The 288358-nt window shown below is 36.7% G+C and overlaps 2 protein-coding genes across 10 annotated transcripts; one reads left to right on the top strand and one right to left on the bottom strand.

Annotated features, from left to right (window-relative positions):
- The first annotated feature begins 64590 nt into the window (after positions 1-64590).
- Positions 64591-104698, top strand: LOC128867382 (proton-coupled zinc antiporter SLC30A2). Of its 9 annotated transcripts, none has more exons than XM_054108546.1 (10): positions 64591-64716; positions 70083-70746; positions 83078-83260; positions 83722-83884; positions 91067-91220; positions 95338-95508; positions 101506-101611; positions 101721-101890; positions 101995-102065; positions 103716-104698. In XM_054108546.1, the coding sequence occupies exons 2-10, from the start codon at positions 70234-70236 to the stop codon at positions 103823-103825; spliced, it is 1641 nt and encodes a 546-aa protein (XP_053964521.1). In that variant the 5' UTR covers positions 64591-64716; positions 70083-70233; the 3' UTR covers positions 103826-104698. The 9 variants fall into 9 exon arrangements, with proteins under 9 accessions (XP_053964521.1, XP_053964520.1, XP_053964519.1 ...); XM_054108545.1 differs by having other exon boundaries at positions 70009-70746; XM_054108544.1 differs by having other exon boundaries at positions 69894-70746.
- A 35371-nt stretch (positions 104699-140069) lies between these two features.
- LOC128868613 (nuclear pore membrane glycoprotein 210) lies at positions 140070-285905 on the bottom strand. Its single transcript, XM_054110904.1, has 25 exons — positions 285565-285905; positions 284945-285434; positions 284430-284890; positions 284208-284364; positions 282778-284148; positions 282476-282718; positions 279462-279739; positions 279299-279395; positions 279058-279190; positions 278761-278967; positions 278558-278668; positions 278093-278221; positions 277825-278024; positions 277487-277753; positions 272416-272541; positions 266992-267097; positions 240362-240480; positions 239903-240001; positions 237190-237426; positions 236938-237084; positions 194744-194896; positions 168724-168865; positions 161083-161133; positions 144409-144522; positions 140070-142964 (listed from the first exon to the last, which is right to left on the bottom strand). Exons 1-25 carry the CDS (start codon positions 285720-285722, stop codon positions 142849-142851), a joined length of 5712 nt encoding a protein of 1903 aa, XP_053966879.1. The 5' UTR covers positions 285723-285905; the 3' UTR covers positions 140070-142848.
- Positions 285906-288358: the final 2453 nt, after the last annotated feature.

The following is a 288358-nucleotide window of genomic DNA, read 5'->3' as shown; positions in this document are numbered from 1 at the left end:
AGTCTCATTTAAAATTTTTGGACGGCCTGCACCTGGGCGATATGCTACTTTGCTGAACTTTTTGTATTTGACAACTATTTTTTTCACAGTACTATGGCTTCTGTTGACAATAGAGCCAATTTCACGAAAGGTTTTACCTTCATTGCGAAGCTTTAGTACCAGTTCTCTAACATCAGACGAAGTTTGTTTACCCATTATTAAAAAATAAATAAATAATAGAATTTAATTTACTGTAGACAAAAACTTTTCACTCTGCCGATCGCAACCAATTAAAATACAATATGAAAAAAGTTTCAATACTTCGAAAGAGGAAGTGAACAACCAAATGTAACGGTATTTTTTACGGTACAACATCGCTTAAATGCTACTGATGTACGCTGTACACTTTATTTTGACGCGTAAAATATGCACCAAATTTTGTTTTTGTCTTACAACTTTTGTTGTTGTAATTTATTTTTTGTTGTTTTCTAGTAATTAGTAGAGAATCAAATACTAATTTAAAAAACATGAAATTAAAATATATTGATTTGTTATAAAAGACTGAAATAAAATCCATATTATAACAAAATGCTTTGTACACTTTATTTTGACGCTCACAGTATGTATGTCGGATATCATATTCAAAAAGTAAATACCATGAAATTATCCACCAGGCTATAATAAAAAACATTATTCGAACAACATTTATGTTTTGTATTAACACTTCAAGTTTGAAGTTAAAAATCGTTTTAAGAAATTGTACTGGCTGCTTGGACTTTAGTACAAATTATCATTGCGAAATAAAGTACCCGAATGATATAAAGGGCTTTTCAATAAGGGCGGGTATGCATGCAGACTGTCAATCGTGGCGTTTTCTGTGTGGCACGTAGCGCCGTCCTGCTGGAACCACATGTCGTCTAGGTCCATATGGTTCAATATGGGCCATAAGAAATTGGTTATCATCGTTGTGTAGCGCTCGCTGTTGACGGTGACCGCCTCACCAACCTCGTTTTCAAAAAAGTACGGTCCAATGACGCCGCCGGCCCAAAATGCAAACCAAACGGTAACTTTTTGAGGATGCTTTATCACCTGGTGAACCTCGTGTGGATTGGTGTCGTCCCATATACGACAATTTTGTTTGTTAACACAGCCATTCATCCAAAAATGCGCCTCGTCACTAAAGATAATTTTTCGCCCAAAACTGGGGTTCTCTTCCAAACGATTCGAAGCCCAGTCAGCGAACAAACGGCGTTGTCTACGGTCATCAACTTTGAGCTCCTGGGTCAGTTGGATCTTGTACGGGTGTAGGCCCAAGTCCCGACGCAAAATTCGCCAAGTTGAAGTCTGCGAAAGGCCAAGTTCTTGTGCACGGCGAGGAATAGACTGCCTCGGGTTCTGCTGTACACTTTCACGGACCGCGGCAATGTTCTCGGCTGATCTTGCGTTCCTTGAACGTACGGGTGTTGGCTGATTGTTTACTGACCCGGTCGTCTCAAATTTGGCGTTTGCGTTAATGAACACTCATTTTGATAATAAAGTTTTATCATTTGACTGTGCTGTTCAATCGTGTAACTTGCCATGATGATTTGGCACAAACAACAAAATAATAAACAAAAGATTTGATAGATGTTACCAAAACAAAATGGCTGCCACAGGGCGGCAAAATCGACCCGCCCCAATTGAAAACCCCCTTTAGTAAATATAATAAATAAGTAATTGAACGACAATTGCACTAATCTAGAAATATGGAATTGATGTTTGGGGCACTGCTGAAAAATGTAATCTAAGTACGTCGATATTATTGGCAAGACAATACAAAGCGGTAGTAGAAGACACTTAAGCAGACTATTGACGCACACAAATCCTGTGATGAGAAGGCTCCCAAATAAAAAGAAATCTACCCAAAGTCGACTTAACCATCAAACATCAACAGATCTTGAAAAACCTATTTAGATAATTGTCAGCTAATCGTATTTGTATTCTAAATGAGCTTGAGGTTATTGGACCTTCAACATCACTCTCATTTCATCTCGTTGTAAACTAAATTACTTATTCTCCAACAACAATTGTAATATTTTATGGCACATAAAAAAATAAAACAAGTTCTCAAGCCCTTAAAAATACCCCATATTATCCATAGAACACATGTCATTTGCAGTTTTACTGTTTCAGAATTTTCATGTCATTGCCGTATTTTCCTTTCTAATCAACACACAAACCAAAATGAATACTCCTAGACTAACTTGAACGCAGCTCTGTGACTAGCTTTTATTTTTTCTGTCACTCTTTGCAATCTTCTCTCCATCTTTTGACTACTTTTATATTCCTCATTTCTCTATTCTTATTTTTAAACTTCCAGTTCCATGCTTATGGTAATGCTCAACTTACATGCAATATTCAAAGTCAAAAGGCAAATATCCTTTAACTTGCTTCCCTAGTCTGACTCTAATAGGCATTACATTACACACACATGTTTACATACTTCAAAAATCTCAAAAGTTGCTTTTGTCATGTCAACTGCCTACTGTTGCCTACTTCCGTTTCAGCTGTCACCTCGGCCTTTGACTATCTTTGTTTCAAAGTTTTTGTTTTCTTACAATTGCCATCTGATATAAGGCATACCACTTCGATTGCATTGTTTCTATGTTCGTTTTTTTTCATAATTAGCTTACTCGATGTATGATATATTCATGAATCAAACTCCGTTGCCGCACACGAACTTATTTTTTCTATTCTGTAGCACTCACTTCATTTCGCCGACCTTACATGTTTTAATATTTACTAAGTAAGATGTTTGCTTCCATGTAATACCCATACACACATACGTACATACAGCTGCGCTCACAATAATAGCACCGCAACATATTTCAAAATTTCAACTAGTTAGTTTTATTTTTTTTATAAAAATAAAATACAACAGCAAAGCCCACAAAACGTAAGTTTCGAACTTTGTTCCAAATTTAAAAAAATTCAATAAACTTTCAATAATATTTCAAAGTTTTTAATGAGAATTGTTAGAAAAATTTCAAGTACGCAGTCTTAGCGCCCACTAAATTTGGAGGCAATAAGCTGCAAGTTTGATGTGTCTCTAAAATCGCATTGGTTAGTGATATTTTTTTTACGGTCTTTTTCCCCTTAAAACATGTTGGGCGTTCGCGATATAGAAAAAAACCTATAACACTGGCAGCAAAAGAATTAACAAAAATCAACGCAAATCCACTTGAACTGGCGCTATGTATCCAGAATTTTTCTAAACATTCGGATAAAAGGTTTGAAATATTGATGAACATTTTTTGATTTTTTTTAATTTTGTACACAGTTTGAAACTTTGTATTATACGGCTTATTTTTCATACTACACTTTATTTTGTCGCACTGCTATTTTTGTGAACACAGCTGTGCATACATATGTACAAGTACTGCATATTGCATATGCAAGTGAATGTGTGAACATTTGGCTATCAAATTTATTTCTGGACATCTGCTCCTGTCCATGCTTGAGTGCTTAGTGGTTATTACCCACACTCTGTTATCTTAAATCAATTATCTTTATTAACTTAGTCGTATCCTTGGAGTGAATATGTCCATAATTAATGATGTTACAGAAAGTTTTCGCCTGAAACAGATTTTTTTCCATATCTCGAAAACACTTCTTAGTAAACAAAAAATTACCTTTTTTCCGACCGATCTGGTATATTTCGTATCACCTCCTTTCGACTTCAATTCTTTTTTTTTTTAATAATATATATAACATTTATTCTATATTATTGCATAAAAACTTGTTAAATTTTGTTGCGCGTTTTTACAATAATATTTAAAGGTAACTACCAGGATTTGTATTATTATTATTATTTTTATATACTGAAGATTAAACCATTATTACAAGAAAGATAAATACTAAACTACTACAGTTTGCGACAGAACAGAACCGAGGGGCGTACCAATGCTGGAGTTGGACAGGAAAGAACTTCGCATTACCAGTTTGTATTTAACGTTTTGCACTTGCAAGGAAGTTTATGTGCTCCAAGCAGGGATGTGAGTCGAAATTTTGTGTTGACTTTATGGAACACATTGGTCTTTGCGAACATCGAAAATCGTTTGAATAATCCAACAGTTATTTCTCAATTCACTACTCGTTTGGCTATGGAATCATTTTTCAACAAACCAATTACTGTCCCAGGGAATATTGTAGTCAATCAGCCAACCAGAGCCGATACATTGACAGCGAAGAGAGATTGTCGTCCTTGTCTACAAGCAAACAAAAAATCTCATTTTTCATAAACTAAAATATTTTCAGAAGATTATTTTTGCTTCTGTAGGCAGTTCAATGCATGCCAAAACTAATGGGAAAGGTATGAAATTAAAATATACCTGCGATACTTCGAAATTGTAAATATAGCGCATTCTCCACATATTCCCATAAAAATACATGTAAATACACAAACGTCCAGCCAGACCCGAGGTACCCATTCGAAGGTGTAACTTTTCATAAAAAACCAACTGCGGTTCAGAATCGACTTAAAGCTTTAAACTTTAAACTGTAAACTGTAAAACTGTGACGTTCCATACAATCATTTCAAAAAATGTATACTCGAAAACTGCACCTCAACAAATGGGTGGTTAGGTTAGGTTAACCTGGCTGACTGAAAGCCATCACATAGAACTTGACCTTTACGTTTATTTGTAGTAGAGTTCTTGTAATAAGCCTGCGTCCTTTGCGAATCTATGTAAGCCCTGAAGCTCAAATCCCTAGAGGTAATCTAACTTATCGTATTGTAGAGCTCCTGGACATTTCATTCCGGTTCCAGCTAATGTAAGGCAAGAACATAGACGGTGATCTAGAGTTTGCAAGCAAATTATGGAATATCACTTACGATAGTTCTGTTTTTCTCTCTAGACAGGGCGAATCTGGCGTATTTATCTGCATTCTATACACACATGGTTTTCGCGGTTTTGCATGTGGCTGGATTATTCCACCTCCTGTCTATCCGTATTTTTGTGTCCAAAACGATGTCATTGTACGTCATATTTAAAGGTATGTGAACAGCGATTTTGGTAATCTCATCCACAGTTTCGTTTCCTGCAATACCTGTATCTGCATGTATACCTTTATGTCCGGGTACCCAATAGATGTGCAGCCAGTCTGTCTATGGCCTCTCTACTCTTAAGAATGTTTCGAGATGGAATTTTACATGCGTTTATTGCCTTTATCGCAGCTTGACTATCAATGCATACTTATATATTGTATTTATTTTGGAGTTGCTCGGTATATTTGCGAATGCTATTTCAGCAACTGCAGTGGTCAGTGAGCTTAAATAACCACCGGCTGATGCCCAGCTCTCACAATAAATCCGTGCATCCACTCCATATAACATTTCCGGGCCATCAGTAAATGTATGTATGAGGCGTATTGGAGTTATGTTTCATGCCTTTCTTTCCACCCCTCTTCTTCTACTTTTGTTCGGTATCTCTTCATGCAGTTGCATTTCGGAGTCATATAATCCGTATTGGTCATAAAACGTATGCCCCAAAGGGCTATGTCCGCATGTCTTACAGGTAAATTAATCCATTGCGTTAAGTTTTACAGCAGGTTGAGCTGCTAGGCATTCTACTAAATAAATATATATTAAAAAAACACAAATATGTAGAAAATCGTGTTGCGAATGTCGTTCACCGTAGTATGAAAGCATTGGAAATGTCATGCATCTGTCTGTATGTAGAAATGATAAATAGCTCGAATTATGGAGTTTTTGAATTTCTCATGCGGCTAAAAGTAACAAACTAAAGGACGCGTTTTCTGACTTCCTTCAAAAGAAAGTTATGATATCATAAAAATCGAAATATGTCATTTGTGGTACAAAGCTCGATTAACGACTCAAGTTGTTGTCGATGGTACGAGAGTCTAATATCCAACCACTCCCCTATTGATAAAAACTCTACTTTGTTTTATGATATTAACTACAATTCGAAGTCTGCTCTCACATGTACAGTATGTATTCTATGTTCCACCCAGGAAACAAGGGAATATATACATATATATATGTGCATACATAGAAGCATATATGTACATTTTTCATGTGGTTTACCAATCTGGCAATACATAGTAAATACAGACGAGACCGCAAATATCTACATATGTGGGTAAATATACTTATATATGTACGCATAAAGATTCATTATAAAATGTATGTAGTTTGTTGTTAATTACGGAAGAATTTCCATCGAATTGGTAAACCCAATTCACGCTCAATGCCCATTTTCTACTTTTCACTCTAATTACACGAAATTTTTCTGCATTTAATTGAGTCAACGGATATTTTCACATTTCAAATTGCATGTGCATACGTATAGTATATGCATACATCCATACATTGTATCTGCTTGTATTTTTGCCCGTTTTGCCTGTGAGTCTGCAATATTATATGTGGCCAAAATTCCGGTGTTAATACATCCTGAGCCTTTGTAATGAGTTACGTTTCCAACTGTGAATTATTTTAGGCAAATTAAATAAATATTTCACACCGTTGCTTGTATCAGTTCATTAGCAGCAAAGCAGTGCATTATTAAGTAGACTCACGCTTGAATATTTGATTATTTGGTTTATCTTTTACATATTTAGCAAAATTAATTTTAAATACGGAATAATGCATAGATATGTACGTAGGTGTATGTATGTATGTACGAGTATGCAGATATTACTTTTAAATGAAATTCAATTTTTTATAACTAAAAAGTAGCATTTTGTTAAAATATAAAAATTACAATACGAAAGATAAATAGGTATGTATATTGGAAAATTAAAAATTGAAAATTCAAATTAAAAAAATTGGAAAATAAAATTACTAGTTTTATTTGAAAATTCGGATACTAAAAAATCCAGCTTTTGCTATATTATTTTTTTAAATCTGAATATTTTGATGAAATTTTGCAGTCCCTAGCTACAAGGGGTGCCTTTTCTATTTCGCGATTAGAGAACAAAAACAAATTTTATTATTCGAAAATCACTTTATTGTTTTTCAAAATATTCTCCATGAAGATCTATACACTTTTGCATGCGTTTGAACCAATTGTCGAAGCACTTTTGCCACTCTGAATGAGGTACCTCCAAAACATGCATTCTGAATGCCACAACCGCTTCTTCAGGTGTCGAAAAACGTTGACCTCTCAGTTTGTTTTTTACGTACGGGAATAGAAAAAAGTCATTCGGTGCCAAGTCAGGACTATACGGTGGAAGACCCATTAATTCGATGTTTTGGGTGCTCAAAAATGCAGTTGTTTGAGCCGATGTGTGAGAGCTCGCATTGTCCTGGTGAAGAGTGATCCGTCTTTGGCGATTGGTTTTCCTAATTTCTTGGAAGACAACTAGCAAACAAATGGTTGTGTACCACTCAGAATGTACTGTTCTGCGTTGTTCTAGTGGTACGGTTGCGATATGTCCAGTTTTTCCGGAAAAACAGGAGACCATTTGCTTGGAAGTGCTTCGTGCGGGAACAACTTTTGTTGGATTTGGCTCATCTTGAAACACCCATACAGTCGACAGCTGTTTACTTTCGGGCTCATATGCGTAAATCCATGATTCATCACCTGTCACGATGTCATAGACGGGTTTCGAAGCCCCGCGATTGTATTTTTTGAGCATTTCCTTCGACCAATCGACTCGAGCCTTTTTTTGAGCGATTGACAAATTGTGTGTGATCCAATGCGAACAAATTTTTTTGACAGTCAAATGTTTATGCAATATTGAATGTATGCTGGTCCCACTAATGCCTAAGATTGTCTCAATTTCACGATAGGTCACATGATGATCTTGTTATATCAGTTCGCGCCCAGCATCAATGGTTTTCGGAACAACAACTGATTTTGGACGACCTTCACGAAATTCGTCTTGGAGTGAACTACGACCACGATTGAATTCACCATACCATCGAGAAACACTGGTCCTTGATGGAGCTTCATCGCCAAAAAATGAATTAAGTTCATCCATGCAATGTTGCTGAGTTAATCCACGTCGAAAGTTGTAAAAAATAATCGCACGAAAATGTTCACGATTTAATTCCATTTTTGGACCGAGATGAATCTTTTAAGTTACTGTAAACAACACAAATAGCGCTGGTATTTCAAAACGTTCTGAGTACGTAAAAGCCAAAAAATGTCAAACTTTGCGATACAGCTGTCAGTTGCCAGATTGCAACACCAGGGTTGCAAAATCCCGACATATGAAAGGCACCCCTCGTAAAGAGAGAAGTAGTAAAGCCAACACCTTCCATTTTGGCACGATTGAGCCAACAAATCGTTTCGAAAAATAAAATCATTTGTCCAACATTCTTCAAAAAGCTGACGGCATATAACAATCGATGGAGCGCATCCCGGTGCCTGCTTTCTACTATTCCCTTTATATACCAATACTTGTTCGCCACAGAGCTCACCAAAAATACAAAATTGTAGCTATCATAAATGGTTTAGTTATATAAAATGTTGAATTTTTTTCTAATTTTTTAGCAGTGAAGTCGTTTTATTCACTCTCTTATAAACTACCCTTTCAATCAGCTGCAGTCTAATCTGTATAATTTCTGTTCCATTTCTCATTACAAACTCCAATTGTAAACACTCTATTCTAATCCATTTTGCTTCACTTTGCTTTGCTTTGACACGCAAACACGGAACCTCAGCGACCGACCGTAATTTCGGTTATAACAATCAAGCTTGCGTTGTTCTAGTGGTACGGTTGCGATATGTCCAGTTTTTCCGGAAAAACAGGAGACCATTTGCTTGGAAGTGCTTCGTGCGGGAACAACTTTTGTTGGATTTGGCTCATCTTGAAACACCCATACAGTCGACAGCTGTTTACTTTCGGGCTCATATGCGTAAATCCATGATTCATCACCTGTCACGATGTCATAGACGGGTTTCGAAGCCCCGCGATTGTATTTTTTGAGCATTTCCTTCGACCAATCGACTCGAGCCTTTTTTTGAGCGATTGACAAATTGTGTGTGATCCAATGCGAACAAATTTTTTTGACAGTCAAATGTTTATGCAATATTGAATGTATGCTGGTCCCACTAATGCCTAAGATTGTCTCAATTTCACGATAGGTCACATGATGATCTTGTTATATCAGTTCGCGCCCAGCATCAATGGTTTTCGGAACAACAACTGATTTTGGACGACCTTCACGAAATTCGTCTTGGAGTGAACTACGACCACGATTGAATTCACCATACCATCGAGAAACACTGGTCCTTGATGGAGCTTCATCGCCAAAAAATGAATTAAGTTCATCCATGCAATGTTGCTGAGTTAATCCACGTCGAAAGTTGTAAAAAATAATCGCACGAAAATGTTCACGATTTAATTCCATTTTTGGACCGAGATGAATCTTTTAAGTTACTGTAAACAACACAAATAGCGCTGGTATTTCAAAACGTTCTGAGTACGTAAAAGCCAAAAAATGTCAAACTTTGCGATACAGCTGTCAGTTGCCAGATTGCAACACCAGGGTTGCAAAATCCCGACATATGAAAGGCACCCCTCGTAAAGAGAGAAGTAGTAAAGCCAACACCTTCCATTTTGGCACGATTGAGCCAACAAATCGTTTCGAAAAATAAAATCATTTGTCCAACATTCTTCAAAAAGCTGACGGCATATAACAATCGATGGAGCGCATCCCGGTGCCTGCTTTCTACTATTCCCTTTATATACCAATACTTGTTCGCCACAGAGCTCACCAAAAATACAAAATTGTAGCTATCATAAATGGTTTAGTTATATAAAATGTTGAATTTTTTTCTAATTTTTTAGCAGTGAAGTCGTTTTATTCACTCTCTTATAAACTACCCTTTCAATCAGCTGCAGTCTAATCTGTATAATTTCTGTTCCATTTCTCATTACAAACTCCAATTGTAAACACTCTATTCTAATCCATTTTGCTTCACTTTGCTTTGCTTTGACACGCAAACACGGAACCTCAGCGACCGACCGTAATTTCGGTTATAACAATCAAGCTTAATAAATGATATTCACAGTCAAAGTGCATTAATCAAGCACAGGCGCTATACGGTTTAGTCTTGCTGCTGGCGCATGCACACACACACACACATATATATAAGTATACATACATATAAGTAGACACATGGCATGGTACAGGGCTGTAGCACAACCATAAGCTGTGAATGCGGCTCAAACTGAATATACAGCACGTGATTCTACAACGCAGCTGCTTTTGAATTCAAAGTGGATAGATGTTAAGCGAATTACTGTACTTGCATTATGCGTTTAAGCTTTGAGGTGCATCTGTGTTGAAAAATGCAATTTGGTATATCCTTTGAGTTTAGTAAGGCTTGTGGCAACTGCTGTAAAAATAAAGATATATTGGAGCAGCAAATGAGTTTAGTACGATTTTAAGTAAATTGTGGTTGCAGAGGACTTTTTTAATTAATACTTCTTTTTCATAGTTTAGATTTTTGGTATTTCGAAAAATTGTTTGAGGATCCATATACTTTTATGAAGTGTGAGTATTTAACGTATGTAGAATTTTATTCATTCATGTTTTTTGGCTTTTTGCTGCTAGCAACAGATTTTATTGAATATAAACTTCATAATTATTCATCAAGTACTTAAAATAAATCTAAAGCTTTAATATTTTTTATTCCAATGTTCGGTGGGATCAATTAAATCTAGGGCTAGAGCAATGATCTTTCATAAATACAAGCTGATATCACTTTCGTCGCTAAGTAACTTAAAATTTTCAATTATCTTGATGAAGTCTTACAATCGAGGAAAAGTTCATATAGGCGAGGTGGGCCTTTTGTGGCATACAACTATTTGGTCCATATAATTTATCACATAAGTCTCAAAAGGTGATTAGACGAACAACAAACAGGCCGAAATATAACTTCTGATAATTGCTCTACATCTGAGAGTTTTACTGGGTGTCTGTCGGCGACAAATTCTATATTGATTGCAACTAATTTTCAAATATAAAAAATCCCACTATATTTTCTTCCATGACAAAACGTCTACATAATGAAATCCTTAAATGAGATGAATGATTTTTTCGATGAAACGAAAGGGTAACTAAGTGATCAACTAGGTGATAAATACAAAGTGGCGCAAAAGTAACCTTGCGATGTTTTTTGGCTGTAGTTTAAAAAAAATGAAAAACTTTGATTCTTCTTGTGGATTATTTTTATTTGGTCTTTTAATATTTTTCACATCAAGTCGAGAATATGATGTCATGTAAATGGCCGCCGCCACAGTTGATTGCCATTTGAGACCTTTTTATGGCATTTTCCATCACTTTGGCCAAAACTTCCGGCGATAGGTCCTCACATTCTTGACGGATATTGTCCTTAAGAGCTGCAAGAGTCTGAGGCTTGTTGACATAAACCCGCGACTTCAAAAAGCCCCACAAAAAGAAGTCTGGAGCGGTCAAATCAGGCGATCTTGCTGGTCAGTGCAAATCGCCAAAACGGGAGATTAGGCGCCCGGGAAATGCATCCTTCAGCATATCGGTTGTGGCACGTGCAGTGTGAACCGTTACACCGTCCTGTTGGATCCTGTTGGAACCACATGTTTTCCAATCCCAATTCATCAAGTTGCGGTAAAAAGAGCTCGTTGATCATTGCTCTGTAGCGCTCACCTTTCACAGTAACCGTTTGGCCCGCGACGTCTTCGAAGAAAAAAGGTCCGATGACTCCTCCAGCGAAAACAGCACACCATACAGTGACTTTGAGCGGGTGTGATGGCTCTTCGTGGGTTACACGCGGATTTTCAGTGCCCCAGAAGCGTAAATTTGGCTTATTTACGTACCCGCTAAGATGGAAATGGGCCCGTTCACTCATGATTATTTTTGATGAAAAATCATCTTCCTCTTGGTGGTGATTAAGGATGGCTTGAGCGAATGTTAGACGCGATTGGCGGTCAGCAGCTAACAGCTGATGCACCGTCTGGACTTTGTACGGAAACATCTTCAAATCTCGTACCAAAATTGGTTGTAAAGACCGTAAACTCGGCTACAGCAGCAATATTCTCTACAGAACGGCTACTCCGAGGTCTGCCACGCCTGGCAGCATCTCGTGTTCTGCCAGTCTCTTCGAGGCGAGCGGCTTAACGTCGCAGTGTTTCACCAGTAGGCGTTGGACGGCCAGGAAATCTGCGACGAAATTCACGTTGTGCCAAAGTCACCGACCGATTATTGGTCAAATCAATAGTCAGCAGAATATTCCGCGTTCTGGAGCAGTGTAGCGTAACATTGTTTGTTAACGTGTATTTCGCATGTGTTTACTACACAAATGTCAAAACAGAACTGACATTAGGGGCCAATCGCAAAATTTATAGCATTTTCTGATAAGAAATGTTACAAGGTGGTGAGAAGACGTATCATAAGGTTTTATTTGCTGAAATTTCAAAACCAATTAAAAATTTTTGTCATAAATCATAAAAAGTGTTGTTGGTTCTCAAGGCTCAAGTATTGCTTATGTATGGAGGACATGAATTCTCTGTGACATAACATATGTATGACAACTATCAGAAAAAAAATATACACTAGTAACGTCGCTTGACTGACACACAAAATAGCGCTAAACTCGAAATAAACGACCTAAATGCGACACCAAATTATTGGATACTTAGCAATCTCTCAACAGCAACACTTGTTTGGTTTTCCTAGAAAGGTCATGGGAATCTTCATTAATATGGGTGCAACAGTGTCATTCATGGTTGCCTTTCTATCTACATTCTCTGTTTCTAAATGACTGCTGTTATAATGAAACTCGCTCAAAGCAGATGCAAGCACAAAAAATAACAATGAAAATCTGTGTGTAATCTAGCGAATTATATGAGTCATTCCTAAAATATTTTAGAAAATTTTTAAGTATTGTAATATAGATTAGCACGAAACTCTTTCAACTTACTATTTCATAAGTCCTTTGGCCGATGCAACGTTCGGCTTGACATACTTACAGGCGAGAAGAAAATTTAGCACAACATGAAAAAGCGTATTAGTCTTATTCTACAATTTTTTTGAAGAACGACAATACCATTTTGACGTGATAACGTCTTATAATTCGATTTAACAGGCTGCACGCACGAAAAAATGTGTCGCTACCTTGCTCATTAGTGTTACCTTGCTCATATTAGTGTTACCTTGCTCATTTGTAGTTACCTTGCTCTTTAGTGTTACCTTGCTCATATGTAGTTACCTTGCTCATTAGTGTTACCTTGCTCTTTAGTGTTACCTTGCTCTTTAGTGTTACCTTGCTCATTAGTGTTACCTTGCTCATTAGTGTTACCTTGCTCATATGTAGTTACCTTGCTCATTGCATTGAATGAACTGCAAATTCTTTCACCATTCGAAAGCTACATCCTCCACGAGTAACATGGATTATATTTTATTTTGGAAATAGGGCTCGAGATATAGGTCAAAACGTGGACCCGGGTAACCTTCGGATGTGTATGTACAATATGGGTATCAAATGGAAGCTGTTGGTGAATGCTTTAGTCCAGAGTATTTTTCATGCCGCTCCGTGACTAGGGTCTCGAGATAGAGACCAAAACGTGGACCCTAGAATGTGTTTGTACAATATGGATATCAAATTGAAGCTGCTGGTGAATGCTTTAGTACAGAGTATTTTTCATGCCGCTCCGTGACTGGGGTCTCGAGATATAGAACAAAACGTGGACTCGGGTAACCTTTGGTTGTGTATGTACAATATGGGTATCAAATGAAAGCTGTTGGTGAATGCTTTATGTTATGTTATGTTATGTTATGTTATGTTATGTTATGTTATGTTATGTTATGTTATGTTATGTTATGTTATGTTATGTTATGTTATGTTATGTTATGTTATGTTATGTTATGTTATGTTATGTTATGTTATGTTATGTTATGTTATGTTATGTTATGTTATGTTATGTTATGTTATGTTATGTTATGTTATGTTATGTTATGTTATGTTATGTTATGTTATGTTATGTTATGTTATGTTATGTTATGTTATGTTATGTTATGTTATGTTATGTTATGTTATGTTATGTTATGTTATGTTATGTTATGTTATGTTATGTTATGTTATGTTATGTTATGTTATGTTATGTTATGTTATGTTATGTTATGTTATGTTATGTTATATTATGTTATGTTATGTTATGTTATGTTATGTTATGTTGTGTTGTGTTGTGTTGTGTTGTGTTGTGTTGTGTTGTGTTGTGTTATGTTATGTTATGTTAATGTTAACTCATTCTCTATATCCATACAAAATATCTATCAAACAAATAAAATTAAAATTTTCTTTTGAAAAATGCAACCATTCAATCAGTATTTTCTTATGACGTTATCACGTTAAACTATCGTCAGTAAACCGACTTTACAGACAACCTCTTTTTGGCTATATATTTGAATATCTTTTTTAACCTTTTCTGCCTCAACACTTAAGTTGCTCAATTAAGAATTGAATAGAACTTTTATTATTTAACAAATTTGTTAATTAATGTATAGCTTTTCAAACTTCATACAAAAATTTTAACTCAAGTTAGAAGATAATTAAATACTAATTAGGTTTTGAATAAGAAAATCTCGGCCAGAATGGGTAGAATCAGTAAATAAAGCGGTATCGATCGGTCATCGATGAAAGACAAATATAATATTTTAGTATAAAATAATATTACGGGGAATAAAAAATGGCACACAAGTTCTGTCCATATTTGCATTACAGCCAACTTTATTCTCAGTTATATTGAAAAAAAGTGCAATACTTAATCCCAATTCTTCGCACTCTACAACCAAAAGTCATCCATTAACAGCCATTGGAGCATTCCATGAAAAAGTGGAGCTCTGAACTGTTTTACAAATATGCATTTTTTATATATTATTGCACATACATAGTGAGATTATGTTCTCATCTAAAATAATTTACAAAAGTTGTAGATTAGATATGAGTTAATAAATAAATATAAATAATTGGCGCGTACACTTCTGTTAGGTATTTGGCCGAGCTCCTCCTCCTATTTGTGGTGTGCGTCTTGATGTTGTTCCACAAATGGATAGATATGAGTTATTGAGAGTAACAACAAGTCGGATTTTTTCATTAGCTTTTACACAACTTTTTGCGAGGTCGCTGCCGGTATTGTTTATCAGATAGAAACTAGATTTCTGTTCTTAGTTATAGTGTATGGACCGCTATATTTAACTGCATACTCATTTTTTTGGTTAAGTGTTTGTTTGATAAGAAATTAATCATAACGGAAAGGTGAGTTTCGAAGTCCCATACGTGACGCTTAATTCCTTTTTCTATTAATAATTGTAAAACAAGTCGACTATACAAATTGAATTTTTCCGTTAACAGCTAACTTTTAGCGGTCTAAAAACTGGTGAAACAATTTTGTTTGAAATCACTTTGCTTACAATATATTCTTGGTGATAATAGAGTGTCTGTACGTGACGCCGAAGAATAAGTTATCTGACATCTTCAACTTTTACTGGCGTAATAAACAAAGCCCTTTTTTGTACTCCAAATCTCAATAACGCAAAAATGAGCGACCAGCAACCATCAACCAGTGCTAGCCGCATGCGAAAATTTCGAGAAAAGCAAAACGAGAAATATCCAAACTTTACCGCTAATGAGACTAAAAGATTGCGTGAGCTTCGTAAACGAAAAGCAGAAAATATTTCTGAAGGTGAGTTAAGAGCAATTTCACTTAACGAAAGTGATGAGAAGAAATTGCAAAGGGCAAAAAAGCGGTTGAACTTAAAAGTCTTACTGATTCTCCTGTAAGTACTGAATCTCCGTACAAGTCGAAACAGACTTTATCTAAAGCTGTTCAAAAGTCTCTAGAAGCACTGCCTCAATCACCAAGAAAGAAAAAAGCGGTTGTTATAGAACTAGCGCGTAAAATGAACATTGCTCTAGCAGAAAGCCCAAATATTAGCACATCAGGTGACGATACACGTTATGACGATGTGAAAGCATTTTACTATCGTCCGGATATTGTGTATACCTGCCCAGGCGCAAATGATTTCATCGTTGTTTGGGAAAACGGCATTAAGAAGAAGTGTCAAAAGCATTATTTGACCTTGTACCTACGAGAAGCCTTTTTCATTTTTAAAGAATTTTTTCCTAATATCGAAATTGGATTTTCAAAATTTTGTAGTCTAAGACCGAAAAATGTTTTGCTAATGAAAGACACACCTTCAGACCAGTGCAAATGCTTAACTCATGAAAATTTTATATTCAAATTGAAAGGTTTGTAATAAAATTATTGTAACGACTGGTGGACCATGATTTTATGTGATCCTTCTTTGGATTCGAAATGCTGGAAAAATGAATGTGATACTTGTTCTGATGGCAAAAAAATATTAATTTCAATGGATTTAAGTACAATCTGAGTATGGAAGGAATGGGAAAAAAACTCCGAAAATAAACTATGTTTGGTAAACTACGAAACAAGTTCAGGTGAACTTAAAGAAAAATTGATTGATTCTATCCATATTATGTCGAAGCATGTTAATTTAAAATGAGTTCAAGCCGGTGAATTGCAAAAAGACCAACGCAATGAAAATGTGCGAATCCTTCAAGTTGATTTTGCGATGTCTTTTGGCTGTGAATACCAGAATGAAGTTCAAAGCGCACTCTGGTCACGAACAAGTGTTCTTTTATTTACTGCAGCAAGTTTTTACAAAGACAATTGGCAAATAAATCTTATATGCTTAGATGGAAATTCGAAAGACAAGGATACAGTTTTTGTTTTCATCAATAAGTTGTTTGACATGATGCATAAAGAAAATGAAGACTTACTTTCAGCGGAAATTATTTGGAGTGACGGCCCTTCATCGGAATTTAAGAACCGTTATATGGTTAAACTAACATCAATGTTGAGGGAAAAGTACAAAAGGCCCTTTTATTGGAAATATTTTGCTACATCGCATGGAAAAGGTGTGATAGACGGAGTTGGCGGAAATATCAAAAGACTGGTAAGAAAGAAAATGATGAGCCAAAATGAACATCTTGCTGTTCAATCAGCCAAGGACTTTTCTGATTTAGCTTCTCAATTAGTCACAAAAACCCGTGTGATTTATGTGCCATCCTCTGAAATTTATTTTTTATTTTTTTATTTTTTTCTGCATAGCCGTGGGACAATGCCAAAGCGATAACTGGAGTTTGCAACTTCCATTTTATTAAAACTGAGGAGAAAGTTGTGGAGTGCAGAAAACATTGCCTTTCCCAAGACAAAACTGTATTTACCCCTTGATTTTTACATATATTATAGATTTAAGTTGAACTATGTCCCGTACGTGACGCGACTTGTCTGTACGTGACAAATATACAAAAATGTTTTTGAATTATAAATATGTGTTTTAATTAATATTTTTTTCGCTAGTAGCAAGCTTGATTCTTAGTTATAATTTCCTTCGAAGACACTTTTTATGCACCTGTAATATATTCCCTGAAATCTGAATAAAACTATAACGATTTCGAATATTGGTTGACTTGATGTGTCCCGTACGTGACGTGGGTTGTTTGCATTTTTCTTCAGTATTTCATGACTTTTTTTAAATTGTTCTTCGCATTATTAAAGACTAGTATATTATCTATTAAATTAGAGAAAAAAAAGTATATACATATCTGGTAAAACAATTAAGTGCTATATGTAATATTATATAAACCGTAAAATTAGTTGAACTTGTCTGTACGTAACAGTGGAATGCACCCATTAGTGATGCATGCATACAGACGTATGTATGTGTCAATATCAAGATATAAGAGTGAAAGGATACGCAGGTGCACCATAAAGATCTCCAACTTCATAACTTCACAATTTCATACGGATTTGATCTTATTATGCAAAAATGCTACAAAGCACAGAGCCACTTCTTGCTTCAAATGTTGATTAGCTAAGAGCTCACTGATTGCAGATTGCTACATACAGGCATATTGTACTATCTATTACAGTTTCCACATAAGTCGTGCTTGTGCTCGTAATTCTGCAAAAGAACTGTGTGCGTGTGTGTAGTAGTAGTAGTGATTTAACTTTGTGTGCATAATTGAAGTTTCAGCTCTCAACTTTGATTCGATTTTATATACCTGTATTCACCTTTACGCACATTTGTATGGATTAACTGGTACGTACAGGCTTTTGACAATTGTCGGATGAGAAAATGAGATGTGCGCTCCCAGTAAGAAAAACTTTAACTAGTTTCAATCATTCTGTTTATTCAAATTTGCATTCTATAAAGAGAAAATGAAGCGACATGTTTTAAGGTTACGAATAGAAATTAAGTAGAAAAGAATACAAGATAAGTCAGACGACTGGAAACAATCGAACAACATCCCAGTTGTTGCCCGGATTGTACTTTTGCAACCATGTTAACTCTCACGATTGCTTAAACGTCTCGGACTCGCCCATTACTAAACCATAAGGGCATTGGAACAGGCACAGGAAATTTCATGGAGAGAGTTTTATATAATGCCAGGCAACTTAAATGTATTCTAACCCAAGATTTATACAATTAACATCATGACAAACCAAGTCAAGCAACTGAGCCCTTTTTTGTAGGAAATCAGTGACTGAAACATTTTTTTGCATCTGATATGAATAGTTTTTTGTAAATTTAATGAATTTAAAAACTCTTTCCTGCGAAATCTCGAGCAGTGCCGTTTAAAAGCTGTGGGCAAACTTGTTTTCTCGCCCAAGTAGACGGTATCAAGGGCAACCACCTAACCTAACTTAAACTCCTAACTCGTTGTCATGTACGGTCGAGAAAGGGGTCAAAAACCATCGCTAAACACAAATTGAGACGGCTTACTGATATTCCAAATGGTCAGTGCAGAGTAAACAACCATCTGAATAGGCTCGGGATATTGTCCAACTTGCTTCGCCAATGTAATTCCTTGCCTAGAAGAAGGAGTAGGCATCTCTTCCTGGTACGGCCAGAAACAAAGGCAAATGCGCGCAACCCAGCTTCATCCTAAGTTTGTTTAGGGAACTGGGTTTGGATGAGTTATTGAGCTCACAAAAGAGTTTAAGCTCTTCAATTTTATTATATTGTATTTTATATAGAAAGAGGAATATTGGTTAGAGAAAGTTCTTTCGATTATTAGAAGAAATGTCTATAGCAATAAATGGGTTGCAGATCTCAGGTCACGAGCTGGAGGTATGTTCAAGAATGTCGAAGATCGCTACAATACTTCAGCAGCACAGCGTAAATCTGCACAGCCTCCCAAGCCATCAGACGAGCTCGGGATAAAATCGTCTGAGACAGGACTTGGGGAATCGATTTGAGGCATGCAAGCTCCTCTTATTTGTACAAGTTAAGAAGAATATTATAGCAATTACTAACAACAGCTGGACTAACAATCGATGAACGAAGAGCACGAAGCTCACAAAAATGGACGTACAGTTAGTTATTCATGGTAATTCTAAGGAGGCCCAGGAAGCTAGGTTAGAAAGCTTACATAACAACTTATACAGCGAATATCATGCACTTTGATGAATACTCTTCAGACTTCTGGGAGAAAATGTCTTTGACCACGTTGGGTAAACTCTGAAGAAAGGGTCAGATTATCATAGTTTAAGAACATTAAGCGAAGATTAGAGAAATCGTTCCTGAGCATCACAATAAGCCTTTCTGCCAGAGTTAACAGTTTTTGCCAATTTTCAGGCAGAGATTCATATTGAATAGCAAAAATTAATTTGTCTAAAAGATTGGCCCTTTTCTGTCTTCCCGAAGATTTTGAAATCAATAGCAGTTTGCTTTGTGATCCAACTTTTAGTGAAATTCAGAGCGACGGTAGAAATTTAATGAGGGGGTGACTACCGAATATTTTATTTATTTCATATCCCAAGACCCATCAGCAAATCCAGCAGTGAGAAAAACAAGTGAAAAGCGGCCAACGAAAAGAAGGGTATTCAAAATGCGATATCCATAGCATCATTAATCATCTATATGGTCCGGCCAGCCAGGCAGTGACTAAACAATTTTATAGATATTGACGTCCTAGAGGCTGGTACGAATTTTCCCTAGTACAATAAATTTAATTTCACTCGATTATAATAATAAACATCCACCATGAAGATGGTGGTTTTGTAGAAGCTACATTTCATAGTACTCAACATAATTATCCTTTTGTGAACGCTATTACGAATTTGGTCGATAAATTTAAGTCCACTGAAACGGTACACCAATACCAGCGCATGTTCGGTCGGATGGTTCGGTGTTTGGTGTGCTATGTTGCCTTGAGCCATTTTTTGACAATTTGCCTGCAAATGGGGTTATTGTCAATGGATTACACTATCGGGAGATGTCAACAACAATGTCGAATTATTGACAATATGGTTATCACTGAAAAAGTGAAATATTTAGGTCTAATTCTTGAGAGTAAGCTAACGTGACCGTGAAAAGTTTTCAAATAGCAGGAGGAGCTCGTCCAAGTACCCAAAAACAGGGTGTTCGCGCCAATATATATATAGGCTTACGTGGAAGCCCAACATTTAGGAGAGAAGAAGGAAGGCAATAACCGCATGGTATGCAAGGGCGCTAAACAAAAGATGGGGCCTTTCGCTCAGAGTTGTATTTGTCCCTATAATACCTTTATAAAGCCAAATTTGTAATATGGAGTCATAGTGTGGTGGAACTCACTAGAGAGGTTGACATTATTGAACAAGCTGGAGAGAGTATAAAGGACCCCACACATTGGAATCAGAAGGGAGTTTCGAATTACTCCTATCCTAGCACTTAACGCAATGTTAAATGTGATACCTGTAGACATTACGGGCAAAACTACCACTGCACGTGCCGCAATCAGACTGAGAGGTGCAAGCTATCAGTTCGACCTCACTTATAAATACTCAAGTATCCTTAGAAACGTTGGCTTCATTCTCCACTCGCATTCCATCAAGCGAGAAGTGGCCGGGGGCTACATTTGGAGACTGGGTCTGGTGAACCTGTTCACGGATGGATCGAAGTTGGAAGAAGAGGTTGCCGGAAGAATATTCTGCAAGAAGCTCCCCATCCGACTCAAATTCAGCTTACCTAACCACTGCAATGTGTTCCAAGCAGAGGTAGCCGCAATCAAATAAGCCGCTAATGGGCACTCACATGCGTATTAATTGTCAAGAAAGTAAATATTTACTCCGATAGCCAAGCGGCAATTAGGACCCTCGGCTCAATGGTGGTGCATTCGAAACTGGTCAGGGAATGTCTGGATTCACTTTCAATTGCATTTGAATTCTTTGACATAAGGCTCGTCTCGGTTCGGTGGTTCAATTAATTAAAATTCTTTATGAAAGAATAGCTATCTATGGTTATGTTTCATTTATAACTGCCAAACTCTTTGTACTACAAAAAACAATTCATTTCTATCTAAATTCTCATTGAAACCCCTGCATTGTGTTTCACAAAATCAGGCATTCCGAAATTGCCCTGAGCCCAGATGGTGTCCTTGCGTCTTCTTCCTATTATGCAAGATGAAGTTGCATATCGATTACTGACTCATTCTGGCCGATCGTAGAAACAAGGCTGGAGATTATTTTGTTAAGTTAGAGGTAGGCAATTGTGAAAGTCAAGAACTATATTTTACTTATTAGTTAATTTGATTGCATTATATGGTACGTATTGGCAAATTCTCGAGAATTGATTACAACACCTCGTAATTTTACGTAGTGAATTTTAATTACTTATATATGATTCTCCAGCGAAATCGAAATCATTCTACCAAATTTTATATTTTCTGCTCTTCATCTGTAAAAATAATCGCCATCGAACTGTGAAAGCTCTCACAACAAAAAGCCGCTGAAAAAGCATAAACTGCAGAGGGCTTGTATGACTTTCTGCGACCAGATGAGCCGCAATTACTCAATAAGCCGTGTAGTTTCCATCGCTGTGGAGTATAGCCTGGCATCTTCTCGGCAAGCTTTGAACCAGCTTTTCTGCGTAGCTCATCGACAAAGAGGACCAGATTTTGGGAATTTGACGCACGAGTTGCTTTAAATCGTGGACTGGCTTTTCGACAAGATGCGTTTTCATAATTCCCCACATATTTGCAATGGGGTTGGCGTCTGGGAACTGGGAGGGCGAGTCCATTACTGTGACGTCATTTTCTTGTTTTGTTATTTCTCAATGAGTTTTTCTGTGAGCTGTGGTTTTGATGATGCGGGACGGTAGGATATGTTCGACTCCTTCAGTCGTCGATCAATGGTGTTGATACTCACATCTATTCACTTTTTAGCAAAAAACGTTCGCGGCTACAGTCGTGACGAGGCTCAATCGCATTGACTGGGAAAGGAAAGCCCAGAAACGACAGCAGCAGTTGCTACTGCAGCAACAACAGCGGCAGCAGCAGTAGACGCAGAAAGATAGACTAAGTATTCAATACTATTGAGATACTAAATTAATTAGGTAGCAAGACCAGCTAGATTATTTTTTATGCCATGTGCTTAATCCAGCCAAGCCATAACTCGACAGTTCCTAGGAGAAAAGGAAGGGGGAAAAAAACTTTATAAATATAAAGCCTATTCGTTGATTACAAAGTTTTTGATACCTTTGCTAGCAGGTGGACAGTGGAGATGAACTGTTTTAGACAAATCGACGACAGACACAGACGTTTGAGCCAAACACTCACAACTGTACCGAAGGCGCCTGCTTTCGAAGGCGGCGGGAGAAGTGAATACTATCGATGGCGTAAAATCTCCGTACGCCCACAGGAGCGGAACCTGGACGCAGGAACCTGTTGTGTCAATAGACATAAACGCGGCTCCACCTTGAAGAAATGCTAACGCGGTTCCAGGGTGGAATTCAGCCGAGGAGGAGGAATGTTATAATGTTACTGGGAGCATGCCCCACATACCATTGGTCTGACGGCACCTTTGATGATGTTTCAGACATTTTGATTTACACCTCCTGACTAAAAAAAAAATCCCTTTTTAGCAAGAACTGATCGTGCTTGCCGTAGTCACAAAGAAGGGGCCGCTTAAAAAGTTGGACGATCACTTTATCCTGCTTTTTTGTCGTCACTCGCTTCCAGCCGCGCTCGAAAAAGTCATCAACCCCGCTGATTCTACATCACAATAAACTTTTTTGATTTTTGAATTACTTTTGCAGTCGCGGCGTAACATAATTTCGGCCCTTTCGAATCTCAAAAACGCTTCGCTTAATTCTCACTTATTTTTCTTTGATTGCGGTTTCGAACGACACTAACCTGAGTTAGCACTGGCGTCGTAGCCCTTAAGTGGGACTATTACGCAGCAAAAAGCAGAACGAAATATATCTTGAACTTACAGGAAAACCCCGGCCCTTTTCTTCTGACACAGACTGTATGTTTTTGTGTATGCACTTCTACACACACTTACCCGTGCTTCCTCGCAAGGATGAGCAGGAACACTTGTTTATTTTTTTTGTTTCTTTTTGTTTATCAATTTTCTCTGATGTTTTATGTCCCTCTTGTGTTAGTTCTTTACAAATTCTTGCATATGGCTTATTTGCTTAACCAAGTGGAAGTGGGTACTTCCGTATAAATTAATGTTTACACAGATTCCTTTGAGAATTTAATTTTTATGTTTGGAATGAATATTACGTGACTTCAACTGTTAAAGGTATTTGTAAAAATAAAATCAAACGAATAAACCTAACCATTACTTTCAACTTTACGGTTGTTTGAATTAAGAAGAGGAGGAGCACTTACTATTGGTTATTGAAGAATAGGCGAGAGAAATTCATTATTTCTTATTTCTTACCAGGGACGATCGAAAATTCGCGGAATAGAATGGTTTGAGGAAAGAGTTGCATTTTTTACTTAATACTAATACTAGCGACTCAATACCATTAAAAATTCTAAGTTTCAGTAAAAAGGAAGAAAAACATCATATATGAAGAAAATTCAGGTACGTGTTGTTATGGAGTTATTTACTAAGCAACGAAAAACACAGCAGATCAGTATGGAAGCTGTACTCACGATTCACCAAATAGTGAGATCCATCACCCAGTTTCTACCATGACCTCTCGTACGAGTACTACTCAAATCCGATCCACTGCTATTAACAACGCCATTTTTCCACTGGAACTTTTGCCTATAGTCATTCAGTCTTTCGTCTTCCAATCTTAATTTCTCCATTTCGACTCTTTCCCTTTCCCCAGTTTAGATGCTCTTATTTCAACCTTTTTATTTTGAATGGCAAATAATAAAGCAAATGAGTTTGAGCTTTGAAGTCTTTTTTAATTTCTTTTTGGTGTGGTGGTAATGTTTTGTGCAAAAGAATTTGAAGCAAAAGTACAAGGCTAGATTCTCTGAAATTATAGGAGGAAATACAAACGAAATAAGTAATGGGCTTTCAGATAAACTCACAGATGCTTCGCAATCAATTTATAATACCACCTGGCATTGGGCTTGGAAACGGATAGATGGCGGCCGGTTGGATATTTACGCGCCACAGATCATCATAATATAGACATATCTTTTAGATGTATTTTTCAATACTTTTTATATTTCCATTCTCAAGTAGTCTCGCTCCCATCTAATTTTTCGCTTGAGTGCTTACGTAAAACGTGCTTTGAGATGTCTCATTTTTGTAAATCTTGTGCGTTTTTCGTAAGACGTTCATAAAAATTTAGGCAGTTGGTTTCTAGAAATAGTTTGCTACATTGGAAACAAGCTTGTAGTGAAAAATGTAAAAACATTACTTCAAATATGTTCGGATAAGCGTTTACATTGTCCCAAACAATCGAAAGTAAATCTCAAGTTTGCTGATCTGTCCCCAGAAAAGTAACATTAATCAATCACGGATTTGTTTCTGTAAATAAAATATATGCTTACCATATTCAGGAATGCCTACAGTGGAGACTCGAACCGACGTCCTCTCAAATGGTAGTCACGCACAACCCATTCGCATGCGGCCACCGTATCATAGTATAATAATATTGAAATTAAACGTACTTGCGTAATATTATATTAAAAAAAAAAACAAAAAACCGCGGATTTGGTTAACAGCTAATAGATTTGGATGGACTTGGCTGATCCTGTAGATCGCACATGGACCATAGTGATACCAAGTGTTTGTATGGAGAGTTTAAGAACTTTATATTTTTTATATGTAATTTAAGTAGGCCGCTAATTTTTTTTATCTTCCACGCTTTCTAAGGTTGAAAATAATGCAGAACCTAAGCAGTTTATTCGAGTTTTGGACAGTGATAGAGTAGGTGTTCCACAGTTCCACTCGCGTTCACTTCGCTACATATTGTGCATGCATCGTTCTGCACTAGCTTCAGTTTGGGCGCGTACGTTGGAGTGAGACAGTGTCCCGCCAGTATCTCCACTAAAAGTTTCCACTCCTCACTGGGGAGTGATAAAATATAATTTGTAGAACTGACGTTGTGCCTGCGTAGCATAATTTTTGCGAACCTGCATGGGCTGGTTCTTTCCCATCTATAGTTCGCTTCTTGAATCATTGCTGCATCTATATTCCGTCGTTTTTTGCAGAGAGGTGGTTGTATACCAGCCGTGCTAGCTACAGAAAGATATAGATAGTATATCCACTTTCTCGTTCCCTTCAACGTCATATGGCTTCATATGGTGGCTTGTTTCTCAGTTCCTGGTTCATCCATCCTATTCCGGCATTGTCGCTCGCAGCGTGAGTTTGTCATTACAGCAGCTATTGCTTGTCAGTAACTGCTTGGCTGTCAATGTAGAAGTTTATTTGAGAGTTCGTAGTAATTTTCCCTATGGCTGAGTCTGCTGCTTTCGTTGCTGAGTAGATCTCAGCTTGGAACACTGGAACTGCCGTCAGCCCTCCTTTTCTAATACTACCTTTTGAAATTAGCTAGAGGAATAACATGGTCCAAGTTCTTTGTAAAGGTTGTTGCCACTAAGTCTATTGGGTTAAAGTCAAGTATCTTGTCCAGTGCCGTTGTAAAAGTGGTGTACATTGCACTCTATATACACAGCCCTGCAACTCTTTGTACTTTCTTAAATTTGTTAGCCTACGTCTTCTTATTCAAACTCGTCCTTCATACTGTATGTAGTATACCACAGAGCATTATTGGTCCTACTATCGCGTGAAAATCCAACGTAAAAGTCGTGGAGATAAGATAATGTCTTACCAACCATTTTTCTGCAGACGTATAAGGCATTGGCTTTTTTCTGCATTCGTTCTTCCACATTGAGCTTCCACGTTAGCTTGCTATCCTCCTATCACGTTAGCTTGCTATCCTCCATTACTCCTAGATACTTAACATCGCGTAGTTGCCAAATTTCACATAAAAACTAACAGATGATTTGCGGCATTGCAATTTTGCGAAGTTTGCAACAAATGTCATAATTAAGGTCCCTTATGGTATGAGTGTCACGTTAAATGAGTACTAATTTGCATTGAGTAGGACTAGCATGAATGTGTCTTTGTCGCAAATAAGTAGTTTAAGTGTTTAACTTATTACCGCCTGCTAAAGGAATCCACTGTACTATTTTTTGGAATATTTATGAAGAATTGTATATAGGCTTTAGAAGTTGCAGTTTCGAAAGCTTTTCCATAGCTAAGATCTGCAATGGGTATTAAATACAAAATACATTTATCCGGGTCTTAGTGAGTACGACATTTGTTAAAAAGCAAAAGTACTACTGTAGGCAAAAAGCAAGGTGAATTTATTTGTCAAACTTCGCGAGATTAAAATTTCTCTCCAGTTATTTTTTTCATGAGTTGGCAGCTCTGTTAATAGCATCTGAGCCAACTTTCTTGTGAATGTCATTATCAGTAATATATTTACGCTTGTGTTTACCAAACGACCAAGAGTGCATTTTTCGATTTTTACAATGTCTGATTTGATTGAGCAGAGAAGTGCCATCAAATTTTGTTTGCGCAATGAAATTTCGCCTGCGGAAACCTTTAGCATATGGCAGAAGGCATTTGGTGATTCGACCATGTCGCAGAAAAATGTTTATAAGTGGTACAAAGACTTCAAAGAGGGTCGAGAACGTGTTGATGACTTGGAGCGCTCCGGACGACCATCGACGTCAACAGATGACCAACACGTCAATAAAGTGAAGGAGTTAGTGCTCAAAAATCGTCGGTTGACTGTTAAAGACCTTACTGATATGATCGGAATATCAGAAGGATCTGTGCAAACCATTTCGAAAGACCATTTGGGCCTGCGAAAAGACAAATCTCGTTTGGTACCGAAAACTCTCAATTTCTTGGAAAAAAGTCGTCGCGTTGATGTGTGTGAAACAATGCTTTCAGACTATCAAGACAAGCTCAAATGCATCATTACGGGAGATGAGACTTGGATTTACGCTTACGACCCTGAAACAACCGACCAATCAAGCGAATATCGTGCTAAAGGCGAGGCCAGACCGAAAAGAGCACGTCAAAGTCGTTCAAAAATAAAGGTCATGATGACAATTTTTTTCGATTTTTGTGGTGTGGTGCACTATGGATTCCTTCCACCTGGTCAAACTGTTAACAAGGAATATTACTTGAGCGTTATGCGTCGTTAACGTGAAGCAATTCGTCTAAAAAGACCAGAATTATGGGCTAACAACTCTTGGTTTTTGCATCACGATAATGCACCGTCTCACACTGCACTCGTTCTTCGTGACCATTTCGCCAAAAATTCCACGCATATCGTGCCGTATTGCCTGATTTCGCTCCGTGTGACTTCTGGCTATTCCCAAAACTCAAGAGACCACTCCGGGGAACGCGTTTCGAGTCGATTGAGGAGATAAAAGCTGAATCGAAGAAGGAAAAATCGTTGGCATAAGTGTATTTCATCGAGGGGGGGTTATTTTGAAGGGGATGAAATTGATTTACAAGAATAAATAAAGATTTTTCATTTTAACCCTATTTTTCATAAAACCCCATTTGCCGTTCGGATGCGGTGGGAAATCAGGACGCATACCACAAAAGAAGAAAAAACTAAATCAATATCCCCTACCATTTCCGCGATATGATCCTTTGCGCATACAGTCTTCCGAGAAATTAAAATACGCACTAGTAGTAAATTTGCTAACACCAAAACTTGTTTATTGAAAAAATTTTAATAACTATAAATGAAGCGTTAACCATTTATGCTGAGGACTGGCAGCTCTATTTTACGAGCTCAAAAATCTAAGCAGAAAAAATTCAAAAACAGGTTTGCTATTAAAGCGAACAGGATGCGATGGGAAAGGAACGAGAATCCAGTAAATGGTAAGCCTAGGAATTATCAACCGCACATACATATGTATGGCTACAAAGAGCACTCACATTTCACACACACACACTTAAAGCGCATCAGGTGTGCTGTGAAAACTTAATCCTGCAGAGACGACAGTATTGATTGTTTATTGCAACGCATTTTCCCCCCGGCGATTGTATTTTTCTAGGTTTCTTTTTAGTGTGAGATTTTACTTATCACGAGTAAAAATGCTTTTATGTGTGGGTGTTTATTTTGCACCTGCATATGCATGTGTGAGTATTTGTGCAAGAATTAGTTGCTGTTTATTTATTTTTCTTATTTATTTAGCTTTTTCGTTTAAGCGAAGGTAATTGGTTTCGTTGAGTGTTAGTACCTGGCAGGGAAATTCACGGATTCTAACCTTTTTTTTAAATTGTGTGTTTGAGTTACCTAGGGAACATTGTTCTATAAAAAACTGTCAAAATTAGTATAACGGTGTTTTGGGAAGTGTTCATTACACTTGCACTGAGTTCATACTTCGACACTGCTTAGAGCTCAAACACGACTCGCCAAATTAAATCTGGTTACTCTGCACACTAATGCACAATGGTCTGAAATTCAAATATTTTGGCATAAATCCAAAATATTTTTTTTCTTATTTCAAAAAAATAGGTACGCAGTATTAATTGAGACATTTCAGTGGTCTAAAATATACAAAAAATTATTTGGATATGGCAACTCTGTTCTAAATATGAGCTGTAAAACATGATGCTTCTGAAGCAACAACAAACTTGTAAACAGTTCAGTAAAATATTGTAAGAAAGCAGCTGTTCGATAATAGTTAAAAAGGAAAAAAAAGAAATAAATTTATAAAGGAAGAATATAAGGAAGATATCTATTTTTTAACTTAATAAAAAAAATGCGGTTTATTGTGTCATATCTGTATAGTGTGGAGTTTTGTTTAATAGCTTTTTTAACCGAAAATTTCGTATTAACCTGTGTTCTGTGGAGTGAAAGTTGTGTGTATTGTCCCGTATTGTTCCAGATTTTTATGGTCGGTGGAAGTTTGGGGTATGTTCTTTAAAATCATGTATGCAACATTTGCCCGTTTTTGCCCCATTTAAGTTCATTTGTAATTTTCAGCAACCTTTAAATTCCAACACGAAGAAATGCTTGGAGTTTGGATAGAGGGCGATCGCAAAACTAATGTTGTTTTGGATTGGGTTTTTAAAAAATTAATACTAATGAGTTAAGTTTAAAGAAAAAAGATGAAATAATTTAGCATTTATTTTAAAGAAAACTGCGCATCAAGCAGAACAAAGCGAAATAAGAAAAGCTGTTACCTCCAAAAAACCCGAAGCAGTTCCACTAACTCCGGAAGAAGCTCTCGCATTTTTACTTGAAAATGATTTAAGCAAAAGACAATATATCAACATGAGGTTGTTAAATAAAGAAAGGAATTGCAATATATGTATATCCAAGCTATGAGGAAGTAATTAAATGCAAGCTACTTTGCCGGCCTAAGGAGATATCTGTGTCGGAGTCTTCAGAAAAAATACAAGAAAAAATAATATAAGTGATGTTTTCAATAGAGCAATGGATTCTTCAAACCCCCTTCTTTCCAGCTTGTCTTTATCCGCTAGAGAAAAAGATCGGAAAAGAGAGAAGCTACCAGAAGAAGTAATACATTTGCTTGCACCTTCAAGTGAGCTTCAAATTTTCAACCAGGGGGATCTGAATACGATTCGGATAACTCTGATTCCGATATATCGAAAGCAGACGTTGTGGAGAACGCTTTAGTTTTAGATATGGAAGACTGTGATTCCGAATGATTTGCTTGGTACATATAACTTTTTATATTATATTCAAGTGAATTTAATAATTCTCTCATTTCAGATGTACAGTTAATGTTATTATAAAAATAATTGTTTCAGTAAAAACATATGTATAATTATTTCGATAATACAATTATTTGACCACTTTTGCCTATCATATGCAAATTTTTCATTTTATGAAACCAAATTTTTACTATAGGTCCAAGGGAGGTACTCCTAGGGACTGGTCGATTTTAACTATTTTTGGTATCATCGATGCGTATTACGAGAATAACATATTTACCAATTTTCGTTAAGATATCGCGATTTTTGGAGCTGAAATTCAAAAATTTTTACTATAGGTCCAAGGGAGGTACCCCTGGGGAATGACCGATTTCATCCATTCTTGGAATTTTTCTTAACTAAGCCATATGTAACCTGTATGCGAAATTTCAATGGCCTAGTACCACTCCTTCTAATTTATGCCAAAAAATTTGAATTTCAGACCATAGTGTAATGGGAGAAACAAAGCCAGTCGAAAAGGTTGAAAATGCCAATACGAAGGCTGCTATTTATATTTACGGTTTAACAATGGAAACATTAACATAAGTTGACATTTGTGGAAGACGGTTTTATTGTTTTTGAAAATATTCTCCCTAATGATAAAACTCACCGTGTGCGCCATGACGATCTTACTCAATCATTTTGCACGCAGCATCGATATTTTCGGGCATAAGAACTGATATTGGACGACCTTCTCCGAATTCCTCGGTTCGTTCATTGTACGAGCGGTCGCCGTATTATAATTTTAGTTCATTGATACATTCCTGTTTTCTTAATCTACGTCGACAATAGTGCAAAATAATCACAGGAAAATGTTGACGGTTTAATTCCATTTTTGCCGGGATAAGTTGTTTCAAGCCACTGTAACCAACAACATCAAAACGATGTGAGTCCGTTTATGGTAAAATATGCCAATCTTTTTAATGGAGCCGGAAAAAAACGCGAAGCGCTCAAGACCAGAAATATAAATAGAAACCCCTGTCTATGGTGAAACTTCACCTCCAATTTTTTTGCATATCGCAGAAACGATGCCCATGGTTTTATGCCGCTTCCAAAAGGCTGGGGGGACTTGTGTCACTTTTAGATTCAGCAAGACAGCGAGCCTTTCCACACAGTCAACCAGAATATCGGCCTTTTATTTACTAAATTTGCTGATCGTGATATTCCTCAACCACCATCACGATGTCAATTGATGGCCTCAGAACTGCGATTTAATAACATTGGGTCTTCTAAACTTCGATTGTAGAGGGGTTTCCGTAATGGTATCGTTACGAGCTGCCAGAAGAAGCAAATATTTACACATATTCCCATTAAAAAACATTAGCTGCACAAAACGGAAGTTTTTTTTAATATTTATTACGGCTAAAATTCAAATAAAACTGCTAATAAAAGTTATGAACCTAAAAATATATCGCTCATTTACTTCAATAGTGTCATAACTCAAAAAACAAAATTATTCAGGAGAGCAATTTATAGATTTCAGCTTTCTTTTGTGGGTTAAATAAAAGCTAAAATCGCAGATTTTCTATGCAAACTGGTGATATGTCATATGTAGTATGCATTATAGAAGAAAATTCGACCGAAATGAGCGATTTGCTACTTTTTCTTGAACAAAAACTTTTCTGCTTTGAATTATGTCATTCTTTCTGAAAAAATATAGAAATTTCTCCGCCATAAAGTAAATGTGTCATCATTGTTGAGAAATAAAATACAATATTTTTACATTTAGACATTTTATTTTCGAAGTTTTTTAACTAAAACATAAATTAAATAGAAAAATTCACAACATTAAAACATATTTTTATATAAACTTAATTTTCAGTTTTTAAAAATGGTACTAATAATAAGTACAGGAAAATACAGGGAAAATTTAATCACAAATTGCTATAAAATTCTTGATAAAAACGTGGAATCAAGTTCTTTTTAATTAGTTCGTTGATATCTTCTCTTTTATTATTAGGAATTCCGATTTTGGAGTGGTAGGTTTTTGTAAATCAATCGATGTGCTATATTTCTTCTTCGATTTGATTATAGTGGCTTCTCTGAACTTCTCCTCAGCGTATGATGTTTTGAAAAGCACAGAGTTGGGTTGAACCTTCAAGATTTTCACTTCAGAGAGTTTAATTTCTCCCATATTCAATGGACCCATGTCATTAGAGAGTAATTTGATGTCAAAGAAGTCTCCATAAGACATTTCTTGCACTAAGAATGGGTGGCCTGTTTTCTTTGCTGATCGAATTATAGTAATGAATGAGTCAGTGGTGTATACTGGACCACTTTTATGGATTCGTTTAGTTGCTCTCTCAATAAGGGAATGTTCTAAGTCACCTTCGTTTTGGGTATGGCCTTGATGAGGTACTTGTTGATGGACTTTATACCCAAGTAGCGAACGGCGTATAAATACAATGCAACCATGAACTTGTTTTTCTGTTGTCCAGCACAATTATCAGAATAAAATATTATTTCATCTTCATCAGTCTTTGCCAAACTTTTAATGTATTCAAAAACGCATGTTCCTAATTCGTTATTTGAACATTTATACCGGCAGCTCTCACCGCAAGGAGGTTTAATTTCTCTTTTGTTTCGAATGATTTTTTTTAAGCTTACATAGTATTCACCACTATTTCTCTTTTTGTTTTTTTGACAATGTTTTTCTTCCAATTTTCCGGCTGCTGCCTCTTTTTTTCCCCCTTTCATCGCCAGACTAGTCAAAATGATGGGATAATTGTTTATGTTTGAAGTTGATGTGCTTGGCTGTAGATCAAAAGTGTTTTGTTTAGCTACTGGCGTGCATAATTCTAGATCTGGAGAATCTTCCTCGAAACAGTTATCATAAATTTGGCTATTTACCGAGGTCGGATATGGCGGGTTATCTTCATCATTGCTGTAGACAGTATCTCTGGAATCGTTAGCGGAACCTGGAAAGTATGTCACGTCAGCTAAAGAATTGTCACTATGTTCTGACAACGATGATGAAGAAAATGCGCAATTATTTTTGGATATTATTTATATATATATTTTTGGACATTTCCAAGTAAGCTAAAAGAAGTCGAAATTCGTCATTTATTATCAGCAAGAGCGTATCATTTTGCGTTATTAGAAGGTGTTTTACATTATAGCAGATACAATTTTCGTAAATAATGACATATTTTTTTATTAAAACAAAATCGCTATTTCTACAGATCCCATTTTTTCACGAAAAAAACGTCACAAAACAAAATATCTATTGTAATTACGCAATTAATTTGTTTTCAACAACAACATCACATATTGTAATTATTTGTGAGGAACTAACATTTTTCAGCAGCACAGTCACAACGCGAAATAATATAGTTTACATGAAAATTAGCAACACGAAAAATATAACTACCTTTTCACATAAATCGCAGTAATTCAAAATATATCGTTTTTTCGGAAAAACTAATCATCTTTACACGACGACGACTGAAGTTAAACTGAAATGTGTCGATGACGTTGTAAAAAAATAACGCGTCACAACAAGTGGAATAACGGCACATTTTCATCTCACGCGCTTAATTTTCTACTAATCACAAAGACTTTTTTATACAATATTAACCATGATATTGAGCACATTTTTTCGTATGTAGCTAAAAAATCTTGTTTTTTGAGTTATGACACTGTTGAAGTAAATGAGCGATATGTGTGAATATTATTTGCGAGTATAAGGCATAAAAACATGGAAATTTTCGATGAGTACTGAGCATGCCCGAAAAATTTTAACAAAATGGAAATGAAGAACAGACCTGATTGTTTTGTCATTTCATTTAATATCGAATTTTTCAAAAGATGGTGATTATTGTTTGAAAAATTATTTCTGGTTTCTGTTCGAACATTAGCCAGGGAATGGATAACACTGGTTAGTGCTCTATTGATCATATTTCCGTCGATGGCATTTTACTGTGGAGGTATGATTAAATATGTAATGAGGAGACAGAGAAACATTTCGGTGACGAATTTTTAGAATTGCGACAGAGTGTGAGAGATAGGCATATGAGAAACAATCAATAGAAAATCAAGAATGATAGAAAGAAGATGGCGCCCATCAGAGAGTACGTGACGTCACGTATTTCCAAGTTGTGCAGTATTGCCAAGCATTTGCTCTTCGCAATAAATTGTGTGCTTCTTTATGCGAATTTTTGAAGTTTCGTGTTTGTTTCTTTTTTTTTTAATTTAAAGCTACCGAAGCTTTAAGCTAAAAAAAACTGTATTATTATACAAAAGAAGGTTAAAAAAGGTCACTCTGAGAAGATTTTAGTGGTAATGAAAATTTGTTTACACTTATAAAATTTGATATTTTGAAAGTGTGAATATAATTTTTTGCTCCTTTTAAGGTTATGCAAGAATATTAAATGTCCCTCTCTCCACTCTTCTTAAGATTGAAAACCTTTTTACACATTTTAAAAAGCGTTTGAACTTACTGAATGCGGATTAAAATCATAGAGGTGTAAACGTTTCTTCCGGCCATCAATCCTTAGTGGGGCATAGGGCATGGAGCGGCGTATTCATTGTAAAAATAAGCCACAAACTACGAGAAAATACTAAAGAAAACTGGCATTTTTACAAAAATAGTACCTTATCTAGTTACATAACCTCAAATATAGCAAATAAGTCGTTCCCTTAGCAAACAAACTCATAAATTAAATTATACATAAGCATAACACATTTATTAAATAAAAAAAAACACACATTCTAAAGACAATTTGTCACGCATACAAAGTTCTTTAAGTGGTTTAATAAAAATTTGTTGGGTTATTTTCTTTGAATGGGCATTTTAGTGCGTTTTTATATCCAAAGGTAGGCAATACTGCAGTAGTGAGAGATTTGACTGCCGAAAGCAGAAGAACACCAACAATACCTGCAATCGCGGGCAATGCGACCAGATGTTAAAAAAAGTAAAGCTAAATAAAACTGAGGGAATTATTGAACTAATTTATTACTAAAATTTATGTTTTACAAAATTATAGACATTACTTTTAATTAGAACAGGCTAGAAAAATGTCATGAAGAAAGATCTAAAACTCCGACACTAAATAACAAAAAAAATGCTAAATCAAGTTACGAAAATGGTAATCTGGCCATACTGGTGCTAAAATCACGTAACTCGTTGTCAAATTCGCTGAGAGCCAAGTAACGGGACCACGATAGGCGCCATCTCATTATTCTTTGCATCATGATAGAAAATACTATTGATATACATTTTTTATTGCATATTTTATTCTTATTATATTCAGATGCAATAAAAAAAAAATTAATTTCTTAAATAATTTGTTAATTTAATGTAGAGTAATTTGCGAGCGATATTTTTAGTTAATCCAGCTTTTGATTTTGTGCACTCTTGTGATTTAGTGATAGAAATTGCGAAAGCGTACGCATTCGAAATTTAAATCATTTGGACAGGATATGCTCAACGATAGTATTTTGGAGAATGTGATAACAGAGCGATTTCTCTTTAGAACCTTGCCTTCAAAATGGCTGCTTCACTAACATTTCCGATCATCAAATGCGCCCCGTTGCATAACCTATGTGGACTTAGATTACGGAGCAGAATTATAAGCGATAAGCAATAAAAGATTGTGTAATGTAATGTTCCAGGTATATTTATTAAATTCAAAAATTCAGCTGGGTTATATACTGCGGCCGCCGTAGCCGAATGGGTTGGTGCGTGATTCACAGAGAGATCGTTGGTTCGAATCGCGGTGAAAGCAAAATTAATAAAAACATTTTTCTGATAGCGGTCGCCCCTCTGCAGGCAATGGCAAACCTCCGAGTGTATTTCTGCCATGAAAAAGCTTCTCATAAAAATATCTGCCATTCGGAGTCGGCTTGAAACTGTAGATCCCTCCATTTGTGGAACAACATCAACACGCACACCACAAAAAAGAGGAGGAGCTCGGCCAAGCACCTAACAGAAGTGTACGCGCCAATTATTTATTTATTTTTTTATATATAATATATAATGCTTGGCTTTAGTTTTCGCCTGGTGACAACTGCTTTAGCAGAAAGTTAAAAATATATTTAAAAATTCGAATTTTGTATGCTCTGACTGCTTTTAACCACCTCTAACCTTTTAAAGCATGAGAGCCTCTAAGCAGGCAAAAAATGGATTTTGAATTTCTAAGTCCACTAAATTCAGACCTCTTTCAACTGCTAAGTAACGCCAACTGTTAAATTAGAAATCTATTTAAAAAGAATCAACCTTTCCCTGCAGGGCAGCGCATCGCAAATACATTTTATTCTGACAATTGTTTGTATTTTATATAAAAATGTGTTTGTAAAAGTTGATAGGCCTGCCTATTTTCATATGTCAGTATGTATTATTTTCAGTAGATAACTATCAACAGACGCGTAGTCTTTGTTAAGCTTTCGAAAATCATTTGTTACTCAACCAATATCCTTTTCCACTTCTATTTCTTTATTTACCGCGACTTCTTTTGCCCAACCCGCCGCCAAATATGCCCACCTCCTATTTTGAACAAATAAATTTGCTAAATTTTGTGAAAATCAATTTACCTTTTTTCACACATACAAACATAAAATATATATTTTGCGGTTTCTCCCGCACTTCCTTTCATTTCTCGCACTACGTTTGCAATTCATCCTCTTGGGATTTCCTAATTTCACTGCTAAATACAGCTACTCAGTGTCTTTCATACTACACACATACATATGTAAGTATGCATGTGTATCGATATGTACAAAACTAGAAGCAGGCGGCAGAAAAATAAAGTGTGTAAAGTAAAGGTGTGAAAACCCACCGCATTGGCAGGAAGCCTGTGAGCCGTGAAATGAAGGAAAAGGTTATCAGCCAGGTTTCCTCACATGTTTGGGTGGGTTTAATTTTGTATGTATTGTTGTTTTCGTTGATATTTCTTCTTTACATTTTCGGCTTCTATGCATTTTGGTTTGAGTGCCACTTGAGTTTTTCAATGTGTACCGGCGGCGGTAGGCACTCGCTTACAGTTCCATGTTGGCTACCAAGCATTCATTTTCTTTTTCATTTGCTTTTTTTTTTGAATTCGGCAGTTTATTTTCAAGCATTCATTTCGCTTCTTTTTTCTTTTATTTTCTTTTGCAGCTGCGGTAAATTTTCTATCACTTGCCTCATCTCACTCGCTTACCCTCATACGAAAAAGCAACGGGGAGCTGAATGCGCTGCAAAATTAATTGAAATCTTATCGCTGATGATTTCGAACGCAATTTCGTTTGTGACATTAAGTGAAATTATAAATGAAAAGCATAATTTAGATGATCTGCGTGGAACTCAAGTGGAAAATTTGGCGGTACTATGTCGGTTAAGTGTTCCAGCTTTTCGCTTCACTTATTATTATTTTATTTCTGTTTATTTTTTTTTTTTTTTGCACAGAAGTTCGCTTGTATTTATGCTGATTTAATGATGCTCCCTTTGGAATCGAAGCGTAGCATAAATTGATAAGAATTTATTTATTTGCCTGGCATATTTGCATTTTGTGGGCTTTTTTCTAACAAAAACTTAAATTTTTCCAAATGGCTTAACTTTTTCCCTTTTAAGTCATGTCAGATTCCAAATTTTTGTCACACATCAACAGTATTTTAATTTACGTCTCAATTTACATCAGTATCTGCCGAAAATTCTTAAATTCTACCTCAATGGTTATTTTAAAAGTATTTCAATTTCCGGTCCAACTTCCTTTCATATACTCAAATAGATGAACGAGTAGCCACCTACATATATGCCAATTTAAAATACTGGGTGTCCCTTCCAGGCCAACAGTTTTGAATTTACCGTCAATAGTTTGTATCAGTGGCACGCCGTTGCTTTTTTTGGCAGTTATCATGCATCAGGTCATGGAAAATTATGCTATCAGTCTTACTATAGAAATGATGCGAATTTTTTTGGAGACGACAGTAAAATATTGTCATTTTAAGCTTGAATTAAAAGTTGTCCTAGATTATACGCCTTAAATCCGCTAAATGCCTTTCTGCAAATAAAACCTTCTGTCAGCCAGAGATTGGAGCCCTAGAAACTTTCTTCTCGAAGCGTATTCAGGGATATTTCGGCCGTTGGGCACTTCGTTCATAGCAAATCGAGTGAATTTTCTTTGGATTCTATATGTGCTGTCAGCGTGCTTTATAACATACAATATGGGCTCCAAATAATCGCTCTATATTTTACAATATTCCATACCAAGGCAACAAAAGTTCTTTGAGAGCCTGAGAGCGTTCCTAAAATGTTTAGTATTCCTCATTAGAGTTAAGTGCCACCATTGCGTAGGCTTTAGACCAAGCTAAATATGTAGTTCAATATGCTTTGAATGGCAAGTTTGGTGCCAAAATAATTACCAGATTCCCAATTTACGACGGTTATAAGAGACGATGCAACACTTACTGATATTCAGGCTTAGATTATTTATGATACACCAATTCATTTAAATTAAAATTTTTTGGGAATCCAGCGGGCAGGAGATATTAAGAAATAATTTAACGTCGTCTGTATTAAGCCATTGGACGATACCACATGCGGTGGTGGGTCGTTGATGAAAAGTATAAGTAATAGAGGAACTTTGTGTGAACATTGAGGAATACCCGATATCCGCACTCACCGAGCCTATTCTCACTTAACTTTCCACCGATCAAGAAAAGCTGCAAACAAAAAGTAAGCGTTTACATGCACACCGATTTTCGAAGACTTCTTTAAAACAGAATGTGCAAGAATCGCAGGCTGAAAAGTCATCCTGTAACCGGCTCTAGTATTTTCTCAACCCGTGTTGCACATCTCTTAGAGCGCAGCACTTTCACTAGCCGGTCTCCAATTTTTGGCCGCGCATAACAACCAAGTCAATTTTGGTTAAGTAAATTCTCTTAAATAGCGCCAACCAGCTCTCGCGAAACCTAAATTGGTTTCTAGCTATTAAAAGATCCACAGAAATGAGGTCGTCGTTGAAGAGTATTCCCAAACTCGTGTGTCATAAAAACAAGAATAAGCAAACATTCAATATATTAACAAAGTGCAGAGCTCGACACTCGAACAAGACTTTGTTCTATTGGCGCTCGCGTCGGAGTATACTTGAGTATAGCTTCGAGAAATTAGTGCAGATGCTGCAGATAAAAATATGAACGTATTTAGTCAGAAAATGTAAAATCGCTGTGGGTGCATTTAAATACAATTCAATAACCCTTACTATTTCTCTGAATGTAAAGAGCAGACACCTTTAAATTTCCGTTGCACAGGTCTAGCTTCTGTAGTTATAATCAGAGTGAACTTAGCCCTGGCCTTCTTAAACATGTCATGCTTTTCTATTATCTCAATAAATCTTTAGGTACAGAAGTTTTTTTTTTGTTTTTTTGAGGACAGGCAACTAACAGCAATTTCACCTATCATCAAAAATGGCAAAAATAGTGATTTTACTAATTATTGGCCTATCTACCAACTCTCTGCCATCTTCAAACTTTTTGAAGGGATAGTTAAAGAGAAAATGTGCTCCGCTATTTAAAGCTTAATTTCAAGGTTCTGGTGCTGGATGTTCCAACGTCTTCGAATCAAAATCTACGCAAATTAGCTTTTCCCCAATTTCACTTTATACTTCTCAAAGGGTTGAATTGCTCCTCAATTAATAGGTACTGTGTGGTATCCTCTACTCGCTGCGTAGCTTTATCAGGCATGTCGCTGGTACCTATCTAAGGACCTTTACTATTTTTTTCTTTTTATCAATAATTAAGGCAGTTATTTTTCATCTTCAAGATTTTCGCTTTACGCAGACAGCCGGGAAGTATTTTCCATGGTAAAAAACGGCTTCAGTTAACTTTATCCTTTTTTATATCAAGAGCATCACAATGAGTTATCCGTAAATATCCCATTAGCATGTTCACTTTGAGAACTTAACTTTCGAATTATAATGCATTCGATTAGTTTATTTTCTATATTACTAAACTCTATCGTATTTTGATATTTTCCTAAAAGTAATTTAATGTTGGTTGGCGTTTTAGTTGCAACCAAGTGCAGTTTACCACGACTATATAGTATACAGTCTGTGCGATTGAGAAACCTAATAAAATTGTTTGCGTCTATGCCGGCCAGCTCTTCGCGGTTATCAAAAAATACATCCTCGCCTTCCATAAAGCAGGCATCCAAAGAGAAAGTGGATGATAGTTTCTTTTTTCTCCGGTTGATTGCAACTATGGCAGCATATATTGTAAGAGATATCCATTTCGATTGCCAGCTTTCCTATGAACTAGAAACCAGTTATCAGTGCCGTGAGTCTGCAGGCATCCCTTCATTTCATATTTCTCAATGTTGGCATTTGTTTGGTGTTGTAGATGGGCCATAACGATCTGCTAACTTTGCATGTTGGCTGATCTCTCCATCTACAATATTTTGAGTAGACTGCATTCTTGATTGCACCCAGTGGTGTGTATATCGATTCTGCAAGAATGCTATTCATGGCAAGTCCCCTTTTTGCCAGTTCACCCGCTTTTTTGTTTCCTTAAATGTTTCGCTGGCCTGAGACACAGATTTAGGTTTAGTGACGTTGCTGAATAAATAACTCACTGCAAGTTTTGTCCAAGTACAGCTTCTGCAAGAAATTCAACTATAACAACTGCCCACCTGGTCACTCAAGATCTATGACATCATAAGAGTAAATAGTTGCTACCTGAACATTGAAAGATATGCACACCTTTCCAAGAACAATTCCTGAATTGAAGGACGAAGCATTGATGCAATGGAGCCGAAAAAGTATCTCGAAGATACGTAGAAAACGCCTAACCATGAAATTTAATGACAATAATTTTATTATGCAATACTACTGATGTTAAAAAAAAAAAAAAAAATAAATAATTGGCGCGTACACTTCTGTTAGGTGTTTGGCCGAGCTCCTCCTCCTATTTGTGGTGTGCGTCTTGATGTTGTTCCACAAAAGGAGGGACCTACAGTTTCAAGCCGACTCCGAACGGCAGATATTTTTATGAGGAGCTTTTTCATGGCAGAAATACACTCGGAGGTTTGCCATTGCCTGCCGAGGGGCGACCGCTATTAGAAAAATGTTTTTATTAATTTTGCCTTCACCGAGATTCGAACTAACGACCTCTCGGTGAATTCCGAATGGTAATCACGCACCAACCCATTCGGCTACGGCGGCCGAAAATATCTCATATTTGGATATAGGCGTCTGAAAATATCTCATATTTGGACTATCCAAGTAGATTTGACGAAGTCATTTTTAAAAAATAAAGTGGTTCTACAATAACTCCGGTCAATGACGCTAAATCAATCCTGACATAATTCTCCAGTCAGTCGTTCTTCGGACAGCAAAGAAGCAATTTCAGTAATAGTTACGTTAATTTTTTCTTACATTACCAACACAATCTCAATTTTTTCGTAAACAAACCGCTACTGCGTGCCCTGATGCTTCTGTGAATGAGCTGGTTCCTTTAAAATCGCTAAGGGGCGATTAAGAACCTGATGTTGAATATTTTCTCCACCGTGAGAACTGCTCAAATTGGCACTGGCTTTTTTTTCAAATTTCGAGATAGGCAACCATAATTTGGCACCCTAAATACAAAAATTCATACACATAGGTATATACTTATACAAGCTAAAATACACGTATCAATATTTTACATTTTTTTATAGGTATTTCCTGTCTGCCACATAACTATAAATGAGTCTTGTCAGTTCGAAATTGGGTGCTTATTATACGTGTATGCATACCTTTGCAGGTCCATTTTTTATTCAAACCTATATTTTGTTTAATGTTCATTTCCGCAATTTTTCAGAAGTCGTAATTATACCGACTATTTTCATAAAACTAACTTATTTATAACGAGGGTAAAATGTCTATAAATATTGCCATTATTTGAGGGTAAATGAAGTTTTTATTCGTTTGCTAGAAAGCAGTAGATGAAATACGTGTCATACTTTCGAGCCGAAAACACATTGCACACCTTTATTTAAATTTTTCACAACTGATCTTTCATATGTGCATATAAGCGAAAGCAAGCACATATAATCACGTTGGGGTACCAGGGTACGGGAAGAACTTTAAAGTTAAGTAAACCTTTTCAAAGGATATATTCTACTTATAAATTTGATACAGTTTTACATAGTTGACCTTACATGAAAAAAAATACATTTATATAATACTAAGTTTAATAAAGGAGCGGTGGAAGAAGAGCTCTTTAAAACTACCTGGAAACAATCTCACTTGTCGAAGCTTGAGTGTGCTTAAGGCAAGTGGGGAAGGAAATATCCATTTCTGGAACAACATCAAAGCGTGCCCCGTAAATTGGATAACAATCTCATCCAAGTGCCTAACAGACTAAACAATTGCTTTTCCAGTTCAATAGTAGGCATTTGTTGTATTTTTATCGCTACTTAACTCCAAGTTAACAGCTCCCTTAATAAACGGCTTCTATGTAAAGTGTTGAGGTTCTATTAATCTAAACCTATAAAAATATAATCATGCTTCAAGTATAAGCCGTCATAAATTCGTATGTATGTATTCTGTGAATAATGTTTCCCATAAAGTGGTCAATTTCGGACCTTTACTTTAGCTAAGTAGAGTTAAGTTAGGCTAAGTTAAGTTCAATTAAGTTAGGTTAGAAGTTGAGCTAAGTTAAACTAAGCTAAGTTAAGCTAGATTAAGTTGAACTAAGTTGGTTTTAGTGAAAGTTAAATTAGGGAAGATTTTTTTTTGTGGTAAGGTTAAAATAAAATCGCGTTAGGGGGCGTCCATAAATTACGTGAGGTGTTTTTTTCAATTTTCTGTACCTCCGTCCCCCCCTGATGAGATGTCGTGAGATTTTATTCAACCCCCTCCCTATCCCCCAATCTCACGTGCGATTTTTCAAAATGTGGGTTTCTTATGTAAACGCGTTAGATTGTTATTGTAAAAAGAAAAAAAAATTGCTTCGTGCTTTTATTTACGACTAGTTAAGACTAGTAATCAATATTGCTGAGAGTGTAATAAAAATTTAACAATACTCGTAGAAGACTTAAATCGTAACTACTGCGATTAAAAAAATAATATCTACTCTAATTCAGTCCATGGAGAATCATGCGCGGTTTCAAGAAAGACTATTGGAACCAACATGTCCATATGATTTTCAGTAAAATCATCTGCTCCTTCAACTTCGTTCTGATCTATCCACTCTAAGCCGTTGACGCTTGCGCACAGTAACTCATTAGCTCGTCTTTCGACAATCCGTGAGGGTCGCACTTTGCGGAACATACGCGCTTGCTTAGCTGGTGCAATGTGAGCTGCTCGCCTGTGCTCTGCAGCTGTTGTGATAGATGCGAAGTAAATACCGCATGTACTGCAGCATCTTTTCTCTAAATTATCACGTATACTTGGGCAATAGACATCATAAGGCGTGCTGATGAAGACATTCAGCGGTTGAATCGGTAGGCGTATTCGAAATGGAGCGAATGACTTTCCGTCATGTTCTTTAAAGTCCGAAATTGTCAAACGTCAATCAACCTAAGTGATGGGGTATGGAAGTGGCAGAAAACGGTCGTGAAGAATCATATGCAGATCACTCCGGCGTGGGCTGCAGCAGTTCTGATCATCGCATTTCACAACCTAAAAAAAATTAAAAACAATTTCCCTTTGTAACTCTTAATAAAAATTTGTCGACATTCGCGCTCGTTAAAAAACTAAAAAAAAAAACAAATAGGCACTCGTAAAAATTTGATATGAATCAACTGCAATGTACCTGGAGTAAATATTGGCTCTCTCTAAACAAAGACGGTTGGAACCTGTCCGTGTGTCGCTGCCACTCAGCTCGTACGCTCATGTTCATCGAGTCGCACGTTCGGCTGATAGTGGCGCGAAAACAAACGGCGGGCTACACTGTACCGTAAATTCAGATTAAATTGAGCTATTTGGTATAAAACAAATATGGTGGTTTGACAGTAGTAATGTACATATAACGCCGAAGTATGAATGAAATTATTTTCTTTCGAACGAATTAGGGAATGATCTTAATCATTCGACGATTACGCTTAAGATTAAATTTTAAGCATGTACAATTTTTTTGTTTCAATCAGAAAAAAATTGCGTGATATTTGCCGAGTCCGCCCCCAACGTAAGATTAGATGAGATTTGACTCGACACCCTCCCCCCTTAAATATCTCACGTAATTTTTGGACGCCCCCTTAGTTGTTTCCGTCCTGCGCTCAATGATACCAGTTGGAAATCTCGAGTGCCGACGGGTCCTGCCTCCCTTGGGGTACCGTGTCGTAGATTCAGCTTGCTAGAGCGTCTTCTTTCATACGAGTGGCATAGTGAAGCCAGCATAGCCGCTTTACTTTTAAACAGCCCCTATAAAGCTCATATAACTCGCTGTTCCACTCGTCTCTCATGCGGAAGGGGTCAAAGATCTTACGTAGAATTTTCTCTCGAAGACTCCCAAAACTTTTTCTTCTGCTGTTGGCATCATCCATGCTTTTGCGCCATATAGTAGAACGGGAATGATGAGGTTTTTGTAGAGTGTCAGTTTGGTCCTTCGAGAGTGAGCCCTACTTCTCAATCGCCTACTTAAGTAACACCAATTGGCAAAAGCTATTCACCGTTATATAGATATTCTCCGTTCTTCAAGTTAGTCCTCAATTTGACTCTTTTATTTTGACACAAACAAATCGGCGCACATATTCCGAAACAAATGGTATCGTCAGCTTCTGGAATCTTTATCGATGATTTTTCAGCAAGGCAGTAGGTCGACTCTATATATAGAGTAGAATGGGGTAAGATAGGTATGGGGGCACAATAGGTAGGTGGGGTTTTCGTCGCACTGTTTTTGCAGAGGTCACTCGTCTTATGTGAATTGAATACGTGGTGGGGAACAACGTTCGCGACTGTCATTTCGGCCGTCACCATTGATTAGTTATCCTAGTTCTGGCGTCGTTTAGTTTTTTGTGAGCTTTTCTCCGACAAAGCATTTTTTTTATTCTACGGAGCAGTGCATTTCGTCCCCTTAGTATAACAATAGCCTATGTGCTCATAGGCTATTATTTTTTTATTGAATTTTTGGATTCTCCATCGTCGATTTTATATGTGGTCAAAATTTTGTCAAATTCTAGTTCCACAAAGTGGGTCAAAACGTCAGTCAAAAAATAATAAATATTTACAGACATAACGAGATTTGAGTGAGAGCTACTTTCGACAAAAAGTTTGAAATTCATTTTCTTAAAACATCAAAAAATTTATAGGCTATTTTAATACTAAGGGGACGATTTAATGTATGTAAATATTTGTCAGGTGAGTTTTATTTTACGTAGAAAATAATGCTGAACACGAATAATGTGTTAGTTTTTTGATATTTTTGTTTTTAAAAAAAATATCGACACTAACATAAAACATGTGCTTGGGGGCACTATAGGTCAGCCGTCTGGGGGCATTATAGGTCACTACTTTTAATTGAATAAAATAAATTTTAAATGTTTTTGCAGCAAAATGGTGCGTAATTATGTGCGAAAAACGCCGAAACGAAGTGAAGAGGACGTAAAAAACGCAATCGCGGAAGTCCGAGATGGCGCTAGTGTTCGATCAGCCTCTAAACAATTTAAAATTCCGTTCGAAACATTACGTGCTCGCGTTATGAATTAAAGAAGAATTCCTAACTTTTATAACATGTGCAGTGTTCATACTCTATAAATAAAAGTTAAAACGTTACTTTCCAAGCCATGTACATTGTTATTTTCCCCTCACATATAGTGACCTATCGTGCCCCCCGATCTTAAAAATATCGAAAAAAAAGTACCTTTGTCTTATTGAATGCAGCTTCCATAATATTTAGCCAAACATAGGTCAGTATAACCAAAATGTTAGCAGATAAATAACCTTTCAAAATCTTGCTTATTTTTCAAAATCAATGCAAAAACACCGTAGCAAGAGCTCTCCAAAAAAAATGACCTATCTTACCCCATTCTACTCTACTAACTGATAATATCCATCGAGAACTTAAAGTAAAAACAGTCCATGAAGAAATACGCAACAACAGCTTAAGACACACAAACCGACTATTACAACATTCTAACAGGGAAATTCGGCAACTTCCATTAAAAGAGGAAAACGAGACGAGGAGGCTTAAGCGCAAATTACCAACTGACCTGCAGATTTAAATGGTGTCACAATTTTCTGAATAAGAATGAATAAATATATAATTAAATAACGAGTTAATTAAACAAAAAAAAACCGTGGTACGTGACAAATGCCCAAATTCATTGGGACTTAGACATCCCTTCAATAAAAGAGGAAATACAAAATGTAACCAGTAAATACCGAAATTGACTTCAATTGCACCCAAATTAACTGGCCTGTACCCTCATGTCACCATCATGTGTATTTTTAAAGTTGAAAAGAAAAACACCAATTCAGCTCGTCCAAGAGCCAACTATTAAATATTGAATTTATTTATTAGAAAGGATATTTCACTGGAAATATTCCTTTAATACTAAAATCAAAGCCACTCTTAAATCTAAAATGTCTTCTAAGAATTGTAAGTATAGACAGAATACAAAATAAAGTTTAAAACAACAACAACAAAAAAATATTTATTGAAAAAAGTTGTCCAAAATTGGACTAATCGAATAGATCACGTAACTTGTAGTCGCGACGAACATTTGCCGGATTCCACATTAAAAATATTGATGCCATGAAACTATCTACCAGATTATAATAAACAAAAGTTATTCCAACAATATTTCTCTTTCGAGATCCATGAAACACCATTGCATGACCGAAAAGTAACTATTTGAGCCGGCATTTGCGCCAATACCATAATTAGGCCATTTTTTATCGAGAAAACGAAACGGTCGATGGAAACCGATATCGATTGATGTTGGTTCATTATATCTGCCAGTAAATGGATGAGAAATATTTACACGGTTACTGATTTCAACAAGACGGTGCGCCATGCCACACTGCGAATGCAATAATTGCATTTCTGCAACGAAAATTCCCGGGACGTCTAGTGTCAAAAAGAGGCGACTTAGAGTGGCCCCCCAGATCACCTGACTAAAGGTCATGGCTTGTCCAACCGGTCATTGCCTATTTAACATGCAAAATGCCTATGAGACTAGCAGTTTACTCCCATGAATATTGTAGAATTTGTAGAGATGACGAAGAGGAAGAAACAGTTGAGCACTTCTATGAAAATCAGAGCAGGTTTTCTAGGTAGATACTTTTTCAATTCTCAAACCGAACTATCTGCCTTGGGGATTGGACCATTCCTGCGCTTCATAAGAGCCACAAAATGGTTTCACGAAGGTAAATATATGAGGTTCCCATGCCCCGCAGTGATATCACAATGGAGCTGTAAGGTCTAAGTGAGTTGGTCGTATAGACCAACTCCCACCACAACCTAACCTAATTGGTTTTCTTGACAGCCGGTTTTTAACAAAATACTATCATCTCATGGAAACCCACTGATTATCAAATTCACTAACCCGGCTTATGCCAATAAGTATACGATTAAAGCGAGGGAAATTTCGCGTTCCCTCAGCCATCTTTGGCAGCCATGTGTACTAGTATGCGTATCTTGAATCAAGTTCTCAATTGAGAATAGAAGAAATAGATTTCTCTACTCATTCAGTCAGAAGCTCAACACTTTTCCAAATCCAGAATCTTTTGCAGAATACGTGATTGAGATTTTTCAATGAAAATTAAAATTTTTTCCTCTTTCAGCCACACTTGCCAATGTAAGCAGCTAAATTTTAAAAGCAAATGCGTGTCATTATGTAGAGAAAAGTACATAGAAATTGTTAAGAGTATTGCTGTATCCAAAATTAAACTTCCACATACACAGTCGTTTCTGTTCTAAATATCCACGTTTGCCTCTTGCGTTAGAGCTCAATGTACGAAAAGAATGCATTCATGTGCTATTTTTGTGATACAAATAAAATAGTGAAAATAGTTTCATCAAGTAACAAAAGAGGCGCCGGCACTCTAAGTTGTTTGTTCAGCAAAAGAACAGCATTCATGTCGCACTCGTATTCACACACATATGCCCGATACATATATATCTATTAAAATGCATTTAATTCAAAGAGCTGCGGAGACATGATCTTGAATAAATTTTGAAGATCAGTGTCACAGTTGTCTTCGCCATATATATGTATGTACATAGGTGGGTATGTGGATGTATATGTAAGTACCCCGCAATGATTGCAACAATTTATATTGTGTGTAGTGCAAGGGTAGCCCGTTTTGATACCAATTGATTGCTTCTTGTTAAACTTAATAATAAGAAAGGTTGAGCTTATTCATATTGTATCACAATTCAGGCCTAAGTGTGCTGGCGACAACGTCAGCAATCACTTTAACCTATCCTAACCTAAGCCAGTTTGAAGTGGATTTTCATAGTCATAACCATTTCTTCACTAAGTTCCAATACAAATCTTATCTTTATTAAAAGTAACAAACTGTTGCAGCCAGGTACTGTTTTCATCCTCAAAACGAAGTGAAAAAATTAAGCACAAATTTCGAAACGTTACTATCTGATTTTCTATGCGTTTGACGCTAGTTTACGCTAGTTTAAATACAGTCTCAAAAAAAGGAGTATGCTACTAGTCCATTTATGAGACCGTTGAAGTTTTCACCACGCGGTATATTTTTATGTCTATCACAATCTAAATTTTCAACCACAATGCATAAACAGACTCACACACACGAGCGTACTTTTTCTACTGCCACCCATTCACAGCTCCAAGCGAAGCAGAAAATTATTGCTATTATTATTACTATTTGTTGTCATTTTTCTGCTGTTTGTGCTTATGAAAATAGTGCTATTAAAATTAGAATCTCATGCAGAGCTCTGTTTTCGAATTGCGATCATGCAAAACACTCTTTATGGTCATTGTTCAAAGGACACAAGAACAAACGCAGTCACGCTGTTCATAGCTTGTCAATGTTGAATTTTTATTTATTTTTGTTTTTCTGTATTCTTGTTACTTTCATAGGTGTTGCTAATAATAAATTGATTGCGTTGCCTAGTCGCGTGCTCTCAAAGCTGGCGCTGGCACTTTTCTTTTTTTTTTTTTTGGCTCTTCTTTAAGGGGTTATACGCAGTTATGAAGCAAATAAAAGACGGGTTGTCAAGGATTTATCCTGAAGAAACTTCAGAATATTTTAATTTGAAAATTTTTGGCGGTTATAAAAGCATCCTCCAAGAACGTAACAAAATTTTTTATTTATGAAAATGTTGATTATAGAGCGCGCTGCAGGCGGTTTCTGGAACCTCCTTTAAAAAAAGACGATTTACGGTGTACATCGTAACTCAGGATTGGATTATCTGAAATCAGAAAACCAAACAAATTTTGTTAATATATTAGATTATCTAGTAATTAATCGTTCGTCTAATCAAAATAGTGCATTTTCACAAAATGACAGCTTTTAAAAGAAATGATTTCGATTTTTACGTTAAAATTTGGCCGTAAATTGATTATAAAATGGAAAATAAGTATCAGATTTACAAAAGGAACGATTAGTTACTAGAAAGTGTATCTTTAAAGATTGAGTTAAAACGGTTGACCGATCAAACAAGCCGTTTTCGAGATATTGTGTACACCGACTTGAAAAATGCCGTTTTGAAAAAAACACGTTTAAAGTTTCAATACCTACCTTAAAACGTGCCGAGGCATCTCTACATATTTAGGTATAACTCCGAAAGTATTGCTTAGATCTACTTCAAATACTTTTGAATATATGTACATTACAAAAATGCAATAAAAAAAAATCGATTTTTTTGAAAGTCATAAGTGCGCATAACCCCTTAACCCTTTCGATCCGAAAAGCCGCTGAGGTAAAGGGAACTTGTTTTACGTGTTCAATCGTTACAATAGGAAAAATAAAAGCATTCCATCACTTCAGGATTTGCATCGGCTAAAAAGGGGTGGTGGGAGGGGCTGGGACATATATGTCCCGTCAGTGTTTTTGAATGGGACTTATATGTCCCGATTAGTAGTTTATGATCCGATACCTCCTATATAATTGCACTTTGGTTTTATATGAAACAAATTTTATTTGGAGTTCAATTAATTGCTTCGGTAAAGAATATAATAGATAATAATACAAAAGCAATATATTTAACATAAAAAAGTTTGGCCTTTATTTATGGTACGGAACGAAGCAATTTTTGCAGAGAAGAATCTAACATTCTTCGCAAATCGTTTTTGTTCTCTTCTCTTTTTTTTGATCTGCACAGCCTGTGCAACGTCTTGAATTGGAATTGGGAATGGGTAGGTGCGGCTAGCTTCCTTTTTCTTCCTAACGTGCCACTGTGTTGAACAGCTGCTCTTTCCTTCCCTTCAGCAATCATGTGTTCCCCCAGCTCTATCATAAAGTCTATAAGTGGTTTTTGTTTCTGTGAAAGTTGCGAACTGATTACCCAACAATTTCCTACTGCCATCATTAATAATCGGTAAAAACTTTTTTCCACCATTTATTAGACTTTCGGTCCAACTCATATGGCCCTGCAATTTGATCAGCTCGGTCCACTCCACCCACGAAACCACTAACACAATAAATTACCATACTTTTGGTTGGTTTTAAAACTCAAAAACCTCGAATAATTGCAAAAAACAGTGTCACTTACGGAATTCGCGTCCAAACTTCCGATATTTTTTCAACTTATGAGCACGTGTTTACCATTAAATATCAAATAACGGAAGGAAATACCGCTAAGAATACCATAAACTATGAAATGGGATAAGCTAAACCCATTTTAGTCTCTTAATTGCTAGGCTAGTCATCCTCGAACATATACCGGGACACATAGGTCCCGTTCGGATCGAAAGGGTTAAATTGAAAGCAATTATATTACGGAATTCTGCTGTCACTTTTGTGCTTTCTTGTTTTTTTTTTTTTTTTTTGGTACATTATTCTATCTTGGTAGCTGATTAAATCATGAACGCCATTAATCTGATAGATATGTACGTTTAGTATAAACTGCATAGTTGAATGCTCATTTTCTCACTGAGCGCTCTTCTCGTTATACTCGTACGAGTAGTAAGTATCGGATCAGAGACAGGGGCTCACATATACTTACATATACAACACCTATCTAGTAGCAAGTTATGTATTAATTTAAGAGAGGCGTACACAATTATTCCCATAAAGTACAATTTTTGATTAAATTAGCCTTATCTTGAAAGAAATGAATGCTATCAAAAATGTTTTTTTTTTGTAAAATTTATTTACAGTTCAATTTAAATACCGAATTTAGCAAAAGGCTAAAAGAAAGAGACGACTTCATTTTTAGTATTTATTAGTAGATAGAATAAAATAGTAGAATTTATTATATGGTGCCAACTATCAAATACTTTATTAATTAGTAAATGAGGAGGTCCATAACAAAACGCAATATATCCGCCCGAACAATTGGTGCAGCTTAATAGTTCTCTATGAATAGTACAAATCATAAATAAGTTTATCTGTCACTTAATTTTGAGGTTATTTACATAGCAAACTTGGAAGTGTTGCTTTTCGGTCCGTAAAATAGTATTTGTACAACCTTATGGAGATGTTGCGTTTAAATTTCAACTAGGTTTCGAATTAAGATTTCTTACATTGACTAAAATTCGGATTAAATACATATTTAGTGCTTTAGTAACTTTATTTTATAACAAAAACCAATGGTCGCGATAAATAGCTGCATACACAAGGAGAAACTAAACGTAAAAGGCGTTACAAAATTCAAGTGGATTAATACTGGGCTTACAATTTCGTAAAATATAGTAACGGGAAGTAGGAACACCGTTGGCGTATGTATAGGGTGGGCCATATAGCGTTTGCTTTTTGAACCACCTATTTTTTTGAGAATGGTAACACAAATGGCATGTCAAATGTGTTCATAATTTACTTAAAGGTTTGACATTTACGAAATGGGACGCTTTACGCTTGAACAAAATTGGGAAATATTGAAAACCTATTTCCAAAGTGGTGAGTATTCTCATTCTTTTCTGATTTTCACATCGCTGGCTAAGTCAATAAGCAAAATTGTCGGATTTGGGGTTCAGAAAATCCACATGTTACTGTAGAGAAGCAAATACATCCACAACGAGTCAATGTTTGGTGCGGTTTTTGGTCTGGCGGCATCATAAACTAATTTCATGGATAAAATAAAACTAGATATTCGGGGGTCCTGCACAAAAATACATTGAAAACGCCAAATGAAAAAACTCTGTAAGCTGGTGTTACTAACCCACCTACTTTTAATACCTGCTCTGTGAAAACAGGAAACTCAACGGGGCTGTTATACCAATACCAACGATGTCAGCAAGTATGGACACCGCAGTAATCTAAAATTCTGTAAGCTTCGCTTAATGAAGAAGAGCTACATTACCTCCATTCAGACGACGGATTAGTTACTGATGGAAATGCCAAAACATTTTTTCGGTTAAGTAGACAATTCACTTCTCGCATGTTCCCTTTGATTTGATAATCGAATGAAGTAGATTGTAGAGGTTTGTCAGAGCACTCCTGCGGTTGGCTGATATAATTAAATGTCAACAACAAGTTAATTGACAGATCACGCTCAAACGCTGCGGCACTATAGAGGACAGTTGTACCAACATTCCAGCAAACAAAATTTAGACATAGATATGTGCAACGCGCGCTTTTTAAATGGACAATTCCCGATATTTTTTTGACAGAAAGTACATTTTATAGTCTGCTACCCTGGTAGGGGTATAAAAGGAAAGAGAACACAAGTATTTTCACTTCATTTGAATTTATATTATATACTAAATTTTCCTGCAACACTGCTTGGCTGACTCACACTTAGTTTTATTGCTTAAACGCAGACTCATTAAAGTTTAACGAGTCACAATAATGCTCCCTTTCCTGAGTTACAGCCACTTTTAATTCAATTATAAATTTTATTTCATGTAATATATGTAAATACAAACACACTTGCGCTCTCAATACATCTACACCAATAACAATATATCCCGCGGCCGCCGTAGCCGAATGGGTTGGTGCGTGATTACCATTCGGAATTCACAAAGAGGTCGTTGGTTCGAATCTCGGTGAAAGCAAAATTAATAAAAAAAAACATTTTTCTAATAGCGGTCGCCCTCGGCAGGCAATGGCAAACCTCCGAGTGTATTTCTGCCATGAAAAAGCTCCTCATAAAAAATATCTGCCGTTCGGAGTCGGCTTGAAACTATAGGTCCTCCATTTCTGGAACAACATCAAAACGCACACCACAAATAGGAGGAGGAGCTGGGCCAAACACCTAACAGAAGTGTACGCGCCAATTATTAATTTTTTTTTTATTCTTTTTTTTAAGTGTTTTGCTTTTTATTGAAATTTGTCTCTGTAAAAGGTGCTGCTTTTAGTTGGCACTCCAATACTTAGAAAATGAAAGTCTGAAGTCCAAATACAAATTAACTATATTTTGTCACCGAAAGTTCTTTCGAAATCATTATTTGCTATGTTGCCTGGAAAAACGTTTAAGCTTAGCTTACTAATAAACAATACTCACGCTGCCTGTCGTGTCATGCGCTCAATCCAAAACATTTTCTTGTCGCCAATCGCAGCATTTTTACATTTCAGGAACAAGTCTTATGGTATTTTTCCCGAAACGCACTCCCTAATCGATGAACGAATGAGGGGACAGGGAACCGCGTTAGCTACGTTATTTGTGCGGATTATTTAGTTACGATGTTGCAGTGGAAGGGTGCACAACGCCCGTTCGCATTCGAAGCGTATTTCAAGATCAAAGATTTGTGTGCAACTGCACGTTGCAGATTTTGTTCACTTTGCTCGACGTTTCGACGTTTACGTGATGTTCCAAGATGAAGATTTGATTCGTTCATGGGTGCGCAGGTTCCGGGCAACAAGTTCGATGACAAAGAGCTCACTGCTCAAAGTAATGTCTGTGAAGCAAACCCATCGACCATCTCAGCACTAAAAGCAAATATCGTTCGCGAGTTTAATGGTATCCTGACATCACTTTTCCGGCGTGTGGAGGCCAGATTCCAAGAGTGTTAACGACATTTTTATTACATCCCAGTTTTTTATTAAATCTGTCCATGGACACTTAGTAATTTGTTGTATACTGACAGTTTTGAGTCCTTGTTGAGTAGCCAACACAGTGGTCTGAATCTGTTTTTCACTTCGTTCCTTTTTTGGATTATGTGGTCCTTCCATGTCAGTTTTACGTCAATGATCATGCCCAGGTATTTAGCTTTTGTGTTTTGAGTGATGACTGCGTTATTAATTGTTATCGTACGATGGTCATGTTTGCGGTTGGTATATACAATATTACTTTGACCGTTTTGTCTGTGTTTACTTGAATTCCACATTTTGCAAACCAAGTCAACATTGTGTCATTTAGATTTTGTAGCTTCAATGAAGCGACATTTATATTCCTATCAGACGTAATTAATACTGTGTCGTCGGCGAAAGTAGCAATCGTGCAGTCGCCATTTGGATAGGGAATATCATATGTGTAAATTATATACAACAATGATCCCAGTATGCTGTCTTGTGGTACTCCGGCATCCATTTTTAATACCTCCGAGCATTCGTCCTGAGTAACATAGGAGTACCGGTCGCTTAGGTATATGGCTTCGCAGTAATAGATAGTGGTCAAGGTGGAAATGATACTCATCATGCCACATATTGATCTTATGGCGGAAAACCTGGCAGCGAAATCCGCGAGGAGGCTAATGGGGGGTATTCACCTGCAGAACCTGCGGTCACAGCTCAATAGGAAAGTGGAGCTCAGGTGGCACGGACTACATGACTCCGTACTTTACTACTGGGAGAGAAGGTTTCGCACCACAATTGAAGAGGGGAGATGGCACAAAGGCATAAAGCCAGGCCATAGAACTTTTCACATCTATACAGACGGCTCTTAAACTCTAGACGGAGTGGGAGCGGGTATTTACTGCTCAAAACTAGGAATAAGGCAGCCTATCAAGCTGCCAGACCACAGCAGTATTTTCCAAGCGGAAGTTTTTACGTCATATCGCATTAAGTCCAAAAATGTTCGACGGAGCAGGGAGGCCATAGAAAGGCTAGCCGCAAACAGTAGGCTGCATATCTACTGGGTACCTGGTCACAAAGGCATTATGGGGAACGAAATAGTAGATGAGATAGCAAAAAGTGCTGTTAGACTACCTTTTGAGCAAGAGAATGACATACCAAAACCGCTAAACACAATATACAACGAAATGGACGACCACATGAAAGGGCAAGTGGAAGCTAGGTGGACTAACCTGACCACATACAAAACAGCAAAATTCATGTTTAGAACTAACGACAAAAAACGGACTCAATTCGTACTCACGGTCTCGCGAAAGGACTGCAGAACTATCATACATAGGTATGCTAACAGGTCATAATCTATTGGCTGCACATGCGTACAAGATAGGGATTGCTAACACGGACAAATGCAGGAAATGCAGAGAGGATGTTGGGGAAACTTTAGAACACCTTCTGTGCGTTTGTCCGGCATTTATAAAAACGCGACTAAGATGCCTGGGAGCCCCACTGTTTGAGGGTCTGGAAGACGTCTCAAAAGCGGAGCTCCCAGCCCTACTTAGATTCGCCAAAAGCGCTGACATCCTACAAGATGTCTACTTTAGGTATTCATAGAGGTCGGTCTTCATCTGGTATCGCTAGGGACCAAAAGGTCTATGCGTGGCTTATTGCCAACCAGGCTTACCTAACTTAACCTATATAGTAGTACTGGGTGCCATACGCTGTCAAAAGCCTTTGCTACGTCGAAATAAGTTGTGACACAGTAGTTTTTCTTGTCAATTTCATTAATGAATTTGTTAGTTACTCGGTGGGAGTAGTGGGGCCCAGAATCCACAAATCATACACTCTCACCAGGGACACCACTATCTTCCAAGCGGAACTATACGCAATAATGGAAGCAGTAAACATCAAGCAACGTAGAAACCACAAGAGAGTAAAGATCAAAATACTCTCGGATAGCCAATCAGTTCTAAAAGCTTTCGATAGCTATACCTACAACTCAAAAACCCTCTTAGAATGCCACAAGGCACTCAATAGTCTGGCATACAAAAACAATGTTTCATTAATTTGGGTACCGGGACATGAGGGATACGACGGCAACGAAAAGGCAGACTTTCAAGCCAAAAAAAGGGGCAGATGAAAACTTCATCGGACCTAGTCCTATGTTCGGATTCAACAAAAACAACCTGAAACAAAAAGTAAAATACTGGACCAAAACTCTATTAAATCAGCATTGAAACAATGTATAGGGTCTTAGACACTCCAAAAAGTTCCTAAGTTTCAACGCTAAAAGAGCTAACTTGGCCTTCACGTTAAACAAAAAGAGCATTCGCACTCTCACAGGCGCCCTCACGGGTCACTTCACCTGCAACAAACACTTACATAAATTAGGCATAACTAACACCAGCACCTGCAGATTCTGCTGCGAATATGAGGAGTCTATAGAACATCTCATTATCGAATGTCCGGGGTTGACGCATAGAAGGAAAAGGTTTTTAAACAAGTTCATGCTTACAGATGAAGACCTTCAATCACTCCCTCAGAAGGAGCTGGTACAATTCCTAAGCATACTTAACAGTCAATAGGTGCATAATAGATCAATATGGTCGCAGTGCTAAAGGGCCACACCTTAACCCTTTACAACCATTAAGCATTAGTTACTCGGTGCAATTGTTGAATGCTTATGTCGGAATCCAAACTGGTGGGAGGGAATTATGTTCTTCGCTTGTATGATTTGGTCAAGACGATCATGGATTAACGACATAACGCAACATTTAGTTGAAATAATTAAAAAAATCCGCTAATGTCTTCTTTGTAATAGTTATTGAAATAAAATTGTATCATAAGTAATTATTTCTTTTATTTAGCATTTAATTGGTAATTCTGCCACCGGACACCCCGGATGATATTCACTAAAAATATTCACCTATTTAAAAATAAACCAGTATTTGGAGAGTGGTTTATTTGTATATTCTTTTTTGAGTAATGAAAAGTCTTAGTTTATCAACTCAATTGCGCGATTCAAAACCAGTTCACAAGACTGGTAATATTATTAATTTTCCTCTATTCTTACGCCGATTCGCCTTCTTATTAATCAGGACTGGCATCAGTTAGTAAGAGTTTATATCTTAAAGAAAATAATGGACGATCATTCGGTAGCCTACTACATTTTTTGCCGTAAGATTTACAATATTTCAAGCGTTTGTTTAATTTTTTAGTACTTCATTCAGATCTAAAATTCCTGCTGAGTTTAATATAATACTTTAATAAATTTTTTAAATCTGGATCGTTAAGAAAAAGTGGAACGCGGCAACATTCCCTCTCCACTCCCCAACACTTTCACATTTTATGAGTGATTCTCTGAAACTCATATCACGCTGCTCATACTGCTGTTATGTTTGTGTGTCGTTTTTCTGGCGCTCCTGACAATTTCAATATGTAAATGTTTTATGGCCATAAACCCGTTCTAATGCCGTGTGTAATAAAAACCTGTCGCTCACACTTAATCACCTCGTAAATACAATAAAAGCGTTTTAATATTTGAAAAATTTCAAGTACAGCAAAATTGCCAGTCGGAACAACAACAAACGCCTTGAACTCAGCAGACACAATCACAACGACAACAACAATAAGGCATTAATAATAGCTGTCGTTGAACGAGTTAAGCTCTGAGCGTTTCGCGTTTTCCTTATCAGTCACCATTAACCGAGTAATTTATTATTTAATCAATGTATAAAAAGACATTAAGATTTCACTCTTCTACTAGGATTTTTCTTTTCGTATGTCTCAAAAGGTTTACACTAGAGATTTATTTTAGAAAATTAATATTTATTGAAAGTATTTAAGAGATGACACATGAAATAAATTACACGATACTTCAAGGCTATAAACTCATTACGAACAGAAGTTAGTACGTGCACAATTGTTAGGCATTCATATGTACGTGCTCACCTTAGCTTGGAGACCTTTTACTTGGCCGCGGCCTAGATCTTTACGAAGGTAGCATATTAATTATAGGTAATACAGACGGATTTCTATAATAGCAGCGCTTTGGGTTACCATGGGCCAGTACGTCTTTCGAAGCTCACTGGGGACTTAAACTGCCAAATAATAGTCAATGTTTCTTTCATAACTATCGTCTCTCAACAAATGACGAATTGTATTTCTGCCATGAAAGAACTTTTCATAAAATCCACCTTTGGCCCTTCCTCAGTTTTAGGAAAACGTCAAGAGGGGCATCGCGACAGTCGGCCAAGGACTTTCACTTCAGCAGCATTCTCCATAAATGTATGAGCTGCTACAAAAACTACAACAGAGGCAACACAAATTAGAGAGGAAAGTCGTCGGCATTGAATGGTATTGATCTGGAGAGCGTTTATTTTCAACAAGACGGCGCTACGTGCCACATAAGCAACGAAACCATTGATCTTTTACGGAAAAAGTTTCCGAACCGTGATCTCTCGAAGAGGTGATCACAATTGGCCACCGAGACCTTGTGATTCAACACCTTATGACATTTTTCTTTGGGGCCACGGGAAAGAGATGGTCTACGCCAGTAGCCCAGGGTCGATTCAAGACCGCAAAGATGGAACTCGAGAGGTTATCGAGAATATAAGGCAGCCACTTTCCAATTGGGTTATGGAAAATTTCATGAAAAGGAAATTGTCCTGTAAGCGTGGTCGTGTGGAACATTTGCCTGATGTTGTTTTCCACCATTAACGGCATACCTTCCTCTTTATAATGAAATAAACATCCCATCATTTATTTATATTAAAAAATTGCATTTTTCTTTGAATATCAAAATAATATTGTATTTCAATAAGAGGAAACCCCTTTACAAGGTGAAGGCCAAAATAAAGAAGACTGGCGTCATAAAAATGTTTTTGATGGGACCATCTTTTTAATAAGTTAGGCCGTTGAGCATTTGAATTGATGAAAAAAGTGCATGGCGATCATTGTCAGAGTTGCCTGAGTTCAGGAGTGGTTTACACGTTTCAGAGAAGGTCGTGAGGACATAAATGACAATGAAAGTACGGCCCGCCCAAAATCAGTTATCACCGAACACTCCATCGAAATTGTTCGAAATAGTCATTGAAATTCATGGAATCGGAGTTGATTTATCGCATTTTAACTAATCATTTGGACTTACGAAAGGTCTGCGCACGTTTCATTCCGCACAACTTAACTGAGGACCAAAAATTGATCAAAATTCAACATTCGAAAAGACGAGACGCTCGTCCACCGGAGTGAACGCAGTACTTGGCAACGAAGTCTCTCTCCCACAACAAATCCGACACCGAATTTGCGCTCCTTTACATGGCAGCTGTAGTAGATGTCGCAAAGTCCTAAGTTTTTCTTGTCTATCGCATCGCATGAAGAGCAGTGAAGTCAGCCTTTGGAGGGGATTTTTAAGTGGCGGATCTAAAACACAGCGCACAGCCAGCTCTCCTGGAATGTTTCGCCTTCTCACGTTGGCTCACTCCCGAACTTGTGCTCGAAAGCTACGCAGAAGCTACTTGGGCTAATCCCGAAAGCTGTGTCCTGCTTGAACCATATGTAGAAGAATCGTTCTGGAAACTCCCAAGTGAATGGCGATCAGTAATTATCCCCACTTGCGTAGACTTCGACATATGAATCCATCCTCCAACGGGCCAAACCATCATTGCAATTTTCTATCATTGCTTCTATTTGAAGCGTTTGTTGCATCGCATTCGTCGAAATCGCCCTGAATACCACGAAGGAGGAAACTAGCTCTTATTGCATGATGATGCACCATCTCATCGATCCACTCTTGTGACTGATATTTTGACTAGAAATCTGATTTTAACCATCAATCACTCACCGTATACATTTGATGTGGCTCCGTGTGACTTCTACCTATTCGGAAAATTACATTTGACCATGAAAGGAAAACGTTTCTCGTCCGTAGAGACCATCCAAAAGGTTTGTACCGACATCCTGAAGGGCCAAATACCTGAAACACTCTTTCGAAAAGCTTTTAGATCGCGCTAAGCAGTGTATCGAGGCCAGAGCGGACTATTTTGAATAAATAAACTCGAAGTTATCAAAACAAAGCTCCTGTATTTTCTATTTTAGCTCAGTATTGTTTATTTTGGCGGCCGCCGTAGCCGAATGGGTTGGTGCGTGACTACCATTCGGAATTCACAGAGAGAACGTTGATTCGAATCTCGCTAAAAGGTCAAAATGAAGAAAAAGTGTTTCTAATAGCGGTTGCCCCTCGGTATGCAATGGCAAACCTCCGAGTGTATTTCCGCCATGAAAAAGCTCCTCATAAAAAACATCTACTGTTCCGATTCGGTTTGAAACTGAAGGTCTCTCTATTTGTGGAATAACATCAAGACGCACACCACAAATAGGAGGAGGAGCTCGGCGAAATACCCAAAAAGGGTGTACGCGCCAATTATACATATATATATATATTGTTAATTTTGGACTGCAACTTGTACATATATATGTATACAGTCACCTGAGGGGGCAAGGAATTCATGAATTTCTGTCATAAAAAACACTTCATGAAAGAACCATTATGAATACGGGAGGAGATTTTTTTCGTAAGATCATACGTTTCTAGGAAAAAAGTAAACTACAAGCCAATATTAATTGTTCTTTCATCCTCTGTCTATCACGCTTATATGATCAACAACTGTGAAAGGACTAGAACACGTGTCTTTCACAAGCAAATACCAAATTGAATTGGAGAAGTTATAAACCTCAATTCTTATGTCTTTTTTAGCTCACTATTCCTTCGCAGATTAACTAGTAATTTCTATATACTTATGTATACCTAGAGCACTTGTAAGATACTTTCGTTCGAAAGCAAGATTTCAAGGAAAAAACGGTTAAGTAACAAATTCATAAAGATATTTTTACGAGTTGCCATGGGTTGAAGCTTGGGAACGAGTTTTGAAAAAAAACTTTCGGATTCGCGAGAAACTCTGTAATTTCATGATTCATTGGAAGATTAGATCAGAGAATGGAGGATTAGAAAAAGGGCTTCTGAAAGGCAAGCGACATCTTAAATCTATCTAAGCGAACCAAAACTAACATAAGTTTCCAAAAATCTAATAAATTCACAGTTTTTGTAGAGAGTATTGATGAGTGAATCTGAACCTTGTATCAGATTTTCAAGATTGTCCAATGTTCAGCTGTATTTAAGGTTATGTAACATAAGAGATATATTTTTATTATTTTTTTTTAAAGTTCGTAACTACATAAAAATTGTATTTCTCTCAATTCCAATTTTTTTTTTTTATATTCTTCGCCTTATCTGGCGGGCAGCGAGCAGCCGCATATCTTCTTGCTTAAAATTTCGGCCTTAGTTACAAACTTATTCCTCTCGTTTTAAATTGTCGCAATAACTACCTACGTGATTTTGATCGGGCTAAGCGCACTGGATCAATTATTTTCTCTTTGGAATACTCCAAGGAGCGCCCCAATGTCATTGTCTCAGCTTCTGCGCCATTCAATAGGACGGGCATGATGAGAGACTTATGGGGTGTAATTTTTTATGGTTGATCAAGGGCTCTTCGCCAAACCACCGAGACTTTCAGAATTCCACAAAGACCTGATCCTAGAATGGGCTTCCCCATGTATAAAACATTGGAACAAAAAATGCAAAGCACTGCAAAAGGCTCTATACTTAATACAAGTATTGATGGCATTAAGGAGCTCCAGTATAGACACGAGCGGCCTTTTCTCTTCCTGCAATAGTTTTTATTTCTCAGCAAGCGTGAGAAAGGTAGGCCATTAATAAACCTTTGTGGGAAAATCCCGCTGATATGGGACTGTGAAATAATAAGTGGTTGCGCAAAATTTATCTAGCATTTTAAAAACCAATATTGGGTAGAGTTGCCAAATAATAATATTATAATAAAGTAAATAAGAGTAGAAAAGTGACTAATTTCGAAACGAAATGGACTTTACATTTATACACCAAGTGAGTATCTGATAAGCATCACATTTATATTTTCTTATTAAACTTTTTCCACAAATATAGAAATACTTTATACTGGTTCAGTGCAAATACAAATTACAGCCATTTCTCAAACTATTTCGTTAATTTTCCATAACACCTTAATATTTAGAATTTGCTATCTAAAGGGTTTTCCAATAAGAGGTGTTATTTTGATATTTTTCCCGTAAAAGATCGATGGTTTCGTTGCTTGTGTGGCACGTAGCGCCGTCTTGTTGAAAATAACCATTGTCCAAATCAATACCATCCAATTCCGGTCATAAAAAATCTTTAATCCTCTCTCGATAGCGCAATCCATTCAACGAAACTGTTGCTCCAGCTTCATTTTCGAAAAAGTAAAGTCCAATGACTCCGCCGGACCATGAACCGCACCAAACAGTCACACGTTGAGGATAGAGAGACTTCTCAACAATAACTCTTGGATTTTCTGAGCCCCAGATCTGACAATTTTGCTTGTTGAGGAAGCCACCGAGGTGGAAATGGGCCTCATCACTCAAGATGATTTTTCGATGGAATCCCGGACCATTTTCATGCATTTCAACGAGCCAATCAGCAAAGACACGAAGTTGTTGATGATCGGCCGGCTTGAGATCTTGTGTTAACCGGACTTTATACGCCTTAAGGCCAAAATCTTTATGCAAAATACGGTGTAATGACGTTTGTGGAATGCCTAATTCTAAAGAACGACGACGAACCTGGGTTTTCTTCAACACTCTCGGCTACAACAGCAATATTTTCGGCTGTTCTTGAGCGACGTGCACGGGTTTTATTCTTCATATCACTAACTTGCCTCGAATCTTTTCGCCATTTTCTGTATTGCGGTCCGACAAGGTGCTTCGCGATGACCCAAAAATGTTCGAGTTTTACGAACCATCTCTGCCAAATTTTCACCATTGTTATAGGAAATTTTAATAATTTCAATACCTTGTTTAAGCGTGTATCGTTCCATTTTTATTAATGGCGTAGTTTCTCTTGTCAAATATCAAAAAATGACAGTTTCAAAAGTGGCCTCTACCGAAATAGCGGGCTATTCAAAATAACACCTGTTATTGGAAAACCCTTTATTATTGGGTGCAGAATTTTTGCAAATAAAACTTTTAGTTCTGAGAATGCACTAAACAAAAGTTTCTAAAATATTGATACCATTTCGAGCGCAGTTTTCGGGTTCGTCCTCCCCGAAAAAATGATCTTACATCTTTTTGGTAGTTTATTAAGTGGCGCAATACTCAGTTCATTTGCAAGAACAGAAGCGGTGACAAACCAAATTCTTCTGCGTTCTTCGGAACAATCAATCATCAGAAGTTGTAATCTCTGATTAATATGCTGCTTGAAATAGGAACTCCCACTAAGAAAAGAAAAGAACCAATATTTAGCATTACAAAAGTCGATTGTGTTAAACTTTCCCCATAGGTTGCATTAAATCAACATCTGAAATCCAGATCTAATCCGCGCTTCTACGAAAGATAGGAGCATTAGCATCATAATTGATTCTGGATAAAGCTATATTAAGAAATTCTGAATGCGAAGGATTCTAGAGGCGACATTAAGTGCAATTTTATCTTATAAGGCCAATTAGTGAACCCATTCATGATTTCGACAAAAAGTAAGCACCTTAGATGAAATATTCTGTTTTCGTGTATCCGACTAATTAGCAGGTACCAAAAATGATATGTAAGCAATGACATAGAAAAGCCTAACCGTCGGAGAGCAAAACGAAAAACCAACCTTTTTGCGTTCGCTCTAAGTAGTAAGAAAGGCCTTGTTGTAAAACCTATAATTGTTTGAAAATTTGTGCTGTGAGACTAAATACTCGTATAAATTTAGGTTCATACTGTGGCGAATGTGCAATCTCAACAGTAACCCCCCTTGCGAGCTTGCGCGAGTACTGCTTTCTAGCAGGAAACACAAACTCTACGCTTTTTAAAACCCGATTAAAATTATTTTCACTGGGCAACCATGGCCAAGTCCAGCTTATCAAACACGCTACGGCCAAACACTCGTAATATAAAATTAATTTACTAGGCCGCATGAATTTGACACAACAACGACAACGAAGTACACAACAAGCGATAGCACCAATATGTGGTTCTACTCATCGAACATCAAAACCACTTCATACAAAGTAAACAGAGCAGCAATGAAACCATGAAAGCCATCTCATACACGCTTGCGGCTTATCAGTGGTACCCGTAGCCCATAAACTCATTAGCAATATCAAGCAAGTATTTGCCACTATACCTATGTACATACATGCACACATTCATACGTACAATTTTCATATCTACTTAGTTTGTGTACTAGCGAGGGGGCTTCATACAGCCAAATGTACATTCACATATACATTTATATATTTATTTGTACTCAACAAGTGGAATTTTCAATCAACTAGAGAGGAGAATTGAGAGAGAGAGAAGAGAGATTAAGAGGGAATGAAGAGTGTGAATGAGCACAAGCAGCATGTTGGCGAAAATAGAGGTGAACGCCTGGGTGAGCCGATGAGTGTGATATTATCGCAAATAAAAAAAAAAACAACAACACAATACGAGATATGTATTTACACATGTAAGGCTTTTGGTGATGATAGAACGCCCAACCCGCCCAATTGCTCATTCAGTAAGAGCAGAGCAGCACAACAGTGCGATCACCCGGTAACGCCATGTTGAATACGTATCTCATGTGGTGAATGAACGGGATTGGAAATGTGTTGAACGATTCGGGAAAATTGTGCAAAGTGAACATCGATAGCGGGTGAAGTGAAGATCTTTTGTTTACTTATTTATTTTTTAAGTACAAAGCGCGAATTCAGTGAGTGGAAAGAACAATTCAGCGTGCGATTTATTGAAAGAAATGGAATATATAAATGTTATTAAACAATAATAAAAATAATAAAATGTGAAAAAACTAAAGTGAAAGCTAAAGGAAAATTTTTAAAATAATTAATGGACTATGAATAAGTTCGTGCGGTTTTTTTTCGAAATTTGAAACTTTATTGACGTAAAATGGTTACAAATTTAATATTCAAAATATTGTCCATCGCTTACTACTACTTTTTCCCATCTTTCTGGCAATTCACGGATTCCCTTTGTGAAAAATTCGCTCGGTTTTGCCGCAATCCACGAATCGATCCATTTTTTGACTTCATCGTAATTACGGAAGTGCTGGTCAGCCAGGCCATGTTGCATCGATCGGAAGAGATAGTAATCGGATGGCGCAAGGTCTGGACTATACGGCGGGTGGGGTAGGACATCCCATTTGAGCGTTTCTAAGTATGTTTTGACCACTTGTGCAACATGTGGCCGAGCATTGTCATGTTGCAAAATAACTTTGTCGTGTCTATCGGCGTATTGCGGCCGTTTTTCTCGCAGTGCTCGGCTCAAACGCATCAATTGTCGTCGGTAGACATCCCCCGTAATCGTTTCATTCGGTTTCAGTAGCTCATAATACACAACACCCAGCTGGTCCCACCAGATACACAGCATAACCTTCAGGCCATGAATATTCTGCGCCGACGTCGATGTTGAAGCATGGCCAGGGTATCCATACGTTGCCCGACGTTTTGGATTGTCGTAATGGACCCACTTTTCATCGCCAGTCACAATTCGATGCAAAAAACCCTTTCTTTTGTGCCGTTGAAGCAGTTGTTCGCATGCCATAAAACGGCGTTCAACGTCTCTTGGCTTCAATTCATACGGCACCCAATGGCCTACCTTTCGGATCATTCCCATGGCTTTTAAACGTTTGGAAATGGTTGATTGATCAACTCCCAAAGTTTTTGCAACCTCTTCTTGCGTTTGAGCCGGATCTTGATCGAGCAATTCCTCCAATTCGGTATCCATGAACTTTGGCGGCGCACCCTCGCGTTCTTCGTCTTCCAAGCCAAAATCACCACTTTTAAAGCGTGCAAACCACTTCTGGCACGTTCGCTCAGATAGAGCATGCTCACCATAAACTTCCACCAAGATACGATGACTTTCGGCTGCTTTTTTCTTCATATTAAAATAATGAAGAAGAATTCCCCGCAAAAACACATTATTTGGCACGAAATTCGACATTTTCAAGTGTGGTAAAAATATTGTTGTTTACGCTTCAAATAAAAAACTTATACTGACGTTTGTGCCTTACGACAGTAGCTCTCCAATGAATGTTTGGAAATGTGGATCGATGGAATAATAATCAAGTTACGCCATCTGTTGTAAAACCGAAACGAACTTATTCATAGTCCTATTATAATACAAGGAGAAGAAATTGAAATCGAAATTAATAATATAAAACAAAATAAAAGTTTTAATTGCTCATGACATTTACATTGCAAAATTCCACTTCCTTATCCTACTTACTTTCTCTTCGTGAATCCAAATGCCTACATATGTACGTAGATGCGAAAAATAATCATTCAAGAACGAGAATTAGAAAAAATAAATACATATGTACACAAGTGTAAAGTTGTAGCCAATAATAGGTTTAATAGAATATAATACAGTAGGTTCTGTTTTTATGCGGTAGATAGAAACAGCATAAAAAAAACATCATAAAAAAAGCGACTAGTTCTATAGTAAAACTATAGATACGTTTCAAAAGTGCTAAAACCGCATAAATCTGAAATATGGTAATGTAATAAAATCGCATAAAAAAGGGCACTAGTTCCATATTATAACTATAGATACGTTCCATACACCGCATGAATCTGAAATAATTAAATAAAATCGCATAAACAAAATATTGTATTTTTGAAAATTATACAATATCTTTATTTAAGAAACGTCAGAATCGAAAAATAAATTTAAGTCAGAAATAGAATCAGACAATACCCACATGTTGCGCGTTCGTTTAGGATTTAGCGTAAAATACTTTCGTCACTTGAGGAAATGTACACGTCTGATCTAGATAGTTATGCAGGCGGTTCCATACTTGTAGGGTTAGTATTTCTGATGTAATCTGTGATGAGTTTTTGCTTAGCTGGTTTAGAATCTTGTTTATATGTACAATTCCCGATAGGTCGATTGCATTTTGTAATTTAAAAAAAAAAAACCGCACTATTTCAAAACCGCATAAAAAAAACCGCATAAAAACAGAACCTACTGTATAGAAACACATAAATGCATACGTATTGACGTATGTAGCGTAAAGAACGTTAATGTTCAGTTAAGAAAACATTTTGAATCATTTTTTTAATTCATTGTAATTCGGTATTTAAAGGGAGTTTTATAAAATCCAATATATGTATATATAAATATATAGTTTGTCTACTAGAAACGTGGCCCGCAAAATTTAATCCTAGAGATCTGTTATAAAAACATGTAAATGGTGCGAAGTAGACGTATCTTTTCGCAATACGCGTTGTGCAATTTGTTAATTTAGGGAGACATTTAGAAAGCGTACGTTGTTTTTACAAAATGAGTTCTGCGTATGAACAACGATTTGAGGCAGTGTTCCTATATGCACACCCTAAAAGTCACGTGCATTTGCAGCAAAACACTTGCAGAAGTCGCAGAAGCCAAATGAAGCCAAGTCCTTCGCCACCTGATCTTTCCAACATAGAAGAGGCCTTCGTCTTCCTATGCTACCACTAGCGGGTATCGCATCGAATGCTTTCAGAGCCGGAGCGTTGTATCCAGCCAACGAAGCCACTGGATCTTTACTCGCTGCGCTATGTCTATGTATATACAAAACGAAAAATCCCACTTTGACCCATTTAGAGTGCTCCAATCGACTCCAAATGTATGACCGCCCCCACTAACTTTGGACGGCCGATCCACCCATGCCAGTGGCATACCCCCTGGAACTCCCCTGGGGGGTTCCCCATACAATCATTTCAAAATATCACCATTTTTGGCCTTTACATAAGAAAAGAAACTAAAAAGTTCGACCCAAATTGGGGGACATCAGAATTCGTTTTAGAGATATGGTTCCTGCAGCAAAGTTTCTTATTTTGATCCCTAGAATATGATTTTCACAGAGCAAGGGGCGATTTTTTTGCCTCCCCACAAATCGACCCGGCCTAATATATATGTATATATATATATATATAAATATATACATACTAGTTAACCATTTTTCGGTATTTGGCCGATCACCTCCTCCGATTTGTCGTGTGCGTCTTGATGTTGCTCAACAAATGGAGGGACATACAGTTTAAAGCCGACTTCAAATGGCAGATGGTTTTTTATAAGGAGATTTTTAATGACAAAAATACACTTGCAGGTCTGCCATTGCCTACCACTGGGGCGACCGCTGTCAGAAAAAACCATATTTCATGCCCGCAGCGGGTTTCGAACCCGAGCACTACCGAATTGCAGTCATGCACCAACCAATTCAATCTGGCAACTGACAGCTGTATCGCAAAGTTTGACATTTTTTGGCTTTTACGTACTCAGAACGTTTTGAAATACCAGCGCTATTTGTGTTGTTTACAGTGACTTGAAAGATTCATCTCGGTCCAAAAATGGAATTAAATCGTTAAAACTCAGAAACATTTTAAAATAATTCCAAACTTCCGAGGTTCATTGAAAATGAGTCCTAAAATGTTCCAAATTTATCGGATTTTCCGTCACTTTAACTGATTTCTTTAACCCTTTATAGTGCTCGCGTAGAAGAAAACTATCTAGAGTTCATTTATAAAAAAAAATCTCTGACATACATAACATATGCAAGTTTATAGCTCATAGTTTTTCATAGCCCGGATGAGAATTGCTTCTTTTACTTTCTTTCTTACTTTTATTCTACTGCCAATCATTATGAAGAAAGAAAAGAAAGATTATAGGTACAGTAAGGTCCTAAGACAATTTAAAAACATAAAGCAAGAAGTTTTATCAACTCAATAGTCCTAAGCCTTTTACCTGATTTCTAATACTTTCTCACGAATTACTCAGAAGGCTTCATTGATCTCTATCGTTTCTCTATAAATCGGATAGCATCGCTTTATAAAGGCACTCAACAAAACTGTCTAATATGATCATATCACAACTATGACTTAGTGTTCGATGGCAGATGACTCCGAATTGACTCATGGAAGGGTATTAGTGGAAGGGTTGCGAGATCTTAATGAGGTGTATACCGCGCGTTGCGGTTTTTCTGTTTGGAGTTTTACTAGAAGTGTACGCGCCAATTATATATTTATTTTTTTATAACTAGAAAGTCGTTATTTTTTGTATATAAAAAATGTGTATATCAATTTAAAGAAGTAAGCAAAAAACATGGAACTCTTTACATGAAAATGTACGTACATCGACTATTAAAAAAAAAATTAGTCGCCACAGTCATTATAAACAAAGAGTAGTTGTGAGAGTTAACTCCATTGCGGTAGAACCATCTGACACTTAACAGAGCTGCTCACCGTAAAGAAGTTTTTAGCGGAAATCTTATATACAAAAAATAATGTTTGTCTGTATGTCATCGATGAACTCAAAAACCACTGGACCGATTATTATAAAAATTGGTATATATATGCATTTTTCCACGGAGAAGGTTTGTAGAATATGCGCATTTATGGCACTCCACACCAGATGGCGCTGCACAGTAGCAACTTCTGCCCCGTTCAACCGATTGTCATAAAAATTAGTATGACCATGTATTTTTACACAGAGGTATAGCAACGCGTGCCGGGTACTGCTAGTAGGTTATAAAAACAAATTTATATTTCGCGTCATAATAGACTCACGGGAGAACTTTCTTTTCATTTCCCTGTTGATTGATGCATATAGTGATATCTCTTAGTTATCACTTAATATGTCCCGACGCGCTATAAAAATAATTGATAAATAAAAAACAACTTTTACAAAAGAAAATTCCAAAATATGTGTAATAAAAGTAGTGAAGTTATAAAAAACAATAATAAACAAATTAACTCTAATATTCTGTGAAATTTATCAGCATCGCCAATTTTTTTCAGTGTAACAAATTAACCGAGTATTATTTTCCGCACAAAGAGCACACAAATTATTGCTAAAATTGGCGAAGAAATGCAAATTGAATACAATTTTTTTACACTCTATCACCTCAAATGCGAAAAGCAATTGAAAATTAACCAGTGTCATAACGTAGCAACTACAAACACAATCAGCAATAAAGGCAATTGTGTATTTTTTTTTTTTACTTAACTCACACGCGACAATCAGTGTTGCATGCATAACAACACAAATAGCAACAGCAAAAACTCACACGCTCAGTCCAGTGGCCTTAGTGAAAAAATATATACATACACATAAATATAGCAGAATATAGTCCCATCCAATAAACTTTTGTCTACGTAAATATATTTCAACAACTATGTCAAAATATCAGCTACTTCTTGAACAGGCTGCCGCCGGTGGCGAAAATGCAGACGAAACAACAAAAGACAGTAATGCGTCACAAACAACAAACATAAACGCCCATGCAGCCGCTGAGAATCTACAAAAAACACTGCTCTTCACTGATAGCAGCAATGATTCCAGCAGCAGCAGCAGCGGCAGTGGTGTCAATGGCAACAATCGTGTGACAACGATGCGTAACAGCCGCAATGCTCTTGTAAGCACCAACACCAACACCAACAACAGCAGCAGTAGCAACAATAGTCTGAATATTAGCAGCAGTGCGAGTGGCAGTTGGGAATACAGTCCCTTCGACAGCCTCTCTACAAATAACATAAATGAGGCACGAGCAGCACCCATGCGAGCAACAGCAACAGAAACGAATCTGGTAGCTACGGCATCGAAATCGTCGTCAACGTCACTATTGTTGGATGCCTTTGATGCTGATGATACAACGATGGAAGTGCCACTGCTGGGCGAGAATAACAATGCAAGTGTAGTTCATACATTCATACATTCACAAATACTATATTATATTTTATTTACTGTACATGCACACAATGCAGCATTACACAATTGAAATAATTGTAGTTACAATGCCCTGGCATTAACACTAATACCGGAAAGTAGCCGGCATGGCTGCGCTAAGGCAAATTTCATATGTACGAAAATGTAGTGACCAACACAATTAGGTGGTTCACAAGTTGTTGCAAGTCTCGTATTGTCTTATGTCGTAAAGTTGCTAAGATGACTCAAAACCACAAACAATCATTCTTAACTATGTGAAAATTCATAATATGACTTATGCGGTTCCAAAATATATTTTTAACCATTTGAAGTTTACGACAACAATAAAATATTTACGACCCAGCGTACATACACACAAACAGCATTTTATAACGTTACCATTATTTGTAAGACTTTGATGATTGTCATAAATAATTGTTAAATTTAATTAACGTAAAAACAGTAATCCATCGATATGTTGTAATTTAAAAATTAATTCAATGATTTTTAACACATTTGGATGTATAAACACGCCTCTTAAAAATGCTCGTGAGAGGTTAGCTTCCAAATACAAAAAATCCAGTGCGTTTCGGAGTATTTTTTGCATAACTAATAGCGTGAAATAAAATAGTGTTCGCAATAAGAGCAGCGCAACAAATTCCAAAGTTATGACTTTTTATAAGAATACTACAGCTAAACTATAGCAAAAACCGTACAATTTAAAGTTACAAACTTTGTACAAAGTATTAAAAAATTGAAAATTAATTGCATAAAAAATTTCGAGAATGCAATTTCATAGCCCAATGAGTTTTGCTGCAAGTTCGAATTGGCTCAAAAATGGTGTTGAATTTTGCGATTTTTTTTTTTTTTGCCTGGCGGTCTTGTTCACTTTCTCCACAAAAAAGTTCGTTCTACTCGCACTCATATTGAAGAAAATGTATAACACCAGAAATCTAATAGAAACAGCAAATCAGAGATCAGCACGAATTTTGAATCACTTTAAATTGGTACTTCATTATAACTGCATATAAACTGCATCCTCTAAATTTTTATAAAAATTCTGACTAAAAATACTTAAACTATGATGAAAAATGTTTGTTAAATTTGAAATGCGAAAAAAATGAAATCGTGCAAATATCTGGCTTTTCTGGCCACCACTCTTCTTAATTGGCGCTATAACCGCTTACGCGATTTTGGCCGAGTCTAACTAAGCGCGCCAGTCGTTTCTTTCTCGTGCTAACCGGCGCCAGTTGGACACACCAAGTGAAGCCAAGTCCTTCTCCACCTGATCTTTCCAACGCAGAGGAGGCCGCCCTCTTCCTCTACTACCATCATCTGGTACCGCATCGAATACTTTCAGAGCCGAAGCGTTTGTGTCCATTCGGACGACATGACCCAGCCAAGGTTGCCGCTGGATCTTTATTCGCTGCGCTATGTCTATGTCGTCGTAAAGCTCATACAGCTCATCGTTCCATCGTCTGCGATATTCCCCGTTGCCAACGTGCAAAGGTCCAAAAATCTTACGCAGAATCTTTCTCTCAAACACTCCAAACGTCGCTTCATCGGATGTTGTCATCGTCCACGCTTCTGCGCCATACGTTAGGACGGGCATGATGAGAGTATTGTAGAATGTTAGTTTTGTTCGTCGAGAGAGGACTTTACTGCTCAGTTGCCTACTTAGTCCAAAGTAGCACTTGTTGGCAAGAGAGATTCTACGTTGGATTTCAAGGCTGACATTGTTATCGGTGTTAATGCTGGTTCCTAAATAAACGAAGTCCTTTACAAACTTCGAAATTATAACTGTCAACAGTGACGTGGGTGCCGATACGCGAGTGCGCCGACTGTTTGTTTGAAGACAGGAGGTACTTCGTTTTGTCCTCGTTCACCTCCAAACCCATTCGCTTTGCCTCTTTATCCAGTTTGGAGAAGGCAGAACTAACAGCGCGGTTGTTAAGGCCGATGATGTCAATATCATCAGCATACGCCAGCAATTGTACGCTCTTATAAAAAATTGTGCCTGAGCGATTAAGTTCTGCGGCTTGTACGATGCTCTCCAACATCAGGTTAAAGAAGTCACACGACAGCGAGTCACCCTGTCTGAAACCTCGTTTGATATCAAACGGCTCGGAGAAGTCCTTCCCAATTCTGACGGCGCTGCTGGTGTTGAGCAACGTCATCTTACATAGCCGTATTAGTTTTGCAGGGATACCAAATTCAGACATCGCGGCATACAAGTAACTCCTTTTCGTACTGTCGAATGCAGCTTTGAAGTCGACGGAAAGATGGTGTGTGTCGATTCTCCTTTCATGGGTATTTTCCAAGATTTGGCGTATTGAGAATATTTGGTCGATGGTAGACTTTCCAGGTCTGAAGCCACACTGATAAGGTCCAATCAGTTGGTTGACGGTGGGCTTCAGCCTTTCACACAATACGCTCGCTAGAACCTTATAGGCGATATTTAGAAGACTAATCCCGCGGTAATTGGCACAAATTGCAGGATCGCCCTTCTTATGGATTAAGCAGAGCACACTTAAATTCCAATCAGCAGGCATGCTTTCATCCGACCATATTTTGCATAGAAGCTGATGCGTGCACCTTACCAGCTTCTCGCCGCCATGTTTGAATAGCTTAGCCGGCAGTCCGTCGGCGCCCGCGGCTTTGTCGTTCTTTAGCCGCGTTATCGCTATTCTCACCTCGTCATGATCGGGTAGCGGAACGACAATTCCGTCGTCAACGATTGGTGTATCGGGATCTTCACATTCTCCGTAACATACGCAGCTGTTTGTCACTGTTTAATAGGTTCGAGAAGTGTTCACTCCATAATTTAAGATTGTTCTGTACGTCAGTCACCAGATCGCCGTCTTTGTTCTTACAGGAGAACGCCCCGGTCTTAAAACCTTTTGTAAGCCGCGGAACTTTCTGGTAGAATTTTCGGGCGTTGTTCCTATTGGCCATCATCTCAAGCTCCTCGCACTCACGTATTTCGGCCTCTCGTTTCTTCTGTCGGATAATACGTCTTTCTTCATTTATCAGCTCTCTGTAACGAGGCCACCACTAACGAGGCAAATATTTGGCTTTTCTGGCCACCACTTAGGCTTTGTTCGAGTCAGAAATTTCATGATAAACAACGGACGGTTCGAGGGTAGAACATTGCGGAACCAGGCAATCTTGAGTGGCGTACAGCGCGCGCTAAGCAGCTTCGAAGACCGCAACTAACCAAAGGAACCGCCTCTTCCTATTTGCACGGATATAACACCGCAACTGTGCCTTCTCATCCATTCAATTTTCTAAAATGTTCTATCTGCCTCTTGCCCATCTCTACGTGATAGCGAAATATGTTGATGTATCTAAAAAGGAAGTTAGCTTTCCCTGAATAATTTTGAGCATTACCTTGATTTGACTTGTTAAAAATACCAAAGAAACCAAAATAATTTAATCTCGCTCAAAGGGCGTTAAACTAGTTACGATAGATCAATAGATAACCAATTGTTTAATAGGAAACGCTGCTGTATTGTGCAGATTTTAATTTGCAGATTTAATTTTTTCTATCAGCCCTGTCATTTATTTTTTTCTTATCCTTAGACAGATTCAGTAAGTTACCAAATGTCTTCTTACGATCAATCGTCCCTTGAGAGAATGTGGTTGAAGAAGAATCCGTCCACTCTAAGTAAGTGTGCATGAGTCAGCCTTAGCGAGATGAACACGAAGCTTCAAAAAATTCTGGAGTGTTTATAGCATAAAAATTTACTGTCCATTCCTTTTCATCTCAGCGAATACAATATTTGGCATTGAAGCTTTAGAGTAGGGTCCTCGGTTGAGCCCAACTGATGTGAATGAGGGCATCTCTTTGCATTCTCTACAGCTGTTTAGCCAACATTCTCTTCTCCAGTTTTTATAATAGATTCATAAAGTCCATAAATTACTTTACGCTACAGGCGCCATTTGTTACAATGACCTTGCAGCAGGAATATAAAGCGACCTTTGCCTTCGCAGTATTTTTCACAATCGTGCGTATCCATGATAACTTTGTACTCAAAATCAAAGCCAGATGCTTCAAGTTGTCAGTAAGCACTAATAATTGAACTACAAGAATATCGAATATACTATTTTCCAGAGGATAAAATTAGAACGAGCTTTGTCTTGCGAGCATAAAAAGTAAGTTTGCAAATAATGACGATTACCAAGTTTAGGTGAATCTGCATAAGCTGCTACAGAAAGTTCAAAAACTTTCCCTTCGCAATAATTTCCACATCACAGACGGCACTTTGCTCAAGTTCTTCCAAGAGGTATTTAACTCAATGACCCAGAATAATGAGAGAACAACCACTTTATGGAGTGCTCCAAACCATCTGTCAAGGGTGAATTGCGCTGCTCTTCTCCACGACCATTTTGTGCTCGTGAGTTTTGCATTCAAGCTTGATTGGACTTCTTTCGACGCCCATTTTGAGCAGGCCTCCTCGACAAAGAAAGAAAGCAAAGCCTTTTTATACTTTACATCCTTGATCGAATGAGTAGACGGACTTCACCGAACTGCTTTCATAGTGCAGGTTGGGTTAGAAGACTTCAAAAGAATACTGCTTTTTATGTGCAGCTCAATTAACTCTTCAAGAGCATTCAGCAGAAATAAAGGGTCTATTTTGACTAAAAATCTATTGGAACTGCACGAGAACTCTTCCAAACCTTGCGGGAAGCTCTCATCGCTCTGACCAGGTTCTAAAAATGTTGACATTCTGCCTAAGCTTTTCACGTTGCTAAAGGCAGCCAATGAGAAAGCGACTTTTTTCTTTTCTGTAGTTGAGCGAGTAACCTCGGATCAAACTACAAAATATTATTCATATTCGTTATTTCCCCGCTCGCTATCGCTATGATCGATTAACTTCACGAAAAAATTGCATGCGAAAGCAACAACAAAGTTATCGAGTAAGATTCGCCGCTAGCGAGTATTGCTATAGCTCATAAGGCCGCACTGCCTTACCAGCATATGTATTTTAAGGCAATTCTCTCCCCACGTTGCCGACATATGTATGCATGATAGAGGTATGAATCGTTTTATGCCGACTCCGAATGGCAAATAATTTTTTATGAGGAGCTTTTTCATAGTAGAAATAGACTCGGAGGTTTTTTTCATTCGATAAAATGGTAAACACACACTTAGCCATTCGGCTACGGCGACCATCTCGAACAAAATACTCTTGTATGTTATTATTTTTGTTTCAAAACCACAAAGATTGGTTGTTTTCGCCGTAATTTCAATCTAAGCGCTATAACGACTGGTATGACAGTCGGTGCTACGTTACCGGAATGATCCGGATTTATATCCGACCGATCACCGTCACTCCAACTGCATTCCCCAACTTGCTTAAGCTTAATTTGCTCAAGCGGGAATGTGACATGGCAAGCGAGTACCCACTTCTTTGTTTTTAAAAATGCGTCGCTCGATTCTTAGCACTTTTGAATACAAAATACGTATGCGTGGCATTTTTGTTCCTTTTTTTGTTTTTGTATGAATTCAAAATATGCTCTACCGTATCCGACAATTTTATAATATAAAAAATCGAACTAAGAAATGGGTTAACAACGAAAAATTTCGAAATTAGTTTACATTTACAAATAATTATGGATATTAGAAAACTCAATGTGAATGCAACAGTGTGTGTTAGGTACTGACGCCAGACTATTAACACAAGTTCGGCCGCCGTAGCCGAATGGGTTGGTGCGTGATTACCATTCGGAATTCACCGAGAGGTCGTTAGTTCGAATCTCGGTGAAGGCAAAATTAATAAAAACATTTTTCTAATAGCGGTCGCCCCTCGGCAGGCAATGGCAAACCTCCGAGTGTATTTCTGCCATGAAAAAGCTCCTCATAAAAATATCTGCCGTTCGGAGTCGGCTTGAAACTGTAGGTCCCTCCATTTGTGGAACAACATCAAGACGCACACCACAAATAGGAGGAGGAGCTCGGCCAAACACCTAACAGAAGTGTACGCGCCAATTATTTATTTTTTATTTTTTTATTTAAATTTGTTAAAAGCTTTTTTACATTACCTTAACCCATAAATGGTCATAGCAAAAATGAGACCCAATAAAAATATACACATGATTTTAAGTCCCAAAAACTTAATAATAAAATGAATTCTGCATATAATTTTTTTATTTTTTATTTCCCCCATTAAAGGTATATTCTGACTTCTAAATAAAAAACTATTGATACAAATTTTGATTTTAGTTCTTTTAAACCAGTTTCGATCAATTTATCGACCAAAGTTCATGCATTCCCATGACAGTCGGTTCCGCGTTACCGGAATGACCTAGAACGACTTATATTCGGACAAATACTGCCACTTCAACAGTGTTCCCAAACCAAGTATTTTTTCATGAGCAGATTTTTCATCGTAAAAATACACAAGGTTTTTGGGCAAAATTTATGCTGGTACAACAACCTCAAAAAGTCCATGCAGCTTTATTTGAAATTTCGCCTTTCAAATGTGCATAATTTGTTTGTGTTGAGGTCTGCAAAATATTTCAAAACGTGGTAGTGAAGTGAAGCCACTTCACGAAAATCACCACTAGGAACAATATAGACCCCAATTCTATGTTTAAAGTTTTCTGCAAAGTTGGCAAAGTTTTTAATTTCATATTTGCAGAGCTGCAAAGAATTGCATGGTTCTTTTCACAAAACCGAATGGCAAGTTTTAAAATTAAAATTAAATGGTTATAATACCTGTACATACAAGCAGGGCCGTAGAGAGCATATCCGGGCCCGGGGGAAAATCCGGGCCCCGGGGGAAAATTGCAAATGCGGGCCCTTTCAAATGATGTCTAATTCATATAAATACGTATAATCTCGAGTCCGGGCCCCTCTGAAAACTCCGGGCCCGGGGGAAAAAGTACCCGATCCCCCCCCCCCTCTCGACGGGCCTGCATACAAACATATCTAAGGGTTAACGAATTTACATAAATTGACATAAGAAGCCTGCCGAATGATAACACTGTCTGCCTTTAACACACTTCATTTCATACAATTTGTAAAATCATCTACGATTTGTCATTACTTGGCACGCTGTCTACGCTGTGCTCGAAATGTGCATACGTAATTCAAAATGTGGTGACTGTTCGTGTAATTTTTTCACAATATGCAAATTTTTAATCTGAAAGCGAATATTGTAACGTCAAAACTCCAACTAATCCTATAAAATAAGTGTCCACACAACTTAAAACTAAGCTTTCATTAAATTTTGATTATCACCAATCAACATTTCTCTAAAGCCTCGCTTTTGCGACAATACATCAAAAATTCATAAGCAATTACGGGAGCTCAAAAGTCGAACAAAATCAACTAAAAGAGCACTCCACTAACGCTTTGAAGCAAAAACTAAATTTTATATCAACAATAGCTTTGAAATTACATTTCAATAAATCAGAAGACTGCAAACAGTTATGCTCAACACCAGCACACACATCAAGCTGCAGTAGCTCATAATTAAATATTTACATATTTTATGAATAATAAACATTCTATGGAAAATTCCATTTCGAATTGATATTTGCCAACGGTAATGGCGCGTTTTTACTTTTTGAATATTTTCAAAGCATTTTAAGCGGAATTTTACGATCGCGTTTGTTTATTCCTTTTTTGTCGAACTACATTGCCGAAATTTCGGTTGCATGCCACAAGCGGCATTTTTATTTCATTTTTTTTTTTTTCAAACATGAATTGCCCTTTGCTTTCCAAAGCAATGCACTCAATTGCAAGTGCATGTACGTATGTGTATGTGTGTGTGATATACATGAATTATGCGCAACGAAATTCCAAGTTAGAAAATAAAAACAAAAACACAGTCGCACGTATAAAAAAACCAACAATTTGCAAATAAATGATAAATTCGCTTAAATTCCATTAAAACCAAAAACAAATATTTCGGTACCAAATCAAAATTTTCGGGCATAAATAATTGAGTGGTACACAGAGGCATTTCAGATTATAAAAAATCCCTGCTGCGAAAAGTCCCAACTACTCAGCAGACATTCTAGTTCAAGAACTGATGGTATACTAGCTCGAGATTGCCTATAACTGCACAACTGACCAATTAGAGCTGTATGCAAAACAAATATCTTGCGATTATGTTTTGTTGTTTTTATTGTTGTTACCTTTTTAATTACCAATATTTAGCAAACTTTTTGTGAATTTGTTTTTATTTAGCTTGAGAATGCCTACAAATTTTAAAAAATAATTTTTGTTTAAATAAAGTCATAGAGAGTGGATCAACCAATTTATAATTTAATCCCAAATATTTTATTTATTAATTTTTTTTACTTTTTCAATTAGTCCACAATTGGTGATTTTCATGTGTCTATTATGACTCAGTAACTATTTAGTTTAGCCGTAGCCGAATGGGTTGGTGCGTGACTACCATTCGGAATTCACAGAGAGAACATCGGTTCGAATCTCGGTGAAATACCAAAATTAAGAAAAACATTTTTCTAAAAGCGGTCGCCTCTCGGCAGGCAAACCTCCGAGTGTATTTCTGCCATGAAAAGCTCCTCATAAAAATATCTGCCGTTCGGAGTCGGCTTAAAACTGTAGGTCCCTCCATTTGTGGAACAACATCAAGACGCACACCACAAATAGGAGGAGGAGCTCGGCCAAACACCCAAAACGGGTGTACGCGCCAATTGCTGTGGGCAAAAATAAAAGGTGAATTTATTAGTCAAACTTCGCGGGATTAAAATTTCGCTCTAGTTATTTTTTTCGTGAGTTGGCAGCACTGTTAATAACATCTGAGCCAACTTTCATGTGAATGTCATTATCAGTAATATATTTACTCTTGTGTTTACCAAACGACCTAGAGTGCATTTTTCGATTTTTACAATGCCTGATTTGATTGAGCAGAGAAGTGCCATCAAATTTTGTTTGCGGAATGAAATTTCGGCTGCAGAAACGTTTAGCACGTTGCAGAAGGCATTTGGTGATTCGACCATGTCGCAGAAAAATGTTTATAAGTGGTACAAAGACTTCAAAGAGGGTCGAGAACGTGTTGATGACTTGAAGCGCTCCGGACGACCATCAACGTCAACAGATGGCCAACACGTCAATAAAGTGAAGGAGTTAGTGCTCAAAAATAGTGGGTTGACTGTTAAAGACCATACTGACATGATCGGAATATCAGAAAGATCTGTGAAAACCATTTTGAAAGACCATTTGGGCCTACGAAAAGTCAAATCTCGTTTGGTACCGAAAATTCTCAATTTCGTGTGAAACAATGCTTTCAGACTATCAGGACAAGCTCAAATGCATCATTACGGCAGATGAGACTTGGATTTATGATTACGACCCTGAAACAACCGACCAATCAAGCGAATATCGTGCTAAAGGCGAGGTCAGACCGAAAAGAGCACGTCAAAGTCGTTCAAAAATAAAGGTCATGATGACAGGTTTTTCGATTTTCGTGGTGTGGTGCACTATGAATTCCTTCCACCTGGCCAAACTGTTAATAAGGAATATTATTTGAGCGTTATGCGTCGGTAACGTGAAGCAATTCGTCTAAAAAGGCCAGAATTATGGGCCAACAAATCTTGGTTTTTGCATCATGATAATGCACCGTCTCACACTGCACTCGTTCTTCGTGACCATTTCGCCAAAAATTCCACGCATATCGTTCCGCAACCATTGGGCTATTCCCAAAACTCAAGAGGCCACTCCGGGGAACGCGTTTCGAGTCGATTGAAGAGATAAAAGCTATAATGAAGAAGGTGCTGATGGCTATACCGGAAATGGACTATTTGGCATGTTTCGGGGTTTGGAAAAATCCTTGGCATAAGTGTATTTCATCGAGAGGGGATTATTTTGAAGCGGATGAAATTGATTTACAAGAATAAATAAATATTTTTCATTTTACAACCAAATTCACCTTACTTTTTGCCCACAGTAAAATATTTTATTAATTAATTTTTTTTTTACTTTTTCAATTAGTCCACAATTGGTGATTTTCTTGTGTCTATTATGACTTAGTAACTAGTTTAACTGATGCTGACGTATAGACCGATAACACTGGTTTACAAGTACATAATAATATCTTTCTCAAGAACCAGACTGTCCGATTTTCATGTAAAATCGATCGCTGAGTCCAAAAATTCACTTTTTGCTGCTTTGCAGTTTTCGAGATATCGCTAAATACAGGTTTTGGATTAATGAAACAGAGATAAAAAAAATAAATAAATAATTGGCGCGTACACTTCTGTTAGGTCCTTGGCCGAGCTCCTCCTCCTATTTGTGGTGTGCGTGTTGAAGTTGTTCCACAAATCGAGGGACCTACAGTTTCAAGCCAACTCCGAACGGCAGATATTTTTATGGGGAGCTTTTTCATGGCAGAAATACACTCGGAGGTTTGCCATTGAGATAGGTCTTGAAAATTTCTATTACCCGTATCTGTGGAATCCAATAACCACTCAAAACAAGTGAGATACCAAATTACGCGTTATTATAATAGGACTATGAATAAGTTCGTGCGGTTTTTTTTCGAAATTTGAAACTTTATTGACGTAAAATGGTTACAAATTTAATATTCAAAATATTGTCCATCGCTTACTACTACTTTTTCCCATCTTTCTGGCAATTCACGGATTCCCTTTGTGAAAAATTCGGTCGGTTTTGCCGCAATCCACGAATCGATCCATTTTTTGACTTCATCGTAATTACGGAAGTGCTGGTCAGCCAGGCCATGTTGCATCGATCGGAAGAGATAGTAATCGGATGGCGCAAGGTCTGGACTATACGGCGGGTGGGGTAGGACATCCCATTTGAGCGTTTCTAAGTATGTTTTGACCACTTGTGCAACATGTGGCCGAGCATTGTCATGTTGCAAAATAACTTTGTCGTGTCTATCGGCGTATTGCGGCCGTTTTTCTCGCAGTGCTCGGCTCAAACGCATCAATTGTCGTCGGTAGACATCCCCCGTAATCGTTTCATTCGGTTTCAGTAGCTCATAATACACAACACCCAGCTGGTCCCACCAGATACACAGCATAACCTTCAGGCCATGAATATTCTGCGCCGACGTCGATGTTGAAGCATGGCCAGGGTATCCATACGTTGCCCGACGTTTTGGATTGTCGTAATGGACCCACTTTTCATCGCCAGTCACAATTCGATGCAAAAAACCCTTTCTTTTGTGCCGTTGAAGCAGTTGTTCGCATGCCATAAAACGGCGTTCAACGTCTCTTGGCTTCAATTCATACGGCACCCAATGGCCTACCTTTCGGATCATTCCCATGGCTTTTAAACGTTTGGAAATGGTTGATTGATCAACTCCCAAAGTTTTTGCAACCTCTTCTTGCGTTTGAGCCGGATCTTGATCGAGCAATTCCTCCAATTCGGTATCCATGAACTTTGGCGGCGCACCCTCGCGTTCTTCGTCTTCCAAACCAAAATCACCACTTTTAAAGCGTGCAAACCACTTCTGGCACGTTCGCTCAGATAGAGCATGCTCACCATAAACTTCCACCAAGATACGATGACTTTCGGCTGCTTTTTTCTTCATATTAAAATAATGAAGAAGAATTCCCCGCAAAAACACATTATTTGGCACGAAATTCGACATTTTCAAGTGTGGTAAAAATATTGTTGTTTACGCTTCAAATAAAAAACTTATACTGACGTTTGTGCCTTACGACAGTAGCTCTCCAATGAATGTTTGGAAATGTGGATCGATGGAATAATAATCAAGTTACGCCATCTGTTGTAAAACCGCACGAACTTATTCATAGTCCTATTATAATATTTGATATCCTTGTTTTAAGTCTCAATTTTCATTAAAATTAAATTTTCAAGTTTTTGCAAAAAAATTCTCGACTTATATTTTAGAAAATATACAAGAAAACGATTTCCGATATGCGTTTTACTCATTTTGTATTTTTGGACTTAGTGACCGATTTTACATAGGATTTATGTATATGGCCTGTAACCTTTAATCGACTTCTCGTATAAAATCACTTTATTAAAAGTACCAGTATCTACTACAAAGAAGCCTGATGGTAAGTCAGTTCAGAAGTAGTAAGTTTGACTGCAGGGTATTGCATATTTTCATATAATCGCACATGCACTCACACACACATATATATATGCAAATATGCATTCACTGCAAAAGCTGGACGAAAATATGCAAATTGTATTTATTTATCTATGGCATAGCCGCTTATTCGCGCGAATATTTGCAACAATTTCAAACTGTGTGTGTTTATTTATAAGCGTAAACATAGATTATTTTTGTTTTTGTTAACATTTCTCACCCATTTAACATTTGTTCTTCCACCCACAGAGTGATTACCATGACCATGGCAGCCATCAATTTACCTCCGCTTCCGGCAACACCAACACCGCCGCCGCCACCACCACCTGCCATTGCCAATTACCCGGATTTAGTGCAAATCTGCGTACGAAATCCACACAAGATGCAAAATTCAAAATTTTATTAGCAATTACGCTATGCTGCATTTTCATGGTGAGTAAATCTCTCGCAATGCAGACATATACAAGTATGTGTGAGCATACAATGTTTTATAAAGGAAAAAAACTGTAGAGAAGCGTGAACGTAACAGGCGAGCGGCACGTGTCTAAATTCACCTACTTAAATATGTATACCGTTATTTGTAATTGCATGCTGCCAGTGTGCATAGCCTATGCGTAACTTGTGTTGAGCTAGCTATGTAACGTGTGTGAGCTTGTGCGTGTCACTCATCCGCATTCCCACAACCGGTCGGTCTATGGCTCGCACTTAATTAATCAAACACAGCAAACGTGTGAGAGTAGCTGCGCGCGCGCGTGAGAATCGTCGGTTCTCCCCAGTGTGGCGACATTCATCACGTGCCGCCGCTCATACCCAACACGCAGCACTTGCAGCAAGCACACTTAGCTGCATTTGGCGATAAATTTCGATTTCAATTATCTATTGTATTTGTGCAGATTGTTGAATTCCTTGGCGGTTATATGGCCGGAAGTTTGGCTATCATGACGGATGCAGCCCACTTGGCGTCCGATTGCATTAGTTTCGTGATTAGTTTGGTGGCAATTTGGTTGGGCAGCCGACCGCCGGATAGTCGTATGTCCTTTGGCTATAAACGGATGGGTAAGTATTGACTTAAATGTTCTTTTTTCTTTAATTTTTTTCCAACTAATTGGAATGGAGTTCTACTAATCCGGAGTTTTTTTTTTTTTTTTTTTTGTTTTTGCTATTTGTAATGGTGAAAGGAAAGTAAATAGACATTGCTGAATTTTTATATGTATTGTATATGAACACGAATATGTCTTTTAGGATATAAAGTATGAGTATCGAATGGTTTTTAAGAGCTTGAGAACTTAAAGTGATAATCCGAAACAGAATTATTATTGGAATGATTTTTTTTATTATAATCTGGTAGATAATTTCATGAAATTTATTTTTTGAATATGAAATCAAGGATATGTCCATCATGGTTAAGAGTTACATGGTCCACTCAATCACTCAATCACAATGACTACTTTTTCAATAAATCTGGCCGCATGGCGTCTCTGGTGGCTTGAATATTGCAATAAATCAATTTTCAAGCTTGCAGTATAGCAAGTTACGTTATCTTTTTGAGACCAAATGTCGTCGATTTTTAGCTCATTAATTTTTGGAAATAAAAATTCAGTCATCAGGTCTCTATAGTATTCGCCATTCAACCTAACGGCAGCTTCTCCCTCATTTCAAAAGGAATAAGAACCGATGATGCCGTCAGTGTTCTATGAACTGCGCGAACAGATTTTTTTTTTTTTTTTCAAGTAAATTTTCGCAATTTGTTTTGGCGTTAAACGATTCGTAATGACTTCTCAAACCTTACTGAACAGAAATGTCCACACAGTTTGCCATCCTCAGTATCCGTAGTCATCGATATGGATAATTCTCATGCAACTAAAAAACATCCGATATAGCTTTACTATGGCTAGTTTTTATGACTAGGCATTGACGTTAAAGATCTATTCATACTTTTTAATAGCTATTGGTTTAAAAAAGTTCACTATGAAGACATTTCTAACTTTAAGTGTTATTTGTAAGCGGTGCAGCCATTTAAAAAGTTTCAAACATTTTTTTTTAATATGCTATAAATAGGATTTATAAAATATAAACAATCAATGTGAATAATTTGAATTTTATCGCAACTCCTCTTTGTTCAACACATGCCGCACCATAAACTTGCAGCGCATTTTTGTAAAATTTAATTTTCAAATTAGTCCGATTGAACAAATGTTGGCAAGCTAAATTGAAATAAATAACCCGCACGAATATCCAAGCTATCGCAGTCCTCTCCCCGCTCACACGCACAACGGTCATAGAGAAATTTTAATTTAAAATCTAATTCTGCCACCGGACACCCTGTACTTAATTGCTTTATTTTAAACACAGTTTTCAGAATATTTTTTTCTTGATAGTTTCAAAATCAACTTTTTTTATTATTTAGGAAAAATTGCATATACACGAGAAACTATAGACTTTACCTATTTCGTAACTCTAATTTATTTATTTATTTATTTAAGAGTCTAAAACATAATCAGGTTTTTACAGACTTCTTTGAACTAGTGTAAACTTAAATTAATACAAATAATAAAATTAATAAATTAAAAAAAAGAGTTTAGAAACTCATACAATTCGTTCTTTGACATCGAAAAGTCAAGTGGAATAGAGCTCGAGATCTCATTGAATTCTCCTGAAGTGCGGGCAAGAGGGGCATTACGTGCATAATTCGTGTTAAGTAATTTAAGGTGAAAGGGATAAGTGATTCGGAGAGATCTAGTAGGAATATGAACAGGAATATTGTTTAATAAGGATGAACAATCAATATCACCTTTAATTAAACTAAAACCAAAAGACAGCGCGAGTATAGATCTTCTATTTTCTAGTGATTTTAAGTTAATTAATATCAAACGGGAGTTATATGAAGGGATCGGATGTGAGTATTTTAACGACCTGAGAGCAAACTTAAGGAACACCTTCTGTACACGTTCAAGTCTCTCAATTGCAAATTGGTGACAAGGCCTCCAGATAAATGTTGCATACTCTAATCTAGAGTAAACAAAGGATGTAAAAAGTAATTTGAGAGTGTAAGGGTCCGAGAATTTCAAGCTATTACGCCGTATAGAGCCTAAAATTGAGTAAGAGGAGGATACAACAAAATTAATGTGACTATTAAATGAAAATTGGGAGTCAAAGATCACACCTAGATCTTTGAATTCATGAACCGGTTGAAGAAGAGTATCAGCAATGTTATAGGATGATTTTAGAATATTTTGAGTTTTGGCAAAAGTGACATGAAAACATTTCTTGATGTTTAGGGAGATCCCAGAGTTACTGCCCCAGCGAACTAGTGCATTAATATCCGCTTGCAACATAGGAATATCCTCAGTTTTCCTAAGAGCAGACAATATTTTCAGGTCATCAGCGTATAAAAGAAAATTGGAAAAGAAAAACAGTTACTAATGTCGTTAATAAACAGAACGAAGAGAAGAGGGCCTAAAATACTGCTTTGTGGCACGCCTGAAGAAGCAATGAAAGGTACCGAGCATTCACCCTCAATCATTACCCTACATCGTCTATTGGATAAATAAGATTTCAGCCATTGATAGAATATAGAATGAAAACCAAATGAGGCTAATTTGTGCAATAAAATTGCATGAGAAACTCTATCGAAAGCCTTAGAAAAGTCCGTGTAAACACAGTCCACTTGAAAACCATCCGCAAAAGTTGAAAAACAAAATTCCCCAAACGCAGCTAGGTTGGAAACTGTAGACCTACCCATTACAAAACCATGCTGGTTGGGCGAGATTAAACTCTTAGTCGCGAAGTACATCTTATCTTTTACAATTCCTGCGAAAAGTTTTGATATAATAGAAAGCTTCGAGATTGGTCTGTAATTGCACACATCATTCTTTTTGTCACTTTTGAAAATTGGGGTAATAGTTGTGATTTTCCAATCATAAATAAAAACTCCAGAGGATAAGGATTTATTGGAAATAAATTTGAGAGGAATAATGATAGCCGGACAATTTTTAAGAAAGATTGCGGAAAGCCCATCCTTATCAGTCTTAGTAGAAGTTTTTAAACCTGAGATCCCATTCTCAATGTCACGAGAAACAAGTTTTAAGTCTCTGAAATTCAAGGATGAAGGAAGATTAATATGACACGAAGAAAACAAGTCTGGATCATCCTGACTGAAATTAGATTTGAAAAAATCGGCAAACAAGTTAGCTGCACCCGGCGGTGTAGTAGCAGATTTACCATTGAAATGAACGGCAGAGGGGACTCCGGTACTTGACTTTTTAGATTTAACACATCTCCAAAAGGCTTTGTGATTGGATTTAACATTCTCCTCAATCCTAAGAGTGCTTCTTCTCAGTGCTTAATGCAGCTGCATTCTCAGTGCAGGTTTCTTATCAATGTAATTTAAAACGATTAAATATAAATAAATTTAGAACCATCACAGAAATTCCAGCAAGGATTTTTGGATTGAATTATTATCATCTTATTTTGAATTAGCAAATCCTAAGCCTGCTCCCAACAACTATTCTAACCAATTTAAACAAAATTACGAATGTTATATTCAAATTCAAGCACACACCTTGTATCATCATATCGGCCTATAACCTTCCCATTTTATCAGAACTATTAGAAAAATTACTTGCCAAACACCTTAATAACGCCTTTGGACTTTCGCCCCAAACATTCAACAATTGGTCAAGTCCACAGGCTAACTAAAGTTAGATAAAATGTATTTCGAATTAAATACAACGACACGTATTCTGGCCTGAAAAATATTAAAGCTGGTGTTACATGGAGTGGTGTGGACATTTACTCGGCGCATAAAATTAAGTGAAACAAAATGCGTTCATATTGGCTTCACATACAATAAACTGAGATATCTTCCACTATATATACATGGAGAGCAAGTCCCGTATCATAACACAGCCAAATACCAGGGTATGACTCTTTACATCAAATTCAGATGAAGTGCTCACGTAAAGAAGAAAAGAAAAGAACTTGTATCCGCTTTATCCACTTACAATAAAATACTTCTCTACAAGCAAATTCTAAATCCAATTTGGACGTATGGAATCCAACTATGGGGTTCCTCCAGCTTCAGCAGTAAACTTCAAATCCAAAGGTTCCAGTATAAAGTCTTGCGACACGCTACTAACGCGCCCTGGTATCTACGCATCAGCGACCTTGAACGCGATCTCGGCATAGAACCAGTTGACGTCGTGATTAGAAGAAATGTCCTGTATCATATGAATAGCCTATCTCATCGAAGCGTCAGCTCTCACCGACCAACACAAATAGTAAATAAAACCGAACCACCTCATTCAGTAATCAACTCCTTGCGCAAAGTATTAAAAACCAAAGAATATTATTTGTGTATTTATTGCTAATTCGTTGCAATGTAAAAAATATAAATCTTACTAGTCTCGGAATATCCTCCAATGAAACTTACAGGTATTGTGAGGAGAGGAGGTGAAACCGCCAAATATGTTATGTGCTGCAGCAGTGATAGATAAGTGGAGCAAACACCTGGGTAAATATGTTTTACCAGAGGAGGAAATAAATTACTAAATACTAAAATTTATTGGGAAAGTTGCGCTCAGAGAAATACTGTGAAATCATGAAGTCGGCACAATAGATTTTTTAGGTCGCAGTGCCAAATTTCCTCATAGTAGATAATAATATAAATAATAATAGTGAGCGATGAATCGTGAAGCCCTTTTTAATGCATTCAAACTATTTAAGCACCCGCTTGTAATTTTATGTTGTTATTTATTTAACGTCTGACAATAGAGCGATCACCCTTTTTGGGTGTTTGGCCGAGCTGCTCCTCCCATTTGTGGTGTGCGTCTTGATGTTGTTCCACAAATGGAGGAGCTATAGTTTCAAGCCGACTCCGAACGGCAGATATTTTTTATGAGGAGCTTTTTCATGGCAAAAATACACTCGAAGGTTTGCCACTGCCTGCCGAGGAGCGACCGCTATTAGAAAAATGTTTTTCTTACTTTTGGTGTTTCACCGAGATTCGAGCCTACGCTCTCTATTTGAATTCCGAATGGTAGTCACACAACAACAACCCAAATAGCAGGTAAAAATGCAATGAGCGAAAATAGTCCGATAAAATTATGCTTACATATGTTGTTAGTTATTGCCACATGGCAATATCAAAGATATTTAAGGATAACTTTTCCAAAGAACATTATTGTATTAAATTTTTCTTGGCAAAAGTTAAAAAAAAATTATTGTAATTAGCTGGGTATATCCTCTTTAATTTTGTGTCCTTACTAATATCATTGAGTTAGTATAAGTATTTAAAATCTTTTTTATTTTTATTTATTCCTTTGAATCTTTAATGTGTTTTAAACATTGAAAACGAGGCGAGAATGGAAAACTGAGTATGCAGCATTATTATTGGGTTGGCAACTAAGTAATTGCGGATTTTTTGTAGAAAATCAAAGACGATTTTTTCATGAAGCTAAATAACTTTTTGATTAATGACCTTTTGCCATCTTTCAGGCAGCATCATAATCCCACGTTCATAAAACTTCTGGCTTTTATTAGCAAAAAACTGAACCAGGAATGATTTGACATCATCATCATTATTGAAATGTTTACCATTCAAGGAGTTTTGTAAAGATCGAAACAAAATGCAATCAGATGGCACAAGGTCAGGACTATATGGAAGATGTGGCAAAACATCCCAACCAAGCTCCAATAATTTTTGCCGAGTGGCCAAAGATGTGTGTGGCCTTGCATTGTCATGATAGAATGCAATACTTTTTCAATTTGTCAATTCGGGCCGCTTTTCTTCAACTGCATTGTATAATTTCATTAGTTGTTCAATGTAAACATCAGAATTGTTTATTCGGTTGGATAGTAAGAGTGCAAAGTAGAAAATTCCTTCGTAATCCCACCAAACTGATAACAAAACCTTCTTTTGATGAATATCAGCTTTTGATGTTGTTCGAGTTGGTTCACCTGGCCTGCTCCTCGATCTTTTCCGCTTGATATTGTCGTAAACAACCCATTTTTCATCGTCACTTATCAGTCGTTTTAAAAATGGATCATTTTCATTACTTTTCTTTAGTAAATCGCAGCTGTCAATGGGTTGCGTTAAATGCGTTTCTTTCCGGTTCTCCGTGAGGAACCCATGTATTGAGTTTTTGAACATAATCAGGTTGTTTTAAATGATTTTCAATGCATGTATGTGATACATGAAGCTTCTCTACAATCTCACGTGTTGTACTGTGATGATCCGAATCGATTATTGCTTTGATTAGGGCGTCACCAACTTCAACTGGATGACCAGAGGGTTTTTCATCTTTGAGTGAAAAATCACCTGAACGAAATTTGGCTCACAAATTTTGACACTGCCGTTCTTTTAAGGCTTCATCACCATAAACAGCACATAACTTTTTATGAGCTTGCGACGCGGTTTTCCCTTTGCGGAAATAAAAAAGCAAAATAGGGCGAAAATGTTCCTTCTGATTTTCCATTTTTCAATGAACGCCAAACGAAAACTACGCAACCGATCAAAAAACTTTTTTTACTGACTGACAGTTGAATTGCCAGCTATCAAATAACAAAATGTGCTTTATATTTATACTGCGCCTGCCAACCTACAAATTCAACTGAAGCCATCTATGAGTGGAATCCGCAATTACTTAGTTGCCAAGCCAATACACATATGTAATACATAACATCTATAGCTTCGAGTGCATATCCCGCTGGATAATTTTTACTGTCACATGGTATTTTTACTCAAAGTTTATTATGGTGTTTTAGTTTGTACCAAATTGAAAAGTAATGTATATTTCGGTAAGCGATTCAATCTTTTTAAGTTGATCTTGTCTTTAACAGAATCATTACTTTTACATTAGAGTGGATGTGTTTGTTTTGAAAGAAATATATTTGCAAAGGATAGGCCCATGCGATGTCACAGGGTTAAAAATACTCACTTTTCGAAAAACTGTGTAGCTATCATACTTTAGAAGCAGCTAGATTCGCAAAGCCTCAAACCGTGACGTCTTGCACACTTGAACTCCAAATTTCAACACATTTACGTCACGAATATAAGTTGGTATAAAATGGAATACTTTTTTATTGGCTCACTGCAAAGTAATCACGTACGAGCTATTTAATTTATGTACTAATTTACATCTATATGTATGTATTAATATTTTTCTATAATTGCTTATTATTTTAAAGGCTTTGCTTCTTCTTATTTTATGTATGTATTTTTTGCTTCCTATTTGCTAGAGGTGATGGGTGCGATTATATCGATATTAGGCATTTGGATACTAACCGCAACATTAATTATGGTGGCCGTGCAGCGACTATACTCTAATGACTTTGATTTGAATGCCAACACAATGATGGCCATATCGGGCATTGGAATTTTAATTAATATTGTGTAAGTATAACTATATTTACGTATACACACATAGAAGAGATATATATACTTGCATAAAACGGATATTTCAAGCTAAAATTAATGTTTAAATTAAATTAAAACCACATTTGAAAAAGGAACTCGCGCTAGCGGTGTTGTTTTTTTTCTGAAATTTTCGATGACATTTTGGCATAATTGTGGCACTGTCCTAGCAGTTTCACTGAATGTTGTCTTTTCAAGTAATCGAATTTACTTGGAAATCAATACGATGGATTAGCTAATTTTTATAAATGTATGTATATGAATATTACGATGGCTCGAAAAAACTAGATAATATACTCTCTGCCCAAAAAATGATAACCAAAAAGTAACGAGATAATTTTTATTTTATTTTCGAGGGTTTTAGGTGCTGTATCAAAAACATTTTTTGAAGTGAAAACTTCTTTAGAATCGTTGGGAGTGATTTGAGACTCGATGAAACGAAAAAGCGACACTAAAAAGAGACATACATATAGATCTTATAGTATATAGCCTGCGTGAGAATGAGATAGAACACAGTTATACAGCGTTCCCTATTCTCCGTATCCTCTTTGTGTGGTGCTTCGTAGCCTCCCCACTCTTGGCTACGAAGCGTTATATGTTGATATACGTATATGTGTGTGTGCGTACCGCTGAGCCATGCTAGTATAGTGAGTATTGTAGTATGTATACTACACTGCCTATTACTTACTTTGGTGTTTAGTTCAAGCGTCATACGTATGTATGTTTTTATGTATGCTAGTACATATGTGTGCGCGCCTGCGTATTACGGAGCCACAGTGAGCGAGAAGGCATTATGTATACCTATACTACACTACCTAATACTTGCTTAGACCAAGCGCCCTACGAATGTTTCTGTGTATGTTAGTACGTCTGTGTAATATACGTGTTACGACGCTCATAATAGCAACCGCGTGTGCTATATTGCGTACGTATTTTTATATTCATAAATATTTTAATTTTTAAATATTTACCGCAATTATGCCTAAAAATAGTGCAGAAAAGTGTCGTGAATATCGACAAAAAAAAAAAACAAAAAGAAAATAAAACTAAAATAAAGTATACACCAGAAGTACACTTAGAAAAGATTACGATAAAGTTCCAATGATTTTAAGTGGCGATTTTAACGTAAATTTTGCATTGGACACAGCGGTTCCTTTAATTGACTTTCTCAATACAACATTCAATTAAAAAATGTGTAACAGTCGCACTGAATTGATAACACGATCAAAACCAACAATTGACGCGGTATTTCAAAGATATGTTGACTACATCGAAACCAAAGCATTTGTATCTTATTTTAGCTATCATAAGCCAATCGTTTCATTTGTTGAAATTGAAAACAATGAGGATGAATAATAATAAAGTGGAGAAAATAAAATATGAACTTTATAGCAATATTATAATGAACCTATAATTATCCCGCTCCTAATGCTGCTTTCGTCTCATTCTCTCTCAGTTTGTTTTACGGAAGGTTTCACTTCTATCGCGTCTAACCGTTAGACTGGTATTTTTTTTAATAGTGCATATGGTATCATTTTCCGATATTGGTGAATGGAAACTCAAAAAATAATTGTGCCTCCGTCTCAGAAATTTCACGCTGAATGTTATCTTTGCTTGTAAGCGAATTCGCTTGCAGACCAAGAAAACACATCAGACAAGTTTCGCTAATATGTACATATGTCTATTAGGATGGCTTAAAAAAATACTTTTTGTGACTCTGTCTGTCTAAAAATCGACTCCCACTAATAAAAAAAAACAAGTTAAATACAAATCTATTATTTCCATTTTATAATTTTTTGTGGAAATTTTGGGGCGTTGGAGATCTGTAAAAACTTGTTTACATAGTTTTCTAATAAAGCGTAGAGTATATACCTTTATCTTTGGGCATTTGTGAAGGGAACTTAAAAAGGGAAATAAATAATATCGAACTGTAAATATTTAATACCAAATTTAGGGAAAAGTGTAGTGGGGTTGGAGTTGAGAAATTTGCGACGATTGTCAATAAATATTTCGATGAAACTGTTTTTATCGCACCTTTATTTTGGTCACATGTAATCACATACACGCTGAAACTATGGAAAGTGGAAAAGTAAATGAGTTAAATGCATTTTACTTAAATTATAAGTCCGTGGTGTGGACTATTATTAGCATAATCATTGAGTTATTTGGCATTAAAAATAACATCTCCACTCAAAATGGCTAAGAAGGAAGCGTTCCATCCTACGATGTGAAGAAGAATTAGATAGTGGAAATAATCTTTTTAAAAAACTAGGAGACTTACCACATTAGCAAAACCGCTGGACCAAAAACAGCTGACTTCGAGAATTGGAAGAAAAAATGTCCGTGCTTCGATCAATTTATTGCAGCATTCTTCCAAATTTTCCAAAATTATCGTCTTGAGAGTGCGACGTCGATCTAAAGGGTGGTTAAATTTCGAGGGCCGATGTTGAATGTGAACCACACCTAAACGTCAACGACACCGTTGCACTTCTTTCTTTGAGGTTATTTGAACGAAAAGGTGTACGTCGATAAGCTAGCAACAATTCAAGAGCTAAAGGATGAGATGATTCGGCACATTAACGGCATAGAACCTCAATTATGCCTCAGCGTCATCTAAAATTTGGACCATCGGATGGAGGTGTGCCGCCGAGGCCGCGGCGGCTATTTCGCCGATATTTTATTGCATACGTAATTGAGCCACACCAGTATTATCACAGTAAAGATAAATGACAATAATTTGTTAAAAAAATTGTATTTTATTCAAAATCAATACCGGGCCTTGAAACTTAGCCACCCTTTAGATAAGGAACTATTTGCATTTGGTGCTCTTTGGAGGTGTGCCGCCGATATTGTCCGATATTTTGTTCCATGTGTAATTGAATCATACCAATATTATCATAATAACATGACAATAATTTTCTAAAAAAATTGTGTTTTATTCAAAATCAACACCGGCCCTTGAAACTTAACCACCCTTTATATGGGGGATCTTAAAGTATGAAACAAATATGGGTTATGCCAAAATATGTCCAGAGTCACACCTGCTACGTCACCAATGCCTCGCTAATTCCGCCTCGGTAGCCCATAAATCATCAAAAGAAAACAAATGCTAGATAAAAAATGGGTCTGAAATATTTTTTTTGGACCAGAAAAAAATGCGTATGGCACAGTCAGTTACTGAAAATGAAATTTAGGCGGGAGTCTCTTGGTATGAAGAGCGTTTCATAATATGCATCCCCAAGACAATCTAATTTCTTCTCTGGCCGAGAAATTTGTCAATTTGAAACCTAAATTTGTAATTATACTTAGTCTTAAGTATGCAAAGTGGATTTCTGAATTAATCAAAGGCAAAGGAAGGTAAATAAATTATAAAACCAAAAATAACAAATGTCGCTTAACGAGTAAAAAGTCTAACTGTATTAAAATTTTGTATGGCGAGCTTAACTCACTTTCTCTTCCGCTTTTCAAAACTTTCGCTGTTATCTCATTAAAATTATTTGAACAGTACCAGAGTTTTCCAATCTTAGTTCTTATTCGATAGCCAAAAATTGTCAACGAGGGCTTCCCATTATTTATCCGAGGCTGTGAATTTGACAATTTGTTAGCACTTCGATTCGAATCAGTAGGTTGCTAGCCCGCCTATCCTAGCTTGGTGATAGTTAAACAAACTACCTACATCTCCAAGCAGATGCTGCTTGTTTTCCATACATAAATTTCCTTAAGAAAGTTTCATCGAAATGCCCACAGGCTGGTAATAGCTGGTGACTGGCCTCATCATTTTGCAGCAAGGTGTATGCTACAAAGCAATAAATGAATTGAAAACTAAAATAAAATAAAATATTGAATAACAAAACAACGATCAAGCATTGGCTAGCCTCCTAGAGAAAAGAGCCCACAAAAACAACATCACCCAAGTACATATATATTTATTCGTCTGTATATATGCGTGCATTTTATTAAATTTTTATTACCAGCTCAGCTACAGTTTGTTTATTTAATTCTCGAACTTTTAACTTATGGCCCCACTATTTTTCAAGCAAATTCTTATTGTCGGCTACACACTTTTTATTGAAATTTCTTTGTACGTATATTTTAGCATGGTTTTTGTTCTCCACGGCTCCACGCTGGCACATGGCGCTACTCATGGTCATAGTCATGCACATGCACATGCCCACTCACATAGCCATGCATCGGCGACCCACAACGATTTGTTGCAATTGAATGGTTCCAATACTGGCGGCAATGAAATGAAGCACGCAAAAAAATGGTGAGTAATCCATAAATTAACCATTAAATTAAATACGCACATATATTTGTTTGTAGATAAGAATTTAAGAAAATTGTTTCACTTTTTTGGAATTTGTATCAAATACTTTTAAAGCTGATTTCACTGATAAGAAAAAGTGTTCACCTAATTGTAAACAATATCGTCGTTTAAAGTCCAAAACCGCGTATCGTGATTGACATTTGTTAAATAAACGAGGTTTACTTAACGCTAGCTAATTTAATAAAACTCACATGAAATGGGTTTGCTTTATAAGAGAAAGAACTAATTTGAAATAACACAGTTTTTACGGTCTCCTGTAAAATTTGGGTAACCTCGATATGATAGCGGCCGCCGAAGCAGAATGGGTTGGTGCGTAACTACCGTTCGGAGGTGCCCTGATAAAAAACGTTGTTTCTAATAGCCATTTTCACTATATCTTTACAAATGAACCTATAGTTAGTGGACATAATTTAAACATTATACGGAATTCATTTAGTGATAATTATGAAAGTGGTCTAAGTCAAAAATTTGAAGAAACTACATATAATTTGTATTTACGGAATGGAAAAATTCAAGCATGGAATAACGAGGAAGAGAAATTACACCTCAGAGAAAGTCATGATGTGCATTTACAAAATGCGGAAAGAGCTAGGAACTGTTTTGCAGAGGACCACAAAAATCCCAAAGAAAAGTCCAGAGAATACTATGGATCCTCGTTTGATTTACAAAAAGCACTTCTGTACCCTATCTTTCTGATTCGTTTCATAATTTCCATAATGACAATGTCAAGATGTATGTATGGGATGAAACTACAGCAACGAGACGTACACGGGAAGCAGCATCATACATTTTAGGGCATATGGAGGGTATTATAACTACTCAAAAACAAGTAATAGCTTACAGTCATGCGTGTTCAGGCCAAAATCGTAACATTAAAGTAGCATTGACATGTATGAAAATTACTCAGTCAAATAATAATAATATTGAAATGGAAGACCACAAATTTTTGGTATCGTGTCATTCCTTTCTACCAAATGACCGTGATTTCGGTTTCATAGAAGTGAAAATAAAAAAAGAAACTTACTTATACTCGTATAACCCTGGGCATTATTATGAATTGATAGAAAAGTGTAGAAGGAAAAAGCCTTTTTCGGTAAAACGAATTTCGACGAAGTGACTAGAAGAATCAATAACAAAAACAGTAAAAGATACTGCGGGCGAATCTCTCTGTTGGCTGAAAGTTCAATGGTTGCGTTTCTTACAAAATGAGCCTTATAAAATGTTTTACAAAACTTCTTTAGATGATTCTAAATTCCACGTTTTGGATCTTTCACCTAAAACAGGAATACCAAAAATATACGAAAATATTAAATTACTTCCATTATAGGTACACCACCCCTAAACCAGTAACGAAAGAAAATCATAAAGGTATTATGTGTTTATTCCATACATCCTTGAACATTTTAAGAATCTTAAAAACTAGAAAAAAGGGAAGAAATGGATAACTTTTCAAAAATAATCAATAAATGTTTATAAATTATTTCGTTAAAGTTATTGTTTCAAATAAAACTCATAGTTATTTATTGCACTAAGTCATTAATAGGGCATTCAATTAATTTTGAAAATAGTCTAAGCCAATTAGAGCTTTAAAAATAACATTTTTGTAAGAAATTCATACAAAATTTCATAGTCCATTAATCAAGACTAAAAAATTATAGTAAATTAAAATGTCGCGTAATATAAAAATTTTTTTAACTCGTTCAAACGCAATTCCTTTAATATCTTGGAACAAGAAATTTATGACTTAGACACTTTCATAATTATGGGCACATATGTATATTATATTATATATACATTAGGCCGGGTCGATTTGTGGGGAGGCAAAAAAATCGCCCATTTCTCTGTGAAAATCATATTCTAGGGATCAAAATAAGAAACTTTGCCGAAAGAACCATACCTCTAAAACGAATTCTGATGTCCCCCAATTTAGGTCGAACTTTTAGTGTATTTTGTGGGGAGGCAAAAAAATCGTCCATTGCTCTGTGAAAATCATATTCTAGGGATCAAAATAAGAAACTTTGCCGAAGGAACCATATCTCTAAAACGAATTCTGATGTTCCCCAATTTGGGTCGAACTTTTTAGTTTCTTTTCTCATGTAAAGGCCAAAAATGGTGATATTTTGAAATGATTGTATGGGGAACCCCCCAGGGGAGTTCCAGGGGGTGTGCCACTGGCATGGGTGGATCGGCCGTCCAAAGTTAGTGGGGGTCGGTCATACATTTCGACTCGATTGGAGGACTCTAAATGGATCAAAGTGGGATTTTTCGTTCGACCCAAATTGGGGGGCATCATAATTCGTTTTAGAGCTATGGTTCCTTCGGCAAAGTTTCTTATTTTGATCCCTAGAATACGATTTTCACAGAGCAATGCGCGATTTTTAAATCGATTTTTTGTTATATTTTTACATGCCTCTAGAAAGTTGCCTCAAATTGCCAAATGCCAAAAATTATGTACGTAAATGCGTGAACACTTCTGGATGTTTGTAGTGTTTAAAGTGATTTCAAATCGTTTTCGTGGTCTTTTATGGAAACTATAATATTTAGTGTTTATATTGTATATAGTGTATTTGGTGACGTCAGAAGGCTCTCACTGACGATCTTGCATTGCGGGTAGTAAAATGTTTCGGTTTTTATTATTTGTTATTTAAATTATTATTATTAATTTTTTTCTTAAGTACTGCTGTTAAACTTAAAACTTTTATTGTATACACAAATAAAGTGTATTAACAGCTGCTTAGAATTTCGTTTATTTTGATAAAAAATTTATTAGACTACGGGCACCGGCGAGAATTACTCTAAGTATGTAATATTGTGTGATTTTTAATAACTCTTATAGAGACAGCATTTCATTAAGATGTCTTTAAAAAATGTATAGAAAAAAAATGTCTATATACTATCTCTCCACTTTAATCTACAAACAGTTTCGTTTCGACTACTGACGTCATGCTTCTAAGTGAACTTTTCTCTCAAAACAATTTAAGATTCTTTTGCCCAAATTGATGATTTATTCATTAACATTATAGCGCACAATAGGTGATTTTAAATCGCGGTGAGTGTCAGCGTTTGGTATATGCCATTGTGCATTTGTCATTGTCCCAAGTATCTTCGACTGGACACGCGACTTAATTATCGTCACAGTTGACAAAGCAATACAAACTGCGAGCAGAAGGTACATAAGCACAACTGTGACGTACACAAATCCGACGATGAGGGAACTTCCTGCTGAAGAAAAATTCAATAAAAAGAGACTTAAACGAAAAACACCAACTGAGCTTTTGTAATGTAAGAATAAGAAATAGATTTATGTACTTGTCTAAATTAACATAGTAAATATTTTCGTCGACTTCAAAGCTGCATTCGACAGTACGGAAAGGAGTTACCTGTATGCCGCTATGTCTGAATTTGGTATCCCTGCAAAACTAATACGGCTGTGTAAGATGACGTTGCTCAATACCAGCAGCACCGTCAGAATTGGGAAGGACCTCTCCGAGCCGTTTGATACCAAACGAGGTTTCAGACAGGGTGACTCGCTGTCGTGTGACTTCTTTAACCTGATGTTGGAGAGCATCGTACGAGCCGCAGAACTTAATCGCTCAGGCACAATATTTTATAAGAGCGTACAATTGTTGGCGTATGCCGATGATATTGACATCATCGGCCTTAACAACCGCGCTGTGAGTTCTGCCTTCTCCAAACTGGATAAAGAGGCAAAGCGAATGGGTTTGGTGGTGAACGAGGACAAAACGAAGTACCTCCTGTCTTCAAACAAACAGTCGGCGCACTCGCGTATCGGCACTCACGTCACTGTTGACAGTTATAATTTTGAGGTTGTAAAAGACTTCGTTTATTTAGGAACCAGCATTAACATCGATAACAATGTCAGCCTTGAAATCCAACGTAGAATCTCTGTTGCCAAGAAGTGCTACTTTGGACTAAGTAGGCAACTGAGCAGTAAAGTCCTCTCTCGACGAACAAAACTAACACTTTACAAGACTCTCATCATGCCCGTCCTAACGTATGGCGCTGAAGCTTGGATGATGACAGCATCCGATGAAGTGACGCTTGGAGTGTTTGAGAGAAAGATTCTGCGGAAGATTTTTGGACCTTTGCACGTTGGCAACGGGGAATATCGCAGACGATGGAACGATGAGCTGTATGAGCTTTACGACGACATAGACATAGCGCAGCGAATAAAGATCCAGCGGCTACCTTGGCTGGGTCATGTCGTCGGAATTCATACAAACGCTCCGGCTCTGAAAATATTCGATGCGGTACCAGCTGGTGGTAGTAGAGGAAGAGGAAGGCCTCCTCTGCGTTGGAAAGATCAGGTGGAGAAGGACTTGGCTTCACTTGGTGTGTCCAATTGGCGCCCGTTAGCACGAGAAAGGAACGACTGGCGCGCTTTGTTAAACTCGGCCAAAATCGCGTAAGCGGTTATCGCGCCAATTAAGAAGAAGAAGAAGAAATATTTCAAAAATGAATTATGTGCATATTCCTAAATCATCCTTGCTCTTCAGGATCACTTAACTTTCCAAATATCTGTAAAACAAATTACTTATTGTCATATAGACGAACTGTCACAGCTGCTTCGTAAGACCCGCGTAACTTTGGCTTACTTACGCTCTGGATATTGTAGCAGGTAAACGCTTCAGAATCAACCCTGACATATGTACTCAAATTAAAGCCGGCACGTAAAGGTACCCCGCACAATACTAATCACCTATTTTCACATGCCCTCGTCGAAATAGCATGTTTTCAGGGCCTGTCGATAGAGGATAAAATCAAATGAGGGGTAACAAGGGTGCCCACATAGCTATATACTCGGGCAGTGAAGCCGCATTAGAAGCACTTGCTTCACATTTCGTGAAAACGAAACTAGACTTAACTACCTTAACAACCTATACCAACTTAAATAACAAATAAAACCGTACTTTGCCGAGTTCCGGGTATTGACGACGCCGAAAACTGCCAATGAAACAACAATGAGCTGCATAAGCTTCACAGTAGCATCCCCTGTTAACTTTATAATTATAAATTTCTCAAGGGTTTGAAGTACGTACACTTTTTTCAAAATCTTAAGATCAATTGAAGGATTGATGTTCAACTTGGAAATATAATATTTAAAAAAACTCCAAATCAATACGAGAATAATATTAGGTACCTACTTGAGAATATTAAATTTCTGAAATATTGAAGGAACTTTACTTATGTCTAAAATATTTTAAATATATAAGAGAATAATACCAGATATCGTTTGAAGTTCCCTAAGTAGTTTTTTCACATTCTTCCCTCTTGCAAGCTCATCAGAATTTTAAATTTTTGTAAAGCGCAGATTTTCGTATTAATATTTTTTTATTTACACATTACTTTTTTGATGAATTCACATGAATACTTATCACGCATTTGTGTGCGTGCGCGTTCATGTAAATGAAGTTAATTCATGCGGATTCGCGTGTATAATTCATATTGACTTGTGCATATTTTCGTTTGCAAAAGTGCTTAAAATTGATTTCGTCATCATTTTTTATGCATTTAAGGCAATGCATTTCACTTCTCTGTCCTTTTTCCACGCTGCTGCAATGGTGAACAATTTTTTCGCGCATTCATAAATGAAAAATTTTATTTTTAATTTTTTCTGGCAACTCATTTTTTTCATTTGACATATTGGCGCGCTACGGTTATGTCAATAAGCAACATATTTCAATTTGCCTCCAGCGATTTACCAACTTAATACGAATGGGTTGATTTTTTTTATTTGCTCCAGCGGATTTTTTCGGATTTTAATTATAGTTTCAATTATTCTGTACATGGGTTTCATAGTTTTTCAATTTTCAGTTCATTTATGTACGGCTACTTCCATTTCATCTTTTCATAATTTTTTATCTTTTTTAACAGTTTTTTTAATTATTTTATATTCTCTCATTTTCCCACCCACAGTGATACAGCGGAAAACTTAAATTTACGCGCTGCTATGATACACGTCATTGGAGATCTGATACAGAGTATTGGCGTTTTTCTCGCATCAATATTAATACAATTTTATGTGAGTAAATGCTGCCTAATAATTAATCAGTCTTAGCCGAATAAATGTTTTTTAATACTCGTACTTTCAACTTTTCCCAATATTCTCTCAATCTTCCTTCTACCCACAGCCCAATGCGAAATTCGCAGATCCTCTTTGTACGGTTTTGTTCTCTTTTATCGTATTCATGACCACTGTACGTTTATTCCGCGAATCAATGGGAATTCTATTGAATGCCGTGCCACCGTCAATATCATTGGACAAGTTGGAGATGGATTTAATCAACATTGATGGTGTAAAGTGAGTGGATTCATAGCATTAATTAGTTGCGAACATAAGAGTACACACACATGAATTAGTATTTATACTCCTTCTTCTTCTTTTTGTTCTCCCTACTCATTCAGAAATGTACATCACTTAAACGTGTGGAGTCACACGAACAATCACTACGTCATGATGGTGCACCTGGTTATTGGTATGTATTAAGAATTGACGGCAATCAGATTATTATCAGATTAATTTATTGAGCTATAATAGACCGATTTTTCCCAAAAACGTGTAAAAAGATGGAAAAATGGGGCCTGCCCCCATAAAATGAAATCAGAAGTAAATTTTAAAATAGCCTAAGCTGCTGTTGTTGAATCCTATATTGTTTTGGTGGTTGGGTTTCCAAGAGTGCTATTCCCTATAGCCACTTTGTTGGGTTTAGAAAGTAAATAAGAGACCGGAATTCTCCATAAATCCGGACAATTCCAAGGAAAATGAACATTATTTTCCTTCTCCCCCACTTCCCTATAACTGCGACTTATATTATTGTGTGATATGTTTAACTAGACCGCGTGCTCGCCTACCTTCCAATGCCCTTTGAGAATCGTGGTTTGTCTTGAGATATTGAATCGACCGCACCAGAGCAGCTGTTTGGCCTTTAATACAATATAATCAGGCCATGCTTTCCTGGACATTGCACTCGCTGGCAGTTTCGTCTATCATCTATTTGTAACGCTGTTTTAATAAAACTCTAGTATCCCTTTTACCGGCTGAAGGGAACATCTACTGGTTATCCAATCGAACTTACCGTTACCTTCAATGTTACTGCAGACTGGACACTGTGCTTGTGAGTGATATCGAGCCATCGAATGAGTGAGTTGAGACCCTCCATGTGCCGCATTACAAGTTTGGAATTAATGTTGATTGCACTTACCGCCTTTATATCAGCCTGACTATCCGCGATACATTACGTTAATGATACATACCCCTCTATCAGAATCTACTGTCATTTTTGATAAAGTGTGATTTTGTCGTATAGTTTAATTAGCGATTTAGTTGTAGTTAAAAACAATCAATCGTTCAAGTTTTAAACGTTAGATATCTCCTTTCCCCATAATAATCCTACTAGATGTTTAACTCAACTTCTCCTTCAATTCATGATGTACGTCTTAAGGTATTTTTCATCAAAACCGAAGATCATATAGTTTTAAGGTACGGCGCACTAGACAGGGCTAGCTTACTGGGGCGGCAGTCCTTGGTCGGGAAAAACCCGAGCCATTCTGGTAACGTAGAAATGCCTGCCATGGGAAGGGCGGCCCTCTTCCTCTGAACCCAACCTGTCGAAATAGCAGGTTTCCTGGGTGTACCGTTAGATGAGATAGACGAAGACGACCGGTAACTAATATACATTGCAGGATTTAGTAAGCTGCTACAATAACATCATATAGTTTTATGCTGCATAATGGAGTCCGAACATTACCTTTTCCTATCGAGACTATAAGAAAAGGTTCTCACTCGATCTTTCATGTTCACAGAGAGATTCAAATCCCAAATCCAAGCGAATGGCAGACTTGGCTGCACCAGCCACAATACCTTAGAGCCGCTTGATCTGAGTGTACGCATTCCTCAAATAACCTATCCTCTAAATATCTTTTTGCAAGTAGCTTAAAAGCCTAAATAGCAACCGAATGTCATTATATGCTCTCTTTCTTCACTTTCGCATAACCATTAGGAACTCATTTGTAGTTGCTACACGCATTAATTTTTTATAATCATTTGAAATCGATTTCAACAAACATATTTGCCATTTTGATTATTTGATTATTCATTATTAAATTATTATTTTGTATATTCACAGATTTTCTATCGGACAGCAATACTATATTGAAACGAGTCACACAAGTAGCCTGTGGCCCCAAATACAACATCCAACATTGCACCGTACAAATTGAACGTTTGACTTCATAAGATACATTTTATGCACTAATTAATACAAACACACTATGTATGTATGTTCGTGTGTATGTTTGTGTGAATCATTCTAGCAAATGAAATTAAAACTTTTAATAAAATCATTAAGTTTATGATTTTGCCGTCAAAGACTGAACCAACGACCGTACGTACGGTCATTGGATGACTTGCCAAGCCAATAAATGTGATGACTAAAGTGTGAAATGTAATGTTACCAAGTGCGGAGTGCATAGACAGATTCAAAGATGTATATGTAGATATGAGCTGCAGAGAAAGTATGTATATAAAGGTATAGTAGAGGTGGAGGACGTTTGTGTATGGCTGCTTGCAATTCTACTCACTTCTACGCAGTTCAACTCAGCTCTATTACGGACAATTGACAATGCCATTAAATGCTGTTCGCTAATTGATCGTAAAATTTATTACCTCGACGACAAGGCGCATAGTATGCGAGTGCGTGCTTGTATGGAGAACGGACCTAGCTATAGCTGTATGTACATACATATAAACGTAGTTATGAAATAATTTTAAGCTCATGTGCTTCATAAAGCACACAATAACGATTAAATACATACATACACAGCTGATTATGTACATATATAAAAACAAATGCACTCACGTCTATTGCCATTATTTATTATTACCAGCAAATGTTGATGAAATATTAAAAAATATATATATGTACACATATAGTTCTACACTAAAAAAACACAAAATACAAATCAGAAAATTCTCCCAAAGGCATGAAAATAAAGCTTACCTTTTTAGTTGCAATCTATTGAAAATAAACACATGACTTTGTTTGTTTGTTTTAACGGCCAAAATATGAAAATGAGAATTCATCAATATACCCACTTGAGTATTCATAAGTAGAAAAAATCCAATAAATTAAAAAAATATATTAGCAAAAACATTAGCACTGTGTGAGAGTGAAAATATTCCTTCTTTGAGACATGCATCAAACTGTGGATAAGTAGAAAAATCTGTGCTAGGGGTCGAACACGAATTTTTAACAAGTTGAGTCACATGCACCACACAACAAAATTATAAGACCAATTAAATTTTTTATATTTTTATTGTCAATTTTTGTTCTTAATATTTAAACTTTTAATGATAAATGTTTTACAAATATCCAGAAATAGACATACATTTCACGAAGCTCATAATTTAAGTTAATTATTAATAAAAGTAAAATCTATGGCAGGGAAAGCATATACTCTGTGACCAAAAAGTAAGGTGCATTTGGTTGTAAAATGAAAAATCTTTATTTATTCTTGTAAATCAATTTCATCCCCTTCAAAATAATCCCCTCTCGATGAAATACACTTATGCCAACGATTTTTCCTTCTTCGATTCAGCTTTTATCTCCTCAATCGACTCGAAACGCCTTCCCCGGAGTGGTCTCTTGAGTTTTGGGAATAGCCAGAAGTCAATACGGTGGTTGCGGAACGATATGCGTGGAATTTTTGGCAAAATGGTCACGAAGAACGAGTGCAGTGTGAGGCGGTGCATTATCGTGATGCAAAAACCAGGAGTTGTTGGCCCATAATTCTAGTCTTCTTAGACGAATTGCTTCACGTAAACGACTCATAACGCTTAAATAATATTCCTTATTAACAGTTTGGCCAGGTGGAAAGAATTCATAGAGCACCACACCACGAAAATCGAAAAAAACTGTCATCATGAACTTTATTTTTGAACGACTTTGACGTGCTCTTTTCGGTCTGGTCTGGCCTCGCCTTTAGCACGATATTCGCTTGATTGGTCGGTTGTTTCAGGGTCGTAAGCATAAATCCAAGTCTCATCTCCCGTAATGATGCATTTGAGCTTGTCTTGATAGTCTGAAAGCATTGTTTCACACACATCAACGCGACGACTTTTTTCCAAGAAATTGAGAGTTTTCGGCACCAAACGAGATTTGACTTTTCGTAGGCCCAAATGGTCTTTCAAAATGGTTTTCACAGATCCTTCTGATATTCCGATCATATCAGTAAGGTCTTTAACAGTCAACCGAAGATTTTTGAGCACTAACTCCTTCACTTTATCGACGTGTTGGTCATCTGTTGACGTCGATGGTCGTCCGGAGCGCTCCAAGACCCTCGACCCTCTTTGAAGTCTTTGTACCACTTATAAACATTTTACTGTGACATAGTCGAATCACCAAATGCCTTCTGCAACATGCTAAACGTTTCCGCAGCTGAAATTTCATTCCGCAAACAAAATTTGATGGCACTTCTCTGCTCAATCAAATCAGACATTGTAAAAATCGAAAAATGCACTCTTGGTCGTTTGGTAAACACAAGAGTAAATATATTACTGATAATGACATTCACATGAAAGTTGGCCCAGATGTTATTAACAGTGCTGCCAACTCGTGAAAAAAATAACTAGAGCGAAATTTTAATCCCGCGAAGTTTGACAAATAAATTCACCTTACCAGTTATTACCAATGGTAGTCACGCACCAACCCATTCGGCCACGGCTGCTTACATACATAAACTGTTGGAAAATATAATAGAAACAAATTTGGTCATGTAATTGTTTTTTTTTTTAATTCGGGATATGTTGTGCCTTAAAAGCTCAAACAATTAATGCAAATTAAGAAAATTAAAAGCCTTCAAACATTCTATAACGAAAAAAAAATCGAATTGAAGGAATGTTCCCTGGAAAAAACAATAGAAACAAAATTTTTGTCACAAAAAATTACTGTTTTCAAAAAACATGGGTACATATGGAGAATTGATTCAGTATGTCGTAGCCCCTCCAGTTTGTTTTATAACTTTTGAACAGCTTCAATGCATAGAATTTACTAAATTCGCACAGTTATGCGGAGAAATAGGTCACCAAGGATTTTGGTTCCACATTTACTCTCTATTTGTGACTTTGGAAGACTCGATCTATCTTTTTCAGCTCTGCCCCAAGATGCTCAATTGGGTTTAAGTCAGGACACTTTGCTAAATTTGCTTGGAATGCTTGGAATCATTATCGTGCATAAACTCCCACCTCATCTTCTGCTTTTGTATGAGGAAGCATAAGCGTATCCAATAATCTAATATTCTCACATAATCCATCGCACACATTTTCTCTTGTATCCAAAATATTCAACCCCTCCTTCCTCCGAAGAGCATCAGCACACTGTTATTGATTTGCCACTGTACTTGTGGGCCGTCGAACATATTGTTTACCGTCGGATCCAAACGTACAACAAACAAAAATAAATGTTTAATCCGTCCCAAGCACGTTTTTCCCTTTTCGACGGAAGATATGTTTTCTTGCAAATTTAAACCTTTTTGTTCTGTCAACTCAACAGCGGTACTCTTCTGGATGTTCTTGCTACTAATCTGCCTTCCTCCAACCTATATCAAAATGTCCGACTGTAGCCTGCAAATGACAAGAAGGGTTTAATTTTTATATAACGTATGAGTTTTTTGTTATCTCTTAATAAATCTCTCAAAATAGAAATAAAGTTTTATACAGAATAAAAACCGTTAACCAATAATCACTAACAGAAACAATTTGCATATAAGTGATAAAGTCCATTCGAAAAACTTAAGTGCACTGTTTCTATTATATTTTTGAACGGTGTAATGGCAAACCTACGAGTGTCTTTCTGCCATGAAAAATCTCCTCATAAAAAATATCGAGGAGTCGACTTGAAACTGTAGGTCCCTCCATTTATAGAGCAACATCAAGACGCACGCCACAATTAGGAGGAGGAACTCGGCCAAACACCCAAAAGGGTGTACGGGCCAATTGTATATACATATGGTATATATATCGATAAGATTATATGAATGTATTTAGTTGCTGGCTCACAAATTGTTAATATTTATATCGTAAGGAAAGTCTGGGCAAGAAGGTAAAGAAATAAATTTGAAGGTGTAAACTGAGAAGGGCATTGCGTGCCTAGAAATTTTTTTCAAAAACGGTAGTAAAGTTGACATCATTGTTCATCATTTTTCAATTGGCTGTTAGTATTATCGATATATGTACGTATTCAAATTGGTGAAAATAAATATTAGCTTATTTTTAGAAAATAAAGCGTTGGTATCATGGTTTTCGGAATTCTAGCTTTACAAACAATGCTCAAAATTAAAGAGATTACAGAGCCATCCGGCTTAAACAGGTAAGAGTTTAATAATTTTTAGTCCATTTTAAAATTAAAACTATAATTTTTTTTTAGTTTTAAACAATAAATATACTGGCTATTGTGGCAATAGTTCGAAAGAAGTGGAGAAATACCAGCAGACTTATGACGAATTGATCGAAGTATTATTACTTATGAAGCGATTTTTTCTGTGTTTTTGTTTGTCTGAATAAAAATAGTAGCCGCATTGGTTTCATATCAATATTCACAGTTCGATAGTTCATTAAGGCATTTACTTAATATATAATTAGTGTCGGAAAAAATGAAGAGGGTCACGAAATTTTAAAAAGTTTTGATTATATTTCTTCTGTATGTTTCATGTTAGTGTTGCTCATTATCTAACAAAAACCATGTAAGTTCTAATTTCAAACTTTGCTCAGAAATTATATAAATTCTGCAAATTTAAACATTTTTATCTGAATGCTTACACAAAATTTTGTTCTGCAGTCTATAGCCCATCTTAGTATAGTGAAGTGTAGGTTTCAAGTTGGTAAAAAATCGCGTTGGTTTCGACAATTTTTTTTTTGCTAACAGTGTTACGCACTTTCTTACGTATTGATTTTTCCGCAGCTGTACATACACAAATTTCGGCGATGTAGTAGTGTTTTTACGAAGAGTTCTTTTTTTCACAAAATTCAATTTCTAAACTAAAAAAATTGTTATAGATTTTTGTTTTTGAAACAATACCATGAAACCACTTTTAATCTATATATTAATACGGAGAGCAACATTTTGTCGTACCTTTTTTTAGTATTTATAGTCAGAGAAAAAAGTTGAAACATATACCAATGGATAGCATATGTCGAGATGGTTTGCACAATGTATTAAGATAGATACATTAGTGAATAGGTTCAGGTAAAATTAATAATTATAATTCGAAGGTATTGAGGTAAGCCGGTGCGTATGAGTACTGCGCAGAGGTAGAGTGCAACTTGCTGAGATGTTACGTATACGACAAGGCAGATTTACATGAGTATGTTTTGACATAAATTAATATTTGTTAATGATATCCTGATATAATTTTAGAATTGTAATGCAAATTCTGCACGTATTAAGAGACTTATTATGTTTCCAACACTTTTTTCTAATTTTAAATAATAGCATCAGAATTTTGTCACAAAATTGAATTTTTAAACTACGAACATTTTCTAAACTATTTTAAAATTTTAAACAATTACATGAGATTTTTTCATTAAATTCAATGTTTAAACTCCAAAATTTTTTTTTTTATAACCAACAATTTTTTTATAATTTTCAATAATATCACGAAACTTTTTACATAAAATAAAATGTTTAATTTTTTATATTTTTAAACAATAGAATGAAACCTTTTTTAATCAAATTAACTTTTTAAATCAAAAATTTTTATTTTTTTTCACAGAATTAAGTTTTACAATGTTTTGATATTTTTAATCAATAGCATGCGACTTAAGAGTGTTGAAAACATTGTGCATACAGTTGATGTGCCCCGACCTATACATACTTGATCATTTAAAAAAGCCAAAGCAACCCCTTAAATTTAGGAAAAATCATTCTGCACAACACAAGTTGTAGGAGAATTCACCATTGCATAAGATATTATCCTTTTCGTGCTTACGAATTTGGCATTACAGTAATAACTAATATACATTTGTGTACATTTGTTATACTGCCAAATCAAAAATTGTTTTTCTTAAAACTCATCCTTAAAATTTTCGCGCATGAGTTATCCAAAAACGGCAACTTGCAATTTATATTACGAAACGCCGAGTTATAGCAGCGTAAAGCAGCAGTGAGGCAACATTAATTAAAATGAAACCAGTTAATAATCATAAGCGAATCGCGAAAAGGGTGAGGGGAAGAAAATAATAAAGGATAAGCATACAAACGAATGTTTAATGAAAGCAAACTTTGTGTATATGTGGAAGCAAGAGAAGAGAAAATTGGTAGCGAAATGACAATTTTGTCTTCGTTGTGCATTTGCGGAATTGGCAAAAAGCATTGAGCTCTTTTCCTGTGCATGCATGTAAATATGTACGGTGTATGAGAATTGTTGACTTTAAATAAGTGCGTTCGCTTCACAAGTGCGCCATTCTGCGCGCTTATGCACTCGTATGTGAGCTTAATGCTTGCAGTTGAGCAGAGCACTTCACACATGAACGGCTCAACAGCGCGTTAAGGATTCAATTACAAAATACTTAAAAATTGTTTATGTAGATGAAGATGTCAACTCATATGTCTGTGCACTTGTTATTTTGCACGCACTTAAATTTGTCGCTGGCTTTATTCACCCTACCGACGGCTGTCACTCTTTATGTGTCAAATGTACCCAGCTAGCCCAGGCGTATGAGTATTATTATCACGCACTTCATAGTACACAAACAAACATACAAATGACAAAATACAATAATAAATGTGCGTGTGCTTTTAATTGAAATGTGCCAACGTATATTAAATCCAAATAAAAAAAATGTGAATGCGTAAAAAAATTAATTTAATATTATTATAAATTTACTCAAGCGTTAATGTTATGCAGCTGCAGCATTTCTCTTCAAGTGTGTCTGTATCCATAGGCTCTGCATAAAGTGTGTCTCTTGCGTGCACTTTAATCTCGCACTTAACTGAGAAAAGTGTGTTTGGTGCCACGAAAAAGTGCATACATAAGCAGCAAGCACAGTGTGGTGGAATAGCTGGACTTCTAGTTATTTATTTAATAAATATTATTATACATATTTAAAATTTGACTAAATATGTATGTATTTTTAAGCATCCTAGAAAATATAAAAAAATTTATATTTTTTTTTTTTTCAACAAATAAATTCAAAAAAATGGAATTGCGGATGACCAGAATTTTCCAATTTTTTGTTTTCACTCAGGCAATATTAGCCATTGCATTAAAGGACTAGAGAGAATATTTAAAGAATACGAGGGGTGCCTTTTATATGTCGGGATTAGAGAACAAAAACAAATTTTAATCATCGAAAATCACTTTATTAATTTTCAAAATATTCTCCATGAAGATCTATACACTTTAGCATGCGTTTGAGGCAATTGTCGAAGCACTTTTGCCACTCTGAATGAGGTACCTCCAAAACATGCATTCTGAATGCCGCAACCGCTTCTTCAGGTGTCGAAAAATGTTGACTTCTCAGTTTGTTTTTTACGTACGGGAATAAAAAGAAGTCATTCGGTGCCAAGTCAGGACTATACGACAGATAACCCATTAATTCGATGTTTTGGGTGCTCAAAATGCAGTTGTTTGAGCCGATGTGTGAGAGCTCGCATTGTCCTGGTGAAGAGTGATCCGTCTTTGGCGATTGGTTTTCCTAATTTCTTGGAAGACAACTGGCAAACAAATGGTTGTGTACCACTCAGAATTTACTGTTCTGCGTTGTTCTAGTGGTACGGTTGCGACATATCCAGTTTTTTCGAAAAAACAGGCGACCATTTGCTTGGAAGTGCTTCGAGCGCGAACAACTTTTGGTGGGATTTGGCTCATCTTGAAACACCCATACAGTCGACTGCTGTTTACTTTCGGGCTCATACGCGTAAATCCATGATTCATCACCTGTCACGATGTCATAGACGTGTTTCGAAGCCCCGCGATCGTATTTTTTGAGCATTTCCTTCGACCAATCGACACGAGCCTTTTTTTGAGCGATTGATAAATTGTGTGGGATCCAACGCGAACAAATTTTTTTGACAGTCAAATGTTTATGCAATATTGAATGTATGTTGGTCACACTAATGCCTAAGATTGTCTCAATCTCACGATAGGTCACATGACGATCTTGCAATATCAGTTCGCGTCAATGGTTTTCGGAACAACAACTGATTTTGGACGACCTTCACGAAATTCGTTTTGGAGTGAACTACGACCACGATTGAATTCACCATACCATCGATAAACACTGGGCCTTGATGGAGCTTCATCGCCAAAAAATTAATTAAGTTCATCCATGCAATGTTGCTGAGTTAATCCACGTCGAAAGTTGTAAGAAATAATCGCACGAAAATGTTCACGATTTAATTCCATTTTTGGACCGAGATGAATCTTTTAAGTTACTGTAACCAACACAAATAGCGCTGGTATTTCAAAATGTTCTGAGTACGTAAAAGTCAAAAGATGCCAAACTTTGCGATACAGCTGCACAGTGCGGCCGATTCCCAAAAAGCTGGCCAAAAGTCGAAAAAAAAAGTTTCTAGATAGAATTTTTTTGTCTTTGGGTTGGCTACAGTAATGCCTTGAGTACTGAAAACCGTTCATAGCAACGTCCTGTACCCTAAGTATCCTCTGTATTTTCAGTCGCAACGTGGCCTTCGTTTGAGCATCGTATTACTGTCGATGAATAGTGAAAGTTGTACACATTTGAAAGATTTTCTAATGGAGTAAATTGAACAAAACCAAATGGAATCATCTTCGGAAAATTCGAGAAATCTTTAGTACATATCAATATCTCGACACAAAATTTTTAGCTGCAGCAATACGTAGATACATTTTTTGCAATTTTTTTTATAAAATTTGAGTTTTCAAACTGTATAGGAGTACAACGCCGTCATATGCTGCTTTGAAACCTATTAAAGGTTACTCAAAAAAGTAATGGTTACTGAATAAAACAAGATTCAGCTGCTACCACTTGCTACCTTGCGACCCCGAAAACATATAAATTAACATGCATCTTGATTATGTTCTAGAATATACGCTATTTCACGTGAGGGAGTGGCCAATAGGGGTGGAAGGGGGTGGATTTTCAAAATTTTAAGATCAAATTCGTAATCAGCGACCCCGACAACCCCCGAGTAAGAAATTTTGAATCAATTACTTAATTTTTTGAGTTTTGGCCAGCTTTTCGGGAATCGGCCGCACTGTGAGCTGTCAGTTGCCAGATTGCAACACCAGGGTTGTCAAATCCCGAAATATAAAAGGCACCCCTCGTATTGAACGACAAGTGGGGTGAAAATTCATTGCTCCACTACAAATTTCCTTAATCATTTCAAGAATCTTTGCCATTTGACGAAGGTCGCCGAAGGCCGAACAACGACGAACCAAGAATTTCATCTCTACTATTCTCAGCCTCCAAAGAAGTTGTACACCACGGATCATCGATGATGCCTATGTTGGCCTATGTTGTCCCTATGTGGACGACTCAGCTTATATTTTTCTCTGAAACACCCACATCTAAAATTCCTGCCAAATTTATATTATATAAAAATATGTGACACGGCTGCCCCTATGCAGCAAGTTGCAAGTAATAAACGGGAATATCTAATCAGGTAAGTAAAGTAACCACCCTCAACTCAAGCTAGAGGGAGAAGAGAAAATTTGACGAGAGGAGTTAAAATGAGCACTGAATATTATGGATAGGCAGACTGTTGTATGATGGCAACCAAGTACTGTAAGCTATCACTAAACTCTTCAGTACAATAATATTTCCTCCAAAGTAGGAATTGAATGTAGAACCTTCTAAATGAGCTGATCAAGGATTGGGTAAGAAAATCAAACAATCTCTGGATCAGATGGGTCTACATAGCAGGACCACGGCGCCCACCTGCGGCTTAGAATCCGCAGCCTTCCAAAATGTTGTACTGTTTATATGTACCATATTGGAAATCAGATACGAAGACTTGAGCCCAAAGTAGAGTATCACAGTGGGTCCTCTGGCCCAAGTAAGTCTCCTACACCTTAATGCGGGATGGCAACCACGGCAATTTAAGCTAGCCCAACCTAGTCACACAAAAAAGGGAACAGCTGATGAATAACTGCTAAGATGCTAACTCCTCAACATGCGACTGCTAGAACAGTCGCTCGAAGTTATGTTATATTAAATTTCAGCAAAATACCACTAACCAAAAGTGTGGCTGTATCCTGACTGCCTCCGATTCTCTCCTAGCAAGAAAAATATGCATCAAAACAGGCAGATCTTCCTCAACCTCCAAAATTATACAGGGTCCTGAAAGTAAATATGACAAATTTACAGCACAAGAGCCGGTTATCCCATTTCACTCATGAGCTCTGCATGTGGTGTAACAGGGGCGTGGCGTAACAGGGGCGTTAAAGAAGCAATCAGTACTAAGTATATAGCCCATGAAAACTATAAGATTCAGAACAAATTGAGCAATAGCATGACACTGTATAAAGCAGAAGTGAATGCTGCTGAACGGAGCACCAAATATTCAGTTCTCGCCTTTGCTGGCCCGCATATGTCCTTGCGCATTTCGGAGCAATCATTTGCGCTTACGTTCGCTTATTGCTGTGAATTTGCACACATGAACATGTGTATGTTTGTATGAATTTGCGAAAGCACGTTTACGTATGTATCTGCAAGATCTATGAAAGTGTTCACCTCCTTGTGCCTTTTGTGCCTTCCCTTCGTAGAGCGTCTTCATCGGCACACCAGCTGGCTGGCTACATTAGTTTGCACATACGTACATATGTACAGCTGCGTTCACTATAATAGTAAGGCGATATATTGCAAAATTTTCACTATTGACTCATTTTCTATTAAATTTTTTATATAAAAATATCCTTCGTACTACAATAAAATCGTACCACTCAAAATTTCAAAAAATTTTCAAACTTTTTAGTCAGCTTTTTAACAAAAATTCTGGGTATACAATTGTGTAGCCCATTCAATTGTCCCTGTTTAAAGTGCCTTAAATTCGCTTTGACTTTTGAAATTTGTGAAACTTAATGGGTTATAAAACTGCATACATACGGCGGCCGCCGTAGCCGAATGGGTTGGTGCGTGACTACCATTTGGAATTCACAGAGAGAACGTTGGTTCGAATCTCTGTAAAACACCAAAATTAAGAAAAACATTTTTCTAATAGCGGTCGCCCCTCGGCAGGCAATGGCAAACCTCCGAGTGTATTTCTGCCATGAAAAGCTCCTCCTGTAGGTCCCTCCATTTGTGCACCAACATCAAGACGCACACCACAAATAGGAGGAGGAGCTCGGCCAAACACCCAAAAAGGGGTTACGCGCCAATTATATATATATATATATTTACTCGAAATTTTTTAAATATTCTGACTATTTTAAATTCATATCCATGGTGCGCAAAGTTCGAAAAATTAATTTATGTTTTTTGTATAAAATATATTTTTATACAAAAATAAAAATTTAATAAATTGTGAAAACTTTGCAATATATCGCGCTGCTATTATTGTGAACACAGGTGTATGTATGCTTGGGTATGCTAAGCGCGATATGTACATATGTATGTATTCGTGCACAGTTATTGCAGACATAGCAGTGCGGTTAATTTGGTTTGCTTGTCCGTTGGTCAACCTGTATGGTTGGTATGTATGTGTACATAGTTACATTTTCTCCTGCGTATGGTTGCTTTTACTCAGCACATAGCACGGCGTGCTTGTCGACCTTTCCGTTGCTAATTTTTTTTTTTTTAATTTCTTAAAAAATTAAAATAATTCTTTGCAGACACTTTCATATGCATGACACTCTTTGACTGGAAGTAGTAAATTTTTTAAGGCAATTTAATTACTCATTTGGACACACACTTACATACGTGTGTAAAGACATAACCCTCAATGCATGTGCTTCTACAAATTTCCTTCATATATGTACGAGCACATACAAAGGCACTTAGTCATTTGTATATGTACATACATATATACACACATGCATGCATACATATATGTAAGTTCGTGTTTACACATAGCGGTACTCAGTCGCTTGAGGCTTGGCACAATGCGCGAAGTTAAGTGGATAAGTCCTATTAATTACCCAAATTATGTTGGCGTTTTTTGCAGAGGTGTTGGAATACAACAAATATTTTTGAACAATTAAACGCAATAAGGAAAATTATTGAAAGTCCTTTTATGTAGGTGTTTCCACATAAATTCGATGGTAATATCATATAAAAAAACTGTGATAATGTGAAATAAACTGCAGAGTTATTTATTACATTATTGTTCAGCAACACTTTTCACGAGGTGTGTTCAAAAACTAAGGTGAAATCTTAAATTTCGGGCGCTACGTATACTCGTTTCGAAAATATGTTCACGGTTTTAGCAATATACCATGTTTAGTTTGTTGATATGAGGCATAAATAAGACAAATTTCTTGCGTGTTCGGCGATTTTCTATCGCAAAAAAATTATCAAAGAAGTTGCATCAAATTTTGTGTAAAAAATGGAATTAAGTGCTCAAAAACACTTGAAATGTTGACACTGGCATACTGGTGGGAGTACTCTGAGCCAAAAAACTGTTTAAAAGCGGTACCAGCTTTTCACAGAAGGTCGAAAAGATGTGAATGACGATGCTCGCTCTGGACGCCCCAGCACATCAACAACCGATGAAAATGTTGAGAAAGCGAAGAAAATTGTTTATGGAGAATCGTCGAATCACAATTAGAGAAGTTGCTGAGGATAACGATTGCCGAAGCAATCTTTTCGGAAATGGGAAATTTTGGGCATGAAGCGTGTGGCAGCGAAGTTCGTTCCAAAAATGGTGAATTTTGACCAAAAACAGCGGCGCATGAGCGACGCTCAGGAGTTATTTAATGACGTCAACGGTGATCCAGATTCGCTTAAAAGGATCTCAACTGGTGACGAATCATGGATATATGGTTATGACATCGAAACCAAAGTCCAATCATCCGAATGGAAGAGTCCGGGTGAGCCAAGACCAAAAAAAGTGCGCCTAGTTCGATCAAATGTCAAGGCCTTGCTCACTGTTTTCTTCGATTACCATGGCGTAGTGCATCAAGAACTCCCACCACAAGGTCGTATGGTGAATAAAGAGTATTATCTGGAAGTTATGCGCCATTTGCGGGCAGCTAAACGAAAAAAACGTCCGGAATTGTGGGAAAAATGCATGGTTTTTGCATCATAATACTGCACCTTCTCACTCATCTTTGGTTGTGAGATATTATTTGGCCAAAAAAACCGTTATCATGCCTCAGCCACCGTATTCAAAAGATTGTCCCCTTGCGACTTTTTTCTATTCCCAAGATTGAAGAGACCCATGAAAGGACGGCATTTTGCGGCGATTGAGAAGACAAAAAGGGTATATCAGAACTGCTTCGACGATTGGAAAAAATGCTGGCACAAGTCTATTATATCTGACGGGGACTACTTTGAAGGAGATAAAATAGGAATTGATTAATAAATGAATATTTTTTGAGAAAAATGAAAATTCCCCTTATTCTTCGAACACACTTCGTATTCTCAACTGAACGTCCAGTCTTTGGTGTCTCTCTATCCTCGGCAGAACCAATTTCTTTGTTCACCATTATGGGTTTGTTGGTGGACGATCTACTGTTACAAATTTAGCCGTTTTTTCTCAGTTTTTTGTGTCTCTGATTTGAAGAGTTAGTCTTAGGTTGACACTATACACCGATTTTTCGAAAGCATTGGCACGATCTCGTACAAAATTCTCCTCTGGAAACTTGAAAATTAGGCTTCCACTCGGCTTCTTTCATACCAGTGAAATAGAGTCTCATTTGTTGAAATTTAAAATACTAAATCCAATACATTTGTGTCAACTTCTGCAGTACCACAAGGTAGCATTCAAGCCTATTTTAGTTATACTTTTCATTAATGACGTTTGTCTTTGTTTCAAGTATTCTAAATATTTCTACTCTATTTAGACGACTTGCGACTATTTCGCAGAACCTCCTCTCTATCGGATACATTGTTATTACAGGAAAACTTTAATCCTCTGAATGACTTGGCTCTGCCAACCAAACTATGTGTTAATACTAGTAAATGTTATCACATAACGTTTTCGAGTACCATGAATCCTCTTTCTTCAACTTATTATGTTTCAAATGTAACTCTTGTCTACGTCAATGAAATTCGTGAATTTGGTGCTATTTTTTTATTCGTCTTTTACGTTCAAAATCCATATTACCTCTATTATTTCAAAAGCATATGCCAACTTAGATTTTTTGCGAGGCTATGCTAGTGAATGGCCGCCGTAGCCGAATGGGTTGGTGCATGATTACTATTCGGAATTCACAGAGAAATCGTTGGTTCGAATCTCGGCGAAAGCAAAATTAATAAAAACATTTTTCTAATAGCGGTCGCCCCTCGGCAGGCAATGGCAAACCTCCGAGTGTATTTCTGCCATGAAAAAGCTCCTCATAAAAATATCTGCCGTTCGGAGTCGGCTTCAAACTGTAGGTCCCTCCATTTATGGAACAACATCAACACGCACACCACAAATAGGAGGAGGAGCTCGGCCAAACACCTAACAGAAGTGTACGCGCCAATTATTTATTTTTTTTTTTATGCTAGTGATGTTAAAGATCTGTGCACTAGAAAAACCTTTTTTTTTGTGGTGGGTGAGGAGGGTTCTCATCATGCCCGTCCTAAGGTATGGCGCAGAAGCTTGGACGATGACAACATCCGATGAAGCGACGCTTGGAGTGTTCGAGAGAAAGATTCTGCGGAAGATTTTTGGACCTTTGCGCATTGGCAACGGCGAATATCGCAGAGGATGGAACGATGAGCTGTAGGAGCTTTACGACGACATAGACATAGCGCAGCGAATAAAGATCCAGCGGCTACGTTGGCTGGATCATGTCGTCCGAATAGATACAAACGCTCCGGCTTTGAAAGTATTCGATGCAGTACCAGCTGGTGGTAGCAGAGGAAGAGGAATGCCTCCTCTGCGTTGGAAAGATCAGGTGGAGGAGGACTTGGCTTCACTTGTTGTGTCCAATTGGCCCCGGTTAGCCGGTTAGAAAGAAACGACTGGCGCGCTTTGTTAAGCTCGGGTTTAAAATGCCTTCGCACATACTGTGACCGTCATCAACTGCGCCGAATTATGTAGCCGTTAAAGCAATCCCTCCTCCTCTTCTGGAGAGACTCCCTTCCCGGAACTACTTTGCATTACTTCGGGAAGGCCCAGAACGGTGTCCATTAAATGGACCAATACTACCACATCTGGGTCAACCATATTTGTAGCCAGCTTCATGCTATAGGTTTGTCTTCTAATGTCTCTGTGCCGTCATACCAGTGGTATGTGTGGCATGCCCTCAGGTTCCTCGCATATGGGCGTATGGATGCTATACGCTATCGAGGTTTCTTTTACATCTGCAGCAAAGATGATGTTGCGATAATATTGTACCGTTTTATGCCGTCGTGAGCACATGACTCGACCGCCTGTTATTTGTCGTCAGTTCGTAGACGGTCCACCTCCTATCGATGGCTGATTTGCTTTTCTCTGCGTTTTGCGCTGCCACTCCGCGCAGTGCAGGTGCAGCATTATCCTCTTTGCAAAACTTTTAACTGCGTTCCAACAGTCATGTGATGCACACATGTTTTCGATTAAGCTGTCTCGGCTCAGCTGTTTACCAAAGACTAACTCAAGCGTTCAGCTTGTGCTCCGCGCTTTCTTTTGCATTGTTGCAGCTTGGACAGAACGAAGTGTCCTCCATGTGAAAACGATGGAGGTACTCCAAGAAACATCCGCGACCGCTCAATATTTGGGTTAAATAGTGGTCTACGTCACCGTGCCTTCTGGTCCCCATTTGCCAGTTTTGGGGATAAGTCTATAGGTTCAACGTCCGTTAACAGACGACTCCCATCTGCTTTGCCATTTTTCTAACGAATGCAGACGTTCTGCAGCTTTCGCTTCAGTTGTTGGCTTTACTCCTTGTCTGTCATAAAATTGTTCCATTTCCTGCACAAGTATATCTATTGGGAACTTTCCAGCGATGGCGCAAACCGCGTCGTCTGATACGGTCCTGTATGCGCACGCGACTCTTAGTGCATTTCATCGGTGCACTTGAGCTACTGGTCTAACATTCGATGCAGGTGCCTTCTTGCGCCTTCCGGTCCGCCTATGTTTGGAAGAATTCTTGTAAGAGCACCGTTGACTGCCGCTGCTTTGGAACCCACAGTTGCTAAATGTTGTTTAAAGCAGATCCGTTGTTGTTGTTGTTTAAATCATTACGCCTAGATACTTTATTGCCTCTTGCGACAGTATTTCATGGTCACCTATTCGCAATTTCATGAAAAACCCTTAGTCCGTTCGAAGTTGGGATATGCCTCCGTCATCTGGAATCCGATTTATACCTCACATTCTCTTAGAATTCAAAGAGTTCAACGCAAGTTTGTACAGTGCTACATACATGCTTATCAACGCTTTATCACTTGAGATCCGACGACTTGTTCAAAGCTTAATGTTTATTCACAATTAATATCCGGTACCATTCACTGTTTATATCTTCTCGGCCAAATGAGTCAATGTTCCTAATTGAGTACTTCGCTCTTATAATTCATTTTATGTTGAAGTTCCCATATCAAAATAACTCTTCAAGAGAACTTGAAGAGCTTGATCGGCTTCCTAGGAGTGTTGATCTTAATTTTTCGATGCCAGAAACTACCTACTTAATTTTAGTTCTTTAGGTTTTGTTATTTTACCTTGTAAGTTTACAGGTAGTCAGTAAGGTTGTTACTGATCCCTGATGGTACATAAAGGTAGAAGCTTTACGTCATATGATTTTTGTTGAATTATACTACTGTGGGCAAAAAATAAGGTGAATTTATTTGTCAAACTTCGCGGGATTCAAATTTCGCTCTAGTTACTTTTCATGAGTTGGCAGCACTGTTAACAACATCTGGGCCAACTTTCTTGTGAATGCCATTATCAGTAATATATTTACGCTTACCAAACGACCAGAGTGCATTTTTCGATTTTTACAATGTCTGATTTCATTGAGCAAAGAAGTGCTATCAAATTTTGTTTGCGGAATGAAATTTCGGCTGCGGAAACGTTTAGCATGTTGCAGAAGGCATTTGGTGATTCGACCATGTCGCAGAAAAATGTTTATAAGTGGTACAAAGACTTCAAAGAGGGTCGAGAACGTGTTGATGACTTGGAGCGCTCCGGACGACCATCGACGTCAACAGATGACCCACACGTCAATAAAGTAAAGGAGTTAGTGCTAAAAAATCGTCGGTTGACTGTTAAAGACCTTACTGATATGATCGGAATATCAGAAGGATCTGTGAAAACCATTTTGAAAGACCATTTGGGCCTACGAAAAGTCAAATCTCGTTTGGTACCGAAAACTCTCAATTTCTTGGAAAAAAGTCGTCGCGTTGATGTGTGTGAAACAATGTTTTCAGACTATCAGGACAAGCTCAAATGCATCATTACGGGAGATGAGACTTGGATTTATGCTTACGACCCTGAAACAACCGACCAATCAAGCGAATATCGTGCTAAAGGCGAGGCCAGAGCGAAAAGAGCACGTCAAAGTCGTTCAAAAATAAAGGTCATGATGACAGTTTTTTTCGATTTTCGTGGTGTGGTGCACTATGAATTCCTTCCACCTGGCCAAACTGTTAATAAGAAATATTATTTGAGCGTTATGCGTCGTTTACGTGAAGCAATTCGTCTAAAAAGACCAGAATTATGGGCCAAAAACTCCTGGTTTTTGCATCACGATAATGCACCGCCTCACACTGCACTCGTTCTTCGTGACCATTTCGCCAAAAATTCCACGCATATCATTCCGCAACCATTGGGCTATTCCCAAAACTCAAGAGACCACTCCGGGGAACGCGTTTCGAGTCGATTGAGGAGATAAAAGCTGAATGGAAGAAGGTGCTGATGGATATACCGGAAATGGACTATTTGGCATGTTTCGGGGATTGGAAAATCGTTGGCATAAGTGTATTTCATCATCGGGGATTATTTTGAAGGGGATGAAATTGATTTACAAGAATAAATAAAGATTTTTCATTTTACAACCAAATTCACCTTACTTTTTGCCCACAGTAGACTATATTTTTATAAAAAAAGAGTGGTGTAAAAGTGTATGTGGGAAGAAATCGTGGGGGTATAAATTGACGGTGATTAAAACAAGTATATGGTATGTTAGTCGATCGTCTTACATGCATGCATGCAGATTCAAGAAAACTGCTACTACAAATTTATTTCATTCCAAATCCTCCTGCATTTTGACTCACCTGCTTGCTAACTCAGAAAATCAAAGGGAACTAGGATGTATGGACTTGATCATCATAGTCCTGTACCAGATATTTTTCTCTCATATTCTCCATTCTTCATTTTTTGGCCGAAATATTTTCTATGAACTTGATCTTGATCTTGCTAACCGGCGCCAATTGGTCATACCAATTGAAGACAAATCCTTCTCCACCTGATATTTCCAACCATGGTATACTTCCAGAGTCATAGCGTAACCATTTGCAACCTTTTCGACAATATGGCCTAACCAGGAGAGCTACTTTATCTTTATTATCTGCGCAAAGTTTATGTCGTCGTAAAGTTCATACAGCTCATTGGCCCAACGCCAACGATACGCGCCGTCGCCAGGGTGGAAAGATCCAAAAATCTTCCGCAAAATCTTGGTCTCAAATACTCCAAGGGAGTATTAAATAATTTCAAATGAACCTACTAACAGTTATGCTGCCAACGTCAAAAGAACTATATTCTGAGGAGTTGTATGCGTTGAAGTCCCAAAGTCACAAAATATTTTCCGAAATAAAAATATATTTTTTAGCCATCGAAGTTCAGATAGCTTTTAACTTATCTTTCATTCCTATATAAACAGAATTAAGTATTTAATTACAACTTGTATTATATTCATTTCCATTACGCTCAGATAATGTGAGCACCAAACACAATAACTAAATTGAATAGTAACCAAAATTGAGGTAATCGGCTTGCTATCGCCACCTCTTACACACACTTGTTCAAATTCGAACGAAGCACCCAAAAAGGTTGTTGTTATTCGATAAATATTGCGCCGTCATAAAGAATATTCTGGTATGAATAATCACATAAATACAAACAAACGCACGAGATTTAATGACTCTTATCAAATGCGATACATGTAGGTGTATATACATATGTATCTCTATGCGATACATTTACTCAAAATATACCACTCACTTATCGAATTATTTTCATAAAACTGTAGCGCCAAAAAATACAGCCGTCACAAAGTTTGTTTGTCTTCGTCATGCTCATTAAACGCTTATACTCGTATGTAGGTAATAGCGGGCGCCGTTTTCGAATGAGTTGGTGCGTGACTACCATTCGGAATTCACAAAGAGAACGTAGGTTCGAATCTCCGTGCATGAAACACCAAAATCCTAAAAAAAAGTACTCAAAATTATTACATTTTTTTCAACATTTTTTCAAATTCCTCACACAAGTTTTCCAAATTTCCCTCAATCCCACAAACTAACCAATTTTTAGACTAATTGACATTGCTCAATGTTCAGAATATCATACTTGGATCACTTGACATGGAATCGCTCTACTATTTTGGAGTAAATCTCTGTTATAGGAGACTAGTGCTGGTACAAAAAATTCTAGGCCCGAAATACTGTACCTGTGTACCCTTCTTCTGCGTTCTTTAAGATAAAACTCCTTAGATCCCACGAGCTGAGTTGATGGCCTTTTTCTTTATAAGTTTCTCTGCATTTTCATTTGCTTTACCCCCAACATGCCCTAGCACATACAGAGTCTACAATAGACGGGCCTGTAACCGCAGCTATAAAACCTAAGAGAAAGTCTCTGTACATGGAAAGAAAAATATCTGCAATATGCAAAAAAAAAGTATTTTCTGCATGATAGACTCCAAACACTTTAAAATTTTTAGTGCATCTAAATTATTAAGTTGGCGCTACTCAAACACTTGCTGCTTGCCACTTCAAACAACCGTTAAGTAACTAATCAAGAGTAAATGCGCATTCAACCGCAACTTTTGCCCCTTTTTTGTTTTTCATAGACCGTCTTAACAACCTTGGCACTTATGCTCACACACATGCAACATTTTATGCCTATGCACATACACTTGCGCATACTTACATACCTTAATACATGAGCAGATTTTAATACACGCTCAACAAAAATCCAAACTCATCGCGACTTCTAAGGGTGGAAAAAAGTTGCTAAGCTCAATCGGAAATGAAGCAATCAATTCATACCCGCTTCGCTACTCAACAACACACATATACATGCACACTTAGAAAATGTATTGCAAGCTACAACATATGCATTATAAGTTTGAGTTGGCAAAATTTAGAAATGTATGCTTGAGTACACACATGTATGGTTACCTAACACACATACATCCACACAGATTATTGAAACTTTATGAAAGTGATTTGTACTTGCCCGTTGTGCAGTTTTGCCTTCTGCCACGCTAATCCTTAAGCGCTAAATAGAGGCAAAAATAAAAAACGTAGAACAAAAAAATGGAAATGGAAATGTGAAATATTGCAAAAATTTTTAATGGCACACTCCAATCGAGACACTCAAGTACATCAAGTGGCACGAAGCGAAGTGAAATGCTCAACTCACCGGCTGCTTTCAGTAGCAACACGCCGAAGGGGAGAAGAGGCACTGTTGAATAGGCGCATTAAACCTTTTAGGCACTTGTAAGCAAATGCGATTTTATGATTTTGGAAATAAATCCGAGTGAATGCAATTAGAATTAGGTTATTGATTGTTTGTTTGTGTGTTTGGTATAGCTAAAGTTTTCAAGCGATTGTTTGACTGTGTGAAGCGTTAATTGGAATTTCGACACACAAGTTTGGTTTAATTCAAATCATTGAAAAATATATCAATTTAATGCTACTTAATGGAATCTTAAATCAATTGAAATTTGCATAAAACAATAAAATTCAGAAATAATATGCATCAAATTCATTACATCAAATTCATTCTATATGAACAGAATTCTCAGTCTGGCTTTTTTGTAGCCTCGAGGTAACAAAATTAATTACCGAAAAATTGTGGCCTTCTCAAGCTGATATTGATGGATTTTTCTCGAATATTTTTAAGAATTGTGCAGCTTTCGCGCTTCAGCATGGTGTGTCTGGCAGATCAACTCTTTCGAATTTAAGGCCGGCGGGCCAATTAGATGTCCTAAATTCAGTAGTTTTCGCGAAGCGTTGTAGGATGAGAAAAAAAACAATTAGCCAAATGAAGTTTTAGGGATAGTTTAATATATATTTGAACTAAAAAAAAAAAATTTGTACAATCTCCAACAATATATTGTAAGCCGAGTTATCAATAGATTCCCAGAGCGCCTGTATCCAACTTCTGTACAAGATACAACTTGCAATTTTCATCTGAAAACATAAACAAAAAGATTATTAATTTTGATGTAATTATCTTCTATGTGAATTAAAAAAAACATCCAAAAACTTTTTTTAAGCGACTTTTTTACCCAGTTGAAGAGTTTTTTTTCCTTGAAAACCCACTTTTTTTTTACCTTCCCCAAAAATTCGAATTTTACGTGTTTCTCCCAATTTTCTTAGTTCACATCGAAGATAATTACATCAAAATTAATAATCTTTTTTTTTTGTTTTCAGATGAAAATTGCAAGTTGTATCTTGTACAGAAGTTGGATACTTCAGTGGCAAGGCGCTCTGGGAATCTATTGATAACTCGGCTTACAATATATTGTTGGAGATTGTACAAATTTTTTTTTTTTAGTTCAAATATATATTAAACTATCCCCAAAACTTCATTTGGCTAATTGTTTTTTTTCTCATCCTACAACGCTTCGCGAAAACTACTGAATTTAGGACATCTAATTGGCCCGCCGGCCTTAAAGGTATTCGCTAAATTCTGCATGAATGCTTTTCATGAACTTATTCAGATTATTCTATCTACACTGACTTCTACAAAGTCTTTGACAAAGTAAGACACTAAATTTTGTTATAAAAGTTATCTAGGTTCTAAGGGCTAATTTCACTGCACAAAAATGTTTTAGTCAAATTTGATTGCATGTAAATTACCGTGCACATTTTCCGTTTTGACTTATTTCTGGTGTTTAAGTTGAATTTAGATATTTGGTAATATAAAGAGGTTTATAGAGGAATTTTATGAAAAGTATTTTTGTTTACATTTTATACCGATATACTATATTATTTTTCCCCTTTTCCAAAGAAGGAGAAAAAAAGAGACCCACATAGCAAGGAGTTAGAGCGTCAAAATACTCCTCAAAAACGTCTGCCGTTATGTTTTTTTCTTTGAACCGCTGAATATATAAAATGTCTAAAATGTAAAAATACCACAATTTCCTGTGCCGATTTACCGTCAGAATGTGCATATTTTGACCACCGCTAAAAAATAATTTAGACGTAAACTTTCAAATCGGTATACGTAAATTTTTTCTCCCCTCTAACAGAATCCATTCAGGAGCTTTGCTATTCCGCCTTCTTTTAGGCAACCGTTCGAGCAAAGCTCTTGAATCGACAACAACTAACTCGGAATGTGCTCAAGTACTCAATAATTGCAAAGATCCCTACAATCACTTCGACAGCACATTGTCAATCTGTACTGGATCTCGGGACATAGTAGTACCTATTTCACAAAAAAAGTGGGCGAATGCACTAAGTAAATGTAGATGTAGACTTGGAGAATCAACTCATTGCATACAAGCCCCTCTATGCCTCGTATTTTTTGCAAGCCGCAAATGGACATATCTGAGCAGGGGAAACTTATTGAGGGATACGAAAACCGACAAATGCATTCTTGGATGGTGTTTGAAAAACTTTAAGTCGACTACTTTTCAGCAGAACTCTCGAACCCTCAAACAGTATGCAAACCTTGGAGATTAAGACGCATACTTCAACACTTAAAGAGTTGTAGAGTATAACGCAGCTTTCGAAGGTGAATAATGTTGATGACTTGCGAACCATGCCGCTTTAGACAACAACATCGAAATATTTTTGTCATGAGGAACGATTTAGTTATTTCACAGAACGTCTGAATTAAAGGACTTTAAAATTTCAAGGCTAGTCATTTAAAATTACACAAGGCATGGAAATATGGGTATCAAAATACTCCTGAAGGAAAACATATTTTATGAATTGTTATATGCACTATTATCATCCCAAATTTCATCCCTCTAGGGTCTGTGATATAAGTATGAGGTGCTTTATAATGGGATTTTTTTCGTCACACATGATAAAAGCGGTATATCTTCGAAACTGTAGGTTAAATTTGCGTGTTTAATATTTATAACAAAACGTCACGAATCCTTTTAAAGGATAAATTTTCAATAAGGATATACCTTTACAGCCGTAGTCAAAATTTCTTCACAAAGCCTATATTCAAGCGCTTGCTTTAATGTGAAATATACAGTTGTTGTCTTTGAATTTGCACTAGTTATCTTTGCATGCTCTAAAAATGTTCATAACAACAACATTTTTCAATACAATTGTTTAACTACAATAAACAAAGGCTTTCTACTAAATATTTTGAATACTTTCGTGCAAATACTTTTGACTATGGGTGTATATTTTTATACCATAATTGGCGCTCCATCATTTTGTGTTTCATGAACAGAGATTCAAACCTGTACATTTCCGAATGGTAACCACGCACCAACCCATTCGCTTACGGCCGCCCGCCAATAAGGATAGTGGTTTGAAAAGAGGCCGTAAGGTACAACAAGAAATAGCGATTTTTCATTATGTTATAAAGCACCGAAGAAAAACACACCGCGATCCACAGCACAATCAACGAATTCAGCGCTGCAACAACTATGGCAGGGTGAATGGCTTGCACATTCAAATTATTAAAAGCGCCTTTCACATCGAGAAGCTGTCATTTACTTGCAAATTTCCATCATATTTATTCGTCCAAACAGCTGAGGCTTGCAGCATACATATAAACAAACGTATGTTTGGAAATATATGAAATAAGGCATTCCAAGCGAAAAAATTTCATGCCACAAAACAATAAAAATTCAAAATAAAGTAGGATCTCAGCCGAATAGGCAAAATTCTCTGAATAAAAGTAAACAAATTACAAACAAAACAAAAAAACAAAAGATATGAAATAGCAATAAAAGAATGAAGTAAGGCAAATTAAAATGCAAAACGATATAAAGAAAAAACACCTTAACTCCTACATGAATTAGAAATAAGAACACTATTTATAGGCAGATTAGTAAATGAACCGCTATAAACAACTCTGGCAGGCTTATATGCATCCTTCATACAATATGTTCATGTGGATGAATGTGTGTATGTATGTATATTTGTACGTACATATATCTATAGTGCGGCATATGGAATGCTTTGCCACAGGTGCCTGTGTATCTGGCACTCTGGAGAGCTCTGTGGAGAAGCCATTTAAGCAATTTTACGGTGAAAAAAATTTTAGGTCACGCGCGTGCAAACGCTTCAGCATTATTTCTTTCAAATAATTTTATACATATACAAGTACTTGCTATATGTATTTAAATGTTCAAAAAACCTCCATCTTCTATTTTAAGTTGTTTAAATGCCACTCAACACATATTTGCACTTGTACCATATATGCATGCATTTACAGGTGTATGAAGATATACGAGTATAATCCCAGTCAACGCTTGAGAAGATATCTTTCAGAGCGATATATCCACACGAAGCTAACAGAAGAATATTTGATAATGAATTCCTCAACTATACATTTAAACAAACATTTCGTTCGCATTTTTTCTTTTATAAGAGCATTAGATGGATTTGAGTAGGCTGGAATATTAATATTAATGCTATCTTGAATTAAGCACAAGCACTGTGGCATGGGTACCTATTACGCTTAAGGACTAAAAAAGAAGAACGTATCACCCATCATTAAATTGAACAACAGTGTCCTGGTACCCCATAAATCCCAGCTTGTGTCCGTTTGAGATGGAATTTTTCCGCAGTTTAAACTGCTGGATAACTTCCTAGGATGTGCTTCTTCTTCTTAATTGGCGCGATTACCGCTTACGCGATTTTGGCCGAGTTTAACAAAGCGCGCCAGTCGTTTCTTTCTCGTGCTGACCGGCGCCAATTGGACACACCAAGTGAAGCCAAGTCCTTCTCCACCTGATCTTTCCAACGCAGAGGAGGCCTTCCTCTTCCTCTACTACCACCAGCTGGTACCGCATCGAATAATTTCAGAGCCGGAGCATTTGTATCCATTCGGACGACATGATCCAGCCAACGTAGCCGCTGGATCTTTATTCGCTGCGCTATGTCTATGTCGTCGTAAAGCTCATACAGCTCATCGTTCCATCGTCTGCGGTATTCGCCGTTGCCAACGTGCAAAGGTTCAAAAATCTTCCGCAGAATCTTTCTCTCAAACACTCCAAGCGTCGCTTCATCGGATGTTGTCATCATCCAAGCTTCTGCGCCATACGTTAGGACGGGCATGATGAGAGTCTTGTAGAGTGTTAGTTTTGTTCGTCGAAAGAGGACTTTACTGCTCAGTTGCCTACTTAGTCCAAAGTAACACTTGTTGGCAAGAGAGATTCTACGTTGGATTTCAAGGCTGACATTGTTATCGATGTTAATGCTGGTTCCTATAAACGAAGTCTTTTACAACCTCGAAATTATAACTGTCAACAGTGACGTAGGTGCCGATACGCGAGTGCGCCGACTGTTTCTTTGATGACAGGAGGTACTCGCATTGTCCTCGTTCCCCACCAGACCCATTCGCTTTGCCTCTTTATCCAGTTTAGAGAAACAGCGCGGTTGTTAAGGCCGATAATGTCAATATCATCGGCATACGCCAACAATTGTACGCTCTTAAAAAAAATTGTGCTTGAGCGATTAAGTTCTGCGGCTCGAACGATGCTCTCCAACATCAGGTTAAAGAAGTCACACGACAGCGAGTCACCCTGTCTGAAACCTCGTTTGGTATCAAACGGCTCGGAGAGGTCCTTCCCAATTCTGACGGTGCTGCTGGTGTTGAGCAACGTCATCTACACACAGGTAACTCCTTTCCGTACTGTCGAATGCAGCTTTGAAATCGACGAAAAGATAGTGTGTGTCGATTCTCCTTTCGCGGGTCTTTGCCAAGATTTGGCGTATTCTAAATATTTGGTCAATGGTAGACTTTCCAGGTCTAAAGCCACACTGATAAGGTCCAATCATTGGCTGACGGTAGGCTTCAGCCTTTCACACAATACGCTCGCTAGAACCTTATAGGCGATATTTAGAAGACTATATATATATATAATTGGCGCGTACACCCTTTTTGGGTGTTTGGCCGAGCTCCTCCTCCTATTTAGAAAAATGTTTTTCTTAATTTTGGTGTTTTCACTGAGATTCGAACCGACGTTCATTCTGTGAATTCCGAATGGTAGTCGCGGCCGCCTTTAGAAGACTAATCCCGCGGTAATTGACACTGATTGCAGGATCGCCCTTCTTATGGATTGGGCAGAGCACACTTAAATTCCAATCGGCAGGCATGCTTTCATTCGACCATATTTTGCATAGAAGCTGATGCATGCACTTTACCAGCTCCTCGCCGCCATGTTTGAATAGCTCAGCCGACAGTCCGCCGGCGCCCGCGGCTTTGTTGTTCCTAGGAGGTGCTAGTGCCGTAAATATCCTAGTACCTTTAAGACTCCCTGATAGTCACTCCAGACTCTTATGCACTATCCGCCGGCTCTTCTTACTTACCCCTCAGCTGAACTGAGTGTTATGCAAACTTTCGATTGAAAAAACACCGTCATAATGCTCAGTGAGTTAGAGAAACTGAAGTTTTGCACAGCGTCATTTCCATTTTTTATTTTCGAATCGTTTGTGAAGAAATTTCTTTAAAAATTCCCCAGATCTCCTCAATATTCTCTAAAAGGCAGACTGACCATCGCCTCCCATCGTTCCTTCTGTAATATATATTTATGTATACCCAGAGGTAGCAAGCTTTTCGAAGCATTAAAAGCAGCTCCGGAAGTTCTCCTCATAGCGCACATAAAATCCTCTGCAGCCTGCTCAGCACTGAAACCGTGGATTCAACTACGATTTTGTCGCACCTGATTCTTCCGCGCTCGAAAATGTTTGCTGGGACAGCGCAAGTTATGTGAAAATTGTAAGACTTTATTTGTAGCAAGTAGCTGCATACTTACAGTTTTTTGAATATGTTCACCTGTAATTGTCTACAAGCATGAGAATGTATGTAAGTTGTCTGGTATAATAATAATAATAATCGTTAACACCGCTAATACGGCAGCCTTTATTTGTTTGTATACGCCACTGTAGCTAATGCTGACAAGCATTTGCATATTTTACCCTGTGTGATTGTTTATGCAAAATAAACGAGTGCCTTAGAGGATTACATATTAAAGGATATTAAAGCGTATACTTACAAATACAATACTATGGAATTAGAATGCGGAAAATTCCAAAACAAAAGTAAAAAGTAATTGTTTCAGGATTTTTTCACTTCATTTATTTTTCTTAGTTTTAAAAATAACGATTTCTAGCCAAAGAACAACAAACTGCGGAACTGACAGACTGTCATTTGAGCTGATCAGCAAGGGGGAAAGGGTTGAAAAATATTCATGAAGCATATGGTCGGGCGGATATAGGTCAGCCGACTGGAAATTAAGTGTACTTTACATACTCTGCCCAATCCACAAGCGAAACGTATTATGAGTTACGTCACATCTCTTTTGTCAGATACCAATCGAATAAATTCGGTTCTGCTTCTCAAACGCAGCTCATTTCCATTTGAACGGACATGTAAACTGACAAAATTGTCATACCTTTTAGGGCACTAGAATATTTACGGCCATGTTACCCTCGTGCTACTGCTTGATGCGCATTGTGAGCTGGTGGTGTCACTCGGGCTATTGGGCATGTTCAAGCCTCAATCAGTGTGGCAATATTGCGAAGCCTCCTGTTCGATGTAAAAATGCAACAACTTTCGCAAACGGAAGCCTTTCATGGCTGCGAAATTGTGAAAAGCCGGATAACAGAATTTATGATGGAAGAAAATGATAAGCAAAATTAATATTTATTTTAGTTTATATAAAATTTGCCTAACTTACTGTGTTCACATGCACATACTATTGCATAAAACATTATTTTCAATTAATTTTTCAGCGGAAAATTTAGTAAGGATTTTGAAGAGCTGCTCGTCAAATGCCATCTTGACATTAAGCAGGAGTTTGCATCAGGAAGCTGCAAAATATTGCGATCAACCTGACGCACCCCAGTCAAAGTATTTATTGCCACGAAAATTAAGGGGAAGATTATGTTTCCGGTGGAAATCCAAGTTTTCGAAATCGTGAAAATAGGTATATGTGATAAGCTGATGGATTTCAATTTTAAAAAATTGCAGATTTCCTGGCAGTGGAAACGCACACATTTGTACTGTCTCACGGGAAGAATGAGTAGAGCAGGGCTTTGAATCTTCAAATATCTGCGACAAGTAAAATAATAAGAATATTTTCAGTTATACTTGGAAATACTTATAACTCAACTGATGTATTTAGGCTTGAAGCACATGGCACTTTTTTTATACTTCTTATAGCATATCGAATATTGCACTTCAATCTTTTAAAGACCAGGTTGAATATGCCGCGTTTAGTGGGAGACAACAAGTGCTACTTTGGACTAAGTAGGCAATGGGGCAATGGAGCAGTAAAGTCCTCACTCGACGAACAAAACTAACTCTTTATAAGGCTCTCATTATGTCCATCCTATCGTATGGCACAGAAGCCTGGGGCCGAATCGTAACAGTCGTGAACGAGCAATTCGTCACGTAAAAGAACGCAAATCGGATTATAACTATCGTGAACGTGTCATCGCTATCGTTATTCGGTATGATGACAAACGTCATCGAGTAATCGAACAACTCGTTCGTTCGAATTGTCATTCGATCGGTTATTTATAAACGTTATTGCGCAGAATTTCAAAGCATTAACCAAAAATGTAAGAATAACTGAAATATATGTAAATTGTGTAACTTTAAATGAAGTTTTATAATATCAGGACAAACTCTAATAAATTAAACAGCAAGCAGAAGGATATAATGGCACATTTCATGAGTGAGCACACAGATTTGGCCAAAAATTCCTTGCCGAATTGTGCACAAGGAAGGTCGACTGCCAACCGACTTTGGGAAGAGCTCAGCAAGCAGTTAAATGCGGAAGGACCGCCAATAAAAAATGCGAAGTTGTGGAAAAAAGTTAGTACATATATTATAATCATGTTATCAAAATGAAACGTATTAGTTTCTTTCTAGGTATACGCAGATCAGAAGTACAATGCGAAAAGAAAGTTGTCCTTCAACAAAATTTTAAAAAGGCAGACAGGCGGAGGACCTTACCAGCAGAGGGCTTTAACTCCAGCTGAGGAGCTAATAGTTGAAGCTGCTGGTCTTGAAGCATCTGTTTCAGGAAACAGCATGGTGCAAACATACGGTAGTTCACAACCTGCACCAGTCGCAGTTGCTTCAAGACCAGCATCAAGTGCTTCGGCCTCAAGCAGGAGCAGTGGACGTAATTGGAACCATTCAACTAAGAGTGTTCCAAGTCGTTCCTCCTCCAACAGTCCTGCTTCCTGTACGCCTTCTCGTCTAGTCGTTCCAACTCCACGAAGAAGAACAATAAATAAAGCTTCGCTGCTGGAAGAAAACATAAAATTGACAGCAGATCACCATAAAGCTATGGGGCAGAAAATAGATAGGCTGCTTCAAATTAAGGAGAGGCAACTAGAGATTGACGAGAGGCAGCTTGAAATAAGTGAACGACAGCTAGCTGTCTCTAGCAGGATTTTGGCGATGAAGGAGGAGAAGCACCGAGCTATAATAGCTGTAAAAGAACTTGATTTAAAAATAAAGAGTATTGAATTAAACCAATTGAAGGCCAATGAAAAAGAAAAAAAATAGTGTCCCTCCTTCTGAATTAAAATCCTCTTTGTAAATATGTATATATTCCAAATTTTTATTCAAGTTTTATGTAAATATATATATATGTAATTGAATATTTATTTCAGTTCTTTTTAAATAACTATACCTGAAGTTTTGTTCAAGTTTAAATTAACTAAATTTTACGTTTTTAAATGGAGTAAAAAAAAGCATTAAATGAAATTGATTTCGAATAAGTATCCATTAGTGTTTCGAGTTATTTTATTTTATTTAGGTCGGTTAGCATTATACTTCAAAAGCATAATAGTACAATATGAAAACAAGATGGTTATGTCGAGTTCATCAACGAGATTTTAATTTGATCTCTGATTGTTTGGCCGATTCTAGTATACTGGCCTTCTCCAGACACTATGTCAGATGCGGTTTGACTCTCTGAATTTGTTGCTGTAAAGCTCACATTAAATTGTATACAAATGTTGTGAAGCGCTGCACACACATTCGCAAACCTAGCCACTTTTATAGGATCATATCTTCCTCTTTTGTTGTATTCTAGGATTCTCCACCGACCTTTCAGTACACCATTAGTTCGTTCAATGATGCACCGTGCCTTGGAATGAATTTCATTGAACCTTGCTTCACCTGATCCGTCCGATGGATTTCTGTACGGTGTTATGCACCACGGCTCAAATGGATATCCAGAGTCCCCTATTAAAAACAAACAACACGTAATTTAGCACAATCTAAATCAATTGTAATTATATATGTATAACACATACCTAGCAGCCAGGCATTGTCACTCCTATTGTGCACGTATTTTACCCCCCTCTACGGCGCAGCTGACTAGTTTTTTTTATTCTCCTAAATGTTAACAATACACGGAAAAAATTTCAGCCGGTAGAAAATGTTGTGGTAGAAATTTTTTTTCGACACGTTTCGTACCCTCCCACAATCACACCCACCGCGGGTGCGCTAGCTGACGTTCACTTTCGTTATTCATGAAAGCTAAATCACAAGTATAGTAAAGAATTTAACGGTATAAAAACGCAGTCCAAAATCGACCCCTGGCTCCCGGACTATGAGAGAAAGATTCTGCGGAAGATTTTTGGAACTTTGCAGTTTCAAAAGCTCCGGCTCTGAAAGTTTTCGATGCGGTACTAGCTGGTGGTAGCAGTGGAAGAAGGCCTCCAGCGTTGGAAAGATCAGGTGGAGAAGGACTTGGTTTCACTTGGTGTTTCAAACTGGTGCCGATTAACACCAAAAAGAAACAACTGGCACGCTTTGTTAAGCTCGACCAAAATCGCGTAAAAATACATTCACATATGCATTAATTACCAATAAATCCACAAAATTAATCTATCCGTTCACATATGGCAGATTACTTGCAAAATTGACAATCAGCTGTCAATACTCTTTTTTTTTCATAGAAATTATTTTGGTGGAATATTCCGGTTTTTTTTTTTGGTTTGTTTAATTATTATTAACGATATGAAGAAAAGACAAGGAGAAGGAATAGTTAATTTAATTGCGCGATTGGCTGCTAATAATAAACAGTTGGAGGAAATCCGTAAATTACGTTTGCTGAGGTTTCAAAAAATTATGGCGGCAATACGCACTCGAAATTCGATATTACATTTTATAGTAAGTAATAAGAAGACAAACGTTTATGGACACACGATTTTTTTCTGTTATATGAATGCATACTTAATAGCACCTAACAAATACTTTATTAGAACTATGTCTGCAAACCTGTTTTCTTTGCCGGCGTCCATTTGACATTTTTCTTTATACGCCTAAAAATAATGATCTATTACACAGAAACCACAGGGTTGTACGTCAAAAAATGTGGTTATTATCTACAATAGTATTATTTTATAATCTAAGATTTTGGGAAAAAAATGTTTATGAGAAATCTCGCTTTTTAATTACGGATTGGGAGTTAAGCACGAAAAAGTAGCTCATCTACTTGTATATGAACGTATTATAAGCAGTTATCGCGCCAATCAAGAAGCAGAAGAAGTTAGAGGTCATACCAAAAATTTAGTTGACAGGATTGATTCAGATTCTTCCCATCTGAATGAGTTCGATACCAATTATGTTCGTGATGCTCCCATTGAACGTGCACTTCGTGATTTGAATGATACCAAAAATTCTAGCATCTCGTTTTCTCAGTCACAAAAAGGGAAATTCCTGTATTACTAAACAAATTTTGTTTGCGTAGTTAAATGCAAGTAACGAACACGCGAACCGGCAGGAGGGGTTAACTGCGATGTCCCTGACACCTGTCCTGTCCGTCAACAGAATAAACTGGGCAATCGAGAGCTTTTCCCCTTTCAAATCTCCAGGCATCGATGATATCATGCCAGTAATGCTTCAGAAGACTAAAACCGTGGTGGTTCCCATTCTTCAAAAGATCTTCTTGGCGTGTATCTCGCTAAACCACGTTCCTGCTAGCTGGGAGAAAACCAAAGTAGTCTTCATTCCTAACTTCAGACCTATAAGTCTTACCTCCTTTATTCTCAAGGTGTTTGAAAGAGTGATCGACTATCACATCCGAGGGTACTGTGAAACCAGACTTTCTCCAGCCCAACCTGAAAGGGAAATCTACCGAGTCAGCCTTACATGAGGTAGTAAGGACTGTACAAAAATCTCTGGAGGGAAAACAATTCACTTTGGCGGCCTTTATAGACATAGAGGGCGCCTTTAATAATATTACGGCGGAGTCAATTGTCACGGCTCTAAATAGGCTAGGGGTGGAGAGACCTATCTACCTCTGGATCTCGTCCCTGCTTGGTGGTAGGGAAATAAATGCGGTGGCAGGAGGGGCTAGAATCACTAGATTCGTACATAGGGGCACACCGCAGGGCGGCGTCCTCTCGCCTCTCCTTTGGCTAGTAGCTGTGGATGAAGTTTTAACTCGTTTAAACAGGGGTGGGGTAAAGGTGGTAGCATATGCCGATGACTTGGTCCTGATGGTATCAGGTCCCTTCCCATCAGTAATGGCTGAAATTTTGGAAGGTGCACTGGCTACACTCAGCAGATGGGCAAAACGGAGTTGATGCTATTCACCAGAAAATACAAGCCTCCACCTTTTAAGCTTCCTAGACTTAACAACCAGTGTCTTTTGGTGTAATACTTGACCCCAAGCTCCACTGGAAGCTGCACATAGAAAATCGAGTTAAGAAGGCCAATATAGCCTTCTACGCCTGTAAATCTATGTTCGGCAAAAAATGGGGTCTCGAGCCACGTGTCGTACTTTGGATGTACAACTTAGTAGTGTGTGGGCATCACTGGTGCCTGTAGAACATGTCCCACCGCTGCGCTCAACGTTATTCTCCACCTAATTCCTGTGGATCTGCAGGTTAAATCTATTGCTGCTCAGAGTGCCATTAGGCTGAAGGAGATTGGCCTTTGGAGACAACTTCCTGTAGGACATAGTAGCATCTTGAAGCAGATCTCCCTTCCTTCTCTGATATTCGCACCGACCTCTCCATCCGCAAACTGTGCTTTGAGGGTTGTGCTAGGGCTATCTTTCCGAGCAGGCAAGATTGGAAAGAGGGGAGAGTTGGTGAGGATATAGAGACTGTGGAACACTTTCTCTGCAAATGCCCGGCTCTGGCGGCTAGGCGCTTGAGATTCCTTAGCGTGACTTGATGATGGGGATGACTTGATGAAATTCTCCAGCCTACATCCCTTTTCTCTCCTCTGCTACATCAACAGCACTGGATGGCTGTATCAAAATGGCACGTAAGTGCTACTTGTAGTGTACCTGGGGTACTCTTGCCATCCTACCTACCTACCTACCTAAATGTATGTTTGCAATTTAATTAGTTAACTTCTTTTTTGTTCAGTTTTAGTAGTGACTTTACAATCATATTTTCTTGACTTCCTGGATATATAAATAAATAAAATTAAACTCGTTTCAATTTACAATTCTCCGTTTTTATTTTTTGGTTTTTAATAACTTAATATTTATGGTTTCAATATTTCTTTATATCTATAAAATAAATTACAATATTTCTGATTAAATTTCGCGTTTAATTGTTTCAGTATTTCATTTTACAAAACCTGAATAATGTCCTGAGTTTTATTTTAACATAGGATACAAAAAACTATTTCAATATTTACACACTTTTTACCTTTAAACAGAAATATATTAGTTTTAAATTGGAAAATTTCATGCATATTTTATCAACTGAACAATTCGCATTAATATCATAAAAAGCAACTAAGTTTAATATTTATACCTGATTAAGCTACACACGAAATTAAGTCTAGCTGCGCCGGTAATGCTGGCAAACAATTTCTGTGAGGATATGCAAATACGAAGGAAGAGAAAGCATCTGTATGTTGAGTGTTATTTGCGTACAAAAAAAAAATTACTGCTAGTCCCAAATTTTAAATGCATGGCTGCCCATTTAAGTTTTTATAAAATGTATAAAAAATATTATTACAACTGCTTTATTTTTATTTTTAGTTATGTATTTATTTCATAAACTACTTTATAGCCTATATTACAGTTATGAGCGGCATATATGTATTATATTATATTATAATTTTTTTGTTTTAACTTTTACCGCATTTTTGTTCAAGCTTTTAACGGTCATCGGTCTTACATATGTGTCCCACATACAAAAATGATCATAAATTAATTAAATCCAAGTGTATTACTTTCTACCTGGGTTTGTATTCCTGTAACGGGTTCTAATCGCTAATGGGGTTATCGCTCCATTCAAGAAGAAGAGGATTCTAGAAACTCGGAAAAATTACTTATACATATATAATTGTAGTTGAAGCACTTTCAGATTCAAATTTAATTTGACATAAGTAATGAGTTTGCGTGTAAAGTCCCTTAACTCAAATGTGTATGTGATCAAAATTCAAAGCATTCAAAAAATACTGAATCAATTAAAAAATAAGTAAGTAATTTTGGCTCACAATGAAAAAATACAAAACGGAAAAGTACGATAGAAAACAAAGAGCCTGAGTTCTTGAAATGATAATACAAAGCAGGAATATTGTTGGAGTGTTTTATTATGATCTGGTAGATAATTTCATGGAATTTATTTTTTGAATATAAAATCCAACATATATCCTCGGGGGTAGAAGTTATTGCTTTTTCCACTAAATCTGGCTGGAATATTGAAATAAACCGATTCTTAACCGAGCTGTACGGCAAGTTGCGCCGTCTTATTGTAACTCTAAATGTCGTTGTTTAGCTGGTAAATTTTCAAAACTTCAACTCCTTCCACATTTCGAAAGAAATAAGAACCGATGATGCGTTCAGTGTTCTATTAACTGCGCGAACAGATTTTTTTTCTTTTTGGTCAAAGTGAATTTCCACAATTTGGCAGATAACGTTAAGCGATTCTTCATGACTTGTCAAGCCTTACTGAACAGAAATGTCGACACAGTTTGCATTCTCAGCTGTCAAATCATAGTTATCGATATCGATAGTTCTCATGCAGCAAAAAAAACACACGATATTTTTAGCGAAAATTATGCATTGGTTGTCCTCGAAGTCACAGATTTGTAATGTATTGGCAAAATTAATAAATTCCAGCAATAAAAAATAGTCAGCAATCTCGAGACCCCAAGTGTACATTTTCAGCAAGTAAAAAAAAATTGTCAACACAGATTAAATTCAGCACATCGAAAAACGTTATAAATATTTTACATTTTGTATTTTTTTTTTCGAGATGGTTAACAGAACAGTTTAAAATGTTTACATAACCTTTCTAAATAAATATACAACCAAATTCATAAAAAGTGAAAAAATTAAATTAAATATAATGTTTTATAAATAAATCTCACATGAAATTGTCGTCGACATTTGAAAACATTTTTTTTTTATTGAAAAATCCAATATTTTTAGGATGCAAGTTTTTTCTTGCCGAAAAATATGTTCATTCAAAAATTAAGTTTTTTAATCACTATTTTGTTTAAAAGTCAATTTTTGTCAATATAATTTTTTTTTAACCAACCATTTTGTTATATAAATTTTTCCGTTTTAATGACTTTGGGACTTTCTTTTTATTTTCTTTAAATATTTCAAATTAATGCAGAAATTTGTTGATACAAACAGTACAAAGAAGTTACAATTTTATTATTATTATTTATTTATTTTTTTGCTGTTATTAAAGAAAGAACTTCAATTTTGACTTATGCTTCACCTAAACTTAAATCATATATGTACTGTAACTTAAAAAATGCGGCATGAGATTTTTTTTCTATTCTGTTCTTGTAGATACCTAATTCCGAGTACTTTGCGAAAACCTCTCACTGGCAGGTGTTTTAAAAATCAATATTTGAAGAAAAATATTAAAAAATTACAAATTAAGAAATTATTTATTGTACACCACTACTAGATATACCTGGGCCTCTGTCGCAATGAGAAGTACTTTTGATTAAATAAAAATCTTTCAAATCTAACCTAACCTACTTATTTTATTTTGTAAACCCCTATAAAGGCAACATAGCCTTACAAATTAAATGTATTTGTAGGAAAAAATCTTCAAATATCATACAAGTCATTAACAATTTGTTTTAATATATTTAATTGTATACAAATCACATTTAAATAAATTTCACAAATGTCTACTCCGATTTTTATGTAGTAACTCTATATTCAGGTCTTACATGTTCGGGCTTTTTATGCTCATCCTGATATTCATACACAAAATACTTACAAATATTTTATTTTAATTTGAAACTACATATCAACTTAATATTAATTTCTGCTTTCTTCAAGTCAAGGAAAATAAATGCTCATATCCCATTCTCTTTTTAAGATAATCAATTTTTTTTTTTTTTTTTTCTAAAAACTCGGCAGTGATACTTTCTTAGAAGTTCACATAAAGTAAGATTTTCCACAACTCATATTATTTTACTATGTGCACCTTGGTTCCGCACTGAAAAAATTATCAAACAAATAGTACAAAAAATTGTTGATATACAGTCCTGTGCAAAAAAAACCGGACAGCTAATTTACCCTATTTAAATTTCTATAGCTTGAGTATAAAGCTTCTTGGCGGTAAGTAGCTTTTTTTGTGTATAAATAGAACAGTTTTGAATTAATTTGTATCATAATTTAACCAATAAGTGAAATAGTTGATACGTGGCAAGTGTTAATATCAAAAATATGCCAAAATCGAAGCAAATGGGAGCTGTCGTTAAGGGCCAAATTATTGCCCTATCACAGCAAAAATTGTCCGTACGTCAAATTGCTGCTAAAGTAGGCTTCAGCAAATCATCTGTTGCCGATTTTTTAAAGAAATTTGCAGAAACGGCTTCAACGGAGCGAAAGAAAGGATCTGGACGACGAAAAAAGACGTCGCCTGCTGAAGGCCGGATGATTAAGCGGATGTGTATCCAGGACCGTTTCAAATCTTCGGCAGACATCAGGAAGGAGTTCTTGGATGCAACTGGCGTCGAATTGATAAATGCCGGTTTTGTAGGAAGACATCCCGCAAAAAAAACCGTTTTTGAACGAAAAAATGCGTCAAAAACGATACCGATGGGCCAAAACTCATGAAAACTGGACTGTCGAGCACTGGAAGAATGTGATTTTTTCGGATGAATCCAAGTTTAACCTCTTTGGATCGGATGGTATCCACCATGTGAGGCGCAGATCTGGCGAAAGATATAAAACTGGATGCATACTGCCTACTGTAAGACAGTCAGTTGGTAGAATGGTATGGGGCTGCTTCAGCTATGACGGAACGAAAGCACTGACTCTTATTGATGGTCGGGTGAACGGAGATGCTTACATTTCAATTTTAAATAGGCATTTAATACCTGTCATTGAGGAGCAGTATTCTCTAAGAACGGACGTTATATTTCAGAATGATTCTGCGCCATCGCCGATCACCTAATCTCACAAAGTAAGTTATGATTTTTGTTAAATCTCCCGAGTGTTTTGTTTAAATGTCGAATCAAAAAACCAATGATTTATTCCTTATTTGTTGCAGGTAAAAGAATTTATGGAAAAAAACGGAATTGTCCAATAGGAATGGCTGGGTAACAGTCCCGACCTAAACCCAATTGAGAACCTCTGGGCCATTGTAAAGAAGCAGGCAGCTGAAAAAAAGCCGAAGAACAAAACTGACCTGGATAACATTATAATGGACACTTGGCACAACGATATTTCGGAGGAATTGTTGCAAACCCTGGTTACATCAATGCCGAGACGTATTAAAGCGGTAATTAAGGCGAAAGGCGGTGCGACCAAGTATTAAAACTTCAAATTATAACATTTATAATGAAATAATTAATTTTGTTTTGAATTAATTAGATGTAAGATTATATAATAAGGATAAACTAATAATAAAACATTCGTTATTGACTATGCTAAAACAAATAAAGTATGAAAATATTAACAACACGTATGAAATTTATTAAATTTATTTCATACTTTTGTATTAAAAACACAATGGAATATAACCACATTCAAACATATTTGATAGTATCCATACTACTTCAAAAAATGGAGTTTTTTAGACTGTCCGGTTTTTTTTGCACAGGACTGTATAATATAAATATAGGTTTTTTTTAATATAATTGTGAGAAAAATAAACTAAAACTATTTTAATATATGTAATAAAAACTAAAAGAATTCCAATTCAAAATTAGATTAACAAAATGCTGCTACAGTTTCATTAATCCAAAGGCAGCACTGCAAAAAGTGATCGTAAATATGTTTCATTTATTTAATGCGTTGTTATTTCTTTCTTATACATATAAACGAATCAAAGAGAAACAAATATTGAACACAGTTACACATAAAAGAAAAAAAGTTAAATTAATTTTATATACAAAAAATTAAATTAATTTCTTGACTAAACATGAGTAGAAGCCAAGAGATGCAAAGGCTAATTCAATTTGTTTATACATTCATGTTTGTTGTTGTTGTAACAGCATAAAAATGTTCCAAGCATGTTTGGGAATAGCTGCTGAGCTAACAGTCTTTGGCCGGATAAAATTTCATACCGGTAATATAGAGCCCACTATCGTGGCAACTAATTAGTAGTTGCGCTTTGACCTCACTGCCGCAAAATACAATATTAACCGATTTTCTGCAAATTACGACATGAACTACTCGAACAAAGCAAATGTGAGCAAACAAATTGTGTTATTAAAAAATATAGGTATATGACCTGCAGCAAGTAATATGCCTAATGTTAAGTTAATGTCAGTCAAATAAGTTATAAAAATTTAAAAAAGAATTCTAAAGTAAAATTAAATGAAATGAATGCGCGACAACACTAAAAATATTTAAAATAAATTATATGCTAGTAGCCTATAAATAACGACGATTTACACGCTGCTGTGGTGACATCAATATCGAATCGCCATAAACTTGTGTATCAATTCCAGACGATAAAGTACTTGGACTAATGGGACTCTTGCGCTGACCTGCAATAAGAAGACAAAAGGAATGTAAAAAAGTAGAAATGTGTGAGTATGTGGGTGTGTTTATAAATAAAATACCTATGAAAATCAAAAAATAATAGGGCTATGAATAAGTTCGTGCGGTTTTTTTCGAAATTTGAAACTTTATTGACGTAAAATAGTTACAAATTTAATATTCAAAATATTGTCCATCGCTTACTACTACTTTTTCCCATCTTTCTGGCAATTCACGGATTCCCTTTGTGAAAAATTCGGTCGGTTTTGCCGCAATCCACGAATCGATCCATTTTTTGACTTCATCGTAATTACGGAAGTGCTGGTCAGCCAGGCCATGTTGCATCGATCGGAAGAGATAGTAATCGGATGGCGCAAGGTCTGGACTATACGGCGGGTGGGGTAGGACATCCCAATTGAGCGTTTCTAAGTATGTTTTGACCACTTGTGCAACATGTGGCCGAGCATTGTCATGTTGCAAAATAACTTTGTCGTGTCTATCGGCGTATTGCGGCCGTTTTTCTCGCAGTGCTCGGCTCAAACGCATCAATTGTCGTCGGTAGACATCCCCCGTAATCGTTTCATTCGGTTTCAGTAGCTCATAATACACAACACCCAGCTGGTCCCACCAGATACACAGCATAACCTTCAGGCCATGAATATTCTGCGCCGACGTCGATGTTGAAGCATGGCCAGGGTATCCATACGTTGCCCGACGTTTTGGATTGTCGTAATGGACCCACTTTTCATCGCCAGTCACAATTCGATGCAAAAAACCCTTTCTTTTGTGCCGTTGAAGCAGTTGTTCGCATGCCATAAAACGGCGTTCAACGTCTCTTGGCTTCAATTCATACGGCACCCAATGGCCTACCTTTCGGATCATTCCCATGGCTTTTAAACGTTTGGAAATGGTTGATTGATCAACTCCCAAAGTTTTTGCAACCTCTTCTTGCGTTTGAGCCGGATCTTGATCGAGCAATTCCTCCAATTCGGTATCCATGAACTTTGGCGGCGCACCCTCGCGTTCTTCGTCTTCCAAGCCAAAATCACCACTTTTAAAGCGTGCAAACCACTTCTGGCACGTTCGCTCAGATAGAGCATGCTCACCATAAACTTCCACCAAGATACGATGACTTTCGGCTGCTTTTTTCTTCATATTAAAATAATGAAGAAGAATTCCCCGCAAAAACACATTATTTGGCACGAAATTCGACATTTTCAAGTGTGGTAAAAATATTGTTGTTTACGCTTCAAATAAAAAACTTATACTGACGTTTGTGCCTTACGACAGTAGCTCTCCAATGAATGTTTGGAAATGTGGATCGATGGAATAATAATCAAGTTACGCCATCTGTTGTAAAACCGCACGAACTTATAAATAGACCTATTACAATAGTTTGTCCGCATTTTTATAAAACTTTAGTTGCTAAAAGTTTAAAATAGAAAAACTTACTGTAATAAGGTGACAGATTGGGATAGATTAGATTGCCTGGACTGCCTCCTTGTGATGTTGGTGTTGTCGGTGTGCTGGTGGTGCGCGACTTGTTTTTAATAGAAGTGGAGAAGACTGGAAAATAAGAGAGAAAATAATTGTTAGTAAAATTTAACTTTTTGTGTGTATCTGTCTTTAAGTAGAGGAATGGAACCAGCAGCGCTAACAGTACAATTTTTAATACATAAATAAATTAAGCTAATAAAAATATGGCAAATAACATATGTGGATAAGCATCGAAAAAATATCTGATTCTTCTTAAAAATTAAAAAAAGTTTACAAAAATCATATTTGTTCGGTATACTTCTGGTTTATTCGAAAGAGTAAACATTTCTCTTATTGGAACAAGATTTCATTCATGTAGCTGTCTCGGTAAAAGACCAAAATGAAGAAAAAAATATCTGGAGTTCGGAGTCGGCTTGAAGTTGTAGATCCCTCCATTTTGTGGAACAACTTCAGGACGCACACCACAAATAGGAGGAGGAGCACGGCCAAACACCCAAAAAGGGTGTACGCGCCAAATATATGTATATATATCTATATAAAATACTTAAGGCCGGCGGCCCAATTAGATGTCCTAAATTCAGTAGTTTTCGCGAAGCGTTGTAGGATGAGAAAAAAAAACAATTAGCCAAATGAAGTTTTGGGGATAGTTTAAGGGGGGATTCTACTGTAAAAATCAAATTTTCATGGATTTTGTTTTCATACTTGTATTAATTTAATTAGTAAAAAAAAGTTTAGGGTTACATAAACAAAGGTCTTGAGTGTACAAAAAAATTTTTTAAATTTATTTTCATTTCAAAATTGCAGCTGTACAGCCGCTCCCCCGAAACGCCTTTTGAAATCTGCCCACACTGTCGCGCATTTAAAAAAAATCTGAAATGAAAAAAACCAAATTTTTTTTATTATATATCATTATTTTTAGTTGTTAAGCCTATTACTTGCAAAAAAAAATTTTTTTGTAAAATTTTTGAAGTTTTTTAAAAAATCGACATTTTTTTGTTGTCATTTTGTTATTAAAAAAGGGGTTATAAATAATAAATTTTTTCCCACCATAGCTTTAAAAACTAGTAAATATTGTTAAAAATATACTATCAAAGTTTGAGCTTGATATGTTAATTTTTCACGGAGCTGTGATGTGGGCAATTTTGAAAACGTGGTTTCGAGAAAAACACGCTTAAACAATTTTTCATACTTACAGCATATGACCGTAAACCGCTCGAGCGCTCAGTTTATACCTGCTTTGCTAAAACTTTTATAACTTGAAAACTATTCAAGATTTCTTTTTAAGATTTTCATGGAACATTCTGGAGTTGTTTCTGAGTATGTTTCAACAAAAAGTAAAAAATCGATTTTTTTTAAGTTTTACAGTAGAGGCCCCCCTTAATATATATTTGAACTAAAAAAAAAATTTGTACAATCTCCAACAATATATTGTAAGCCGAGTTATCAATAGATTCCCAGAGCGCCTTGCCACTGAAGTATCCAACTTCTGTACAAGATACAACTTGCAATTTTCATCTGAAAACAAAAACAAAAAAGATTATTAATATTGATGTAATTATCTTCGATGTGAACTAAGAAAATTGGGAGAAACACGTAAAATTCGAATTTTTGGGGAAGGTATATTAGAAAAAAAAAGTGGTTTTTCAAGGAAAAAACAAAACTCTTCAACTGGGTAAAAAAGTCGCTTAAAAAAGTTTTTGGATGTTTTTTAGTTCACATAGAAGATAATTACATCAAAATTAATAATCTTTTTTTTTTTGTTTTCAGATGAAAATTGCAAGTTGTATCTTGTACAGAAGTTGGATACAGGCGCTCTGGGAATCTATTGATAACTCGGCTTACAATATATTGTTGGAGATTGTACACATTTTTTTTTTTAGTTCAAATATATATTAAACTATCCCCAAAACTTCATTTGGCTAATTGTTTTTTTTTCTCATCCTACAACGTTTCGCGAAAACTACTGAATTTAGGGCATCTAATTGGCCCGCCGGCCTTAAATTTGTTGAGATATTGACTCTCGCAAACTTAAATTTAATTTTGCTTTTTCATATGAACTTTTGAAAACTTTTCAATTTAAGACTGAACATCATCAAACGGCATGCCCATATCGGCAATTTAAACATTTTGGCGCTGCGAAGTTTCAGCTTCGGCGGTATTTTCTTTTATTGCCTTATTTATAGCATTTTTCAAGCTTTCAAGGGCTTGGAAGTGCCATAAAAAATAATCAGCATGTATATGTAAATTAATTTGCTGAAATGTTAGTAAATTAATCAGGAAACTTTTTTAACTTCTTTGCCCTAATGCCAACGACATGAGAGATGGTCACAGAAGCGTAGAAGTCAAATTCTGTTGAAGCGATTTTTCGACTGTCACACACACATACATACTATATATTATACCTACATATATTTACTTATATAATAAAAAATCGTGGAGAAGTAAAATGGAAAATGGAATGAAATAGAAAACAAGAAACTCATTTCCAAAATATGTTAAAGAGCAATTACGATCTTAATTGCAAAAAATGTGCGCCCATAAACTTTATAAAGTTTTTTATCAATAAAAAAAAAATTTAAATTAAATCAAAAATAAAGGGTACACAAAACGAGCAACAGCAAAGAACAAAGCATTATGATAAAAAAAGAATAAAAAAAAAAATATTTAAGTATGTAAAAATTTCTTTCACAACATAGCAACCAAATAAATACATGGTGAATGAGCCTATGAGTAGCAGTGCTACCCCCCCAGAGCAGAGGATAAACATGCCGCTGCTGCTGTTGCTGCTGCAGCTGCCGTTGCCACCATTGCCAATGTGTACAAGCGCCTGCAACGATTCGCCAAAAAGGGTTCAAGTAATTATGAAAACATTGCAAGCATTTTTGTTTTTGGCAGTTGGCAGAAGAGGAGAAAAAGAGCTCGAAAATACTTTCGAGATTCTTCTGCTACGCCAACGTCACTGCCACATCCTTGCTGCGAGCCAGGCGACAACGGATGCAACTCGTATCGTCGTTAGCATAGCTGTATCCGGCGTGAGGGTCAGGTCAACCTCTAGGCTTCACTACTTAGTGTAATGGTGTAAGCGCACACAATGAAAAACGCTTACGAGTGCGGGAATATCAAATAGAGAAGGTGTGCAGTTGCTGGGCGCATTAGTAGGCAAGCAGAAGTGTGTGTGTGTTTGCGTACGAATCTGTGACCCAGAAAATATGCAGGACAAACAAAAAATAATTAGGTTAATTTTTTTCCAATTGAGGCAATGAAAACATAACGCGAGTAAAAGTAGATTAAGTTATAGCAACAAGGCAGCAGCAGCAGCAACAGCAAAAGCAATAACAATATGAGAAAATACTGAAACAGATCCGAACATAAAAGTTAAACAGGGGCAGAACGGCGACATTTGACAGTCCAAAATCAGAGGTAAAAATTTTATTTAATTAAAACACACAACAGAAGGGTGCTATGGTTAAACATAAAGCAAACGCTATAAAATAATCAAAAGCAGATAGCAAACTCATTTACCTAAGAAATTATGTTGTGGTTTTACGCGGTTCTTTGCGGATGCACTAAACTGAATGCGAAAGAGCGAGTGATCCACTCCAAGTGGCAAGCAAAGTCAAGAAGCGCCAGTTGACTTAGCAGGCAGGCATTCAGCTAGGCCGCTAGTCGTGTGCTTGTTGTCATTTAGCTGTGGTAAACTTAAACACGCTCTAATACGCAACTAAAGAGTGATTTTTTAAGTTTTTCAAAAAAACACAAGCAAAATTCACAAAAATGCATGAAATGTTTATTAAAATCGATAGTACAGTTCATATATTTTACTGTTTTGAAGATTATTTCATGCAAATGTTGACCGCAACTGCGCTTCAAATGGTCCATCCGCTTAGTCCAATTTTGGCATACTCTTTCCAATGTTTTGGCCGGTATCTCACATATAAATGCTTTAATGCTGTCTTCCAATGCGTTAATTGAAGCAGGCTTGTCTGAATAGACATGAGCTTTAACATAGCCCCATAAAAGATAATCTAAAGGCGTTATATCGCACGATCTGGGTGGTCAATTGACAGGTCCCGAATGTGAAATAAAATGTTCACCGAACTCGCCTCTCAACAAGTCCATTGTTACGCGTGCTGTGTGGCATGTGGCACCGTCTTGCGGAAACCACATGTCATGCAAGCCAAGCTCTTGCATTTTGGGCAAAACAAAGTTGGATATCATTTCACGGTAGCGCTCACCATTCACAGTTACGTTACGATTCGCAGCGTCTTTGAAGAAGTACGGTCCAATGATATCTCCAGCCCATAAACCGCACCAAACTGTGACCTTTTCTGGATACATTGGTATCTCTTGCAATTCTTCTGGCTGATCTTCACTTCAAAATCGACAATTCTGCTTATTTACGTGCCCATTGATAGAAAAATGAGCTTCGTCGCTGAACACAATTTTTCGATAAAAAAGTGGATCTTCGGCCAACTTTCGAAGAGCCCATTCTCCAAAAATTCTGCATTGCGGCAGGTCGTTCGGCTTCTATTCTTGCACCAGCTGCATTTTGAAAGGCTTCACACTTAAATCCTTTCGCAAAATTTTGCACGTTGTTGAGTAACAGAGGCCCAATTGCTGCGAACGACGACTAATCGATAATTGATGGTCATCATTAATACTGGCCGATACAGCTGCGATATTTTCTTCAGTTCGTACGCTACGTAAGCGGGTTGGTGGTTTGATGTCCAATAATGTAAATTTGGTTCTAAATTTAGTCACAATAGCTCGAATAGCCGCTTCAGTGCGTCGATTAAACTGACCATAAAATGGAAGAAGCGCGCGATAAACTTTCTTAACAGAACACGGATTTTAATAATAAAATTCAATAATTTGCAAGCGTTGTTCGTTTGTAAGACGATTCATGGTTAAATTGTAGACCAAACTGAAGATGTTTGACAGTGAAACAAAACCCGAAACGTGCGTCAGCTGTTTAAACCAACTGTTTAAAAAGATAATAGCTAAAAAATCACCCGTTATGTGCGTTCTCAGCTGTTTTACTTAATATTAGTGACGTTTTGGTTTTTCTTTTTAAATACTCGAACTCATTCACTGCTAAAAAAAACAGAGCGCCTATACTTGCGAGAAGCACAAATTAACTTTATCAAACCGTCGAGTGCAAAAGTGCAGCCCCATGAAGTGGAATGTGACAGTAAAATTCCTATTTCAATTTAGTCAAGTTACTTTTTAGGTCAATTTTAGCGAAATTAGGTTTTCGAGGAAGACAAAAGGAGGGGAAAAATTAAATAGATAGCGAGCGAAATTGCGCTCAAGTTTGTACGAAACAAAAACAAAACGAAAAACAGAAAAATCTGCTATGCTTGGCTCTTCACAAGTTAAAAAAAATAAATAAATAAAATAAAATAAGAATGAAAAAATAACGAAATTTGTTTACTTTCTAATTTTTTTGTTGAGATATCAGCCATCAGTTTAATTAAGCACATTTTAAATATTTCGTAGTGCGGTAAACAGATAGCAGGTCATTATCACCGCAACTACAACTTTGGAAATTTGGCAGAGCGCAGCTAAGCACTTGAGCACTAATTCAAAGTATTTTTGAAATCGTGCTTTCAAAGGTATTTAACTCACTATTAACGTCAAAAGGCTGAGAAGTTTAAAAATTCGAGCATCTACTTTGTACAGAAGAAACGGAGTGACACCTCAGGGGCAAAAATTGTCGATATATCGTAGTTACTTCAAACTTGCTCATTGTTATACCAAAATTCAATGGGCTATAAATCTGCATAACCAGAAAATATTTTAAATAAGTTGAAAGTTTTGAACAAAATTTTAAAAAATGTTTTACAATGTTTGAAACTATGCGTTATATGGTTTTTGTTGTAGTATATATGAATACAGTTCATATAAAAAAACTGGTATGTTTATAATTTTGCAGCGGGGTGTGTATTAATAGCAGTTAGAGCAACTCGTTGGTGTTTAAATGAATAGCAGTTAGGGCAACTATGCCGTGGTGCTCCCGTGATTGTTGGCTGCGTTTTAGATTGAGCTCGTGGAATAATCTCGATATTGCTGTTGCCAGCTCCACAGCTCAGATTGGTTTTAGTAGCAGAACCTTGTACACCAAGCGTAGCGGCAAATAAGAATTAATCAGTCAGTGAAGCCCAGACGGACCTCAAGGTAAGTGACTATTTATTTGTCTTCATCTTTTCAACGGTTTATATTTTTATATTCTTACTTTTTTTATAAAGCATTTTTTTTTTTTTTTTTTTTTTGTCGGGACAACTAGCAAGTGCAGCACTCAGACATTAATTAAGTCCATTGTACTACCCTTGGATTCCCTTTTAATTTTCTTTAAATCTACCCTATCTCCGAAGAAATCTGAGTAGATCTTGTGGTGCCAAGGAGCCAAGATGGTCGCTTCTTAACACATCAGTGCCAAAGACCTCAAACCTGATTCGAGCGAAGGCGGGGCAGACACACAGGAAGTGGTCCGCCGTCTCATCCCCCTCTTCACAAGCTGGGCAGAGTACACTGTCTGAGATGCCCAACCTCCATGTGCTTCGCCCACAGAAAGTGACCCGTCATCAGTCCAACCAGCCGTCTGCACTCCCCTCTGCTTAATAGCAGAAGGGTTTGCGACAGTCCATCGGACATGACAGGTAACATCAGTTTAGTCCATCTGCAGCCTCTCTCAGCCTGCCAAGCTCGCTTGTGGGTGGTAGTTACAAATTTGCTAACCGTGGCTGTGATGGCCGCAGAAGGGAGTGGCAAAACGGGCTCTGGGCCAAATAAGTTGGCCTCAGAGCCCATCTTAGCTAAGGAGTCAGAGGTCTCGTTACCCGCGATACCCACGTGTCCCGGGGCCCATGTTAACATCAGGCTATTATGTCTACCGACATAGGTCAGCCTGTATTTACAGGACTTGACTACCCCTGATGTGGTTGGAGGGCTGTCTAAGGCCATAAGCGCAGCTTGGCTGTCGCTGCAGACACATATAGATCTGCCTCTCCATCGTTTTTCCACAACAAAGTTCATCGCTTCTTGAACTGCATACACCTCCGCTTGAAACACAGATGCATGCATTTCAAGAGCAAAGTGCAGTTTTGTCCCGATAGATTCCACGTAGACCCCAGAGCCGGAGCCATGCTCGGTCCTGGAGCCATCCGTAAAAATGCGAAAACAGTGTTTGCCGGGCTCATTTTCTGAGTCTTCCCACAACTGAGCCTCTGGTAGCACTACACTGTATCTCTTTTCAAGTACGACTCTTGATGGCATGGAGTCAAGGGGCATGGAGAGAATCGTTGTCTATGCCTTCTCTGTGTTCCAATGCCGGACAAGGGCCGTACCAGTTCCCATTGTGTTTCAGTCTGCAGATGGCCTTCAAGGCCTCTCCTTGGATGTAAGCATCAAGTGGTGGTAAACCAATCAGAGCATCTAGTGCCGGGCCTGAGGTAGTCGGAAAAGCTCCGGTGCAACAGATGGCCACAGTGCGTTGTAGTCTCGATAAGGCCCTCCTGACTTCCACTAGAGAGAGTCTACTCATCCAGACCACTGATGCATAGGTGATAATGGGTCTGTCAGTGCTTCGGATGTGATTTCCATAGGAGCTTACCATCGAGGAATAATCCAAGATATTTAATTTCCTTGGATAGCTGGATTGTGACTCCTTTTAGTCCATCAAGCTTCCTCCTTCTGGTAAATAGGACAATACCAGTCTTGGCGAGATTTGCCGATAGCCCATTCCCACAGCACCAAGTGTCAATCCGATCCAGAGTTTTCTACACTTTCCTGCAGATGTTCATAAGCGAAGGGCCTGTTACCAAACAAGCAACATCATCCGCATAGTTCATATAATACATTCAGATGAATTATAAAAATTCGGTAAATTTTCCTAAGAGCAAGAGTTTTTAGAAAAATTCTGTGTATGTAATTCTATAGCCCACTAAATTAACAAGAAGAATAACAAGGCGTAAGTTTTGACAATTTTTTTCGCTGTGGTACTGCACGTTTTCTCTTTATAACGAATGCGAGAAGTTATGCAATTATCGCAAAAGTGCCACCAAAAAGCCCACTATAAAAATATCAAAAAAATTCCATTTATTCTTGCTTAAGATATACACTAATTTCTTAATACATAATTACATAGTAACAGTGTTTTGGTGAGAAAAAGTTTTAAATATTTTTTTTTGAATTTTGACGCGACTCCTCTTAGTCAGTTGCGAAGAAGTGAAAAGACCCCTAAAGTAATATTAATTTTTCCCACATACAACGGCTAGTAACAAAGTCCCATTTCAAAATTTGTTGATTTGTATTGTATTGATTTGTATACTATTCAGAATTTTATTCACCATTCTTACCCTTTCCAGTTACTTCCATGCAGCTCAACGCCTTCTTCAGCTGCCTTACACTAAAGTGTAAAATAACAGTGTTTATTTGCACGTCGATTTTGCAACACTTGTGGGTTTTATTAATTAAAATCTAATTTGTTATAATTACTTCGTAGCAAAATACTAAGCCAGAGTATCAACTACTCTTACCAAGGAAGCTGTTTCGTAATCCCTTTATACTATAATTTGGAAATGCTTCCACTGAAGCGATGCTGCAGAATAGAACGTATAACTCATCCACCTCATTCGCCTTATTCAGCCAGTAAATTACACAAATACCATTTTCCAAGATACAATGGCAATAACCAACTGCCTCTGCTTCTGCAACATCAAACAAAATCTAATTCAAAGTTTGCCAATGGCTCACCTGCGGAAATCGGTGCAAATAGATTTTACAAAATTAGCAGCGCCAACCACCAGCCAATTAGGCGAGCAACAGCAACAACAACAACACCAATCAAGTGAAGCAACAAGCAAATGTACAACAAAAACAATGACGAAAGGAATTAGCAGGCAAACTTAAGCCGACTGTCCGAATGTTGAATTGACTGAGTAGCTGACGAAGTGGTCAGGAGGTTTATAGGCACTGACTCTCGCAGATATCTATGAATGAGGTTGGTGCTCTACTAAATTGAGTGTGACATTGGTAGTTGAGACAATGCCGCAAACCAATAACGACTATAAGAGCAAGATAGTAGGACTTGTTGGTCGTGTGGCATGTGGGAGGAAAATAGAGCTGCAATTGGATGTGTGTGTGTGTGTGTGATTGTAAGAGAATGTTGATAGCAGCTAATCAGTGGTAGTTGAAGACAGGCAGCAACTTTGAGGTACGTGGTGCCACTCCTGAATAAAGCACTCAAACCAGGTAAGAAAAGTGAGGAAGATTATAGCAGTGAACTAGTTGACTGCACACATTAAATATTAAAATGTGTAACTATCCGAAAACTGAGCACTTATACAGAGCCAAGAATAGACGCTAAAACAATACAAGGGTCACGGAAATGCTAACCAAATTTAAGAAAATAGTCGATAACTCTTTCTAACTTTTCTAGCGGTGTACCAACGAACGTATGGAAATCAAGATCCTTAAGCTGGTTAAGGTGATTTTGATGGTGAAATATCGTCCCAGCTTCAGTTCACACCCGAATTTATACTCAATTGCAGTGACAAAATATAAAAGTTGCAGCAAACAGCAGTTGGAATCGATAACTTAGGCAGCGACAGCGTGTGAATCGAGGTCAGATACATACATAACGTACAGCGCCTGTAAGCATGCTTCTGCTGACACAATTTGGCATAATTTTCGGGCAATTAGCATGCTGGTGACGTTGTGAAAATAGGCAAGCTTCCAGCATGAATGCAAAGTAGCAGACTTTGCCAGAGAGAGGGTCAGGTAAAGAGGCAGCGACAAAGGGTTTCAATGCAAACAAACATCCAAACTCGGGGATTAACAAAGCAAGACGTCATTTGCAGCTGCGGGTAAAACCGAAAAGTTGCCGCTGCTTAATTGTTTATAAGGTTACAAGAATTAAAATCAGCGTTCAGAAATAGCTCAAAAAGAGTTTATAAAATAAAAGATTTCTATGTCGGAAAATTATTTTAATAAGTAGTAGAAAATATAAAAAAAATGGATGAAAAAGTGGAGAATTGTGGAAAATTATTTTAATAAGTAGTTTTAAAATATAAAAAAATGGATGAAAAAGTGGTAAAGCTGCATCTTTACTTAGCTTAATTATTTAGCTTAATTAATTTAAAAAATGTATGTTAATAAAATATTTTTGTTTAGTTAATTCGATTTTTATTTTATGTCACGCTATGTTGCGTTATTATGTGTTACGTTATGTGATATTATCTTATGTTATGTCATATTATTTATCATATTACATCGAGTGCTTCTTTAATTGCGGGAACTAACGATATAAATAGTTAACAATGGTTTGAAAGCTGAGAATGGCAAACGGTGTTGATATTTCTGTTCAGTAAGGTATGGCAAGTCATTAGGAATCACTTAATTCATAGAGCATTTCGTCCATTCCACGTGAGGTTTACCGGCGGCATCATCGTTCCTTATTTCCGAATTGAGAAAGGTGCTGCCGTTACGGTGAATGGCGAGCGCTATGCTGACTGAATTTTTGTTTCGTAAAATTAATCATCTAAACATCAACGACACTTGTTTGCAACAAGATGGCGCAGCAACTTGCTGAAGGGGGGAGCCTGGTTTATGAGGTCTAAAAATTGCATCTCTTTGCGATTTTTTTGTTTTAAGGAAAAAATTAATTTAGCACTGCAAAGTTTTTTCTATCTTTTAATGAACATTTAAAAAGTATAAAAAATTTTTGTACTGGTTAAAATAAGTTGAAAAAATGTTTAACATAGCAATTAGTAGAGCGCTGCAACGCTGGAGTTTCCAACTGGCGTACAAGATATAGCTCGTAATTATTATCTAAAGCAAAAAATTCAAAATCATTTCTAATTATCATGATTTTTTATTTTAGATGAACTAAGGAAACTGAGAGAAATTCCAAAATTTTAACTTTTTGGAGGTTTTAAAGAAAAAAATGCCTTTTTATAAAAAAAATTCACTTCAACTTGGCATAAAAATCTTGAAAAAAAATTTTTTATCTATTTTGTTAGTTCAAATAGAAGAGAATTTAATACTGAAGGGAACAAGCTATGATTCATTTCAAAAGGTTCATTAGTTTTTTTTCATTCATGTACGCCAACTCAAAGAAATCATAAAATTGAAAAGTCGAGAAAAGAAGTTAAAGTTTGTACTATAGCTGTCCGGTCACAGCGTAACTACCTAACGCTCGCCTACCTTTGGCTTTGTATCTACGGAAATATTGAGAATTAGGCTCTGTAACTTTGTGTGAATATTCTGAAATATATTAGGAATCGCTTAAAACGAAAAAAAAAATTGATTTTTTTGACCTTATAAACCAGGCTCCCCCCTTAATTGAAACCGTGCATGTTGCAATAGCTGAATGGCCTAATCGTTTGAAGACTTGTATAAAAACAAATGGTGAATATTTCGAATGAAAGTTAAAATTTTTTTAAATATTTACATGATTAAATAAAACTAATTTCATTAAAAACAGTATTCTAATTGCATATTTACATATAATGGGCTTAACTTTTAACTTGTAGCAGAACTTATGGCAGAACTAAGTATTATAATTATGAAACAAAAATACAATTGTTAATGGCACGGATTTTATATTATGTTGTGATATGTTCTGTTTTGTTATGGAATGTTCTGTTTCGCTATGTTATCTACTGTTATATTATGATATATTACGTCATGTTATATTATTTAACTTAAGATAATGGAACGGATAATTTCTATGTATATTTCAATGTCTATGCGCATAAACGAGTTGAGTACCGGCCTACATTGGTTGCAATACATCCTCTTCTCTGATCCATACATATACCTGTAAACTGCTTTATTCGGCTCTTGTTCATTCTCATTCGGAGACTTCTAACCATCGTTCGATAAGCAGAACTGAACGTGTTCAAAAAATATTTTACTTCTGTTCCATTTAACGATTCTCAACGTATGCTAATTAATCTGGACTCCCTGAAGAAAACAAGGACAGTCCTTTCACTTTCCTTCACTTCCAATGTAAATAAAGGCACCATTGATTGTCCGGTGTTACTCGAGCATTAGCATTAGTTAGTATTAATGTTCCGTACAGGAGAAAAAAACTTTAAGACTATGTTTGCTGGTGATACCCTATTGATCGTACACTTCGAGAACTTAAGAGTTATTTAATGACTGATCTTGACTTCGTTTTATCTAAATAGAATTTTGTAAAAATTCTGAATTTAATTGTTAATATTTTTACTGGCCTGGACTGTTTCTTATTTTTCTGTATAGTCTATATGGTAGACTAATGTAATAGATTAATAGATGTAATAGATTAATAGACTGTAGATTAATATAAGCAACTAAATAAATTAATTAATTTTTGTACCATTTCAGTTTGTAGGAAAGAGCAAAATGGAGCCAAAATGACGCAATGGCAATCGCAAATCACTGAGTATATTTTTACATTTGAAATTAGACTGAAAGCATAAAGCAAGGCAAATGTGTCTTTTAAATAGACATCACAACTTTGTAGGTCCATAGCTACGTGGAGAAAATACGCAATACCGTCAGGAAAATTTTATCAAAAATCAAAGAAAGTTTAGAGTCAATTCAAACTGGCGCTTTATTTCATAAAAATTTAATGGGCTATAAAACTCCGTACCAATTTTTTATTTTTTTTTTTTTTTCATTTTGATTAAAATGTTTGAAATTTTCAAGAAAATTTTGTCGAGCCCTTATAAATTTTGTACAAAATTTGAAACTTTGATTTATATACTATTTAGAATGAACTGTACTCAAAGAAGTAGTCAAAACTGGTCAAAATATTGTAATGCTATGGTTGTCCCCCGGGCTGTATGTATGTAAATACGAAGAACATATTTACATAGTTATATATTTACTGTAAAGCACGGTGGGTTCACCCGATTCCAAACAGTCACCGCCCATTTTGAATAAATTTTATTTTGTTTACACTGTGAATCTTACCTCCACTTATGGCGTTAAAATGTGTTCTTAACACACAATCTCATTACTTTCAAAAATTAATTTGCAAAACAGACACAAAGCAAAGTTTTGTGCAAGCGCCAACTACTTTAAAATAAACTCTTCCAGCTCTCGCTACTAAGTGGTTTCTTCGACATTTCAACTGGCTTCTAAGCACAACATCCTCTACTTTGCCAACCAAATTACTGCAAATTCATTAGCACACCTTAATTTCGAAACTTTCTGCTCTCCCCTTATCTACACTCCCACATAGAGTAAGGACAGCAGGCAGTTACCTGAGCGCATACACACACACGCACATACCTTACAACTAACAACTAGAAGCCTACTTAAAGGAGCTGAAGTGCTGCACGTTTACCTTCCAGCCTGTCTAACGCTAAATTGGAAATTAATCATCGAGATAAAGTGACACTTGACGCCATGCGAATATTTACGATGTTGGCCTAGCGTTGTTGGAAAAAAAGAAAAAAAAAAAAAAAGAAAGCGGAAAACAAAGAAAATTGAAAGCAAACAAAATACCGTCAACTGCAAAACAGGTATCGCAACAACAACTGCTATTGTGATAGCGGTAGTAGTGAATCAGTAGAAGCGCTCATTTTAGGAGACACCTTGCGGTGCCTGCTGCTTAAATAAATATTTAGTTGGCTAAGCAGTAACTACTAACGTGAATAGCGAGGGATATCATCATCATCTAACAAACTATGGAACCCGCATACCCCAACAAAAACCCAACGTCTAGTATATCAAGTCATTTATCCATCGGGGGGGGGGGGGGCGTGCTTTATCGTGAACAATTTGTTTGCAGCATAGTGAATTAGTTGTTGGCCAGCGGTTGGCACGCCATGTGTCCAATAAATACAATAAATTACACCGACACCTAATGCAGTTTCGTCTCCTGCTCTTCCTAAGTGCTTTCTTAATGACTCGGCAGCGGATGCAATTTTCGTTAAAACAATTAATTAAATAATGCATAAGCGATTAATCGCAGAATCGGTGGTTTTTTTTCGAATACGATGATAATAAATTAAGAACGGAGTATTGACTGTAGTAGCATCCCAGAAACTAGCACTGAGCGATTTCGAAATTAGACAAAGTGATGGTCAAATTGGTAGGGTAGCTGACCGGCGGGCAAAGGTGCCAAAATCAAACAGTAAAGATGTTAAACAGTTTACTAGATATAGATGCGTCAATAGCACTCGTATACTGCAAAAAAAAAAACTCAGGAACCAGATGGGCCGTTGAGATCGAAAACTCAAGCCATTTTTTTCTGTCATATAGCTTTCGAGACAACGCCGGTTTTGGATTAAAAACAAAGTAGATTATAAACATTTCTAATATCTGGAGAATCCGTTAGCTAATCAAATCGCGTTATGTTTCATGTCCATGTTCATACTTAATTTCTCTTTAAAATTAAACATTTTGAAGATATTTTCAAAGTTAAAAGCAATATCTTTTTTTGCAAAAGAATGGCAACTTCCGATTTTCGAAAAATTGTTTTACTCATTTCTTAAACGTATCAAGAAAAAATTAGGACATACATAAGTGAGATATAAAAGTTATTCGCATCGTTTTATTGCCCATACAAAAATAAAGTTTAACAAGCACTGAATGGATTTTTGTGATACCATGAAAAAGAAGACGCATAGCGCAAATTTGAGAGGGAGTTCGACCAAACAGCTAACAGAGGTGTATGCGCCGCTTATTGTACGAGGGGTGCCTTTTATATGTCGGGATTAGAGAACAAAAACAAATCTTAATCATCGAAAATTACTTTATTGTTTTTCAAAATATTCTCCATGAAGATCTATACACTTTTGCATGCGTTTGAACCAATTGTCGAAGCACTTTTGCCACTCTGAATGAGGTACCTCCAAAACATGCATTCTGAATGCCGCAACCGCTTCTTCAGGTGTCGAAAAACGTTGACCTCTCAGTTTGTTGTTTACGTACGGGAATAAAAAGAAGTCATTCGGTGCCAAGTCAGGACTATACGGCGGATGACCCATTAATTCGATGTTTTGGGTACTCAAAAATGCAGTTGTTTGAGCCGATGTGTGAGAGCTCGCATTGTCCTGGTGAAGAGTGATCCGTCTTTGCCAATTGGTTTTCCTAATTTCTTGGAAGACAACTGGCAAACAAATGGTTGTGTACCACTCAGAATTTACTTGTCTGCGTTGTTCTAGTGGTACGGTTGCGACATGTCCAGTTTTTTCGAAAAAACAGGCGACCATTTGCTTGGAAGTGCTTCGTGCGCGAACAACTTTTGTTGGATTTGGCTCATCTTGAAACACCCATACAGTCGACTGCTGTTTACTTTCGGGCTCATACGCGTAAATCCATGATTCATCACCTACCACGATGTCATAGACGTGTTTCGAAGCCCCGCAGTCGTATTTTTTGAGCATTTCCTTCGACCAATCGACACAAGCCTTTTTTTGAGCGATTGATAAATTGTGTGGGATCCAACGCGAACAAATTTTTTTGACAGTCAAATGTTTATGCAATATTGAATGTATGCTGGTCCCACTAATGCCTAAGATTGTCTCAATCTCACGATAGGTCACATGACGATCTTGCAATATCAGTTCGCGCACAGCATCAATGGTTTTCGGAACAACAACTGATTTTGGACGACCTTCACGAAATACGACCACGATTGAATTCACCATACCATCGACAAACACTGGCCCTTGATGGAGCTTCATCGCCAAAAAATGAATTAAGTTCATCCATGCAATTTTGCTGAGTTAATCCACGTCGAAAGTTGTAAAAAATAATCGCACGAAAATGTTCACAATTTAATCCCATTTTTGAACCGAGATGAATCTTTTAAGTTACTGTAAACAACACAAACAGCGCTGGTATTTCAAAACGTTCTGAGTACGTGAAAGCTTTTTTCTTCTTATTTTTTCTATATTTTGCTTTTATTCGTTGATTCTTTGTAACTTTACCTGGGTTCGGCAGCCATTGGTTGGCAACTTCAGCAACTTCGCATAGAAAACCCAAAACTGCAATCGATTGCTGTCTAATATTGATAAAAAGACGAAAAATTTTGTGAATGGATCTTCGGAGAAGTTGCTGACGAAGTTTCTTGATCTCGGCCCAAAGCGACAAACGTAAATAAGATACAGGTCGCTTGTAACACAATTTTTAGTAAAAATTGCATACACAACATACAATAGCGGTACATATAATAAGTACATATGTAACATTTATTAGTAGCTCAGATAATATCAGGTTCTCTTGAAGAATTCTTTGCTTAATGTTCGTACAGTTTTAGTAATTTTTAGTAATTTTTTTAACACTAAAGATTCAACGATTCTTGCTATAATAATGACTTTCTTTCCAACCCTCAATACTAATGAATTGCATATTTTCCAATTTGAATAAATTTTGCCTAGCATCTCAATTTATTCGCTGCCATTGTACACTAATTGATTTCAAACAAACCGCAGCATACGTGAGAGTTAACAAACCGTAAAAGTGCTGCATTACTAAATCTAAAATATAGCTAAACAATTCCGATAAAACATTTACACTCCAAATGGGTTCTTTGAGTTAGTAGAATATACCCCACAAGTGCTTTTAACCAACCAACTAACCAACCAAAAGTGAAAACCACCATTGAAAATTATTAATTAAACTTACCGTCAGCGTTGATTTCCGTTTTGCTCTGTTGTGGACTCAGAAAGACGTACACTGTAGAAGAGAGTAGAGGTACAAGGTGAAAGAAGAAAATACGAAATGCAATTAATCAAGTTAGAAATACCATGGATATATATATATATACGAGTTAAAAATATGTTTGCGGGTCGTATGTGTATACCTATAAAGTATAGAAGAAAATTGGTGTGAGAGTTAGTTTTGTGACGTTCGTCGTTGGTCGTTTTCGCAGGCAGAAAAGTTATATTCGCAAAACAGGTGGGGCACAAACAGAAAAATAAGCAAATTGAATTGCAATTTGAAACCAAAAAACAAATTTCAAAAACAAAAAACAAACCAAAAGACTACAATACAAAAAGGTAGCAAATGGCGGTGAAAATCGAAAACAAAATAGTACAAAGAGTAGGTGAACCCAAACAACAGGCTGTTTAGTAAAGTGTAAATTCGAAAGCACACCTACCCGTCAACTATATGTACATATGTATGTACTGTGTATGTTTATGGGCATTTCCAACATTGAGGGTGCGCTCTTTAAACAATTTTGGAAACAATAGGTTAGGTTAGGTTAAGTGATTACCCCTGCGAGGACCTAGCTGGACGAGAAATCCAAAGTTGGAGAATAGAGAAAAATAAGTAAGAAATGAAAGACGTCAGGTCCTAATTTAGTAGGTGTAACGAGATCCTTCAGACAGCTGCTACAAAACGAACTCTCCATATCTATATTTTGTTTGACTTAGATCTAAACGTGGTCAAAAGTTATAGTTTTTAAGGCAACCCCAAACCTATCATTTCGCGGCGAAACCACCTCGGTTCATCTCTGTTCCAGGTTGGAATGCTGTTAATTCTACCACACGCCAGCTTTGTAAATCTTGAGACGAAAAATTCCACACTGGACGTTTTTCTGTGGAGCACGAGCCTTGGGAAGGACGGCCAAAATCGTCGACCGACGAGATAAATGTTGCCCTAGTGAAGCGAAAAATTGGCGTAGACCCACGGACAACACAGGAAATGATATATGGTGAATTGGGCTTGAATGCTACGGCAGTATCGCGAATATTGCGTAATGACTTGCAACAAAGAAATCTGCTCGAATTTTGAATAAGATTTGTATTTTTTACGTAAATTCGAAAGCAGAGAGTAGTATAGCAACATTAACATGATCGTAACAGGTGACGAATATTGGCATTTTTAAGGGGTTACTCGTACATGGGTTTCGTTGGTTCAAAAAATCGATTTATTTTTTTTTTTGCTTATTAATTTCTACAACTTCTCCGGAATATTATCTTAAATTTTCAAGTCGGTCCGAATAATAAATTCGGAGAAACAGCCTTTGGAATGTGTGCGCTCCAAGCCACTTTTATTGTTACTCAAAACTTTAAACGCGTTTTTCTCGGAACCGTGTTTTCAAAGTCGGTTGTCAAATGTTCTCGAAAACTACTCAACCGATTTTGATGAAATTTTACACAGGTGTTCGAAATAAAATTTACTCGTGCTTGAACGAAGGATGTTTTTTTTTTTGTTTTCAATTACAACTATTTAAAAAAAAACAAAATGTCAAACAAATTTGACCGAAATTTTCATTTTTTTGCAAAAATGTCTGCCAAAATTCCAATTTTTACTTTTTTTTCTTTCCTTCGTTCAAGCACGAGTTTATGGTCTTAACTAAACCACTTATTTTGGTTTTTTTCATTTTTGATGAGCCTGTCAGGAGTTATGCTGACAACGCGGACGCACCTTTTTTCGAGGGGTCACCGAAAATGACGTCACAATGGAGGAGTTTTAATTTTTTTTTTTTTTTTTGAAAATTTCAGAAATTATTCTTTAAATATGTATCTATAAGACAGAAAAAAGTTTGAATTAAATAAATAATTTTTTACATTGAAAACAAAATATTGAAAATAGGCCTTTTTTTACCCGACGAAGAAAACAGCGGTCCATAATATGGTGCCCGAACGGAGCAAGTCCACCTGAGCAGCAAAAATCAGTAACAAAAGTGATGAACTCAGTTTACTTCCCCAGCGCAAACATTTCTATTCAAATTATTCCGTTAAATTCTTCTCAGGCAGAAACTGCGAAATGATATACTGAAAACTGCTTACCAAAAGTGTTCAAATTTTTACTTGAAAATAGAAAAAACGAGGCATACCGCCTCTGGCGATAATGCGTTAGCTCTCACAGCTGAAATGGTAAGTAACTTCATTGTGCTTTTTGGCTTTGGCGGAATTCATTATTTCCAAAAATTCAAAACATTTGAAAATAAGTCTTTGGTAGCAATGAAGAGATAATAAATGCGGTTAAGGCTGCACTTAAGAAGCTGCAAAACGCGATTTTGAGGACTGACAGTGGATTTACGGATTAAAAAACTGTATTGAAGTTAATGGTGATTATGTAGAGAAGACAAAAAATAATGAATATTAAAAATAAAAAGTCCCACATTAAAAAATAATTGGCACGTACACTTCTGTTAGGTGCTTAGCCGAGCTCCTGCTCCTGTTTGTGATGTGCGTCCGTCTTGATGTTGTTCCACAAATGGAGGGACGTAGAGTTTTAAGCCCACTCCGAACGGAAAATGGTTTAAATGAAGAGCTTTTTCATGGCAGAATACACTCGGAGATTTGCCATGGCCTGCCGAGGGGCGACCGCTATTAGAAAACATTTTTCATAAAATTATAATTTAGGGAATTGTAAAAAAAATGTTAAAGTTATGTAACAAAATTCCTTTTAAGAACAAAAGCGATTTAATAAAAAAAAATGTAAATAAAGAGAGACCCAACAGGTCAAAGAAAGACGTTTATTTGAATTTTATGTATGTACTCGTATATAGGTGCTAAGGAGGCATTTTCGTTGATTTGAACATTTTCTGTGACCATTGATGGCAGCTCCCTGGAAATACCCCAGCTGGCACATGCTGGAGTGGATTGGGCTGGGAGTAGTGAAAATCCAGGTAGCTGCAGCCACAGGTGCGCACCAAAAGCGTAGAGGGAACTCACAAAAGCTTTGACATGGTATTGCCGCTACTAGTTCTACATCTGCGTTCTGCATCCTGTGTCCACATACAAACATACTCGTGCATATGTAGATACAAATGTGCCAATTAATGTGCAAAAAAGCTTGCGTAGTTTTGGCAAAATTGTTCATCGGTTTTAGAAAACATTTTTGCTCTAAGCGGTTGGTTGCGTGTGTCTATTTATGTACATATGGGCATGTGTTTGTTATGCCATGAATTCAGTTGGCTTACACCATATGCTGGCCGCCCTGTGGCTCACAAACACGCACACGAAGGAAGTCATCAGCCGATATATAAATGCATATATGTATATGTATGTGAGTATTTAAAATACAAAAACAACACTGAACCTGGAACGAACATAGAATTCATTGCGTAGTATTGCACGTGCCAAGTTAATTGGTTACGCAGCCAAAAAGGAGAGAGTATAACAACGCTAAAAACGATAAAGCGGTCTCACTAGGTAGCTCACTACCCTCACTACCCTCAAAACCCACCACGCCAACACCCATGTTTTGCTGTTTTTCCTAACAATTTCGTAGCCACTGTTTTCTCGTTAATAAGTTGCACTTTTTGCATGGCTTAAAATGTTGGCATCTCTACCCAACTAGTAGCTGGCTGTTGCATGGCACTAAGTCGGAGAGCATTACTGATAATAATAGCAGTAAAGCTTTTGAATGTCAAAATTGTTATCGACAGTTGGCTTAATTTACCAACGGCGCGTTGCCGGTGAAGTTAGATATTTTGATGGGGGTCGGTATATAACCAAACACCAAACACAAAAAACAAAACAGAAAAGAGATGAGCCCTGGTGATAGAGGAAAACAAGCGCAACGAAATGAAGTAGCAACCGATAAGCAACAACTATGTATGCATTGGGTACGCCGAAGTGCGACAAAAAAGTTATGAAAAGTACGCAAAGGTACGTTGAAGTGAACTTAAACGGAAATTTTGAATTTAAAAGCGATAAAATGACTACATTTGCATGTCATTAAGCGGTTTTGAAAACTCATTTTTTTATGTAAACGACACCAACAAACTTTATAAAAGTTTGCCAACAACAGACAGCGTACAATAATTATTACATTCTAATTCAGCTGATTGCTCTTACAAGGCATCCAGTGGGTAGACAAACTCTGGGTTTCAGCAAATATAGCAATCTTCTGTTTTTTAAGGATGGTAAAAGATCAACCTTTCCAGTTATTTTATTTAATTCCCGTTCAAGCGAATTCACAAATTATAGCTTTTGATAGCACAGCAAAGCAGTCTGGGTTTTTGGCTTTGCTAGTACTGAACGAAAACGCGAAACCAAATCGATCATGCTGTGATAGATGGAAGACATGCTTCTAGTGTATTCGATGCACGTACGATCCGAGGACCCAACATCGACTGGGATCATTACTTGTTGCAGCCAAACTACGCAAACGTCTCTGTGCAGCAAAAAACGTACATCCATCTACGCAAAGAATGTTCAGCATCGAAAAGCTGCAATCACAACAGACAGCCAGAAGATTCGCCACTCGACTCTCACTCTTGCTCCTAGAGAGTACTCCCCAACAAACCGGCATGCACGAGCAATGGAGCAATATTTCTCGTTCTCTACGTACCGCCGCCGAAGAAGAAATCGGATTCCGGCGAGCCCGAAAAAACAATTGGTACGACGAGGAATGTCATGCTGCCGCAGAAAGAAAGGATGCCGCCTATAGAGCCACGCTGCGATCGGGCGCAACGCGAGCCATGTGGGATCGCTACAGAGAGCTAAAACAAGAAGAGAAACGTATTATCCGAAAGAAGAAACGAGAGGCCGAAATACGTGTGTGCAAAGAGCTTGAGATGCTGGCCAACAGGAACAACGCCCGAAAATTCTACCAGAAAGTTCGGCGGCTTACAGAAGGTTTTAAGACCGGGCCGTTTTCCTGTCAGAACAAAGACGGCGGTCTGGTGACTGACGTACAGAGCAATCTCAAATTATGGAGGGAACACTTCTCGAACTTATTAAACAGTGACAGCTGCGCATGTCATAGAGAATGTGAAGATCCCGATACCCCAATCGTTGACGACGGAATTGTCGTTCCGTTACCCGGCCATGACGAGGTGAGAATAGCAATATCACGGCTAAAGAACAACAAAGCCGCGGGCGCCGATGGACTGCCGGCTGAGCTATTCAAACATGGCGGCGAGGAGCTGGTAAGGTGCATGCATCAGCTTCTATGCAAAATGATGAAAGCATGCCTGCCGATTGGAATTTAAGTGTGCTCTGCCCAATCCATAAGAAGGGCGATCCTGCAATCTGTGCCAATTACCGCGGGATTAGTCTTCTAAACATCGCCTATAAGGTTCTAGCGAGTGTATTGTGTGAAAGGCTGAAGCCCACCGTCAACCAACTGATTGGACCTTATCAGTGTGGCTTCAGACCTGGAAAGTCTACCATCGACCAAATATTCAGAAAACGCCAAATCTTGGAAAAAACCCATCAAAGGAAAATCGACACACACCATCTTCTCGTCGATTTCAAAGCTGCATTCGACAGTACGAAAAGGAGTTACCTGTATGCCGCTATGTCTGAATTTGGTATCCCCGCAAAACTAATACGGCTATGTAAGATGACGTTGCTCAACACCAGCAGCACCGTCAGATTTGGGAAGGACCTCTCCGAGCCGTTTGATACCAAACGAGGTTTCAGACAGGGTGACTCGCTGTCGTGTGACTTCTTTCACCTGATGTTGGAGAGCATCGTACGAGCCGCAGAACTTAATCGCTCAGGCACAATATTTTATAAGAGCGTACAATTGTTGGCGTATGCCGATGATATCGATATCATCGGCCTTAACAACCACGCTGTTAGTTCTGCCTTCTCCAAACTGGATAAAGAGGCAAAGCGAATGGGTTTGGTGGTGAACAAGGACAAAACGAAGTACCTCCTGTCTTCAAACAAACAGTCGGCGCACTCGCGTATCGGCACCCACGTCACTGTAGACAGTTATAATTTCGAGGTTGTAAAAGACTTCGTTTATTTAGGAACCAGCATTAACACCGATAACAATGTCAGCCTTGAAATCCAACGTAGAATCTCTCTTGCCAACAAGTGCTACTTTGGACTAAGTAGGCAACTGAGCAGTAAAGTCCTCTCTCGACGAACAAAACTAACACTCTACAAGACTCTCATCATGCCCGTCCTAACGTATGGCGCAGAAGCTTGGACGATGACAACATCCGATGAAGCGACGCTTGGAGTGTTCGAGAAAAAGATTCTGCGTAAGATTTTTGGACCTTTGCACGTTGGCAACGGCGAATATCGTAGGCGATAGAAAGATGAGCTGTATGAGCTTTACGACGACATAGACATAGCACAACGAATAAAGATCCAGCGGGTACGTTGGCTGGGTCATGTCGTCCGAATGGATACAAACGCACCGGCTTTGAAAGTATTCGATGCGGTACCAGCTGGTGGTAGTAGAGGAAGAGGAAGGTCTCCTCTGCGTTGGAAAGATCAGGTGGAAAAGGACTTGGCTTCACTTGGTGTGTCCAATTGGCGCCGGTTAGCACGAGAAAGAAACGACTGGCGCGCTTTGTTAAACTAGGCCAAAATCGCGTAAGCGGTTATCGCGCCAATTAAGTATTTTTATAACATTTTTTAGGAACGCGAATGCAATAAGCAATCCTCCATTGGCTTTCAGTTGCATATTTTGGGTGCCAACTTAGTAGACAAATTCACAAATAATGTGTTCCAACGTTTCATCGCCGTCTTCCTAATAAGCAGTACCCTACGAATGCTCTTAAGTGCACTCGTTAAGAATTCAGAAGTACGTTGAATGTCCAATTTGATGGAAGCACAAATAGTTTAGCTCTTCTTCGTCGTAGGCAGTCGGTTCAATAACGAAACACCTTTTTTCCTGCATTTACCAATGGCCGCCGTAGCCAAATAGGTTGGTGCGTGAATACCGTTCGGAAGTGTCCAGGTTCAAGTCACCGGGCATGAAACACAAAGTGATAGACAAAGTTTTTTCTAATAAGTGTCGCCTCTCGGCAGGCAATGGCAAATCTCCGAGTGTACTTCCGCCATAAAAAAACTCCTCATAACTCCTCCTCCACCAATTGCCGTTCGGAGTCGGCTGAACACTGTAGGCCCGTGGGGCAACATCAAGACCCACACCACAAACAGTAGGAGCAGTTCGCCCAAACACCCAATAAAAGGGTGTAAGCGCCATTATATATACCAATGATTCATCTTTTATTTAGTACGACCAAAAGGCGAGATCCGGCTCATAATATTTGAAAATATATTTTAAAAGGCTAAAAAAAATTCGTTACTTCCTGTACTCAATTTTTTATTGCTCAATGTAGATATGCTATATTGTTAATTTATAACTAAAATGCCAATTTCTAAAACTTTACATTAGCTGGCTTGCCAAAAACACCATAAAAAGCCTCCACCGGAAAATTTAATATTATTTAACTAAGTAAAACAAAAACTTTAACTAATAGAAAGTTTTAAAGAAAACTTTAACTCGGCACAAAAAAAAGAAAACACCAACAACGTAATTTCACCCAGAGCATAATGTTTAAATATGTATGTCCTGTAGTGTAATGAAAGCCGCTCGGGCATTAGCAAAACTTACGCCAAACAGTGAATCCCAACACGACCAGCGCCGTGACTATGAGCCCAACATTCGATATAACTTTCACGAAAAACGATGATGAATTGCTGAACGGTTGTGTGGAGCAAGTTTGCAGCAAAGTATTGGCGCCGAGAATGGGTATCTGAAAATAAAAGCAAAGCGGAAATATTGATTATACGGTAAGCAGAAAAGGCTTAAAAGAAAAACAAAATAAAAAAAAACAAAGTACATTTTGGAAGCAGGTATGCGGTATTTTGTAACTGTATGTCTTTTTTTTTAATATTTAAGTTTAAGGCGTCATGGTTTAATTTTTATCATAATATTTTTTCATAAATAATTATGTAATTTAAAATATAATACGATATTTAAATACATTTGAAATATTTTTATTGTACTAGACAAAAATACGAAGAGATATCTTCAACATAAAGTTTGGCTATTAAATGACGAGACTGTCGAATTTTAATTTTACAGAAACTAACTCATCTCCTTATTTTGTTGTATATATACAAAGTGGTGCAAAATAGTGTCAAAATTATAAATCTTGCGATTAATTTTAGGCCGCAGAACTACATGCAAATCTTCCATCTTTTTCAAAACAATGCTGCAAGTTTTCGCCTATCAGCTAATACCGAATTTGACTGAAGTAGTGCTTGGACTAATAGAAATGAAGCAAACTCAAAAGCCAAAATTTCTTAAGCGTTTATCGCGCCAATCAAGAAGAAGCAGAAGTAACCATTTAGATTACATAACCATTTTCAGACGTGGCGTGACTTGATAGGACAAAATTTTGAGATATTTAGTAGAGAAGTTTGAAAGCTGTAAAAATTAAAATTATAATTTTCTTCGTTTAATTGTGAAATTCCACATTATCCGCATTATTCGAAAAATCGAAATTGAAATGAAGTTCATACTGCGACTAAAAACAGGCCAGTCTACAAATCTCTCTCTCCTTTAAATACATAGAAGGGACTTTTCCGCAGAGAAGTAGACGATGAAGAGTTTAGAAAACAATTTCAAAAACTATTTTGCGTCCGATTACGAGCTAAGAAGATCGACTCTTTACGAGAGTCCGTGAATCACAAGGTTCACCTTGAAAGACGCACTTAATATTAGTTAGTTAGGCCTCATGCGGTATAAAACTCGCAAATATGAAATAGTAAACGAATTTACCATAAAACTCAAAGAATTTTACTGCTCTGCTCATATGATCGATCGTCTACTTTTCCCTAATAAATTAATACTATGTTGAATTGGATATTTCATACGTATAGGCAATGATTTTCCACTGAAAAGAGCCTTTGTTTGAGCACACAAGACTGGCTACCAAGTATAGAGGTGTATATGGAAGAACCAATTCCAGAAGGATTTGTCGTCAATCGGTATAAATAACCGGAACAAGTTTGGAAAAAAGAAATAAAAACGACTACAGTAGTAGATGCACAAGCAAATGATCTAAAACCCACTTACTCGAAAATGCCTGTGCAAAACCCAAGCAAATGTTTTTTATAAAAATCATCTTGCACCATAGCAGCTTTTTTATTCTAATATTTTGATAATTAAACTTAAATTTTATGAACCACGAATGTATACCCATGCGGAAACAATAGAACTCAGTTTCATTCACATTACCTCATTCTGTACTATAAAAATGTGGCCCTACCCAAGCTCATTAACTTGCAGTTGAAGTTAATTAAAAAGACAAATGATCACCAATCAATGCAATACCCTGCAGTAAAAACAAAAATTAAATCTTAAAGAAATAAAATTACCCACAAATTAACACAACAATGTGGTGGAAAAGTATTTGTCTGAGGATTACATTAATCTTATTAAATTATAAAACAAGCGAACCAAATGCCTGCATCAATCACTTTTACTTGACACAATAAAAATAAGATTTGAATAACGAAATAATGAATAAGGAATACAAAACGGAGACACCAAAAAATTTATACAAATAAAGCAGAACAAATTATGAGCAAAGACAGTGAAAAGTTTCAAGAGGAGGCTGCAATGACTGGCTTGCAATTCAGTTTTCTGAGGAGTGGATTGAAATATAATATAAATTGCTGGTCATCAAAAGAAATTTTCAATTAAAAAAGTTGATTGAGAATTTCTTTTGGTCGTGTTTTTTTTTCATAAATATTATAAGGGAAAATCAAGAGCCTAGACGGTCTAATAAACTTAAAAATGGAATTAAAGTGACAGAAAAACAATTCAATCACTTAAAAACGATGTGGTGGATAAACTGAGGGTGGAATAGAAAGTGGCAATATTAAGCGTATTAGAAGAAATTTAAATAAATTAAAATATTGAAAAATAAACAAGAAAAGTAGGTAAAAGAAAAATTAAAAAATATCAACAAAAATTGTCGCAAAAATAAACACACCCGAAAACAGCAAGAATAAGAAAAGTGTCTGCGAAGTAGAGAGGATACTACTTTGTTAATACTAAATTTTCTCAATTTCGAATTTTTATTTACGGTCTATTAAATGTTTCATGTCGCAGCCTAAGTTGTGTTCAAAACAGTGAAAAAATCTTTGAAATATATGTCTGAGCGCAATGGAAGCTTAAAATATATATAACAAAGTTCCACAGTGAATATTATCGTAGAACTTCTTAGGCCAACTTCCACCTAAAAACGCCTTTTTAACCCTTGCTTCAAGCAAAACCCTCAAAAACGAATTAGGAAAGTCGGTAGAGGGAGGCCTTCTCAGGCAAAACCCTCATGTACACCTCATTGACCACTGCCGCTCCAGTGTTAAAAGTGAGCAAGACACAAAAAGCGCGGTGAATGGTGTCAATGCAGATATACTATAGTTTTTCATTGCTGTTCTCATTTAAAATTTCCATTTTACGGTATCAAGAAAAACAAAGAAATTGAATTAAATCAGCCAGCAGGCGATGGCACTGCAAGCGCAACATAAAACTGTATTGATCAGGTGTTGTGTAAACTAATAACAAAGACGATCTGGTAAGTAATAGCTTTCTTTGTTCCAACTACTTATTTACAGGAAACTGTTTCTTTTATATTGAAAACAATGCAGCACAGCGAGCTGTTTATGTACATATTCCCCGTACTCGTCGTACATATCGGGTGTCTTTTTAGCTGCATGGGAACTATCGATATAGTTAACTATGGTTTGACAGCTGAGAATGACAAACTGTGTTGACGCCATTTCTGTTCAGTAAAGTCTGGCAAGTCATCATGAATCGTTTAACGCAAGAGCAACGTGTCCAAATTGTGTAAATTTACTTTGTAAAAATAATATAATCAATTGTTAAAAATTTAACTGATCGAATGCACCATGAAACTCGAAGTCGCGGCGGACATATGCCGGATATCATATGCAAAAAACGACATGAAATTATCTTCCAGATTATAATAAAAAAATTCATTCCAACATTTATGTTTAAACCATATAACTTCTCAAACTCTTAAAACCCTTCTGATACAGGTGTATGCAGATATTTCTCTAAGCCGATATTGTTCTTTCAAGGCAGTGAATTTGTTAAGATACTGCCTGTTACGCTTCCGCTCAAAATATAATAATTGTATTGAATTGTGTAAATTTTTCATTAGTAATTCATCTTGACCTCTTCCTGCTCTACAGTGAATAAAAACGCTGTACCGTACAAGGCGCTGCAGGAGAAAACTTTGTCTTACAAAGTTGCGATGGAAATTCTTGGAAGATACAATGCGATAAGTAGAAGCAAAATATAAAAACGGCAAAACTTAAAGAGATTCTATGGAGCATTTTGGAAAAAAAAATTAAGATGAAATAGCAAAAAATTCCTTGCAAAATAGGATAGCGCATGCAACCTTAAAAATTTTGATCACCAATTTGTTTTTAATAGTGAAAAAGTAGTGATGAAAATTCGACAATAATTAAATTTTCTCCAATACTTTACTTAACTCTTAACACAGATTTTTTTTTTAATTTTTGTTTTCTAATTTTTTTTTTTTTAATTTTTTTTAAATTTTTTTTTTTAATTTTTTTTTAAATTTTTTTTTTAAATTTTTTTTTTTTTCATTTCTTTTTGTTGTAATTTTTTGTTGTTGTAATTTTGTTTTTGTTGTAATTTTTTTGTTGTTGTAATTTTTTGTTGTTGTATTTTTTTTTTTTTAATTTTTTTTTGTTGTAATTTTTGTTTTTTTTTTTTGTTTTCTTAATTTCTTTTCTTCTATATTAATTATATATATATGTATGTATGTAGATCTATAAGATTTAACACCTTTTCACGTCTTTTTTTTTACATGACGCTGCTTTTGATGCTGCTCCGATGTTGTATTCCGATCTTGTTATTGTTTTGAGAAAAGTAAAGGTAAACCCTATACACATGTTTTTTAGGTCCTCCTCCTCCAGACATGATAAAGACTTCAGACTTCAACTTATACTCAAATGGTAGTTTGATCTCACTCTATAATAATGTATTCAAGCTCAAATAAACTAAAATCTCCATAAAATGGGAGTTCCGGGATAGCTGATTACAAATCCGAAGTCAGTTTTTCAAAATTTAATGTGTCCATCGCAAAAACAAAAAACGTTAATAGGTTTTATGCCAAGCAAAATAATGTTTGGACGAATCTTAACCCCACGGCAGTCAGTTCTAAGTTACCAAAACGATCCGAATTTACCTATATCCGGCCAAGGACCCTAACTTCAGAAGCGTTCCGAAAACATTTATAAGGTTACAAATAAACTCGAAAAATATTACAGATTTCAAAATGGTCAAAGCTGATGTTTGAAATACAAAAAAAAAACACTACACGCCTTTACTGCTTTACTTAAACAGTTTGAGATATACTTTTTATGTTTTTTTTTATCAATTTGAATAACAACAGCAACACCAAAAAGCCATGTGGGAAAAGTCTGTTGATGTTCGATAATGCAAAGCGAAAATTCGGATGAAAACCGATACCAATACATACAACAACAGTGCGATCGATGCAGATAGCAAAGTAATTTTTTTTACGAAACCGATGCAGCGAAGCGATGCAACCACTGCCAAACGTATAGTTACAGCTGCTTTTCTTTGTAATCCTCATATTCTTGATGTTTCTGCCGAAATTGGCCAACCCATCACGCAATAGTAGTCAGTTCCGGTGTACGAGTGGCTGAGAGGTCTGTGAGTGAAGCCTGTATGTAACTGATAGTCGCAGCGAAACAGTACGCTCTAACGAGTGTCTGACTCTTACAGTTGCTGCAAGCGATTGTATTAATTTGACTTTTCACTTCTCGTTGAATGTAGGAACAATACTTTTCACCAAGGGCAACGTGTTCAGTGCCCAAACGCACTGTTGGGAACACTTGTACACCATTGCACATTCTCTCACTGATGTATAGCTTAACTTTTTTCAATTTGCAACAATTTCCGTTATTTTCCGCTATTTGCACGCTACCAGCTAAGGATCGAGCAACAATAACAACAACAGCAGCAGCAACAGCAATATTCGACAGCGATGGCAACAAATAGCGTGCGACAAAATGTGGCAGCAAACTGTTTTCGTGCAAATTTTTGTTTTTACAAAGAAGGACGTGTAAATAGGTATATGTGTGCCTTCTCTTTTTTTGCCGGGATTTGCGCTATCAATGTTTCGTTATCTGAAAGCTATCGTTGCCAAATACAACTACAGTGTCATTTTAGCACCCATCATGCGATGCTCTACAACATCCTGCGTTAGCAGCGCAGCAATAGCAAACAGTTACATTCGTACAAATTTACGTAGAATAGGAGAAAAGCTAGCAAAATGTTAATAAGTGGTATAATCGGAACAGCAGCTTTTTGCATTCGTTCTTGCATATATATATATATATATATATACATATATATACATTGTTGTTGTTGTTCTTTCCTGATTGGGTCATTTGTAATCGTTCGCTGGTTACTCGCTAAGCGCTACTGTCGAGGCTAACATTGCTAGAGCTGTCAATACATTCCAACTAAATCAAGCACATAAACACACATAAAAATAATTGTATCGCGCCGAATTACCAAGTCTTAACTATTTCTATTTTAGAAAATCTTTTTTTATATTTTTATAATAGTGTGGTGTAATTTAGAAAACTTGAAGGTATGCAGCTTCATAGCCCATTAAATTTTAGCATAATAAAGTGGAAGTTGGGAGCCCCTCAAAACCCTGTAGATTTTTGACAATATTTTATCATCATCGTGTGCAAAAAGATTGTGAAAGTCAGATTAGGTTAATCAGTTGCTTGTTTACCACAAGACACTCAGTGGCCCTAAGGGCCATTGTGATACCTGCATTTGTTTACCTTCCCCTAAGGTTTGCTGGAGGTAAGTCCATCAGTCTTATCGTTTTTGCTGATTGGTTCATAGCGTAGACCTCAGCTTGGAAGACGCTGCACCAGTCTGGGAGTTTCATTGAGCAATTTAAAGATAATTGTAAGTTAAAATGAGTCTGATGATCGTATTGTATGCCCAGTGCTTGATATACGGTTTCAGGCCCCATTTTTTGCCAAATGTCCTCTTACATATAAAGAGGGTGTTACGAGCTTTCTTCATCCTTTCCTCGGTGTTCCTTTTCCAAGAAAGCTTTGAGTACAGAATTTTGCCAAGGGTACTTGGCTTCGTTCGATAGGTTTAGTTTTACCCCAACTATAGATGGTAACTGACAACTCGGTATCTTATATCTTCTAGTGAACAGAATTAGATCGGTCTTGGCTGGATTAACCATTAGACCGTTTGAGGCCGCCCACTTGGAGAGTTCCCTTAACGCTAATTGCATGAGAAATTACGAAGTGAATTTAAATATCCATGGAAATAACACCTACTGACGGCTTCCATTAACGTTGATACTATGAAACAAAATTGTTGGTAGATATCCTTAACCCTCCGTAGGACACCTTTTTTAAAACCCCCGGTTGGGCCCCCCGGTCTGGCCTTTTTTTCGTCCTGCTCGATAAGCCTTTTTAAAAGGTTATATCCATAAATCGACAGAAAATTAAATTTTAGGAAGCTACCCGCCAGCTCAAGTCTTTAGCTGTAATATAAATATGTTAAACTCACATCCAAACTCGAAAAAGCCAGTCTGGCCAGACCCGGGTGCCCAACGAAGAGTTAATAGTTCTAAGCCGACTGCTGTAATATGAGCATTTCGAAAATGTTTAAACTTTAACTCAAATTTCTTTATGAATGAAAACAAGCTGCGTTCTGAAGAAAAGAAAAAAATATTTTTAGATAATCTGGATTGATATAATTTAAAATAGTCCCCTTTCAACTCAGCACAGCGATCAAAAAGCATGCTGAATGAGTATTTTAGAACGTGGGTCGTGATATTATTCATCGCGCCGATAAAAGGTCATTTCGAAGAGTTTGAAATTTAAATCACAAATAAGGAGGAGTGATGGTAGAATCTATATGCTACAGAATATAAGTTATAAAACTTAAATCCAATACTACCAATATTATTGAAAACCATCGATAGTTAAAGCACGTCGATATTGACGACAGTACCATCGATAGTTGCAAGTCTCACTGCAGTGCCTCTGATGTTTCTCATCAGGCATTTTAAGTTGGCATCCACCTTCTGAGTTAGGTCAGCCAGAAACGGTAAATCCAGATACTGCGGTCTCTTACATGGTGTAGATCAGCACGTATGGCGTGCAAAATTCGGTTCGTTCCTTTTATAATTTATGCAACTCTGGTGCAATTGAACATGAATATATAAATATGATATCCTTTAACTCCCTATACGAATGCAAATGATAGTGAATATATCTCCTCTTTTCTGAGAGTCCACGCCTGGTGGTGGCTTCTGTTACTATTTCAACCATGTCAGCCTGGAAATACCACAAACTATACTTTGACTCCATCATTCACCAAATTGTATCTATGTATATAAATTCTATGAGAAGTAGTTGAAGGTGGCATATGGGACACTAATGCTGATTTCATCTCCGAATAAGTTTTTTCACAATCGAATTGTACTCAGAAATTTATCATTATTTGCCCAGGAGCAACCCATAGTAGAAACAACTTTCTGAAAACTTTAATGGGATCATTTTTCAAATGAAATATTCGAGCCCACGACCCAAGAATGAACAACCGAGATATACCATGAACAAGCACATTTGACTACAGCGGCCACCAGAAAGTAAACTTGCGAAGGAAGAAGGTAAACATTCATGCACTCGAAACCCCCTTTTTTTGGTTGTTAGTATTACTGCTGCATTGATAAAATGTGAATCCTTCCACTAGCACAAATACTCGTATAAACTTAAATATGTGTGTAGTTTGTACGATGAGTCAAACAGCCGCGCTTGTAGCAACTGCAGTAATTTTATAAAATAAACGAAGCGACAACTTAATGGCATTGCATACGATTTTTGTTCCTTACTTCTTTCATTCTTTCAACGTACAACATACATACATGTGCATATACAGGGTTCGATTGAAAAGTAATGAGCCTTCCCCCACGGAGCGTCTGTTTTAAAAGTGTGTTAGGATTTTGCAGTGACGAAGATGCAGCGATCGTTGGAGCAACGTACTGTTCATCTTTTTCGACTCTCGAGGCATCGTCCACAAGGAGTTTGTACCTCCAGGAAGCACTGTAGACGCGGCATTTTACAAAGAAGTGCTCCTTCGGCTGAAAAACCGCGTCGCCCGACCTTGTCAACAATTGGAGCCTTCATCACGAAAATGCGCCGGCGCACACCGCCTTCCTCTGCACCTCTGCATTGACCAAGATTTGGGTTGTGGTGCTTCCCCACCCTACAGCCCAGACCTATCCCCTCCGGACTTCTTCTTGTTCCCGCGCCTGAAAAGAAAGCTGAAGGGGAGGCGTTTCGACTCCATCGAGGCGATCCAAAAAGCCGTGACAGCCGAATTGAACGCGATTCCGTCGGACAAGTTTAAAAAATGTTTCCTGCAGTAGAAGGACCGCTACCAGCGGTGTATTGACGCTCAAGGGTCCTATTTTGAAGAATATTAGTTGTATAAGCCAAAAAGTTTAATAAAACTGCTTAAAAAAATAAGGCTCATTACTTTTCAATCAAACCCTGTAACATCTTTGCAGTGAAAAACCAAACTACTCAGCAAACATTCTAATTCCCCAAGTGGCATTTTATAAAATCGATGCGGATAAACAGCTGGGCTTAGTATTTGAGTCTGTACGGCAATTTTGTACGGCAACATCTTCAACTCGCTACGAAATATGCGTCGAAAAGTGGTTTGAGAAAGCGGTACGTGGTTCTTGAGAACGACGTACATCAGTCGCCAAAACAAACCCAAGCACCATTTGTTATTATAAATTTTGACATTTAGTTCTTTTTAATTTCGTACGTATTCGATATTTTCATGGGAACTTCGTTCTCGTTATCTTGATGCAATGCAAATTTTGCGTACAAACGCCTTTTAGTAGCGTAATCATCTGAAACACTTTTCACTTTTCTTTTTGACAATTTTTTTTAATATACAGCTGAACAATTTTAGACTGTCAAAAGTTAGAGGTTGATCGATGCTACCGCTTTAGCCCTTTGTCTACCGCAAAAAATAGCATTACCGACCGGTAGGTAGCTTTCCCTCTAGAAAATTGCTTTTTGAACCGGCTATAAAAAAAAACTAATCAATATTTTTTCAAACATTTTCTTTTAATTTGAAGATTGAACATTATCATTTATGAATGAAAAATAATATCGTTCAAATGACTGCCACGACTGGCTTTACAGTAGGCCATTCGATCAACCCAATTTTTAAGCACATTTTCGATTGTTTCTAGATGGTTCGCATAGCATTTGTCCTTAACGGCCCCACACAAAAAACAGTCCAACGGGCTTAAATCACAGCTCCGAGGTGGCCAATTGATATCGGAATTCAAAAACGGTAGCCAAAAGTTCGAGTGCAACTTTGGCAGTGTGACAAGTTGCACCGCCCTGTTGAAACCAAATGTCGTCCATGTCAATTTATGGAAACAAAAACTCGTTGAGCATGTCACGGTAACGCTCGCCATTTAATGTAACCGAGGCTCCTCGCTCATTTTCGAAAAAAAATGGCCCGATGATGCCGCCAGACCAAAAACCGCACTAAACAGTGACTCGTTGTGGAGTTGCGGATGCATTTGCTTCTCTAGAGTAACGTGTGGATTTTCTGAGCCCCAAATCCGACAATTTTGCTTATTGACGTAGCCACCGATGTGAAAATGAGAATCAGAAAAGAAAAAGACTCACCACTTTGGAAATAGGTTTTCAATATTTCCCAATTTTGTTGTTTGGAAATGTCAAACCTTTAAGTAAATTATGAACACATTTGACATGTCATTTGTGTTACCATTCTCAAAGAAATAGGTGGTTCAAAAAGCAAACGCTACATGGCCCACCTTTATTAGCAACACCAATTATTCAAAAATAAAAAATGTTAGAATATTACAGAAAACATAAGAATAAACAAAGTAACCGCGTTAAAAATCTCATTCGGATCCATTCGACCCAAACGGTAGACAAAGGGTTAAATGGTGAACCCTGTATTTCAGTTAAAAAAGCAAACTGGTTGTAAGGTGAGTAGTTCAAAACCAGTAGATTTCACTGCAGGGACACTAAAATATTAGCACCCACACATACATACGTAACGTCATAGTTTGTTGGCTGTCATGCTTTTGTTTTTCATTTTCCATTTTCTATTGCTTTCTCTCGGTATTTTATTTGTTCACTTTCCTTCACTTTTGCACAGATATTCGTACAATTCGTGATACTCGTGATTTGCTCGAAAAGTTACATGTTGTTTTTTGCCACTGTCGTTGTCGCCGTTGCTATTGCTATTGTTAGTGTTGCAGTTGCAGTTGCTTGCATTTTTATAACGGCAGCATAATAAACGAGCTCACAACAATTGCTGCAGCAATATTTTCTCAAGTGATGAAAGGGTACAAACTGCTATTTGTAGCAAAAGCAACAACAAAACAAAGATACAAGCAGACGCAGAAACAGAAACAGAAATATCAACAGCACAGCGACAGCAACAGGAGCAGCAACATGGCAATATAATGCCGAGTGATTTCATTTATATTGTTTGTATTTATTTTAATATTTTCTTCATTACTTATGATCAATAAATCATGCTAGTAAATCGACTGTCCAACACTCGACATGAATTCTTTACAACATATTTGTATTTGTATTTGGAATTTGATGGGAAATTACAAGTGGCAGACGAGCATGCATATATGTATATGGGTGATCTTGTTGTTATTGTTGTTTTTGCGGGTAATGTAAAGTACATATGATAAAGTTTACTTAAAAGGAGCATGTGAGATGAGAGACAGGACAGCAAAAGCAGAAATTATTTAAGACCCCTTTTGATTACACGCATACATAGGAGCATACATAAGTGAATATATACGTATGTACATCATGCAGAATTGCAAATTTCATTCATAATTGGAAATTACATTTATTGTTTAGATTTATTAAATCTACACTTTTTGGTTAAATTGCATTTATAACAGTGATTTTAAGGAAATGAATTTCCAAAAATGATCCCTTGTCAGAAACTCGTCGTAGTTTTGTGCGAATTCGGGAGCAAGCACGTTGTGCGGCATTTTCGCATACAATGTGTCAACTGTTTCACATTTTGTGCCATCCAGCCATTCTTGTAAGCATAACCTGTATGTTCACCGGAAAACTCTTCAATAGGTCGGTCATTACGATAATTAGCGGGATTTCTGTGCTTAGGCAGAAAATTGATGTTTTGGCAACAAAGTACTTCAACGTAGTTCTTACGTAAAGCGAAGAGACTTTGTTCGGTCAGTATACATCATCATTGCTGTAATACCATCTACTCAAATATGGACGAGACGGTATCAATAAAACGGTCCGCGGATGACATATGGCAAAAATAAATTTTTTATTTTTTGGTAGGACTGTTATAAGCTTACACGGCAAATTTCAGCGTGATATGTCACATAGTTTGCTTTGTGTGCTACTGTAAACAAGTAAAGCTCGAGTGTGTTTTTCGAATTTAACGATGGAAATTCAAGTTGAACAAAGAATTTGTTTGAAATTTTGTTATTCCAACAAAATTTCGGCTTCAGACGCCTTAAAAATGTTGCAGACAACCTATGGGGACTCTGCTCTATCGCGTGCACGTGTTTTCCAGTGGTACAAATCGTTCAAAGAGGGCCGTACATCGGTTGAAAACTTGCCTCATGAACGTCGTCCAGCAACATCAGTAAACGACGAAAACATCGGAAAAGTAAAGGAAATTGTGCTTGAAAATCGCACAAATCGCAAAATCGGTTAACGCTGAATATTATTTAGACGTTTTAAAGCGTTTGCGCGAGAACATTCGTCTTAAAAGGAAGGAATTGTGGGACAACAAGTCATGGTTCTTGCATCACGATAATGCACCAGCTCACACATCACATCTTGTACGCGATTATTTGAACAAAAATAATGTTAATATCGTTCCGCAAGCACCGTATTCGCCTGATATGGCTCCATGTGACTTTTTCCTGTTTCCCAAGCTCAAGTTGCCGCTCCGTGGAAAACATTTTGAGACAATTGAAGTCATAAAAGAGAATTCGAAGAACACACTCGAGCTTGACTTGTTTACAGTAGCACAGAAAACAAACTATGCGACATATCACGCTGAAATTTGCCGTGTAAGCTTATAACAGTCCTACCAAAAAATAAAAAATGTATTTTTGCCATATGTCATCTGCGGACCGTTTTATTGATACCGTCTCGTTCATATTTGAGTAGAAGGTATTTACAGATAAAAGAGTGCCGGCGTGTGCTTTACATTGGAGAAAATTCTCAACATCACAGCAAAACAAAAACTTTCACAATTCAACACGATTTTTTAGCAATTTTATTATACTAAAACGACTATAAAACGAAATATTGGTTGAAAATTTGAAAATATGTTTCTGAATTTTGTTTAAATTTGTTAAATTTTGTTAATTTGGGCTAAGTTTGGAACTCTGATTTGTATTTATATTACTTTCTATTGTATCTATATACTATAATTTTTTATTTGAATAACTTTTTTACTAAATAAAAAATGATTTTGAGTGCTTGAAATCTTTATTTTTTACGCGCTCTATTGCCTATCTGTTTATATACTGCAGCTGTTTAATTCACAAGTGTCAGATATGATTGACGCACGACGCCATTTGCAAAAATTATAAATCTTCCGATAGGGTGATTAATTTTTCGCCACCTTGTTTTTTTACCATATTTTATTAGAAATTAACGGAAAAAATGTCCGCGAAATATTTTGCGAATATTGCAAAACAATGAAGTGACTTAATTATATGAACAGAAGTGCATATAGCTGTGAACATTTCCATCTGCCATCTTTTCAGGTTTGGGTAGATTTTCTTACAGAACCTGGTTGCCTTTCTATTTTTAAAGTTCGCAAAATAATAGGACTATGAATAAGTTCGTGCGGTTTTACAACAGATGGCGTAACTTGATTATTATTCCATCGATCCACATTTCCAAACATTCATTGGAGAGCTACTGTCGTAAGGCACAAACGTCAGTATAAGTTTTTTATTTGAAGCGTAAACAACAATATTTTTACCACACTTGAAAATGTCGAATTTCGTGCCAAATAATGTGTTTTTGCGGGGAATTCTTCTTCATTATTTTAATATGAAGAAAAAAGCAGCCGAAAGTCATCGTATCTTGGTGGAAGTTTATGGTGAGCATGCTCTATCTGAGCGAACGTGCCAGAAGTGGTTTGCACGCTTTAAAAGTGGTGATTTTGGCTTGGAAGACGAAGAACGCGAGGGTGCGCCGCCAAAGTTCATGGATACCGAATTGGAGGAATTGCTCGATCAAGATCCGGCTCAAACGCAAGAAGAGGTTGCAAAAACTTTGGGAGTTGATCAATCAACCATTTCCAAACGTTTAAAAGCCATGGGAATGATCCGAAAGGTAGGCCATTGGGTGCCGTATGAATTGAAGCCAAGAGACGTTGAACGCCGTTTTATGGCATGCGAACAACTGCTTCAACGGCACAAAAGAAAGGGTTTTTTGCATCGAATTGTGACTGGCGATGAAAAGTGGGTCCATTACGACAATCCAAAACGTCGGGCAACGTATGGATACCCTGGCCATGCTTCAACATCGACGTCGGCGCAGAATATTCATGGCCTGAAGGTTATGCTGTGTATCTGGTGGGACCAGCTGGGTGTTGTGTATTATGAGCTACTGAAACCGAATGAAACGATTACGGGGGGATGTCTACCGACGACAATTGATGCGTTTGAGCCGAGCACTGCGAGAAAAACGGCCGCAATACGCCGATAGACACGACAAAGTTATTTTGCAACATGACAATGCTCGGCCACATGTTGCACAAGTGGTCAAAACATACTTAGAAACGCTCAAATGGGATGTCCTACCCCACCCGCCGTATAGTCCAGACCTTGCGCCATCCGATTACTATCTCTTCCGATCGATGCAACATGGCCTGGCTGACCAGCACTTCCGTAATTACGATGAAGTCAAAAAATGGATCGATTCGTGGATTGCGGCAAAACCGACCGAATTTTTCACAAAGGGAATCCGTGAATTGCCAGAAAGATGGGGAAAAGTAGTAGTAAGCGATGGACAATATTTTGAATATTAAATTTGTAACCATTTTACGTCAATAAAGTTTCAAATTTCGAAAAAACCGCACGAACTTATTCATAGTCCTATTACATTACATAGTTCTTTTTGGATCGCACTCTGCACTAAGTTCTGTGGAAAGAAGCGTACAATACGTTCCTGCAGTTTTTGCTGCTTTGAAACCAGTTTCGAAAATATTGAAACAGGTGTTGTTACGATTCATATGAAAAAAAGTATCTAATAAATTATTTAGTTATGCAATGCCTGGCTCAAAGAGCGAAGCATGCTAAAGCTAGAAATATTTTAAAGTAGAGCAAATTTTGAGTTATAACCCATTAATCTGCAGTGCAGATTATGTGCAGATTTTTAGTTATAACCCGTTATTATAATGAAGTAATAAAGTGAATAGTTTTCGGAATAGCAAAATTGTATTGTAATTTTAATTTTTTTGTAGCGTTAGGGATTCTGTGTTCATTCCACAGAAATAAATGAATAAAAGAACAATTTTTTTTTTGTTTGGGCTTTTAAACCTGCACATAATTTCAATCGAATAGCTTTCACGTATGTCTTTATAGTTTATATAGTTTACAGTTTCGACAAAGGTCTCTAATGACAATTTCGATTTAATGTTACAACTATTGAACCTCCCTGGATGCTTGGAGTAACATTTATCCTGAACGACGCCCCACAACAAATAGTCTGATGAAATCAAATTACAGCTTCTAGGCGGCCAATTGATATCACCGCTGCGACTGAATAATCGATTTTTGAAAATTTCGAATATTTCTAACATCTCTGACAATCAAAATCAAGTCCATAGATCAAATTCCAAACTGTGTATGGGCCACGGCTTATAACATTAGGGAATCGAAAACCTTACCGCATCTGCTTCACATCAAATTTTGTGTGCCCTGATCTTCATTTTGAAGCAGTTCAGAATGGTCTTTTTTAAGTTTTGTTTTGTTTCTACGTTCCGTTTCATTTGAATTCAAGTTTTGAAGTCCTGTCTTTGAGTTATGCGAATCAAACAAACAATCACAATATGGCCAGGTCAAGTTGCACGTTGTGTGGAAGGCTATAGCCGGTAAGAAGAAAAGCCACGACTGGCTTTACAGTAGGCCATTCGATCAACCCAATTTTTAAGCACATTTTCGATTGTTTGGCCTCCAATTTCATGATGGCAACTTCCATTTCGTGTTTTAAAGCATCAATCGTCTCTAGATGGTTCGCATAGCATTTGCCCTGAACGGCGACTCCGAGGCGGCCAATTGATATCGGAATTTCGGCTGATTATTCGGTTTTCAGAAACGGTAGCCAAAAATGCGAGTGTAACTTTGGCAGTGTGTCAAGTTGCACCGTCCTGTTGAAACCAAATGTCGTCCATGTCATCCTCTTCAATTTTTGGAAACAACTCGTTGAGCATGTCACGGTAACGCTCGCCATTTACTGTAACCGCGGCTCCTCGCTCATTTTCGAAAAAAAAATGGCCCGATGATGCCGCCAAACCAAAAACCGCACAAAGCAGTGACTCGTTGTGGATGCATTTGCTTCTCTACAGTAACATGTGGATTTTCTGAGCCCCAAATCCGACAATTTTGCTTACTGACGTAGCCACCGATGTGAAAATGAGCTTCATCAGAAAAGAAGAAGAAGACTCACCAATTTGGAAATAGGTTTTCAATATTTCCCAATTTTGTTCAAGCGTATAACGTCCCATTTCGTAAATGTCAAACCTTTAAGGGGGGAGCCTGGTTTTTGAGGTCTAAAAATTGCATCTCTTTGCGATTTTTTTTTTTAAGGAAAAAATTAATTTAGCACTGCAAATTTTTTTCTATCTTTTAATGAACATTTAAAAAGTACCTATACAAAATTTTTGTACTGGTTAAAATAAGTTGAAAAAATGGTTAACATAGAAATTAGTAGAACGCTGCAACGCTGGAGTTTCCTACGCCAGTTGGATACAGCTCGTAATTATTATCTAAAGCAAAAAATCCAAATGGATTTCTAATTATCATGATCTTTTATTCTAGATGAACTAAGAAAACTGAGAGAAAATCCAAAATTTCAACTTTTTGTAGGTTTTAAAGAAAAAATGCCTTTCTATAAACAAAAAATTCACTTCAACTTGATATAAAAATCTTGAAAAATTTTTTTTATCTATTTTGTTAGTTCAAATAGAAGAGAATTTAATACTGAAGGGATTTTTTTGATTCATTTCAAAAGGCTTATTAGTTTTTCTCCATTCATGTACGCCAATTCAAATAAATTACAAAAATGAAAAGTCGAGAAAAGAAGATAAAGTTTGTACTATAGCTGTCCGGTCACAGCGTAACTACCTAACGCTCGCCTACCTTTGGCTTTGTATCTACGGAAATATTGAGAATTAGGCTCTGTAACTTTGTATGAATATTCTGAAATATATTAGGAATCGCTTAAAACGAAAACAAAAATTTTGATTTTTTTGACCTTATAAACCAGGCTCCCCCCTTAAGTAAATTATGAACACATTTGACATGTCATTTGTGTTACCATTCTCAAAAAAATAGGTGGTTCGAAAAGCAAACGCTATATGGCCCACCCTGTATTTCTCCCATACAATGCCGTTTACAAACTTTGATCAAAATTTAATTTACTAATTACTATTGTGTATCGTATTTTTATTTTTAATTTTTTTAAATTACACTGAACAACATATTCAGAATGATTGTCTGATAGTGGATTGATTCCAATTTAGAATGAAAGTAAACGAGTAAAACCTCCAACATTTTTTGCATCCTGTGGTCGAATTTCTTGTATGGCTTTAAAACTTAATTTAAAGTGTAAGTCAACAATTGTGTTCCAAACAAAACGATCCTCCCTGATTATCATGGCTGTATGTGTTCGCAATATATAAATACAATATAAAACAGGCAGAGCAAAGCTTTCTTACGAACTGGCCTTACCTCGTAAGAGTTTTTCGCTTCGGTGACCCCCCGTAAAATTTATTGCTTAAAATTTCTGAAGCGCACTTCACGCTTAACCCTCCAATTTCCTTGTACTGAACTTTCATTACACATGTTTCCAGAAAGGGCCAAAAATACCCATCTAAATAGGAGGAAGAAATGATATTTGAAGCCATTTTGTATATAACATTTTCAATAAACACTTCCGCCAAAAATTTCAAAACTTGCACTCTCTGTAAAACAAGGGCAAGCCCTCCGGACTAGTGCTGCCTTTGGAATAGTTGATCCTGTGGATATTCCCTTTCATTAGTATGTTCCGCATGTTCCTGATGAATATCATTTTTGTAAAACTGTGGGTTGTTTTATCATTTTTCACAGCCATGCTAGCATGAAATTTAATTAAATAGAAAAGATTACACTTTTGGCTATACAATGACAAAAGATCGTCGACTAAAATGCCGCATTTTTAGTTTAGCAGAGATGGTTAAAAAAATAAAAATTCTACTTTGGCTCGCATTTGTTACTGAACTTTTAGGCAACCCAAAATTTATAAATTCAGAAATACCCTGATTACTTGCAATTCTATTTGTTGTTCGATGCTTAAATGAAACCAGTTATATGCATGGTAGTTATCAAACTAACATCTTATGCTACTAACCACCCACACAGAATATCGCAAAAGTTTTTGCCCAAATGTAGGTACATTTTGTGAGATTAACAAAATTTAATAATACGGCACACAGACCCATATACATATAAGAGTGTAACCTAAAAAACTTTGGTGGCAAAATGTCTATGGGGAAATAATGTAAAAAACTCGCAAGTAAAAACAACAAATACTATTGCACGACAACATGGACACTGCGGGAACTATGGGAATCTAAACCACATACCGTTATAACAAGCTATGGCAGCTCCTCACATGGAATTCGCACTCACTCACGCATACTTGGATACATTTCAATTGCAAAATAATTCATAATAATATTTGAAACATTTAATAATGTTGCTAACCCATTATTTTATCATGCTGTCATATGCAGAATCAGAGCAACGGAAAACAAAAGGAGCGGCAGCTTTCAATTACATACGAACAGTTGTTGCTAACAACTTTCAACAACTACATACAAACATGCGAGTATTCTCCAATTTTGTTGGCTTCAACTCAAAACTACGCCACTGCAGCAACGAGACTAGAGTTATATGTATTAAGTTGTCGAATTTTGTTGGTTTTGCAATTGCTGCTGTAACATGCTTAGAATTTTGTGGTTATGCTTGTGGTTGGCCGTTGCTGATGCTACTGCTGCTGCTACTGTTGTTGCAACTTGTATCCACTTGTAATTCACATGATGCTCGTAAAATTTCAAACCATATTTTCAATTTGTTATTGTGGTATGAGTGCGTTTTGGCGATGTGGCAAGCACCGAACGAGGACATATGAAATAATAACAACAAACCAAAAAAGCAACAATAACAGCAGCAAGAGCAACAAAATCGGCAGCAATGCTTGCTGTCCTACTACAGATGAGCGGCAATAAATTATAATGGACCAAAAATTTAATATACAATATAATGAGAAAAGAAGGCTTGTGGTTACATGTATACATACATATATACATACTTAAAGAACACATGTAAATACATGCAATGTTGCACTGTAACCCTGCAGAGAAAACTGAATTAGTGAAACAAATTTCTGGTTCATAAAGAGTACCATTTCACCAATTGATAACCACTTCGCTGCAAAATGGGGAAGTAAATTTTTTTCGCCTACAAATCCAGAAAAAAACCCTGAACTTTATAAGGAGCACATAACAAAACCTCAAGGTTATTTGCATATACCATACCTTGGACCGTTGAATTCATGATCAGATTAAAATACTCGCATTGTTGGCGAATTTATGGCATCGAGCTACCGAAAAACTCTCGATTCCGAGAGGTTTAATGGTGCGGGGAGGTTTCTCGACTCAAGAAACAGGCAAGATTGTAATTTTAGAGGTGAAAATTACTGCCATTGTGTTTTTAAAAATCCATAAATACACCATTCCGGAGGGATGAAGGTTTTGTTCTGCAGTAAGTCCATGTGCCGATCTACACAGCAAAAATTCTACGAGAATATTTGGAAAATAATAATAACACTAACTTCATGAAGTGGTCACCGTAGAGTCCCGACCTGTCTCCTATCGAGAACCCATGGACAACCTTAAAAATGTATATTGTTCAAGATAAGCACCGCGATTACAAAATTTAAAGAATCTTAGTCTTTCAACGTTGAATTCAATTCTATTCCCCGAAGATTTGGCAATATGAATGCTCGTAACTATGATCAATATGGATATCATCAACTACAGAACAACTTCATTTTCATGGTTTAGTCAGCATTTTTACTTTCATCTATCTGCTCAACTCCAGAAGGATTAAGAAATGGAAAGCAATGGATTAGCGGTTTCGTGTTGGCCACACCGTTGCATTCTATACATCGAGTTTTTCTAATGTGTGCTATCATTCAAGTTCGCTTAGTATTACACGTTCATAATTTTAAACAAAACAGGCCCAGAATACCAATTTGCGAAAATTTTGTATATCGGCGGCCCAAGTGCCACTTTTTTGACAAGATATTGTTTTCATTTAGCTTAAACTATAAATAGGATTTTTAGGAATATGTATGTACTTGGATGTCAGTGCCCACTGAAGAGTTTAAAAAACTTAGAAAATCCCTTTCAATGGAAATTCCGTAAAATTTAATTCAAAATTTACCATGTTAAAAAAAATATTCTACGCTGATTTTGAAGTTTTCGCCAATACTGCATATTCTGTATCATACAAATATACATACATACATACATACATACATATATATATATATATATATAATTGACCCTTATTTGGTGTTTGGCCAAGCTCTTGAGGCTTGGATTTTATAAGGAGCTTTGTTTTGGCAGAAATACACGACCGCTATTAGGAAAAACTTTCTATCATTTGATGTTCATGCACAGAGATCCAAATCTGTATTACCAAATGGTAGTCACGCATCGACCCATTCGGCTACGGCGGCCGCCAGATATATATATGTACATTATAATATATTTCCATGCCAATATTTTTGTTTACATTTTAGTACTCTGATAACTGCGGCAATGCTGCAAATGCTGAAATTCTTGTGGTGAATTTGTAGTAAGGCCACGTGAAGTTATTGAGTGATAGTAATGAGCGCACAGCAAGCGAGCCAATTAAGGAGAATTTTCACAAAAATATCGAAACGGTCGGAATTTTATTTAGAGATTATTATTCTAGGAATTTCAACTACTCATATTAAGTAAAAATTAAGTGCAAAGAGATACGACTCACGCGTGCCTATGTACGAGTATATATTTGTGTCTGTAAACATAAATTTCGCAATAGCAAAATAATTATATTTATTCACTTACTGAAATTACGAATTTCCTTATTTTAATTTAAAACAATGTCGATATTTTTAATGGAAAGCAAACATAAACACAATTTTCGTGTGTCATTTTTCGTGTGTCCAAATACTCAGTTGAAATATTTAGATGTTAATATTTCAGCATTAAAGAATAATTAAAACTGCAGTGAAGGAACTGCCATACACCTGGAGAGGACCAAACACAATTCATTTGCAAACGGTTCCCACGGTCCTCACTTTCCGACACTTTGCGACACATTGTACAACTGTCATTTTAAGGAGCCTAAATGCGGTGTCGGATTCGAGATAAAATTTACTTTGCAGCCAACTAATGTTGTTCAATCCGTTGCAAGGAAGAACGTCATCAACAATGAGAAAAGCCCGTCGAACGAAAATTTTTTTAATATGCTTGAAACACAAGAACAAGCGCTGTCCGACTTGCAATATTAAGGACGCCATGATCGATTGTGATGAGCAAAGCAGGAATCTTTAGCCCAACAGTAAGCCTGGACAATCAAACCATTGCCATATCCAATTCAGGCTGAGTAAAGTATTTTGTTGTGGAACAAAACCGCAATACTACAGCCCGCTAATAAAATATAGCACCTCCATCAGAGAAAAAAATCATCAAAGATCAAGTGGAGTGTAAGCCTAACATCGAAAAACTCCAGTGAATTTAAGTCCAGAACTTCACCGGCTGTGGTTCGAAGAAGCACCTTCAACAGTCAAGGATGAAAGATTACCAGGTTTGGCCATCGTTGTGCTTAACACGTTCGCGGACACTAAAAATTTCAGGGAGCTGCAAAAATAGACAGGCAATTATTTTTGAAACTAGTTGTAATATCCAAAATCTGATTATACATGTTGTTTCACACGGCAACGTGGTATCATGAGCCGAGACTATGTTGTTTTTTCTATATCACCAACACAATCTAAGTTTTTTCGTAAACAAACCGAATGGCATGGCCACTGTTACGTCCACCTATCAGCTGATTATTTCAAATTCGCTGAGAACCGATTAACGGTATGATCTTGGTCACACCTCTGAAACTCTTTTCACCATGATCAGCAGTAGTAGCAGAAAAGAGACGCTAAAAATACCTATTAGCTCGGAAAGATCGCTCTTTGAACTGAGCCTAGTTTTTTATTGCGTACGAGAACTTTGCATAAAAAAACTGAAAAAATTACGCCTCCCAACATAAATTTGTATATATTTTTTTTTTACTTCAAATTATCTACATATGTGTTGTTAATGATAAATTTTACAACTCAATTTCTCAGTTTTATTCTATACATAATTGTTGTCGGATATGACCTATTATCACCACCTCTATGGTTGCATTATATTTAAGAGGGATGCTTAAGGTTAAACTATATACCGGCCAATTGGAGAGTTGCGAAAGTCGTCTTTATACCCAAAGCAGGTAAAAATGGTCATCTCTACTCGAAAGATTATAGGCCGGTTAGTCTTACACCATTCATTCTCAAAATCTTTGAAACTACTCTGGTATTTGATGTTGAAAAGGCTTTGGAATATAAGGAATATTCAACATTCAACAATGTATCAACTAAAGCTATTTTAGAAATCCTTAATAGTGCCATAAATCACTGGATTGCAAGTCTCCTAAACTGCAGAAGGATTGTGGCAGAATGGATTGAGACTATTTTATCGAGGAAGCACGCGGGCGGCTTATCGCCACTTCCCTGGTTGCTAGTCGTAAACCAAATACCCAATACAAGGGAGCAATTAACAAGCTCACTCGTAGCCGCAGAATTTGTGTTTATTGGGTTCCCGGGGCATAAAGGCATAGAAGGAAATGGAACTGTGGATGGAATAGCTAAAGAAGGGGTGAGACTTACAGGGGATCAAATAAGTCAGCTGCTCAAACCCCTGCGCACAATTCAAAAAGGACTAGAGAAACACGCATGCTAAGAAAGGCAAAAGGCAGATGGCTAAGCTTAACCAATTGCAAAGTTGCCAGGATCATGTGTAAACACGCATATGATGACAAGTATAATAAATCGGTTGTATCGCTCGCTAGAAGGAACTGTAGAACTTTAGTTCGTAAACAACAGGGCACTGCCTAGTTTCAGCACACGCTTACAAGCTAAATTTTACCCTTAACGACCCTTGTGGAAATGTAATGAGCCGGGTACAAGAGAAGCCCTGGAGCATCTTCTATGCTACTGTCCGGCTCTCTCGAAAACTAGACTTGCTACCAGGGTGCTCTCGGCTTTGAAAAGCTAGAATCTATCCCTTAACTGGAGGACTAAATAGGACTGTGATCTGGTATCGCTATGGACCAAAATGGTCTCTGCGTGACTTCAGCCAGCCAGTATAACCTAACCTAATTTATTTTAGAATATTTTACTTGAATTGCTTCTACGGAATTTCAAAAAATAGCTTCAAAAAATAAGATTCAAATTTAATGAAATAAGTAAAATTTACTAAAATAATTAAGGCACTTTAAAAATTCTCAAAATTAGATTGAAACGAGAAAGGTCTGCCATTCAATTTGCCTTGCAAATATTCGTAAATTTACTCATTGCAAGTAGAAGTGTATATTTACAAGCAAATAAACAATGCAACGATTAACACCGTACCAGCAAAGACATACAAAAGAAAATTAAACATCACTTCCATTTAAATGCCAGCAATTTCCAAGTAGAAATACAAAAGAAAACAAATAAAAATATTTCTGTTGTGCTACACTTCGTTGTTTTGATGCAGGAATTGTTGCTCCTAGCCACATTTTCACACCTGCAAACAACACAATCACACAGGTTTGCAACCACATATGTAAGTACAGCCACGGGCAACTAATTAGAAACGATTAATCTACTGCTTATATTATTTAGCGGTTAATGAAAATTGTGTTTTGAAAAAATAAAAACGGTTACATTTTTGAGATCAAAATGCTTTTATTCTTCTCTTCCAGAATTTAACATATTCAAAGAAACAAATGCACAGGGGGTTTTCCTCACTGTAATTCTTGAAGTATGTTTATGAAATTTCTACAGTGGCGCACGCTCTTAATTTTTTTTTTTTTTTTAATTAAATCATCAATATAATTATCGGCCTAAGAGATCACAACAAATATGTACTTTCCAATAAAAATATTTAAAAAAATATCCAAACAAATTGCTTTTATAATTTTTGTTTTTCGATATTTTACGTTTTTTTAACTATGCATAAACGGATGCTTGGAATTTGTTCTTTAAAATGATACCTAAATTAGTATGGAAAGGCAGAACTTTTTTGGATTGTGTTCTTGAATTTTTAAATTCTTAATTAAACTAAACCTCAGACATTTAACAAATGTGGGAGATAGAATCTGACACCACAATGCGACGGCGCGCGATTCCTGCGATTGCAATGGACTCGATATGCACTGATACGAGTACCACCACCGCACATCTCCTTGATAGCGTCTAGATATCAATACGGCTTCAAAAATTAATTTGTTTTTGTACCACAGAGTGTAGCAGGTGGACTTGAATTTAATTTTATGGCAAAACATTTAAGATTTACATAAATACGAAACTCATGACACTTCGTGGAAATGAAGTAGAATATTAAGTTCTAGCAAACGGTCGCTGGGAATTTCTGTCAGGAATTAAACATTTTCTTATTATTTATAACACTAACTTTTTACATAACATTGGGCTGGCGAAAATGCTCCACTGAACCCTCCCCGAGGGTGCCGGCTGGAAATAAGTACCACAGTTGTCCACGCTAAGTTAAGGGTGCTATGGTTAGTGGTCGATACTCCTCAATAGTGCAGCACTATTCAAAGTAGTTTTAACGTGGTCGGGGGTGAAGGGCAGGATTAAGGTGTGATGCGACCTGTGCGAGAATCTGTCAGGCTTGGGGCCCGTTTTAGAAATAACCAAGTCTCAAACGGAGCTTACGGATACCTGGCGCCCTCCATAATTACCAGCCTTACCCGTGTAGTTCGGAGCTATGCACGGGCGGATATCTTTTCTCCGACACTCGTGGGTCCAAAAATGAATAGTCCAAACAGTAAAAATAATAAAAAAAGGAGTTCTCTTAACAGACCGACAGGAACAACCAGTTCCGCAGTACGAGCAACGGTCGCACCAAGCTCAAAGAATCGGCTTAATGAGTCGTCCCAAGCAAGTGACAGCCGGAGCGAAAGCCAGGCCAGTAACTTTACAAACAACAGTACTGGATACAGGTCCAAGCACAAGCAAAATTACACTAGCCCGACAGTCAACTGTGATTCAACCCCAAAAAACGGTCCCGACCGGAAGCTCAGCTATTGCTAGCTCCGGTACCGTAGGATGGTCCCTTGGGAGGGGGGTAGACCCAGCAAAAGCGAGCTACCAGGCTTCTAAGGAGGGTATACGAAACCCAGCCTAAAGAGAGCGAACTCACACGGGAGTTGAAGGAAGCGAGTGAGAGAGCGAAAACAATCATTCCAGACTTCAACCCCGATTTCAAACCAACACAATCTACTCCAAAACGACGACGGTCCTTGGAGGAAAATAAGCCTAAAGCAAAAAGGCACAAAGCCATTGGCGTGACGCCCAGAAAATCCTTTGCGGAGGTTGCAAAAGACCGCATCATTATAGGAGTTCTGGATGAAAACTTCTCTAATCAGTTGCACGCGGCTGTATACATATGCATTCTGTGTGTTAGGCAACTGGTCGCTTGAAATGTGTGGTGTGTGAGTCGACTACAGAACATTTTTCAAACAGGTAATCATGTGTGTATTCCTCAAGCATTTCCTCCTTTCCTACAGTGCATAGCCACACAGACAGACACCGATGCAGTCTAGCTCTTACACATAATAAATGCAAACACACATACATGCACATTTTATTCAAGTTATATGCATGAGAAATAAGTACTATTTTGCTTCATCATCGCCACCAGCAGCGACAACAATCGGCCACGTTGGACAGCTAAACGAACGTAGTTGCACACTAGCGCATCCACACACACTCACGCATGCATTCATATATATGTATATACTGATCTAGAATATGTGCATATCTCTACTGGCCAGCACTTTGTGGTTATAATTCATTATTTACTCCTGTCGGCTTACCTCAATGTCTTGTAGTGTTGTTGGTGCATGCACATGGATAAATAATTGCTCATCCGTTGGCAGTTCGTGCAGTATCTTTACCTTGTATTGCAAGGATCCGTGCGCTTTTACTTGTTGTATGACTTGCAAATACTTCGTATCGGATGCTTTCACCTGTAAATATGAAATTAAATGGAAATATTCTTAATTCATACTTATGTGCAATAGAATTGAATGTAAATTGATACAAATTATTATAAATATTCACATGAATACGTGTATAAGTATTGGGAGTAAAGTAATGTTTGCATGTGCACAGATAGTGTTGTTGTGATGGACAGATGTACAGTAGTTGAACAAATAGGCGAAAATTGATTATACGTAAAAGAACTGTGTAAATGAGTGAATACTGATTGAGGTCAGCCAACATGAAGTTAATGAGAAAATTAGAAATACTAAAATTAATTTTATCTTAAAAGATATCAACAACAACAAGAGTTGCTTATGGCACTTTAGTAATTAGAATGCCGTGTGATACTTGAAAATAGGATCTGTTCACAATGGGAAACTGTGTTACAAACAAACTTCACTGACTGCAGCGAATATAAATTACGTTGAGTAAATACAGTACTCCACGAAAGTGAAGATACCGCAAGTCAGGAACTAATATCTGCCAGACTCTCATAAACCGAAAAACAATTGCAATAATAAAATATCGAGATAAACGACTTGAAAGTCTTCAACTTGCTAAAGCAAAAGACATAAAAACATGGTGACTTCTCATATTGATAAGAATGCACGATATATTTTTTATGTGGAGAAAATGCGCAACACCACCAGGGGAAAAACTTATAAAAAATCAAAGCGAATTGGCTGGTGGGGGAAAATGATCGTTGGACCTTCCCCTTCCACTAGAAACCATTCCCAGTTCGTGGCAACAGCGGTGCAGTCAACATCGCTCTGCGCGTGAAAGCTGTTTTAAAAGTGTGTTAGGATTTTGCAGTAGTTTTGCAAAGGTTTTGACTGATGAACAAAAGCAATTGCGTGTGGAAAAGAGTCGTGAAGTATTGGCAAGTGACGAACAAGATAATACTTTAGACAATTGTATCACAGGAGATGAAACCTGGTGATTTGAGTACGATCCTGAGTGCAAGAGAGAGAGTGCGGAGTGGCACATGAGCCAGTCGCCACGACCCAAGAGGGTGCGCACCGCCTTCCTCTGCACCTCTGCATTGGCCAAGATGGGGGTTCCTGTGCTTCCCCACCCTCCCTACAGCCGAGACCTGTCCCCTCCGGACTTCTTCTTGTTCCCGCGCCGGAAAAGAAAGCTTTCGACTCCATCAAGGCGATCCAAAAAACTGTGACAGCCGAATTGAACGCGATTCCAGCGGATGAGTTTAAAAAAAATTTCCTGCGGTGGAAGGACCGCTACCAGCGGTGTATGGAAGCTCAAGGGTCCTATTTTGAAGAATATTAGTTGTAGTGTATTAGTTGTATAAGCCAAAAGGTTTAATAAAACTGCTTAAAAAAAATAAGGTTCCTTATTTTTCAATCAAACCCTGTATAAGAGCAATTCTCTTCATGAGGGTCTACCAAAACTCAAGGATCAATAAACTTGAGAGTTGCACAAGCTCAACTAAATAAATATATGCATTGGCTGCCTTTTTAAGCCAATCAAATAAATATAATGCTCGTCCTAGTCTTTTTGAGCCAATCAAATATAATGCTTCATTTATTGGTATGTCCGCCTTTCGCCTGTATTATCGGTTTTTCCTTGTCAGAGTATTCCTCAAAAGTGATATTATCGCCTTCAAAGTACTCCCCATCAACTGCAACGTAGTTATGCCAACGCTTGATCCAGTTCTCGAAACATTTCTGGAACTCTACTTTCGGTATAGCCACCAGAGCTGTCTTCGATTTTTCCATTACATTCTTTCGGCTGTTAAAACGCGTTCCCCGTAGGATGATGATCGAGGATGACGAACTTAAAGGCAGGTCGCCAGCATCGAAAACTGAGGAAAACTTAAATAAGGTGGAAGAAAAGTTGATCAATAATCACAAATTAACCATCAGTGAACTAGAACATTGCTTATGGATCCGTTCAGGGCATTGTAGTTAATGATTTGAGTTTGAGCCGTGTTGCTGCAAAGTTGGTCCCAAAGGACCTGAATTTAATCCACAGTTTTCCAACATTTCTAAGGTGCTCGCACCATTGAACCAATTTTTAACGCAAAATTTGCAAATTCAAATCCATTTTTAATCTGTACAAAATCGAAAACATGTGCAAAGGTAGATTTATTCCAGACGACGTAACTTTTACAAATGTCAAGCAATGGCGATAAAATTTCGGTAGGAATATTAATCACAGATATAGTAACCGAACAAAAAGACATAACTCAAATAAGATATGTTAACAATTTCAACAACTTGTCATAACCACTACTACTTATTCGAACCCCCATGATTTTTCTTTATATGTATGTATTAGGGTGGTCCTTATTTTTCAAAATCAAAATTTTCAATGCAGGAATCTCTCATTATGTTGTTTTGATAAAAAAAAATATTTCCTAAAGTTTCATACCGATAAATTACCGTTATCACGTGCCGCAATGCCATTGAAATCATGCTTAGAAAAGATATATGAAAAATTGACGATATGTTTCATTAAAAAAAAAAAACATAAATAAAAAGAAATTCAAATAATTTTTGAATAAAAACTTAGTTCACTTGTTATTTTTGTTACTGAAGTCGACACTCATAGCCTCTCTGGTGTGTTTAGGGTAAGTTTTTCTATATTTCTCCAAAACCTATAATTATAATATAAATGAAAATCGTTAATTTTTAATAAATAACAAAATTTTGTATGACGTGTTTTACTTACTTGAAGAACGAACTGCTTTTGGTTCTCATTTTTAGTGAAAGAATTGTTGAATTCTTCCATCAACTTCACCCCCCTTTCAGCTGTGTCGTTGACTACATTAATGTTGTCCAAGATTTTTTTCCCTTCAATATATTTCGGGTTAAGATGCCATTCAGCAGCATTTTCATTCAAAAATGCGGGATTTATATTGATGCGTTCAAATAAATTCATTGAATTTTCAGTTATTAAACAACTTGGAAGGTCTTTTTGTAAAAAAATTTTCAGGTCCATGTATTGAACAGAAAGTTTTTTCGAGGCATCGGTTTCATTTTTTGATTCACTTTGTTTATCCTGCATTATATTTTTAAGCTTTTGCGCCATCTTCTCTCTTTCTTTAATTGGCACATTGTGATCAAATAATGAAAACACGACCGCCTCATCTGCCAAGTACCAGAGATGATTTATAAACTTCATTATACATGCTTTTGTCACTGTTTCGTCTTTTTGTAGGTAATTATTCAAGTTTCTCAAAAGACAAATATCTTGCCATGGAGCCTCGATTGCTCTGTTTGCTCTAAACCATGGTTTTATGTAGTTAACAACAATAAAACCACATATTCTGCATAATGCTTGTTTTTCATCTTCCGTTGTTTCGACTTCATTCCGTAATAGAAATATTTTTATACTATAAATGGCCTTTGCCATCCACCGAGCTTAATGATAAGCACCTGGCTTTCGTATGATATTGCCCTTAGGAAGTGTTCCACCCAAGAGTATTATCGATAATTCAAAGAATTCCTTATAATCATTACGTGGTTGGTGCTCTTTTTCAAGTGTTGTCAAGCAAAATTGTAATATTTCATCGCGTTTTCCTTCTAATAATGTCATTAACATACTGCTTGTGCTAAAGTCACAGATATTTTGTGTATTGATTTTTGAAAAGTTAGCTTTGAATTTTTTAAATAATGGAATGTCCGGACCAGTAGATTTAAATAGTTTTACACTTGAAATAGCCGATTGCAGCACCAACTCATAAACATGATGCCGACAAGCTAGATATAAAATGCTGCGACCAAGTTTCACTTCCAACATGGCACAGGCTCCATTTAATCGGCCGGTATTGGAAGATGTTGTATCAAATACAAAGGCTTGAACTTTATGTTGCAATGACCACTTTTCTAATGTGTCATAAACTGCGCTGGAGATTTCTTTTCCACATCCTGAAGGAATATGTGGAACTCCTAAAAGCTGCTCGATTACAGGCGTTTTGACTATAACGGGTAGGCGGTCAACTTTACTCGTATTGGTCAAATCTGGCAGTAATTTGGTATCCCAGTGCACTATTGCAAAGTCAACGTTTAAGCCTGAAAAATTTCTTTCGATATCTTTTGCTATATCTTTGCGATATTTATGTCTTGCTCGTCTAATAGATGACCGATTTATGACAAAGTCCATTGGATCTAAAGAAAGACTTTCCACACAAGCATTTAAAATATGTACTGCATCTCTATCACTGACATGACATTTATCTAAAGCAGCAGCAAGTCTTCCAGTCAGAATCAAATTTCTTGCTCTGCGGAGTTTTCTATTATCAGGCACAAGCGATAAATTATTTTGTTCTTCCCATGATGCTGTAGGATCGGAACAAGTATTGAGAAGTCGAGGTTCTGCCTCACCAAAAACGCTGCCTCTTTCAGAAGTTTCTGAATCAGAAGAAGAAAATCTGGGAGTTGGAACTAGAAATCAAAAATATTTATTTATGTATTTTAATTGCTATTTTATAAATTTAATATATTACTTACCGTAGGTTTGATTTTTTTCCTTTTCAGCTTGTAGTTTTTGCTTTTTCAACTCTTTCTTTTTTTCAGTTACTGCTTTTTGTTTTTCTGCTGCAGTTATCTTGTTATCTATGCCAAGCATACTACCTACACGATTTGGGTTTCTTTGGGCAATTAAAAACTGTTTGTCTTTTTCAATAGACATAATGTTCAAAGCATTTGCATGGGCAATGTCAAACAGATTATTTAATTTTTCGCTGAACGCCTTTTCTTTACCTTGTTGGTTATCTGTTCTTCGTTTACAGCTTTTTTCTAAATTTCGCCATTTTTCATACAATTTTTTTAACTTTTTCACACTATCACTCTTGTCTTTGGTCGGAATTCTTGCCTTTCGCCAAAATATTTCACACTCGTCGATCACTAAATTTGCCGCTTCTGACAAATTCAAGCGCACATTTCGCATATTATTAAATAAAACAGATAAGCAATCTTGATTAGAAGGCAGCTTGCTGCCAAGAATTTGATTTTTCATTGCACCTACTAAATAAATTCCTTGTCGCGGCATTTTAAAGTTTTTCTTAAATGACAAATTTATGCCTCTTAATTTTTACTTCACTTCACTTATAATGAATCACACAAATTGCGTGGAGCTTAAAAAATTTTTAATGCAACTACAACGCTAACAGAATAACGGAACTATTCGCAAAATAATTACAACACATATGTGTTATTTAAAGCAGTCAATATGCCCTTTATTGCTTGCTTCTTTTACGCTAATTATGATAACGGTAAAAAGAAAACCAGAAGATAGCAAAATAGCAACACAGCAGTGTATGACAATTTCGTCACTATTGCCTTGACAACGTAACTTCAGTGGCATTGCGGCACGTGATAACGGTAATTTATCGGTATGAAACTTTGGGAATAATTTTTTTTTATCAAAAATATTATATTGAGAGGTTCCTGCATTGAAAAGTCGCCAAAATATTTCATGCAGTACATTTAAGGACCAGCCTAGTATGTATACACCCTGCTACAAAACGCAGTTTCAAATTGGAACAACATTTTTCAAAACATCATCAAAACTTTCAAATTGTTTACCAGATTTTTCAAAAATTTTCTGGGTAAGCAGTTTTATAGACCATTGAGCTTTATTATTAAAGAGATTTGCCATTTACCTATTAAATTATGGAGATAAACTTCGGATCTTAGGAAGAGGCTATACCACAGCGTTGTTGGTCAGATGTGGCTCGAGGATTGAATTATATCTGAGAGGCAATTCCTTGAAAGGAATAAATAAAAAATAAAGAATTTGTTGTTAGGTGTTTGGACGAGCTCCTCCTCCTATTTGTGGCGCGCGTCTACCTACAGTTTTAAGTCGACTACGAACGGCAATTTGTTTTTTATTAGGAGCTTTTCCTTGGCAAAAATACACTCGGAGGTTTACTATCGCCTACCGATGGGCGACCGCTATTACAAAAAACTTGCTCTATTATTTTGTTGTTTCATGCCCGGATATTCAAACCTACGCACTCTCGAATAAAAGTGACGCACCAACCCTTTATTGCGGCCGCCGGGGATACCAATGAATAAATACACACTTTTAAAATTAAAAAGCAACCTTACTTTTTGAACACAATTCGTACAAAGACCTACATAGCATGTTTTTTCTCGAAAGCATAATTTTCGACTTGGGCGGTTATTATATGTGATAACAGAAAAAATATATTGTAGTTTTGCATCTATTATGCAGGGTGACAAAAAATAACTGTATACAAACTTCTCTGTGCATTTAGATGAATGTAAAACTTGTTTAACGAATGCTCTTATTTTGTGATTGTTGTGTGTGTTCTGAAGTACAAAAAAAAGTATTCGTTTCTGTTCCAGCTCTTTTTAAATACTTTGTGTAACGATGTTAAGTAGTCGCTCAGCTATTATAGCCCTGCATCAGCTAGGACCACGCAACTGCGAGATAGCACGGAAGCTTGGAATTGCACGTTCATTTGTTTCTCGTGCAATCAAATGATTTAAGCAGCCTGGTAATGAAGGTGACCGTCCTGGAAGAGGAAGAAAACGAACTGTTTACACTTCCAAGAACCGAAAAATCAACAATAAAAAGAGTTCAACGAAATTCTACCATCTCGATGAGGAAAATTGCTCGTGAGACAGGCATTAATCGTGAATCAGTTCGCCTTATAGCAAAAAAAAGAGCTTGGACTTAAGCCTTATCAACTACAAAAATGCCAGCTGCTCACGGATGAAAACAAGAAAGTAAGACTCGAAAGATGTCGCACGCTTCAACGTCGGGCCGCGCAGATACGGGCTGGGAAAAAATCGCCTTTACGGATGAGAAGCTGTTTACCGTTGAACAAGCTCACAATCATGGACCTTCGTCCATTGCTCGGCACCAGCCCACAGAGCAAAAACAACCCAAGAGTGGTGCAAAACCAATTTCCCCCCTTTCATTACTTCCCAGGCATGGCCACCCTACTCACCGGATCTGAATCCGCTAGATTACAGCGTATGGTCGATTTTGGAAGCAAGGGCCTGTGTAAAACGCCACAAAGCTTTGGAGTCCCTGAAGCAAGCGATGCGTCAAGAGTGGGGTCGCATAACGGTAGACGAACTGCGGCCTATAGCCCAAAATTTTTTGAAACGTTTGAGCTTGTGTATTCGTGCTAAAGGTGGCCACTTCGAAACTGGCTGAATATAATGGTACTCAAACATTGTCTATTAAAATTTCACAATTTGTTTTGAGCTACTATCAATGATAAATTTTTTTCATTAAAAAATGGTGTATACTCTAATTTTTTGTCACCCTGTATTTTATTTTGAATATTTAAAAAGGGATGACAACTTTCATTGGATACTGTACTGCATATAATCAAGAATGCAAGATTTCTAGTTTTTGTAATAACATAACCAAAGTCGATAATGTCTCAGCTATTTTAATTAACACAGCAGTCAACCAGCAGCAAATATGTTTGTAAGTACTTGTTTGTAAATATTCATGGTCACAGTGATTTTACATGTATGTATGTATTTATTTCAATATTCAGCTAAGTAGGTACAAGTAAACACAAACTTATGTACATATATGTGCATGCATAGAATGCAGATACATAATTACTTTATTTATTTGCGTAGATGTTATTTATTGTTTTGATAATAAAATTTATTACTATCGATGTGCCGCAAGAATCGGGTCAACAGTGGAATATCCAAGTATTACAGTGTGTGAGCACACAACTTTCACTTAAACGCACACATACATATGCATACACATATGTATATGCAGGTTATTTGGTATTCGTTTGTGGCAAAGCTTTCGCAGTTAACACACTTTTAGACAGTAATTAAATAATAAATAGATACAATACCATGCAGCTTACACATACATTTATCACTTGAGCAGCAGAATACAATACTAAGTTTCAAATTAGGAACTTATGTAAAATCGCAAATAAATTAAGTAAGCTGAGAAGTATTCATACTATTTCCAAGTTGCATAAACAATATGCGATTTGTCATGATTAGAAATCAATTAATTTTAATAGAAGTGCATGTAATTTCTCTAGAGCCAAATATGGCTTATTATACATACATCATTCGAGATGCCACTACAAATCCGATGGTTTATTGCATTGGATTAAACTACGAGGGGTGCCTTTTATAGGTATGTCGGGATTAGAGAACAAAAATAAATTTTAATCATCGAAAATCACTTTATTGTGTTTCAAAATATTCTCCATGAAGATCTAAGCACTTTTGCCACTCTGAATGAGGTACCTCCAAAACATGCATTCTGAATGCCGCGACCGCTTCTTCAGGTGTCGAAAAACGTCTGTTTGTTTTTTACGTACGGGAATTAAAAGAAGTCTCAGTTTGTTTTTTACGTACGGGAATTAAAAGAAGTCATTCGGTGCCAAGTCAGGACTATACGGCGGATGACCCATTAATTCGATGTTTTGGGTGCTCAAAAATGCAGTTGTTTGAGCCGATGTGTGAGAACTCGCATTGTCCTGGTGAAGAGTGATCCGTCTTTGGCGATTGGTTTTCCTAATTTCTTGGAAGACAACTGGCAAACAAATGGTTGTGTACCACTCAGAATTTACTGTTCTGCGTTGTTCTAGTGGTACGGTTGCGACATGTCCAGTTTTTCCGAAAAAACAGGCGACCATTTGCTTGGAAGGGCTTCGTGCGCGAACAACTTTTGTTGGATTTGGCTCATCTTGAAACACCCATACAGTTGACTGCTGTTTACTTTCGGGCTCATACGCGTAAATCCATGATTCATCACCTATCACGATGTCGTAGACGTGTTTCGGAGCCCCGCGATCGTATTTTTTGAGCATTTCCTTCGACCAATCGACACGAGCCTTTTTTTGAGCGATTGACAAATTGTTTGGGATCCAACGCAAACAAATTTTTTTGACAGTCAAATGTTTATGTAATATTGAATGTATGCTGGTCCCACTAATGCCTAAGATTGTCTCAATCTGACGATAGGTCACATGACGATCTTGCAATATCAGTTCGCGCACAGCATCAATGGTTTTCGGAACAACAACTGATTTTGGACGACCTTCACGAAATTCGTCTTGGAGTGAACTACGACCACGATTGAATTCACCATACCATCGATAAACACTGGTCCTTGATGGAGCTTCATCGCCAAAAAATGAATTAAGTTTATCCATGCAATGTTGCTGAGTTAATCCACGGCGAAAGTTGTAAAAAATAATCGCACAAAAATGTTCACGATTTAATTCCATTTTTGGACCGAGATGAATCTTTTAAGTTACTGTAAACAACACAAATAGCGCTGGTATTTCAAAACGTTCTGAGTACGTAAAAGCCAAAAAATGTCAAACTTTGCGATACAGCTATCAGTTGCCAGATTGCAACACCAGGGTTGCCAAATCCCGACATATAAAAGGCACCCCTCGTATGTACTTAAAAGCTTGGAACTACTATTGTGCAGATGTTGTACTGTTGCAGGCTTGTATTGGGTCCTTTTTGAGTAAAGCAACGCTCGAAACCTGATTTCTTTCTAATTTTTCGTTCCAAAATGTCCAATATATATTCAAGAAATTTTAAATCTGGGCTTTGCGGTGGTGTGCTTAATTGCCTCAAAAAACCAAGCGTTTTATGACGATGGGCAGTCTTCCAATCATCTTCCAAGTGAAGGTGTATGCCATCTGTCTCAAACTCATAACTACCCCAAGGATAAACTGAGAATGCTCACGGCATTGCGACTGCGTAGTTATCTGCTCATGATCGGGTTATGGTTCACTGACTTCTGTCGTTTCTGTGAGCAACTAATTTCGTTATCCTATTGAAAGATTCAACCTGCGCCAAGCAGCAAGTTATCCTCGACCAGGTGACGAGCAGCAAGTTATCCTGCGAATGTTTCAAACTTCAGATGCCGCAGCAACATTTTTTCAATAAACTTTTTGGACTTTCAAAGACACGGAAATAGAGGATATATGTAGATTTTAGTCCATCTCTGTTGCTTGATTAAACAAAAGCTCTAAAATATTTTGAAAAATACAAATTACAAAATTCAAAGCCCTAATCTCGAAATAATATTAACAGAATGGCAGTCAATTTTTTCTCGTATCTCTACAATAGACATAACTAAAACTAATTTAGCGCTTCACAAAAAAAACATACAAAGTATAACTAGTTTGATTTCCTCATATAAGCATAAAAACGCAAAATAAAACTGAAATAACGCGAAAATTAATTTGCATAAATAAATTAAAATGTTGATGATACCACTAAACACACCACCGTAATATGCATAGATGTGCGTGTAAAAGAGAAAATTCCTCGTATTTATACCAACCAGAAACCGTTGTAATTTACGAAATGAAAATAGTTTATGCATTTATGTATGTAAATTAACATAGACTGCTGCGCGAAATGAATTTCTATCAAACTTTATAATTTGAGTTAGAAAACTATTTTGAAAGTATGTGGTATCGGGAGCGAAGTTGTTGTAGATCGAGTTGGCGATATACTACACCAATGCACCAGCAATGGTTGATGCTAATTTTGGGAAATCCAGTACTTAAGGAAAAATAAATAAATAGAAGCTTTTATGGTTGCAAAGGGCAGTTGGATTAGGGAAGCATTCGTTAAATGAAAAAATCTCTTTTTTTTCACTTTTTTTTTTTTGCCCATCATATTTTTACGGACGCAAATGATGAAAAGTTACTAATAACCTGAGTTAATATATGCATGTACAGTCAGTCTAATGGAAGCGTGACCGGCAAATTTAAAACTTGGAGTCCCGTAACAAGAAAAATTTCAATGCTCGTAAGCCATTTATCTTTTTTGCAATACGCGTTGTGCAATTTGTTAGTTTTGTGAGAATTTGTGAGTCACGCGATTTGATTTGAGTCAGTGTTCCAGTGTTCCTATGTACACATCCTAAAGGCCCAAAAATGTCACGTAAATTTGAAGCAGTCGAAGACATTAATAAATAAATGGGTGCAAGGATATACCGAAGCTAAGAACTTTGACGACTTCGGTGCACAACGTCCATAAACAATACCTCTCCAAAGCAAAATCAGAAGATCATTCATTTGTTTGGGACAAAGTCGAGCTTTTCGTTGCGTGAAGCTGAAGCTGAAGCAGTTTTAGAAGATCTCAAATTCCGGAGCACATTGAAAAAACCGCTGTTCTCATTCTCACACATTGGAAAAAAGCTTGTATGGGCTAAAGCAAATTCAGAATGGCATCGGGTAAGCGTAATGTTCACGAATAAATCTTCCTTTTGGGCGAATAGTTGCATACGTCGGTTCTAGTGTACTGCTGACAATCGACAACTTCCACGAACTGGTATACATCCAGTTAAGGTTCATGATTGGGATTGCTTCTCCGAAAAAGATTTTGGCCGTTTATTTGTATTCACAAAGCATGCGAAAAGCATTACTACGATCAGCTGCGAAGATGTTTACAAGAACTAACCAACCTAGGATTTTATAAGCAGGCAACGATCCCAAGCATCGAAGCCGACGGTGTGTAGAGTCGAAACCGCAAAATGCGATTAAAATGTTGGATTGGCTTTCAGAGCTGGCTGATGTTAACCCCTTTTGAAAATATTTGGGCAGCAGCAAAAACTCAAAGGAAAAAATATAAATTTGGCTGATTTAGAGTCGATTAAATCCCCAACTTGCGCAGAAATTGACACATGGTATGACTCGAAGATGTGCAGCCATTATAGCTAAAGGTGCTCAATGTACATTATATATGGCGTATATTAAATATTATAAACCCATACAAGTTTGTTAGAAACGAATTCGTCTAATTGTTAAATTATGGCGGGCACGCTTCTATTAGACAGACCGTACGTCGTATGTATACGTTTTTCCACAAATGAAATTATGCTTATTATTATTGTATAATAATACTTTTTAAATATTCTTAACCCGTGAGTAGCTGAAAGTTGAGCTGAGTTGGTTTTGTAGTATATTTAAATTAATTCCATTAGAGCTTCGAATAGCTGCAAACGAAACCATTGACTAGTGCCAAATGTTCATACTCATATTGTTCATTTAATTAAAGGCGTAAAGGCATTTTTATGGTGTGTACCTGATTCAGCAATGTATTTCGTTTTTCTGCCAATTTCTTTATTTAACATTTCGCAAACTAATTTTGGTTTAATTTTCCAGCAGCTGGATAGTCCTCTGCTAAAAAAAGCTTATTTTATTCCTCATTTCAAGCACGTAAACATCAAGAAATCGTAGTGCAATATCATGTTCAAGCCCTAACAACAAAAAACAAAGATACTTGTATTTACCAGCAAACCCCGAAAAAAATGGACAAAAAACCGCACCAAACAGTGACTCGTTGTGGATGCATTTGCTTCTCTACAGTAACGTGTGGATTTTCTGAGCCCCAAATTCGAGAATTTTGCTTATTGACGTAGCCAGCGATGTGAAAATCAGAAAAGAAGAAGAAGACTCATCACTTTGGAAATAGCTTTTCAATATTTCCCAATTTTGTTCAAGCGTATAGCACCCCATTTCGTAAATGTCAAACCTTTAAGTAAATTATAAACACATTTGACATGTCATTTGTGTTACCATTCTCAGAAAAATAGGTGGTTCAAAAAGCAAAGCTATACGGTCCACCCTGCATTATACACGAGAATCGGATTTTGGTCAAAAAATTTAATTTTTCATTGAGGCCCATTTTTAACTTAGCGGGTACAGTGACTGATTCCAATGGCAGCCAGTTCTACGTTACCGGAATGACTCGGGTTTTCCCTACCAAGGGCTGCCACCCCAGTAAACTAGCCATGTCTAGTGAACAGTATATCACCGAGCAACTCCTCGCAGCAATCTTGCTCCAAATACTTCTCCTCAGGGCTGGTTTTGTATCCAACCCTGGGCCAGAGGTATTCTATTGCTGCATATGCGACAAACGGCTCCACCTGAACTCCACCTCGGTTAGGTGCAACAAATGCAATGGGTGGAGCCACCTTATGACCTGTTCAGGCCTTAAGTCATATAGGGAGCGGTCCACACGATATGTGGCCACGTGAGGCTCCCGCCAGCAAGCGTCTGATGCCTCAACGGGTAGTGCCCCCTGATAGGCCGGCACTTCGAACCGCCACCACAACCCATACCTACACGGTAAGGAGCCTATCGGACCAAAACAACTCCCCCAACATAGCCCATCCCCTTCCCTCCTGCTCCAGCCCAGTGCGGGGACAAACCAGCAGCTCTTGGTCTCCCGCACAGTTTGTTGCGTGTGTCAGACCCGAATACCTCGGAACCTGGCATCAGTCATATGCAATTTTTGCAATGGCTGGTGCCACTTTCGGAGATGTTCCGGCCTGCGCACCACCGGTGAGTGGGCAACTGACTACGTTGCTGCCCCTACTGCAGAGCTCTGCTCCCGCAACCGGTCGCCGTGGCGCGGCCGCCCACCACCATCAGGACGCAACAACAACAGTGGAATGCACAGCAGGCCCAACGTAGGCAACCACGCTGGTTTTAGCTCTGCATTTGGTTTCCTCCAAATAAAAATTTTTCACAACTAATCTGAATAAAGTTACTTTCGTCATCAAAAATTATGGCGTTCCTGACGGTTTTCAACACCGCTAAATAGCTTTTTGCGGGCTGTGAGTCCATGGAAATCAGCTTTTCGCAGAACTTTGCGCACAGTTTCGGGATGGCACTTTCCCCAAGACATTCTTCACCTTCATTTATACCCTTGAAAATTATCTCATGCTCAGTTTTTTCTTGCTTTGGCCACGGTTTTCGCGCATATATGGTCATGCCCAATAATGTGTTCAACAGTACTGTATTTAAGATTTTGTTTTTTAAGATTATAACATCCCTCTAGCTAGTGAGCCATACATACAAGCTAGGTATTTCCCTCACATATGAAGAAATATTATTTAAACCATAAAACGATTGATTTGAGAATGCAAGACATTTGGCCTCTTGCAGTTTCATCCTGAAATGGCACCATTGCGCAGCCGTACAAAACTGTTATTTAAATCTACTTTAGGCATCAAACTATAACGATTTTAGGCATCAAATTATAATTTGAGAATGAAGAAGTGGTATCATTTAAATCTGTACCAAATTTTTTTCCATGGTTAAAGTTTTTCTGCAGGACATACACATATTAAACATTGAAATATTTGAGTGAATGTTCAGTGCAAAAACTATTTAATTTCAAACAAGTTACAAAATACGCCAGTATCAATTTACCATTAAAAAAATCTTCCTCGTATGTACACTAAGTGAACGCAGTAAATAATAAAATAGCGAAGCAAATTGCATTATTAAGGTTGCATTACATTAATTTAATCGTTAATTAAAATATGCGCGTTAAGTGGTTTTAATACTCTATACCCGCATACATGGCATGAGTGAGTTTTTTTTATTTACATATTCTGTTTTAATTATTATTATTACTTCGTAGAAAAAATGCGTTGGTTGGTCATGGATGCACTGAGGCGGCAATTGACGACAACCGCAACAAATATGCGTTGAGCGCAAAAGAAATAATGAATAGCTTACACGCCCACAATTTAAAATTAATGATAAAAATATTCTCTTTTTTCAATTTGATGTGATTATATTGTTTTTTTGTTTTTAACAATTTACATACAATGCATTTCACAAGAGCGTTCCTGCGGGAATTCATAGTTAACGGCAGTTCTCCCCCCAAATAACTTCTTTAAAAATACATTTAACATTCTAAGTTGTGGCTTTCCTTACGAATTGTTTGAAATTGTTGGCCATCACGGATGTGTGATCTTTCATGAATCATTTCACGACAGTTTTTCTCATAAAAATATTTTATTATTTAAGGAAAAATAACGAAAGTAGTTTCGCTTTCTCATGGTACGCAGTGGGCCAGGAGACCTTTATAAGTGGCCCAAATTGATCATTTCCCTGTGACTTTTTCCTTTTCCTAAAACTTAAATTGCCTCTCCGGGGACGCCGCTTTGAGTCAATAGAGGGTATTAAGGAGAATTCGCTGAGGGAGCTGAAGAAGATCTCTTCAAACGCGTTTAAAAGGTGCTTTAATGACTGGACTAATCGTTGACATATGTGTATTGCTTCGAATGGAGCCTATATAATAAATTTTGATGATTAAATACATTTTTTTCTAAGATTTTCACTTTTCTTTTTATACCTATATAGTTATTTTTATTCTTGTCTTTTTTTATTATTTTTTTATTTCTTTTTTCATAAATTTTTTTTTTTACTATAATTATTATTTCTTTATATTAATACTACTTTTGTTTCCTTATTTCTCTTTCAATTTTTATAATTAAGTTATTTTATTTATGTAATTTTTTTTAATCCTAGAAAGGTAATCCATGCAATAAAACAATAATGTCTGAACACCGTGTTATACTCGCAATAACTGTAACAATAAAACTTTTCTTATCAATGAATATATTTTTATTAATTAAATGTAAAATAAAATTGCACATTTGGAATTTTAAGAGATTATACGTTTTTACTCCAAAAAAATTATTTAATCGTACAATTTACAAAGTTTACTTATAATGTAATTACTAAGGGTTAATTAAATATTGTTGACTTTATTAATTTTTTTAAAATTTTACGTAATTAAAATAAAATAAAAATTAGAAACTGAATTAAAATTTAAAAAATTAAAATAGAAAATCAAAATTATAAAATTAAAAACAAAATAAAAAAATAAATAATAATAAAATATAAATAAAATAATAATAAAATATAAATAAAATAATAATAAAAAAATTTATACAATTAAAAAAAATGAATAATTTATTAATTTTAGATTTTTATTATTACTTTTACTTTTCTGTGTTTATTTCTCTTAATTTTTTTTATTTTTCTTGTTCTTTTTTTATTTGTCTACTTTTGTTTGATTAAAAGCAATAATTTTTTATTTTTATTCTTTTTTAATATTGTATTCTTTTATTACTTTTTATTCTTTTATTTTTTTTTTTTGTTATTCTTTTTAATTTTTTCTTCATGTTTCATTCTTTTTTATTTTTTTTTTATTTATTTATTATTATTATTTTATTTTTTTTTATATTTTTTTATTGCCTTTTTTATTTTTTATTTTATATTTTTTTATTGCCTTTTTATTCTTTTTTATTGTTTTATTCTCTTTTATTTTTTTATTATTTTCTATTTTTTATCCTTTTCTATTTTTTTATTCTTTTTTACTTTTTTATTCGTTTTTATTTTTTTATTGCTTTCCATTTTTCATCCTTTTTTATTATTTTATTCCTTCTTATTTTTTATTCTTTTTTATTTTCTATTTTTTATCCTTTTTTATTTTTTTATTATTTTCTATTTTTTTATACTTTTTTATTTTTTTACTCTTTTTTATTTTTTATTCTTTTCTATTTCTTATTTTTTTAATTTTTTTATTCTTTTTTATTTTTTTTTAATGTTTTATCCTGTTTTTTTATTGTTTTATCGTGTTTTATTTTATTTTTATCGTTTTATCTTGCTTTAATTGTTTATTCTTTTTTATTATTATGATATAAGTATTAATATTATTCTTTTATTTTTTTACATTATTACCTTTATTTTTTATCGTAAGTAAATTGTTTATGCTTTTTCTATTTTTATCTATTTTTAATTTTTTTTTTTTTAAATAATTTGTTAGCTTTATTTTTGTTAAAATATGTAACATTTTTCGACAGAGCAAGTATAATCTACTTATACAGGGTGAACGATATGAAGTGTTATCTATTCAAAACACCATTACTTCTTTGTGTGAAATTAGTTTTTATTGATTTCAAAGACAAAATTGTTCAAAAATGATTATAATTTTAACATATATTCACTTTAGCTCGATATGATCACCTTTTGCCTTGACTATAGCCTTCAAACGGTCATGCTGCACGAATGTGATCTTGAGGTATTTTGGCCCATTCTCGTATAATCGCTTTTTTCAGCGCATCCATACTGGCATTTTTTTAATCCTCACCTTGCTCTCAAAAATGGACCAGATGGAATAGTCCATCGGATTTGCGTCTGGCGAATTCGAAAGCCATTGTGTGGACGAAATTGATTTTTTAACCATTATTGGTTCACAAGAGCTTTATGAGACGGTGCCGAGTCCTGTTGGAACATCCATGGTCTACGATCGAAAAGTTTGCGTGTCCACGGCTCTAAAGCAGCTTCTAAAACATTTTCCGCATAATAAGTCGCATTCACTTTGACACCAGGCTCGATAAAAACGATTGGAGAGCGCCCATCAGCGGTCACTGCGGCCCAAACCATTACTTGCGATGGGAAATTGCTTCGAGTGGCCATATACGTAGGCTCAAATTCTCGTATGAGCGTTCGGTCAAGTAAACACGATCGTTTTGAGTGTTTATGAACTGCTCAATTGGGAAATTTTTTTCATCAGAAAACACAATGTTAGGAAATTCGCCACGTTCGTGCAAGCGCAACAACTCCTTTGCTCTTTCGCACCGAACTTTTTTTTGCTGGGGTGGAATATCGTGTGCTTTTCGGAACTTGTAAGCCTTGTCCTTGAGCTCTTGCGATACTTTCAGTTCTTTGGCCATTTTTCTTCCACTTCGACGTGGATTTCGTTCAAGTCGAGCTTTCACTTTGCGAACCATTGGTTGTGATTTTCCATCCAAATATAACGCAATCACACTACTACGTTTGAATTCCATCAAAATAAATTCAACAAAACTGAGACGCAATGCTTTTGTTGGCATATGAACAATATATTGAATTGTCATTATTACAATTTTGACGTTGATGTCATGAGCTATTTTACAGATATAGGCAGTGTGAAGTTGGGAACACTTCATATCGTTCACCCTTAATATATGTATTTCAAAAGGTTAAATTTCGTCATCTACAGTAGTTGTGAATATTTTTCCTTGCATAATTACAAGTACAAATTTGGCATATAAAAAGAAGATTGTTTTCATAAAATCAATATAATTTCATATTCCTCATGATTTTAATTTAGTCGTACGTCATTGGTACTTTCTGAATGAATAGCATCTGTTTCAGACCCATTTGATACAAGTAGCAGGAACAGATTAAATTGTTGATTTTATTATTATTATTTCTTTTGAAAATAGCAAAAATAAAGCGGATCAGATCTGTATAAAAGAAACCCTCCAAATATTTCATTTCGCTGTGCTTTCTGCTATGATGGAGCGTCCGTAAAACCCGCATTTTTAACCAGTCCGTAGCGATTTTCTAAACTAATGAATAATTAAACTTTGCAATTGAATTTTGATTGCTTTTTGGGGGTGCAAGAATCACTTCATAGGTCCAAATCTACTTAAATGTATCTCTAACTACTCTTTAATGCACTCCTTTAATGCACTCCTTTATTTGACACGCTCTGTATAGGTGTAGATATATCTACATATTTCTACTAAGCGTATGGTGTATACCACCTTTGTAGGTTAGGCGTTTCCTTGAATTGGAAGGGGGCGCAGTGTTTTTTCTTTCTGCAAAAGGCAGCTTTACTCCGCTACTGAATGGCAGATGATTTTAATGGTGTATTTTTATGAAAGGATATTATATAGATATGTGAGGTTCAAATCACGTGTTTTGGGCCAACGTCAAATGCGCACAATAATATATAGCTACCTACGCTCAACACTAAAGCGCACTAATTATTTATAAAAAATCCAATTAAAGCAACAATATGACGGGTTTTTTGTTATTTTTTTACTTTTCAGCTTAATTTTTGTTTTAATCATAGTATTATTATATGTATAAGTATTTAGTTATCATAATACCTTTGACGTTATTTGCTAAATAAACAGATATATATGTATGTGTGTATGTATGAGCATAGTTTGTCAACAAAAAAAGTTTTAATTCCTGTCACACAAAGCACGTGGACAAACAAGCTTAATAACAAAATTTTATACAATAAATTAAATATTTGCAATGCAGCAGCAATAACACGCACGTGTCGACAGTCGCCATGTATGCACATATAAGTATGTAGAACACAGTTACATATTGAGTACTGTGATCGCAATTTCAATTAGATTTTAAATTGATTTATAAAATTAAATTCAAAACCTGGAAACTTATGGATGTTGTTAACTTTCAAATTTTTATGTATGAATGTATGTAGATATGTACAAGTTTAATATAAACGTACAAATATACATATATATAGTATGTCAAAAACGAAAAGCTGACGCTTACAAGATAAATAGTAAAAAATTTCTGGCGGTTGATTTAACTTTAGCGTATAAAGTAGATATAAGTACATACGAGGATACTTCGATGAGTACTCACGTTTGCAAATTGTTGACACTGCTAACCGTACAAAACACCGACAGTGGTATGTATGGGATCATCTGCCTAAACCGTGCTAAGGAATATCGGTTTCAGTAATTGTAATCAGTTTATTAAACCATTGAGGGGCATATGTATGCCAGTGACATGTACCAAGACAAATCTATTTTATTGTTTTTTTTTTAATTATTTATATTATTATTATTTTGTTATTATTGTTTTGTTTTATAATTTTTAATATTTTTTATATTATTATGTTTCGTGTACTTTGTTTAGAAATATTAGGTTATTTTGGAACTTAAAAAAACAATATTCCACTTTATTAAGCGTAAAGAGTGAAAAGACGTTCTCACGTGAAAATTACTGCTATGGTTCTAACCCGAATGCTTGCGAATTTCATTTGTTATGCAATCTAAAAACGTGAGGGAGGAGAAAAATCAAATACAACGAGAACGTTATCGCCGACGTAGAGAGGGCTCAGTTTGAAGAATTTAAGAGAATACATTTTTTAGAGTAACAGTTAACGGTTATTTGAATTCCTTTTATTTTTCAAATGCTCAATATCAAATAAACGTTTGAATAAGTGCGGTGAGCATAACTTTGAACACTCGTTTCGGCTTGAAGAAGTAAAATTCTCCTTTAATAGAATTTCTCCTACTAGGTAAGTGACAGAAATATTGATTTATAAGAAGATACGTACTTATCGAACAACTCGCATACCTTATGCTTTTATATACAGGGTGAACGATATGAAGTGTTACCAACTTCACACTTCTCATATATGTAAAACAGCTCATGACATCAACGTCAAAATTGTTCTAATGACAGTTGAATATATTGTTTATAAGCCATCAAAAGCATTTGCGTCTCAGTTTTGTTGAATTTTTTCTTTCTATGCTGGAATTCAAACGTAATAGTGGGATTGCGTTATATTTGGCAGGCAAATCACAACCAGCCATTGTTCGTGAGCTCAGTCACCTCAAAGTGAATAAAATGTTTGTGTATCGCACTATAAAACGTTACAATGATAATGGTAGCATTGCAAAACGCTATGGAGGTGGACCAAAAAAACCGCGACAACGCCAGAAATGGTTCGGAAAGTGAAGGCCCGACTTGAACGAAATCCACGTCGAAGTGGAAGAAAAATGGCCAAAGAACTGAAAATATCGCAAGACAGCCTTCAACGCATATTGAAAAATGATCTCAAGGTCAAAGCTTACAAGTTCCAAAAAGCACACGATCTTCCACCCCAGCAAAAAAAAGTTCGGTGCGAGAGAGCAAAGGAGTTGTTGCGCTTGCACGAACGTGGCGAATTTCCTAACATTGTGCAGTATACAACTCTTTTTTTTTAACGTTTGAAGGCTATAGGCAAGGCAAAAGGTGTGGTGTTTTGAATAGGTAACACTTCATATCGTTCACCCTGTACTATACATATTTACATATATTATATATATGGAAGCTATATAAGTAGTATGTGTATTCATGTATTTATTGAAGTTAAGGTTGCATTTGCAAATGTCGTAATAAAGCTGGTTATATTATCACTTAAATTAATAATATGTAAAGAAGTGAAAGGGCTATAAAATGTAAACAAATTGCGCCAGAAATATTTTGCTGAGTTAAAATTTAAATTCATGCACAAATATTGAGCTCTGAAGCATAGAAGTGAAGAGTTTAGTAAATAGAACTTACTGAATAGCAAATAGAGCCCACTGGATAGGATACCAAAACCATCGCACAAATACATTAATATATACGCATCATCCGTCAGGATCAATAATGGCCTCACATTTTCGTGACATGACTAGGAAAATAACTACACTTAACTTAAGGGACACACACTCATAGCCAAACTTGCCCATAATTCAGATAAATGTACTTTATATCGCGTATTTTTTTACCTGCATGAGAACTATCGATATCGATAATTATGGTTTGACAGTTGAGAATGGCAAACTGTGTTGACATATCTGTTCAGTAAGGAGTGGCAAATCATCATTTAATCGTTTAACGCTGCAGTGCTATGACAAGGACCACCCAATTTTCTTATTTTATATTAACAACCTCGTTTTTTCCGTAACAAATAAAGGTAAATAACTAAACTAAATTAATATTGGGTTGGGGAATAAGTTCATAGCGTTTTTATATTTTCTTTTATTTTACAACGAGAAAACTCTTTCTGCTCTACGAAATGTCTCTATGTCAATTGTATTTTTGAGTTATTTAATTTAGTATAATAATAATAGTATAAAAATTATTAGTTTTGAGAGTTAGAAGGAGGCAAAAATCAACATTTTCGACACTTGCTCTTCTTTGCTTTTTATCGAGGTCAAAAAGCTGCCGAATGCTGTGTATAGAAAAGGTGTCATAAGCGAATCTAGAGCACGGAAATAGTTTGCAAAGTTCAAAAATTACCACTTTGACGTCGATGACACATCCCACAGCGGAATGTTTTCTGATTTCGATGAAGAACGTGTCAAGTCACTTTTGAAGGACAAGGGTCACCAAACCAGTCGAGAATTGGCGACCAAAATGAACTGCGATCATAAAACGATTCTCAGTCCCCTTCATTCAATGGGATATGCCGAAAAATTGGGAGCCTGGGTGCCTCACGAGCTCAACGAAAAAAACAAAGAAAGTCGAATTCAAATTGCTTCTCAGCATCTCGCCATCGAGCAACACGCGGTCAGAAACAACGATTTTTGTACTGAATCGTCACGAGAGATGAGAAATGGTGCCTACACATCAATATGAAGCAAAAAAAGGAGTAAGTGGCTCCAGGAGATACGCCAAAACCGAGAGTCAAGCCGGATTGACATCCAAAGAAGATCACGTAAGTGTTTGGTGGGACTGGCAGGGCATGGTGAACACCGACGCTGTTTATATTAAATTGTTTATTTTTTTTTTTTATTAAAAAAAAGTGTTTTTGTATGCTTTTTAAATATTATAATGTACCTAATATATAAATCTTAAATATCGTTATTAACTTTTTATTTGTCACTTTATAAAAATTTCTTAAACAGGGATCCCCTCTAAATATGGATGAGATTGGCAGCAGCTGGCCGTACTCATCAGCCTTTTGTTATAGTTTCTGCAGCTTAAGGCCGGCGGGCCAATTAGATGTCCTAAATTCAGTAGTTTTCGCGAAGCGTTGTAGGATGAGAAGATCACATAGAAGATAATTACATCAAAATTAATAATCTTTTTTTTTTTGTTTTCAGATGAAAATTGCAAGTTGTATCTTGTACAGAAGTTGGATACTTCAGTGGCAAGGCGCTCTGGGAATCTATTGATAACTCGGCTTACAATATATTGTTGGAGATTGTACAATTTTTTTTTTTTAGTTCAAATATATATTAAACTATCCCCAAAACTTCATTTGGCTAATTGTTTTTTTTCTCATCCTACAACGCTTCGCGAAAACTACTGAATTTAGGACATCTAATTGGCCCGCCGGCCTTAACAACCCCTGTTTAGAGCGATTATATAGTACATTCTTGATCACCGATGTGATAAAATGGTGGGCCCAGGAATAGGTATTGTTATTTTATTTTTCCCCAAAATTTTTGGAATTTTGTTAATAGTAAATTAAACAAAAACAAAATACTCAACTGTACACTGAAACTTTCAACATTGAATAAATCTCAAAACTGTGAAATTTTCATCCCTTTGTCTTTGGTGGTATTTAGTTACAATTTTACTAACACGACATAGATTTCTATAATTTTATTTATATTACAGTGCGAGCAAGATCTGTGGGAGTTTTGCGCTTTAGTATTCTTGGTTGAAGTTCCATTTCCGGTATCAGTCTCATTTTTGTGCTCTAATAGTCGCAAGACATGCGTACTGCTGCTTCTGTTTTACTGTTTCAGTGACAGTGTCTATGCCGAGGTCGCGATGAATATCGTCATTTCATATGTACCAATTTGCGTTTGTGATTGTCCTTAGCAATTTAGATTGACTTCTCTGTATAATTTGTAGGTTGGATTTACAGGGAGTCCCCCAAATTTCTAGTCCGTAGGTCCTTGTCGGTCTGATTATTGATTTGTATATCATTTGTTTATTAAATAAGCCTAGGGTTGATTGTTTTCCTAGTAGCCAGTAGAATTGTCGGAATATGTTTTTCATCTCGTTTCTCTTGTTCAGTATGTGTTTTTCCATGTGAGTTTTGAGTCAATCGTGATGCCTAAATATTTTGCACTTGAGTCTTCTGCGTTAAATTGTTTTGTTAACTTTTTTTTTAGTTTAAAAATGGTTTCACTTAATTTTTGAAAAAGGCTTCACTGAATTTGGAAATAATTTAATTTCATTTGAGAAACATTTCGTTTAATTATTGGGAGGTTGAATTAGTTTTAAAGGTGACACACAGATGGCGCTATTTATCACTTTATCGCGTTGGCAATACTGAATATATATTCATGACAAAGCCTCATCCCTAGGCTTTGTTTATCAGTATCTGTCATTTCGCTGAAGTATAAACAACGCAGTGTTTTCGTGCTCCGAGTATGTCAACTTTCGTGCCGTCGAAACGCAATCTGCGGGAAGCTTTGCTTTTCTGCTTCAATTTGAAAAAAAATACAGCCCAAGCCCGTGAATTGCTGCAAGAGGCCTACCCAGACCATACTCCGTCGATTTCAACATGTGAGTACTGGTTTCGACGATTCAAAAGTGGTGATTTTCACACCGAAGACAAGGAGCGTCTTGGCCAGCCCAAAAAGTTCGAGGACGCGGAATTGGGGGAATTGGTAAACGAGGACTCGTGCCAAACCCAAGAAGAGCTTGCTGAATCATTGGGCGTTGATAAATCAACCGTTTGCAAGCGTCTAAAAGCGATGGGAATGATCCAAAAGCAAGGACATTGGGTCCCGTACGAGTTGAAGCTGCGCGACGTCGAACGGCGACTTTTTACGTGCGAATTGCTGATCGAGCGACAAATTCAGAAGGGTTTTTTGCATCGGGTGGTGACTGGCGGCGAAAAATGGATCCACTACGATAACCCAAACCGCAAAAAATCATGGGGTTTGCCCGGCCACGCATCAACGTCCACGGCCAAGCAGAATATTCACGGCAAGAAAATCATGCTCTGCATTTGGTGGGATCAGGTCGGCGTCGTATATTTTGAGCTGCTCCAACCGGGCGAAACAATCACGGGGGATCGTTACCGACTGCAATTGATGCGTTTAAGCCGGGCATTGAAAGAAAAACGGCCGGAAACGGTAAAAAGGCACGACAAGGTTATTTTGCAACATGACAACGCTCGGCCGCATGTTGCTCAACCTGTCAAAAAATACCTTGGAACGCTTGGCTGGGAAGTGTTACCCCACCCGCCGTATAGTCCAGACATAGCTCCCTCCGATTATCATTTGTTCCGGCATATGAGTCTCGATTTGGCGGACCAGCGGTTCTCCTCGTACGAGGCTACCAAAATATGGGTTGAGTCATGGATAGCCAAGCAGCGGCCAGAATTTTGGAGAAACGGCATCCGGAAATTGCCCGAAAGATGGGCGAAAGTTATAGCTAGCGATGACCAATACTTCGAATAAAATATTTTGTACCGTTTTTTCACAATAAAGCCCCAAATCTTCGAAAAAAAACCTTTAAAACTAATTCAACCTCCCAATAGAAAACGCTAGAAAAAACAACATGGTTTCTAAAATAACAACAACAACATTCATAAAAGCCATACAATTTAAACAACAACAAAACCGCTCAAACTGTTCATCGCATTTCTAATAAATAAATAATCAAATATCAACGAAAGTAATATATTTTAAATGCCTCTATTTACTCATGTATGCATAAATTGTTTAATGCATAAATGGAATAACTTAAAAAAGATCGCTGTAATGCTTTTTTATTTTCTTTATTTTTGCAATTTAATTTGCCATACAACCATTAAATGCTGATGTCGATTTTTGCCTGGTACCTCGCCTGTCGATTTGCGCTACATTAGGACGCACACCCGAACACACTCGCGCATTTTCACATACTTACACACGCACTAACATACACAGAACACAAGTACATAGGGTAATAGCAGTAGGAGCAGCACTTACTTTGCACGTCAATCAGGATTAATGTACTAAAAAGCCATTATTGGATTATGTCACATTCTAAAAACAAATATAATAAAAATAGCATAAAACTTTGCAGCAATACAAATGCAACTGGAGACTAGAGTAAAGGGAAGTGCATTTTTGCAAGTAAGCCTTGTGCTGGTGTGGGAGTGCTGAGGGATAGGCGGATGTGAGAATGCAGGTGGTGGTGCGCATGTGGATGCAGTTAAAATCATAAAACGAATTCAACACACACACACACGCACACACGGAGCACACATACTAGAGTATGCGACGTCAAATATCATTGACATCAGACGACAACTAACACGAGCGTTAGCAACAAAAGATGGTATCCTTACCGCGCCGCCCGGCTTTCTATGACTACTACACCCAAGCATCAATGTAGGAATATTGAAGTTAAAACATTTGGAATCCAGCATTTGCTCATGTTAGGCATTTTTTTGTTTCGTCAACCCGCTGATGGCAGCACATAGAGAGAAAAAGAGAGAGATCTGGAATAGTGCGAAAGCATGCCACTAAAGTGCAGGCTTACTTTTTTCTAAATTTATAATTTTGTCTGTGCTCTTGGGTGGGTGTGCGTCTATATATATACAGGAATGTATGACATGTCGGTAAAAGCCATCGAACTCAATAAAAGTGCACACCATTAAATGTTAGGCATACGAAATAGTCCGCACCGAAGACAAAGATGCTGGTTGAAGTGTATTCAGAGATGGCGAAGAAAAATCAAGTTTGATAAATAAAAAAGTTACCTAAAAGTGTTAGCAGCAATAATGCGAAATTGCTACTTTATTTTTTTGCAATTCCGAGCCATTGCAAGGGCATTATTCTTACCACAGCCAGAAGCTCTGTCTTTCACATGTATTCTACCTATTGGCGTTCAAAAACAGCCAGACACAACATATGTATATACTTAAATAAAACACTCTAAAATATGCCGGCACATTAAATGTACCTACGCGTACGTGCCGAACCGCGCACCATCGCTGCTGGACACTGTATGCAATGTGTGCATGCGTGTGGATGTGTATGTACATGAACTTAGCCATTGATATAAAAGACATAGCACAGAGGGCGAGAGCTTAAGCTTAAGCACTGCAACGAGTGCAACTCAATTGTCTCTCCAATGGGAGACATTGAAGATACTCAGATTGCAGGCAACCACTTATTGAATTCTTTTACAGCAAACACTTTGTACTACCATTATAACAGTTCGACATTTTGTTGTACGAGGCTGTGAGCTGGCTGCACGAACGAGCCTCTGCGTTGCTTCGCTAGGTGCAGGACAGTTGAGGAGACCGCGGCAGTGCAAGTATATTGTCTAGTTTTCGACCTACTTAAAATTGTTCATCAGTTAGCGGTGAAGCTTCCACTATAGACAAACTAGTGAACAACATACTTATGTACATACAGAAACTTCCACATAGGAATGGATATGACTCAAGTTGGATAATGGACATGGGACAATATGCGGAGTAGTTGGCAATGAGTGTGACATGAAGTGCAGTCTTGAAAATTGAATCGAATCAAGGAATTGTTTTGTGTAAAGAATCACATTATTATGGGCAATTGAAACTGCAACTTGATATGTATCGATAGTAGACAAAGTACGAGTAGCTAAGGAAATTGCAAACTGAAGAAGTTCTATCCATCTTTTTTTTTTTGCCTACTTTTGCTTGGCTGGTTGATTTTATTGGCTTTCTCCGTTAAGTAATACGGAAAGTTTATGTTGACTTTTATACTTAGAAAGTAGCAAATTTTTTCGGACAAAGTGGAATGTGAGTACTTGACTAGGAATATTGCAAAGCAAGGCGAAGTACTTTGGCAAGTGTAGCTATTAAGCTTAGGTATTCGAAAAATGCATTAAAGAAATGGCTTTGAAAGGCCGATTGGTAGCTGAAGCGGTATGCGGCTAGTGGGAAAATTATTAAAATTGTACTACCTTTCAAGAATGTAAGGCCAAATCCGCAGGAAAACAGATTTGTTTTATGTATATATGTATTTAACCTTCAGTCAAAAAAGTACGTTATGCAGTCACACAAAAGCAAGATATAGAAGCAAATAATAATTAAAACTTAAACATTTCCTTTTTTTTTTTTAGAATTTGATTCTTAATAATTTTTTCGCTGAAGAGTTGAGCATTTTCTTCCATACGGACCATATAGACATATACTTTGTATGGAAGAAAACAAACGCTCAACATGGTAGGTATACAGTTTTTTCAAAAATCAACAAGGGGCATAGGAGCATGGGCCACAAAACTACATATGAGTTGATTTTCACAGAATTCTGACAAAAATTTAGAAAATTATTGGGTTTTTTTTTTTTGAAAATTACTAATTTTTATGAATTTTGTACACAGTTCCGAGCTTTGAGTTGGATGATTTTTATTGTAGAATGCACATTTTCTAGTGGAACCATAACCATGACAAAAAAATAGTTCAAATTTGGTGATTCGTCACAAAAAGAATGTAAAAAATTTAAAGTGGTAACCAAAATAATTAAAAATGCCTAGTAAACATGGGACTGCAGCTAACGGTTTTGCAGATATCGCTTCATTTAGCTCATACTATTACCTCTGTATTTATATATTCTACATTCTTCTACAACCTCTACTGATCGAGAAATCATAAGGCCATATTTCAACATACCAGCCACGAGTAACAATTTAAGCTCTACGGAAATCTGGTTAAATCATAACGCAATAATGAAAAGAGCATTGCAATCGTGGTAAATATTGTTAGCCAATTTTCTGGAACATATTGAATTTGACGGTTGAATAATGCTACGTACACACCGAGCGCAAATACTTGGGCGCAACACATTTTCAAACATCACAATACGTTCAATATCGATGATTTTCAAAAATATTCGCGCCAGTAAAAAAACACAAGTTTTATAGTAGAAGTGCGTATCAATTACTTGCCAGAAGAACACATGAATTTAAAATGCTTTTGATAGTCGTTCACTTGAAAATTACCAGATTCAATCTGATGTAATCAACCTCCTAGGTGGCAGCTAAGTACGTGTTTGGTCGCGAAGTGATTATGAGAGCCGTAAAACCTGCCGGAATATTTAGCTTCAAGATTTTGCAGGCTTAGCAGCGTGTGCTCAACAGGAGATGCAACTTCAAGGAGGTGGCACCGAAATCAATAACAATCATGGCAAACATTTTTAACATAAACTATGACTTGCACGTAAAATTAAAAGCTGATATCGACCACAGTGAAGAAATGTGATCGAGGAGGTAACTGAAAATACCACTCAGTAGGTTCCGGGTTCAAAACATACATACTGTGTAAAAGTTCATCAAAGAAAACTCCGTACGGAGACGGCATACAACTGTAGCTTTATTGATTCAATATTTGGAAATTCGCGGCCGCCGTAACTGAATGGGTTGGTGAAAGTGCACAATTCCAATCTCAGGGCATGATAGAACAAGTTTTTTTCTAATAGCAAACCTGTGTATTTCTGGTATGAAAAAGCGTCTCATCTACCGTAAAATGGTAGGTCCCTCCATTTATGGAAAAGCAAGACTCACACCATAAATTGGAGGAGGAGCTCGGCCAAACAACCAACAAAGGGTGCAAGCAACAATTATATATATGTATATAAGCTGATCATACAGGGTCTGACACTCGAAATGGAACCGTGAAAAAGGCCATGAAATTAGTTTGGAAAGTTACTTTTATTCAATTCAAAGTAAAAAATGTGTGAAAATAATAATAAAATTAAGAATCAATTTACTTTTGCTCGATATGATCACCTTTTGCCTTGACTATGGCCTTTAGACGGCCCAGAAACGAATCGTAAATTGCCCGAATGTGACTTGCAGGTATTTTGCCCAACTCGCGGACAATGGCTTTTTTCAGCGCCTCGAGACTGGAGAATCTTTGAATTCGGACCTTGCTCTCCAAAAGGACCTAAAGAGAATAATCAATCGCATTCGCGTCTGGTGAATTTGAGAGCCATTGTGTGGTCGTTAAGAAGTTCGAAACGTTGTTAAGGTTTAACTCGAGCTTTGTGAGAGGGTGCCGAGTCCTGTTGAAAAGTCCATGGTCTGCCACCGAAATGTTTGTCTGCCCACGGCTTCAAAGCATCCATCAGAACACTTTCCTGATAATATTTCGCATTTACCTTGACGCCAGGCTCGATGAAAACGATTGGAGAGGGCCCATCTGTGTTTACAGCAGCCTCCTGGTGACCAATCGACGACTCAAATTCTCGTATGAACGGTCGATCAAATAAACCCTATTGTTTTGGAAGTTTACGAATTGCTCAATTTGAAAAATTTTCTCGTCAGAAAACACAATGGACTTGTGGCTTCTTTGATGCGAGACCATGCGCCTTTTGGATCTCGTACGGCACTTCGTCGCTTCTTCACTTTTTGAACCATTTCACGTGACGTTGCAGTCTTTTGATGACCACCTCCATGACTTTTGGCGATGCTACCAGTATCATTGTAACGAGTAATGGTGCGATAAACAAAAACTTTTCGGTGCTCGAACTCACAAACATTTGCTGGTTGTGATTTTCCAGCCAAATATAATGCAATCACACTATTACGTTTGAAATCCATTACTGATTTTCTTTTTTTGCGTTTGCTCTCGGCAAAATGCTTCCGGGCGCTTGTAAACAATACTCTGGACTGTCATTTAGCCAACTAACAGACAGCTGATGCCCGTTCAACATGACCCTGTAGCTTTTTTGATTCAATTCGCGGCCGCCGTATCTGAATGGGTTGGTGCGTGACTACCATTCGGAATTCGAAGAGAACGTAGGTTCGAATCTCCGTGAAACATCAAAATGAGGAAAAAGTTTTTTCTATTGGCGGTCGCTCGTCGGCAGGCAATGGCAAACCTCCGAGTATATTTCTGCCATGAAAAAGCTTCTCATAAAAAATATCTGCCGTTCGGATTCGACTTAAAACTGTAGGTATCTCCATTTGTGGAACAACATCAAGACGCACACCACAAATAGGAGGAGGAGCTCGGCCAAACACCGAAAAAGGGTATAAGCGCCAATTATATATATATATACATATATGTATATATGTGAGTTTTTTAGGATTATAGTATAGCCGGTAAAATGCCATGCTCCTGTCATCAGCATTGCTTAGCAAGCCCAATGTTTTGTTTTGTTTTTTCTGAAATGTTTGCGTTCAGTGGTTTGTGTATTGATTTTACAGGAGTAAAACTTAAAACTCTCTGAGGTTTTCCTAGGACCCCGCTTGGTATGTTAAGGAATAAACGAACAATTTGGCAGTGCAGTTCATTCAAAGCTTTAAGTTTCCTGCAATTCTCAAGTTTCTTTCGATAATTTGGCTTTTGGCTAATCACTTACACTGCTTTGCGTATTGCAAGTTGGCAAAATAAAACTAAGTTAAGTTAGGGAATTAACGCAGACAAGCTGGGCCTTAACTGTTTTTCCTTTTTTGTCCTCTTCTACGACTCAAAATCTTGTGAGATAAAAAAGGGTTCTATAGACTATACTAATCAATAACTATGCACACAAGACCAGTGTAAAGGAGCAGCAAAATCTGCCTAAAGCCGCCTTCAGATATCTGTGTCGCGAATCAACTGATTAAGAAATATTAAGTCTTTACCAAGCGGTTAGCGTACACACCCTGTATGCCAACATAACGTCCGAAACCATTCGAAGCTCATTAAAAATGAAGAGGTATAAATGGCTGAATGTTATGCACATTTCCGCCACCATTTCCGCCCTCACACACGCAAACATGCACACAGCGAAAAACAATTGCACACCAGCAGCAACGAACGGAAGTGAACGAGCGCAGCGGCATTGGTCGCTGGTATTGAGCGTAGAAGAAAGCAAAAAAAGAAATTATTCAATAACCAAACATTTCCTTGAGAAAACATGCTTCCGCCAACAAATGCATATCAGGTACATGCACTTGGCTCGCCTCGGCTTGGCGTGGCATGCAAACGTTTTCATTTTTGTCGCCCGAATCGTGAAGCCACCGACATCTTCACCAATGCCAATCAGCAATAACAATATCAACATTAGCGGCATCATCGACCTCGTCGTCATCTGTACCGTCAGTATCGTCATCATTAAAAATAAGTGTGCAAAGAGAGTAAGTGAAATGTTACTGTTATATGCAAGTACATTAAGTATGTTAATGCACGAACGTAGATGCTGAGAGGTGAGTTGGTATTGTGCTGCAATTACATTAATGGCAAATTGTACTCAGAAAATGCTTTTATAATGCAGCAGCAACATCTGTAGGCAACTGCTGATGAATGACGTCATTATTATACAAATCAGCAATTTGTCGATACTTGAGTTTCGCACAAATGGAAAATTAGTTAGCTAATAAATTTATTCTCGAAATAGTTGGCAAACTGCACAGACAGTTTAAGTCTTAGATGACTTGGAGGAGGAGTATAAATGGAGTATAAGTTGATACTGATGAATATACGAGCGCAGTTCAATAAGTACCCGTGTTTGATGACAGGGGGCGTTCATTAGAGAAGTTGATGTTAGCATCGAGTGCTGCCATCTATCAAACAACGGCAAAACAAATTTCAGACTGATTTGGCAACTATTCGAGTGAGACGTGTTTCGTGATTTTCGCTAAGATGGAAAAAGAGCAGTATCGTTCGGTAATTGGCTTTTTGTTTTTGGATGGGGAAAAATGGGAGGAGATAAAAGCCATGTTGGATGCTGTTTATGAGGACGCTTCGCCATCTATGACCACAATTAGATATTGGTTCAACAATATCGGCAGACGTAGTTACCGAGGAAATCATTAAAAAATTCCTCGACATGACCGACGGACCGACGAACGAAAATGCCTAAAGTAACAGAGGCCATAGGTGTGTCGACCGGAACGGGATTTAATATTTTACATGATAAGTTGGCGATGAAAAAATTGTTAGCCCGATGGGTACCGCGCATGAATTGCGTTATGAGTTGCTGCCACACCCCCGTATTCATCCGATCTAGCTCCCTGCGACCTTTTCTTATTCCCTAACATGACAGACACAGAGGCATATTTTGGAGAGTTTGAAAATCCTAGTTTTTAATGTTTGCATAAAATTCATTCACTTTATATGTATGTACAAAGTGACCACTGCTTTTTGCAAAGGTGTCACTAGGGTGTTTAAGCTTTGATTACAACAATAAATTGTATTATGGGAAAATCCATGGCGCATTTGGTGCGTAAAGTTACGTAAAATATTTTGTCATTTTAAAGTTTTTAGTCAATGTGTGCGGATATAAATTATTCATTTTTATCAAAGTGCCTTAAAAACTGAACTTTGTTACGACAAGAGTGAGAATCGAAGTTTTAGGTGAGGAAGGGAAGTCTCAGGTTGAGATTGCCAATTTGGTGGGGTGTTGGGGGTGCAAAGTCGCATGTGCTATTAAGCGATTTGCGGAGACAAAGTACCACCATAATAAATCACAAAGTGGAAGAAAACGAAAACTTTTTCCCCCGAGTCTCTCAAGGATCGTAAGCTTCTGGAAGCAGGTTTTAAAGAATGAAAAGCCTGAAAGAAGCCGTGGCTCTCAGAAAAAAGTCGGAAAAGCGTTTAGAATGGGCTCTCTGATACCAACATTTTATGGAGGAAGATTGGTCAAATGTTCAGTGGTCTGATGAACCGAACTCTTAGGGGACTTAATTTACATCATTTTATCTTACCCTACTCCAGTTTCGAGAAAATAACATAAATCTTATAAAATTGTATTTTCTTTTCCTACAGGTAATTGGAGCAGGTGATGTGACGTTCGTGAGGCAATGTATTGGAAAGGAATACAATCCAGATTGCGTGCTACACACTGTTAAGTATGGGGGAGACAATATTACGATCTGGGGCTATATGGCTGCTGATGGTGTCCTGATATGTTCATTTGTGAGGTCCCATGACCTATCAAAAGTACATAAATGTTTTAGAAACTATACTTTTTGCCTTCGTTAACGCGCATTTTCGGTGACGCTAATTTAGATAGAGTTCCATTACAACAGGCCAATGCTTCTGGTGAGAAATCAACGACTACGATGTGTTGGTTTAGAAACCATAACATTTTTTGTTAGATTGGCCAGCACAACCTTCAAATCTAAACTCCACAGATCACATGTGGTATATTTTAAAACATTAGAATAACATCGCAAACAGCCCTGAAAAATGTTTTCATTCACGAGTGGATCGCCATAAGTACAGATGTCTAATACTTTTGGCCAAGGCTGTACTGTCATCACATGTCGATGAACTAGAAATGTATTTTAAAAAAAACCGTAAGTATATCGAGGTAAATTGTGCAGCAGAATCTCAGAATTAAACTTTAGTAAATTTTGCTTTCAGAACCTAGAAGCAACTGTGGAAAATGTAAAAAGCCTCGCTCAAATTCAAATTGTAATCGCGACTCGCCGTGGTAAAGCCGCATTTTCCGTAGATATAATATTTTGCATTACTGGTATCACCTCCGTAGAAGATATTACAATATCAAATGGATATTTTTCCCGTCGCATGGATACTCTGGTTGACGGTGGTGCAAAGTTTGGAGGAAGACAGCAACTACCAAGACACTGCCATTTACTCTATTGAGGTACACACCTAAAACTTGCATTTGGCGTATGCGTCATAACGAAAAGTGGATTCTTTTCAGGCGTTGTTGTATATTTGGACTGTAGCAGTTGACAAAACCCTGGTCAGTGCAGTGAAGTCATCGGTTGTCGTCGACTATATAATTTAGCTAACGGTATTTTGTGATCGTTTTTTTGTTTTTTATTTGAATAACTTCATAAAACCTTGCTTTGGTCGGTCTGCCTATCTGAGTACTTTGTTGAAGAAATCTTGCGGAACGCCCAAAAAACGAGCTTTTCGAAGCATCAGACCACTAAAGACGATGTGATGTGGTGTTCTTTCCTTCAAGATCGTCTCTGGATAAGTAGGAGTACAATATCCAGGGCGTAATTCAGCCAGCTCAGAAATTAAGTCACATCATGACTTAATCACATGGTTTGCACACACGTAATATTCACGGCAATCAACGATCGCAGCATCTACGACTTTAGCAAGGACGCGCGTTGGGTTTCCTCGAAAAAAATTGTCCTCATAGTACCTAAACAACTCTTGACAACTCAGAGTTATGCTACAAAAATATGCCATACTGTATGGCGATTATTAATATTTCTCCATACTCGTCTCATACAATACAATAATAAAGACTAGAATAACTCATTTTAAAGGATATTTAAATGCCGTTTTCCGTCGAAAAAAATATTTGTGCGATATGTGGGTATAGTGTAATATATGAGTATTTCCATTCCAGCAAGCATACATCATTCTTCTCTAGCCTATATTTCCGTTTCATCGTTCATCCGGAATATTCGTTTGCCTTTTATTTCCGTTCCTTTCCAACAGTCTGCCTGCTCTTATTATGCTGCACACTGCATGCGGCATCAATTTAATTTTGCACAGACATAGAAAAACTTTTGCACAAACATATACTCACTCACATCTTTGTAGCTATGAATGTATTTATGTATGCATGTATTTTCACATAAATACGCCACCACGCCACCGCTACACAGGATGTGGAGTGGCAGCAGCAGGAAGACGTCGTAAAGATGTAGAAAAATATATCGGTAGTCATGGCAGCGCGCAAATGTCAACTACTCTCAAGTGAATTGGCATGCCTTGGGAGCTGTTCAGGATATTTTCGGTCAATTCGCATTTTTGGTCGTTGCGCGCTACAAAAAGAACAAATGGAACTATGACTACAACTACAACTGCAACTGCAACTTTAACTGTAACTGACTGACTAATAAATTGAGAATTTTAAGATTTTCGAAAGTATATTTTGAACTTTTTTTCTCCCTTTTTCACGAGATACTTTACGGGCAAGAAAACTTTCAACATATAACTTATTCAAAAGTATTTCATTACTTGACTTTACCATTTAAGTTTATGAAGAGTGCGATTTAAATACGAGTGTTTGGGGAAGAGGGAGAGAGGGAGAGAGTGAGAGTTATAGAGAGAAAGGCAGCAAGAAAGTCGTAACGGAACCAACTGCAGTCGGAAAGACAAATGCGTTGAATGAAAATATGATTTTTTTTTGTAATATTTTTAATTTGGCAAGAAGTACATTCTAAGATTAAACACATTTTAACGGCAGATTGATAAAGTTGTAAATCAAATGCAATCGCAAGCTTGTTTTCCCAACTTAAATAATTGTCTAAAAGTATGTCACCAGCACATTGCAATACACTTAAGTGAAAGCTTACACATATACATACATACATGCATTCATATAAATTAGCTCGAGGATGCTAGCACAAAGAAGAGATTTTCAATTTCAATTTCTTTACAAAGTGGATACAAAAGATATTTTTCAAGACAAGCGAAATGTTTATAAATTGTATATAAGTAATAGTATGTGCGCACATACAGTGGCGATCAAACTAGCAGCAGTGTGTCATCTTACAAAGGTCTGATTATTTATTTATATATTATTTAATTCAATTTTATTGTTTTATAAGAAGTTCGTACTGGCGGCCGCCGTAGAATCAAGAAAAAAAAATTGTCTAATAGCGATCACCTCTCCTCATAAAAAAGATTTTTGGAACATCAAGACGCACTCCACAAACGGGAAGAGGACCTCGGATAAACACCCAGAAAGGGTGTAAGCACCAACTATATATTTCTATATATACCTATATAATACTGCTGTGGGCAAAAAGTAAGGTGAATTTATTTGTCAAACTTCGCGGGATTAAAATTTCGCTCTAGTTATTTTTTCCATGAGTTGGCAGCACTGTTAATAACATCTGGGCCAACTTTCATGTGAATGTCATTATCAGTAATATATTTACGCTTGTGTTTACCAAACGACCAAGAGTGCATTTTTCGATTTTTACAAGTCTGATTTGATTGAGCAGAGAAGTGCCATCAAATTTTGTTTGCGGAATGAAATTTCGGCTGCGGAAACGTTTAGCATGTTGCAGAAGGCATTTTGTGATTCGACCATGTCGGAGAAAAATGTTTATAAGTGGTACAAAGACTTCAAAGAGGGTCGAGAACGTGATGACGAAAAGTCAAATCTCGTTTGGTACCGAAAACTCTCAATTTCTTGGAAAAAAGTCGTCGCGTTGATGTGTGTGAAACAATGCTTTCAGACTATCATTTATGCTTACTACCCTGAAACAACCGACCAATCAAGCGAATATCGTGCTAAAGGCGAGGCCAGACCGAAAAGAGCACGTCAAAGTCGTTCAAAAATAAAGTTCATGATGACAGTTTTTTTTTCGATTTTGGTGGTGTGGTGCACTATGAATTCCTTCCACCTGGCCAAACTGTTAATAAGGAATATTATTTGAGCGTAATGCGTCGTTTACGTGAAGCAATTCGTCTAAAAAGACCAGAATTATGGGCCAACAACTCTTGGTTTTTGCTTCACGAAAATGCACCGTCTCACACTGCACTCGTTCTTCGTGACCATTTCGCCAAAAACTCCACGCATATCGTTCCACAACCACTGTATCCGCCTGATTTGGCTCCGTGTGAGTTCTGGCTATTCCCAAAACTCAAGAGACCACTCCGGCGAACGCGTTTCGAGTCGATTGAGGAGATAAAAGCTGAATCGAAGAATGTACTGATGGCTATACCGGAAATGGACTATTTGGAATGTTTCGGGGATTGGAAAAATCGTTGGCATAAAAGTATTTCATCGAGAGGGGATTATTTTGAAGGGGATGAAATTGATTTACAAGAATAAATAAAGATTTTTCATTTTACAACCAAATTCATCTTACTTTTTGCCCACAGGAGTACATATAAGAAGTTCATACTACAACAAAACCCATATAACCAAAGTTTCACCAAAAGGTAACTTTTAAGTTAGAGTTTTTTAAAAACATTTTTGGTATGCGGTTGTGTATCCCATTAAAGTTTGGTATACGATAATATTGTACAAGTCTAATGTGATGATTTATGATATTTTTGGTTTTCCGAGTGGTACTCACTGTTCGAAATAATTTTTATATATATATAATTTTTATATTTAAGCAACGTCAACAAAATTGTCAAAAATCAAAACGAACTTTAAACTTGTATTGTAGAATGTAACAAAACTGAATGGACTACAAACGGCATACCCAAAATTTTTTTAAAAATTCTGCCTAAAAAATGCCAAATTTGTATAATTTTTTTGCACAAAGTTTGAAACTTTTTTGTTGTTGTTGAAACTGTATTTGTAAAAAGTATATTTAAAAAATTACACTAAAATTACTAAAAAATTACACGTGGCACCATATCGCATTGCTATTGTTTTGACCGCCACTGTATGTCAAAATTAAAGCCATGGGCATTAAAACTATTAAACAAGTAATTGTGAGTTCGGTGAGTAGAGTGGTGACTGAGTTTTTACTAGTCAATGCCCTCTGATAAATGGAAAATTGGTTTATGGACGTCAATATCTTGAAATGGCACAATATTGATAAATTTGAAAAACTGATTCAAGGGAAGAAAATCTAAGCTTAATATCTACATTTTCTGAAGAATTTTTTTCCACAAACTTAGCATAATTTCATATTCTCCACTTTCGAACAAAACAGTCTTTTCCTATATCTGCTCCAAGTTCAAAAGGTCATAACAGCATTTGTTAGCAGCTTGCGGAAATCTAGACTAAATTTCTAGCACAGAAGGTAAACAGACTTAGGACCGCTTGGTAAATTGTATCACTGACTCTACAGTAACTTGGTGAAAATGAAACTTGGTGAAATTCTGTAAAAAAATTTACAATACATACGACGAGAACAAATTCGAAGATAAAAGTTCTGTTATTTTTGTTTTTGTTTGTATGCATTGTCTACTCATAAATTAAACTCAATTTCGTGGCAAATTTCGCTTGGTAACAATGGAATGAGGAGCTAAGGAAAATCGCATTGCAGTGATTGCATTATATAAGTGTGGTAAAAGTGCAAGAGAGATTTACGAATGGCTGAAAAAACTTAATATTTCGAGAATGTTTGTTTACCGCACGATCAATCCTTTTTCCCAAACGTCTAAAGTAGCAGACAGAAAAAGGAGTGGTCGTCCTCGCGTGGTTCGAACCAGTGCAGCCATAAAAGCTGTTCGAGAAAGAATTTGGTGATATCCCCTTAGAAAGCAGAAAATCCTGTCCAGGGAACCGAAAATATCAACCAGACCCATGTTAAGACTAAGTACAGATGATCTCCACATGAAAGTATTTCATCGCTCAACTGGACGCATTTTGACAACGAGCTTGAAGAAAATTAGACTCGACAGATGCAAACAGCTTCTTCGGTGGCACGCGGTTAACAGCCGTGAAAATATTCTTTTCATAGATGAGAAAATATTTACTGTTGAAGAATTTTTTAATAAGCAAAACGGCAAAATCTATGCTAAAACTTCTAGAGACGTAAAAAATGTTGTTCCAAGAGTTCAGCATGGTCACGTAATGTTTTGATGGGGTAAAAGCGTTACATCTTTTCATTTCCGCGAAAAAGGAGTTAAGACCAGTACCGGTACAAAAGTGTACCAGAGGATGTCTTAGAGTCGTGGTAAAGCATTTGAGCAATACTCTCTTCAATGGGGAGCGTTGGATCTTCCAGCAAGATTCCGCACCAGCTCATAAGGCAAAAATCACCCAGCAGTAGCTAAAAAACAATATTCCTGGGTTCATATTCGCAGCAGATTGGTCACCTGGAAGTCCAGATCTGAATGCATTGGACTACAGTTTGTGGTCAGAAATGAAGAACATAACCCGTCGAAAACCTCAGAGAAATTTGAAGAGTCGCAAACAACCTTTGGTTCGAGCACCGACGTTAATTGCCATGGGAACCGTGCGTGTTGCAATTAAAAAATAAAATAAATAATTGGCGCGTACACTTCTGTTAGGTGTTTGGCCGAGCTCCTCCTCCTATTTGTGGTGTGCGTCTTGATAATGTTCCACAAATGGAGGGACCTACAGTTTCAAGCCGACTCCGAACGGCAGATATTTTTATGAGGAGCTTTTTTCATGGCAGAAATACACTCGGAGGTTTGCCATTGCCTGCCGAGGGGCGACCGCTATTAGAAAAATGTTTTTATTAATTTTGCTTTCACCGAGATTCGAACCAGCGCCCTCTCTGTGAATTCCGAATGGTAATCACGCACTAACCCATTCGCCTCCGGCGGCCGCAATTGCAATTGCTGAATGACTAATTGTTTGAAGGCTTGTATAAAAGCAAATGGTGACCATTTGAATGGAAATTAAAAGTTTTTTATTTTTATTTTCACATGATTAAATAAACTAACTTCGTTAAAAAAAAGTATTACAGTTTCATATCTATAACGGACTTAGCTTGTAACAGAACGATGGGATCCTACCCAACAATATTCCAGGCAGAAATACATGCCATTGAAATATGTGTGAGAGAATGCCTTAGAAGGAAAATGAGAGGTACTCACATCTACATACTTTCAGATAGCCAAGCGGCTCTAAAAGCCCTTCTATCAACAACTATCACCTCTAAATTGGTAAATGATTGCCTAAACCTCCTAAACACGTTAGGAAACCTCAACATAGTAACACTATGTTGGATTCCGGGACATGAAGGACATGAGGGAAATGAAATGGCTGACGACCTTGCAAAACAAGGAGCAAATATGCAACTTACTGGTCCTGAGCCTTTCTGTGGACTGACAAAAGGCCACATTAATGAATTCCTTAGGAAATGGGAAGAAAGAAAACTTGCCGCACACTGGCTAAACTGTGCCGGTCAACGTCAAGCCAAACTATTCCTAAGTCCCAACAAAGGAATATCTGACAAACTTCTCTCACTAAACAGAGTAGATCTGCGTCTTTTAACCGGATACCTTACAGGTCACTGCAACCTGAGGTACCATCTAAATAATATTGGTCTGTCCGAGACCAATGTCTGCCGCTTTTGCGAAATGGACATAGAAAGCTCAGAACATGTGCTTTGTGAATGTCCTGCGTTGGGCAGACAAAGACTTCACCACCTTGGTGGTATCGTAGTATCTCCATGCAATCTTTGGAACAACAAACCCAAAACTGTGCTAAAATTTCTAAAAAGCCTAAAACTCTAGGGTTACAAAATAGGCCTTTCACAATAGATCAGCTCTGGTCGCAGTGCGTAATGGCCTTCTAATAATAATAGGTATACCTATAGTATGCTATGTATGCTCACAAGACTTCTCGGTTCTTTGTATATAATAGGTAATGCTCGGTTGTTGTTATTGTAAGAGAGCGATTCCAGACCAACCGGTTATCAATTTTATAATAAAAGCTTCGACAAAAAAGTAGTTTGTATTTTATCTTATTTGAAAATAGAATTACTGTTCAAATTTTTTTCCCAGTTAAATAATAACGGTTAAAAGTTGATTTATTTTTTTCGGCAGAAAATAGAAGAACATGGCTAAATAACGAACGTTTTTTTTTTAATTTGGTACCACCAATCGATTCGTCTTGTTTTATAGATTTCAAAAATATATAAATTGTTGGTATTGAGTCATTCTGACTCAACGAACGGGACAAAATTAATAAAATATTATATAAATAAATATTGCCTTCTTATTTTTGAAAAAATGTGTTAAACAATGGATTCCTGGAATTTTCGTTCAAAATTTTTGGAAAAAAATTGTGTTTTGTCATTTTGAATGGCAAAGCGCCTCAAATTTTTCCATTAATAGCTGAAACCAATTTAAGTAGTCCCTGAAAGTTTCTTATAGCGATTCCCAGATAGCATTGATAGCTTTCCAATTGAGATAAGACAGCGTCGGAATTAACCGTTTGTAGTCCATAATAATAGAAATGTATTCCTAGGTATTCCTATGAGAAAGGATTGGTTTTATTTTTTCCTATTATCGTTCACATTTTAGGGTTTGTGAAATGACTATGCCTTCGACATCAAAAACTGCTATGACGTATGGAAAGCTTTCAAATAATTATTTTGTTTATTGAGATAACTATTGAGAATCATCTTTGTTATTGTTTGAAAAAAAACACTAAAATACGCTTGTTTTCCATTTTTTTTTTAGTCGCATTTATTTCAAAGTACGTTCATTGGCTTTCAGAAGATCAAATTTTTATTCGGTCTCAAAATTGTTAAATATACTACCGAGAGTGTAAAATTGACTTCAGAAAATAAGCAATGAATGTATTGATACGATGATCGTTCAATAATTTAAATTTTCATTAAATTTGTTTATCATTTTTCAACATAATCTTCTTTTAGCCCTATAAACTTCCAACTTTTTAAGCCCTCTATAAAGTAAGGTTTCAAAAGGTCCTCAAGATATATACGACGACCTAATTTGAAATGAGCCGTTGTCTACTTAGCCATTTTTTCAAGCTTAGAGATAAAAAAAGTCATAAGTGGAAACTTCACAGGTGTGCTTAATCCAGAACTCGTTTTCTTACGCTCTTCTAAATAAGCAAAAGATTCTTATTGCAATCTGCATTAAAAATGATACCATGTCATCGATATAACTGAACTTTTGGCAGCTATCTAGTAAGCGCCACCTCTTGGGTTTTGTAAGGAATTATTGAGTGGTCCTCGTACTTTAAAATGCACTTCACGCATTCATAAATTGAAGTTGCATACAATGACATGTCAGATTTATAATGGATTCGTATATTTCAACTACCTCATTACATCTGTTTACTTCATACTAATAAATTATTAAGCAATTGGGTACCTATATCTACGTATTGCACTCACCTCCACCTTCTGTAGCACCTTGTCCAGCCCAGTGATTGTTAAATCTTGTTCTTTCAATTCAGTTGCTTGCAACGTTTGCGGTGTTACGCGCACGCCGGGAACAAATTTTAATGACATAACATCCGATAAACCATTTGGCAGTTGTGCCTGCAAATCAAGCAAAGAAAGAAAGATAGATCAGCTCGTAAATAAATAGCATGTAGCACATTGGCAGAGGAGTGAGAGCGATGAACAACTATGTAAAAACCGCACCTCCAAATCGAAGTGGACATCATTAGTCTTCACAATGCTAAGTACTTCATTGAAATTCGACGACAATTCAATCTGACACGCATAGCGTCCGGTGTCGGCCTCAAAAATGGGTGTTACCACATAATGTTCGAGCAGTTGTTGGCCCAAAGATTGCTTCGATGTTAGACGGCACGTGAATGGTTTCACTGTGGGTATGCGTTCAAGGGCACTTGAACATTTCGAAATATTTCTGGCAAACTAACGATGTGGCAAAACGACATAAAAATATAAAAAAGAAGATAAATAAATAAACGTGGGGAAATAAGAACGCGAGAATCAAGAAAAAGTTGTGATTGTTTTTTTTTTTTTATAAGAATTTAAATTGCACAAAAATGTTACAGCAAAAGTTACTTTCGTTACTTATCGAAAGTATACAAATGCGCTCATTGCGAATCAATGCGCTGAGTAGCTATGCTGTTAGACTGACAGGCAGGCAACCAAACTTGCAAAAATACTTATACATACATACAGGGTGTTAAAAAAAGTTAAAAAATGTTTAAGAAGGTAATAGTATGGACCGAAAGATGCAAAAAGGTATTAGTAAACAGTAACGGTTTTGGAGATACGGCAAGTTATTATTTTTTTAACTCCTTTACTTCTTAATATTTTTATTATACCTTTTTTAATTGGATATTCTTATCATAGTCGGCTGAGGTGTTGTGAAATTATTTGTTTGGAATTCGAAGCAAATTATCTGTTGTCAACTCTGTACAGAGACATTCTCATGGACCATCGAGAGTAATGGACACACCCACCTTCTCAATTAGAATTTTAAGAGTTTTTCCAAGTCTTTATCCACCATCTGTTGTTTTGTTAAACTTTCATTATCTAAACTTTCTGCCGAGCATCAGGGTTGATCTTTTGACAGCATTCCTTTGGATTAAAAACTTCAAATATGATTCCAATAAGACTCCAGTACTCCAGCTCAATTTTCGATTGCCGGTGGAGAGCACTTACGCCAAACTTTTCCACGTAGACGGGTAGGAAGGGTGGTAAGATTGCATGGTTTAAACCCTTTCGATTTCTCTTTTTTTTAGTTCTAGTTCAAATCAGATAGCATGTCAATCCTGGGATCGCGCTGTTTGTTAAGCACCAAAAATTCTGGAACTATTTGCCAACAATCCCAAGACTTCCGGGACAACCTCATCCACGGACTTTAGTGGCTCCAAAATTGCTTTAATTTTTAGCAATTTTTTTCTGGCGGAATCGCGCATTAACTTCACATACAAATTTTTAGCATTCGTTATATGAAAGAAATCGCACAACACCGCCAACAAAACGACATAAAAAATCAACGAGAATTTTGAGCCACATTAAACTGGCACAATGGTATGCCAAAACTTAATATGCTACAAAACTGTATACCCAGAATTTGTCTAAAGTTTCTTGCAAAAAACTTTAAATTCTGGTACAAATTTGTTGAATTTTTCTGTAAAAGGGTTTTGAATTATATCGTTTTTGTTGTAGTATGAGCTATATTAAAAAGCAAACAAAGAAAATAGTCGAAACTGATATTATTTTTGTAAAAAGTTGCATCAACTTACTCAATTTCTTATTTTTACAGAAATTAATATTTATTAAAGCTTACTTATTCCTCGTAAATTGCACGAGTTAAAAAAAATATATGAGCTTCTTTCTTTCAGTCACATCGAATTTTTTCGTTACGCCTTAAGTTACTTTATAAAATATGTACACGATAAAATATTATTAAATGCGTATAAATTTAAATATTGTATTTTGCTTTGCTACTAAAATAATAAATAAAATTAGTATACTCATTAAGAATTAGTAATAAACAGTATATTTAAATACAAAAATATATTTAAAATACGAGGGCGGGTCAATAAGTCCGTGACTTTTTATATTTCTGACCTCTTTACTGAAAAAGAAATACTGCTCCTGTCAACAGGCATCTGTCAGTTGACTCCTGTCAAAATTTGAAAGTGCTGCGTCAGTTAGTTTTTGTTTTACAGCTACCTTTATCACGGACTTATATGGTAGGAGAGCTTCTCAAACGATAGTAAGCAATTTTGTTTGAGTTAAGTTGTTGCACAATAGTGAATATCTAAATCGCGGGATTAATCCCGATAACACGGGATTATAATATAGGATCCCGAAAATCTCGGGACCGTAAATATCTAAAAACTTCACATATCTAATTTACACCAAACTTTTCCATGTAAGAGTATGAAAAAGAAAGGGGCCAACCAGTATTAAGGCCTGTAAGATCGTTTGATTTAAACCCTTTCGTTTTTTTTATTTGTTTTTTGAGTATATATCTGAAAAAAGTGGTCTATGTTATAACCCTGCACATAGTCTGGAAAAGCGTCAGCTATGAACTAAAATGTGACTACGAACTAAAAACTGCCTAGAAGGCCTGGGTTTTACAAAGAGTTCGAATGCTAGCAAATGGAAGGATACTTTTGAACATTTTTCGTAACTAGGTTTTTTGTTTTTGGCTTCTTTGTTTTGACTGTTTATATATAATAAGTAAACGAGATTGGAAGTAAATGTTACAGAAAAGAATAACTTGCCATACTTGGTCCAAGCTATTACCTCCTTAAATATTTTAAATCCTTATTTAAAACCCTGTATATAGTTAAGGTAAATACTTACAATACTTAAATATGTATGTATATATATACTTTTGTAGGGTGGTGGGAGCTATACTCACCAAGTTGGTAAACTTATCCACTTGTAAATGATTGCGCACAACCAAATGTCCTCGATACATTGAACCGCTAAATATATCGAAAGATTTCAATAATTGAATCTGTAAAGTATACAAACAAATGAAAAAGTTAACGTAAAAGTTGCAAAAGTGGCACAATCCTGCGCACGCAGACACACACACATTTATAGACATCAAACTTGTACACATACATATACAAATACAAAATTTCCAGTGAACGAAATATTTTAACTAAACATTTCATTGGCGGAGTGGACGGGCAGGCGCACAGGCGATTGGTCGATTGATCGGTAAAGTATGGCATAAACCAACTCAAATATAAATTTGCAAAGTGCATATTTTCTGCGCACTTTTTCAGATTTTTCTCTACTTTTTGTTATTTTTGATTTTTTATTTTTCCAAACTAGTAGATTTCTTTGAACTTTTCAAAGTGCTACTTACCACATCCGTATCACGAACTTCGACATCGTATTTTATGGCACTGCCACTTGCTTTATCGCCGTTGGTAACTACGATTTTTTCGCCCAATTTCAAGCGATTGCCCAGTACACGCGCAACTCCTAGAATGAGGATAAGAGCGAAAGAGTGTGTGTAAGTATGAGAAAAATAAGAATGACGAAATATGGTAAAAAATTAAAGTTTGATTGCTATTATACTTCTTTGTTTGCTGTCTGTTTTAGTTGGTATTAAAGATTAAAAAGATTGATGTAAGCAACTAAGGAAACAATGTGCAGCGACTGTAAAACAGTATTGATTTATTTTTAAATTGAATCCAAATTAGTTTTTAGTCGTTTAAATTGACGTAGATAAATAAATGTATATTAGGTATTGTAAGTCTGTGGCTACGATGTTCTTATATTTATTTAGAAAGGGTTTCCTAAGACAGTACCCATTTTCATTCATGATTTACAGTGAAAGCTTGGTGAAATTATATTCAGAGGAAGCGAAGTTATTGTGTCTAAAGTGTCAGTATGTTTGTGTCGTCGGTACAAAAATAAGTTTTGAACAAAGAGCTAATATCAAATTTTATTTTACAATCAGTAAAATATTTACCGAAACATATGAATTGATGAACAAAGTTTATGGCGATGATTGTCTATCTCGTGTCAGAGCTAATAAGTGGTTTACACGTTTCAGAGATGGTTATGAGGACATAAATGACAATGAACATACGGGCCGCCCAAAATCAGTAATCACCGAAAACTCCATCGAAATTGTTCGTAAATTTATCAGAAATTAACCGAAATCATCGTTGAAAGTCATGGAAACGAAGTTGAATATCTCGAAGACATCGATTTATCGCATTTCAACTGATCATTTGGGCATACGAAAGGTCTGTGCACGTTTCATTCCGCACAAGTTAACTGAGGACCAAAAATTGCTCGGAATTCAACATTCGAAAGACCTCATTGAAGAAAGAAAGATGAGAATTTCCTCTACAACATTGTAACTGGTGATGAAACGTGGTGTTTCCAATATGAACCAAAACTAAGCGTGAAAATGTCGAATGGAAGGCCCCAAACAAGCCACCACCCAAAAAATCGTGTTTTGAGAAGTCAAAAATCAAGTCGATGCTCATTTGTTTTTACCATTCCAAGGGAATTGTCCACAAGGAGTTCGAGTCAATGGACCAAACCGTCAATGCAATATCTTGGCGTTTTGAAGCATTTGTTGCATACCGCGAAGTCGGAAGCTGGCACTTATTGCACGATAATGCACCATCTCATCGATCCACTATTGTGACTAAAGTTTTGACTAGAAATCGCATTTTAACCATCAATCACTCACCATATTCGTCTGATAAGGCCCCCTGTAACTTCTACCTATTCAGAGAATTGGATTTGGTCATGAAAGGAAAACGTTTTGCGTCCATAGAAGCCATCCGGAAGGCTTGTACCGACATCCTGAAGGACATTCCGATCAATGACCGGAAACATTCTTTCGAATAGCTTTTAGATCGCGCAAAACAATGTGTCGGGGCCAGAGGGGACTATTTCGAATAAGTAAATTCGAAATTATCAGAACAAAGCTCCTGTCGTTTCTATTTTAGCTCAGCCCTGTTTATTTTGAACTTCACCTTGTATTTCTGCCATGAAAAATCTTCTCGTAAAAATTTATCGAATTAAAAAAATATTACGACTGATGTATTGAGTGTAAACGAATTTTTAGAACAATTTTAAAAGCTGATTTTGACAGAATTTTCAATACTAGAACTATTACTACATTCTGAGCAAATTATAGGTTACTTTTTTAACATCCAGACGGCACTGATGTAGAAATATTTCTAAAAATCCTATTTATTGACCAATTCGGCTTCTATTTACAATATGTATAAACAAGGTGAATGCAAATGCTTTTACAGAAAAATTGGCCCAAACCCTAGCCCCAGGAAACGGATTAAGATATTTTGAAAAATCGTATTTCCAATCCATTTCGTTCCAAATTTAGTAGACATATTACTGAGTGATTCTTGCTGATGACAAGCATCGGGGTGAGACCATAGCGTTACGGACGCTATATCACGCCCTACCTTTAAAAATTTTATTATGTCAATAGGAGAAAACCCCCCTTCCTCAAAGCGGCTTGCGAGCATCTCACGTAGAAAACGAACGCATCGGTATTGCAAAAGGGAGTCAAAAATCGGTTGAAAAGACAGTGTCGCATAGTGGAAAAATTCCATATTTGGATGCACCTTGAAGGACTGGAGAAACATTCATAACTAAAATCATATGGGTACAATTACGAAGTAAAGGAATAAAAGCCACTCAAGTACTGTCTGCGGCCCAACAGATTCCGATATCAGCGAAAACCAAACATATAACACCTAAAAGAATAGTGATAAAACCGGTATTATATGAGAGGCTCGACATAGTATTTTTGTTGAGGCGCTTACATTATCAATCGTACCACGAGGAACTAAACCGAATGAAATATATGATGCTTCTAGTTCTAGCGAAAATATAATCAGTTCGCTTGCAAGAACGTGGCAGGTAGTAAACTTGACCACAAAAAGCACGAAACTGTGTCTGGCTATGTAAAAAAGCACGGTTTTATGGGGGCAGATAATTTGATCGTAACGATCGGAACAGTGATATTTATTACTTTCTACTCAGGCGTAAGAAATTTCATCGAATTACTCATTTGTAGTAAAAAAATTAAGGTGGATTTATTTAACATTAAAAAGTCATTTCACATATTAATTAGATCCGCTATTTTGAATTTTAAATCTAATTTGAGGGGAGTAAGAATTTTCAAACGATTTCAATCAAAAACACCTTAGTAAGACCTCCCGTGTGAACCGAACCATTTAAAAAATGTTAAATAAAAAAAAAATATTTACCACTTAACTCTCGTTTATGTGTCTATTTCGCCTCTATTACTATTCACCAAACTTAAAATACAAGATTCATGATTTTGAGTGAAAATTCCTATTCTTTTCTGATGAAGCTCATTTTCACATCGGTGGCTACGTCAATAAGCAAAATTGTCGGATTTGGCGCTCAGAAAATGCACACGTTACTGTAGAAAAGCAAATGCATCCACAACGAGTCACTGTTTGGAGCGGTTTTTGGTCTGGCAGCATCATCGGAGCATTTTTTTCGAAAATGGGCGAGGAGCCGCGGTTACAGTAAATGGCGAGCGTTACCGTGACATGCTCAACGAGTTGTTTCCAAAAATTGAATAGGATGACATGGACGACATTTGGTTTCAACAGGACGGTGCAACTTGTCACACTGCCAAAGTTACAATCGAACTTTTGGCTACCGTTTTTGAAAACCGAATAATCAGCCGAAATTCCGATATTAATTGGCCACCTCGGAGCTGTGATTTAAGCCCGTTGGACTATTTTTTGTGGGGAGCCGTTCAGGACAAATGCTATGCGAACCATCCAGAGACGATTGATGCTTTAAAACACGAAATCGAAGTTGCCATTCATGAAATTGGAGCTCAAACAATCGAAAATGTGCTTAAAATTTGGGTTGATCGAATGGCCTCCTGTAAAGCCAGTCGTGGCAGTCATTTGAACGATATTATTTTTTATTCATAAATGACAATCTTCAATCTTCGAAATAAAAAAAAAAGTTTGAAAAAATATTGATTAGTTTTTTTTTTTATAGCCGATTCAAAAAGCAAATTTTACATTTCGCACCCTATAGCTTAAAAGACTGCATATCACTGTTTGTCAACGGCATCAAAATGGTAAGATTTTTGGAGGTAGTTTTAAATCAGTCCAGCTCAAGTTAATTTTAATATTTTTCCCAAAAATTTTGGCTGAAGTCTTAAAAACTAATAAATTGTATAATTCCAATAGAAAAACAACCCACAATTTTTGTACTGGGAGTGTTGCACGATAATGTTTATATATGCATAAATACATAACCTACAAAAGATCTAATGAATCTGACAGAATGTGACTTGCGTTGCAAAGGCAAAAAAAAAAGTTTTAAGTAAAAAACAAGGCGAATCTATTAAAGGTGGTATCGGTAAATCAGCTGATTTGTTTTTTTTTTCGTCTATGCGTCCATGCAACTGTTTAGCACAATAAAACAAGGGGAAATCTATAAAAAACGTTGTTGTTGGTTGCTGTTGTAAAAATTAAATTTGCTACTCTACTCCAACATCTCAATTTGCCTTGCATCCTGAAGCTAGCTACCCTACCTATTGCCAAAAAATAGTGACCTTGAACTTTTGCAATCAGCATTTTTTTGGCAAGCCAGTCATCAGCCACAATTGGCTACTTCAACAGTGGTTGAAACTAAGAGACGACTTTAAGAAAGAAAAATATATTTGAAGCAGACGGAATTCAAGCACCGCACATCATTGTGTGAATTCTCAATTTGCTTGAGAATAATGGCAATGGCCGTAGTGAGTTGGAAAATCGACTCCAAAGCCGTTCTTGCATATTGAATTGCCATGTGCGGTGTGTTGGTTCAATTTCAAATCTTCGCGAAAAGTCTATATTGTATTCTGTAATGTGTTTGAGGTGAAAAAATATATAATGAAAATTTCAATCATTTGAATGTCTTTAAAAAGTAATCACACACCAGTGTTGTTGTTGTTATTATGACCGAACTCTTATAAGCATTCGATTGCACATTTTCGATAGCCTTTTTACATAACTTCTTTTAGTGAAGGAAAAATTGCAGACAAATCGCTACGGTTTTGCATAAGTTATTACATTTTTTGATTTAGCTTCTTTCCTTCCTTTGTATGCATTAGAGTGTCCGTTCGCAAACATTTTGTTAACCTTTTAACGCTCTAACTGCAAATTTGGTACTTCTTCGCTCGAAAGTGTCTACTTGGTGCATCGGTGCCATTAACTTTTTTTATTTCTATTTCTATTTTTTTTTGTTTATGCTTGTTTTGTGTATACATGAAATTATTGGAGCAAATTTAATTCAATGAAATATTTATACTTTGCCAGTAGTTTATCTCATTGCCATAGCTGTTGGCTATTTTTGTTCACTATCTACTCGGTAACAGCTCTTCGGTCGCCAGTTATCACAGCTTTGCCGCAAAAACCCCTTGCAAAATCCTTGTGCATTTGTGCGGAATCCACTTTGTGTGTTTAGTGATACTTTCGCTGACTTTATTGTATTTAGTTAGGTTGGCGGTGCTTTGTGGCTATCGTACGCTCTAATGGCTGCTGTACCGTTTCCGTTGTTGCAGACTTCGGACTTGGGGCAGCTAATGAAGTTAGCGTATTGAGGAGTTTACCTGCCGCCTTCCCTACTCCCTGCATAGCTACATACAATCTCACAATAAATTGTAATAAAATAGACAACAGACGATAGCTAGGCTAGCTTAATTGAAAGTAGTGTCCTTACGTATTGCATATACATACATAGGTTTGCATTTGAGTGCAAGTGCAACTACAAAGTCACAGTTAATTTGCTCGAAGGTAAAAACGACTGTTTGTGAGAAGTTTTGCACACACTGTACCTATACGAACTACCAGTTACCACTACTATTATGTGGACCTACATACAGTCACTCACATTCAAAGTCGGGCAGATGCATACGAAAACTTCTAGACATAATATCTATGTTTTGATGAAAGAAAACACGTTCTACCTTTTTCTGTTTTTTCACAAAAATTGTTTTATTTAAAAACAATAACAAAAATATATTCCAAGTTGCTTTATAAAATGTTAATGTATAAAAAACTGAAAAAGGCCACTTCTCTGTCTCACATTTAAAGTCGGGCAAACCATGTTTTGCAAATATGCATACCGTTATTTCTAAATTTTCTATACTTGTATTAAAAGTTATTGTTCATTGTTGCCTTGTCAATCATTGGGTGAGTTTATAAAAGTATTTTGCAAAATGCCGCGTAACGGTAAACAGTCTACATTGGAGGAACGCAAAATAGTAATTCAACTGCACTTAGACGGAAAATCTGAGCGAGCAATATCGAAATTGATAAAAAAAAGCAAGTCAACAGTGCACGATATTATTGCTAGATACAATGAAAATGGTTTCATTGCAAATAAGCATCGTGGAACCCGTCCAAAGAAGCTTTCCTCCAAAGATGAGAGCATGGTGCTAAGGGAAGTGAAGAAAAATCCATTCATTTCTGCTCCAAAATTAACTGCGATGGTTAAAGAAGCTTCTGGGGTGGAGGTAAATCCCGAAACAATAAGAAGACTTCTTCGAAAAAATGATTTTCACGGCCGAGTTGCGCGGAAGAAGCCCCTAATAAGCAAGAAAAACCAAAATGACCGGCTTGTTTTTGCTCGCCAATATATGGCTAAGGATTTCGATTTTTGGAGCACTGTAAGTGGGGGAAAAAATAACAATTTCATGATTTTAATATTCATTCTTTAGGTATTATTTACTGACGAAAGTAAATTTAATTTATTTGGATGTGATGGAAGGGGTAAAGTGTGGCGCAAACCGAACAAGGAGCTGGAAGGCAAGAACTTAAGAAAAACGGTTAAACACGGTGGTGGATCTGTAATGGTTTGGGGATGCATGGCGGCGTCAGGAGTTGGAAAATTGCATTTCATTGATGGAATAATGAATAAACACGTTTATTTAAAAATTTTGAAACAAAATTTGAAAGAAAGCGTGAGAAAACTAGGCATCGAAAGTAGTTTTCAATTCTACCAGGACAACGATCCCAAACATTCCGCATATGACGTCAAGAGCTGGTTGTTATATAACTGTCCAAAGGTAATAAAAACCCCTGCACAAAGTCCTGACCTCAATGCCATTGAGCATTTGTGGGATGAATTAGGTCGCCGGATGCAGGAAAGGCAGTGTACATCAATTCAACTCTTGAAAATTGCTCTGCAGGAAGAATGGAATAAAATAAGCCCTGATGTTTGCAAAAAGTTAGTGGAATCGATGCCAAGCCGGCTACAAGCTGTTGAAAAGCAAAAAGGTGGAGCGACGAAGTATTAATTTTGCGTTGTGTACAAATTTTTTCGATTTTTTATGTCGTGCCCGACTTTAAATGTGAGACTGAAAAGTGACCTTATTTAAGTTAAGCCTTCGTGTATATTTTATAAGAGACTTTGGAATATATTTTTTTTTGTTGCTTTTAAATAAAACACTTTTTGTGAAAAAACAGAAAAAGGTAGAAAGTGTTTTCTTTCATCAAAACATAGATATTATGACTAGAAGTTTTCGTATGCATCTGCCCGACTTTGAATGTGAGTGACTGTATATGCAAAATATGTACTTTAACGTGCATCATTCTCCATTTTTTCTGAAATTTCCTAATTATAAAATGTATGTGACAAACCATCCTGATGGAAGAGCCCATGGAGGGACAGCTGTAATTATTAAATCAAGCATAACTCACATAGAACAACTCCAATATTCGACGCCTCATCTTCAATCCACGACAGTGCAAATATATGACAAAAATGGACCAGTATCTATTTCTTCCACTTACTGTCCACCTAGATATATAATAAACTCGGATGAATATGACAAATACATAAGAACGCTTAACAATAGATTTATTGCAGCTGGAGATCTCAATGCAAAACACATTAACTGGGGCTCAAGACTCACCAACAAAAGGGCCGTATTCTAATTAACGCAATTAACAAAAACAATTGCAGATTCATAAGTACCGGAGAACCTACCTATTGGCCAACTGACGTAAAAAAAATTCCACACTTGATCGATTTCTGCATAACCAAAAACATAAGCCATAACCAATTGACAATTCAGTCATGCTATGAACTTTCTTCTGACCACTCGCCGATATTACTTGAATATGTAAGTTATATAAAATCTATAGATACATCTTTTCGCATATTTAATGACAGAACCAACTGGGAAAAATTCCGCCACCATATTGACGATCAACTTATACCAAATGTGATATTAAAAACGCAACTTGACATTGAACGTGCCCTTATCCATTTCAATGACGTAGTACTAGAAGCAGGGATCAGATCGGCACCAAAGCAAGAAAATAGAACAAATTCAGCAGCAACTGGCATTTCTATGAAGAAGCAAATTATTGAAAAACGAAAGTTAAAAAAAAGATGGCAAAAAACTAGATCACCTGACGACAAGAGAAAACTAAACTTAGCCACAAAAATTCTTAAGGATACTTTAAACAAAAGAAATAACACAGAAATCGAAAACTATTTGAAGAACCTGACTCCCAACAAAGATACAAACTACTCTCTTTGGAAATGTGCCAAAACATTAAAAACCCAAATAAAACATCAACCACCACTAAAGAAAGATGACAACTCATGGGCCGTTACAAAAGAGGAAAAAGCGAAAACTTTAGCAAAATACTTTGAAGAGGTTCTATCAAATGACGAAGAAAAGAAAATTGACAACCAAAACAACTACCATTATGACTTTACAAAAATAAAAAGGACGAATACACACGAAATAATAGCTTGCATCAAAAAAGGACTAAAACATAAAAAAGCACCCGGATATGACTTGATAACAGGAAAAGCATTAGTGGAGCTACCAACCAAGGCATATATTTTTTGCGAAACGTTTTCAATGCCATGTTTCGCTTGCAATATTTTCCGAAACTCTGGAAAGTGGCAGAGATTATTGCACTGCCAAAACCGGGTAAAGATCCAACTACCGTATCATCTTATAGACCAATAAGCTTACTACCGACAATATCTAAAATTGCTGAAAAATTACTGCATGATCGACTAACCCAATTTCTGGAGAAAAAACGTATAATACCGGATCATCAATTTGGATTTAGAAAAAAACATTCGACTATCCAACAGATCCACAGAATTACAAATGAAATCCAAACAGACTTTGAAAACAATCGTTATTGTGCGGCAGTATTCTTACACGTAGCTAAAGCGTTTGACAAAGTTTTGTGCCACACTTTGTGGCTTACTCCACAAAATAAAAATAATGATTCCTTTTGACTACTATCTTATCATAAAAAGCTACCTAACTAACCGAAGTTTCTATATTAAATATGACAATCAATGTTCAGATATTCATCAAATAACTGCTGGAGTTCCGCAAGGATGCGTTCTTGGACCTCTACTATATGTTTTATTCACCGCAGACATACCACCTCCTGACGAAACTAATTCATCAATTGCTACGTTCGCAGACGATACAATACTACTGGCATCGGATAAAAGCTTAACTATCGCTACTGAAAAACTGCAGCGATACACAAACGCAGTTAAGGGGTTATACGCAGTTATGAAGCAAATAAAAGACGGGATGTCAAGGATTTATCCTGAAGAAACTTCAGAATATTTTAATTTGAAAATTGTTGGCGGTTATAAAAGCATCCTTCAAGAACGTAACAAAATTTTTTATTTATGAAAATGTTGATTATAGAGCGCGCTGCAAGCGATTTCTGGAACCTCCTTTAAAAAAAGACGATTTACGGTGTACATCGTAACTCAGGATTGGATTATCTGAAATCGAACAACCAAACAAATTTTGTTAATATATTAGATTATCTAGTAATTAATCGTTCGGCTAATCAAAATAGTGAATTTTCACAAAATGGCAGCTTTTAAAAGAAATGATTTCGATTTTAACGTTAAAATTTGGCCGTAAATTGATTATAAAATGGAAAATAAGTATCAGATTTACAAAAGGAACGATTAATTACTAGAAAATGTATCTTTAAAGATTGAGTTAAAACGGTTGACCGATCAAACAAGCCGTTTTCGAGATATCGTGTACACCGACTTGAAAAATGCCGTTTTGAAAAAAACACGTTTAAAGTTTCAATACCGGTTGAACGTGCCTTAAAACGTGCCGAGGCATCTCTACATATTTAGGTATAACTCCGAAAGTATTGCTTAGATCTACTTCAAATTTCGTGCGTATACTTTTGAATATATGTACATTACAAAAATGCAATAAAAAAATCGATTTTTTTTAAAGTCATAACTGCGTATAACCCCTTAAGGAATGGTTCGATAATTGGTGCCTAAAAATAAATGAAGACAAAACCGTACAGGTTACATTTACTACCAAAACAAAATTTACTGCAGTTCCAATAAAAATAAATGGCAAAGCAATTACAATTAAACCAACTTCTAAATACCTTGGAATACATTTGGACTCGAAACTAAATTGGAATCACCACATAAAGCAAAAGGTCAAACAAATAAAAGAAAAACTTCGACAACTTCATTGGTTAGTCGGCACAAAATCCAGACTTACTATACAGAACAAGCTATTATTGTACAAAATAAAGCCATGATTAAACCAATCTGGCTATATGGACTACAGGTGTGGGGAACGGCTAAAAAGTCTCACCTAGTAAAAATTTAACGACAGCAATCGAAGATTCTTCGAATTTTGACCATGTCTGACAGGTACACGAAAAATGATGACATCCACAGGACTTTTAATATAGCAACAGTAGACGAAGAGACCAAAAAAATAGCAAGAAGCCACTTTGAAAAAATATAGGAACACAATAATGCAGAAATCAACAAACTTCTGGAAAAGGAAAAAAACACTGAAAGACGCTTAAAGAGAACTCGACCAAGCGACTTAATGAATGCTAAAAAATAATAAGCAAAGGGGTTAAATTGCTGTTAAATTGTTGTAAAATTGTAATTATGTAGAGTAAAACTTGTATTGAATATTACTTAATTGTATATAGTATTATTTCGTTTATTTTAATTTTTATCGCTTTGGCACTGGTCATTAAGCGATGTATGTAAATCCTGGCCAAATTGTTAAACAACGTACTTAATGTCAATGGACAGATGTATACAATAAAGGGGACAAAAAAAAAAAAAAAATTCTCCATACAAAAACATCGGTACTATTTTTCCAATGTCGGCGGAAGCCAAAATTTTTTGGAAAAATATTAAGATTCACGTCAACTATCCCGAATTTTTTATTAATAAAATTCCTTAAAAAAATTCTTTGTTCAAAAACAAACTTCAGATAATAAAAGAGTTTCAGCCTCAAAGGTCTGCAAAAAATGTACAAAAATTGTATACACGGAGTTAGCCTCATTATTGCTCAAGACTATTTTTGACTTTTTTTGGAAGATAGGTTTAAGAAAAACTTAAATAATTCAGAAAAAACTTGTCTGATTTAGACTTGTTCGTTATTATTAGAAAGATATTTATTAGACGTTTCACTGTTTTGATTTAGGGAGTACTTCCTAATCGATCTAGCTTATATAAATCTTAAAACGAAATCTTTTGGCGAAAGGCTTAAAATATAATAAAAATTGTATATCCGATTAAAAACAGTACTGATTTTGTTTTTTCTTTTTTGTATGAAGCGTGTTGCATCCCAATGAATAAAGTATATTTATATACAATTTCGAATGTGTTATCCACTGCGCAGATTGGGATAAAAGCTTTTTAAACTGGGGAAGTATCCCCTAGTGAATGCCCTAAAAGCTTTTTTATTTCAAATAATTCATGTAATTTGACAAATTAAAATATTTAAAATAGAATTTTGGGTTAGCGATATTGACGGCATCTCGTGTATTTTATTTTGTAGAGCAATAAATAAATCTTTGAGATATCTCATTCTCCTACTCATCTCAATTCTTTCGGTAATTTATAATACCAAAGTTGAGTCAGAAATTTATAAAATTCTCAAGTCGCCATCTAAGATCATACTCCAATTGATCTCAAACCATTGACAGGGTCTTTCAAATTCGAATTTCGTATTTTTATTCACATTAAACACAAACATATGTATATTGCATGGATATTAATTATCTGTTTATAGCGATACGTAGAAAAGGATCTACCATATGCGTATTTTCCAAATAGCCAGACTAATTGGAGAAGAAAAACAAAAATAAAATATCGGGTCTGTTTGTGGAATCGGGAGGCAGAGCCATGCTAACAAGCATGCAAGTTGGGCGTTCTTTCTATTTTTCTCCTTGATGAAATCTTAGCGGGAGCTAGTCACCTCATACGACAGCTGAGTACATCCCGTATGTAAAGTATGTGCGACTTGATTATCCATTTTCCCTCGTTACCGGTCGGTCTATAAAATTCCATTATAGCCTAAAATTACCACAAGATACATGGAGTAAACGGCATTTGTGAACATGCAACTTCCCGAAACCATTATTTTACCTTTTGTTCTTTTTCAGATAAAAAATGGAGGACTACAAGTTAACTCAAGAAAGGAAGAGATATGCAGTTTCGTCCCTGTAAGTGCAAATCACACCAATTTGGAAATCTCTAATTTTCTTAAGTGTACCCGTTTATTCGTTCATAAGGTTCGCCTTGAATTGGAAGCATCAGGCGACGATGCAGAATATATTGCAAATTGCAAAACACAAAAAACACTAACACTATCGACCATTGACGAGGGCCCTTCAAGGTCAATGAAGGACCTTGCGAGGCAGCTTACTGTCTGAGGGCTTTATTCGTCAAGTTGTCCATGAAGATCTCTAAAAGACAGTTTATGTCAGAGCAACCACGAGAACAGCGAGTTATCCGATCAAAACGCATTCTAAAAAACAAACCAAATATCCTAAAGCGCCAACGATGTTGTGGGGTTTTTTTTTTTTGGGGAAAAAAATTTTTGACCAAGACCAAAAGACCAACCGCAAAAATGACAAATGGCTATGTTCCCATCCTACAGAGGTTCCTGCTGTCATACACATGAAGTTTCAAACCACTATTATGGTTTTTGGTGTTGTGAACAACAAAAGACATATCATGCCACCCAAATTCTTTACTCAAGGGTTTCGAGTGAATTATGCAGCATACATATATCGAGGTTCGAGAGACAGTAGTCATACCCTGGATTGATAGTGTATGCGGTGACAGCCCATACATCTTTCAGCAAGACTCTGCTCTTTTACACAAAGCGATGGCAACACGAGATTGGATGGCTTCCATGACCACATAACACCGAACTTACGAACACCCAACTCCACAGACTTAAGTCCCCTGAATTACTTCATATGGGCCATAGTTGAGCGTCAAATCTATAAGCAGCCTCACAACCCCATTTCTTCTGCGAAGGTTGCAATTACACATGCAATCGTTTCTGGACCTGGATAGAGGAGATTATTGCAGCTAAACGAAATTTTATTGAATGATTTTATAAATAGAAAAATAAAAAATTCTAAAGTTTCATTCAAAATAAAATCTAATTAGTTTTACTCTCAAGGTGTCCTCAAATACCGTACGCACCCTGACCTCAGTTTTGGCTGAATATGCCATCCGAAAAGTTCTCATATAAAATTTATTTTTAAAAGGCGGTAAATATTGAACTGTCCATGAATTTTGTGTAGCTTCAGAGTTCATTTAAAATTTATTTATATCTGCTCTCTTATACCGACATACCATATGCACATACATATATTCGTATAAAAGGCGACCCAAATCCTTATACATATACATATATACGAGTATATAAAGTATGTAAGTGTGTATGCGCGTGATCTGTGCATGAGTTGGGCAGTGGACATTATTGATGGCCATGGAAAGCTGCGTATTAATCATTGAACTATATAAAATGATAGATATAGTTGGAAAAAGGGATAGTACGTAAGGCGTTCTGGTTGCTTTATTTCCATATTCATTCTTTTTTCGTTTTTCGAAATCAATTCAAGCCGAAACGGTGTTCAGTATGTTGTTGTCCCGCACAATTGCCTTTCCCTCTTTGGCAAGATGTAATCTCTGATTCCTGATTATCTTTATTATGAAAACTTGCACATGCGACATATGCACATGCATACATACTCGTACAGACATAAACTGAGCATGGGTATGTGTACTATATACAATATGTATGTAGGTATGTGTGTTTAGTGCGAGCGATGTATATTTAAGTGCCAGGACCTGTCATCCCTTGCCTGAATATCATAATAATTTCATCTTCGACGAAGTGCTGCTGCTGCTGCTTCAACGTGATAATACGAAAGCATATGCTCGCAAGCTTCACAAGTAAAAACTCAATTTATGATTTTGTATACAAGTCAATATCGATACTTTATCGTAATGCATAAACATATTTCAAGGCGCTTGAATAAGAAATGCGCACACAAACAGGGAAACATTTAAGTAAAGCAAGAAAGAAAATACCATATTTTCAGCTGACAAAAGGCCAGCTTTCTTTGAATGTGTGTACTTTGGCCACTCAACCGTGTGAATTGCAAATTTGAAACCGGTCTACCCGAACGCGCAGAACGAAAGGAGTGTGAAAATCAAACATGAACAGCTTATTTATATGAATAATGTATTATGCTATCGAATTTTTTAGCAACTTTATTTGACTTAGCGGGAATTGCCAGTGTTGTTATAAAAAAATTATATACAACCGGGTGTAATACTACAGGTATTTTGATATTGTCTGTAGGGTATTTCCAAAAATTATATTTTCTTTGCAAAACACATTTTTTCTCAGCAACAGCGTTAACAAAGACGCCTAGAGATCAAAACCCCTATTTTTCGAATAGTCATTGCATTAGAAAAGGATGCAAATTTGGACTCGAGACTTCATTAACCATTTAAGTTTTCGAAAATACTGATGGAAACGCAATTTTTTTAACGATGAGCATTGCAACCCCAACATGGGCATCGACGCACAAAAAAAGCAATTAAATAATTGCTAAACAAATCAAAAAATTTAGTAATCGTGTACCCCGCCATGAAGTTGTCATTGGACCCCGTTAAATTTTTATGTGGATTGCTCCAAAACATTGTTGCTAAGTAGGCAATTCGAAAACGATACAGGATATCGAAAACAAATTCACTGAGGTATTAGCGATATAGAGCCAGGCACCGAATCAGAATGAAATAATTTTTGCATAAGTACCAGAGATGTTTGCTCGTTCTTATTTGGATATACAGGGTCCGCCATATAACTTTACGAAATCAAAAATGCGATAAAAAAGAAACTACTCAATATTTTTCCAAACTGTTTTTTTTTATTTTGAAGTACAATCCTTCCGGTTAATGATGAAACACAACTTCATTCATATGGCTCTTGGCTTGGACTTTGTACGGCGTCATACCAAGGTCTTTACGCAAAATTCGTCTCAATGATGTCTCCGAACTGTCCAATTGTTGAGAACGACGGTGAACTGATGTTCCTGGTGATTCACGAACACTCTCGGCCACAGCAGCAATATTTTCGGGTGTACGCACGGTTTTTGGTCGGTCACGCGTTGGTTTGTCAATAAGCAACCCAGTTTCTCTTACTTTTTTCGCAAAGTAACGCACATACGCTTCATTCGGTGCTTTTCTTCTTCCCATTGCCGTACGTAATTTTCGTACACATTCTGCAACATTGCCATGATTTTCAAAGTAATGTCGCAATATTGCGTTCTTTGAGCGTATACACAACCATTTTCGTTCAGCGGAAGAATAAAACTAATTTTCTGTCAAATCAGATGACAGCTAAGTGTTGCCATTCTTCAAATAATACCTAGTTCAAATCCGTAACGATAGATGGCGGGCCCTATACATACATACAGTCTGTCTAATGGAAGCATGACCGGCTTAAACTTCAAACTTAAAGTTCCGTTGTAAAAAAATTAAATGCTGCCAAATTGGCATATCCTTTTCGCAATACGCGTTGTGCAATTTGTCAGTTTTGTGAGAAATTTAGAAAGCGGGAATTGTTTTACAAAATGAGTCCCGCGTATTAGAAACGAACTGACAGTTTCTATGTACACACCCTAAAGGTCCAAACATGTCAGGTGCATCTGCAGTAAAATACTTGAAGAGGTCTAAGACGTTCATAAATAGGTGCAACAGTATAAAAATAAATAAATAATTGGCGCGCACACTTCTGTTAGGTGCTTGGCCGAGCTCCTCCTCCTATTTGTGGTGCGCGTGTTGATGTTGTTCCACAAATGGAGGGACCTACAGTTTCAAGCCGACTCCGAACGGCAGATATTTTTATGAGGAGCTTTTTCATGGCAGAAATACACTCGGAGGTTTGCCATTGCCTGCCGAGGGGCGACCGCTATTAGAAAAATGTTTTTATTAATTTTGCTTTCACCGAGATTCGACGAGATTCGACGTCTCTCTGCGAATTCCGAATGGTAATCACGCACCAACCCATTCGGCTACGGCGGCCGCCGGTGCAACAGTATACAGTAGTTAAAAACATTGACGAGGTCCAACAACAATACCTCTCCAAAGCAAGATCATAACATCATCGATTTGTTTGTGACAAGCTTTTTCGTTGCGTGAAGCTGGAGCAGTATTAAGGAAAAGTGGTGTTAATGTATTCAAAGACACGATTCGAGGGCGCTTGCATCCAGAATACCCCAAATTCTGGAACACATTGAAAAAACCGAATAGTTGCATACGTGGGTCCTCGTCTACTGATGAAATCGACAACTTCTGCGAACTGTTATGGATACAGCTAAGATTCATGTTAGGGACTGCTTCCTCGAAAAAAAATTGGGAGGTTTACTTGTGTTTACTTCCAATTTGAATACAGTTTTGATAAATAAAATCTACCAAAAAGAATTATTACCGCCAGGATTTATTTTTATTGTGCGTTCTAACCCCCAGTGAAGAATACTGCGAAGCAGAGCCTCTGCAATTTACTTAGTACATAGAATCACAAAGCAAAACTAAATTCAGATTCATACTTCCATATATTCGGCATACTTGGTTATGGCCATGACCACTTATGGTCTACATACTGCTGATAACCTCCCAACTTAAAATCGGTCTTACTCAAACTAACCTACAATATTTTACTTGAAAGCTCCTGTTGAAGCCCCCTATATGTATATTGTATATACTCGTATGAATACTGCTTTCTTTTCACAAAGTAAGCATCATCCACGCATTTAAACAGGTGTTTGCCCAAGACAAACAAATGTGAAAAATAATAAAGTAAATATCCTGGCATCTTTCTCTGCCCAAACTTTTCGGATACGTACGATTATTAGATACATTTTTCAATTCACAGTCCATTAGCCACTATGCGTCGGGTATACAAAACTCTTTTACAAGTATTATAATACCATATAATACGAGTCTTTTTTTTCGCATACGAATACATACTTGAATTCAATTGAATTTAAAAGTGCAAAATACGCAATGCTTATAACATTCAAATTTGGAAATATTCCCGGTATGGACAAATATTTGCATAACTCGCTAATTGACTATTGAAATTAGGCACAAAAGTTTAGCCACTATTTTATGGCCAGCCAATTCGCAATAGGACATTAAAATGCAGAAATTTATTTTAATTACTACAGCAGCTACTTCCTGTGAATGCATATGTACGAAAATATACCAATGAATGATTGTGTGCGAGCGCTTAGTGCTCTTCAATATCTAGTTCATGTTCAGCCTCATTGCCCCCAGCAAATACAACACTACCTTTCACTAAGCCTTTTGTGTGTGTATGTCCATGTATGTACCACTTCCCTTTCATACAAATATTATGGGCATACATACATATGTACATATGTGCACTGGAGCTACTTTAAATTAGCATTTTGTGGATTGCAATTTAATTTAATGATATGGTAAATAAAACGAGCACAAATTCCACTACAAAGGTGTTAATTAGCCCTTTTACATATGTATGTGTATGAGTGAGGGATGTGTGGCGAAACCCAAATGTTTTGTTTGGCAGGGTAGTAATTGTTAGACATTGGAAGCTTGCTATTTTTATCCTAACAGCTTAAATTTCGGCAAATAGAAATGTTAACTAATAAATAAACAAAAAATAAAAAAATAATAATTAAAACACACGGGCAATGGTTTACAGGTGTATACAATACAAATACAGTAGGTTCTGTTTTTATGCGGCTTTTTTTTATGCGGTTTTGAAATAGTGCGGTTTTTTTTTTAATTACAAAATGCATGTCGACCTATCGGGAATTGTACATATAAACAAGATTCTAAACCAGCTAAGCAAAAACTCATCACAGATTACATCAGAAATGCTAACCCTACAAGTATGGAACCGCCTGAATCACCATCTAGATCAGACGTGTACATTTCCTCAAGTGACGAAAGTGATTTTACGCCAAATCCTAAACGAACGCGCAACATGTGGGTATTGTCTGATTCTATTTCTGACTTAAATTTATTTTTCGATTCTGACGTTTCTTAAGGGGTTATACGCAGTTATGACTTTCAAAAAAATCGATTTTTTTTTATTGCATTTTTGTAATGTACATATATTCAAAAGGATACGCACGAAATTTGAAGTAGGTCTAAGCAATACTTTCGGAGCTATACCTAAATATTGAGAGATGCCTCGGCACGTTTTAAGGGAGGTATTGAAACTTTAAACGTGTTTTTTTCAAAACGGCATTTTTCAAGTCGGTGTATACGATATCTCGAAAACGGCTTGTTTGATCGGTCAACCGTTTTAACTCAATCTTTAAAGATACATTTTCTAGTAATTAATCGTTCCTTTTGTAAATCTGATACTTATTTTCCCATTTATAATCAATTTACGGCCAAATTTTAACGTAAAAATCGAAATCATTTCTTTTAAAAGCTGCCATTTTGTGAAAATTCACTATTTTGATTAGCCGAACGATTAATTACTAGATAATCTAATATATTAACAAAATTTGTTTGGTTTTTTGATTTCAGATAATCCAATCCTGAGCTACGATGTACACCGTAAATCGTCTTTTTCTAAAGGAGGTTCCAGAAATCGCCTGCAGCGCGCTCTATAATCAACATTTTCATAAATAAAAAATTTTGTTACGTTCTTGAAGGATGCTTTTATAACCGCCAAAAATTTTCAAATTAAAATATTCCGAAGTTTCTTCAGGATAAATCCTTGACAACCCGTCTTTTATTTGCTTCATAACTGCGTATAACCCCTTAAATAAAGATATAATTTTCAAAAATACAATATTTTGTTTATGCGATTTTATTTCATTATTTCAGATTCATGCGGTCTATGGAACGTATCCATAGTTATAATATGGGACTAGTGCCCTTTTTTATGCGATTTTATTACATTATTTCAGATTTATGCGGTTTTAGCACTTTTGAAACGTATCTATAGTTTTACTATAGAACTAGTAGCTTTTTTTATGCTGTTTCTTGCGGAACGTATCTACCGCATAAAAACAGAACCTACTGTATAGTACTGTATTACACAATGGTCTATCCACAGTGCATACAGTGTGCCAAATAATTCAGGTTTAATATATCCCTAATCAAGGCAAACCTATACAAGGTGGAGTCACTAGAGCAACAAGACATTTACGTACACTTTTGTTTTGCAATTTAGCGTTTCGAATGTTAAAATATAAACAAACAAACAAAGCAAAGTTTGACAATACATTCATACGACAGTAGGTTCTACGTTACCGAAACGACACGGATTTATATCGGGCCAAAGACTTGTCACTCCAGCACCATTCCCCGTAACAAAACTCAGATCACTTTGACATTCAAACGACCAAACCGCAAGAAAAGAAACAAATCAGCTGTTCTATTAACAACACCTTGCATGGGTTCGATTTGTCCATAATTGGCAATTGTATGAATGTGGTAGTTAACATTTTAGAATTTGCTGGAACTTTCACTAACATATTTGATAGTTCGAATTTCACATAATTTGAAGTTGTTTAAATCCAAATTACTATTTCGCGGGATTAAAATTTCGCGGGATTAAAATTTCGCTCTAGTTATTTTTTTAATGAGTTGGCAGCACTGTTAATAACATCTGAGCCAACTTTCATGTGAATGTCATGTCATTATCAGTAATATATTTACGCTTGTGTTTACCAAACGACCAAGAGTGCATTTTTCGATTTTTACAATGTCTGATTTGATTGAGCAGAGAAGTGCCATCAAATTTTGTTTGCGGAATGAAATTTCGGCTGCGGAAACGTTTAGCATGTTGCAGAAGGCATTTGGTGATTCGACCATGTCGCAGAAAAATGTTTATAAGTGGTACAAAGACTTCAAAGAGGGTCGAGAACGTGTTGATGACTTGGAGCGCTCCGGACGACCATCGACGTCAACACATGACCAACACGTCAATAAAGTGAAGGAGTTAGTGCTCAAAAATCGTCGGTTGACTGTTAAAGACCTTACTGCTATGATTGGAATATCAGAAGGATCTGTGAAAACCATTTTGAAAGACCATTTTGGCCTACGAAAAGTCATATCTCGTTTGGTACCGAAAACTCTCAATTTCTTGGAAAAAAGTCGTCGCGTTGATGTGTGTGAAACAATGCTTTCAGACTATCAGGACAAGCTCAAATGCATCATTATGGGAGATGAGACTTGGATTTATGCTTACGACCCTGAAACAAACGACCAATCAAGCGAATATCGTGCTAAAGGCGAGGCCAGACCGAAAAGAGCACGTCAAAGTCGTTCAAAAATAAAGGTCCACCTGGCCAAACTGTTAAGAAGGAATATTATTTGAGCGTTATGCATCGTTTACGTGAAGCAATTCGTCTAAAAATACAAGAATTATGGGTCAACAACACTTGGTTTTTGCATCACGATAATGCACCGTCTCACACTGCACTCGTTCTTCGTGACCATTTCGCCAAAAATTCCACGCGTATCGTTCCGCAACCACCGTATTCGCCTGATTTGGCTCCGTGTGACTTCTGGTTATTCCCAAAACTCAAGAGACCACTCCGGGGAACGCGTTTCGAGTCGATTGAGGAGATAAAAGCTGAATCGAAGAAGGTGCGGATGGCTATACCGGAAATGGACTATTTGGCATGTTTCGGGGATTTGAAAAATCGTTGGCATAAGTGTATTTCATCAAGAGGGGATTATTTTGAAGATTTTTCATTTTACAACCAAATTCACCTTACTTTTTGCCCTATAATATATGTAATATAGGTATATACAGTAGGTTCTGTTTTTATGCGGTAGATACGTTCCGCAAGAAACAGCATAAAAAAAGCTACTAGTTCTATAGTAAAACTATAGATACGTTTCAAATGCTAAAACCGCATAAATCTGAAATAATGTAATAAAATCGCATAAAAAAGGGCACTAGTCCCATATTATTACTATAGATACGTTCCGTAGACCGCATGAATCTGAAATAATTAAATAAAATCGCATAAACAAAATATTGTATCTTTGAAAATTATATCTTTATATATCTTCCATACTTGTAGGGTTAGCATTTCTGATGTAATCTGTGATGAGTTTTTGCTTAGCTGGTTTAAAATCTTGTTTATATGTACAATTCCCGATAGGTCGACATGCATTTTGTAATTTAAAAAAAAACCGCACTATTTCAAAACCGCATAAAAAAAAGCCGCATAAAAACAGAACCTACTGTATATATATAATATATGTAAAAAAAATTTTAGAAATTAATAAAAATAAAAATAATATAAAAAAAGACGCTTACGTGTATTTTATATAAAAGTGTTGCAGGGTATCAATGTTCAGGGTATCCAGGGCGCATCGGTAAAAAAACAAAACAGTGGAAACTTGCTTACCACGTAACATTGCCGTCAATAGCACGTACATATTGTAAGAATTATTTCAAAACGTCTTATCTTTCTATGGCGAGCCTAAAGCCCGATCGATTGCAACCGGAAGTAGTTCTATCTACACAATTACCCTATGTTCCTGATAATCCAACAGACAAAGTGTGCGAAAAGAACTTAAATGGGAATCCGTAAGCAATCATTTGTAGAGAGTAGAAATGTTACCTCGAACTTAGTCAGAAAAAAATTTAGTGTTATGATTTTTAAGTTAAGTTGACTTTCCGTCAAGAAAATATTATTTAGGAGTCAAAATGTCATGAACACTTGTGGTCGTGTGTTAACCAGAGAAGCTGGACTTCTACAATAGTAAAACCTAATATACGAGTAAAGGGTATTTCAAAAGAGGCGCCTAGATGTTGTTTTAAAATAAGATTCTTACAGGTTTGACTATTTTTATTCACAATACGGCTGCTAACAAATAAATCTGAAAAATTACGTCATGTAAATATCCATCATGAACACGTCTACGGTAAAATCCACTAAACAGTCGATTCATGAATGCCTAATTCTTCGAGGCATCGTCGAGATATCGAAGTTGAAAGTCGGTCAACAAAACTTTGCGCTACAGCAACAATATTCTCAACAGAGCGTCAGTTCTTTTTCTATCCTCGACAGAACCAGTTTCTTGAAGTTTTTTCACCAACCTTTGATTTGTCGGCTCATTTGGACGAATTTTGCGATATGTTGTTCATAAATATCGACCATTTGTACAAAAAATTTGAATAAATTTAACGCGTAGCTCTATCGTGTAAAATTGTGAATCTATCAAATCTTGATAGACGACATAAAAAATAGGTACCGTTTAGGAACTATTTACTACTGAACTATAGGCGTCACTTTTGAAAGACCCTTTACAATAAAGCCTAATGTAAAAATTTTGAAGTATTTTTCTAAGGAAAAATTATAGCAAAATTAATAGGCATTTTTGGAGTTTCATAATTTACTATACCAATTACAAGCGGCGTTGACACATTGGTAGTACAAAATATAAATTATGGTATTTCGGGATGGGAGTTTCTAATGTTTTTAATAGGTCTTAGCTAGGCACATTAAATAAGTAGCAGCAGCAGGGTCGATTTTGATTTTGTTTTTATTCGAAATGGTCTATTTCACTCTAAAATGTAAAATTTCGTTAACCTTTTCTGCCATTTTAGAGTACAAAACCAAGAACAAAATACACTCAGTTTGCTGTTTTTGCGCGACTACTGTTACCTGTTTAATATTTCGTTAATTCGCTTAATATGTTTTTACGGATGCTGTCAATTTTGGAGTTTTAAAATTATGATCAGAGGGGGTGGTCCCATTATAGTAAAAACACATTACGCTTAATAAGTATATGCATGCACGTAAGTTCAGTTATAAATGTTAATACAATAAATTGTAAAATGGAATAAATTTGGTATTGAGAAACTGGTGAAGTTAAAATTGGTATACTCATATGGTTTAAATTTAATATTTTCTTCACTTAACAGTGCAAATATTATAATTTTTTAGTTAACCTAACGCAAGAAATCGCCATTAAAAGGCACTAACCACTTATTTCAAATAAAAGCGAGCGTTGCAAATTTGAAAATTTTCAGCCCGGAATCCTTGCACATGTTAACATATTTATGTACAGATTCATACAGATTTGAAACACGCAACTCAGTTTATTTTTATTTTTTTATTATTTTATTAAAAAGGCTGAATTGTTTTAAATTTTTCAAAAAGCAACTGAAAAATAATTTATTTATTGTGCTGCCCGATTGACCTGGATAGAGATATCATAATGCCACCAAAAGTCGATTGACTTTAACAGCTATAACATCTGTGATGTGTCAGAACTTCAGTTTATGTTTATGTTTATTTATGCATTTACAAAATGGCTCGCTTTTCACTTGAACAAAGTTGGGAAACATTAAAAATCATTTTTCAGATCTCATTTTCACACCAGTTCACACGAGTTGGGTGCGAATATTGGTCAGTCGGTAACATTCGGCTATTGTTTTTTTTTTTATAAATTTGCGATCTTTTGTTTCCCCAAATGAAAGAGGATAGCATAGACGGTGTTTAGACAGGGCGGCTTTACGTGTTTGATCTTTTGCGCACTAACTTCGAAAATCGCATAGTCAGCCGAGCCAATTTAACTCCATGAAATAATTTTTTATTTATGTTTTTTTTTGTGATGATCACCATGTATAATTGACGCTTCTAACTCTTTGATATCAGTGTTAAAAAAGGTCTCTCCACACGCCAATTGCATCACATTCACACAACGTATAAAATCGGTTGAGTACATATAGAAAAGCCACAAACCATTTTGAAGGCTTGGTCCTGCCTACTAAATTATTAATTTTACTACTTAAAGCATTTATACTATAAAGGTGAAAGTCTGTACGTTGTCCGCGCATCATTACGAAACGAAAACACCAAATGACTTAAAAATGTTTATACATTCATATTTTCACCCAATGAAGGTTATAGGCATGTTTTTATGATGGAACTTCCTTTCCACAGCCCCCAGGCCGCGCCACCACTCTCATTCGTCACTAATAATCGAATATTTGCTTAAATTTAATCTAAAAAATCTTAGTTTTTCCTATTTCCCACTATTTATAGCACACTCTATATAGACTTCATAATCCGCATAAGCTGTTCAACTATGACCCAAATGCAAAGTTCAAAAACGGTTTGAGATAGAAAATTAATAAAAATAATTTTGTTTGATATTTTTCTGATTGATTGTTTTGATTTTATTCAACGAGGCATAGCAACGGATGCCGGGTATTGTAATATTATATTATGGTTATTAATAAAAAATTATTTTCTATGAAATTATTGTTTGAAATTCTTTTATATACATATGGGCATTTTCACGGTAACGGACGCGACATTTGTACGCTTTTAAGTGCGTCCAAAACAATGAAGACAAAGTAAAAGTTTATATATATTGATATTGTTTTAAAGGGCTGACGGAGGGCTAATATATACGGGAAAGATCTTTTACAAATAAGTACGTAGTTATAAGCAATTATAAAGTCATACGGACGCGACAAAAAATAGAAGTTTTTTTGAGGCGCATTCAGAAATATACAAAATTCAGCAAATTAAGGATTTTTATATACATACAATATATATGTTAATAAATGCGAACAGATGACTGTTACTCGTAGGTTTATGAAATATGATAATTTTCTCTTCGTTTTTTTTAATTGAGTATAGAAGAAATACGGACGCGACATAGCGGACGCGACAAAATTTTCCATGAGCTAAGAAATAGAATTTTTTCATTATAACACTTCTATTTTATTGAAAATAAAAACTCAAGAAATATTACAGTAAAAACGACTTAAAAAATTAAGAAGAAAGTTATTAGCTTTTAGGATGGTCTATTTTAATTATTTTCTTTAATGAATAGACCGTCCGAGCAACTTCAATATATTTACTGACGAAATATGAAAACCAATGCATACTTTTAACTCCTTTGATATTTGGAACATTTTGCCATAATTCTGACAGTTGATTAGAAAAACTATCAATTTGTGTTCCAGAGATATACAAAATGTGAAGTGGCGAAAAAATTCCACTCTAAGATACCGCAATGAAATTCAGCTGCAAGTCTTGGAATACTAGAAAGAATAAATTTATTTTTGAATTGGGAAGTGCTTCCATCAGAGAAAATATAATAGCTGGTAACTCCTTTGTACTGGTTTTGTAAGATATTGATCATTTTGGAAATAAAGCAGTAAACGTCGAATTTACTGTGAGTCAATCTATCACTGATAACAGAATAGGACTTGGTTTCACCAAGAACCCAAGCTACGCACGTAAACACTGTTACTTGGGAATAACTAAAGTGGGCATCTTGAATTTCATTTTGACATGTCAAGCGATAATTTTCAGCAAAATCAACTTGAATAACAATTTCATTAGGTGCTAAATTTTTCTTTTTAATTTCAAAGTAATTTTGTTGGTGGCGTTTAATAAAACAATGCATTTTAAAAGCTGGTAACGGAATCTCTACATCATGAATTAAGTCGCTTAAAGGACCAATAGTGTAGTTTAAAGTTATGCGATCGTCTACTTTTCTCCACTGTTTCCATTTGATTTGCGTATCAAATTGATTAATAAACTGTATTGGAACTAGATCGTCTTTAATATCGCGTACACAGCTGTTACAAATATTAGCCATGCACTTTTCATTCATAACGTCGCAGCAAACTGATGTAACACGGTCCTTTTCTTTCTTCTTTTCTAATAAATTGCTATCACTTTTCATTTTTTGTGATAATCTTTTTCGGTACTCTTGCTTTCGTTTAGCTTCTTTCTTCTTGTCTTCATGCCATTTCTCGACGCTTTCTTTCATTATCTCTCTATATTTCGTTGTTATTGCTTTTCTTGTTTCTTTTGCCGTTTTTGCCATCTATAAAATTTTAATCTTGTGCAATCTCTAAGACTTTATTTAAAATTTAAGGTTCGCGGTAACGGACGCGACAAATTTCAAACACCAATAAATTTTATTAATCGTTTTTGTCGAGAGTCAATGGCTAATTTTCTTAAGTGAAATAAGTTATTTGCTTAAAGTCTGAAAGCATTTTATACTTCAACACTTTTTGCACTAATGAGAACAATAAATGCTATTTTTCGGTAACGGACGCGACATATGAATATAAGCAGAAGTAATCAAAAAAAAACTACCGTTATTCGATCTCCACTAACTCTCTCTGCTTCTTAAACATTATGTTACTATCAGTAGAAGATTTTTAAATTATAAAAACATCATAGTATTGCTTTGAATAAGGGAATATTACAAGGAAAAAAGTTGGTATATTTGGTCAAAAGAGTTAGATTTTTTGTAAATTTTGAATATTCGTTGTATATTTCGGCTCAAAATTAAAAGAAAAGAAAAATTCTTTTATATTTATAAAGTAAACACATTTGAGATTTATTATTCATCAACAAAAAGTTCTCAGGAACAGTTTGAGTTTTGCACTCGTGGTTGACCTTTTTGTGAAAATGCCCATATCCTAAATCACTCAAAACTACTCCTACGCGAGCGGGGCCGCGGGTTAAAGCTAGTATGTTATAAAAAACGAAAAAAAAGTTGAAAAACTTCCTCAACCATAGAACGAATAAGTAATTCATGACCAAATGAAACTATGCAAAAATTTTTACTCACCCGTAAATTTGTCAATTGCTATAATTTGGTCGTCCGAGCTGCTCCACACTGACGACAATGTTAGCGGTGACTCGAAGCAAATGATGTCGCCCACAGAGAAAATTGTCTATAAACGCACTCGAAATGCAAGGCAGGAGGCATGTCCAACGCATAAACAGGTGACAGCAACGCCAGTAGCAGTAGCAGCATTAAGCAGCCGATGAAATAATACGGGCGAGTAGCCATGGACAGCATCACAATTGCAAGAAACCACAGGAACGGCATCGGCATCCGTAACACAGTTGTTGGAAGTATTTTACATTTTGCATTTTGCATGCGACGTGCATTGACGTCGTTTTCAAGATGTGATATGAGTATTGAAGCATGGTTGGGCCCGGATTTGAGAATGAATGGGAATAAATAAAAATAACCTTTTACTACAAATACAAAACAACTGTTGCATTTTTTAATAGTGATTAATAAAAACATAGACAGTGGCGGTCAAAATACATTAGCGCGCCATATTGCAAAATTTTGACTATATTTATTTTTTTATTTAAATTTTTTTACAGAAATATGGTTCATACTATAAGAAAAAAATTAAATTCGTACAAAATTTAAAAAAATTAAAAAAAGTTCATAAAATATTGGGTAGTCGAAAAAGTATTATCGTATTTTGGCAATAGATGTCGTTGGAGTCATCTATCTCCAGTGCTACCAATCACATTGTGTCATATCATATGGTACTAGAAAGGTGACATTTTAAGCTGCATTTAACCAAAAAAAAATTATTGTAAATTCGGATAAGTTGAAAAAAAGTTATAGCTGTTCAAAAATGAGTGAAAATAATGAAGAAATTCGCTATATTTTGAAATTTTTGTATAAAAAAAGGGAAGAATGCCACGCAAGCCACCAATGAAATTTGTGAAGTTTACGGAGACGATGCTGTATCAGTTCGTGTAGCACAACAATGGTTCGCTCGCTTCCGTTCTGGAAATTTCGATGTGAAAGATGCATCTCGCTCCGGTCGACCTATCGTGGAAAAATGCGATGAAATTATGGAAAAGATTGACCAGGACCGTCACATAAGCTGCCATGACATCGCCAAGGCACTAAACATTCATCATCAAACGGTTTCGAACCATTTAAAAAAGGCTGGTTACAAAAAGAAGCTCGATGTTTAGGTACCACATGAATTATCTGTCAAAACTTTTAAGGACCGAATTAACATCTGCGATTCTTTGCTGAAACGAAATGAAATCGAACCATTTCTGAAGCGAATAGTAAGAGGAGACGAAAAGTGGAACAAATACGACAATAATGTACGAAAAAGATCGTGGTGCAAGGGTGGTGAAGCTCAACAAATGGTCGCAAAGTCAGGATTGACGCCTCGAAAGGTTATGCTGTGTGTTTGGTGGGATTGGAAAGGAATCATCCACTATGAGCTGCTCCAGCCTGCTCGAACGATTGATTCTACACTTTACTGTCAACAACTGATGAGTTTGAAGCAAGCAATCGAAAAAAACGGCCAGAACTGATTAGCAGAAAGGGCGTCGTCTTCCATCAGGACAACGCTAGGCCACACACATCTTTGATGACTCGGCAAAAAATGGGAGAGCTTGGCTGGGAAGTTTTGATGCACCACAAAAGTTTTACACTGATGGAATAATGTCTCTAGAAGAAAAATGGCAAAAGGTGGTCGAACAAAATGGTACATATTTGGTTTAATAAAGTTCATTCTAAATAGAAAAAAAAAATGAGTTGAAGTTTGATTAGAAATACGAAAAGACTTTTTCGACTACCCAATATTACACTTTTCAGACAGAATTCTTGAAAAAGTTCTGGGTATACAGTTTTGTAACCCATTCTTGTTGGTAACACTAAAAATTATATGTCAAAGCTGCTGTCTAATATTACAGAAAAACTGTGCTTTTAAACTGAACTTAGAGTTTGTCTTTGCAGGGTTCAATTTGCATATGCCATCTTCCTGTGTGCCTGGTAATGAAGCGTTTTCTATAAAGATTTTTTTTGATTTGTTTGAAGGGATTAAGGGATTAAGGGATATGTTGTACATGTATGTATGTATTATGTCAAAACACATATATGTACGTACATAGGCTAGGGCATCAGTGTACATACGCACATACAAATATGTACATGCATATGCAAAAGATAATTGTTTTGGCATTTGTTAGGCAGGAATTTGATCATTAGGATATTTACTCCCTAATTATTGCATGAAATTGAAGGCGATGCGCGTGAGGTAGGTCATGGTTGCTTCAATACATACATATGCGTGCAACACTATATTTAATAAAGATGCAATTGAACTTAGTTGTCCCATATATGCAAATACGCTTCTTTGAAGTTTTCCTTTATTTCAAAGTTTTATACTATCTAGAAAATGCAGGCATAAAAATGTATGTAGATACATATATTTTTCTCTGTAATAAAATGTAAATGGAAAAAAGTTTGGTTTGCCAAAGAAACAAATAATTGCATATTCAAATGTAAATATGATAAGGCGATGCGTCGTGAGATAGGTCATGGTTCCTGCAGTGCGTATGCACATATGTACATATGTAACACTATAAGAATTGAAGGTCCAATTGAACTTTTGCACAAACATAACTAACATAATATATGTATGTATATATTGATATACATATACATACATATGTCAATATACCAAAACACTTGTATGCTCTATGAACTAATTTCGTCTCAAAAAATTAGTAAAACTTTTCACCAAATTTGTATAGTTTTAAATTTACTAAAACGCACATACCAAGATGCAAGAGGCCGTTTTATAATGTATTTTTTTTTTTTAATTAAATCAAAACATTAAAGTTACTTTGATTTGAAATGTTGGCGCAAATAGTAAATATTAATTCAAATTCGTTCATCAATATCATTTATTTGTTTGAAAATATAAATTGAATAAATTTTCGTTTATCAAGGGAACATAGTAGAAATGCACCAGCAAATTCTTTGCAAAATGCCGTCGGCTATTCGTCAATTTGATTTCCTACAAAAGCCAAAAACTGTGCAGAGCCAATATACTAAGGAGAGAAATCGGTGTAAACAGCTCTGTTAAAAGTTTCACCACACCGCGGCGGTGGTTGGACTTCATTTTTGACAATTCACACTATTCGTAGCTCGTGAGACTTCTCTATACATTAACGTACTTCCACAAACGAACTTGTTGGTGGTATAGCACCATAAACCATGTGGTTTGAAGGGAATTCAACAAAGTTATAACAGACAGACATAATATATGTATATATTTTTGGATACTTTGCTCTTTCTAAGTCACTATTGAACTTAGCGTATGTATTTGTTTTCTATGTTAGAGTGTCTGTAGCTAGTCTACAGCGTTAACATTCTTTCTTCCTTCATGCAAACGAATTTTACTCAACTGCTGTTTAATTTGACCAGTTGAGTATATTTCTGTCAACTTTTGGTGGAAATTATGTCTGTGGTGAACTCCGCGCGCAAAACGAGTACCCCTCAAAATTCCATGCGTTCCTATCATTGAGACTTCTCTATACCTTAACGCTTTCTGGGAGTTGTGCGCATAAAACATTAAATATAAAAGAAAAGGATTTTGTAGTGGAAATCGTCTTTCAGCAGGAATGAAACTCCATCAAAAAACTCGTCAAAGTCTCTCTTGAAGTTTTAGGGTGTACACAATAAACTCAGGAGTTGGCATGTATTCATAAGTGTAGCGTCGGTCAAAATATTAGGAGCGCTACAAATTGCCAATTTTTGACTTTTGATTTATTTTTTGTAAATTTTGACGTGATAACGTCTTATAATTCGATTTAGCCGGCTGCACGCACGAAAAAATGTGTCGTTACCTTGCTCATTAGTGTTACCTTGCTTATTTGTCGTTACCTTGCTCATTGCCGTTACCTTGAATGAACTGCAAGCGAAAGCGCGGAACGAACGACAAAGCAAACAAAGCAAACGAACGGCAACGTTCGACATCTTGCTCTCTCCTACTTAAGTGAGCGTATATATGTATGCATATGCGCATATGTACATATGTAAATTCACGTATTTGTATTTGCATATGCCTTCTTATTGATTATTATTAATTTGATTTACTTGAAGAATTTAAAATAAAACCAAGTTTGTTAATAATACCTGTTGTTTTAATGTTATTATTATTAATTTTTTTATTATATATGAAGGAAAAAATGTATGGTAATATTTACCATATACCTTATAAGATATGTTTATACTAATATAATATATTACAATATATGTATATTATATAAACATGCATATACATATACAATTTCGCGCAATTTTCAAAAAGAACAAATCTATATGTAAAGATGCATACAAGTCATATGGACATATCAAATATACGAATCTATTCCGTACGCAAGCAAATGTAAGCTAATGTGCTTGAACTGCGAGCGGGAGCGCGGAACAATCGGCCTCCGCGTTCGGCAACGTTCGACATCTGGCTCTGTCCTACTTGAGTGAGCATATAAATGTGTGTATATGCACATTTGTATATAAATTCACATACTTGTATTTGCAAATGCCTTCTTGCTGTGTGCATGGTAATGAACCATTTCTCTGTTGAGAATAGGACGATGATAGAAAAAGTAGGAAATGAAAGGGACTGTTTCGAGTGTAAAGTGTCTTGTCGATGATGGTGCCTCTTAGTGTTGTTGACTTATTAACGTCTGATGCATAATCGAAATTGAACATATCTTTCGTGAATTTGATAAATGTTTCGTCATTTTTCACGTTTGTGTAAATGTAACTTGACCTATTCCATTGCAATTCCATTTACCTCCTCCTCTATATCCATACAAAATATCTATCAAACAAATAAAATTAAAATTTTGTTTTGAAAATTGCAACCCTTACATCAGTATTTTCTTACGACGTTGTCACGTTAAACTATCGTCAGTAAACCGACTTTACAGACAACCTCTTTTTTTTTTAAATATCGTTCACACTACAAAAAAGATTACGTAATCAAAGTTCCAAACTTTGTACAAAACTTAAAAAATCCAAAAACCTTCATGAAAATTTCAAACCTTGTAGTCAGAAACTAAAATAAAAAAATTGGAGCGTTCTGTAAATAGAAGTAAATACTTCTATCAAAGTATCATGAAAATCATGTACGAATTTTAAGCTACTTTAAACTTCCACACTATTACGTTAAAATTAAATGGGCTGCAAAATTACATACGCAGATTTTTTTATATTAAATATATAATTTGTGGAAGGGTTAAGTTTTTCTTGTTCTTTTCTCAAATGAAATATGCAACATTCACGCAGGGCGTTTGGCTACATTTTCGTAATATTGACTGTTTTTCGAGAAAAGAAAGCACTAAATGCGACGACCCTGTGTTTAGAATTCACAAGAAAATTACTAAAACTGTAAACACTCACATCTGCTAGAGCAACAACACTCACCTTAGTTGGGAACGTGTTCTTCGAATCTACTACTGACAGCTTGATGTAATCCTCAGCATGTTTAACTCCAGTCGTGTCCCTTAAGCTGATAGCAATCATGTTATTTGTTTCACGTGGCAGATTTATCTGTGTAAAGGGAGAAAGCAAAACACATACATACATAAATAAAGTAGTGCAAAATAATCTATATGACTTATGTATATGGAAAAATTAAAAACTTTAAACTTTTTCAGCAATAATTTCTCAGGAAATGCATGGAAAAGTTTAAGTAAAAATATATAAAAGTAAAAAATTTGGCAAAAAAGTTGCAGTAACATTCTCAGTGCTAGCGCAGCCTCGGAAGATCAGGAAGGGCCATTCGAATAATAACAACAACAAATGAGACTCTTAAAAAGGAATGAGCGAGGAATAAACCACTTTGAATTCACAGATATACACAATGTGCTGCGGCATTACGACAAACATAGATTAGGCAAGGTCATACCGAAACACCCACGTGCATGCATATAAATAACTGCTGCATTCATTCTTAGTATGGCTTCAAACTTTGCAAATATCCTGCAGGAGGACGAAACGCTTCGCAATTGTTTTTATTTGTATTTTACAGTTTACTTGTATACATATACATACATATATGTATACCAATAAAAAATGCATACATACATACATTTGCATAATACAATAACCCAGTTGGAACCTTTATAAATAAATACAAATTGATTGTGCTTTGTTTGGGTAGACCGAGAGAAATTAAAGTTGTCTAGTAATTCTTCATTATAAATCCATCCTTAAGAGTAAGACCTTATTTCCATCCCCATGGCAGCCGGTTCTACGTTACCGGAATGACTCGGGTTTTCCCCGACCAAGGGCTGCCGCCCCAGTAAACTAGCCCTGTCTAGTAAACAGTATATCACAGGAGCAACTCCTCGCAGCAACCTTGCTCCAAATACTTCTCCTCAGGGCTGGAGTTGTATGCAACCCTGGGCCAGAAGTATTCTATTGCTGCGTCTGCCATAAACGGCTCCACCCGAACTCCACCTCGTTTAGGTGCAACAAGTGCAACGGGTGGAGCCATCTTAAGACCTGTTCAGGCCTTAAGACACATAGGGTGTGGACCACACGGTTGTGGCCTCGTGTTGCTCCCGCCAGCAGGCGTCTAATGCCTCTACGGCTACTACCCCGCCTGATAGGTCGGCACTGCCAACCGCCACCACAACTAGTACCTCTACGGTAAGGAGCCTATCGGAGCAACACCACTCCCCTGACTTAACCCATCCCCTTCCCTCCTGCTCCAACCCCAGTGCGGGGACAAACCAGCAGCTCCTGGTCCCCCGCACAGTCTGTTCCGTGTGTCAGGCCGTAATACCTCGGAATCTGGCATCAGTCAAGTGCAATTCTTGCAATGGCTGGTGCCATTTTCGGAGATGCTCCGGCCTGCGCACCACCCGTGAGTGGACAACTGGCTACGTTGCCCCCTGCTGTTGAGCCCTGTACCCGCAACCGCCACCCATGGCGCGGCCGCCCACCATCATCAGGCCGCAACAACAACAGTGGATTGCACAGCAGGCCCAACGTAGGCAAAACCATGCGTCCCTCACCCCCCCGAGTTACAACGACATCACCCAGAAGCTTTAAGCTTCTTCAATTTAACTGTTACGGACTCACGAGCAAGGTCGACGAGATAGTTGACTTCATGAGCCGGCACAGTATCAAGATAGCTGCGGTCCAGGAAACCAAACTGCACGCTTGGTCCTCTCTGATCACCAGGGATGGCTATAACGTGCACAGACATGATCGCGAGCGAGACAATGGTTAGGTGGTGGCTTAGCGTTCATAGTCCACCATACAGTGCAGTATCGTCTTATCGATGAAGGCATCGATCGCAGGGACAGCACCTTAGAATGTCAAGGGATAGCTGTCCGATGCCGAGCTTGAAATTTATAATATTTACATATTTATTGTAGGTGACTTTAATGCGCATCACGATCTTTGGCATTCAAGCATGCCAAATGATCGTAGGGGACAGCTATTGGCAGATCAGATAGACGACTCGACATTCAGCACTGTAACCGACGACGCCCCCACCAGGGTAGTGGGCAATTGCTGCAGCTCGCCTGACATCACAATTGCTAGCGCAGGTCTTATAAATAGCATAACCTGCCGACCTATGCTATCGCTGGCATCAGACCACTTGCCCATTATCATCTCGATCGAGAAACCTGCCGACTTTGTTTCCGCGGATCACCGGTCATAAATCAACTTCAACAAAGCTGATTGGACCAGATTCGCGGAATTTACTAAAGACATCTTCGCCGCTCTCCCCATTCCCACCGATGTGCGCGCAGGCGAACGCGCATTCCGCAAGGCGATCACAGCTGCCGCTGCTCGCTTCATACCCGCTGGAAGGATCCGGGACATAGGTCCCAATTTCCCAGCTGAAGCAGCTGTTCTGGCGAACGAGCGTGATCGCCTACGCCAGGCCGAGCCAAGGGATCCTCGGCTAAAGGATCTCAATTCCGAGATACGCCAACTGATAACTCAACACAAGCGGAACAAATGGGAGGAGCATTTGAAGTCCTCTAACTTCACCTCTGGTGTGAGCAAGCTCTGGTCCACCGTAAGGTCCCTGTCGAACTCGACGAAATGCAATGACAAAGTGGATATCACCTTCAACGGTCGTGCTTCGTCGGATCCGAAGAGATGGGCGTGCTATCTTAGCCGGCAATTTATTCTGCATTCTCCTGCCGACAGATCCAAACGTAGTGCCACCAGACGGCTGCATAAACTGATATACAACAGTGCGCCACTTGCTTTCTCCAGCGATGAGGTTCAGGAGGCCATCAAACACATGAAACCATCCAAAGCCATTGGCCCTGACGGACTAAACATGCTGATGTTGAAAAAGCTGGGTCCATTGGGAGTAGAATATCTCAGCAAGGTCTTCAACTTGTCTATGGTCATTCTCATCATTCCTGATAAGTGGAAATTAGGGAGAGTGGCCCCACTACTGAAGCCTGGGAAACCCGCCAACCAAGGGGAGTCTTATCGCCCAATAACTCTCCTTTCTCCAGTAGTGAAGACTCTTGAGGCCCTTCTACTCCCACTCTTTACGAAACACCTGACCCCAGCCTCACACCAGCAATGGTTTCCGAAGAGTGCATAGCACCACCACGGCATTCACCGCCATTTACACCCAGGTAAACCGCGGCCTCAACCAAAACCGCCGCTGCGAGAGGAGTGTCCTAGTAGCGTTGGACCCAAACATCTAAACAGTGGAAAATAATGCAAGGTGTACCGCAGGGTGGTGTCCTTTCACCCTTGCTTTTCAACTTCTATATCTCGAAACTCCCCCAGCCACCAGAGGGACTCTCCCTGGTCTCATACGCTGACGACTGCACGATAATGGCGACGGGCAATGACATTGATGGCCTATGCTCCAAGGTAAACGACTACCTCGCCAGGCTTTCTCGCTTCTTCACTGCGAGAAACCTACAACTTTCTCCCGCTAAATCCACGGCGACTCTTTTCACCACCTGGACAAAGGAGGTCAAGCTACAACTCAAGGTGGAAGTCGATGATACACAAATTCCGACGGTTAACAACCCCAAAATATTGGGAGTCACCTTTGACAGCTTGCTCTCCTTCTCAGCGCATACAACCGCTATTGCAACTAAAGTACAGAATCGCAACAAGGTTCTCAAGTCGCTCGCCGGCAGCACTTGGTTCAAAAATAAGGAAATGTTGCTGTCGACTTTTAAAGCAATAGGCCGACCGGTTCTAAGCTATGCCGTGCCTGTCTGGTCGCCTGGAGCCAGTGATTCGTAGTGGATGAAGCTTCAGACCTGCTAAAACACTGCTTTAAGGACCGTGACAGGATGCCTTCTGACGTCACCTATACAACATCTACATAATGAGGCCCAAATGCTGCCTATTAAGGAGCATAACAAATTGCTCAGTAAGCAGTTTCTGCTAGGGTGTTACCGTAGGCTTCACCCATGCAGACACCTGGTCGAGACTGAGCCACCTCCCAAGTACATCTCCTCAACTACGCGGACGTGATCTCAGACAAAACCAAGACAGCTACTGGATCGGACAATGTACAGACAGGCCGTAAACGACATTCATCGGGAGACTCTCACCACCTTCTTAAGCTCCCGACCCACGAATGCCGTTATCGGAGTCCAACCGCCACCAATTGCAGACGAAGAGCTCCGACTTTCCCGAGAGTCCCGCGTAACCTTGGCACAATTACGTTCTGGATATTGTAGCAGGTTAAACTCCTACTTATCCAGAATCGACCCCGACATACTAAACATATGTCCAGCGTGTGAAGGCACCCCGCACGACACTAACCACCTTTTCACATGCCCCATTAAACCCACTCATCTAACACCCCTCTCCCTCTGGGCCCAACCCATCGAAACAGCTAGTTTCCTGAGCCTACCGTTAGATGAGCTAGACGAAGACGATCGGTGATTACGCTACACCGACAGAGCAAAGGTACTGCTACAACAACAACAACATAAACTCGCCCTAGCAATACAAAAAATTTGTTTGAAATTGTGTGCAAAATGCATGCATAAACGCTTAACCGCACAGTCCTAAAGGAGCCAACATACACACAAAGATTTATATGTAGTGTGCACGAGTCAAGAGTATAGTAGACAAAGTCCAAAACATTTCAATGCTCTATTTTTGGGATTTTTTTTTTAATTTAAATTTACAAAAGTTTGTCATGAAACTATTTGCCACGATTTATTTGCTTTTTTATAAGCACAAGCAAGCAGTGTAAGGTTCTGAGAAGTATCTAGCCTCGGTGTGTACATTACTGCTGCGAGAAATGATTGAAAAAAATTTGCAACGCCGCTACGAAAACCCGGAAGCTCTACACTGTGTACTCCATATTGTGTGCAACATAAGGAAGAGTACTTTTTTAAAGTCACGCTGCAGCCGACAGTTAAGTGCCGGTGCATGCGATATTGTTTAAAATGATTTTCGTAACTCTTTAGCTTTAAAGTTATATGCAACACTATGCAAAATGAAAAGCAGATCTTTTTTTAAGTTTACGCACCCCAATGGTCAAATTGTTGCCTAATTGTATATCCACGATATCCTTGCGCGACAAGTCGTACTTCAGTCCATTTACATCGTCAATATTATGCGAGAATTCATTGCCCAAGTTGTCGTGCAAGGAAATTTTCAGCGCAAAATTCATTCCACGTGGTATGTGTGATTCGCTTTGCTTCAATCGCGAAGTGGGATATGCCAAGGAAGCCAAAATATATTGTACATTTTTCACTTCAATGCCGACTGGTAGGGTTTGCTCGAAAGTTTTCGCCTGGGAAAGACAAATGCCAATTAATCTTGTTATCCAAATTTAAAGACAAGCAGCAAACTTGAAGAACTTACAATAATCAGGTCGCGTCCTAGCGTATCCTGCGTACGCACAACACCGTCGGTGGAAACCTTAACAATGCCATTACTATCGCTATCCAGTTGGTAGACAACATCATCTGAATTTGCTTTTAATTGTATCGTGCTACGTGGCGCTACTAGAATCCAATCCATTTTGATGTGTTTGGGAGACTCAAGCTCCAATATTTTGAATACTGCAAGTATGTTAAATTGTAGTATTTGAAGTGGATATATGTAGAAAGAGATAAGCCGCACTACTTACCAACAACTTCAACTGAACTTGTTATTTTTTGACCTGTAGGCAATTCAACAGTGGCTTGAATTTTGGCCTTGCCGGGATTAACAGCCTTTACACGCACTGATATGAGATTCGAACTTTCATATTCGACACCTATAAGCATATAATGCAACAGTATTTCTTTGTGGTTAAAATATTCATAGTCTAATCAATGTAAACATAAATATTTTAAGCTTTTTGTGTCAGTTCCGTATCTGTGCCTGAACGTAAAACTCTATCATTCAAGCTCATCAGAAAACATCAATAATTTTCTGCGAATATTTTGTGAGCACGATTTGAAGCACTCCAAAATTATGCCGTATCGAAATATTCGCTTCATTTAACTGAATTACTGTCAATATATTGTATTGCTAACAAGTTTTAGATATATATTTCCCTTACTTTATCCTATTCTAGCAAGATATATGTTCTTCACGACTATTAACATACCAGAATCCGCAAATACATTATAGATGTCTACCACATCCGGTTGATTTGTTGTCCAAGTCACACGCATGTTCTCCAACGTGCCCAACACCATAGGCGAGAGATCAGGCACACCTGCAATTATTTACATTTACATTTGCATCGGCCATCTACCATACAGACAGAACACAAAAGGAGCATTTTATATCATATGGATAGCTACTAACCCCATATAGCTGCCGGCATCACTGCACCGCTACGTATGCGCACTAACGGTGTCTTCACTTGTATATTCACAAAAGGTACAACATGCACTTCTACTGTGTCAGCGGATATGACCACTTCTTTGCCATTTCCGGGATTTGTCATAATACATTTACCGGTGATTTTCGTTGTACCAAGCTTATGTGCAGTAACAATAGCTGACTCCATGGCTGAAATTGAATAGAAAAGGTTAGATTATGATTTATAACAAATACATGCATGTGTGTGGGTGAGAAGCAGAAAATGTTTTACAAACTTACAAATAACTTTTCTGTCATGCACATAATAGACAATGTTCAGATCCGGTTGTGGGCCACCATGATAGTAAATTTGTACGATGGAACCAACAACTAGTGTGGAATTCCGAGGATAGAGACGTAGTGGTGGAAATACCTGAATGGGAGACGTGAGGAGGAAAAGTGAGATGTAGATGTGTCCAAATATTTAATAAAACAATGTAGAAAACGTAACCATTTATGGTTGTGTATATATAGTATGTACCTGCACATTTACAGGTTCACTGGCAACCAGCAAATCGCCACTTCCGGCCGTAAAAACAATTTTCGTCTCACCAAGATTATTGCCGGTTACAATGTATCTACAAGTATTGGGAAATGTATTCACTTAATATTTATGAATTGTATTAGTTTTTGTTCTCACTCACTTCACTTCGCCCTTCTCCAAATCGAATTGTTCGCCTAAAGTCACGCTTAGTATATCTCCATTGAAAATCTCTTCAGACAATTCGTAGACATGTAAATTGAATGGGTCTATTTTTAATAAATTATCATTGGAATCATACAACTTAACGATAGCTTCTATGGATTTTGTGCGTTCAACACGATCGGGTGCTTCGACACGAATGGAGCCGATTGTAACAACAGAAATTGAAAGATGAGCCGGCTCCGTCATTAAACAACGATCGATGACCTCCAGACGTGCCTTTAAGAAAGTATGAAATTATTTTGTTAAAAAAAAATTATTTTGTGAAAAAAAAATTATTTTGTTAAAAAAAAATTATTTTGTGAAAAAAAAATTATTTTGTTAAAAAAAAAATTATTTTGTGAAAAAAAAATTATTTTGTTAAAAAAAAAATTATTTTGTTAAAAAAAAAATTATTTTGTGAAAAAAAAGTATTTTGTTAAAAACAAAATTATTTTGTTAAAAAAAATTATTTTGTTAAAAAAAAAATTATATTGTTAAAAAAAAATTATTATGTCAAAAAAAAACATTGTTTTGTTAGGCTAGGTTAGGTTGAAGCGGTTGTCCTGTGGGACACACTCAGGCTCATAGCCCATTGTGATGCCGCGTGGGGAGCTTGTCCCTATCTCTCCTAAAACCAGGATGTGTTTTTCAAAAATTTTAAAATATCTCTGATTTCTATAGTACTGAGGTCTTCTAGCTCATTAAAAAATTGTCTGCCCAGAATAGTAAACCTGCGTCTGGATAGAGCAGGGCAGTGGCACAGTAGGTGCGAGATTGTCTCTTCCTGGTCCTCATCTAGACAACTTCTACAGAAGTCATGTGTTTGCATACCCATCCTTTGGGCGTGTCTACCTATTAGGCAGTGCCCCGCTATGACTGAGATCAATGTGCTAAGACTGTGTTTATTTTGGCTTAGCAGAGATTCTGTGCGTTTAGCATTTAGAGTCGACCAAAGTTGACGGGCGATTTTGCAGGTTGCTTCATTTCGCCATCTTTCGTTTGCTTTCTTTACAATTTCTTCAAGGATGTGTAGCTTGGATGTTTGTAAGGGTATCCCTATGTCATTATCTATGTGCTCGTCAGACAATTTAGTGCCGAGTCTTGCTAATTCATCGGCTCTACAGTTACCCTCAATGTCGCGATGGCCAGGAACCCATGTTACCTTTAGGTGAAATGACTCAGCCATCTCGTTAAGAGATGTGCGGCATTTCATGGCTACCTTCGAGGTTGTCGACTGTTTTGTGAGGGATTTTATCGCCGCTTGCCTATCAGTGAAAATGTAGATATCATTTCCGGATATCGCATCACACTGTATCAGTGTCGCGGCTTTTATTATTGCCATCAGTTCAGCCTGAAAGACACTACAGTAGTCGGGGAGCCGAAAACTGAAGGAGATCCCCAGATGTTCAGAATATACACCTCCGCCCACCCTGCCTTCGAGCTTTGAGCCATCTGTGTTTTGTTAAAAAAAAAATTATTTTGTTAAAAAAAAATATTTTGTTAAAAAAAAAATTATTCTGTTAAACAAAAAAATTATTTTGTTAAAAAAAAGAATTATTTTGTTAAAAAAAAAAAAAAAAAATTATTTTGTTAAAAAAAAAACCAAATTATTTTGTTAAAAAAAATATTTCTATTATTAAATTATTTTTTAAACAAAAACAAATTATTTTGTTAAAAAAAAAATATTTTGTTAAACAAAAATTATGTTGTTAAAAAAAAAATATTTTGTTAAAAAAAATTATTTTGTTAAAAAACAAAATTTGTTTGTTAAAAAAAAAAATATTTCGTTAAAAAAAAAATTATTTTGTTAAAAAAAAAATATTTTGTTAAAAAAAATTATTTTGTTAAACAAAAATTATTTTGTTGAAAAACAAAATTTCTTTCTTAAAAAACAAAAATATTTTGTTAAAAAAAAAATTATTTTGTTAAAAAAAAAAATTTTGTTAAAAAAAAAATATTTTGTTAAAACAAAACAAAAATTATTTTGTTAAAACAAAAACAAATTATTTTGTTAAAAAAAACAAAATATTTTGTTAAAATTATTTTGTTAAAAAAAAATTATTTTGTTTAAAAAAAAAAGTTTGTTAAAATAAAAAAAAACATTTTGTTAAAAAAAAGCAGCAATTATTTTGTAAAAAAAACAAAAGAATTATTTTGTTATAATAGAGATAAACGAAATAAGTTAAGGAGCTTTATGGTGTTTTACGTTCACCAAATTAATTTTTTCCATTTCTTGTAATTACTGTAGGCGCTTTTTTGCTCAAATGACGATTATAACAAATAAATTGTTGGATTTGAGGTGACAAAACCATTTGTCCTAATTATCAACGACTTATTGGCGCACCCTCGTAAACTAAGAAAAATTCCTGTCTCGATGCACCTTTTTTTTTGGATAATTGAAAGTTTTCGTACAGTTATTTGGACGAACTTTTGTACACGGATAAACAAAAGTCAGCTGAAGAACGTCCATCCTCACTTTTTATAGAGTATAGAAAATGTCACACATGCGCCTGGTTAGAGTATAACAATTTCAGAAAAATGTTAAAGCTCTAGCGCTTGGTGAAATAGATGCGACGCAGGTGCGAGAAAAGAAAACACCGGCCGCCGTAGCTGAATGAGTCGGTGCGTGACTACAATTCGAAAGTGCACAAGTCGAAACACCAAGCAAGAGACTTCAATTCATAGGAAAAGTTTTTGCTAATGGCGGCCGCTTCTCGCAGACAATGGCAAGCCTCCGAGAGTTTTGCTGCGATGAAAATGTTCCTCACAAATAGGAGGAGCTCGAAAATCCAAAGACGATGTAAGCGCCAATTATGTATATATGTAGGAGTATATGTATATATTTCAAAAAACTTATTGCAAAAAAATGTATTAGCAAAAAAATGTATTAGCAAACAACTTGAATCTTGGGAGTTTTTCGGGATAAGTAAGATTATTGTTAGTGTAATGTAATTAAAAAACAAAACTACTTACATGACCTACTCGCAGCGGAGTTATTACCAACTCCTTTTCTTTTGCATCATATTCCACGTTCACAACATTCTGTTCATATAATTCGAATTCATAGGAGCCACTGCCTTGTGAAATAGGTATGCGCTCGCGGCGATTTTTGGCCATAAAAATGCTGACATGATCACTGGGGAAAAGTGTGCTGTTCACAGCCATGAAACGAATTTCATTCTCAATAACAGGAGTGTATACTTCGCTGGTTTTGGGCTGGGAATAAAATAATTTTTTCAAATCTAAAAAATAAATAAGCAAAAAACTCAACTTACATTCTTCACACCAAAATTGGGTACTTCCGGGTAAATATCGTGTTTTCTCAACACTGTCGCATCATAGCGCGTCACCACACCTTTAATGCGGAAGTTCTGTGCCACATCCGCAATGGTGGTGATGAGCACATCACGTGCAGGTAGCCGAACTCCCGCGTAAAGCTCTTCTTCGGTACGGCGATAATGCATAATGGCATCATTTTGGTAGCGCTCATCACCAGCGGCAAATTCCCAATCAATAAACAGCGAAGTGATATTCATCAATTTCCTATTCTTTGAATCTTGTACCTCAATTTCTATTTCAAATTTATCATCGCGTTCTTTAATGTGCAGCAGAGAGTTTTTCACCTCCATTGGACAAGAAGTACGCAGTTGCTCTGTTGCATAAAGATTGAGGAAACGAGGTTTAACACAATAAACGGTCGTACTAACAATGGATATATACGGTTGGAAATTTGAGTGCAACAGAGCATTGTGTATATTGAAAGTGAACGTGGTTCTGCCAATTTTGCGGCACATTACATTGAATACATGCATCGGTTCTTGTGTCTCAAATTCCAAGTCGTTAATCTCAGCAATTTTTTCATCATATTCTACCGATTTTGTTAATTCACTTTCTAGTGTGAACATTTTTTGTGGACCATTCGATAAGATAATGTTGCGCGATGCACCGATAGGCAATACTACTTCATTTTCACTTGGATTTATAACTAACAGTGGTTCAAAAACACTCAACGTTACCTCGTCCTTAAGTACTCTATCTTGGAATTTATATGAGACACGGAAATTGGTAAGACCAATGGCAGTGCTGCGCAGATGTATAACCTGGCAGGCATCATCAATCATTTGTGTAGTCTGCTCGTTGTAGTCTACTTGGAAGATCTGATTCGAAAACTCATAATCGAAAACGAGGTTTTCACAGCGAGTAAATGGAACGAATGTCTGATTGACATACGCGTACATAGCAATATTCAGACGCACATAATCTTTCAGCGCTGTTTCAAAGTTATATTTTAAGATTTCCAATTTAACAGGTGGCAGGAAATATATATCTGCTTGCCGTGTAATTTTAGGATTTTTTGTCAACGCAACTCTAATGCTGGCATGTGTGGCAAGAATAGATCCCTCTTCCAAAGTATCCGCCTGTAAACGTTTGCTATCCGTATGTCGTATAACTGTATTGGCGAGACCTGACTGTGAAATATGTAATGTACGTTGATTTTGCGAGTGCCAGGTGAAAGAACCATCGCCACCGCGTGCATGAAATTGAATTTTTTGTGCCTTTATAACATTTGGATCAAAGGGAAGTATAACTTTGCTGGGCGAAAGGAAAAGTTCACTAAAAATTTGCAACTCTGCTTGGGCGGTAAGCTATGAAGAAGCATAAGTTTAATATATTAATGATACCTCGAAACAAATGCATCATTTACCTCTTTGAAAGAACCGTAAACTGGTGAAACACCTTCACGAATAGCTTCACCATATATGCGGCTGCCATTTTTATTTTTGGAAATTATATAAAAGAGCACGTCATCCAATTCAGATTGCATGGAGAAACGCGAACCCAGTGTAATCTTCTGATCATCACTAAAATAAAGAATATTTTAATTAATTAATTTCTATCAATAAATGAGTTTCATAAATTTAGCTACCTTGTGTACAAATCTAGCGCTATTTCATGCTTTTCGCCCTCTACTGTAATCCAATTATTGTGTGGCAATAGACTTAGGCCCAAACGTACCGGCTCAGCCACTGTCACTCGTGCACTAGGCGTTGAAGCTTTCACAAGTGTGCTATCTAAATTACTGCTCTCCTCGTCGATTGGTGCATTGCGGTCGCGGAGAACTACTACTGTTTTGCCAAGTTTTGAAGCGGTGGCGCTATTGCCATTTATTGATGCGACATTGCTATCTTCTATTTCTAAAAAGTACTGTTCGTTCAATGAAATCTCCTGTAATTTACCCAATTTCATTTGCAGTATGCGAAAGTTAATCGTATCACCCGGAAGCAAAGTCACATCTGAAGGCTCAAGAATAATATTAGCCAAAACATTGATGTAGACTTCCATTTTTGGCACATGACTATACTCCGGATAAGGAATACTTATGGTAACCTAACAAAAATAATAATAGTAAAAATTCCCATAAAGAATAATTAAGTAAATTACCTTGGCAGTGCCTGTGTTGATGCCTTCTAACAACACCATATAACCTTTCATACGCTGTGCCTCAAATTTTTCCAATGCCGGAGGCACAACATGGTAGGCGCTCTCACTGAAAGTCAGGAACCTTAAAGCCGGTGCCCAATTTTTATTAGCGCCACGGCTGCTCAATGAAGAAATCACCCAACTGAACTCAATACCTTCCAGCGTTGTGAACTCGTTGCCTTGTGAATCCTCTGCGCGTAACTCAAACGTCTCCGGCGCCTCCTCCAGGAATAGTTGGCGCGACGTAGTGCGCACTGCTAATTTATCAATAACGTCGAGTATAACATCGCACCGCAAATTTTCACTTGTGCTGACATCCTCCGCCAAGACAATGGCAGCATTGTGACGAGGTTCATGCGTCAATACCGTCACCATTGCACGATAGGAGCACTCGCTCTCTATGTCTTCATATAAGGGAGTGATAAGTATCAAGTCTTGTCGCGATGATGACCTAAAAGCGTAAAAGATCAAAATTTTGATTTTTGCCAATTAGCATTTGCAATATGAGACAACGGGCAAATTGAGGTTAGATTTGGCGCGTTGTTGCAGCTGCTTGAAATATAAATTTAAGTAGAACTTACCATTTAAAACATCCCTTTTCAATAACTTCTAATGTAAAGTTTACTGAAATTTTGCTAAATATAGGAAGTAAAACACGCGGATAATTCAATTTTATTGCCGCTGCCGTTCTGCTCAAAGCAATTATGGTAAACAGCACCCAAAATAGTTTGCACGCCATTTGAGCAAATTTTACAAAACTCGAACAATGACTTTAGATGTGTTACTAGGTTTATAATGATTTATATTTTATCACACAAAACAAATATTATATTAATTGTTTACAAAAACCGCGAGGAATTACGCAAAATTGTTAAACCCTCACGTAGTTTACCGCTCAAATAAAAAGAAAATAAACCGGCATAGGGTTGCACAGACCGAAACGGTCAGTAGGAATTATGAGCGCTAATAACCCAATATAATAAATTGGGTGGAAATTAAAATTTGCATCTAAGTAGCATCAGTGAGGAAGCAATTTTTTTATTTATTACTTATTTTCATTTATTTATTTGTACAATAAATTAAATACTCTGCAAATACAATAGGACTCGCAGCGCTGGCGACGAAGACCTACAGCTGTCCTTTGCAAGGTATACAAAGCAATTTATAAATTTCTTTAAGTAATTGTATAGAATTCGTCTGAGTAGATCTACCTCTTTCAGAAGTTATACATTAATTGTATATTTTGAATAGTGGGAATTTTTATCATCTCGATGTGGTCGGATGTTGATGCTATTTAACTAACTTTTGTGGTTCCTTTAAAATATGTTAACATATAAGTAGATGATGTACTTTTTCGCGCTTAACTCAAAATCCGTAATTAAACAGCGAGATTTCCCATACACAATTTCTTTCCCAAAATCTGAGATTATAAAATAATCCAAGATAATAACGATACTTTTTGACATACAACCCAGTGTTTTCTGAGTCATCGATAATTATTATTACGAATGTAATGAGAAACATCAAGATAAAAACTAAATGAAATGGATGCCGGCAAAGGAAAAAAGTCTGTAGACATAATTCATTTTACAGAAAAAAGCGTGTGTCCATAAACGTTTTGTCATCTTATTACTTATTATAAAATATAATACAGAATTCCCCAAGGGCATTGCTGCCATAATTTTATTAGCAGTCAATTGCGTAATTAAATTAGCTATTTTTTCTCTTTGTAAGTAATAATTAAAGAAAGCAAAAACACCGAAATATTCCACCAAAATAATTTCTATGAAGAAAAACCTCTCAAAGCAGGATTGACAGCTGATTGTCAATGTTGCAGGTAATCTGCCATATGTGAACGGGTAGACTAATTTGGTGGATTCTTTGGTAATTAATGCATATTTGACGAATTATTACTGTTTGAAGAGTTTGTTTTGGATTTCGTTGTGCAGGTGTTTTCTGGGTTTTTTCTGAGGAGTTGTTGCTTGTTGTTTGCGTCGGAAGACCCATTTGATTGTGCTCTTAACTGTTCTTCGCGTTAGTATGTATTGTTGTTATGTATGCATTACCGTTGATCGCCTACATAGTACATATCCATAAGTGTAAGCACTCTCAACGGCACGCCAAAAAATGCCCACAGATTAGATCGCCTGCTTATCCGAAATCGTGTCAAAAAGTCTAAAAATGTGGTTCAAATGTAGATATTTCTGATTAAAAAGCATTTTTATAGCTAAGAAGTATATAAAAAATATTTGTTGGTGAAAATTTTCCAATAAAGGAAAATATTTTTCAGCTTTCTTTTGTCGATACTCTATTGTTTTTAATGTTACCATACAAGTTCTAATTTGGCTCAGCAACCCCGCCAATACGTTCACGCAAATTGACCAAGCACTTACATCAAAGTTCCCTGTCAAACTCAAACCAAGGTGCCTGACAAAAAAAAAGAGGTTGTCCTAAAGTCGGTTTACTGACGATAGTTTAACGTGACAACGTCATAAGAAAATACTGATGTAATGGTTGTAATTTTAAAAACAAAAACAATTATTTTATAATCTCAGATTTTGGGAGAGAAATTTTGTATGAGAAATCGCATTTTTTAATTATTTTATAATCTCAGATTTTGGGAGAGAAATTTTGTATGAGAAATTACGCTTTTTAATTACGGATGTTAAGTTAAGGGCGAAAAAGTAGATCATCTACTTATATGCGGACGTATTATAACTCACTTAGTGGATTTTTCTGGAGGGTGACGTAATTTAGAAATTTTGTTTTCTTTTTTTGCTTAGAAACAACCCTATGTAAATGGTTTTATATGTGTATATGAATCACAATTGAAAATTTTGCATACCAAATTGAAATTTCTTCAGTTTTTGCTTTAAAAACTTATTACAATAAAATATAAATTGCTTTAAACCGCTGCAATTATAATAAAGGTAAAGCTTCCGAGTATAATATTTGTTATTTTCTTACGAATGAGTAAATATTGCAAGCGTTCGAGTTCTGCCAAAGGCTAGAAGCGTTTAATGGGACAATTTTATGAAGTATTTCACGTCGGAAGCAAAACGAACGATTTACAAAAATTCTCATATTAAAGTCAATATTAATGACATTTAATTAAATTATTTCAGTTGCATATTTGTGTTTTCCTGCATTGTTTAAATGAACCTCACCTGTCACAGAATTGCTTGCTTACCAAGGCGAATTGAGTACTAAAGGTGGCGCCATTAATGATGGGGATGGGGGTTAGTGTTGACGTTTTAATTTTGGGTTCAATGGTTTTAGCACGGAAATGAGTTCTACGCAAACATACTGTGGATTGCGTAGGCGGAGTTGGACTGATAAGGATTATTTTTTTAAAGCGCGGCCGAAGGCCGCCCA

The sequence above is a fragment of the Anastrepha ludens genome, chromosome 6 (assembly GCF_028408465.1).
Source record: "Anastrepha ludens isolate Willacy chromosome 6, idAnaLude1.1, whole genome shotgun sequence".
In the NCBI taxonomy this organism is placed as follows: domain Eukaryota; kingdom Metazoa; phylum Arthropoda; class Insecta; order Diptera; family Tephritidae; genus Anastrepha; species Anastrepha ludens.
The sequence above is the reverse complement of the archived record's forward strand: the minus strand, read 5'-3'. Positions and strand labels throughout refer to the sequence as shown.

Coding starts and splice junctions, on each gene's coding strand:
- LOC128868613 (XM_054110904.1), bottom strand. CDS start 285,722: ATGGCGTGCAAACTATTTTGGGTGCTGTTTACCATAATTGCTTTGAGC. Junction 277,754..277,824: donor TAGGACGCGACCTGATTATT/GTAAGTTCTTCA, acceptor TGTCTTTCCCAG/GCGAAAACTTTCGAGCAAAC. Junction 161,134..168,723: donor GTTGGGATTCACTGTTTGGC/GTAAGTTTTGCT, acceptor TCTCTTCTACAG/TGTACGTCTTTCTGAGTCCA.
- LOC128867382 (XM_054108546.1), top strand. CDS start 70,234: ATGTCAAAATATCAGCTACTTCTTGAACAGGCTGCCGCCGGTGGCGAA. Junction 83,885..91,066: donor CTTTGGCTATAAACGGATGG/GTAAGTATTGAC, acceptor CCTATTTGCTAG/AGGTGATGGGTGCGATTATA. Junction 101,891..101,994: donor ATCAACATTGATGGTGTAAA/GTGAGTGGATTC, acceptor CTACTCATTCAG/AAATGTACATCACTTAAACG.